Source organism: Trichosurus vulpecula, chromosome 7 (assembly GCF_011100635.1).
Source record: "Trichosurus vulpecula isolate mTriVul1 chromosome 7, mTriVul1.pri, whole genome shotgun sequence".
In the NCBI taxonomy this organism is placed as follows: Eukaryota; Metazoa; Chordata; class Mammalia; order Diprotodontia; family Phalangeridae; genus Trichosurus; species Trichosurus vulpecula.
This window is the reverse complement of record NC_050579.1, coordinates 155,416,890-155,705,247: the sequence shown is the minus strand read 5'-3', so window position 1 is coordinate 155,705,247 and position 288,358 is coordinate 155,416,890. Positions and strand designations below refer to the sequence as shown.

The window sequence follows — 288,358 nt, the reverse complement described above, 5'->3', positions numbered from 1 at the left end:
GCCCCACCTTGGTTATCAATTCACACCCACATAGGTTTAGCACCTAGTAAGACTCTAAGACACTTAATCATTTGAAATAGTAAGAAAGTCCCAACTCAGTTGATATTACATCATCACAGAAGCAATGTGGCTGTGGTTGTGTACAATGTTCTCCTAGTTCTGCTCTGCCCACTCAGTATTATATCGTGTAGGTTTTTCCAGGTTATTATGAAGTCTGTATGTTCCCCATTTCTTATAGCACAATAGTATTCCATTACATTCATATTACCACAACTTGTTCAGCCATTCCCCAATTGATAGGCATCCCTTTGATTTCCAATTCTTAGCTACCACAAAAAGAGCTGCTATAAATATTTTTATACATATGGGTCCCTTTCCCACTTGTGTGATCTCTTTGGGATACAGCCCTAGAAGTGGTATTGCTAGACCAAATGTTATTAACATTTTTATAGCCCTTTGGGCATAGTTCCAAATTGCTCTCCAGAATGGCTGGATCAGTTCACAACCCCAACAGCAATGTAACAGTGCTCCAATTTTCCTGCATCCTCTCCAGCATTTATCATTTTCCTGTTTTGACATTTTAGCCAATCTGACAGGAGAGATGTGGTACTTGAGAGTTGTTTTGATTTGCATTTCTCTAATCAGTAGTAATTTAGAGAATTTTTTCATATGCCTATAGATATCTTTAATTTCTTCCTCTGAAAACTGCCTGTTCATATCCTCACAGTATAGATTGAGGCATTTTTTTTTGGACCTGGCCAATGTGGGAATTTTGTTGACCATTCATATTTGTAACAAGGATTTTGTTTTTGTATTTCTCTTTTTTCCCCCAATGAGAAGAGTATTGGGAGGAAGAGAAAAATCAAATTTTATAAATAAAAAAAAATTTGAAAAAGAAAAGTAAGAATAAAACATTACCAGTCCCTTACTGAGAGTGGTAGTGGACAGTAGTACAGAGATACATTTTTAAACATGCTTCCATTTGGATTCATTTTGCTTGAGTATGCTTATTTGTCACAAGAGGGTTTTTTTTTTTCTTTGATTTGTTTTTTTTAAGTGGGGGGAATCTGAAGTAGAGAAGGTTAGAAATGACTGATACCAAAAGAAAGAAAAAGAGGGCCATAGAAACAGGCTTTTTTAAATGCATAGAATGGAAGGAAGTTCAGAAGAAAAGACAGAAGCAGAACAGTCTTGAAAGTAATATTTGTGAAATTTATCATAACTTTAAAAAAAGTATGAAATATAGATTCATGATTTCATATACAATCCTTGTTTTATGTTCCATTATATATGTGGAAATGTTCTTCTTTTGAAGTTTAAATTCGAAATTTAAAAATAAAACGTTTTTAAAAGAAACTAAGTGACCAAGGCAGCTAGGTGAAGTAGTGAGTAGAGAGCTGGCCCTGGAGTCAGGAGGACCCGAGTTCAAATGTGGCCTTAGACACTTGACACACTCACTAGCTGTGTGACCTTGGGCAAATCATTTAACCCCAACTGCCCTGACTTCCCCCTTCGGAAAAAAAAATAAACTAATTGACTTGCTCAAGATCACACATGTTAGAAGGAAGTGTTGTCTTATAAGATGTTTCTCATTTTTAAAGCTATCAAGGATACCATAAAAATTTCTTAAGCCACATTTAATTTTGGCATTACTGATAATTTTCTCTTTTCCTTAGATTAAAGTCGGGATATTTCTGGGCCATTGCCCATCCTTTCTCTCCTTGGTAAATAATTATTATCTCTCCCTAAATTGTGTAGTAATAATCCCGGTCTGCACTTGTGATTTCACTGATGTAGGGAAATTCCAATTGAGGAAACTATTTCATGGAATGCAGATTAGGCAATCGTCCTGCAAATTATAGTCTTAGAAAATTAGTTGCCGGAGGGATTGGGAGATAAATGACTTGTTGGGTCACCTAGCCTGGTGGTGAGAACTGAATCCGGATCTTCCTGACTTTTGTGGCTGCTTTTTACGAACTAATTTTTCTTTTTTGGTAGGGTCGGGGGAGGGGTGGAGAAGTAAGGGGGAAGCTGTCCCCACTTGTGACTTCATCCACTTAGGAAACGCCCAATTTGGAAGGTTTCTCTACTGATGTCGACTGAAAACTTCTGCAATTTATAGTCTTATATAGAGCTAATGCAGTCACATCCTCAAATATATCTATCTTTAGAAAATCTTTTGTTACTAATGCCATGGTCCGCAGTCTCCTACTTGCCACATTTTCACCCACAACTAGTGCTCCAAGCCTTGATCATTTTCCAGACTATGAATTCTAATTCTTGAAGGTCCTCGGAATCATATTTTAGGAAATACTGCTTTAGCAATTAGAAAATGAGATTTGAGTTATATAATTGTGTGCTAACCCCTACATTTAGTTTTTAGCTGTAAATATTAGTTGACTAAATTATGGCAATGAGACGATATAATTAATAATACTAGCTGGCATTCATAGGATGATTTAATGTTTACAAAGCAGTATATCTCATTCGATTTCGCTTTATTGTGAACAACTGGTATCGGAGTAAATAAAAGGTACATAAATGTGGAATGTGGTTTTCAGGTGAAATATTAACGATCGTTAAAAGATAATCTTAGATAATGCTTGACTCATGGAACAAAATAATAAAAGGATGTATTGCTCTTCACTAAAGTCCCACGCCAATGCTTTAGGATATTATCTAAGAAATAGACCTTGGACTCTTGAAAGCTAAGTCAGTGGAACCCAAGTTATGGAAGGTCCTAGCAAACTGAAAGGACTTGGGTAGGCTAGAAATCTAAATCATCTATCCAACAGTCTGGCAAAATTCAGAGACTATCATTACCAGAAAGGTGGCCAAGAGGTGGGTTTTTTAAATTTAATTTAATTTTTTGTCAGAAAAGTTTGGTTAAGACCGTCCACTAAAGCAGAAGGGAAATGATCTGTCTATCCACACCAGTAAAATGGTGGATCTTTGAAATCCTGATTTCAAATACACTACATCTTCATATATCTTATTGTTTTCAAGTGCTTTAAAAGCAGAAATCACAGTAATCTTTAATTCATTTGTCTCCTCCTAGTGGCAGAGTTTAAAATATTAAGTTTTAAATACCAATTCCATTTCTCAGATACCTTCTTTAGAAGGCGATAATCCAATTACGATCAATTGTACATCGCCCCCTCCCCCTCCATCAGCCTATACCTTTTCTATTCCATGAGCTCACACCTCTGTGATTTGTTGTGTTTTATAGTTCTCGACATAAGCATTGTATCTAGAACCACAGATAAGTAGAACATTAGAACTTTGGCCAAAATTGAAGATACTTTCTTCATTTGTCTTGCTTTACTAACAGGGTTTAAAATATTGTCTCAGGATCTGAAATCTCACCTGGAATGAGGTTGCCATGAGTGGAGTGGAAACCTGAAGGACTGCTGAAATGTATCCTTGGCGGGATGCGAGAAAGATCTTTTTCCCACCCTAACATCCTTTCAGTAGCTCAATAAACTGAAGGCTATTATTAAACCTGTTCAGGTGCCATCTCCTCCCTGAAGTATTCCCTAATCCTCTAGCTGAAAATGTTTTTGAAACTTTTCTGGAGCACTTTGGACCTTTCCTTTGGCCCTATCACGGGGCACCCGGAGCTACGCTTATTTGCGCTTGGCCCCTTCCCTCCCTCCGTTTAACTGCAAGCTCTTGCTAAGCAAGGACGTGTCATTTTTTTTTTCCATTTTGTATCCCAATGGTCTTTCTGGATGTAATGACAACTCTAATAATTCTTAGGGCATATATGGCACTTTAAAGTCCTTGATAGACGTTATTTGGTTTCATCTTGGTGCAAAATGGGTGGTTAATACAAGCTTTTTTTGAATTGTATAATATCGACAATCTTCTACAAATTGCCCAGAGTCCTTTTCTCTCATTCACCTCGTCTCCCTTTCGAGTCATCTAATGCCCCACTTGATCAGGGCCAGCCTACACTGGGGCCGAAGGGGGTGCTGGTTTTGCTGTTTTGTTGCTCTTGGTAATCAAAGACGAGTGTCTGCCAGTTAATAAAAGCTCATTGACTTGAGGAAATGCTGGGCGGTGAAGTCAGAAGTTTGGGGTTCGAATCTCTGACGGAGACTCCAGCTAGGGGAGCACAGGCGGCCTTTCCCTCTGCCTTCTGCCTCGGGCGTCTTCCACGTCTCCCCTTTCGTGGGAGGCCCATCGCCTTCCCCATGCATGTATGTATGTATAATCTGGGATGGACCACGCCCTGTTTTTGCCTTTCCAACACACAGTAAGGGTTTAATAATTGCTTGCTAACTCGACCAACATTCCCATGGCACGTGGTAGGCGCTTAATAAATGCTTGGTCGGTCCTTAATTTCTTCCCAGCCCGGGCGCCACCTGGAAGCGTAAATAAGCAAGGCCCAGAGGGCAGAACACCCGGCGGGTCCCACCCGATCCGCAGACCCCGCCCTAGGTCCAGCACTTCTCTTTGGCGGCCTCAGCCCGGATTCAGGAGGCAGGGATGGGCACATGGAGGGAGAAACTCGAGCAAGCAAGCTCACCAACGCCCTCTTCGGGAGAACCTGTTCTTCTGCTCCGCCGGAAGGACCGGGGAGGGTTCTTTCAGAAGAACAGGCGGAGCCGGAACTGGAGAACCAGGAAGTGGCTCAGCAGACGGCCCTCAAGATGGCGGCGCAGGCCACACCTCCACCCCTCCCCCCCCCCCCCGGTGCTCGATCACGTGACGGTAGTGGGGGCTGCTGGGGGAAAGGCACTTTGAATCCAATCCCTGTGGAGCATGGCGGCTGCTACACTGGGTGAGCAAGCTCCCGGACGCGAGGAAGAAGAGGAGGAAGAAGAGGAGGTAAGTGGCCTCCCGGCCAAGGGGCAAGGTCGCCGGGTGGCCCGGGCGCCTTCCCCCACGGCCTAGGCCTCGGTGGAGAGCGTGCCTCGGGAAGGTGGAATTCCTTCGCTGGCTTTCAGAACGGGCTTCCTGGGCCCGCGTTTCTTTGGCGCCCAGTGAGAGGAGCAGGATGGGATTTCCGGGGAGATGGGGGCTCGCTCAGTGCTCCTTCCTGTGCGCCGCTCGAAGAAAGACAGGAAGGAAACATTTATTAAACGCTTACTAGATGCCAAGAGGGGCAGCTAGGTGGGCTCCACCGGAATCTTTTAAGATCTGAGTTCAAATGCGGCCTCACTTACAAGCTTTGTGATCCTGGGCAAGTCGCTTCACCCTGTTTGCCTCAGTTTCCTCATTTGTAAAATGACCTGGAGAAGGAAATGGCCAAACCGCCCCAGTATCTTTGCGGAGAAGCCCCAGGTGGGGTCATGGCGAGTCGGAAGTGACTGAAAAACGACCGAACCACAACAGCAAGGGACCACGCACTGTGCGCAGTCTTTAGGGCATGAAACATATGGATGAAAGTCATAAATGCTGGTCTAGTCAGGGGGTAAAGTCAGGGACAAATATTTGGGACAAAATAAGTTTAGCTTTTTAAAAAAATATATATCCGGGAATCTCTATTTGATCGTGGTATTTTCTGGTCATGTAGATAAGTTCATCAGTTTCTTGTCATTATCCACCCTTCTACTTAGAGGATTGGCATGAGATTGGACTCTTTCTCCACCTCTTAAAATTCTTGGGTACCAATGTTACTATCTTTACCTCTTACCATAGGATCAGCCCATATTCTTTTTCTGCTTGGATCTACCAGAACATAATGCTACAATGCAGTATAGTATTCTAGAACATAAGACCATTTCCTGGAATGAAACTTTTTTTTTCCCTTGGAACAACATGACCAGCATGGAGAATATTCTCAAGAAACCCTTCTATTCATAGCTATCGGAAACAGGTTTTCTAAAATATGTTTTGAGAAATGCTAAGCTAGTATAATCTCCCTTACCCTTCTCACACCCCTTATTTTTACAGATAAAAATAATTAAACTTTTTTTTTTATGATTTGACTAGGTCATACAATTAGCCAATAGAAGGACTCTAGTCTAGATCTCCTGACTTCCACTCAGCATCCTTTCCATTCATTCCATTCCCATGCTGGGCCTAGCACTTTGTCATAAATGTACATTTGTAATCAAAATGGAAAAGTCAGAGTGAAATTATTTTAAGGTCAATCTGCTTAACCTAACTTAACAATTTAATTTGTTATGAAAATAAGTGGTATGTAGCATTATGATAATTTTTTTCTTTAATTGTCTAGTAAGATCCTTACAAAAGTTATGGAGATTATTAGAGCTAGAAGGATCCTCAGTCAAAGACTTTCGTTTCAGAGATGAGTACTAGAGAGGGTAAGTGATTTGCCCAAGCTCACAAAGTAAGTGTCAGATCCTGGATTTGAATCTTAGACCTATGGTTTCAAATCCAACACTTTTTCTATTGTACTGTGATGTAATTGGGTTCTAGTCAGTTCAAGAGAATAAGCATCACTAAATAATAACTATGTGCCGGGAACTCTTCTAGATTCTGGAGATATAAAGATGGAAATGAGAGTCCCTGCCCTCAAGAAAGTTACATTTATAAGGGAGAAACAACATGTCCAGAGATAAATATGAGATATATACAAAAAAATTTATCCATTTGAGAGCAGTAACAACTGGCACAAACGGGGAAAAGCCTCTTGTGAGAGGTGTCACTTGAACTGAGCCTTAAAAGTAGCTAGGAACCTAATTAGGGTGGTTTTGTTGTTCATTTTGTTGGTATTTCAGTTGTGTGACCCCATTTGGGGTTTTCTTGGCAGAGATACTGGAGTGGTTTGTCATTTTCTTCTCCAGCTTATTTTACAAATGAGAAAACTGAGGCAAACAGGGTTAAGTGATCACAAGGGTAGTCAGTGTCTGAGGCTGGATTTGAACACAGGTTTATTGACTCCAAACCAGGTGCTCTATCTACTGCACCACCTAGCTGCCCATATCTAATTGAAGAGAAGTGAGTAAAGAAAGCATTCCAGCATTATGGTTTTGGCTTTTCCAACTGCCTAGTAGACATCACAAACTCGATGTCTGATAGAAATCTTAAGCTTAACATGTCCAAAACTGAGCTCATCATGTTTCCCCAAACCCTCTCTTCTTCCTAACTTCCCTATTACTGTTGAAGACATCAACATCTTCCCAGTTACCAAGACTGACAATGTAGGTGCCATCCTTCACCCCTGACTGTTTGCCACCTTCCATTTCCAATCTGTTGCTAAGTCCTGTGGATTCTACCTTTGCAACATCTCTGGTACGTGCCATGCCCCCTCTCCTCTGAAGTAGCCACCACTTTGATATAACCTTGCATCATCTCACACTTGGAATACTGGTAGCCATCTGGTTTATCTCCTTGCCTTAAGTCTGCCATCAAAATGATCTTTCTAAAGAGTAGGCTTGATCTCCTTAATATAATAAACTCCAAGTATCTCCCTGTTACCTCCAGGATCAAATAGAAAATCCTTTGGTGTCTAAAGTGGCTAGATTGCCACTTCCTTGCTAGTCTTACTCTTTATTCTTCTTCTAAGTACTCCTAGATCCAGCGACATTAGTTTCCTTCCTATACTTTCCAATTCCCGTGCATTTTCCACTGGCTGTTCCTCATAACTGGAACTCTCTCCCTTCTTATTTCTACTCCCTGGTTTCCTTCAAGTCTTAAGCTAAAACCCCACCTTTTGCAAGAAGCCTTTTTTAATCCCCCTGATTTTGAGATTTCTGCAGTTTATCCTGTATCTAGTTTGTAACTAGATGTCTGCGTGTTGTCCATTAGACATTCCTTGAGAACAGGGACTGTTTTTGTCATTGTACAATATCCCCAGCACTTACAGTGCTTGACACATGGGAGGTGCTAAATAAATGCTTGTTGATTTAAAGAACGCAGGGGGCCATCTCTAGTCGTCCTGGTATGTATCTGGTCACTGGACCAAGATGGCCCTGGAAGAGAAAGCAAAGCTGGTGAATTTACACAGCCTTCCCTCACTTAAATCCAACTCATTTGTATGTCATGGCATCACCTCCATAATGTCGTGGTCCTCTTTGAGAACAAAGGACAAACAACAGTAACAGCAAGGATGCAGAGATAGGAGATGGAATGGCAGGAATGGGGCACTGAGGATCAGTATTGAGAAATCAGTGTGAAAACATGTTGGAGCTGGATTGTGAAGGGCTTCAAATGCCAGACAAGTTTATACTTTATCCTGAAAGCCGTAGGGAGTCGCTGAAGCCCAAGGAGGATGACACAGTCAGATTTGTGTTCTTAGGAGTGTGACTATCTGGCTGCTATATAGAGGAAGTTGCTGCGAATAGCACTCTTCTGAATCCACATCAAGGGCCGTGTTGTGCCACAGTGGCAAGCTTTAAAAAAAATTGTTGATAACTTTGTTTTTATGTCATCTAAATTTCTTCCAGTATTCCTTCTCCTCCCCTCTCCCAGAGGGCATTCCATACAGCAAAGAATATATTTTAAAGAGAAAAAATGCCAACAGGAAGAAGGGAAAAACTTAACAAAAATGCATCAATACATCAAAGAAGTTTGAAAATATATGTAATGTTCTACATTTGTGGATTTCCTGCTTCTGCAAGAGCGGAGGGAGTTATCTTCTCATCTTTCTTCTTTGTAACTGTGCTTGTTTTTTATAATTCTGCAACACTTGTTCTAATTGTTCTATGATTCTTTCCATTTACATTTTTGTAGTAATTGTGTATATTGTTTTATTGGCTCCGATTACGTCCTCATGAATTCTTTATTTCTCTGTATTCATAATGTTTGCTATTTCTTACAGCACAGTAATATTCTGTTACATTCACCTACCATAGTTTGTTTAGCCATTCACTCCAAAATGGGTATCCACTTTGTTGACTGCTAGCTTTTAACACATTTTCCTTTTCCTCCTCCAGGAGCAATTGGTCATGGTGGAATTATCAGGAATTATAGATTCAGAGTTTTTAACAAGATGTGGAAACAAATGCAAGATTTTGGTGAGTGTGCAGCATTTTATGATTTGTTTAAACCATTCCTAAACTAAAAACAGGATTAAACTCTTATTAACTGTGGAATATAGGGAAAAGAAAAAAAAAACCAACTTAAATTGAGCAAAGCTGGGTTTGAGTTCTAGTTCTGAGAGGTCCTAGTTGTGTGACTTTGGGCAGAGTCACGGTTTTTTGAGCTTCAGTTTTCTCTTCTGTAAAATGGAAATGGGAATTAATATTTGTTCTGCCTGTATCACAGCGTTCTTGTCAGGAAAGCATTTTGTAAACCATTAAGCACTGTAACAGTAACTCACGTTTCTATAACACTTTAAGGTTTGAGAAGTGACTTACAATTATTATTTCATTATATCTTCACAACAGCTCTGGGGGGTGGCTGCTATTACTATCATCTTCATTTTCCACATGGGGAAACTGAAGTAGACAGGTGAAGTGACTTGTTCAGGGTCACACAGATAGAGTAAGTATCTAAAGGCTGGATTTGAACTATATAAAGGCAAGCTGCCATTATCACAAGTGCTTTGCCATCTAAATAATTATACTTGTTGCCAAATTTTGTTTATAGAGAATTTCTGTATTAAGTGTGTGATAGTTGGTATGTAAAATTACAAGTGGTAGGAGATAATAATTATCCTTAAAATAGTAAATCACTGTGAAGTGTAATTGAGTACCGAAGTTGTGGACTTTGTTTTCCTACAGATCTTTAACATTAATAATCGTCTATATCAGATGATTTAAGTCAGTGCTAGAGAGCATTTTTTATCCGAGGTAAACCCTTCTATCTACTACCCTCCTCAAAATTATTTGAGTCATATATCAGGACTTTATTTAAGAGAAATAAAAAATATTCAGTGTTCTGCCCTTTTACATTAAGAACAGGAAATACAATTTAGTTGGACCATAGAAAAATATTATAATATGTATATTAGTCTTCTACTGAAGAGGAGTGAATGGGGTTGGGGGGAGGGGAGGATAGATACATGAGGAGACAGTGAGAAACAGAGGTAAGCATGGAGAAGAATGGGGAGACTGAGTAGGAAAAGATATCTCTTAGAAATTTCTTAGGTGTGTGAATTTTCTCTGGCTATCCTCATCTCTGCCTTGTGGCTTCTTTGACTTCCTTTAAGTCCCAACTGAAGACCCATCTTCTACAGGAAACTTTTCCCAAATCCCCTTAATTCTAGTCTTTCCCTTTTAATTATTTCCTATTTATCCTGTCTGTAGCTTGTTTCAACATCTTTGCTTATTTTCTTCCCCAGTCGATTATGAGCTCCTTGAGGGCAGGGACTGTCTTTTGCCTCCTTTTATATCCCCAGTACTTAGCATAGTGCCTGGCACATGGTAGATGCTTAATAAATGTTCACTGACTTTTTGCTGCTGAATGAGTTGTCACTTATTCCCTACCTCCCTTTGAAATATTAGTTGACTGACACTGTTGACAGCTTTTTAACTGCCCTTTAGTTAATCCTTTCAGAGTTGGTTTTACATGGAATAGAAAGAAAGTTCACTAAAGAAGTATTCTCTGGACTGCAAATACTATGTCTAGAGCAATACTATTACTTAGACGCTATGGGATCATGACCCACAGTTTGAGAAGCGCTGAAGGAGTCTCGAGTGGAAAAAGTTTAAGAAGCCCTCCCTGTCTTAGAGTTCTTATTTGGAGGATATATGAGTTAAGGGTTTCCCACAAGGTAACCTGCTAGAGTCTCTTCTAGTTCTGACTATATTTTATTATGTTCATTTCATAGGGCATTGACACGGAAAGACCTATTCTTCAAGTAGACAGCTATGTCTTTGCTGGGGAATATGAAGGTAGGGGGTCACTGACTGAAACTCCTTTTTAATTATGTGACTTTCTGAGAAGAATCTTATTTCTCAATAAATTATCCTATACTTTTCCTATAGATACTCTTGGGACCTGTGTTGTGTTCGAAGAAAATACAGATCAGGGTAAGTAATTACTCTGTATTCCCAGGTTAAATTCAGGGCCACAGAGCCTAAATTTTTCATATGAAATTGATCATTGTGGTAATTGAGGTAACTTTGTTTATAGTTGATGCAGAAGGTAACCATAAAACAGAGCTGAAATATAAGTGCCACACAATGAAGAAACTGAGTATGACAAGAACACTTCTGACTGAGAAGAAGGAGGGAGAAGAAAACATAGGTTGGTATACATCATTTTCAGAAAATAGTGGTTCAGACTTGACTTGTGTGATATCAATTAATCAAAAAGCATTTGTTAAGTGCTTACTCTGGGTCAGGCATGTTCTAAGGACTGGGGATTTAAGAAAAAGCAAAAACAGTTCCTGCCCTCAAGAAACTAGCGTATTAATGTCTAGATAGTACTTAGAAACTAATTTAAGCATATTGCCTCAGATAATTGAAATAGCTATGAGCATTGTATACAAATATAGAAGTTCAGGTTTAACCTACAGATTTAAACCTCAGTAAAGGGTAGCCTATTAGGAGCACACAAGCTATTTTCTTGCTTACTGAGAAATTACATTTGAATTAGTTTCCAGAGTTCTGTGCTTGAGAAGATACAATGTTTTGATGATATGACATGTTATTTATAAACACACATATATTAGTGCAACAGAGAGATGCAAAGTACTTTGTTAGGGAACCAGAGAAGTGCTTCATGGAGGAAGTGGCATTTAAATTGGGCTTTTGAAAGTAGTTTAGGAATTCATTAGGCAGAGGGAGTAAAAGCATTCTCTGGGTAGGAAGTAGTATGAAAAAAGACATAACATTGGGAAAGCATAGAGTCTGTAAAGTAGTCCTGTTTGGAGGGAATTTAGAGTGGATGATGGGGTATAATGGGAGAAAATTGTAAAGGTAGGATAGTGCCTTAAACATTAGGCAAAGGACTTTGACCTTTTGTGGTGATATAACCAGAGCTGTGAATAAAGATCTGTATGGCAGCAGTAAAAAAAAAAGAGGCAGACAAGAAAAAATAGAAGCAGAAGACCTCTAGGAGGCTATTGCAATAGTTCAGTCAGGTAACAGTGAGGCTAAGAAAGTGGGAGTGGGAATAGAGAGAAAGAAAGGGATGTGAGAATAATTGCAAAGGTAGGACTGAAAATTTTAACTGTTTTCATAGAAAGATAAGGGAGAGGAAAGTTAAAATATCACACTGAGGTTTTGAACCTTGGAATTTAGGTGAACTGTGTTGACACTGATAAAAAGTAGTAATAAAAGAAGGAACAGGTTTTAGGGAAAGATAAGTTTTTGGACATAGTGAGTTTGAGGCGTCTGCCAGTAGGACATAAGTTTGGAAATCCCAGTTCTGCTATTTATTATCTTTGTGATTTTCGTCAAGTCACCTCTTCTCTGTGGCCTGTTTTTTTGGCTATAAAATGAAGGAATTTGGGCTAGATGATCTTTTTTTTTTTTTTTTTTTTTTGGCTTTTTGGCAGGGCAATTGGGGTTACGTGACTTGCCTAAGGTCACACAGCTAGTACGTGTCAAGTGTCTGAGGCTGGATTTGAACTCAGGTCCTCCTGATTCCAGGGCCGGTGCTCTACTCTAGCTGCCCCTGGGCCAGATGATGATTCTTCCAGCTCTAAATCATCCTATAAATTTATGCACTTTTGTAGCTACTTGGGTATCTGGATCTGCTCTTTACGAGAATGGCCAGAATTGAGGATTTGGATCTACATAAAAGCAAGCTGAAGCCGTAGAATGAAATATAGAGAAAGGGGCTTAGCACATAATGTTGGACAGTATTGTAATTAAAGGGTTGGAAAGAAGACGATATAATAATAATTGAGAGAAGGAATGAGTAAGAGAAGTAGGGAAACCAGGAGAGAGAGTTATATTTCAGCAGCTAAGGGAGGATTGAGTATCCAAAATATGTGGAAAATGGGAGAATGTGTCAATAGTGTCATGCTCCAAAGAAATCAAACATGATGAAGACACTAAAGATGATCATTTGATTTGATGATTAGAAGATAATTGGTGTCAGAGGTAGTTTCAGGAGATCTCTATTTAAAGATGTAACTTTGAGATACTGGATTAAGCTCTTTACAGAAAGGCCTGTGACAGACAAATAAAATGTCATCTTCCTGGTTTAAAGGTAACTGAAATTTCCTTTTGGCTTTATATAGTTTTTCCCTGTAGGCACTCTCACATTTCCAAGATCAATGTAATCAATGACTCATATGCCTTGGTGTGTTGTTAAGGGTTGCATTTTTCCTTTGACATGTTTATTTGGGAATATCAGTCTAAGATTATATTAATTGAGGAAAATGTTAGTTTATAACTTTTCCTCCCCTCTCCATCCCTATTTTTTGGCATAATTATTTCTTTTCTGGAACAGGTGGTGTGGAATGGCTGCAGATCAAGGACAATGATTTTTCATATAGACCCAACATGATTTGTAGCTTTGCTCATCAGAAGGAAGATGAGGAAGTTGCAGCCCAAGCCCCAGACAAAACTTTGGAAATGGAAGAGCAGGAGATGCAAGCCAAAGAGAACACAGGCATGGGCAGTGAACTGGAAAAATCAGACCACTTGGAAATGGAGGATGCTGGTCCTCTTCTTGATAGCCCTTCTTCTGAGACAGAAGATTCGACTTCTATGGACACTCAGGAGCCTGCCTTAGAAGCCGCTGCTAGGTGACATCATTCTTGTAGGTTCTAGGCAATGGGCACAACTGGAATTCTGATTTTGGAGAAGTGAATGTATAGCTTACATTTATTCATGGATTCCATGACTATTATCCATACGCATAATATAGCTGCATGTATTTGGATAAGTCAGGACCCAGCACTAACCAGATAGTTTAAAAAATTTTTTTTATTCCTCTCCTTCAGATTCTCTAAATTAGAGATTTTAGCTGAAGTGGGTATTGTATGTAGGTAAAGGCATTATTTTTGGGGGGCTTAAAGGATTTCTGGGAGCTTGAGTAGAGGAATCCTGAGTAAAACATAGCTACATATTCAAACCTTTCCTCTAAGAGGATAACTAGGAAATTCTAGTAGTTACTAGAAAACATTGTTTGGTCCTGCTCTCTCCTCTGTACCATGATTCCATTCTATCTCGGAATGATTGGCAGAAATTTAATTTTTAATTTTCAGAATTATTACAGACTTCTGATTCTATAACATTGGGCTTATATACCTTATTCCTATAGTGTGAGGAACTATAGAGGATCATTTTTTGTAAGGTTGTATAACAAACCATTCCAGATAAGCAAAAGTCAGATGAATGAGGTGGTAATGTAGTCTGTTTACATGAAAATGGAGTAATAAATACCGTGGAGAACATGGATGCATTTTATCTTCTCATTTGTTTATAACAATATTTGTATATAGTAAAATAAAGTCTTATTTTTCAGAAATTTTTTAATGTTGTCTAATACTGGTTTATCCTATTAAGCTATTTTCCAACTAGTTTCGTGGATTGTTCTTTTTTAATGTGCAAACAGTGTATTTAAGAAACTACATTATGGGGGCAACTATATGGTACAGTGAACAGAGCACCAGCCCTGGAGTCAGGAGGACCTGAGTTCAAATATCGCGACACTTACTAGCTGCGTGACCTTGGGCAAGTCACTTAACCCTGATTGCCTTGCCTTCTACCCTCTACATTATGCCATTAGCACTGTGGCACACCTTTGTCACAGTACCTACTTTGAGTTTTTCCTTCTTGTCCTTTATATTCACATGAAATGTAGTAGTGATTTTCAAAGAGCCAGCCCGGGTAGCCAACTGTAGTATGCCACTTGGAAAGTATTCTCTTACCGATTCTTCAGATTGCTATTGTCTCATAAGTTCCTCTTTAAAGTATCATAGAATCTTAATTGGAAAGGCATGAATTTCACAGCTGAATGTATTCTGAACAGAGAAAAGGCAAGTTTGGGGTCTTTTTTAATAGAAAGATAAGATGTAATTTCTTGGATACTAGCAACTCAACTAATGAATTAAATGGAATTTACTAAATATTTAGCGCCTAAAATGTGCAAAGGATACAGAGATGCATTTTCTAAGAGCTCAAGATTGATTAGGAGTGAGGAGATCTATAGAAATAAATACCACATAAGGCATTATATGACAGATGCCAGTTGAGTTAAGGTATTAACTTGGTTTTAAAGAATGAAGGGAATGACTTTGATAGAAAGGAGATGAAGGCATTACTAATTACTAGCAGGAAAGTTGAAAGCGTGTTGGGGAACAAAGTGTTTGGCTAGAGAGGAGAATAGGGATGATGGGAGATAAGGTAAGAAAAGTAAGCAGGTCCCAGATTGTGAGGAGTTGATAATTTTTCAACAAGTGTTTCCTATTTCAGACTTGATAGCTTAAGGATGGAAAAAAATCTGTGCAAGGTACAGTTCCTCTAAACTAATTTTTTAGAATGCTGAGGGTTTGTAAAATAAGATATTCTAACAAAGGAGACAGAATTTAATGTAACTCAGAGTGCCTGATATTGAGGAGATGCATTATTATGGGGACCTTTTACTTTCCAGGCGTATCTGTCACCACCTAAGTTGCAGCCGGAAACCATCAGTGTATATCACTTTTCCCAAGGGTAGTCAGCTGCCCTTCTAAGTGTTTAGGCTCACAAAATATCAAACAGAATAGAACATACTCAAAATTCCCAAGAACCTCCTTACCCCTCAGTCCACTGGAGAATTGTATTTACAGTACCATCCTATGTGGGCATCCATCAAAGGGTAAGGTCAGGGTGTGTTGCTCTTTGTCTCTGTCATTGTCCTTAGTTCTTTTCCTTCTGAAGATGCTCTCTCCAGTTGGTCTAGTAGTTCTAGCTGAAGGGAAGGATTATATTGAGGTCATAATGTTGACACTATTATGCCCAAACATCTCTTTTAATGACTTCTGGGTTATTTGTACATGGAAAGTACCTCTTGAAGTGCTATCCATTACTGAGTGGGGTGAAATGTGTCTCCTACTACCTCAGCTCTCTGGTGACTCCAGCTCACCCAGGACTTCCACGAGTTCATCATTCCATCTTCCAGTGAAGCCTGGGCATGGAAATTTGCATATGACTGCTTTCAGAAAGCACAATAATCAAGGCAAGGGCAAGCAGATACTGAGTGAAAACAAAGAACAAATTCCTCAAATACTATACTAATTATGGGAATTGGGAGACACTTTTATATATCTCTTATCCTTTTTACTTTAAGTCTTCCCCTCCCACTGGAGGAAGTTTAGAGATTGGATGGGGAGATATAAACTGAAGTAAAAGTTTAAGTTGAGGTTTTTCAGTCTTCAGAAATAATCCTCAACTCTTAACCATTAGCACATAAGCTGCTGCTAGGGACTTAGGAAAAATGTCTATAAAGAAAAAAGGACAAAGTATTCCATTTTAGTTTTTCTTCATTTGTCTTTCCTCCCTTTTTGCTCCTGAGTGGGATGGATGAAAGTCTCTCATTTAAGGAAAAGGATACTTAATATTTTAGCTTCCATAACGCCTGAACTATATCTTTGAGTTTAAAAATTAACCCCCCACCCCCCAAACTTGCATATACACCACATATATCCACATCCTGCTTACACATAGGGTGAGCATGCCTGTAACTGCTGTCTGTTAGTTTGAGGTTAAGGTGTTAGATTAAGAAGCTTTCCTTGTTTCAAGAATTTGAGGCCAACTACCCCCATGGATGGTGACAGAGGTCCAGGGGGGTTTTGGGGCTTCTTAGAATTGTTTTGTAAGGAGGTTTTGGGGGAGGGCCTTTAAGGGGTATACAAACTGCATGTCTGCCTTCTGAAACTTGCCTCCCTACCCAGACCACTCTGGAGTGGACGATGCCCAATTCTCACTCGAGACTTGCAAATAAAGCCTTTGTCTCTTTGTTGTGTTGAGAAACCTTTGATTGTTATTTCATTTGGGGGGCATTAATGTCCCACACACTCCCTTCATGGTAGTTGATGACTGTCCAAAGTAATCTACCCCACTTTGACCTGCCCTCCAGTATTTTTCCTCTCCTTGCAGCCTAGTTATTTTATTGCCTCTGGATTTAGTACCTCTTCTCTTTACCTTCCTCTGCTTTCCCAACCCAGTCCAAACTCCACTGGAAAGCTGAAACTATTGGCTAAATGCTAATCTCATAATAGATTAAAGTAATGGATGCTAGGGTGTAGAATAGGTTCACTCACAGGGTTTATGGATTTTAAAAAAGAATCTGTCATCCAAGTGAATCTTCCTGCAATGAGTGTGGGAGACTTTTTTGGGGGGGGTCTGCCTATATACTCCGACCTATTTCAAATGTGAAGACATTTCCCTCCACTTTACCTAGACTGCCAGGGACTAAAATATCTGGAATCAATAGTGCAGTTGCACAAAATGAGGAAAAATATGCCTGCCTATGTGCCCATTTTTCTGCAGTGACAGTGGATGAGCAGCAGAAAGGAGGCAGCAGATGCGAAAAGTTCCTCAGGTTTTAGGTTGTCAATAAACTTTAATTTGATTATTGGTACTTAAAAAGTGAGATTCTTGTCCAGTGACCATCAAGTGGACATAATTGCTGAAGGAGCTGACTCATGATCTCTTGACATTTTTGTCCTAAAAGGGAAGGCAAAGGAAGGGAATAAGCATTTACACAGCATCTATTATGTGCTTGGCACTGTGCTAGGCTCTTATTTTTTTAAACTAAATATAACATTTGATCTTCCTAACAACCCTATAAGATAGGTACAATTACTATCCTCATTTACAATCGAGGAAACAAGCAGACCAAGGTTAAGTGACTTGTCCAGGGTCACACAGCTAGTAGGCGCTTGAAGTCACACTTGAACTCAGGTCTTCCTGACTCTAGAAGAAGGAAGTTGTACTTATACAGAAGGATTGCTTATACGTTGTTGCTTGCCATTTGTTCCTGAAGAGGCCCGTGGCATCAGGAAGGTGATGCTGCTGTGACTTGCAAGTGAATTGGATTTGAGTGATGGAGGGCTGTCCAAAGTCACCAGCCTCACTTCTCCCCTGGAGACATCTGGGTCCAGTGGCAAGATATGAATCAGGACGACTGGAGATGGCCCCTGCTTAAAGGTGCTTCTTGGAGAAGCAAGGAAAGGAGTTGGCAGAGTGGGTTTTATCATTTGCACTGTAACAGTTAAGACTGAGGCAAAAAGTTCCAAATATGATAAATTTATAAATAAAGCATAAATTTACCAATAAATAGAATCTCAGTTTCCTCAGCTAAGCTAAGACCCTGAATGATGGGGACATTTCTTTTATAGTTTTGAGGAATACAGGAGAAAGAACAGGACTTCATAGGCAGGGGAAAAGTTATGATTTATTAAAAGAACTCAGCATCAGGAATGGCAAAATCAGTATGATTGGTTACAAAGCTGACTATGATTTGTTGGAAATTGGGAATGAAGGGCTACCACAACTCCCTCCTTCCCTCCTGTGACTAGGAAATGTTCAATATTTGAGTCTACCTGCAAGGTTAGAAATAGTGGCCCAGACTTCTTTGGATAACAGACCAGACATCCTTGAAGGATAGCTTGGTGGTATAAAGATACTAGACCAGACTCCCTTGTGTCCATCTGCATCCCTCAAGGATAACAGATTTCTTTGAGACAAGACAAGAATAGAAGAGTGATTAGCTGGAGACATGGATTTCTTAACTCACTACAAGCCAGTTGAATTTCTGAACTAAGTTTAGAGACAAAGAATCATGACTTGGGCAGTTACAGGATAAAATCAATGAACTATATGTAGGGTCCAAAAAAAGAGATACAAAATCAATCCAATTATTTCAGCACAAAAGCCAAGCCAAAAAGCACTTATTAAGAAATATTTGTGGGACACTTGGTCATCATATGTTGCAGTATTAATGATAAAATATTTGTCAAAAAAAACCCCATGAAAATAGTTGCACCTTATATATCAATATGAGTTGCTGAGAAAGTAGTAGAGAGATTCTATCGTTAATTTTATAAAAACCCTCCAAACTAAATTAACATATTCTTCATTATTTGGTGACTTCAATACAAAGGCAGGATAAGGTGAGGATGGGGAGAAATATATAGGAAAATGTGGCTCACAGGAAAGAAATAAGCAAGGCAAAAGACTTGTAGATTATATGGAAGCCTCATGTCTCTATATCACAACTACTTTGTTAAAAAAAAAAAAGAATTAGTAGGCTCTAGAATTAGCAGAACCAAACAGCATCACATGAATGAAAATGGCCTCTTTTTCATAGACAGGAAAAGAAATTTGGACATGGAAGTTATCCCTGAGTCAACTATCTGCACTGACTTATCAGAACTAAGATCAGAATTTAAAATTAAGACAAAGAATAGTAATGAGAAAGCATGTGGTACATAACTAAGATTCAACTCTGAATTTTTCCAGCAAGCTAATGAAAGTAAAAAATGGGAACTCAACAACAGAAATGACATTTACACTGACTAAGTAATTTCATCCAGAAATTTTGTAGCAATGAAAATTGCTACAAAAAGAATCCGGAAATCACTTTACCAAATAGTCAACTTATTTGCCAAATGGTAAGTGATGCCTGACAAAATGCAACACCAGGTTAGAATATAAATTCATTTATAAAATCTTACCAAGAAGAATGACAGGTGATTGTGAATAAATTAGAGAGGGTAAAACCAATCCCTAGAAAGGTTGACAGGATATCCAGCTAAGTAATATAAGTCATCCCAAAGGCATTCAAGGATGAAAATGGAAAGGAGATTACAAACAGAAGAAATATGGAAGAGATTTCCAAAAATTATTACAGCAAAATTTTCTCCATTAAGGATAATGAAACCACCCTTGGACCCTAATATTATAGTCCCTGCAGTGCTTAAAAGGAAATTTGTGTCAGAGATGTTACAACTGTAAGGGCCTTAAGGGACCAATTTACAAGTGTCTAGAGGATACTTACAAGAGTGTAGAAGAAAATCTAGGACCTTAATGATTCTCAAAACAGTGACTGAGAAAACATCAACAATTAGTAAACTATATACCTCCTCTCACTTTTATTTAGTTTTATAAGGGTCAGCTATACATAAATTGAGAATATTCTCAACGAGGGTTAATAGGAAACAAGCAGGCTTTCACAAACAATATTTAAAACATTGACTTCTAAGTTCTTTTTAACACAAAATGTTTCCCATCCATATAGCAGGATAATTTAAGATTCCTTGGAAAATGTAACAACAGGTAAGTTCAATGACCCTCTGATAAAAAACATTAAGTGAAGTATAGAACTTAGGTAGATACAGATGTGTAGATAGATAGATAGATTGATAGATTTAGATATGTTTGATAAAAATATTCACTACAGGGATAGAGGAGAAGCATCACTGAGTCCAAGTGGAGGAGAGATTCTCTTCGATGGTGAAGTCCTTCAGATGTTCTTGTTTGCAGATGATGTATTGATGACATAAACCCCAAAGCACTGTAGAACCTCCTGGAATAGATTTGTAGTCACTCAAAGATGTTTGGCTTGTATGTCCACATAGGAAAGACCAAATGGAAGAAGAGATAGATTTCAACAAGTATCTAATGGGACACCTTACAGAACTTGTCCAACTCCCCTCCATTAGCTGCCATGAACAAACGCCTCTGCCCCAGGAAAAGGAGAAGGAATGGGAATGAAGAAGACTGTCATCTCCCCCAGACCAAATGGAGTAGCAGAAACCCTGTTTTTCAGGACTCCTGGGACACAGAGTCTTCAAGCAGTGATAGTGTCGTGGTATCAGCAGCAGCAGTAGTACCAGCAGCAGCATCAATAGCCCAGACAGAGGAAGTGTTCAAGAAAGCAGCTTAAACCAGATAGTTACCAGATCCAGCCCTAATACCCCTCAGTCCTTACAGGAAGCAGTCTGCACTATGCCAAGGCCCTTACTTCCACATCAACCAGATTCTGAAGGAGGCACACTTTTATAGCCCACAGCACGAGGACGACCTCCTACATGATGAACTAGCAGTTCCTTGCCTTCTGTGAAGGGGCAGCACTGCGCAGATTTGATATTTCAACTTAAAAAGTTCGTTAAAACATATAATCTAACGTGTTCCATAGAACAGGAGTAAAAAGTGTCATCAAAGAATGGTATGTCAAAAAGAGAAGAGAGGCTCATCGTGTGGCAAAAGAGAGAATATGATATAGATGGGCAGAATCATCTGGTACCTTCTTAATGTTGGAAGAAAGCAAAGAAGGTCTCCCTGTGGTGAACTTTTAGAAAGACATAAACGAGAAACAAATAGGAATGGATGAGCTGTAACAAGCATTGTGGCAGAGAACTAACTGAGTTGATGAGATCATAGATCCATTTAAGTATAATAGCCCAAGGATCAGACAATAACCGCTCAGAATCGACTGGAGAAGAAGATTAATGAAAAGAAGAATGAAAACTTCTTAGAAAAAGACAAAGGAAAAAGAAAAATAATCATAAGAAGTTGGGGAGAAGAAAAGAGGAGAGATTTTGAACTAAGCACTTAACTGGGAAGGGAAAGAGAAGAGTCAAAAGAGGGAAAGATACAAGTAACTAAAGAAAAGAAGGAAAAAGAAACCAATAAATAAAGTAACCCCAAACTAGGGAGAAAACAGGCAAACAGGATCAGGGAAGGGTGGGAGCCCATGAGAACAGCATCACACCAGAGTAGTTTAAGCAAAATTAATTGTAAGGAGTAAGTACTGACTTAAAAGAGAAAGAGGATTAAGAAAATACTAAATAAGTATGTGAAGGAAATCACAAGCCCAATTCTTATAACTAAATGTGAATGTACTGAGCAATCCAATGAAATGGAAGAAAGTGGCAGAACACATAAGAAAAGTCTCACAATCTATACAAGAAACACATCTAAAAAAGCAAAACCACACAGAATAAAAATGAGAGGCAGGAACAAAATTTACTATGTATCAAGAGAATTTAAAAAAGCAAGATTTGCAATAATGCTATCTGGTGGAGTAAAATTAATGAGGAATTTGGTCTTAAAGAAAATGAGTAAATGACAACACTATACACATCCACCAGATGGCACTGTATCTAAGTTTATATGGAACAAGTTAAACAATTGCAAAAATACAGACTGGAGGTTCTCAAACTTCTTTGGCTTACAGCCCCCTTTAAAAAAAATAGTGCCCCCCTGGAAATCTTTCTTTAACCCTTTAACAGTTTTTTTTTTTTTTTTGAAATTCACATTATTTCAAAAAACGTAAAAGTTTTTTCTCTTTCTGTAGAAGAGAAGGGACAAAAGGAAGAAGGGAGACAAGTTAGCTAAAGAAAAGAAAAAGAAAAGAAAGAAAAGAAGACCAATGAGGCTTCCTTTAAAAAAATTCATAGAAGAGAACAAAAGGAAGGTCAGAAAGAAGAAAAAGCAGGACAATTTTGAAAGCTACAGATTAAATTAATATATATTTTTAAAAGAAAAGCAAGATGTATGTAACAGAAATCCGTAGTTTCTTATACAATCCTCTTTTTCTTTTCTAGCATGTATACAGAAATGTCCATTTTATTGTTTGTTAAATTCAGAATAAAAATAATTTTTTTTTTAAAAAGTGCTTAACATCCTTTACCAAAGTCTATATCCTGTTTTGGAAAGACAATTATTATGACCTAGAACTTTCCCTTCTCATAATGATAATCACCTTTTGGAAAAAATAATCCACAATATGCTTCGCTTGAAAAGAAACAATAGGCTTTATAGTCTCAATATAATTCTACAGGTCCTGGAACAAAGAATTACTTTGGGTTTATTTAGTACATATTCTATTTATACAAAGGGAAATAGCATGATCTACTACATATAGAGCTGGTCTCTGAGCAAGAGACACACACACACATATATATATGCAAGCCATAGTAGAAAATATAAATATACAAATAGGAAATAATTAAGAGAGGGAAGGCACTAGAACCAAGAGAGGTTGGGCAGCTAGGTGGCTCAGTGGATAGAATGCTGGGCCTGAAGTCAGGAATATGAGAGTTCAAATCTGGCTTCAGACACTTGCCAGCTGTGTGACCCTGGGCAAGTCACTTAATGCTGTTTGCTTCAGTTCCTCTTCTGTAAAATGAGCTAGAGAAGGAAATAGCAAACCCCTCCAGTATCTTTGCCAAGAAAACCCCAAATGGGGTCACGAAGAGTCAAATATGACCGAAAAATGACTGAACAACAACTCTCTGGTTAGCTGTAGTCATCCTTGGCTTAGGACCCGTTATAATTTGTACTATGGTCAAAATCAGTCCTTAATAATATATCATGAAAAAATAAAAGAGATAATATTTGTAAAGCACTTAATATAGTGCCTGGCACATAGTAGATACTTAATAAATGTTTTGTTTCTCCCTCCCCACCCATGAAGAGACTTGGACACAACTGAACCACAAAAGGTGAGATTTTAGCTGGGACTTGAAGGAAGCCAAGGAAGACAGTAGGCAGAGATAAGGAGGGAGAACATTCTAGGCATGGGGCAACCAGAGAAAATGCCCAGTTTTGTTTGTGGAACAGCCAGGAGGCCAGTGTCACTGGATTGAAGAGTAGGCGGTAGAGAGTAAGGTGTAAGAAGACTGGAAAGCTAGGTTATGAAGACCTTTGAAAGCCAAACAGAGAATATTGTATTTGATCCTGGAGGTAATCAGAAGTCACTGGAGTTTATTGGGGTGTTGACATGATTGGGTTTGCTTTAGGAAAACCACTTTAGAGACTGAATGGAGAATGTATTGGGGTGGGGGAGGGACTTGAGGCAGACAGATCCACCAGCATGCTATTATAATAGTCCAGGTGTGGGATAATGAAGGCCTGCACCAGAGTAGTGGCAATATCAGAGGAGAGGGTGTATTGGAGAGAGACTGCAAAGGAGAAATTGACAGGCTTGGATATGGGTATGGGGGTGTGTGTGTGTGTGTGTGTGTGAGAGAAAGAGCGAGAGTGAGAAAAAGAGCGAGAGAGAGAGAGAGAGAGAGAGAGAGAGAGAGAGAGAGAGAGAGAGACAGAGCAACAGAGAGAGAGCAACAGAGAGAGAGATCACAAGGGATCCAGGATGATTTCTGGATGAGAGCCTAAAGGACTGAAAAAGTTGCTTGACAGTAACAGGGAATTTTGGAAGGGCAGAGACTTGGGGGGACAGATAATAAGTTCAGTTTTGGACAAGTTGAGTTTAAGATGTCTACAGATAGTAGCTGGTGGGGTAATGAGTAATGCTGGGTCTGGAGTCAAGAAGACTTGAGTTCAAATCCAGCCTCAGACACTTACTATGTGACCCTGGGCAAGTCACTTAACCTCCATCTGCCTCAGTTTCCTCAACTGCCTCATGGAGATAATAATAGCACCTCCCTCTCAGGATTGTTGTGAAGATCAAATCAGATAATTAAAAAAAAATCGCTTGTATAGTGCCTACCCACATATACAAAATGGGGAAAATAAATAGCATCTGTCTCCCAGGGTTGTTGTAAAGATCAAAGTAAATTGTTAAAAATGAACATTAAAATTTTTTAAAAATGTAATTGAGAAATAGTTAATGAAATAAATAAAAATATATCAAAAAGATCAGATCAGATATTTTTTAAAAAGCTCTTAGTACAGTCCCTAGCACATTAAAGGTGCTATACAAAATGAGGCTAATAATAGCACTTACCACCAGGGTTGTTGTGAAGATCAATTCAGAATAAATGAAAATTAAAAGTTAAATGTAACTGGCAGGTGTTTAACAAAATAAATATTTTTTTTTTGTTGTTGTCAAATGTTAAATTTATTGCAAATAGTCTCCTTTGTAGCTTTTAACTTGCTGGGTATTCAACAGCACCACTATTGATGTCATCAATGACATCATGAGGGTGTTTGCCATCAATGTTGCAGCCCACAGACTGGGCTGTTCCAAGTATCTCTTTAATGGTTCCAGAGAGATCTCTTGCCAAAGATCGGTGCCTCATCTGTCGGGCAATGCTGACAATCTCATCGAAAGTGATGTTTCCATTGTGTTTAATATTTTTCTGCTTCTTTCTGTCCCGAGGAGGTTCCTTTAGGGCTTTGATGATCAAGGCTGAGGCAGAAGGCACAACCTCAATCTGGGCCTGTCTGTTCTGAATGGTAAGTTTCACTGTGATTCTTAGCCCTTTCCAGTCACCAGTTGCTTTGGCAATGTCATCACCAACCTTTTTGGGAGACAAACCCAAGGGACCAATTTTGGGGGCCAGAGCTGATGTGGCACCAACTTCACCACCTGTGCACCTTAAAAACACGACTTTAATTTCATTAGGGTCAAACTTGGGCGGCATGGCGGCGACGAAGGTGGTGGCTTGGCCTGGACGCTACGGGGTGGCTGCGGGTGTCGGATGAACCCGGATTCGGGACGACCGAAAGAAGTTGCACCTTCACCACCACGAGCTGGGAGCTAAAAGCACAAAATAAATATTTAAAAAAAATTAAATTAGATAATATTTTTAGAAATCGCTTATTACTCTACCTAGAACATAGTAGGTGCTATACCCAAAATGAAGGTAATAATAGCACCTGCTTTTCAGGGTTGCTGTGAAGATCAAATCAGATAATATTTTTTAAAAGCTCCTACAACAGTGCCAAGTGCATTGCAGGCGCCATATAAATACTTATTCCCCTCCCCTTTAGGACACCCTATGTTAAAACACGCCCGACGTAAAACATGGTGACATTTCTCGAGATCACACAGATGGAGTCATTTAAACCCAAAGCGACCTTGAGAAGCAGGCTGATTCCCACCGCGCAGTTGCGGGGAAGGCTAGTGGTATCCATAGCAACCAGGGGCAGCCACTCACTCCTCATTAAAAATGGCCGCCAGCACATGTCTTTTTCTCTCTTTCTCCCGCGGATCCGTATTGGACGGTACAGCCCAAGTCTGGTTGGAAGTAGGCGGGTGTGACGTCACCAAGCGATTTCCGGTTCCGCCTGTAGGAGTCCGAGGTGGGAGAACCGTGGTGGTCTGAGTCATATCCCCGCGCCGCACGTGGATCCTGGCGTCCTGGTGGCTGGAGCGATGGCCGAGCTGGACCGCGTAGTGTAAGTGGGAGGTGGTGGGGAAGTCTTTGTCTTTAACCCTGTCGTCAGGCCCTCCATGCCGCTCCGCTTCCTGTTCCTTCCTCCAGCCCCTGCGGGCGTCCGCATGTGGCCGGCCGCGGGGGACGACGCAGCCCCTCAGACCTGGGGGGCCCCGGCGGATGCCACCAGCTGGAGAAATGGGATGGGGCCGCCGCGGGGGATGTTGTCTTCTCACCCTGCTCCCTCTTTCCGTCCCGTGTTCCTTCTTCGCTTTTCTCCCTTCCCTCCTGGTAACTTCCATGAAGGAGAACAGCCCAGACGTCCCCAAGCTGCGCCCCAGTTCTGAGGAGTGTCTGACCCTTAGCTGGAGAAGCCCCCGGAGTCTAGAGCCGGTGGTGTTTGACCGGACAGTGTTTGTGTTGGTATCCCAAGGCCCTGCCCCCGGGTGCCCGGTGTGTCGTAGGCGCTTCCGTTCTTGTTGGATGAATGAATGCGTAAATAAGTGAATGAGGTCTTTTCCTCTCCGTAACTCTGTCACGACGTGAGATAGAGAATGCAGAACGTAAAATGTCCCCTCCTCTGCCTGCTCTCATAGAATAGCTGCCCATACTTAGCCTTTCCAGGTAGGTAGGTAGGTGCTAATCTTTTTAAAGAAGTCGTTTTATAAATTATCATCAAATTATTGATTGAAGTTATTCAAAATTATTATTAAAAGCGTTATTTTCAGATCCTCCTTCTCTCCCCTTTCCCCCCCTCCCTCCTTTCCTTCAGAACCAGGAAGACCTAAGTTGAAATCCTGTCTCAAACACTGGCTTTGTGATCCACCGTGAATTGCAGAGAAGGTACCCTGGTGCGAGTTTTCTCCCTGTGCAGGTCACTAGCGAAATCACAAGTCTAATTCCGAACTCTCTTCTAGGTGAAAAGAAGCACAGTGGTATGAGTGGAGAAGTAGGGACTTAATGAGAAAGAGAGTATAGTAGTAAAATTGATCCAAAGCGGCAACGGATTGGATGCGCAGAATGATTGAGAGCAGGATCAGAGATGATTACATGCCTATATAACCGGGGTCTTGGTAAAATGGAAAAGTTAAGGAGCAGTTCAGCTTTAGGAACATAGATTTGGTTTTGAATGGGTTTAATTTGTTGAAGAATGTTGGAGAAAATCTGAGTGGAAGAGAGATTTAGCTACTAGTTGAAAATGCAGTCCTTGCATTCAGAGGACTAAGGCTGAAGATATAATACAGATTTAGGAATGGTCTGTTTTAGAGATGCTACTTGAAGCTGTGGGAGTATATGACTAGCAGAAACAGCTCAGGATTGAGTCTTGGGCAGTTTTGTCTAACTGAAATGAAAAATTTAGTGGGGGATGCCCTGTTTTTGGTTTGATTAGATTATCATTTACTCAAGCTATTATGAAATGGTAACCATAAAATCCCCTTGGTTGTTCTCTCTCTCGAAATTATTTTATATTTGCTTTTCCACATACATGTTGTTTGTATTGCCCTTCCCTCACCCCCAGTATATTCTCCTTAAGGGCAAAGACTACCATTTTTGTCTTTGTATGCCTAGTATTGAGGGTAATGCTTTTCACATAGTCCATTTTGACAATTAATAGATGTTTGTTGAACTGAGTAATTAATTCTGGGTCTGGCCATTCAACCTAGTTCTGACTCTACCTAAGTGTACTCATGTGTAGTCCATACTTTTTTTCCATCTTGTCTGCAAGAATAGGCTCAGAAAGTTTGTCAGTGCTTCCCAAAATCTAGGCAAAGTATGCCTACATCATTCCCTTGTTGCTCTACTTGTGTCTATTAAAAAGAGACAGTGTGTGGTACCATGGGATGAGTGCTGTATTTGGAGTGAGAGGACCTGGCCCCAGCCTATCTTTCCAGCCTCGTTATACATTATTCCTTTCTCATATTCATGAGAACCAGCCAAGGTGGTTTTCTCACTTTTTCGTTTTCATATATTGCACTTCATCTTCTGTTTCTATATTTTTGCCCTGTCTCCCATATCTTGAACGGTCTACCTCATAGACTTTGATGGCTTGGGGCATATCCACTCCACAGTGTATCATCATGGTAGGATTTGAGTGGAGAATTTGTCTCCTTCACAATTTTATAAGAGTTGATTTCCCTTGAAAACATTTTTTTCAAATGAATGTAATTCATGATTAGTAACTATCTTAGTGGAAGCATATATTTTAACTTTCATGTAATTTTGAAAGAGCATACCATTATTTAGATGATTATTTTGACCTAAATGTGAAAAATGGTGCTTACATTCAAGTGCAATTTCTAAACTGTCAAATTTCTTTGTACAGAAAGCCCAAAACAAAACGGGCGAAGAGATTCCTTGAGAAGAGAGAGCCTAAACTCAATGAAAATGTTAAAAATGCCATGCTTATTAAAGGAGGAAATGCAAATACAACAATTACTCAAGTACTCAGAGATATGGTGAGTGCATTTTAAAAACCTAAAACTTTATTTCTGTAATTACTGAAAGTACTTACTGAAAATAATTGAGAAAGTTTTCAACTTGGCTCTTTAATTTAAAATACCTTGTTAGAGTAAGGCTTCACTTTCAAGAAGTAAAAGGGCATATTTATACCGGGTGGATGAAGAATATTGAAACCTGAGTGAGGGGAACTTCAAAGTGATATGAAGGATGATGTCTGAAAAATTATGACATCGCAGAAATGACAAGTGAAAGAAATATGGATGCAGTGTTTGTCTGGTCTTAGTGCTCTAAGGATGGGAGTAATCTTGAACAATAAATACTATAATAATTTAATTTTAGCTGAGATTTCAGATCATTTTGGTGTTTTCATGACTCTTAAATTCTCTTTTGCAGTATGCTTTGAAGAAACCTTATAGTGTTTTATATAAAAAGTAAGTAATGTTTTAATGTTTTTTAAAACCAAGTATACAGTTTGGTATCTGATAGAGTGTACCAGTAGCCTGATGGAAAAAGTAAGAGTTTGAGGATAAGAAGCACTATTTTTTTGAAGACAGATCAAATTAAAAAAACAAAACATTTTAATGGATATAGATCTGGCCAAATAAGCTGCTTGTGAGGTTTTTTTTTTCTCTACATGATCTACATATTTATCCTCATAACAGCTCCATTTTTAATTTTTCCTTTCACGTTCATTAATTTTTTTTCCCTTTCTTATACTCACAAATCCTTCCCTCTGCCATTCTAATCCTGTATTCTGCATTCCTTTTTTTCCTTCATCTTAGCCTCTATTCCCTGGAATCACTTTAGCTCACTCCCTGCACTACAGGCCTATTCTTTTTCTTCATCCCTTTGTATAAGGACCACTCTCACTGTGTTAACTTTTATTTCTTTTCAACTTCTTTACAAGTTAAATAGAGAATGAAAGAAGCAGCTGCTTATTAAGCACCTGCTTTGGGCTGGGTACTGAGAGAGAGTTACAAAGATTTAAGAGGACATAGCTCTTGCCCGCATGGAATTGAATCTTATAATGTTAAAAATGTCTGACAACTGTGGGTGTAATATGAAATACGAGACTTAGATGATATCTGTAAGAAAAATTGGAATTTAATAGCTACATAGCTTGAAAAAAGAAGACCGGGAAATGGTTATTACCTTTTGGTTAATACTCTAGCTCCTCAGTAAAATGTATGCTCCTTGAGGGCAGTAACTTGTCTATCCTTAACACCTTGCACATTTTATCAATCACTTAAGTATTTATCAGGTGTCTACATATACTTCCTGTACTGTGCTAAATATTGGGAATACAAATAAAAATTATGAATCAACTCCTTAATTGTAAAGAATTTGCACTCTAATGGGGATGACAACGAAGACATATTTTAAATATATAGCTAGATGCACAGTGGATAGAGTCCTTGACCTAGAGTCAGGTAGACAAGTTCAAAGCAAGCCTCAGATACTTCCTAGCTCAGTTACCCTAGGCAAGTCATTTAACCACTGTCTGCTTCAGTTTCTTCACTTATAAAATGAGGTTAATAACAGTACCCCTCTCTCAGATTTCTTGCAAGAATAAGATGAAATATTTGTGGAAGTGCTTTGTAAGCCCTAAAACTAGTATAAATGCTAGCTAATATTGTTATTATTATTGTAAAATGAATAAAGACAAAAATATACACAAAGTCATTAAACACAAGATAGTTTGGGAGTTGGCAGCAATCAAAGAAAGGCTTTATGCAAAAGATGGCTCTTTAGCTGCTGCTTAAAGGAAGAAAGGGACTCAGGGGTAAAGGTGAGGAGGAACTGGGTTCCAGTCATATGTACAAAGGCAAGGAGGTGGGAGATGGAGTGCCCTGAGTGAAAAGCTGAGAGAAGGCTGGCTGGCTGGATAATAGAGTGTTAAAGGGGGAGTAATGTCCAGTGAGGCTAGAAGGATAGAGTGGGGCCAGATCATAAAGGACTTTAAGAGCCAGTAGAGAAGTTCATACTTATTTTATCCTAAAGGCAGAAGGAAGCCACAGAATTTGATGAAATAGGAGATTCAGGAAAAATGACTTTGGTAGCCATGTGTTGGATAGATTGGCGTAGTGACCATGCAGTAATGCAGTAATCTAGGCAAGAAGTGATGAGGGCCCAAACTAGAGTGGTAGCTGTGTAAGTGAGGAGAACTATTCAGAGGCAGAAGATATGAAGGTGGAAAGAACAAGATTTAGCAAATGATTGGGTCTGTGGGGTGAGGGTAAGTGGGGCATTAAGATTCATGTCAGCGTTATGAACCTGGAAAGAATGAAAGCATGCTGCCTTTGCTTTTGGCAGAAATAGGGAAGTCTGGAAGCAGGTAGGTTTTAGGGAAAGAGATAATGAGTTCAGTTTTTGTAATTCATTATATTCTCCACTGGAAGTTACTTTACAAAAATTAAAAACAAAAACACTTTGTCCGTAGGCAGACGTTTTATCTGCTCTCACAAACCTCATAGGAAAGTAGTAAATAGCTTTTAGAAGGTAAAGCCTGATGCTCAATTTAAGAACCTACCAGTACAATAGAGGCTTTTAACATTTCCCAAAAAAGATCACACAGCTGGAGTCTGAGGTTGACACCAAGCCCACTGTTCTTTCTCCTGAGTCATCTAGTTGCCTAAAATGACCTGAGTACATTCTTGAGGGGAAGGAGGAAATCAAGAGATTGGAGATGTGGTGGGTGAATAAATTTAGGAGGAGTGAGGCATAAGGAGAAGTGGAAAGAGAGCTGTTATGGTCGCACAGGGGAATGTCACAGTTTCTAATTAAGGAAGTGGAAGACTTGTGGGTAATGGTGAGATGCAGTGTGTTTGTCCTAGATATGTCTGAAGTGAAGTAAAGGAGTAGATCATAGAATTTAAGGTACCTGAGGAATTGGGAAATGAGGTGGGTTTGAGGGAACATCTATGTGGATGTTAAAGGCCCTCTAGTAAAAGGGCAGGAGTTGGGGAGGAGAGAAAGATAATGAGCCAGGAGAGACAGTGACCTAGGGGTAGGTGTGCTACAGTCACTATGATTTGGATTGGGTAGAAAATTTTGATTGAGTGGGCTTCAGAAGAGGAAGAGGTTGCTGACTGAAGGAGGTAAAGGGGGAGTCTGGCACTAACATTGGGGAGCAGGGAGTATTCTGACTCACCCTCCAGTGTGAAACAGGTATTGGGAGAGAAAATACAGCCATTGCTACAGAATATAGCAGGAGCTATGGTGTTGTCAGAGGAACTAGGTCTCACTGAAGATTAATAGATAGGAAGGATTGTAAGTGAGGTCCAGGATGAAGAGGAGTTTGTTCTCTATAGAATGAAAATTCTAGAGGGCGCAATGGAAGGGAGGGAAGGTGATAGGCAAGGTTGGATTGGGACATGGGTGGGGTAGGGTTAAGGAGGATAGAGATGAGACAACAAGAGGAGATGGTTGTCACTTGATACATATTTGTTGTATTGAGTTGAATTGTTTGGAACAAAACAGTTTGCATATCCTCTAAGTACAGTGATGGCATAGGGGGAGAAAGGAATAATAATTCAACCTGTCTTTCCATATGGTAAGATGATGCTACAGGTGAAATTGCTTATAAATAATATTAGAGCTTTTATAATTAAGCATAAGAAAGCAAACTATAAAAAGAAGAAAAGGCAATGGTATACAATTTTTTAGCTCCTCACAATTGATAATGATTTTAAACTATTAGAGTTAATGATGAGATGTAGTGTATGACTTTGCACAACATTTAAGTTCTGCATAACAAAACTGTATAAAGCTTAAGGAGAATACATGCCATAAACTTAATAGATAAAAACTTAAAAACTAAACTGTATATTCAAAGGAATCACCCAGATACCATTAAATCAGGCCTGCACAACATAGGGCCTGTATGTTGTGCAGGCCTGTTTTACATCCTCTACATTTTTTGCAGGCTGCCCAAAATCCTTTCCTGGGCCACTTGCGGCCTGTGGGCCATATGTTGTGCAGGCCTGCATTAGATAAATGGTAAAAATGTATAGGCAAACAAACAAGAAAGAGGATGCATATGTTATAAGCTCTCTCTTGAGCAAATGTTTAAACTTACTGATTAAGTAACTTGAGGTATCAGTTTACATCCTTTAAACTAGGGGAGAATAATTAAAACGGACAAAACAATTCTGACAGGGTTGTTGAGAAACATACAGTCTGTATGGCTGGAAGAATTATAAATTAGTAATATCTTTTAGGAGGGGAGTCTGGTAATACACAGTAAGTCACACACATCTTACCTTTTACCTCAATAATACATTATTGGGAATACATTCAATATACTGTATTTCATTTGTTATAAATTTTGACTGTCATTGTTGAAAAATAAAGTGCATAAAATATAACATTACTATTTTTGATAATTTATTTTTATATCCTTAGAAAAAACATTACCAGACCTTTTGAGGACCAGACATCACTGGTAAGTATAAAGCAGCTTCTCTAATATATTAGAGTCTGATGCAGTTGTTGGGATAGCTGAGTGTAGTACACCATCATTTGTGGTTAGGGGAATTATAAATCATGCTACATATGAAAATATAGACTGTTTAGAACAGATAGTAGTCTGTTTTGGAGAAAATCTGTTTACTTCATTTACTTAAACGATCTGAGAGTTCATCACCCTAGACCAGTGGTGTCAGACTCAGAAATGGGGGCCACCAAACTGTACCTAAAGATCCCTTTGGGTAACATATTGACTTAATAAACCATGTATTAACATTGTTTTCTATTGTAGTTTTATTTCTTTTGTTAAATATTTCCCAATTACATTTTAATCTGATTCAACCCACACTGGGGAGTGGTGTGGGTTTCATGGGCCACGTTTTTGACACCTGCTGTCAACACTTCATTCAGTGATACACATTGCAACTCTTAGGTGACTTACTGGGTAGTTCTTGGTAGTTTCTACAGCTGAAAAATCCATTACCATGCAGCCAACGTTATGAAAAGTCTCATCAGGCACCACAAAGCTGGTATTCAGATGACAGATGTAGTATATCACCAAGTCCATAGTGGAAGAAACCCTTTCTATCTTGATAGGAACTCCAAACCTTGTACTCTGCTGGGTTAGCCTTCAAAAGTCCACATTGATACCCTCATCACCATGAGGCACTGAACGGTTGGGGTTCATGAGAAATATATTTAGCTCCCATATTAATCCTTTTTGGGGAGTGCTTTATATAGTATTTATAATTGTTATTGACATCACATTTAGAAAAGGAAATTAATCATAAACCAATAGGAAGAAACTCTCCCTGAACCAGGTGCAGTGGGAGAGCTTAGTGTTCAAGTGCAAATGGTTCTTGATAAGGGGCCAAAGTGAGCTTTGCCACCATGAGGATGATAGTATGGCCCCCTCAAGCATGATGGAAAATGAGGCAGAAAGGAATTTGGGGGAGCAGGACAAGAAGGACCTGGAACCCAAAGTTTTGAAGTGGAAAGTGAGTCCAGAGCGCCTGAAACACAGAGTCCTTACGTGTGTACATATGTGTGTGTGTGTGTGTATTGTCTAAAGTGATGTTCTACAGCCGAGTGCTGTGATTATAACAGTTTCTTGGTCCTATAGAAACGAGGAGGTAGGTGTGTGAGGAATATTGCTTTGCTGTTAGATGTGATGAAGAGAGGGGTATACTCTGGAATGACTATGATAGCAAAACAAAAAACATCAATTTCTGCTTTTAATAGCCTTTTCTTTGGTTTTATCTTGAGATGTTTTATTGATTCATTGTGTTTATAGTGCCCTCATTATTTTCTAAAGTTAAACCAGACTGTCAGATAAAGTGATGATGATTGATAGTATGTAACGTTTCATACCCAAAGGCCACTACCCCTCTGCCAAGAAGAAAGTGTGTTCCAAAATCAGCCTTCTGGAAACATCACTGGTCAATGCATTTGATCTGAATTCTGTTGCTTCTTAGTCTTCTCTTCATTCACTGTTTAGTATCATTTTGTATATTGTTCTGATTCTACTTTCTTTAATCTGCATCTGTTCTTGAGGCTTCTGTAGCATTTGTGTGTCAGTGTCTTTAGCCATTCTGCAGTTAATGGGCATCTGCTTTAGTTCCCATGCTATTGTGTTTCAATTAAAAAGAAAAGTGCTACTGTAAATATTTTGTTTTATATGCTTCCTTTCTTTTTGTAATTAACTTTTTTGGTGCATATATCCAGTAGTGAGATGGCTAAGTTATAGGGTATGAATAGCTTAAAGTTTTTTCAGTAAATTCTTTATTATTTTCCAGAGCCAGTTTATAGTTCTAATAACAGCTTGTGCCTGTCTGCCCACAACCTCTCAAACATTGACTGTTTCAGTCTTTGCCAATTTGGGTATGAGGTTAAACTCAAAGTTTATTGGCTTGTATTTCTCTTATTAGTGATTAGGAACGTTCTTTCATATGGTTGCTGATAGGTCATATTTTGTCTTTTGAACAACTTCATATATTTTGACTGTTTATCTAGCCCACTTATCTATTGGAGAATAGTTCTTAGTTTTATTGTGTATGTGTCTTCATTTGCCTGTTGATTTTAGTTGTCAGCCTTTAATCAGAGCTACTTAATGCATACTTTTCCCACTATCTGTAGTTTCTCTTTTATTCTAGTTGCAATGATTTTGTTATGTATATACTTTAAAATTTTCCCTTTTTTTGGCTTCATAGGAATTTTTTTCAAAGAAGTCAGACTGCTCCTTATTCATGTTTGGGTCTCATAATAAGAAGCGACCAAATAATCTCATAGTAGGTAAGATTCACCTGAATGTAAGAATGATCACCACTGAATGAAACCTATCTTTCGGGTTGTATTCTGAGGTTCTGGATTTAGGAATAGATAGTGTATTCTAAAGATAATTCTGTATGCCATTAAATATAATCATATAATCCTTTGCTTCCAGTTTTCGTGTATAAAATGGGCATATCTCCCTTATATTTTCTAATATAGTAGGTATGTATGTTTTTCAGGTATATATGGTTTTTAAAAGAGTGATATGATATGTGATAAAATGGTTTTCAAAAATGAAGACACCTAAAATGCTAAGTCAATGATATAATTCTTTTAAAAATCCTTCTAGCCTGTTATTTAGCAAGTTTGTCCACATACCATAACTCATAAACTAAACAGAGGAGATAAATTACAGTTTAAGTAAGAGACAATTTGTTATTCAGGAATGAAGGTGGGAGAAAAGGCTGGTGGCATTGGATACCTTGAACATGCATACCAGTTGGTGTATACAAAAGTCTGTGTATGGAATGAATGTTTAAGTAGAAACTTTGTGTATTGCTTTTTTAGGTCGTATGTATGATTATCACATCCTGGATATGATTGAGTTAGGTATTGAAAAGTTTGTCTCACTTAAAGATATTAAGGTAAGATGATTTTTAAAAATTCCTTTTATAACATTGATGTGCTCTAGTGACATCCTCTGGTGAATAGTTACATTACAGTTTTATAAACTGAACTGACTAGAAAGGCTCTTTATTTTCTGTTAATGTACTGTAAGGTATAAGAGATGGGTATATCTACATAATTATAGAATCGTAGGATATTAAGAATTGAAAGACTATAAATGTTAGTGATTTCAAAGTCTGAGGTAGGACCTCACAAGTTTTCTGATTTGTATTTTTCTTATTAGTGCTTTGGAAGATTTTTCATATAACTACTGATCATATTTTGTCAGTTTTCAAAACTGTTATGTTCTTTGATTATTTATCTTTTGGAGAATAGCTTTCACTCCATGTAGATGTCTCAGTTCCTTGTATAGGTTTTCATAAATGGGGAAACCAAGGCAGGAAGAGATTTTTGTTTGTTTCATTTGCTTGAATACATACAGCTAAGATATCTAGTGGAGAATCCTGAAAATTACATTCCATTTCTGCTTCTGTTTCTCTTGGTGCCCTTGGGCAGCTTTTTACCTTAGCTCTTTCATCATATGTTTTTTAAAAAGCATACTGTTGTATGCTTCCCTATATAATAAAGATGTGTTGATAAGTGAAATATTGTGCTGATAAATAAAATTATATATTCAAAAATTTTGCCTAAAGCAGCATCAGACTTCTATTTGGCTTTCTTAAATGGAATTTATACTTAAATACTTTCTTAATACTTAAGTATTTCCTTAACATGGATACTGTTACCTATCAAAGGAAGGGAATAGAGGTAGACAAGACTAGCTGCAGGTTTGATTGATTCACCTCCATAAAGCTCTTGTCCAGGATATGCCATTTTCAAGGGATAGGGATTGGAATTAGACCTGTGATTTCATTGGTAGAGGGAATGCCTCAGATGAGGAAGTTTTCTCTTAACAATGCCAGGCATTACCTCTCTGTACCTTAGAGTCTTAGAGAGTTGCTGAGGGAATTGTGAGAATTGTGTGAATCAGACTGACTCCATCTTTCAATTCTGGATTTAGCTCATTTCCCTTCCTGTTCAATTATGGGTCTAATCCAGTTTCTGTCTTGTGAAAAAAAACTTTATTGCATTGTTTGAACCTAGCCCTGTGTGACTGGGAAGCTGTTGCTTAGAGACCCTTAACTAAGGACCTAGGTTATGCTGACTGGAAACCAAGTTCAGGTCTGAAGGTTGATGCAAGGAGTTTGTTCATAGTTAGTTATCTCAAGCAACTCATGTGTCTTATCTGAAAATTGGCCCTGTGTTGGCCAATCAGTTTCCTTGTTCCTTTGATTGAATACAGACCCTTGGGGGAGAGTGGGACACCTCTTTTTCTGATTTCAGGAAATTGCACGTTTTCCCCCTCCCAACTCGGAAAGCCCCTAATCTTTCCTCCAATTAGAAATCAGATTACCTGATCTTGTATTCTGGTTTATATCCTGGTAGTTGTTTCCTTTTAGTGCATAAAAATCTGTTTACCCCTGTATTCAGAGTCCATTGACAAGCTGAGGAGGCCTGGTCCTGATTTGTTATGCAATTGGCATGCAATGCTTAATAAATTGATATACTTAGAAGCCCAAACCTTTGTTTCCTTGGTTATTTTAGATTTCACCTGTCACAATTTCCTAGAGCACTAAGAGGTGCCATTTTCTTTTTTTTTCTTTTTTTATATTTATTTATTTTCAGTTTTCAACATTCATTTCCATAAGTTTTAAATTTTTTCCCCTTCCCTCCCCCTGCCCGCCCTAAGATGGCATGCAATCTGGTATGGGCCCTACACATACATTCCTGTTAAACACATTTTCACATTAGTCACGTTGCATATTTATAATTATTAAATTATTATATCATTCTAATTATAATGAATGGGAGAAACCATGAGAAAGAAAATAAAACAAAAGAGAAGAGAGTCTGCTTCACTCAGCATTCCGACTCCATAGTTCTTTCTCTGCATGTGGATGATGGCATTTTCCATCATGAGCCCTCTGGAAAAGTTTTAGTTCCTTGCATTGCTGAGAAAAAAAAAATCACTCCTTGCACAATGTGGCTGTTACTGTATACCATGTTCTGGTTCTGCTCACTTCACTCAGCATCAGTTCATATATGTCTTTCCAGGTTTTCCTGAAGTCTTCCTGCTCATCATTTCTTCTAGCACAGTAGTATGACATTCATCTACCACAACTTGTTCAGACATCCCCCAATTGAAGGGCATCCCCTCGAATTCCACTTCTTGGCCACCACAGAAAGAGCTGCTATAAATATTTTTGTACATGTGGGTCCTTTTCCCATTTTTATGATCTCTTTGGGATACAGCCCTAGAAGCAATATTGCTGGGTCAAAGGGTATGCACATTTTTATAGCCCTTTGGGCATAGTTCCAAATCTCTCTCCAGAATGGTTGGATCAATTCACAGCTCCACCAACAATGAATTAGTGCTCCAACTTTCCCACATCTTCTCCAACATTTATCATTTTTCTATTTTGTCATGTTAGCCAATCTGATAGATGTGATATGGCACCTCAGAGTTGTTTTGATTTGCATCTCTCTAATCAATAGTGACTGAGAGCATTTTTTCATATGACTATAGATAGTTTTAATTTCTTCCTCTGAAAACTGCCTGTTCATATCCTTTGACCATTTATTAATTGGGAATGACTTGTACTCTTGTAAATTTGACTCAGTTTCTCTATATATTTTAGAAATGAGGCCTTTATCAGAGACACTAGTTGTAAAAATTCTTTCCCAGTTTTCTGCTTCCCTCCTAATCTTGCTTGTCTTGGCTTTGTTTCTGCAAAAACTTTTCAATTTAATGTAATCAAAATTATCCATTTTGCATTTCATAATGTTCTCCATCTCTTGATCTCTTGTTTGGTCATAAGTTCCTCCATTCAAGAGATGCCATTTTCAAACAGTCCAGATTGAGGAGAGGAACCATTTTGCAAATGGGAAAGAAATTTTGCTTCTTCTGAAGCAGTAGTGTTGAAGAACATAAGTACTACTTTATCTGTATTTGGGGTAGCTAGGAGGTGCAGTGGGTAGAGCACAGGGCTTGGAATCAGAAAGACTCATGTTTATGAGTTCCGATCCGACCTCAGACACTTACTAGCTGTGTGATCCCAGGTAAGTCATTTATCCTGTTTGCCTCAGTTCCTCTTCTGTAAAATGAGCTGGAGGAGGAAATGGTAAACCACTCCAGTATCTTTGCCAGGATGAGATCACGAAGAGTCAGACACAACTGAAAACGACTGAATACCAACACCAACAATATGTCAGTATTTCTCACTTCTGTTATAAATGAATTTAAATATAGTATAAGGTATGCTTAATAAAATTTGATGTTTTTCAAAATATGTTAGGGTTTGAGGTGCCTATAAGGTGAATGAGGGGATATTTTGTAAAGCATTCATGGTTTGAGAGTTAATCTGGACTCTTTAAGTTCATAGGGCCTTGTGCCAGCACTGAGTAGAGATCTGGGATCTTGCTTATTTTTGCTAATGATTCATCAAATTAAGTTGAATATTTAAGTCTGTACTGTGTACAGAGGACAAAGCTAGGTGCTGAGGGGTGCGATACAAAAGACTTGTCACATTAAAAATAAAACTACAGTACAAAATCAAACAGTGACAGTGTGAGGCTCACTGGAGAGGATCAAGAAGACAACATGTAAAGCCTTTAGAAACTAGTGCTGTTTAAATGCTAGTCTTATGAAAAGCAGGAAAGTTTGGGCTCAAGTCCTGCCACAGACACATTTTGGTTCTGTGACATATCATTTACATTCTCAGTGCCCTTAGATAATTCTAGAAGTTATAGACAGTAGCTCCCCACATTGGAAAAATCATACATCCGTACCAAAAGTACATGGATGAAGGGCGAAGGAAGCAGCTTTGAAGTCTAAAGGAGAAAAACCATTCTTTTCTCCTGTCAGGGATGAGCATGATGAGGCCACAGTGAAGACTATGCAGGAAGTAGTATTTGAGTTGGACTTTATTATGAGGAGGGAGTTGTGTGTGATGTGGCAGCTCCGTGCTCTGTTGGGTAGAGTACCAGTCCTGGAGTTAGGAAGATCTGAGTTCAGATGCAGCCTCAGACACTTGGTAGCTGTGTGACCTTGGGCAAGTCACTTAACATCTGTATGCCTCAGTTTTCTTCACTGTAAAATGAGGATAATAACAGCACCTACCTCTTAGGGTAGTGAGGATTAAATGGAAACAAAAGTTGTACAGGGCTTAGCGCAGCGCCCGACGCATGATCAGTTCTGTGTAAATATTAATCTTCTCTTGTTGTTCTTGTTGGCTCTTTGGGGGTTTCAGTGCCAGATTAAGGAGTTACTGAGTAGGGAGCTGTGAGAGGTTTTGAGTAGGTTTGTGGCAGGACCAGATCTGTGTATCAGGAAGAAGTGTAGAGAATGCTGGACTAGGAGTTAGGAAGATTTGGCTGTAGAGTTATGTGATCTTCAGATTGGGCTCTCTAACCTCAAAAGTACCTTCTACCTCTAAGTCTGTGATCCTAAAATAAATATGGCAGTAATGTGAAGGATGGATCAGAATGGGCAGAGTGTGGAACCAGTCCAGGTAGGTGAGAATGGAGACCTGGACTAGTGTTGTGGTCAGTTGTGCTGCAATAGAAACCAGGGGATGGGTGGGAGAGAGATTTACGCCCTACTTAGTTTAGTTGTGATAATTCAGAAGGCCATGAATGGCACTTCATAGTTTCTCTTCCAGATGCTGATTATGATTAGTGGCTTATACAGGCCTACCAGCTCCCAAGCAGCAGAATGTATTCGAAAAACATCACAAAACCCCCAGACATTACCAAATAAAAGTTTTGAAAAATGTTCAGTTTTAATAAGTATTCTTGACTTCTCTATTGGATATTGGGAGCCTGCCTCTCCTTATCAGGGTAGTTCACCCTGAATGAAGCCTTCTGATTAGACTATGACCTAATGCTTACAAGTCCAGCAAGAAGTTAATGAAGTGAGACTTCTCTACTTATTTTCTGGGTTGAGAGAGGCCCTTCTTGCCAAGTCAGCTTAGCTCTAGTTGTTTGACTTCTCAGAAGAGGTCTGCAGCTTGTAAATATTTCTACTTTACTGCCCCAGTTAATTTTTAGTCATTTAACTGTTACTTGTTTTTTCTCACTTGAACCTGACCCAAATAGATCATAGAACTGCTATGATTGCATAACTTCTATTTGTATACAAAATAATTTTGATTAGCAGTCATATTTCTTGCTTAGCAGGGGCTACTTCATTTATGTAATAATTCCTTTCACCTGAAATTCTTTATAATTATAATATAATTATTAATAAATAATTAATAATAAATTAATGCTATATAATTATAATATAAAATAATAATTGTATTATCACTGCAGCCTTTCTTGTATACTACTTTAAGGCTTATGAAACACTTTTTTCAAAGCATCTTGTGAGGAATTGGGCACAGAAAGACTGACGACTACATGGTCTCTGTGTCAGGGTTAGGACTTGAACCTTAAACATTCAGAGATAATAATAGTACTTTTTCCATTGTACCAAGCTACTTAGCGGCTACTCAGACTATACTTTCCCTCATTTAACTCCTATATAACCCCAGTAGAATTAATTAACCTTTTATAAATATTCCAATACAGGTGTGGCACCTAAATAATTTGCTGAAACTATCATGCCTTTGTTAAGGTGTTTCTCTTTCCTTCATCATGACAGCATTCCACCTAGTACCAGCAGTTGACCTTTTATTATGGATCTAGCCCAAGGTACAAGGAGTAGTGATGTACCCCAAAGCAAATATACAGAACTGATGGTTGTCATTGAGGATCTAGGGCAGGCCTGTACAACATATGGCCTGCCAAAGGATTTTGGGTGGCCCATGGAAAATGCAGAGGATGTAGAAGAGTTCTGCACAACATCCCGCATGTGGGCTGCTTTGGTGGGCCATGTGGGCTATATGTTGTGCAGGTCTGATCAAGGAAAGAGGTCAGATTCCCCAAATGAGCAAGGAGCAGAAGAGCTAGGGAGAGGCTGACTAGTCATCCTGATGCTCAAAAATTAGTCTGGGAGTGCTTGGCAGAGACAGAATGAACTACAAGATCTTAGCTTCACACTGCCCTCTTCATTATTATAGTCATTGTGTATATTCTTTTCCTAGTTCTGCTTACTTTACTTTGTATCATAGACGTCTTCTCATGCTTCTCAATATTCTTTATCTTCATTTTTCTTATGGCACAGAAATATTCCATTACATCTGTGTGCCACAATTTGTTTAGCTGTTCTCAGTCAGTGTCCATCGACTTTGTTTCTAGAGCTTTACTTTCCACTAAATGAAATACTATAAATATTTTGATGTATGCGGATCTTGGTCTTTCTTTTTCTTATTGACTTCCTTGGAGTCTATGCCTATTAGTTGGATCTCCACTTCTAGGCATAGGGACATGTTAGACCCTCTTTTCACATAATTCCAAGTTGCTTTCCAGAATAGTTGAACCAGTTTACAGTTCTACAACACTGTATTAGTATGCCTGTCTTTAACACTTTGGGCGCAGGGGTGGGGGGGGGCTCATCTTCACCAGTGTGCTGGGTGCTGAATGAAAGCTCAGAATTATTTTCATCCGGATTTCTCCTATTATTAGTGTTTCATGTGTTAACAGTTGACATTTTTCTTTGAAAACTTCATTCATATCCTTTGATCACTTATTAGTTAGGGAATGATTCTTCTATCATATATCTGATGCAAAGATTTTTTTCCCTGTGTACCTTCTTATCCTAGTTGTTTTGATTTTGTTTTTGCAAAAGTTTTTCAGTTTAATACAATTGAAATTGTCTAATTAATTTTTTTTAACTACCACTAGTAGCGACACTGTCCTCCTTGCTTAGATTGTGAGCTTCTTGAGGGCACAGAATATTTTCATCTTTCTTTGTATCCTGAGTACTTAGTACAGTGCCTGGCAATTGGGCAACATTCATTTTTGAATGTTATGTGGTGGTACTTTACATTAATGTTGTTGTGGTCATTGTAATATATTGTTTTCTTGGCTCTGGTACTTCACTCTGCATCAGTTCATGTAAGTCTTTGAATGTTTTTTCTCTATATGTTTTCATTTCTTATAGCACATAATTCCATTACGTTCATGTACTACAATTTGTTTAATGTTCCTCAGTTGATGGGCATCAACTTTGTGATCTGGTTCTCTTCAAATTTTTTTTGTGTGTGTGTGGTATAAGCTTTCATACTTAGGTCATTTATCCATTTTGAGTTTTCTGTTGTATGTAGTGTAAAATTATGATCTAAATGTAATTTCTGTCAAATGGGTTTTTACTTTTTCCAGCCGTTAGCACCAAATAGGGATTTCTTTCCCAAGTAATTCTTATACTTGAGTTTACTGAACACTGATTTATTGAATTAAATTGTTTTACTTTTCTATTTTTTAAGTTGTACCAAATAATTTAGATCAAAGGTGTCAAACTCTCACTGGCTCCTACAAACTCCCACATGAACGAGATTAAAATGTAATTGGGAAGTGTTTAATAATAAATAAAAATTAACATAGATAATGTAAATTTGTCGTTTTCTAAGTCAATGGGTGATCTAAAGGGATCCCTTTCTCTTTGAGTTTGATGTTACTCATTTAGATGATTGTTGTTTATAATATAATTTTGAAGGCTAGAATTACAATTGCCTTTTCATTCCAACTTTTTCTACCCATTATTTCCTTTGAGATTCTGTATTTATTGTTCCCCTTTGTAGTTTGCTTGCTATAGCACTAAATCTGTAAATTAATTTAGGTGGTTCATTCTCACTATTATAGTGGCCCAGCACAGCTATGAGCACTGACTGTCCTTCTAGTTATTTAAGTATCCATACAGGCTCTTATTTCATTTTTAGTAAAAAACAAATTAGTATAAAGGGGCAGCTAGGTGGCACAGTGGATAGAGTGCTGGGCCTGCAGTTAGATCGAAGTTCAAATCCAGTCTCGGACACTTAACTTGCTCTGTGAGCCTGGGTAAGTCACTTAACCCTGTTTGCCTCAGTTTCCTCATCTGTAAACTGAGCTGGAAAAGGCAATGGCAAACCACTCCAGTATCTTAGCCAAGAACACTCCAAATGGGGTTATGAAAAGTCTGATGTAACTGAAATGACTGAAAAAAAGTACAGATAACATGCCCAGGTGTAGGCATCAGTGGGACAGAACTGGCTAGGAAGGATCTGATTCATATCCAAGACTGATCAGATGAGAAGTCTTGATGAGAGGTAAGTTAGCTAAGGCAGAATGATAGGTCCAAGATAATCTAGAATGAAAGAGGGAAGAGTAGGGGTGCCAGGAAGAAGGAAGCTCTGGGGATAAACTCTGGTAGTAGGACAGAGGACATTTCTTTTTGCAAATATTCACAGAAATGATTATAATAGCTAAGAACTTTTTAAAGCCTTAATTTATCATGTGGAAGGATGGGAAGCTTAAAAGGTCAACCGATAGTTGGAATGGTCTGTACTTTAAAAAAAAAAAATTCTCTCCATTAGAACAGCAAGTGCCCTGAGGGAACAAAACCCATGTTGATATTTGCTGGTGATGCTTTTGATGTAAGTGAAGACTATAGGAGATTGAAAAGTCTTCTTATTGGTAAGTGGTTTTTCTAATCTTCATTATCAAAAATTTAAACTGGTTGGTGATAATCTGCCAACCTCCAACCATGTAGACTTTTTTTTCTTTGCTGTCTTCTTTTCCTTCTTCTATTGCTTTTTTTTTTTTCACTTTTCTTCCCACTCCCCCCCCCCTTTATTTTACTTACATCACTCTTTGACAGTGGCATGCTCCCAAATTGGTAAAGACTTTTTTCACAGACCTACCATCACACTTTTCTTTTACTCCAAAATAATTTCTCTTTAATAGTTTTGCTGTTGTGTTTTATGGATGTTACTTAGGTCTGTATAAGATATCTAGAGCTAAGAGTTATTGACCTCTGCTTTAGATTATGAAGAATGGCTTATTATTTTGGGAAGTAATATTTAAAATCATTTAATATTAGGTCAATAAATTAAAACTTATTATAAAATTGTTAAAATTTTAAAACACAAATTCTCTACCTGCTCAAACCTTAATTGTGTCCCATTGCCTATAGGTTAAAGTCCAAACTCCTTACCTAGATATTTAAGGTCTTCTACGGTCTAGCCTTTATTTTCATGTCCAACTTTATCTCTAATTCTCTTTTTTGTTATTCTCTCCCAGTAATTATGACCTTGATGTAAGTGACTTCCAAATCTATACCTAGAGTCTTTACCTTTCCTCTGAACTTGGACACAGTTCCAGCTACGTGTTTGATATTTCCAGGATGTCTTGCTGGCTTCTCAAATTTAATATTTCCAAAAACAATTATTTTTTACCTCCCAGTCAGTAAACGTATGCCTGGTTTGTTGTGGTTTGTCTGAGATCAACTTATACTGGGGCTTTGTGCTCAGTTTGTATGATTCTAGGATAGCCTCTCATCTGGACTATGAACTTTACATCATACTTCTTGCCTTGGGTTACTTCCTTACAACACAGATACTTCACAATCCCTTGCAATCTGGTTTTCCATTTACATATTCTGTTTTCCAGCCAAACTGACTTACTATTGTAGAAGCATATAGAAAACCTTCTTTTAGTTCAGCTGAAAATACTAAGACACAAATACTCTGTAATCACAAGTTGTTTCCAGAATTTTCCTTTTAGAAATGTGAAAAAGTCAAGAACAAAACCTTAGGCTCCAGCGATTAGATTTTTAAAATTGTATTTTATTTTTTGATATTGGGTTTCCTTTTATTATACAGACTGGAAGAGCTGAAGGTTCCCATGGGCCTAAACCCATTACTGCTAGAATGGAAGCTTTAATCTGTTGCTCCTTTTATCTGGCCTGAGCCTATTCATCCCATCTTAGGCAGCCTATTGGCCCCCTGCTCCTGGGCACTCCCCATCTTGTATGTGTTGGACTTAGTGTGGACATTTCTTGGTTTTAGCTCTGCTGCAGCTCAGGACTCCCCTGCTCAGGTTATCTACCAGTCTCAGCCTCCCCAGTTGCAAGGACTACAGGCATTACGTGAAGGAACTAGAGGTGTGACCTACTTAAGAACAGTACCCTCTTTCCTCATTCTGAAGGATTTCCATTAGTGGGGAACTTGTAGCCTGGAGGCCATGTATGGCCTTCTAGGTCTTTGGGTGTGGTCTTTTGACTGATTCTAAGTTTTACCAAACAAATCCTTTTATTAAGGAGATTTGTTCTGTGAAGTTTGGACTCCTTCAAAAGGCCACACTTGAAGACCTAGAGGGCCAGATGTGGCCTAGAGGCCACAGGTTCTCAGCCCCTGGATTAGAGTACTACAGTATCAGAGACCTTTCACCAGATCAAATCTAGATTTCTCTGATTTCTATTTCAGAGCTCTTATTCAGCTTTGGTCTTTTCATCAGAAATGCTTGAAAGTCCTCTATTCCATTTTTTTTTTCCCTTCTCTCAGATGGTCCTCACTTTGCAGGGTAAGTGTTATAAGTGTTATAGCCTATCTCTTTTGCCTTGTGGGATATAGTATTCTAAAATCTCTCATTTTTAGTAGAAGTTGCCAAGTCTTGAATGATCCTTCTTTCTTTGTTGAGGAAACTGGGCTTTTGGCTATGCCATTGTTAGGAATTTTTCCTTTTCTGTGTTTCAGGATTGGTGGTTTCTTTTAACATTAACTTTATCCTAAACAAATTGCTAAACAAATCATGGTATTGAATGTTAATGGAATATTACTGGTCCATAAGAAGGGCAGTTTTAGATGTGGGCAGTTTTAGAAGCGAGCAGTTTTCATTTATGATTTCTTGAAATATAGTGTCCAGTCCATGATTTTTATTGCAGAGAGGGCTGTCAGTGATTCTTAAATAATCCCTTTACGTATTTTCCAAATCATTTATTTATGATATTAGATTTCTTATATTTTCTTCCATTTTTTTCAGGCTTTTGATTTTTTTTCTATTTCTTGCTATCATGGATTTGTTTTGTCTGTTGCCCATTCTAATTTCAGGGATTTCATTTCTTGAGAAAAGTTTAATGCTGGCCTTTTTCAAGATACTTATTCTCCTTCCATTTCTTTCTTCCAGACTTCTTTTTGCATTTTTGATGCTTTGTTTCTTCTAGGTATTCATGTGGAAATTCCTTGTGGACAATCCATTTTTTCCCCCTTTTTGAGTGTCCGCTTGCAGATTTACTGAGTTAGATTTGCAATAATTTTTTATCTGGGTTGGTGGTTTTTTTTTGTTTTTTTTGTTTTTTTGATTTACTAATATATTTAGCTTTAGTTCCTGAGATGGGGCTTTGTGTCATGTCCAGGTACTTCCTCTTACTGTCCTCTTGGATGAAAATTGTTAACCCTACTTGATCTTGTTCAGAATTCTGTAGATTCCCGAGTTGATCTTCACCACCTGGGCTTAGGCCTCCCTGGATCTTTGATGATCATACCGTTAGATCTTCAGGTATCTTAGGACTTAGTGTAGAGAATGGGGAGCCTCTGGGCCTGGGCTGTCCTTGTCTGAGTTTAGTGGCACTGTGATGATTGATGTTGCTCCTGTAGGGTTTATAAGGCTTTTTGATGAGCTTTTGGCTGCCCTTTTTTTTGTAGTTCTGAGGTAGAAGATATCATGTATTCATTGGATTTCTGGATCTTTTATTCAGTCTGGCTTGAACATTAGAGTTTTACTGACATAGATCTGTGTGACTTGGGCAGCCATCTTGGCCCGAAGTTATGAGTAATGATAAGTTAATAAAAATTATTTCTGGTAGATTTATGCCTAAGATGTAGAGTATTTCTATTACAGAGTATTATTACTACAATTTTTTTCCCTTCCACATTATTCCTTGTGTGTGACATTCCATCTCCATCTTCAGTGTCATTGCATTGGTTATTCCCATGCCTAGAATGCCCTCCCTCTTCACCTCTGGCTTATAGAATCCTTAGCTTTCTTTGTATCTATTTGCGTTTCTGGCTATACATTGTAACTACCCAGTAGAAAATAGTAAACTCCATTGGGTTAGTGTCTGTTTTATTTTGTCCTTTATATCCCCAGTGCCTTGGCATTAATTAAAAACAGAATTGAATCCTTACTAAACAGAGATATATTGCAGTCAAGGACAGTATCGGTTTAGATTGCAATCTCATTTATAAATTATTGCAGAAGATAACAGAAAGTTACAAGTAGGAATGACACCCCAGCACTGAAAAGAGTAAAGCTGTAAAGAGCATTGCATATGAGACTCAGATCAGCCAGATCAACCAAAGAACATCTGTGTAGATAAAACTGAAAGGACCAAAAGAGATGGGAAATGAAACAAATCTTCGTCATTTTTACTCTGATCCAGTCTCATCATTGATGCTCAGATCTCCTTATTGGTAATACTGGAACACCATTTCAGGGCCCTCTTCCTTTTGAAGAAGTGGCAGTGGCACCTCTAAAATGAAGGGACAAAGAATTTAGGCCTGACCAGATCAGTTCAGGAGAAATGTGTGTAGGAGGTGACAGATTTTAAGGGAACTTAAGGATCGATTTTCATGATAGCTCAGATGATTCCAAAATAATTTGAAAAGATTACTAAAAAAAATCAGAACCTATCAACTCTCATCTCTATGAAGTTTTTAAGAATGAATTTTTAAAGGCATCAAGGGAGTGAAAACTACAAGAAGTGAATAAATAGCCTTTCATGATTGATTTCCCTAGGTCACATCTTTATAGACACATTGTCTGACTGATCTGTATGAGAAAATAGAAAATCCTTCTGTTTGATTTACAACAAAACATTTGACTCAGAGCAAAATTCAGCATTGTTAAGTTCTTTTCAAAAAAACCATTTCTACCATGACTATGTTAAGAGAATACAAGATTTTATGACAGATGCAGACATAGAGATAGTAGGTCATTGAAGTATTCTCAAATTCAGCACTTAAAATAGGAAGAAATATTTGCCGGTGTCATGGATCATGGCTTGTGCAAAGTCCAAGCAGAAGCAGGATTTCTTATTTATAGGAAAGTCCTACAAATGTTTCTGTTTGCAGATAACATTGTGCTGATTGCATCAAACCCTAGAATGTTTCCAGGCTTTCTGTGCAAGTCAGTCATTCTGCAGCAGGGTTTCTTAAACTAGGACTCCATGAACTTGTGCTTACATTTGTGTGTATCTGTATATATGTGTGTGTATTCACACTCGAGTCAAGATATCACCCTCTGGATGTCATTAGTCCTCTTCAGAAACAAAGGATGAGCAACAATGTGTGTGTCTATGTGTATACACACACACACATAATGCATGTATATGTATATGTATAAATATGTATATATTAACATGTATTTGTGTATAAAATTCTTTCATTGTAATTTGTTTTCTTGGTAATCCTATGCATTTTTTAAAAAAACCACTATTAATTAAAAAAAAATAAAAATAACCATTATCCTGAGAAAAGTTTCCTAGGCTTCACCAGACTGCCAGAAGGGTCCACAACACACAAAAGACCTCCTTGATCTAAAAGCATCAGCCTAGCTATTCACACTGGGAAAAAAAAAATGCATTGTGGATGACAGCTGTATTGCTCAAATTATGACATGCAGCTGGATAGGTCACCTAATGAGTTAGTCCATGCCTAAATTTATCTTGAACAGGTACTGCATATGGCCATTGAGTTCAGCCTAGAATTTAATAGAGGAGATAGGTCTGTATTACATTTGGAAACTTATACACCTACAGAGAACTCAAGCTGCTCATGGCCACAAAATCTCATCTTTTTACCACCAGTATTCTCCCAGTGTTGTACTACAATACATTCATCATATAATCTTGCATTTTAGAGGAATAGGGAAAGGGGAAAGGAACATTTATTAAGCATCTGCTATGTGCCAGGCACTGTGCTAAATGCTTTACAAACATATTGTTTGATTTTAGAGTTAAAAAACAAAGTGCTATGATAAATCTGAGGGAACCTTACTAGAAGGATCAGAGATGGTTTCAGTGGAAGAAGTAGTATTTGAGTTGTGCTGGGTTTTAACATTTGAAGAGACTGATGGAGAGGACTTTCCAGGCATGAAGAGGTTGACGAAAAGGGCTTCGTAGTCATAGGGAACACTGTGGGGAAAAGCAGAAGAATACAGCTCATGTTTACAGGGCAGACAGTAGTAGTAAGTCATGAGTGTATGGAGGAAGAAAATTTGAGATAAACTCAGAAAAGAAGTGTGAATGAGAATTGTGAAGGGTTTTGAATACCCAGGAAAGGAGTTTGAATTTTATTTAGTAAGCAGTAGGAAGTCACTTAGGATGGTTGAGCAGTCGGTGTGAACAGATACGTGTTTGCTCTGTAACAAAGATGAGCTAAAACCTCAAGTTGTATTCCTTATTTCACTATATAATTAATACAAAAATTATTTGGAACTATTTATAGAATCACAGACCCTTTAGAGATAGAGAAGGTGCTTTAGGATTTTGTCAGATCTGTTTTCTCATTGCAGGAATAACTTCTACAGTATCCTTGAAACAAGGTCATCCAGCCTCAGCTGGAATGTTAGAAGTGCTTACAGTGGGAGGAAGTTCACTACTTTTTGAGGCAGCTTGTTTGACATTTGTACTATCCAGAAGCAAATACCCCACAGGCTAAACATAAGCAGTTCCTTGGATCATTCCTTATGCAAGAAGGTCTAAGTCTATTGTGGTGTATGCTAAAAAGAAGACCAAGAAAGGGGATGAGCCTTCCTGAATTCTCTTTAGTTTACCAGTGTAGGTCCTAAAAGTGTGATGTCCAGGGCTGCCTATTCTACTTGTGGCCCATTACAGAGCAGAAAGTGACACTGTTACTACTGCCCTTAATCTCAGATTCTGCATTTGGGTTAATGTAGTCTAAGATTGTTTTTAGTTTTTATATAGTTTTTAGCAGCAGTCAGGCTGCTGGCTCACGGTCTTGTGGTCATCAGATATTTGAAAGACTTACTAGGGTATCAGTGCCATATGTTAGTTATTGAAATTAGTTGTGGGGGGCAGAGGGAGGGGAGCGTTTGCTAGGTTGTCTAAAAATCTAAATTGCCTCTTCTGTGTCATGTTGTTTATTTTTGATTCAGCCACCAGATGGCAGAACTGACCAGGCAGTACTGGAAGATCCTCCACCATTAGTGATTGGACCATGAGATTCAAAAGGAAAAAAGGAAAGAGTGGGGTGGGAGAGATGGGGAAAAAGAGAAGGAACATTGGATCCGAATGCGTGATGCCACATGATAATTTTAAATATAAAAATACAAGGAAAGGATAGATTTATGTGTAGTTTGTGAGTTGTGCTGGGTTTTAACATTTGAAGAGATTTGTGCAAATGAACTAATGGTGATAGGAAGGGAAGAAGATCATGAACAGTTTTTTCTCTGGGCAGTCACTTATAGCTAGTGATTATATTGAAGAAAAACTGAGAACCCCTTCTGTCTTTGTTGTGCATATATATGCTAGACAATCTTCTGGTATCTTCTTTAGTTCTATCTGCCTACCATGTGTACTTTTAATATGCAAGCATATGGTTCAACTTTATACCACAAAGTGTTTGAGTACTACTTTTTCTAAAAATAGGAAACCATGAGAATATTCATCTTTAGATTCATTTCTTGAAATTTTATCGTAAGAATATTGTTCTTGTCAGTTGTATTGGTTTACAAGTTATCTGTATAATTTGGTAGCTCCCTAAGATATCAAGCCATAAGTCAATTTAATAAAAACGAATTTTGAAAGGTTTGCTACTGATTGTATTTCTCTGTCCTGCCTTCTTTCAGTATTGAAGTACACTACTTTACTCTAGCTTTATGTTATCTTTTATCTTCTAATCCCCATGGTATCTATTACATTTGATTGAGCTTTTTTAGATGTTTGTGTTATAGGGGAAATAAATAACTGGACCCCCTGAATAAGGCTGTTACCTATAACTTTTCTGCAGACAAGATTAATTTAAACACTGCACTTATTCCTCCATGCAAACTAACTAGCCATCTGCTGTCACAGAGATGTACTCTCTTTCTTTAAATGAATGTTATAAATTACATTGATATCTTTTTGTTTTATCACAGCTAACCAATCCTAAACATAAATTCTCCACAAAGCACATTACCTAAAAATTAAGCAAAGCTACCTTAAAGAGTGGCTAGCAATTGGTAGTATATGTTGATGCTACTTTTGTCCTTTACTATTTAACAGAAAGAAAAGATGGTTTGCTTCTGGTTGAGTAATTTGGTGCCAGTGTTGTCTGCGGTATTTGGCCTGAATTTTGTCATCCTTTATTATGTCTTCATTTACATTTTTATAGCTTATTCTTTTTGTTCTGCTTTTTTTTAACTCTGCATCACATCTATAAATCTTGCAAGGTTTCTCAGAATTCTCCATATTTGTAATCCACTGTGGATTTTTAGAAACCAAATGGTAAACAATATGCCTTCTGTCATATCCTTTTGTGCTGCTGTCCCATCTCTCATCTTCCTTCTACTGCCAAAATTCCCAGAGAGTACTAGTGCTCACCTACTTGCTTAATTCTCATCCTCTTTGACCTCTCATAAGCGTTTGACACTCTTGTCCATTCTTAGTGGAAGTTTTCTGTTTTCTTGGCTTCTGTGATCCTGTACCATCTTGACTCTTGACTCTTCTGTTACCCCTCATTACTGTCTTACCCTTTGCCTCTCTTTTCTTCATCCTTCCCCCTAAATAAGTTTCCTCATTAGATTTCCTCAGTATTCTGTCTCATCACTCTCCTTGCTTTACTTCATTACCCTTGGTGAGCTTATTTGTGAGATAATGTCATTAAGCTCTTTGTAAACCTTAAAGCACTATGGAATGTCAGCCGTTTTTACTGCTTCTGCAGCTTCAAATCCGTATATTCAGGCCTGGACTCTTTACTAGTCTCCAATCCTATGTTTTCATGTTGCTACTTAGCTCTATTTAGATAGTCTGTAAATAAATGAAAATCTACAGTAGTGATAACAACCTATCATCTCTCCATCCCTTCAAACCCAGCTCCTCATGACTTTTTTTAACCTTGTTTAATGACATCATCATTCTCAGACTTTTTGCCTTTTAAAAACTTGAAGTCATCTTTTCATTGCTTCTCCTTTGCCTCCTAGCCTCCAGTCACCAAATCCTGTTGATTGGATTCTACACAATGCCCCTTGCACCTGTCCTTTCCTTACCTAGACCCCTAGTTCAGGCTTTCACTCTAGGATAGTGGTCTCGCACTGGCTACAGTGGCAGGCACCTATTAGATTTTCCCTCTTACAAACAACCCTGTGGACCAATACAAAGTAAGTCTTCCTAAAGCATGGTACTGATATATAACTTCCTTAATCAGAAACTTTCCGTGGCTTCCCATTACCTAAGAAATAAAGTCCATAGTCCCTGTTTTGGTATTCAAGGTCTAATATGATCTGACTCTAAATGTACTTTAAAAAAGTTTTATTGATACTCTTTTTAAAAAAAATATCGCTATTATTACCTCCTAATGACTCTCCCCTCTCCACAGTGGAACCTGTATCAGATTAATTCCGTCAAACAAAGCGAAGCAACATAATGGCCTTATCTGAAAATGTATGCCTCATTCTACGTGAATATTCTAGAACCTCTCAGCTAAGATAGGCAGAAGGCATGCTTTTCACCATCAGTCCCCTGAATTTACCATTCATTCCCAACATGTCTTCCCTGTTTTATCTCCATCTATTGCTGCCACTCTTTTTTTTATTCTTTCAAACTCTAGGGTCTTTTCATTCCTCCAAAAGTGCCCCTCATTTTTCCAACCTGGAATCTTTGCTCCTGCCTCTCCTTCCACTTGGGTTATGTTACTATTTTTGTTTCTGTGTTGTTTTAACTTCCCTTAGTATATTTGTAAGCTCTTTGAGGAGAAAGATTCCCTTTTATATCCCTACTCCGTACCTCATGGAGCAGACATTTGATCAATATTTGTTGAATCAACAATTATCCGGACTACAAATATGCAAGAATTGTTTTTCTCCTTTAGTTCTAGGCAAACTTTCATATTACATTGGGCAAATTTGCATTTGTTTTGCTAAGACTTAACACTTATGCTACTGGTGTACTTTCCAAATGTTGCTTCCCCTTTTTTTCCTTAAATATATTTTTCTATTATCTTGAGGTACCATGAATTCTAATGAAATTTCATTTCAGCAGTTCAGGGGGCAATCATCGAAGGGAAGGTAGGCATTGACTTTTGTGAGACGCAGACCCACAAGCTATTTTACGTCTAAAGTCTTTTGACCTGGTAGAAAATATGGTTTTCTTTTTCCAAATGTTTTTCTTAATACAGCATTCATTCTTAAAAAACTTAGGAAAACAACATGTATTGAAAATGGTTCTGCTATTTCAGAGGAGAGGGGAATATCTGCTGTTCCCAAAACAAAACCGACCTCAGTGTTGGTACTGTTGCACTGAGTTAGCAGAGCTTTATTTATTTGGTAGCTCTGGTATGGTGAATTTGGGGCAAAATCTTATGGCATTTCGTTAGTTTTGAAATTTGCACCATGTTGTCTTGGCAGATTGATTGTTTTATTCTGATTGCCCTAAATTCTGTGAGGAAAGAGAGACAGTGTATGTGGGCAGGAGGATGGGCAGGATTGTATTTTTCTCAAAATCTAGTCTTGTTGTTCAAGTGTTTTCTCTAAAACATTGTAATTTTTTCTTCTATAATTAGAACCCCTTTGGGGAATTTTCTTTAAGATTTACTTTTAGTATAGACTTCCCCTTTATCACAAGGGTCACCTTGGGTTACTAGCTTTCCTTTTAAAATACATTTTCCTGGAGCTTGTGTCTTTACATCACCTATATTTCCTTCTGTATCTTTTCCCTCGCTCCTTCCCAAGCAAGTGATCCCTTTATGATAAGGAAGAAGAAAAAGAGGAAGGAAAAAAAAGTTCAGCAGGACTAGCCAACATGCCCCAAAGTCGTCTGATATGATATAGTGTGTCCACACCCTCGGTCACCCACCTCTCCGAAGAAGCGGGGGAGGGGGCGCTTCTCCTCTCTTTGGGGGCCAAGCCTTGGTCATTAGCATCTCTCAGCATTTAGTGTTGATTGTTTTGTTGTTTGGACAATAATTTATATAACACTTTATTTTTTTTATTGACCCGTATGTTTGCTTAGGCTAGAAAAACATGCTGCGAACTGCATTTTATGTGTTTTTGCTTACAGCTGATGTCTGTGATGAACGTGACTTTTGACCTCATGCCAAGTATTAGCAGAGAGCATTAAAACTGAAAAGCGTCGTGGTTCAGTGAACTAGCCACAGAGAGCCATTAGAATGAGAGGTAGAAGGGGCACTTGTGAAGCTTAATCAGGGGTTTTTCCTCTGTGCTACCTGTTATACTTTTGATATTCATGTTATTGTTAGATTTGTGTTTAGAATAAATAGAATAAATTCTCATGTTGATGGTTTTGTTCCATTTGTAGCTGAATTTAAAAAAAGTTTTCATTCTTGAGATTCTTCTTTACTGTCATGCAATATGCTTTTAGATTTCTTCAGAGGCCCAACGGTGCCAAATGTTCGTCTCGCTGGTTTAGAGTACGTCTTGCATTTCACTGCATTGGATGGGAAGATTTATTTTCGGACCTATAAGTAAGTGTGCGTCTCAGCATGCTTTTATTTACTTTGGGGGGGGGGAATATTTTGTGCTTATTTTCCACTACTTAAATCCAGAATCGTGTGACCACAGGCTTTTATGGAACATGTGTGGGGTACCAGCCTTGTGCTATATGTTGATTGTGTCTTGCCTTAACTTAACCTACTGAAAATGACAGGCTCTTTTATGTTCCCCTTCAGCATTGCCAGTAGGAGGGGTACATCCCAGTATAGAATCTCTTTGAGCCTGAAATTTTAGTAAAGCCATAAGGCCACCCTGGTTTTCTGTATAGCCTCATCATTCACCCTTATAGACTGAAATTAAAGATGGTCAGAGAACTCTAAGCCACCCTCTCTAGGCCCAGCCTGAGCCTCCAAACCCTGAGGTAAACAAAGGTTATATCTGAAAGAAATAGAAAATAATTCATTGACTAGAGCTATTGTTTTTCTTCATCCACTCCATCCCAGGGACCAAAAATTTCTGTAAGGTATTTCAGTTTAAAGCCCTAGGGAGTCTAGACCTGCAGATGACCCTGTTGTTCTAAGATTCATGGTTTGCTACAATTTTATCATAGGCCTCCATTGTCATCTATAAAATAGCTCCTGTGTTTTTCTATCTAAAACAAATGGGTAAAACAAACATAGAAATTGAAAACTGTGAAAAGAAGAATGTCCCTAAAATAAATAAAATGGATACTTTTTCCTTTTTGATGAAACGTTGAGGTTCTAGTAGGGAAGGAATAGATTGAATACAGAGAATCTAGGACTAGATGGGTAAATAGTTAAAGACCATGAAGCAGAGAAAATAGAAATGAGTATTAAGAAGAGCTTATCATAGTTTATATATGGTAAACCAGTATCAAGGCATTTCTCACTATGGTATCAAAAATCATACTGAGCAAAAATATCTTGCTTTGTTTAAAAAAAAAGAAATATAAGCTTCTGGAAGAGTAGAGTAGTAATATGAATGAAGCATTAGTGATTGAGGAGGGTAGGAGTGTAACTACCTCAACATATGTCTTCATGTCTTTCCCTCCTCCTTGATTCTATTAAAGAAGACTAATTAAAAGTAATAGTAATTGAATTTAAGAAAATCCTTCATGTGAATTTTTATTAATATATAATAACTAATAACTAGTTATTATAATTAATAATAATACAAGTTTTCCCCCAAATACAATTTGGGGAAATTAGGGCACTAGCAAAATCTGGACAATTAGGAAAAGCTTCATGTAGGAGTAGCATTTGAGCTGATATTTGGAGGAAATAGGGATTCCAAGAGATAGAGGTAAGGAGGAAGTGAAGTCCAGGCGTGGAGGACAGCCTTTGCAGAGGCAGGGAAGAGAGATGGAGTTTCATGTGTAAGAAGCAGTCAGAACGCCAGTTTGACAGAACCACCAAGTGCATGAATGGAATATTAAACCTGCAAAATAAGCCTGGAGCCGAGTTGTGAAGGGCTTCAAAGGCCAGAAAATGGAGACAGGAGAAAATTTGAAGCAGGGAGACTGCTTCAAGGTGGTTCCTTCAGTAGCTCAGGTTAGAGAGGGGATGAGGGCCTGGGCTAGGGGAGTGACAGTGTGAGCAGAGATAGGGGGCAGATGGGAGAGATGTCATGGAGGTAGAATTCATAGGACTTGACAAGTGGTAGAATGTATGGGGTGAGTGGAGAATTAAAAAAAAAAGAAAACCACACTGAAGATGCTCATTCGCATGACTGGAGGATGGTAATCCCCTCAACAGCAATTTGTAAGTTCACAAGAGGGATGGGCTTTCCCAGAAAGCTACTGAGTTCTGTTTTGGTCTAGATACCTAGAAGATGTCTATGGCCCATCTCTGACACATACTGACTGTGTGCGTCCCTTACTCTTTCAGTACCATAGGATAGGCATCTCTTTAAGACTATCAGTGGCAGAGAAGGTACAGACCTTCTTTGGTAGAAGGAGTTTCCTAGACCAATGAAATATCAGATCTAGTCCTTAGGCCTGTTCCTGTAGGACATAGAGTTTGGAAAGTCTAGGAGGTAGTTGGTGTTTGGGACTAGAGCTCAGAAGAGAGGCTAAGGCTGTGTGGATAGATCTGGGAGTCATCTGCATAGAGATTATAATTAAACCAAAGAGCATAGAGAGAAGAAAGTCCAGCATGGAGCCTTGGAACACACCACATTTGAGGGAAGGATCTGTTTGCTGATCCAGCTAAGGAGACTGGGACTTTTGTGTTTGCTATAATACCTGTATGCTGTTACTTTGACATAAAAAATGAGGAAGTGTAGTGCTGAGAAAATTCTGCTGCAGGCAGGAAATCAATAAATGTGTGAAGCAGCCAGGTGAAATGCCAAGATATGTAGTTTATACTTCAGACTTCCTTAAGGGAGCTTGTTACCCAAGCACTGCTTTAGTTTTTTTCCAGTATATTCTTTATTAAGGTATTCTCTTAGTAGTTTCTGTGAAAGTTCACTTGTAGAAGAAAAACAGTAGGATATCATTCAGTTGGGGTTCAGAATGAAATATAATTACAGGAAACATGGTATAACATTAATGAATAGGTGGTGTGGACAGAATTGGGTGGCCAGGGAGATTGCAGAGGTACCTGGGGTATGTCTAAAATGGAGGCACTCTCATTAGCTCATTTTGGAAATTCCTTGTTTTGTTTCTTGTTACTTCATACAGACCTTTTAAGCTATTTCTATAAAGGGTAATGACACTTCCTGCATTTATGACTTAGTTGTTTGTTGTACGGATTAGTAAGTCTTACAAGATGCTTAGATTAAAGGAGTCCTGAATATAAAATGGTATTAATAATCTCATCTGACCTTGATGAGTAACCTTATTTGCATGTATAGGGGCAATTACCTCTTCCTGCGAACCATAAAAGAATTCATCATACATAAATGAACATTGTACAGCCGGAGACTAGTTTACTCATTGTAAGATGAGAGCCATTGTTATGAAACATAGAAAATCTTTAATTATTTAATAATAATAAATATGTTTGTGTGGAAGCTGTGGCTTTTGTAGGCTTTATAGGAAAAAATCTTCAAAAGCTCTGTGATCATCAGGGCCATGAGGAGAATACCTTAATAGGGAATATACTGAAAGAGCTAAAGCAGTGCTTGGTGAGATAGAAGAACAAGAGTAGAGAATAGAGAAGAAAGAGGAGAGGATGTGAGGGAGGAAATCAAGAGATTACTATTTTAAGCATATCTGTTAACCTTTTATTCTGGACATTAACATATAGCCTTCTCTTTGTGTTTTATTTCTAATATTGTAGAAAAAAGGTTTAGTATTTAGGATATAGGTACTAGAATTACTACTGAAAATTTAGGTGGTGTGTGTGTGTGTGTGTGTGTATGTGTTTGTGAACTCTGGGAAAAATTCTTGGGAAAACTGGTTTTGATTTGTTGGAAATTGTGTATGTGTTTAATATTTCTAGGGTTTTTTGTTCCTTTATAATTTTATGCTTACTGTATGTTTGCCTTTAATTGAGACCATTTTCATGTCTACTTGGCTTCTCCCCAGCCCCACTCTCCACAGGAAGGATTCTTCCCCTCCTTATAAAAAAAGCTATTTATTAATTGATTGGATTTTCCTGAGGAAACACACTAAAGTGATTGAGAATTTTAGAGAGAAGTCTTTTCTATGAGAGAAAGATAAATACGTATTTTGTTTTCTCAAAAGGATTAGCAGTTGTAATCAGCTTAATTGGGTCATGAAGCCAGATTTGCTAGCACAAAGCAAGCAGTACAAAAGAGGGATTTATTTAATTTTATAAGAGAAAACTCAGTTCATTACAAATAATTGTATCAGAACAGCTGCTTGGTTCACGGGAAACCTGACGTTGCTATAGTCAACATAGAGATAAAAAGAGTTTGGAGTTTGACTGAAGGGTGTCCTCTCAGAAGGCCCACTAGGTAGTTAAATGTTCAGAAGGCACTTCTTAGGTGGCCTTCTTCCAGACTATTTTAATCCTAGAAAAGAAATTCTAACCTCTTATGTAGAGGTATTTCACAGCATTCTTTTGAAAGAATGTCTAGATTTCATTGTTTCAAAGTTGCTTAAGCAAAAAGATCATAGAGCTTGTATATAAAGAACCACGGGAAGTTACCTGCCGTTAACTTCATCATAGTCACTTATTAAAGACTTTTAATGAAATGAGGCAAGTCTATATATACCCACATCCACATTTTAATTCTTTGGCGAACTGACCAGATACACAATTTGCTTAAGGTAATTGGATGGAAAGAGATATTCCTGATCCATATAGGAAAATGTGTTCTTGCTTTGTGGTGAGACAAGGAAATATAATTTACAGCAAAGGATTGGTTAAATATAATAGACCCACATCTATCTGGATTGCTTAGTGGATGAATCTGTCCAGGATTTCTAAGTAGATGAGGATTACTCTAAGCACTCTGAATACTCAAACTATAAATTGTTGCATTATGGTATAGAATGGAAATCTTTCTGAAATAATAGTGAATGCTTCCTTGCCTTCATTAATAGAGGATAGTGAACATTTTTGATATTTTCTGGTTGATTCAGGGTAATTATTGAAAATGTCAGTTTCTTTGATGTGCTGAAGATATAAATGATGTGAGATGTAGGACAAAAAAGTAGTACTGCTTGAGCCTTCTTGAAAAACTCCATTTCAGTTTGCTTTTTAGCCATTTGCTTCTTTCTCACAAAAGCAGATTGAAGCATGTAGCTTGACCTCCTGGCCAACGTAATATAACTGCCTTTCTGCAAAGTTTATTAGCAAATCAAAGACCAAAGTATCTTACTCAGTTCAGCAAACATAACATATATGCCTCATGTATGTAATACACTGTTGGGCACCGAGGGCAATAAAGTTTAAAACTTAGCCCTGTACCTATGGAGCTGACTGTCTAGTAAGGGGGTAGATGGGAAGAATATGACACACCTCTAATAACTCAGATACAAAATAATACACAATAAATGCATGAAAAGTGTGAAGTGCTCTCCCTGAGATCTAGCAAAGGGCGGGAAGTGGAGACACAGAAGGGGAAGGTATGTTTAAGTTGGGCTTAAGGGTAGATAAAAACGTTACAGTCATATTGGAAGGAGGAGGGGGATGGTCTTTCCAGCCTAGAGAACAGCACAAGGCAGGGACCCAGGAAAGTACAGACCTGTATAGAGGGAAGGGGCACAGGTAATGGTGCCGTTTAACTGGAAGGGAATGTTAAGCAAAGGGTTTTGAATTTGGTGTAGGAAGTAACATTTTTAGCATCAGGGTGATATGGTTGAGTATGTTTACAAAGAAGACAAATCTGGCAGGGGTGTAAGTGATGGGGAGAAGGAGTGAAGGTGAGAAGACTTGTTCTGGACCTTGTAATGGGAACAGTGAGGAAGGAACAGATGTGAGATTGCTGAGGGGAAGTTGACAGGACTGTAGATTCATCCAGATATGAATAATAAGGGGAGGGAAAAAGGCAAAGAAAATGCCAAGGTTTCAGATGTGAATGAGTGCTGTTATTATAGCAGAGATGGTGCAACCAGAAGAAGTATTTTGTGGGGAAACACCCGAGCCCAGCTTTGGACGTGGTAGTTTAAGGTGCCACTGTAACGATGCCAGTGGAATGTTTTGTAGGCAGTTGGAGATGCTGGTCTGAAACACGAGGTCCTGAGCAGTGTTTTCCAGTACATAGATGGCTTATCTCAAGTCCTACAACAAGGTAGTGACAGAGTCAGTTATAAATGACTTCTCTTGACAACCACTCCATTGTTCTTGCCACCACACTAGTCTGTGCTGAGGATGTGGGCTGTGTTGTTGGCAGTAGAACGCTATCGAAGGTTTTTGAGCTTTGAGTTAGGTTTTGTTTTTTCGAGGGGGGAAGGCAGGGCAACTGGGGCTAAGTGACTTGCCCAAGGCCACACAGCTAGTAAGTGTGTCGTGTGTCTGAGGCTGGATTTGAACCCAGGTCTTCCTGACTCCAGGGCAGGTGCTCTACTCCCTGCGCTACCCCGAGCCTTGAGTTAGACATGGAGAAAACAGTATTTTAGAAAGCGTGATCTGGCTGCAAGGTGGTCTGGAGCTCGTAAAACTGATTAGATGACTTGTGACCAATAGGAAAGGTCAGAAAACAATCAGTTAATTTTTTTTCTCAATTTCCTAGTAGCCTACAATTTTAATAACTGATCTGTTTTAGGAATGTTAAATGTTTTAGGAATGTCTTGTGTGGGTCTCTAAAGGTCTGTGATAGCTCCTCGTTGCTACCAGCTTGTGAACCTCAGGTCACTGTAACTAACAGTAATATCATACTGAGTGGCTCTTGTTAATGTAGACCCCATGTAAGTGCAGTGGGTGCTCTTTTAAAAACCAGCCGTGTGGAGATGCTAGGGGTATGAAAAGAAGCCTGTAATGGGATTCATTGGTCAACTATTTACTAAATGCCCCCATTGTCCTAGCATTTAAAGAGGCCAAGGCCTCCCACTGTATCTGGGGCCATCTCCAGTCATCCTGATCTATATGTTGCCACTGGGCCCAGATAGCTCTGGAGAGAGAGTGAGGCTGGTGACTTTGGCGCAGGGTGGCCTCACTTAAATCCAGTTCACTTGCAAGTCGTGACATCTCCTTCCAGATGTCATGGTCCTCCTGGAGAATGAAGGATGAACAACAAGACTGCCTGGGACAGTAGCACTGATTACATGACCCCCACCCCAACCCTTTAGAAGCTTCATGTCCTCTTCAGGTTCCTAGCAAGCCGTCGGACTTGTCCACATTGTTGTAAGTGTGGACTTCCTACCTCACTCACCCGAGGGACTAGACATACCTCCTTGTCAGCTTGAACCTATGTTTTTTCTCATATACTATTTGTGGCTGTGAGGAATTTGTGCTAGTGTTTTGGGCAGTGAGTGACTACAATGCCAGCTAGTCTTTGTCATAATAACATGACAATGGTGAGTTTTCTGTGGATGAAATGCCAAGCCACAGCAATTTCTTTTAATGTTCTAATTTTTATTGATAGCTTCTGTTTTTTTCCAAATATATGTTGATTTCTTTTTAATGTTCTAAATTTCTTTTAATGTTCTAATTTTTATTGATAGCTTCTGTTTTTTTCCAAATATATGTTGATTTCCAAATATATCCCATTTCTTCTATCCAGAGAACTAGTTGTTTTAAAAAAGGTAGGGGGTGGGGGTAGAGACAGTTCAGCAAAACTTAATTGTCTGATGTATTTAATGTTCCATCCCCATAGTCTCCCAGTCTTTGCAAAGAAGAATGGTACATTTTTCTTTTTAATGTTTGACATTGAATAGAATTTTAAGCACAAGAAGCGCTTTTTAAAATGTTGTCTTTAATGTGTAATGAAATGGAAAGCCTTGTATAGCGCCTGTGTGAGGAGTCAGGTTTCTCATGAATAACCTTTTACATTCTAAATAACATCCTGGTTCATAGGCTAAGTTAATGAAGTAATGTTCGTAGGCCAGAACATGGGGGTAATATTTCCTTGGCCCTATTTCTTTAAGGTGAGTTCTATAGCATGTTAGGAATCAAATAGTTTTGTGGGGACTAAGTAAGGCCATAATTTCAGAATTAATCAGTGAAGGAACAGCAAGAAGACAGGATTGATACGTTTTTTTTTAATCTTTCCATTCTGTGGAGCTGGCGCACTGTAAGTAACAGGTGATGGTTTGATATTTTTGAAAGCCCTACAACAGTGAAATTGGAACTTGTGCTTTCTGGAAGCCTGGCTCATCAGCCAATGCCAGCATTGGCCAGCATTGCCCAGGCCCCATCACAAGCTTTTAGAGAAGCAGAATAGTGTAGTGGATAGAGGGCTGTATTGAGTGTCAGATGTCAGGTTTATAGAATCATGCAAGTCACCTACCTCTCTCAGCCTCAGTTCACTCAATTGTATAGTGAAGGGGCTGGAATAGATGACTTTTAATGTCCCTTCAAGCTTGATCTCTTTGATTGTCATCATATTCCTGTGATCCAGTGATCTGTCAGGTCTTTTTAGTGGGTCTCTTCCTGACACTTCTCCTCACTTGTTTTCTTGTCCAGGGATGTTCCACAAGCCTGATGTCTTTCTGTACTATAACTTCACATTTAAATCCATTCTTGATAAAATTCTGTCAGTGTGGCATTATGCTGGAGAAGCTCACACTGCCCAGGATAAATCAGTGCTCATAGTTATCAGGAGGTGTAAGGCTGTGTTTCACTTTAGTATAAGCACAGCATTTCAAAAACTCATATGGAATCAGTTTTATACATACATAAATGCATGAGGACATTAAACGTTTCATAATTGGATAACTGAGTAAGTTAAATGGAAGAGCAGTGATTTCTTCCTGAAAACTCTTTGCTGTTTAAATTGCTCTTTCCCAGTTATATTTAATTGTATTCTGCCCTAAAAAAAAGTCTGTATGTTAATCAAAGAGTGCATTTGACTAAAACTTGTAAGGTATACCAAATTTAGATTTTCTGACTTTTTTTCCTGCAAAGTTTTATAAGAGAAAAAGCATTAGTATTTGGTTATTTTTTTGTTTTTATACAGATTATTGTTGAAGAAATCTGGTTGCAGAACACCACGAATTGAATTGGAAGAAATGGGACCATCGTTGGATCTGATCATGAGGAGAACCTATTTGGCATCAGATGATCTTTATAAGTTATCCATGAAATTGCCTAAAGCCCTAAAGGTATGTGACTTAGAAAAAAAAACCAAACCAAAAAACGAAGATGCTATAGATTCTTGCAAACTATGTCTTGTGGTTTTTTGTTTTTTTTAAAAGTAAACTTCAGAAAAAGAATGTAGTTGGAATCCCATAATGTTGATGGTATCTTTACACTGAGAAGTGTAACAGCAGGAATGGCATTTTGTGGTGGGTAGTGGAACAGATAGGGAGCTGATTTCCGTAAGCAACACAGAATAGACTTCATTGCTTTATAAACCACCCACATATCCTTTCGAGGTTTAGTCTCTAGATTGGTAAATAAAGAATAAGACCCATAAGAAGGATAAATGGAGGGCTTCTGAGAAGAGAGAGGGCCTTTGGACAAATTTCTTGCCATGTGCCAGGTTATGAGAAGGCTTAACTCCATCCTGTGATCCCTGTGTTTGTGGGACACTGATTTCCAGCTATATCACTTCTACCTGAACTGTTTTGCTGTAATATAGAAGTTATAGAGGCACAGGATAAACTGAATAAATATTTGGAAAGATGGTGTATTTTTTAGAGAACAGAGAAGATAAATAATTTGGTTATTATCTAATGACTGGAAAAGCCCTCTTGATGTGATGATTCTTGTGTCTTGACAGTTGTTAAGGCCTAGTAGGTGTTCAATAAATAATTAATTTATTCCTATGAACTCTTGAATTTTCTTTGACCGAGTTGGGTTGCCACTTGATTGTAAAGTCTGATCTTGACCTTGTCTGTGGTGTTGAGAAACCTTGTGATTCCAGCTCCTGTGCATGAATTTGTTCAGGGCATCTTTTGGGGAATTTATTTAGCTTTCAAAGTAATTTTGAAAACATAGTGTGGTCACCATTAGTGGAAAGAGCACTGAACTAGGAGTCAGTTGTCCTGACTTCTGGGGCTTGTTTTCTTCCTGATTAGTTGTATAACCCAAGTGAATCACTTAACCCCTCTAATCTCAAGTTTCCTTTGTCCTGAAATGAAAGAATTGGACTGGGTGATTGTTGTTAGAGTCCTTCCCAGCTCAGCAGTTTGTAATCTTAAGAAGTTATAACATCTTAATCTGCTTTAAGGATAACATTCTAAACTGTTTTTGACATTATGGATCTTAGATACAGAGCTAAGATTTAGACCTGGAAAGAACCTTGGAAATCATCTCAACCAACCCGCCAACTTTAGAAATGAGGGAAACAGGCCCCCAGAAGTAAAATTGCCCAAGAACTAAGTAGCAGAGTTGGCTTTTGAATGCAGGTCCTGTGATTCTAAATCCAGCTCTCTTTCCACTGAATAGCAAACCCCATATCTTTGACTGCCTCAGACATAACTGCAAACTGACTAAAAGATCGTTTTTATTTTAGGCCAATAGAACAGAGGTCCAACCACATTTTACTACCAGGTAGTACTCCTATCATGTGATATGCCCAATTTTTTTCGGGCTCTCAATAGACTAGAATAAAAATTGCCTGTGTAATATGGGAGAAGAAGGTATTTTAGTGTGCTTTGGTGAGTGAGTAATCAAATAATGCAATGGAGATCATTTTAGGATCCATGGAGACTGGGAATAGTAGACAATCTTACATGTGTAGCAGAGGTCATGGACAACCTCATTTGTAGATTTATCTTTCAAGCTTAAAAACAAATTGGATTTTTGCTGTCCCTGTAAGGGCAGGGATATTGACAGATTGGTTGGACCTCCTTAGTTAAGGTTCTCTATATTTGCTAATGGCTTGGACAGCCTGTAGCACGCACAGTGTGCTCAATAAATGTTCATTAATGGAAACCCTGCTAAGATGTCCCACCAAAGACTAAGCCTTTAGTATGTTATGCCAGTAGAAATTGTAAAAGAAAAAATTTTTATTTTACAGCCAAAGAAGAAGAAAAATATCTCCCATGATACTTTTGGTACAACTTATGGCAGAATTCACATGCAGAAACAAGATCTGAGTAAACTGCAAACAAGGAAAATGAAGGGGTTGAAGAAAAGACCTGCAGAAAAGTTAAATGATAATGAAGAAAATAAATCTAAGAAAATTAAGAGGAGAAAAATTGATTAAATTTAGTCTCCAGTTGGATGTTCTTATATTTTACAGGAAAGAATTGTCAGATGTAAACAACACTATAAAATCTGTCACATGGATGTATTATGTGTGGGCTTTTCTTTTTTTTGTTAAATGGTAAATGTATAATTTACGTTAACATATTGTAAACTCCTTGAGGCAGGAACTCTCTTATTTTACCATTGTATCTTGAGTGCCTACATAGTGCCTTGTAAACAGTAAGGCACTTAGTATTTGCTAAATAAAATTTTGTTACACTCATTCTTACTACTTGATATGGAAAGAGCAGGATGATGTGAGGGCTTAAAATATATGCAGTTTGTGTCTTTTTTGGATAGGTGTACACTCTTGCCCTATTTGTTGTCCATGCTACTTAAGCCTCTACAGGTTCTGCTCATATGTATTATATGCATGTTCTTATGTGTATATAAAGAAGAGAATCTGTAGACTCAGAACTGGGAAAAAAATGTGCAAGGTAGGAAAAAAAAAAAAAAGAAAGCTGACTCTGGGCCATGATCTTAGGTATCGGCCTATCCACACTGAGTTGGGTTTTTTTTTTCCAGTTGTTATACCACCTGAAAGTCCAGCAATTATCCAACAGTCCAATAAATTCATTTTATTTAACAAGCAATTTCTTTTAAAAATCCTACTATCTCTGGCAGAAGGGTTGAGTTAATTCACAATTTGTCCATCCATTCTGGAAAGCAATTTGGAACTACACTCAAAAAGTTACTATTTATATGTGTACTTTTTGATATGCCAATACTACTGCTAGGCATGTGCCCCAAAAAGATCAAAGAAAGAGGAATAGGACCCATTGGAATAAAAATATTTATAGCAGTTCTTTTTGTGGTGTTCAAGAACTGGGAACTAAGGGGAAGTGCCCATCACTTGGAAAGGCTGGACAAAATTATGATATACAGATGTGATGGGATACTGTCATGCCATAAGAAATGAAGGTTTCTGAAAAACCTGGAAAGACCTGTCTGAATCAGTGCAGATCGAAGTGAGCAAAATCAACAATTTATACAATAACATTGTATAGACAAACAGTTTTGAAAAACTCTTGAATAACACAGGGACCAACCATGATTCCAGGTGATGAAGCTCGCTTACCTTCCTCTTGTTAGATAAATGATAGATTCGGGTATCAGCAAGGGACATAATTTTTGGACAGGGCTAGCTCATGCGGGAATTTGTTTTACTTGTTACACATATTTGCTAACAGGGTTTTGGTTTTCTTTTTCCCTCATTGAGTCAGGGGAGGCGGGATGGATAGAAAGTTGATTTTTGTTCATTGAAAAAAATAAAATTTTAAAAAATTAATTCACAGTATAATTTAATGGCATTCTTTTCTATTTGCCCTGTACTTAATGAAAAGTATGTTTTAACTGAGGAGAAAAGCATGAGGTAGAAGTAGGTAATTTTGGAGGATGAAGTCATTCATGGTAAGGGAAAATAGACAGGGCTGCATAAGGTGCTTAGGCTAGTATTGAGTATACTGGAAATCAGGTTTTTTTTTTTAATTAACAAATTATTTTTTTCTCTTTTGCTCTTCCCTCTTAACCCTGCCACTGGAAAAAGAAAAACAAAACCGTTGTAACAAATATGCATAGTCAAGTAAAACAGATCCCCACATTGCCATGTCCAAACAGCATGTCTCATTCTGTGCACTGAGTTTATCATCTATCAGGAGGTGAATAGCATGTTTCATTATTGGTCTTCTGGAACCATGGTTAGTCGTTGCATTGATCAGAATTCTTAAGTCTTTAAAAGTTGTTTGTCTTTACAGTGTTGCTTTTATTGTAAAATTGTTCTGGTTTTGCTCACTTTACTCTGCATCAATTCTTTCAACAATCTGGCCAGCAGCTTCTGTGGGGGTATAAGATTCACCCACAGCCAGCACCCAGAAAGCTGCCAACAGCACAGGTTCTTCCAATCTGTTTAATTAAGGAAAGCAAGGTGAAGGGGTTGACAAGCTTACTTTTAATTCAGCATACTAATATCATTCAGTTAGTTCAGGGGGAAAAGCCAGCACCCTGAACTTCAAAACCAAATGCAAACAAATTACCAACATCAACAGACAGACTTTGTCTGATTCAAATCCCAACACACAGTTCAACAAAATCTCAGCATCCGGGTTTACAAGCTGGAGGGCTCCTTAGCTACAGCTGCCCAGAGTCTCCTCATCAACACCATCTCCAGAGCCCCGCACAAATGGCTCTGTCCTCCCTTCTTATTAGGGCTTCAGACATCATCAAATATCATCTGAATCACCAGAACTCAGGCTCTGGTGATTGGTTCTTGAGTTGGCCCCTCCCCTTAGGACCTCCTCCCCGCCCCCCCCCCCCCCCACCAAGGTTCACATCCACATGGATTACATTAACACCTAATGGGGTTTGGGCCTGGGGCTTAGCACCTAGTAAAGCTCACTGAGATAAATTGAGTCACTCAAAGAAAACAGGCCATTCTGGTTACATCAATTTACACAAGTATTTCCAGGTTTCTCTGAAAACTGTCCCCTTTGTCATTTCTTATGGGAACCATGTGGAGAAGGAAATGACAAACCACTCTAGTATCTTTGCCAAGAAAACCCCAAATAGGGTCACAGAGAATCAGATATGACTGAAAACAACTGAACAACATGAGGACCAGGTTAAAAGGGCCACTAATAAGTGGAAGCATGAATGAATGAGTGAGAGAAGCATTTATTAATCACTTAGGTACAAAGTACTGTGCTAAGTGTTGGGAATACAAACAAAAGTGAGACAGTCCCAACACTCAGGGAGCTCACGTCTTAATGGAAACAGCATATAGGAAATTTCAACCATAATTCAAATGGAAAGGTCCCATAAGTTTTCTTTCTTGTCATTTCTACTGATTGTTTCTGGAATGGAACCGTTTGACAGTGCCAAGGACGTTGATAGCAAAGAACTTTCTTTTCTGCGTCTTCAGCAATTGTGGCAGCTGGGAAGATGTTACTGTAGCACCCGTAAAAACAATTTCTGGCTGTTGACATGGCCTGCTTTCTGGCTGATGACTTGTAGGGGCTAGACTGGAAGCAAGATCTGTGGCCTAAGGAGGGCTGCTATTCACAAACTTACCACCCATCAGTCTGTAGTTGGTGGTGGTAGTGGCAAGTTGTTGTAGACAAAGATATGCCTCATCTGTTTCTATTGTTTTTGGCAATCCTGTGTCCAGAGAAAGCCTGTATCCTGTACAGTATTGCCCTCTCATTCCCAAACTTTGACATTACTACCTTGGCATTCATTCAGCATTTAAGCACCTACTATGTGCTAGTTGCTGGGACTACCAAGATTAAAAAATGAGAAAATAGTAGAGAAGGAATAGATTGGACACAGGAAGACCAATTAAGAGGCTACTGTGAAAAGTGAAGGGGACCTGAAAGGATGGTCCAAATGTGTAGAGAGAAGGGGAGCGTTCAAGAGATATGGAGATAGAATCAATAGCACTTTGCAACTAATTGGTTTTGGGAAGCAAGCAACAGGTTACAGTTTAATATGAATGTGAGGTAATACCTGGGTAACTGAGAAGATAGTTGTACCTTTAACAGAAAATAGGCATGTTTGGGTTAGTGGAGGTTAGTGGGAAATGTTCTGTTTTGGATATATTAAGTTTAAGATAGTAATAGGAACTGGATATGTTATTTCAGTGGCATAGGGGACCCCCTGGTGAGAAAACTACCAACGCAGGTCAGCACCTTCTCTGTAATTTATAGTATAAGAGAATTGTCTACGTTATTGAGAGGCCAGTGACTTGGCCACCATTACACAATTAATATGTGTCAGAGGCTGAGTTTAAAATGCCAGTGGAAAAAAAAATCCACAAAGAGAAACCCAGAAATCACTTAGTGACATAGGTCTGGGTTTTGGAGCAAGATTCAGGTTGGTTATGTAGATCTGGGAGTTGTCTACATAGAGATGATAACTGCAACTGTGGGAGTGAATGAGATGACCACAGGATAATTCATAGAGGTTCAAGATAAACCTTTCATGAACCTCCCATACTTAGGTTCTGGGAAGGGGATGAATAAGTGGAGATGAAAAAGTGATTGGCCATACAAGTAGGAGAAATAAGAGAAAGCAGTACATGGCAGACTGTGGGAGGATGGGGTGATCAACGATGTTGAGAACCTTGGAAAATTGAGGAAGAAGAACAGAAAATGCTGTTGGATGGAGTCATCCAGATAATCTGTAATCTTTATGACAGTAGTTTCTGTTCAAGGGTGGGATCAGGAAATTTCTGCATAGGAACAGGAAAAGGACAAGGATTAAGATGGAGGGTGGAATTGGGGAGAGATCAGTTGTGAGCAAAATAAACTTCATCATCTGAAGGTGTATTCTGAGAGGGAGGATTAAAAGGAAAGAAAAGTTAAGACCTGTGATCAGGATCTTGATAGGAAGGGAAGAGGGCAGTGGAGTAAAAGCAGGTGGCTTCAATTATAGATATTAGTGTTCAGTACAGTCCTTGCTCTCCCTAGGGGCAGCTTGGTGGTGCAGTGGATTAGTGCTAAGCCTGAGGTCAGGAAGACTCCTTTTCCTGATTTCAAATCCAGCCTCAGACATTTACGAGCTGTGTGACCCTGGGCAAGTCACTTAACCCTGTTTGCCTCAGTTTTTTCATTTGTAAAATGAGCTGGAGAAGGAAATGGCCAGCTACTTCAGTATCTTTGCTGAGAAAACCCCAAATGGGATCACAGACAGTCAGACATGACTGAATAACAGTCCTCTCTCACTACCCTCTTTGTAAAGAGGAGAAATAAGGGTGGGTGGAATAGAGAAAAAAGTGTAAGTGGATAGGTTGGAGGGAAATGCACAATAAGAATCATAACTGAGCATGTGAGTGAAATGAACTCATAAAATGGAAGAGAAAATACTATATTAGGAAGCAGAATCCAACAAGATGTTGACAAGAAACGCCCTTGAAACAGATTCACACAGAGTTCAAATAAAAGGCCACAGCAGGATTTGTGCTTCTAGTGAACTTAAAAAAGCAGGAGGTAGCTATCATGATCTTAGACAATACAGCAATAAAAATAGACATGATTAAAAGATATAAACAGGAGAAACTGCATTATCTGTGGATTTGGTTTGCCTGAATCTGCTTATTTGTCCCAAGGGACATCATAACATCACAACAGAGAAGGCAGATGGTGGGGTGGGGGTGGGAGGGCCTAATGAGAAGAAACAAGGGGACTGGATGGAAGAGAGAGTTTGTGTGGGGAAGAAGTAAGTGGATTCCTCTTCTGGCAGAAACAAAAGTTTCTCTGGGAGAAGGGTAGGAGAGAAGAGACTAGAGGTGTCTATTCTGTCTCCTTTCAAGCCATACTCTATGACTGCTCCCTCTCCTTACGCATCGTGTTCTCTCTACATATATGTGGCCCACTCCATCACTCCTCTATCCTTACATTTATATAGTGATGTCATAATGGAAAAGAGCCAGATTAGGGAAGAATTTAAGACCAAACAAGAGATAGGGAGCATTACAAGATGTAAAATGGATAATTTTGGTCATTGTAAATTTTAAAAAGTTTTGCACAAAAAAAACCAATGCAACCAAGATTAGAAGGAGAACAGAAAGCTGGGGGAAATTTTTTTTTTTATAGCACACAATAAAGGCCTCATTTTTCAAATATATAGAGAACTGAGTCAAATTTCTAAGAATACAAATCATTCTCCAATTTATAAATGGTCAAAGGATACAAACAGGCAATTTTTGGATGAAGAAATCAAAGCTATCTATAGTCATGTGAAAGAATGCTCTAAATCACTATTGATAAGAGAAATGCAAATTAAAATGACTGAGGTACCATCCCATACCTACTAGATTGGTTAATATGACAGAAAAGGAAAATGAGAAATGTTGGAGGGGATACAAGAAAATTGAGACACTAGTATACTGTTGGTGGAGTTGTGAATTGATCCAAGCATTTTGGAGAGCAATTTGGAGCTGTGCCCAAAGGCTATAAAACCATGCATATGGGGTGGCTAGGTGGCACAGTGAATAGAGTACCAACCCTGCAGTCTGGAGGACCTGATTTCAAAATCTGGCTTCAGACACTTGACACACTTACTAGCTGTGTGACCTTGGGCAAATCACTTAACCCCAATTACCCTGCCTTCTCTCCAAAAAAAAAAATCAAAAACAAAAAAAACCATGTATACCCTTTGATCTAACAATACCACCACTAGTTCTGTGTCCCAAAGAGATAGAAAACAAAAAAGAAAAGGACATATATACAAAAATATTTATAGCCGCTCTTTTTGTGGTGGCAAAGAATTGGAAATTGAGAGGGTGCCCATCAACTGGGAAATGGCTGAACAAGTCGTAGTATATGGTTGTAGGGGAATACTATTGTGTTATGAGAAATGAAGAACAGGATGATTTCAGAAAAACCTGGAAGGACTCACCTGAACTGATAGCAAAATGAGTGGAACCAGGAGAACATTGTACATAGTAACATTAATATTGTATGAGCAACTGTGAATGACTTAGTATTCTCATCAGCACAATGATCCAAGACAATTCCAAAAGACTCATGGTGAAAAATGCTATCCATCTCCAGAGAAAGAACTGATGGAATCTGAATGCAGATCGAAGTGTACTATTTTTCACCCCTTTTTTGTTTTTGTTGTCTTGTTTTTTTTCATAACATGACTAATATGGAAATACGTTTTGCATGACTGCACATATGTAACATATCAAATTTCTTGCCTTTTCAATGAGGGAGGAAGAGAGGAGGGAGAGAATTTGGAACTTTAAAAAAACTTACATTAAAACTGTTTTTACATGTAATTGGGAAAAAAATAAAATATTAAGAAATGCTCTAAAAAATGACAAAAAGCCTCCAGTACAGATTTGACTTATCTGAAAAAAAAAACTGACGTAAAAGGTCTGAGATTACAAAACAGATCAATTAAGGCATAACTATTTTCATTACAAAGAATTTTTACTGCAAATAGACTTCAGTGATTGTCTCTGTTAAGATTCCCAATTCTATATCTCTATTTCAAACCCCTCCCCTGACCTTCATTTCTAGATTTCCAAGTGCCTGCTGCACATCACCAGGATGCTGGGTCCTCACCTCAAATTCAATACATCCGAATCTGAAGTCACCATTTTCCCTTCCTAAAGCTGCTCTTCCCCCAACTTCTCATAGCACTTTTTCTGGTATTCCTCTTTTTACTTCTCTCACCATCTCCTGCATCAAAGTTATTTTTATAAATGTCTTTCCTCGTATTAGATTGAAAACCACTCAGAGTAGGGTTTGTGCCATATCTCCTTGTATCTCCAGTACATAGCAAACTATCTTATATGTAACAGGTCCTTAATAAAATGTGTTGAACAAATTAGTGAATTAAAGCATGACTCAAAGGGCATGTTACAGAAGGATTCAACATATATTGTAAGTTTCTTGAGAGTATGGGTGTTTTTTTTTTCTTTTTTGTTTTTGTATTCTCAGTACGTACTAGGTGCTTAATAAATGCTTGCTGAATGAATGAAAATATTTCAATCTGCAAAAAACAAATCAAACAAAAAGATAACTTCCTTACCATTTCAGAAGCAGGTATTTTTAAAATGAATCACAATTACAACTTTTTGTTGGGGTTTTTTTTTTTTTGGAGGGAGGAAGGTAAGGCAGTTGGGGTTAAGTGACTTGCCCAAGGTCACACAGCTGGTAAATGCCAAGTATCTGAGGCTGGATTTAAACTCAGGTCTTCCTGACTCCAGGGCTGGGGCTCTATTCACTACACCACCTAGCTGCCCCCCAACTCTTTGTTTTTAAATGTTTTATTGACGCTTTTCTTTCCTTTTCCTTTTTTACATTGTTATAACTTCCAAATGATTATCTCCCATCATAGGAACCCCCCCTCACTGTAACAAATAAGTCATAATATTGACCATGTCTGAAAATTGATATCTAGGACCTACTGTTCTTCACCTCTCTTTAGAGGCAAGAGGCAAGCATCCTTATCAGCTGTCTGAAGTCATGATTGGTTACTACAGGGGTGAAGAACCTGTGGCTCCAAGGCCACATGTGGCCTTCTAGAGGTCCTCCAGAGTGGCCCTTAACTGAATCCAAACTTCGCAGAACAAATTCCCTTAATAAAAGGATTTGTTCTGTAAAACTTGGACTCAGTCAAAAGGCCTCACCTAAGGACCTAGAAGACCATACCCCTGGGTTACTACATTGATCAGAGCTTTAAAATCTTACACAGTATCTTCCGATACGTTATATTCATCATTTAAATTGTTCCTCTGTTTACTTCGTTCTGCATTAGTTCATATAAATCTTCCCATTTCTCCGAATTCTTCATATTTGTCATTTTTATGTCAAAGTATGGTATTTTTTCACATGTCATAATTTGTTCAACATTCATTAGGCTCCCAAATCATTAAGTACCTATTTTGAGTGAAGATCATTTCCAATTCTTTGCTGCTTCAAAAAATGTTGCTATAAATATTTTTGTATATATAGATCCTTTCCCTCTGTCTTTGACATCCTTGAGGTATATGCCTAGCAGCAATATTGCTAGGTTCAAGAGTCTATACTTAAGAGTCTTAGTGACTTTTTTTTTGTATAGTTCCAAACTGTCTTCCAAAATGGTTGGACAAATTTATAGTTCCATCAACATTGTTTTAGAATGCCTATCCCCTCATAGGCAAATCTCCAACATTTATCATATTCATGCTTTGTTACTTTTGCCTTCCTAGTGAGTATTAGGTGAAACCTTAGAGATGTTTTAATTTCCATTTGTTTTATTATTAGAAATTTGGGGCATTTTTTTTCATATGGTTGTTGGTAGCTTGAATTTCTTTTTTTGAAAACTTCTTTTTTATTTCTTTTGACCACTTATCTATTGGGGAATGGCCATTGTTCTTATATATTTGAATCAATTCCTATATATCTTGGCTAAGGCACCTTTATTAAAGATATCTGCTGTGAGGATTTTTTTTTTCCCATTGTAACAACACTGAACCGCTACTGTGCCCACAGGGGCTTGGGCTCTCACCCATTTCCCTCTCTCACTAAGAAGTCCTTCTTAGTTCTGGATTGTGTTCAGTCCTGAGGGAATCTGGCCCCTAAAGAGCAGAGTCTGCTTCTTTCTCAAACTCTCAGGCTCTTTCTTAACCAACACCAGAGCCCTGGGGGAAAAAATCACTTAAAGCTTAGGTTTGGCTCATGCCTAATCTCTCCTTAAATAGATGTAGGAAGGAAGAAAGGAGCCTCCATTTAATATTATCCTTTTACTGGACCAAGTCACAAGAGACAGAAGTTCCAAAAGATGAGAAATCATTTAATGAAATAGAATAGCAAGGCAACAAGAAATTAAATTGAGAAGCAAGCATTCCTGGCAATGACACATGAATAGCAAGGAAGGAAAGAAGAGAAGAGACTCATGGAGGTATCTTTTGCTTAAAATGGAGAGAAAGAACAGAACAAGACAGAAGAAAGGCTAGGAAAAAGCACAGACAACTTTAAAATAAACAGGTTGAATATATTATATAATTATGAGTAAAAACAAGTTGCATGTAATAGAGATCTACATTTTAAAGTATAGTCTTGTTTTTCTGTTTATGTGGTTTATTTGGTGTTTGTAAAGTTGAGAATAAAAAAGAAAAATATACAAATACATAATTTTTAGAAGTGTGCACTTGAGTCTTTTTTGTTTTTAGCATTTCTTTTGTATTGAAATAAATAGCTGTCCTATACCTAATCTTTCTTTCATAGTAGATTTGGGGTGGGGCACACACGGAAATTATTAATAAATGCTTGAGTGGAAATGGCTCCTCTGGTTTCATGACACAGACAATTGATACCTCTTGACTATGACTATAGAATAGTCACTTCCTCTTTACTTATCTCTAAGGAGACGAAGCTGGACTGCATGATCTCTAAAGCTAAACTTCTAGTCAGAATCAGTAGTGACCCAATGACCTTAGTAGATGCTTTTGATTAATTGCTGTTACTGAGTATTTCATCACCCTTTGGCCAATGTAGCAATTGGTGATCCATAGAGGACAGGTAGGCAGTCAATTGCTAGGCCCACACTCAAAACCTCTCTAGATGAGATGTCCTGTTTGAGTTTGTGCTCCACTGGTAGGGCCTTTAAGAGCACAGGTTCACCTTTAACCATGACAAAGCCTTGGAAGACTTTGGTGGAAGGCTTTGTGATATAATTGATGCTAGCTGATTTATGTATAAAAATAGTTTACCCTTGATATTTAAGGAAAAGAAGAATTCTTCCCCCTCCCCCAGCCATAGTTGTACAAGGTACTTTCAGTTTTCTTGTAATTGTGAATGATGTGCCCTTTTATATTTACTATAGATCGTGCATCTGTTTGGAGCTCATTGTAGGATAGCACAATTGCAATTTATAAAATAGAATGTACAAGGGAACAGCAGTTAGCTTTCCTGTAAGGGCATCAGCTCAAATCCAGTTCCTGAGCCCACTGGGCAATTTTGACTGTATTGTATTCATCTAGTGGAAACATGCAGGGACTCTTCGTTCTCCAGCAACACACACAGCAACTTTGGGGCCATGTCTATGAGCACCTTTGGAGACCTTTTTTTAATGGAATTTCAGTGCCCTCAATATATTTCCTCTGTTTGATTCCAAGCTCTCTGCTTGTGTGTGAGCCTAGGATTGTGGTTTAGTTTGTGGACATTCTGAAACAATATTGTGTTGTTACAGCAAGCTGGCAGGATCTTCATTTTTTTTTTCAGTCAAAGAAATATTTATAGCCAACAGAGGCAATGCAATCACTGCTTATGAAACTCAGTCTCGCATTCGATACTGTGGCGTCTCCAAACCCCTCCTTTCCCTCCTGGCACAGGGTAAGAGACTTGGAAACTTTTCCAGTTTCCACCCGCCAGCTCTTTATTGAACAGTTCGGCTTTCGTGACATGTTATGGTTGGAACAATCTTCTTCTCTGTGAAACTCTGTGAAAAGATTTTTTGAAAAATTTCTGCCGTTGGGTTGTTACAGGAGGAATGTACCCAGGGATTATTAATAAATGCTTAAGTGGAAATAGCTCCTCTGTTTCATGAAATGAGAAAAAGATTAAGTAGTGTTTGGTAATGAGGTGCGACGGTGGACTGGGAATGATTACCCCAATGCAAGATGTCACCAGTTTTGACTTTTCTCTCATCCCATCTTTGCTGGCATTGCTTGGGGTTGTTAACAAGTTATACTATTAACTGTATTTTACCTTCTTAATCTTTCCCCAAGCTGCAAGCTTAGGTGACTGAGAGAAAACCCTTAACAGAAATAGCAGTCAGGATAATTTAATAGGGGTATAATCTAATGGGAGTGGGTGGTTAGAGCTGGAGGCATAAGATTTAATAATTACCCATGAAGTAGTTGAAGCCATGAGAGTGGGTAAAATATCAACAGGAGAATGTTGAGAGAGAAGAAAGGTGGGAGCAGACGCTGAGGGGTAGCTCAGGGCACCCTTAGTGTGACTCCATGAAAACCACATTGCCAGCTTTGGTGTTCGAGGTACTCTTTGGGTCAGCATCTATTCAGTTCCACAGCTTTTGAGCTCCCATTCAATAATATTCTTTCCTGGGCTAAGCTATATGAGACGTGAGTTCCAGGAGAAAAAAAAAAAGCATTTAATGAAATAGAATAGCAAGGCAACAAGAAATGAAATTGAGAGGCAAACATTCTTGGCAAAGACACCTGGATAGCTAGCTACCTCCTGTGCCTCCGAGGGATACTGCAAGTTAACTCAGTCACAGGACACAGTTTAAATTCACAACACTGGTGCTGGAAGCTCTACAATCTAATTAGCTCCTCCTTTATTTCATTATTTCTCTCTCAGACTTCTAGGCTGAGACTGGCAATCACAAACAGAAGGATGCAGGATGACAGGAGGACTGGAGTGGCCCAGAAATTACAGCAGTATGCATGTTTCTGTCTGTTTATCTATGTGTTAAGACAGAGACAGAGAGCAGACCTAACAGGGCACTCTGGCTTTGACAGCACCGGCGGTTTATGGGAGTGTATGGGTGTTCAAGGACTAGCATTTCTGGTACAAGGGCTTGCTGACCCCTTTTCAGGGCTGCTTTTCAGGACACCTTTGGTGTCCACCTGGCACTCAAATCTCACCAGTGGCTCCAAAAAGCTGTAGCATATGCAACTGCCACACCCTGGTAAACTGTCTCAGCAGATGGGCTAAACCAGCTTGAGGGTTGAGTTGGGGGGATGTCCACCCCAAGCACATGAAGACTTCCCCCAGGAGAATGGACGGATGAGAACAATTTGTCCCAACAGCCATGAAGGCGGCTGAAGCAGGCACTATGGAGTGCTTAGAGCTTGGTCAGACATACAAGATGCCAAGGTCATCCACTGGGCCTTTATGAGTCATCTTGACTTTTGTCCTGTCGCTGGACTTTGGTGACTCTGGAAGAGAGTGAGTCTGATGACTTTACACAACTCTGCCTCATTTAAATGCAATTCATGCATGAGTCAAGACATCACCTGTGACATCACCATTGGTCCTTGGTCCTCTTCTAAAACAAAGGACAAACAACAGTAGCTGTGGGCTGCTATCTCCTACTGGAGTGTTCTCAATTCCCTGGTCATGGCCCACAGCTACTCTCAGACTCTGTAACAGGATTCTAGAGTTCAGGAACCTCACACCATATTCATTCATGATTATTTTTGCCTTTATAAATGGTCATTGTTCTTTTCTTTGCAATGCCCTAGTGCTCTGGTCATTGTGCTTCTCTCCATCCACCCCTGCCAGATAAAGTTGCCATCTCTCTTTCTCTCTCTCTCTCTGTCTCTCTCTTGTCTCTGTGTCTCTGTCTCTGTGTGTCTGTGTATCTGTCTGTCTGTCTGTCTCTCTCTCCTCTGTATCCTGCTGCTACAACTATCCTAAAAGAAAAAGATATCCAGTCAGCTTCTGCTCATGAGACATTCTTAATATCTTTAAAAAAAAATCAGTGTCTGGCAGTTCACCTGATTGGTTAATCAGAGTCTGAATTAGGTAGGCATTACCATACTGTAGAGTCCACAGATAGCCTTCTGGGGGATGGAGTCCAGAGATTCATAATGAATGATTTCTCCTTAGGCCCTCAAGCATTGTGGAAACATGAAGGTCCTATAGAGAGACCCTTTATTTGTGGAATATATTCATGTTAAGGTAGAGGAAGTGTCAGTGTTATCTCTAATTTTACACATGATGAAACTGAGTCTCAGAGAGGTAAAATGACTTTATTCTTCTGGAAAGGAATCCTCCTATTTGGAATTATTGCACAGAAATGGCTAATGATCAACTAATTAATTGTCTGTCTTAATGGGCATCATTGGTATTGCACCAATTTTTATGAAAGACTTAACACAATTCTTTTCCCACCAGACCTGGAATTTCATTAACATAGGGAGCTCCTCCTGAGGAAATTTCTTCTATCAGTACAAATTGCTACATGCTCTACAAGTTACAGTCTTAGAGAGGGGGCCCAGGTGGCGGGAGAATAAGTGGCTTGCTCAGAGTCACACAACTGGTAACATGTCGGAGTTTGAATTTGAATCTTGCTCGATGCTGAGGGTAGCTTGCTAGCTGCTCTGGCATTCTACCTCACAAAATCCGTTGGTTAAATGTAATTTTGGTCCATAATGGAAAATTTTGAATGAGCATTACAAGAAGCTTCAAGTTTAGACTACTGACACAGTAAAGAACCCAAGCGTCAGGCAGGGACCTGCACTGTGACAGGCTGAGTGTTATGTTACATTTGTTTTCAGAGGCTTCAGGGTCCCACACACATGTACGTGAGCTGGGGTGCACACACTCTCATGCGCACGCGCGCGCGCGCGCACACACACACACACACACACACACCTTAAGCACTTCACCAATGAACTGTAGTCAGGGCTCTAATCTACCACCCAGGGATTGTCCTTGCTATGGTTTCTCCTCCCCGCTACCTGAAATGTACCTGCCTTGTATTTCATGGTCTCAGATTCTTTTTGCCTTCCCTTAGGGCATCCAAGGTAACAGCTCTCTAATCTAGGAAACTCATCCTGATGTGTTAGTAAGATAGGGCTAGAGGAGAAGTTTGCTAACCAAGCAATTTCAGTCCTACTACAGTTATAGCATCACTGGATTATTGAGCTAGAAGGGATCTAAGAGGTCATTTAGTAGAATTGGTTCACTTTGCAAGTGAGATACTGAGTCCCAGAGAAATTCAGTGACTTTGTATGAATTAACACAGGTGGTCAGTAGTGAAGGCCTCTGACTCTCAATCCAACACTATACTATGCCACTTCGTTGATAACTAGCAAAGACTGTGACAAGCTGGGGAGTAAAGGGAGATGTATTTGGCGGTATGTGAGTCCTCAAATCATACTCCTACTCTGCCTCACTGAGGTCTATCCATTCTGTGTGGGAGGCAGGCTTTAAAAAGGAAATGGTTCCTACCCATCCTTGGGCAAACAAAAATCTCTCTTCCATTTTATCATCTCCTTAAACCTTCCTCTAACTACTCTGGTGGTTCCTTGACTATATAGTCTAATAATGTCAGTCTTTCCTTTAGACACTTCACTTCTAATCCTCCTTCCCCTGTAGCTACTGGATCACTACAGAAGACACTGGCCTAGACTTGATAATGTTTAATTCTACTTTGTCCTTATTATTTCTCACTTCCCTTGTCTATTTCCTGTGTGAATTATTTCATGGTTGGACCACCCAGACTTTTAGACCCTTTTTGGTCACACAATCCACAGTTGGTCTGGGCAATGGCATACGGAGCCATCTTTACATATGAGGAAGCATTTTTTTTTTTTTTACCTATCAAACAAGCACTTTATTATCCCTCATTGGCAAGTCCACACCTGGGGGGTTGGCAGCTGATGAGAGGCCTTGCACAGAAAATTGGGCTGGATGATACAAAGAGAAATTACAAAGAGAGACTTATATTGGTCAGAGTCTCCAGTTATGAAACAAAGTTCACTTTTCCAATCTTAGGGGCTTTTACGGTGTCACAGATTCACAGAATTTTAGAATTTGATGGTACCTCATTGATTATCTAGTCCAACCCATAGCCCAGTGAGGAATCCTCATTGTAACAGAGCTGATAAATATTCATACAATCTCTCCTTAAAGGCCTCTAATGAGAGGGAGCCTGTTACCTTCCAAGGCAGCCCATTTCAATTTTGAATGGCTCTAATTGTTAGGAAGTTTTTCCTTTCATCAAGCCTAAATTTTGCCTTTGTGCAATTCCCACACATTGTTCCTGGGTCTGTCCTTTGGGAACAAAACAGAACAGGTCTAATCCCTGGGAGACAGCATGGTGAAGTGAAAAGAGATCTGAGTTTGAAGTCTGACCACCAAGTATCAAACCCCAGCTCTGCCATTTACTACCTATGTGACCTTGGATAACTCACTTGATTTCCATAGGCCTCAGTTTCCACATCTATAAACTAAGTGGTTGGACTGAATAACCTCTGAAGGTCCTTCCAATTCTACATCTCTCATTCTCTTTCCATATGACAACCCTTCACATACTTGAAAGCAATTATTGTGTCCTTCCTGAGGCTTTTCTTCTTCAGGATAAATATCTCTAGCTCCTGAAGGGAACAGTCATGGGCTTTGGGCTAAGGTATAGGCCACTAGATTTTTTTGGGGGGATGGAGCTGTTTCTAGAGGAGGCACTTAATAAAATTCTTTTAAAAAAAACAAATAAACCAGATATTCGTCCTCAATGAAAAGCAAAAGGGTTATCCTTTGCCAGATCACATGTGCCAACAATTTTATTCATAAAATGTGGTGATCACTGGAATTCGGAATTAGAAACCTTGGATATGGCATTTCCTGAAAGTGTGAAGTCAGGGCAGTGGGAGTCAGGCCATCTGTTTGCTACCATGTCTGAAGTAGAGAGTTTCACCTTTCTTGGGAAAGCAACCACCTGTTACTGGCTAAGCAACTGCTTTTCCTTCCCAGCCTATAGCTGCTGAACTAGACAGAAAAAGACTGATTCTTCCACAAAAATACCGACTATCTTCACAGCCAGAAAAGCTTGGATTTCATCCAAAGTTCAATTCTGTACTCTTTTACCTTTCTAATAAAGTTCCCCAAGAAGCAGATGAAGTTGGAAAGCAAAAGAGATATGCTAATTTTCCACCAACTTCCAGATTTCTCCATCACAATGAATGTTGTTTATCTAGTGCGTTTGCTCTTCATAATTCTGATATTCCTCTTTCTGACCACAACCCTTGGGGAAAATACTTTATTACTTATTAATGTTGTTTTGAATCCATCGTTATGTGGCTAGAAATTGTCTCGCGGAAAACTTACTATACAGAAGTCAAGCTGACGTCAGAGATGCTCTAGGGAAGCCAGAGACCACAGGAAGGAATGTTTAGAGGCCACTCAGGTCTTGTTTTAGGTCCACCCAGGTCTTGAACCCCCAAAACTTGGTCTTTTGATCTGCTTAACAGCTTTTGACTTCCCCCAAATTTTACTGAAGGTTTATACTCATCTGCTGATATCTCAAGCAACCTTTACTAGTGCTGGCCACCCAGGAGCTTGTCCTTGAACTCTACATAATATAAACCTCACAGAGACTCACAATGGGAACCACAACTTTTCCCACCCTTGCTTCCCTGCCAAATGCCCTATTAAAATTCTTTCTAAAAACTTTTTTAGGCTTTCAAGTTATTGATAGACAAACTTCTCTAGACATGAAAGATTCTAAATGTGACTAGTTTTAAGTAATTTTTCAGATACGTTATTGAACTTGTGAAGACCAAGCATGAAGTGGAAAGCACTATTACATCTTGAACTGAAACTCTTATCATTTATTTTACAACACTAATATCTCATCATCCATGTTGTAATTCCTAAGCCTTTTAAATACTTTATTTTGTAAAGTAGTAATATAAAGAATGTAATTTGAGTTACCTTGAAAACTTTGAAATATATAACTAATTTTGTTTATCATAGTATTAGCTTACATTTCTCCTGGTTCCTCCCTCTGAAACATATTTGCCATCCTTACCCCTTACTCCAGTATTTCCACACACACACCCCACCACCCCCCGAGCCCCCCCCCCTTTCCCAGGTGCTTATCCCTACTCTGGTCTCATTTTCCTCCTCCCAAAGTCTTGCCTAAGAGTTGCCCAGTTCAACTTTACATTGTCCATACACTGTCCCTTACATTACCATAGTAATGTAAAGGACATATTAAAAGAAAAGGAATGCTGAAAGGCTACATGTTTTCTTTAAACAAAACAAAATAACTGTACCTTAACAGATGTTCATAGATAAATACTTTACAAATATTATCTCATTTAATCTTCACAACAAACCTGTGAGGGAGGTACTATTATTATCTACATTTTATAGTTGGGGAAACAGGCAAATGGAAGTTGAGTGATTTGCTGAAGATCACCTAGTTGTTGTTAGAAGTGGCATGGGGTGTGGTGTGGTGGTGGAGCCAAGATGGCAGAGAAAAGGCAGAGAGGGGCTCATCTGAGATCTCCTGAATTCCCCTCCGAACAGCTTTAAAATAACAACTCAAAATGAATTCTGGAGCGGCAGAAGCAACAAATGGACAAGGTGAAACAATTTTCCAGCCCAAGACAACTTAGAAGTTTGGCAGGAAAGTTCTGTCCCACAGGGGTGAGAGTGGAGTGAAGTCTAGTGCAGGCAATGCCCTGGCAAGATAATAGTAGGCCTTAGGGGGCAACTAAAGTGGCTTCAAGAGCTCTCAGCCCACAGACAGTAAGGGAATCAGACAACTGGTCAGAAGATTACAGGGGTCCCTTTTCTGGCACTGGGTGCAGGACTCTATTACACTGTCCATATGTGGATCTGGGTTGCAGTCCTATCCTGGGTCACATTCCCATCAGGACTTTCCACTGCAGGGGAGTGGGGACCCTAGTCACAGTTAGAAAAACCAGAGGACAGGTCAGGGGTTCTAATAAAGACACTGGTCTTTAGATCATACAGCCTTGGAAGAACAGAAACTTATAGGCCCCCAGAACTAGCTCTGAAAACAGCTGCACAAAAACCCGAAGTTTTGGACAGTGCCCCCTCCATCTTGGGAGCAGAGCCCAACTTTAACATAAAGTTAAAAGTCTAGAAATAGGCTGGGAAAATGAGCAAACAACAATAACAATAACAAAAAAAGAATTATGACCATAGAAAGTTACTGTGGTGACAGGGAAGATCAAAACACAAACTCAGAAGAAGACAACGAAGTCAGAATAGTTATATCCAAAGCCTCATAGAAAAGTGCGAATTGGCCTCAGGTACAAAAAGAATTCCTGAAAGAGCTCAAAAGGGATTTAAAAAATCAAATAGGAGAGAGGCAGAGCCAAGATGGTGGAGTAAAGTCAAGGACTTGCCTGAACTCTCCCCCCAAGACCCTTAAAAACCTTTAAAAAATGACTGTAGACAAATTCTAGTGTAGCAGAACCCACAAAAAGATGAAGTGAAACAAATTTCCATCCCAAGACAAATTAGAAGGTTGGAAGGAAAGGTCTGCTGCACCAGAGTGAGAAACAATTACAGTCCCAGCACAGGTCAGCCAGCAGAGACCAGGCCCTAGAAAACCCAGAGTAGGCCTTGGGGCCACTGAATCACTGGCAGCCATGATAGTTTCTAGAATTCTCAGCTCACAGATGCCAAAGACAACTTAGAAGGTCAGCAGGAAAGGTCTGTTGCATCTGGGTGAGAATGGAGCACAGTTCAGCACAGCCAGCACAGCCTAGGCCACAGCAAACCAGGAGCAGGTCTTAAGAGTGACTGAATCAGCAGCAGCAGTAGCTGCTTCCAGAACTCTCGGTCCAAAGACGGTAAAGGGGTCAAACAACCGGTCAGAAGGACATTCCGGGTTTTTTTTTTTTGTTGCTAACACTGAGGCAAGACTCTGTTGTTTTCTCATACTTGGTTCTGGGTCATGGTCCTGGGTGGTAGTTCCAGGGTGAGGAAGAACACTAGCACATCAGAGTTTGTAGCCACAGTGGAGGGAGGACCCTCCTCACAGTTCCAGGGCAGCGAAGAGTGCTTGTGATCACTCACAGACCAGAGCACAGGACAGGAGAGGAGTAAACACCTCTCATTAGATCATACCACCTTGGAAGAACTGAAAACTTACGGGTCCCTGGAAGTATCTCTGAAAACAGCTACACAAATGCCTGAAGCTTGGGACAGTGTACCCTCCACCTCTGAAGTACAGCCCTACTTTTACAAACAGTTAAAAGTCAAGTAATTGGTGGGGGAAATGAGCGAACAATGGAAAAAAATCTCCAACCATAGAAAGTTATTATGGTGACGAGGAATATCAAAATACACAGAAGAAGACAACAAAATCAGAGCTCCTACATCCAAAGCCTCCAAAAAAAAAAAATGAATTGGTCTCAGGCCATGGAAGAGCTCAAAAAGGATTTTGAAAATCAAGTAAGAGAAGTAGAGGAAAAATTGGGAAGAGAAATGAGAGTGATGCAAGAATATCATGAGAAAAGAGTCAACAGCTCAGTAAAGGAGATACAAAAGAAATCAGATTAAGAGACGTAGAGGAAAAATTGGGGAAAAAAATGAGATTGATGCAAGAAAATCATGAAAAAAGAGTCAATAGGTTGGTAAAGGAGGCACCAAAAAATACCAAAGAAAATAACACCTTAAAAAACAAGAATAGACCAAATAGTAAAAGAGGCAAAAAAAAAAAAATCCAGAGACGATATTTCCTTAAAAAGTAGAACTGGACAAATGAAAAAAAAAGATATACAAAAATTCAGTGAAGAAAAGACTCCTTAAAAAGGAAAATTGGCTAAATGGAAAAGGAAGTACAGAAGTTCACTGAAGAAAATAATTCCTTAAAAATTAGAATTGGGCAAATGGAAGGTAATGACTCCATGAGACATTAAGAAATAATAAAACAAAATCAAAAGAATGAAAAAATAGAAGGAAATGTGAAATATCTTGTTGAACTGACCTGGAAAATAGACCCAGGAGAGATAATTTATGAATTATTGGACAACCAGAAACCCATAATAAAAAAAGAGCCTACACATCATCTTTCAAAAAATTATCAAGGAAAACTGCCCTGATATTCTAGAAATAGAGGGTAAAATGGAAATTGAAAGAATCCACCAATCAGCTCCTGAAAGAGATCTTAAAATGAAAACTCCCAGGAATGTTATATCTAAATAGAGCTCCCAAGCCAAGGAGAAAAGTTTAAAAAAATTTTTAATAGTATTTTATTTTTTCCAATCACACACAAAGACAATTTTTATCATTCATTTTTAAAATAAAATTCTTTAAATTTAAAATTTAAAAAAATTTAAAAAATAAAATAAGAATTTTTAAGTCCCAAATTTTCTCCCTCCCACTTTCCTAAGACAGTAAACAATTTGATATAGTTTATATATGCACAACCCTGTAAAATCTATTTCTATATTAATCTTAAGGAGAAAATATTGCAAGCAGCCCGAAAGAAACAATTCAAATAACATGGCACTATAGTCAGAATAACACAAGATTTAGCAGCTTTTACCTTAAGGGATTGGAGGGTTTAGAATATGATATTCCAGAGGGCAAAGGAGATAGGAATACAACCAAGAATCACCTACTCAGTGTAATTGAATATAGTCTTTCAAAGGAAAAAATAGATATTTGATGAAATAGAGGACTTTCAAGCATTCCTGATGAAAAGGCCAGAGTTGAATAGAACATTTGATTTTCAAATACAATACTCAAGAGAAGCATAAAAAGGTAAAGAGGAAAGAGAAATCATAAGGAACTCATTATGGTTTGTAACCCTATATGGGAAAATGATACTTGTAACTCACAAGAACTTTATTATTATTAAGTCAGTTAGAAGGAGTATACATACTCACAGAGGTGAGCTGAATATGATGGAATGATATACAAAAAATTAAATTAAAGGGTGAGAAAGAGGACTTCACTGAAAGAATGGGGAAGGGAGAGGTAGAATAGGGTAAATTATCTTACATAAAAGAGGCACTAAAAAGCTTTTACAGTGTAGAGGAAGATGGGGAGCTATTCTCATGAAAATTGGCTGAGAGAAGGAATAACATACACACTTAGTTGGGCATAGAAATCTCTCTTACTCTACAAACAATCAGGAGGGGAAAAGGTTAAGAGAAATGGGGGCTGATAGAAGGGAAAGCGGATTGGGGAAGTGATAGTCAGAGGCAAAGCAGTTGTGTGTATGAACAGGGTGAAAGGAGAAAGAGAGAGAGAATATGAGAGAGAAAAAGAGAGAGAGAGAGAGAGAGAGAGAGAGAGAGAGAGAGAGAAAGGACAAATATAGCAAAAATAAGATAGAAGGAAATACATAGCAATCATAACTGTGAAAAAAATTTTATAGCAAATTTCTCCGATGAAGGCCTCGAGTCAAATTTATAAGAAAATAACTCATTCCTCAACTTATAAATGGTCAAAGAATACAAATAGACAGTTTTCAGACAAAGTAATCAAAACTATCTACAGTTATATGAAAAAATGCTTTAAATTACTATTGATTAGAAAAATGCAAATTAAAATGCCTCTGAGGTGCCACCTCACACCTGTTAAATTGGCCAATGTGACAGAAAAGGAAAATGACAAATGTTGGAGGGGATATGGGAAAATCGAAAAACTAACACACTGCTGGAGTTGTGAACTGGTTCAACTATTCTGGAGAGCAACTATGCCCAAAGGACTATACAAATATGCATACCCTTTGACCCAGAAATACCCTACTAGGTCTCTGTCTCAAAGAGATAAAAACAAAAAGGAAAATAACCTATATGTACAAAAATATTTATATTTTTTGTGGTGGCAAAGAATTGGAAATTGAGGGGATACCCATCAATCTGGGAATGACTGAACAAGTTGTGGTATATAATTGTAGAGGAATATTATTGTGCTATAAGAAATTATGAGCAGGATGCTCTCAGGAAAACCTGAAAAGCCTTACATGAACTGATACAAGTGAAATGAGCAGAACAAGGAGAACACTGTACACAGCAACATCAATATTGTACAATGAGCAACTGTGAATGACTTAGCTATTGTCATCAATACAAAGATTCAAGACAATTTTGAAGGACTTGTGATGAAAAATGCTATCCACCTCCAGAGGAAGAACTGATGGAGTCTCAATGAATTGAAACACACCTTTAAAAACTTTCTTCATTTTTCTTATTTGGGTTCTTTTTTGTCTGCGTGGGTTTTTTTTTACAACATGATTAATATGGAAATGTATTTTGCATGACCATACATGTATTACCTGTATCAAATTGCTTGCCTACTTAATGAGAGGGCAAAAAAGGGAAGGAGAGAATTTGGCACTCAAAATTTTTTTAAAAAATGAATATTAAGGTAAATAAAAATATTATTTAAAAGTGGCATTTGAACCCAGGTCTTCCTGACTCCAAATTCATACACCATGCTAGCCAATATTCCATGCTGCTTCTTTAAATGACTAAATTATATTATGTAGCTAATGTTCATAAGTTCGCTAGAATATTGGGAGACTTTTCTGTGGAATATTTACAGAAAGACGTGGACGAGAATAACAAGGTTAGAGAAAAGGCATGGGCGGGTTGCAATCACAGGTGTGTTGGTAAATGTTTAGTAACTAGCTCGCTGGAAAAAAAAAATAATGTGTCCACAGCACACTTCTAAATTTAATCTAGATTTTAACATCTTCTACAGCATTTTTTAAAGTCTAGGCAATCAACAGAACAACAAACCAAGACCTGATCTGTAGCCTTTACTAATTTCTGAGGTGTAGCTTGATCACATTGAAAATTTAACAATTGAATCTTGTGAGAGTCTTCAAGGTGGCTCCAGCGCACCCCTGGTTGCAACAGTGGCGAAGTAAGTAGCTACAATCATAAGAATATGAATCCATCAAAGGAGGGATCTTTCATTGAAATATATTTTTCCTCAGTTCTCTAAAGCACTATGAGTCTATTTGACTACTCATCTTTCAAGGCTGCCAAAGTCCAGCTTAAATCCACTTTCTCCATGACTTCTTCTTGATTTTGACAGCTTTCATTGTTCTTCCTCTCTCCACGACTCTAAGGCTGTTTGTTTTGTCTATCACAAAGTGGGCACTTAGTAAGAACTTTACGGCATTTGTGTTCAATGTTGTCTCATGTGTGTTAGTGTAGCTTTGAAGGCAAAGCCTCTGTTGTATCTTTGTATATGCTTAGTATGTATATCATATGTTTCCTAGAACATATCAATCAATCAAGTGTTTAGAAAGCACCCCTATGAGCTAGGCACTGTGAAGACACAGCTTCAAAGCATGAATTAATCTCTATTTGCAATGAATTTACATTCCAGTGGTGGAGATTACAAGTATATATAACATATAGACAGAATAAATGTAAAATTTATAGATACAAATAAATACAAATTATTTAAATATAGGATAATTTGGAAGGAAAAGCACTAGCAGATAGGAGATCAGGAAGAGTTTCATATGGGTACATAAAATATATTTGTTGAACTGAATTTAAAATATTTTAAGTTTATTTTTGTTTTTATCTATTATAGCTTTTTTTTAAGAGCAAGGTGTCAATTTTATCACCTCCACTAGACTGTAATCTCTACTAAAGTCGAATCCTATTGTCTCACTGTGGCATGGAGGTGACCCCGAGTTCTTAAAGTCTATGCCAACAGAACATAGGATCTGCCAAGCTGGAAAGGCTTAGTATAGTGGCCTTCCAAAAGAAATTGTATACATGCTATTCCAATATCAGCCTAGCTAAGTTTGGAGAAGCTCATTACCAGAGGCTGGTCATTAGATGATGAAGAGCATCTATTAGGGCACAGAAGGGGCATTTATCTGTGACAGCAGTGTAACATTGATTCAGTGAGAAAGGCATTATGGTCTGGTGGGTTGAGAGATGACCTCCCATCAGGAAATCCTGCCTCCTTGCCTCCAATGTTGTGTGAAACTGGGCAAGTCACTTAACCCCTAGGTGTCCCAGACAACTTTCTAAGACCATAGATTGCAAAGAAAATTGTCCCCTCTGCATTAGTAGAGGGAGCACCTATATTGAGTATATTCCATAAATGTGTGTGTGTGTGTGTGTGTGTGTGTGTGTGTGTGTGTATGTTCCCTAAGGTTCAGTCTCTTCCCATCAGTGGAGGGAGTAGCCGCATATCACTCCTAGAGTGTTGAACAAAGACTGGAGAAAGAATTCTTAATCTAAGGTCCCTAAAGTGGTCTATGGATAGATTTCAGGGAATCCTTGAACTTGGATGGGGAAAAAAAACCACACCTTTTTTTTTTCACCAGCCCCTGACTGAAAATGAGCATTTCTTTCAATTATGAATGTAAGCAAAAAACTTAATTCTGAGAAGAGGTCCATGGGTTTCACCAGACTGCTAAAGCAGTCCATGACATAAAAAGGTCAAGAACCCCTGGACTAGAGTGTAAACTTCTTGCAAACAGCAACCAGGGGCTATCTTTTTATATCTTTCTGAGTGACTAGCACAATGCCTTTACCATAGTAGGGACTTAAAACTTGCTTTTTGAAGGAAGGAAGGAAGGGAGAAAAGGAAGGAAGGAAGGAATGTTGAAAAGAAAATGCTTTTGAGGCACTTGGAAGAAAGCAGACCACTTAAATTCTTCAGTTTTGATCTGAAGGGGTCCCGCCAGGCTTCAGCATTAGCCTCCCTCCAGCCCTTTGTTTTTGTGCCACGATCGTCAGCCAAGAGTCTGAGTTTAGTAAAACCACGGAAATTGAAAAGACAGAACAAATTACTGCAAGAGTCAGACATAAACAAGACATTAGGAGGCTGGGTGGACATCCAGCAAGGATTTTCAGAAAAAGCTTGACCAATGATTAAAAAAAAAAAAGGAAGCACCTTCATGATTGTGGGTAGTCCTAGGTGCTGCTTTCTTTTCTCAGCTAGAAGGGAAACCTTAGGACTGGAGTGCTGGGGAAGTCTTTGTTATCTAGGACTGTCTGCATAGGACTGCCTCATATGTGCAGGATGGGAAGGGCCAAGGAAGGGAGAAAATAATCTACTGCTTCTGAGAAAATTGACTCACTTCTTTTGGACAAATACCCAGCCCCTCAACTCCTTCTGCCAGTTCCCTTTGTCTTCCCGCCTCCTGTATGCACCAGAGGTGTTTCCTTGTGTGTAGGATTTAATAATAGCCATTGGGAGGTTTGAGAGTGTATTTCTGGTTCTGGTGAGCATAAGATAAATCCTTAGTAGGTAGGGCACACTGAAGTGCAGTGATGAGAAAACTAATTACATATTCTTGAGGGGCCCCCTGATGAATATGTAGTAGATATCAATGGTTTCAGAGAGAAGCATGTTAATATTCCTTCCACAACCAGGCAGGAATGAAATGGTCCAGGAAATCAAATCTATTTATTTCAATGTATTTCATTTCCATAACCATCTTTCCCTGAAGGTATACTGAACTAGTGCATACATGGGGTACAACTTCTCTACTCTGCTCAGGAGACCTGATTATAGAGTCACAGAACCACATAATGTTAGAACAACCTGAAAGGATCCTTAGAATCATCTAGAACAATGCCTCCATTTTGTAAATGAGGTAACTTAATCTGAAAAGTGTTTGCCCAAAGTCCTTTAGCTAGTTAATGGCTGAGTGGGGATTAGACCCAGACTTTCTTGTCTCTGAGTCCAGAGTTCTTTCACCCTGCCTTACTTCTGGGTAAGCTGGTGATGCACCACTCCACCACATCTCTAGCCCCTCCAAGGGTGGAAGTTCAGCATGGAGTTTGTTGGAGGGACCTGGTCCAGGGTGTAAAAAGTAGGGGGAAAAAGTACACATGACATACTTTAAAGTTTAATCTGCATTAACTTTTTTTTCCTTCACTTTCTTAAGTCTAGTCAATCAAGAAAATAATAAATCTAAGCCTAGATTTGTAGCTCTTGCCCACATTGAAAATTTGACTTTTGACTCTGTTAGTGGTGTGAGTTGGCTCTAGCATACTATTATCTGAAGGTATTATTTAATCCAAAATATCTGTTTTGCATCACTGACCCCTTTGGCAGTCTGCTGAAGCCTCTGAACCATTTTTCAGAATAATATTTTTAAGATCATTCATTGGTCAAGATTTTCTGAAAATCCCTGCTGGAAGTGAACTCAATCTCCTAAGTAATGCCTTATTTAAATCTAGGTACATAATATATGTTAGTTTCATCACAGAGCCCTTTGGTATTCTGGTGAAGCAAATGGACTATTTTCATGATAATGTTTTTATGTGCTTAAAATATATAAGATTACAAATGAAGCCAATTATATTTAAATAAAATATAATTTCCTCTCCTCCCCATCTCTGTTCTCAGACCGTTTTGTGGTCCATGGACATTAGGTTAAGTACCACTAATCTAATCCACCCCCTCATTTAACCTAGATATCAAAGTGACTGCTATGGAGCACACAGTATATAACAGAGTTGTAACAGAATTAATTGTACCTAAGGCCTTTGACTCCAAATCCAGGATTCTTCCACTTTGCCACACAATCTTGGAATTCATCTCTCTTCAAAGTATACTGCAGGATATGAATAGATGCTCCCATCTCACCCCTTTGCAGAGATAAAGAGGTCCCCAATGTTCAGACTTTTAAAAATGTATTGGTCAGTTATGCTGATTTTTAAAATTCTTTTTCTTCTTTTGTCTCTAAAAATACTATTTGTTATGTGAGACAGCTCTTTAGGAGAAGGAGGGGTACTCAGGAGAATCTATGGTGATGTTAAAAAAAAGACATTAATAAAAATTTGTTTTAAAAAACCAAACAAAACAAAGCAACCCCCAGACTAGCAATAACCTACCTCTAATAACTCTTGGCCAAACTGAATCCCATATGGCCTAAGAATTATCCTGTTCCAATTTAGTTGAACAAGTCTCCTTTTTTGCTCAGCAACTGCAATTCTGTTGTTTTGCTAGGGTGACTTTGATCTGTTTTAAAAGTCACCTGGTTCTGGATTATGCAGTATTACCACAAATCCCAGATGGAGATGTTTGTTTTCATTATCCTAGTTGGATAAATGGAGCCCGCCAGGTGTCATATTTAAGGAGAGGTAGCAGTTTAATTTTTAAAAATAACAAACAAAAACTCCATCCCTTTTTCTGGACATACTAACTAGCCAGAGGCACATCTACCAACCCTCTCTTTCCATGCAGAGTTGTGATCACCCAGGGAGTTTTGTATCCCCTAGCAGAATCTGGCAGACAAGTAATTACTTGGGGAGACCAAGAGTATGTAGAAGGAAGGCTAGATGGTGCTTAAAAAAGGGACTACTTGAGGCTCATAAACTTGAGTAAATTTTCCTCTAACTTATAGAATCAGTTTCACCCATTTAAAGTTACACTATATTCATACCCTATTATTAGCTTATAATGCTCAAAACCTACCCTACCCCTAGACAAAAGGAGAACTGTCCCATCCTTTATTTCATATACCCCTCATGCCACCTGTTACTCTTATTCAGACTAGATTTAAATCCAGATGCTAAAATGTATTAGCTGTGTGACCTTGGGCAGATCACTCAACCTCTTTGGGTCTCAGTTTCCTCATCTGTAAAATTCTGAGATTAGGCTAAAAAATTCCTAAGATCACTTCCAGCTGCAACATTCTCTAAATTTGCCTTAAAATTGAGTTAGTGACAACTGCCTTTCATGTAGAACGTTAAAGCCTACAGGATGCTTTCCTTACATGATTTCATTTGATCCTAAAAACAACCCCATAAAGTTGTAATGCAGGTATTACTATCCCCTCTTATAGATGATAGGCAAAGATTTAGAGAGGCGAGCAGGACTTGCTTAAGGTCATACAACTAAGTAATTAGCCAGGCAGGGTCTCAAGTCCAGGTCTCCTGACTCAAAATCCAGTTTTCTTACCCTACCATAATACTGCTATAGATTGACAATTATAATAACAATTCACATTTCTCTGCTCTGTTAAAGTTTATGCAGCATTTTCCTCATAACAACACCGTTGTGAAGCAGAGCAGGCAGAGTAAGGATTGCATTTTACAGACAACAGAAACAGAGACTATGAGAGGTTATGTGTGATGAGGAGGAGAGAGTACATGTTCTATGGTCAGAGCATTGTGGGTTCAAATCCTGCCTCTGATGTAACTTACTCCCTGTGTGACTCTGGGCAAGTCACTTAGACTCCTTGGGCCTCAGTTTCCTCATCTGCAAATTGAGGAAATTGGATTAAATGGCCTGTGAGTTTCCCTCCAACTCTAGATCTATAACTTACCTACTCCAGTTCCAATCCTAGGAAGTATCAGAACCAGGATATAAACCTAGGTCTTCTGACTCCAAGTTCCGAATTATGCCCTGCTACCTGTAGTAGTCAACATTAAAGCAGATAACCAAACCAAAGTGTCATTCTGGGAAGCCAATCCATCACTAAACATTTATTTAAAACCTGCTATATGCTATGGATTGTACTTTGATGCTGATGATACAAAGACAAAGGTGAAACAAACATTTCTTTCCCTCAAGGAGCTTATAATCTACCAGAGAAAAGACCGGTACAAATATAAGTATATATAAAGGAAACAGAAGGTAATTTTTTGTGTGTGGGGGGAGGAGGGATCACTATAGGTGTGGGAGGGTCAAGATTCAAGAAAAGTTTCGTAGAAGTGGGCATTTGAGCTGAGCTTTGAATGTTTTCTGGGACTATTTGAATATTTATTCCACTCGAGATATTTTGATTTCTTGTTTTGACTTGCCTTTTTGTTTCTGATGCCTTTTAGTTTTGTTTGACAATAATTTCTAGATATGTGCACTCCACTCCCCAACTGCACCCCAGAAATCCAACCCTCCCTTATGACAAAGATTTCCTATTTTTTTCGCTCTTGCATTTGCCACGTTTTGAGACCTCTCCTTTCATGATAGGTTGGTACCCATGCTTTGTTCTTTGGAGGTCATATATGAGCAATGCAGATTTAAAGCTAATCCTTGAAAAGATTTGGAAAATCTGATCAATCTGGAAGTTCTGATGGCTTTCTTTCACTGTCTTTGAGCCTGATGGGTGTGTTTTTAGATGCTTTTGAACTATGCTTATTTTTTTTTCTGACGCTGAGATGCCTCTGGAGTTTTCTTCTGATATGAACTGGGTGTATACCACCCCTTGGTTTCCAACCTCTACTCTGGTTTTTGGAGTTTCTTGGTTCATCTCTTCTTGGTTTTCAAGAAAAAGCAAGAAAAAAAAAGCTACTAACAGCTAGTGTATGACCTCAATGGTAAATATTTCCTGCCAGAAGCAGTGGGGGAGGGGAGTCGTGCAGGCTATACCATGAGCAAATAAAACCACTTTTTCATGATGTAGCTAAGTTACAGAGATCATTCTGAGAGTCAGAGCCAACAACACCTAATTCACTCACACTCTGCCAAGGGCGAGCTCCTTAACCAAGAAGTAAAGAGGTAATATGACTCAGGGGAACAAGCCTGTTTCTAAAGGCAGGTGCAGGAGGAGAGTAAGACTTCACTAGGGCTCCTACGGGAGTCAGGAGCAGATGTGACTGTACAAAGATGAGGAAATAGAAACTAGACCCATTGAGGTGGGGGTGGGGGTCAGAGGGTCTGGAGCAGGATATGAGGAGGTATAAGAGGAAGCAAGAATGAATATTGAGAATACTATAGAAACAAAAGAACTGTTTAGAGAGCTAGAACTTGGTCTAAAAAGGGCGGGGTGGGAGGGTGAGGGGGTGGGGAATGTCTCTGAAAGCTTTAGTGAATTACCCCAAAGGGTCAGATCTAAATCAGGAATCCATCTCCAGGTTAAGACTAGAAATTTGGTACTCAGAGTTCCAATCCCGGCCCTGTATTTCCCTGTGTGACCTTGGGTAACTTAATCTCTTTGTGGTTAAATGGAACACTGTAATAATTTCACTAGACATCAGCATCTGGATACAATTTACTCTATGTGGAGATTGTCACCCTGAAACATGGCCGCATTGTCATAATGGATGCAAAATTCCCAATGGCAAAGTACTTCAAAATCCCTCTGGGGAGAAAATAGATAATGGTGTTGAACAAACATTCCCTTTCTGTGGAGTATGTTGTCATCACAAATGAAAGCCACTAGTTAAATTATAACTATATACTCTGGTGCTTACTTAGCTATGGTCACATGGCACTCTCCACCCCCCCCCCCAACCCCACATCCTGTTTTCTGCTTATTCAGCAGTGGTAGCTATTAAACAGCTAATTTGTAGTTAAATTCATTACCTTTTGTGTCCCAAGAGGCCAAAAATGATCACAACAAATCTAAGTACCATATCCGATGTCAGAGAACCTGATTGAATCTGAACCTGGGTTCAGATTCTTCATCTGTAAAATGAACTAGAGCAGCGTTTTGATGTTTTTTCAAAACATCAAAAAATCATTAAAAAAAAGAGATTACATGTAATAGAACCCTTTGGCAGTCTGGTAAAGCCTATGGACTCCTTCACAGGATAATGGTTTTAAATTCACAAAATAAGATACATATAATTACAAAGGAAACCAATTATACTGAAACAGCTATCAAACCATATAAAATAAATAAATGAATTTACAGATCCCAGGTTAAGAATCTTTGAACAAGGTGGTCTCTTAGGTCTCTTCTGGTTCTGAATCCTATGATCTTATGAAGTCCATCAGCTCTGTCCATCATAAAATGACTAATAGCTGGGCAAGCGCAACAAAGAGGAGTTAAAAAAGAAACTTTCATTTTGATTAGCAAACTCCTTACCACTGGTTGAGTCAAGGCAGAAATCTCAGATTGACATGTGGACAAAAGCCAGGGCTCAGAAGAAATTATTTAATTTGCTCAGTCAGTCCTACAGTGAGTCAGGAAAAGGCAATATTTAATATTCAAGGTGTTCATGTGACCACATCCTTGTTATGATTACAACTGTTGTTCAGAGCTAATAAGGGTTAGTGTTGAGATAATTTACCTGAGGGTACTTCAAGGTTTCCAAAACCTATGTTCTCTACAAATGAAAACAAACTAGTTCGAGGATAAATTCATCTTGGTTTTCTTTCTCTCTCTTTTTTAAAAGGGTAATTTTCTGGCACTATGGACAATAATTTCTATTTTCAAATACAGTATTACTTCTAATCAGGAACTGTAGAGCTTGGAGGGGGTCATTATTAATTGTAGGATCACAGAAGTAGAGATGAAAGGAACCTTAGAGGTTACTTTTGAGAAAACTGAAGTTTAGAGAAGTTAAATCATCTAAACATCTTTATTTTGCAAATCAGGAAACTGAAGCTCAGAGGTAAGTAAATTCCCTGATGTCACACTGGTAGCAAATGGCAGAGTCATGATTCACACTCAGGTCCAGTGACTCCAGAGTGAGTATTCTTTCCCCCACTATCCTGTTTCTCTGTGTGTAGCACTCAACACAGGATAAGTATGCACAGAGGAGGCACTGGATAAATGTTTGTTGAATGACTGAAGATATTTTTCAGTGTCACTTGCCATTTGAAAGAGCTAGCTCAGAATACTGCACTCAAATAGAGACCAAAGTTCACTTCTCTTGTCTTTAATCCTTGCAAATATGGGGGAGTATGGTTTTGTTTTGTTTTTAGCAGCTCATGCACCAGTGTCTCTGAAAATATTTTTGATCTACTTTCAGAAAGTGTAGCTTTCGAAACATGAGGAAATCGGGATACAATTCCATACGAACTGGAGTTTATTTTCAGATTAGACTAGGCCAGGTAGTGCAATTGGTCAGACTATGGTGCTAGCTTTCTTCAGAGGGAAAAGTTGTTCCATAGACACTGGGTTAACATTTATTCCTCTCTGTAAGAGCCATTCCATACCCCCTTGGCCTCAAGGGAGAAATAAAAGAATCTGAGATGGTTTGGCACAAATACATCCCCACAACTGGAAAAATAATGTAGAATCCCAGAACGTGAGTCTTTGAAGGGACCTTTGAGATAACCGCCACATTTTATAGGTGAGGAAATAGGAGCCCAAAGTGGTGAAGTGACCTGTCCAAGGTTACACAGCTAGTTATTAGTAGAGCCAGGATAAGAAACTCCGGTTTCTTAGCTCACCATACACTATACCACGATAGCTTAAAGCTCTTTGTTTTTGTTGTTGTTCAGTTATTTTGATCGTGTCTGACTCTTTGTGATTCCATTTGGGGTTTTCTTGGCAGAGAAACTGGAGCAGCTTGCCATTTACTTCTCCAGCTCATTTTACAGATGAGGAACTGAGGCAGAGTTAAATGACTTGCCCAAGGTCACACAGCTAGTAAGTGTCTGAGGCCAGATTTGAACTCATGAAGATAAGTCTTTCTGACTCCAGGGCCTACACTCTATCAGCTAACCACCCCCCCACACACACATTATTCTACTGCTATGGGTCAATTGCTTTCAATTTTATAGATGAAGATTAACATATCTTTAAAGCTCCCACCAACATGAAAACAAAATGGATGCAGTTTTTCATTTCTAAAAGAAATTCTAGTTTTTTATTTCTTTTTATGATATTTTAGGGAGAAAGGAAAAGGCTTCTGGAATGTGCACTTCTGAGCAGAATGTTCAAATATTTTTCATAGTGGAAACTTTATCTGTGCATTTAGAAAGCTTTAATGTTGTTATTTCCTCATTTAGACATAAGCCTATGCTCATCTATTATGTAAGAGGGTTGACAATGCTTCTTGCTGGTGAGATGAGGGTGATACTATCTCCCAGCTATGATTTCAGCCTCTAATAGAAAACAGATGGCTTAGAATCAATCCATCAGCAAGTATTTACTGAATGTTTCTTATGTGCTCAAGAGATTATTTATAAGTGATTAGAGGGAGTTCCAACCCAAAAATAACATTTCAAACTAAAGACCTTCATAGGATCAGAGATATAGAGTTGGAAGGGATGCTAGAAGACACCAAGTGCAACATATTCATTTTATAGATGAGGAAACTGAGGCTCAGAAAGATTAAGTGACTTGCTGGCTTCCCTAAAGGCACACAGTCTTGTAAATATCAGAAGCTGGATCCCAACAAGCAATCTATCCACTCTGCTTCACATGTTCAGAAGCCTTGGAGTATAGCATTGCATGAGCACTGAGGTAGGAGCCAGGAAGCCCAGGTTCAAGTCTTGATTCTATTACAAACTAGCTATGTGACCTTGGGATTGGACTGGACACTTGTAAGGCATCTTCAGGCTCGAAAAATCTTCATTCTTTCTACTTCTTTCATTTTGTAGACCTAATATTGTCTCATAACTAAAGGAGAATACATTATTTTTTTTAAAAAAATAGTTGATCTTTTAAAATTTTTATTTTCAGTTCCAAGTTCTTTCCCTCTCTGCCCCTCCCCCACTCATTGAGAAGTCAAGAAATATGATACTTATTTTATATGTTTTTTTTTATTTTTTGGCATTTATTTCATTTATTTATCTGTCTATTTATCTATCCATTTATTCATTCATTCATTCATTTATGTATCTATCCATTTATTTATCTATTTATTTGTTTATCCATTTATTTATCTATCCATCTATTTCTTTATTTATTTGCCTAGTAAGCATTTAGTTTATTTTTAGTTTTCAACATTCATTTCCACAAGATTTTGAGTTACAAATTTTCCCCCCATCTCTACCCTCCCCACCCCCAAGATGGCATGTATTCTGATTGCTCCAAATCCTGCCCTCCCTTCTCTCACTCCACTCCCCCTCCACCTATCCTCTTTCACCTTACTTTCTTGTAGGGCACGATAGATTTCTATACCCCATTGCCTATATATCTTATTTCCCAGTTGCATGTAAAAACAATTTTCTTACATTGGTTTTTAGAACTTTGAGTTTCAAATTCTCTCCCTTCTTTCCTCCCCACCTACCCTCCTTGAGAAGGCAAGCAATTTCAATATAGGTTATACATGATACTCATATATGAAGTTGTACAAAACATATTTCTGCATTAGCCATGGTAAAAAAGCAAGGAAAATAAAGAAAGGAAATACAAATATGTTTCAATCTATATTCTGAGACCATCAATTTTCTTTCTAGAGGTGGCTAACATTTTACATCATGAGTCCTTTGAAGTTGTGGTGGATTATTGTATTGATCAGAGTTACCAACAGTTGATTAACTTTACACTATTGTGGTTGCTTCGTAGATTATTGTCCTGGTTCTGCTTACTTTACTTTTCATCAATTCAGACAAAATTTCCTAGTTTTTTTCTGAAATAATCTCTGTCATCATTTCTCTTCAGTACAAAAATATTCCATCACATTCATATATCATAACTTATTCAGTCATTCCCGAATTGGTGGCTATCCCCTCATTTTCCAAATTTTTGCCATCACAAAAAGAGCTGTCATAAATATTTTTGTATATATGGGTCTTTTTCCCTTTTCTTTGATATCCTTGGGATACAGATCTTGTAGAGGTATTGCTGTGCCAAAGAGTATGCACGGTTTTATAACCTTTTGGGCATAGTTCCAAATATCTCTCCAAAATGGTTGGACTAGTTCATAGCTCTACCAACAGTGTATCAGTGTACCTATTTTCTCATATCCCCTCCAGTATTTGTAATTTTCTGTTTCTGACATCTTAGCCAATCTGATGGATGTGAGGTGGCACCTTAGCGTTGTTTTAATTTCCATTTCTCTATTAGTGATTTAGAACATTATTAATATGACTATTATAACTTTGACTTAATCCTTTGAAAACTCCATTCATATCCTTTGATCATTTGTCATTTGGGGAATGGCTCATATTTTTATTAATTTGTCCAGCAGAATATATTCTTATTAGTCCCATCATGATGCAAGGGAAATAGCCCTAGATTTGGTATCTGAAGACTTGGATTCAAATCCTGTCTCTTCTACTATCTCTCTTCTTGAGGATCACCTACCCTCTCCTGGCTTCAGTTTCCTCATCTATGTAATGAAGGGGAATGAAATAGATGACCTCTAAGGTTTCTTACAATTCTAAATCAATGATGTTGTGATTTGACTTCACTTATTCACTAAATAATGGCATTTTTAAAAGTCATTCTCCTAAAAATAAGGGACCAAATGTGTCAGTCCTCTCTAGACAAGAATATCAGAATCAGCCATTTGCAAAATTAGCAAAAGTTTGGTTTTAGATTTTCCTTTCCTTCCTTTGTTGCTGTTCAGTCATTTTTCAGTTGTGTCTAACTCTTTGTGACTGGGTTTTCCTGGCAAAGATATTGGAGTGGCCCGCCATTTCCTTCTCCAGCTCACTTTACAGATATGGAAACTGAGTCAAATGGAGTTAAGTGACTTGCTTAGGGTCACACAGCTAATAAGTGTCTGTGGCCAGATTTGAACTCATGAAGATGAGTCTTCTTGACTCCAGACCCAACATTCTAGTCACTGCACCAGTGAGCTGCCTTTTCCTTCCGTTAGCATGCCCTGTAACCACATGCCCCGTTCTCATTCTGCCTCCAACTATTTCAGGGCAAAATTTCTGGGTTTTTTTAAGCCTTCATAATGCAGACCTATTTTTCACATTTTAAATGACAAATAATGTCATACCAACTATGATTCATTTTCACCCCATTTCTGCTTTTTTCCTCTCCCTTTTTGTTTGTCTCTTCGCACTTTGTCATAGTGAGTTAGTGACAAAACAGAGATTAGAATCCAGATCTTCTGATTCTCAGGTCAATACTCTTTTCATATTTAGCAAGCCTTTGTATAAGAAATAATGCTCTAGATTATCTTCTCAAGGATGACAAGAAGTGTTGCCACTTACTGTGTTAAATTCTGGCATATTTTAAGAGAGAATTGACAAACTGATATGTCCAGAGAAGGGTTAATATGAGTGTGAGGAATCTGAACATCATCTTATTTGAAGAAATAGTGGAGAAACCAGTAACATCTGGAAGGGAGTAGGAAAAAAAGAGGGAACATTTTAGCTAGCTGTCTTAAAAAGTATGAAGAAATCATTTTGTTCAGTAGTGCTCCAGAAGACAGAATTAGTAACCAAGTGTGAAAGCTACAAAAAGACAGATTTTAGTTTATTATGAGAAAAACAAACAAACCCTAAAGCTTTTTTTAACAAGTAGGGATCCCCAACAAGGCAATTGGCTATATAGGTAAATAGTGATCTCCTTTTTCACTGGAGATAATGAATGAGACCAACCTCTCCAGGTTACCGTGAAAGGAATTAGTGCATTGGGTCTGAGGCTGGATTAGATGACATCTGATGTTCTTTGGACTTTAAGAATTTTATGAAGAATAATGGGATTGTATGAAGAATAAGAGAATATGGAAAAACATAACCATGAGCTGATTCCAGAAAGGGTCTTGATTTTTGGCAATGAAAATAAATTGGCAAATGTAAATTTTCTTTTCATGATGGGTCTGAGAATATGAGCTCTATTTTTGTAAGTAGTCATGCTTTTGAGAATCAAATGAGTTAATATTTGTAAAGTATTTAGCGCAGTGAACTGCCACGTAGGAGGTGTTTAATAAATGCTTGTCTCCACCCCACCCCCACCCCTGTTTTTTGAAGTACTTGGTATAAACAAGGTGCAGGATAATGCAGGTTCCAAAGAATGAACCTAAGTATCTGGATAGGAATTCAGAAAATGTCACCCTCTGAAACTGAAGGTTATAAGAATGTCCAACAAATCAAAAACCGCTGGTCCTGCTTCCAGCCCAGCCCCCACAGCTAGGCAAGTAGTTTCCATGAAAAAGAGACCAGCCTACCAACTGCCAGTCTGCTTCTACTCAAAGGGTAGTGGCAAACCCGCTTAGCTGAGGAAGCAAGGCACTCTGGGGGAAAGAGAGGAGGCAGCATGTGCTAGGCAATTAAACCACCCACTATCGTGAGCTCCTGGAGGTTAGGAACTATTTTCACTTGTCTTTGTACTCCCAATGCCTAACACGATTCCTGGCACGTGTTATTGTTTGTCACTTTTCAGTTGTGACTGACTTCATGACCCCATTTGGGGTTTTCTTGGCAAAGATACTGGTTTGCCATTTACTTCTCCAGCTCATTTTACAGATGAGGAAACTGAGACAAACAGGGTTAAGTGACTTGCCCAGGGTCACACTGCTAGTACGTATCTGAGGCCAGATTTGAACTCAGGAAAATGAGTCTTCCTGATTCCGGGCCTGTTACTTAGATGCTTATTAAACAGTTTTGATTGATTGATTGATTGATGACCTCTTAAGGTGATCCACTTCCTTTGCTCTGCCCTCATGCTAACCAAATTAACTTCTGATATTAATTTGATTTCGCAAGTTGCCTTACCAATTCCTTCTTCTGTAAACAGGTGATACAACCACTTAAATCCATTTGGGAGTCTTATTTCTCAGTGTAAATAAATAAATTGTTATTCTGGTTTATGTATCACTTTCTTGTTAACTCGAGTAGGGTAAAATGATTCTCTTACATCTAGATCACCTGTGAGTAAAAAGTTCTTAAACTTGCAAATCTAAGAACTGAATTTTGGTCCTTTAAGGAACTTTAGTCCAAATCCCTCATTTTATAGTTGAGGTACCTGAGGTCCAGAGAGCTAAATCAATTTTCTTAAGGTCACACATGTAAGTAGGAGAGGCTGGGATTTCAAACTAGGTCTTCTGACTCCAAATTCAGTACTTTTCCCACTATACCATGCTACTTCCTTTGCCAGAGTAAAGCTACCCAGCCAGCTGGTCTCTCACTTTCTTCTTGATGCATACAAACTGTAACATTTGGCACCGAAATGCTGACAGAGCAACAGACTGAAAAAGAACTGTGAACAGTAATTTTTCAAGAAAAAAAAGGAAAGAGGGAAGTTTTAAATAAAAGACCATTTTCTGAGACACAACCCAAATTGTTTCAATCTTTGGGGTTAATTAATTTGCTTAATATCCGTAGTTAGAAATGCTAACTGGATTGGAAATTGAGGAGATGCCCATCAATTGGGGAACCGCTGAATAAGTTGTGATGTATGATTGTCATATAAGAAATATAAGAAATGATGAGAGAATGCTCTCAGAAAAACCTGGAAAGACTTATGTGAATTGATGTTGAGTGAAGTGAATAGAACCAGGAGAAGGTTATACACAGTAAACAGCAATGTTGTAAAATGATCAATGGTGAATGACTTAGCTATTCTCAGCAATAATGATCCAAGACAACTCTGAAGGACTTATGATGAAAAATGCTATCCATCCCCAGAGGAAGAACTGAGAGAGTCTGAATACAGATAAATCAAAGTGTACTTTTTTACTTTATTTTTCTTGGGCTGAGTTTTTTTTTTGTCTATGTTATTTTTTTAACAACATCGCTAATATGGAAATATTTTGGCATGACTATACGTGTATAACCTATATCAAATTGCTTACCTTTTCAATGAGGGGGTTGGGAGGGAGGAAGAGAATCTGGAACTCAAAATTTTAAAAATGAATGTTGAAAATTGTTTTTAGATGTAATTGGTGAAAAATAAAATACCAAATAAAGGGGAAAAAAAGAAATGCTAACTGGGACCAAAATTTTATCAATATTACCCATTCTTCAGGTGAAATATGAACTATAAACTTATAAAAGTGAAAAATAATAAAACCGGTATCATAATGTTGATCCAGTGGGCACTCTTTACTGTATATGTTAGGCCTAGATTGCAACTCTCTCAATCATTTATCCAGGGGTTGGTTAGTGCAATGACTTTAGCTTTTCTGGTGTTTCTAAAAATCATGATGTATTTACATTCTCTTAGGATGGTTTTAGGCTTAACTACACCTGAAATCATGGGGACTAAATAAGTTCATCTTTCAGTCTTATGAAAGAAAGCAAAAGAGTTGGTCTTTTGGCAGCAGCCATCTGAATCCTAAAGAAGGCTCTTATAGCTAACAACTCAAATACAACATTTTCTTATGGAAGTGATATTTTTTTCCTGTTTAACTAATGTTCCCTGTACAAAGTCCTACTGTTGTGCCTCTTTTGATGTGGAGGTGACTCTAGGCTTTCACAACTTATGCCAGTGGAACATAAGCTCTGATAGCTTCCTTCAGACTAGAAAAGCTTCAAGTATTATATTGGCAACAGACTATCTGTTCTCTGAAAAAAAAATTAAGCACAAAGAGGCCCACCATCAATAGGCTGGTTCATTGGTGGTAGATTCTCAACTAAAGTAATTTATGAATCAAAGAAAACTACAAAATGACTCTTAAAGTTCTTAAACTTGCAAATCTAAGAACTAAGTGGACCCTTTCCACCACTATAATTATTGTGACAATGGCAGGAAAGTGGGAATGAGGCTCCAAGAATTACCTAGTTTCTAGACTTTCTTTAAAGATCAGTTTGGCTTTTGGTATTCTAAATGTGAAATCCTTACCCAATTGGCCAGTGAGTGTATATTCTGCTGGAAGAATGAAATCATATCAATCTTGACATCCACTTTATATGTGAAACCAGAAGACATAAAGAAGTTGTAGATAAATGGAAAGATGATTCACAAATCATCCTTGGAGGAGAAAATAAAGGAGTTTATATTATTGTGTTTTCAATGGCAAGAAGAAACAATCACTTTAAGAGGGCACTAGTTTAGATTGTATCATAGTATTTGTGATAAGCATTTGAAAAAAATACCCCCCCCCCAATCTTGGAGATAATTGAAGTTTTCGCATGAACAACTCTTGTATCAGTTGGGAAGGAGTCTGGAGATTCTATGAAGAATTTCATAATTCTTCCAAATTAAATTAACATATACTTTAATGCTCAGTGACAGTACAAATGTAGGCAAAAGTGAGAACAAAAATATTGGAAAATCTGATTTAGGAGTGAGAAAAGGGGAAGGTTAAATGCTTGTAGACTATAGAGAAGCCTCTTACCTATATATTATGAATGCATCATTTAAGATGAGAGAGGTCATAAGAAATACTGAATAACATTACATCAGAAATAAATTTATTTTATTCTAATAGACAAGAAATGTCTGGTCACTAACCTCTTTGACTTAGAGCAAAGATTCAAATTAGTACCGCTCTAGAGGAAAGAATACAATTAAGAAGATGTAGCAGGCAATGTAGCACCTTCAACCTGATATAATTAAACATAATGCTGACACAGAAAAATAAGAAGTTGACTTAAGAACAGATCTAAACACAAACTATCAACATTTTATAAGGAAGCTTAACATATGTAAATAAATCCCTACAAGGCCTAAAAACTGCTTCAGCAAGTAGATACTTGATCAAGATATATGGTAGTCAAACACCGGTTTAAAATATAAACTTATTTGTAAAGTCTTAAAGCTAAAGACTATGGAACATTATAATCAGTATTGCCTCATAAAACTATGAGAAGCAGTAGATGGAAAAAATAAATGTACAGAAAGCTTAATGAGTAACGCTATTAAACCAGGTAATCCCGAAGGTATTTAAAAATGAAATGAAAAGAAGACAACAAATAAACCATGGAAAATATTTTTATAATAAACTTTTTTCCCCATCAAAGATAATGGAGCCACTACATTTGTTCTCTACAATCATAGTCCCACATGCGTGGCATAAGGAAATAGAAATGGTACTAAAATAATAAAATGGGAATGGTAAATGGATAAAATTGAATATATACAGAGGAAGTCTGTGCTGAAGTTGACACGATTTTAAGAGTATTAAGGGAATCGATTCTCAACATATCTTGAAAGAAAAAGAGGATACCAAATGCTTAGGAAAAACGTTTAGAAAAAAAGATGAGAGAAGATTATCAGTAAGTACTGAGCCATATGTATACTTTCCTTTCTGTGCAAATTTTTATTAGAATAATCACAGATTAAATATAGAACAAAAATAAGAAGTGGATATTGTTTCCAGATAGGATTCTTTTGATGACAGCATATTACATTAACTAAATGCACTTTTCTTGCTTTTTCCAGGGTTAAAGTGTTTTCAGTTCATTCATATTTCAATGTCCTGTGAAGAGAGTTGGTAGGATTATAACAATTTTTCAAACTGATAAACTGAGATGCATTTTTATTTTTATGTTTCCCCACTTAAAAGTATTTTATTAAATGTATTATTACGTGTAAAGATAGTTTTCAACATCCATTTTTATAATATTGAGTTTCAAATTTTTTTCTCCCTCCTTCCCCTCCCCATGAAATCTGATATATGTTATACATGTACAATGATATGAAACATATTTCCACACTAGACATGTTGTGAAAGAAGAATCAGCACAAAAGAGAAAAACCATGAGAAGGAAAAAGAGAAAGAAAGTAGTATTCTTTGATCTGCATTTAGACTCCATAGTTCTTTCTCTGGATGTGGATAGCATTTTTCATCATGAGTTTTTCAGAATTATCTTAGAACATTGTATTGCTGACAAGAGTTAAGTCTATCAGGGCTAGTCATTACACAATGTTGCTGTTACTGTATACAATGTTCTCCTGGTTTCACTCACTTTGCTCTGCATCAGTTCATGTAAGTCTTTGTAGGTTGTTCTGAAATCTGCCTCCTCATCATCTCATATAGAGCCATAGTATTCCATTACATTCATATACCATAATTTGTTCAGCCATTCCCCAGCTGATGGGAATTCCCTCAATTTCCAATTCTTTGCCACCACACAAAGAACTGCTATGTTTCCTTTTCCCTTTTTAATGATATCTTTGGGATACAAACCTAGTAGTGGTATTGCTGGATCAAAGAACAGATGAATCTTTATAAACTGACAAATTTGTCCGTTCCCACAAATCAACAGCAAATCCAAGATCTCAGGATATACTACTTTTCCAAGGAGAAAAGCAATGGATTATGCTGGTGTATTATTTAAAAAAGTTCCTTGTCTTCTATACCCCTCCCCCCCACAAAATTTCCAACTAAAATGTTAATGCAGGAAAACTAAGACATATTTAAAGTAGTGCCACAGTAGACTATAGGTAGGATTGGTTAAAGAGGTGCCAGCCATACAAATCGTTCCCCAACTGATAAATGGTCAAAGGATATGAACAGGCAGTTTTCAGACAAAGAAATGAAATCTATCTATAGTCACATGAAAAATACTCTAAATCACTATTGATTAGAGAAATGCAAATTTAAACAACTGAGATACTGTCTCACACCTATCAGATTGGCTAATCTGACAAAAAAAGGAAAATGATAAATGTTAGCGGGGATGTGGGAAAACTGGGATACTAATGCACTATTGGTGGAGCTGTGAATTGATTAAACAATTATTGAGTAATTTGGAACTATGCCCAAAGGGGTATAAAACTGTGCATACCCTTTGATATCACTACTAGGTCTATATCCCAAAGAGATAAAAAAAGGAAAGGGTCCTATTTGTGCAAAAATATTTATACAGCTCTTTTTGTGATGAGTAAAAACTGGAAATTGAGGGGATGCCCATCAATTGGGGAATGGCTGAACAAACTGTGCTATATGATTGTGATGGAATATTATTGTGTTACAAGAAATGACAAGCAGGATGATTTCAGAAAAAAACCTGCAATGACTTACATGAACTGATGCGGAGTGAAATAGTGAAGTGAGCAGAACCAGGAGAACAATATTGTATGATGAAGAACTATGAATGACTTAGCTATTCTCAGCAATACAATTATCTAAGACAATGCCACAGGACTCATGATGAAACATGCTATACACCTCCAGAAAAAGAACTGATGTTGTCTGAATACAGACTGAAGGATATTATTTTTCACTTTCTTTCTTGTTGTTGTTGTTGGAGTCTTCTTGCACAAAATGAATAATTTGGAAATATTTTACATGATTACATATGTATAACCCATAGCAGACTGCTTACTGTCTTAGGGAGGGAGAAGGGCAGGGACAAAGGTAGGGATTGAACTTGGAACTCGAAACTTAAAAAAACCCAAATGTTAAAAATTGTTTTAACATGTAATTGGGGGGGGAATGAAATATTATTGAAAATAAGGACTTGCCAGTCTTACAAACCTATAATTAGACATATGGAACTGTTAAAGTTTTATAACTATATTTAAATAGACTAGAATGGGAGAACTTCTCTCCAAGAAGTTTTTTCAGTCTCCAAGTAGAAAATAGTTAATAGTTAGCTAAAATCTAGATTGTCCTAAATAAGGACATTTGGCATATCTCAGTAAAGAGTCAACTAAGGATCTTTTAGTTAATAAATAATAAGATTAATATAAACTCTGGATGAAAAAGTTATATAAGTATAAAGTATCATTGTAATTCAGACTTAATAGACAATTATATCTATTTATATGTGTATAAAACCTTTTATGTGATGCTCTTAAAAGAGTTTATGAACATCGACTCATTACCTTACACACCACGATGAAGTACATAGATGAAAATATCTTCAGACATTCAGATGAAGAAAGGCAAGAGGTAAAGTAGTGCCAGGTGTGGAAATAGAATCTATGTTTTCTTGACATCCAGACCCCACCACCCCTTGCTTCATTCATCTCAGTAGTTAGCTGAGATTTAGAAGCGAATGTATTTATTTTTTCATCAAAACACTGAAAATGAGAAATTCACTTTTAGTGTTTTTTTTCCTCATATATCAGAAGTAGAAAAAATGCAAAACATAAATTTGTGCAAATTCACTGTAAATTATTGCCAAGAACCAAGTAGAATAGAAATCTGTAGCATTTTCTATTCCTCCAAGATCTTTGAGGAAGTAGGTAAAGAAGTCTAGAATTTTAGAACTATTGAGACTAAACTATCATTACTGGTAAAATGTGTTATATATGCTTATTCTTCAGACTAGACTTTAGCCTAGAGCATTTTGCCCTGGAGGAACTTAACCGTACCATATTAAATTACAGAAGCTAAAGAGACTTTGTGTCAGGTTTTGGTGAAGTGGTGTCTGTTTCTAGCCCTGATCACTACTTAGAGAAAAAGTAATACAGTAGTAAATAAAAGTTGTCATAAGGGATAAATACATAAAGAAGAAAAATTTCTTTTAAATACCTACACTCAAATAGCTGTGTATTTTTTTTCTGAACTAAGAGTTTTGTGTTTACACAACTGATGGAATTTCATGTGTGAGGACCAGCAATCAGGACAGTTTTGCTGGACCATAGAATAAAGGGGAATAGTGTATAATAACTCTGATTGATTGGAATCATTGTGAATAAGAGGAGTAATGTATACTAAACAACTCTGATAGGACAAGAAGATGCAAACAGTTTTAAGTGCCAAACAGAGGAGTTTGTTGAAGAGATCACTGTAGTTTATTGAACAGATCAATGACGGTCTTGTGCTTTAGCAATATCATTTTGGCAGTCATTCAGAGAATGGATTGGAAAGGGGAAGCTGCTACTCCCTATCCCCCTTCACTCACCAAATCTATCATCTGGTGGCTAGTGATATTGGTTATCTTGTGGCGATGAGCTTCTTCAAACTCAGTTAGGCTGAGTCCTTGGAAAACAAGCATATAGTTCATTGCTACACATGTACTCGAAGCTTTTTGTGGTTGGCAGGACATGCCAGAGACTCTGCTTAACTGGCATAACTTTTGAGATTCCAGGGTGACCTCCATGCCAGAATGAGACAACCCAGTTTGAAAATAAAGCATTATAAAGATTGGGGCCAAAGGCTACCTGCAAACAGGAAAGCAGTTTGAGAATAGAATTCTTTTTTAAAATGATTACACAGAAATAATATTTTGTAGTCATGAAATAAGATGTTAAATATAGGAAAATGAAACTTTATATATGTTGACTTTATCACATTGATGCAGGTTAAGTTCTTTGTGAATTAGGTTTTCATTTTGTGGAATTCCTAGTACATTTTTTCCCATAGTATATTCTGTAATTCTAGTCCTAAGAATCATAGTATATTGGATCCAGAAGTGATCTAATAGTTCAACTCTGTTGTATAGATGAAGAAACTGAGGTTCAACGAGGTCTAATGACTTGCCCAAGGTCACATGGTATAGTTGTCGCTGTTCATCCTGTGTTCTTGAAGATGATCAATGATGTTGTGAAGGTGACGTCTTGGCTTTTGAATGAATTAGATTGAAGTGAGGCAGAGCTTCACAAAGTTGTCAGCCTCACTTTCTCCTTCAGAGTGATCGAAGTCCAGCGGCAAGACAAAAATCAGGATGACTGTTGACAGCCCAGGATGCAGTGGATGACCTTGTCCTTTATTTGATTTAATGAGGTTTGAGAATGAAGGAGAAAGGAGATTCAGTACAGCTCTTCTGGTCTTAAACCTGTAAAAAAAAAAAAAGCTAGAAGTTGTTCATTGAGCTCTATAATTTTAGAGCTAAAAGGAATCTTGGAGATCATCTCATTTTACACTTTGGCTTTACAGATGAGGAAACTAAGTCCCAGAGAAGTTAAGCCCGATGGTGCTTGGGGCCATACAAATAGCTTAGGGGAGATTGACCAAGATTTTTTTTAAATCTCAGTGCCATTTCTACTATACCACATTACCTCAACTAACTTCCTGCTGTTTTCTTTTAACAATCTTTTTTTTTTTGTTAGTCAGTAACATTTATTGAGCATGAACTTTGTGCTCATCACTGCTGTAACATCTGCTTAGTTAAACCTTTAGCATACAATATAGCCTATGTATCTGTAAAACTTATTCTCTTCAGTGCACCAGTGGGACAGATGTTTATTCATATTACAATAGCACTTGAGCGGAAGCCAACTGAATAGGGTACTTATTCAAGTGCAAAGCTTTCATCCTTGCCACCTCCCTATTTAGTAGACAGGTGGCATAACTGTCATTTTTATGCATTCTAATTAGTATTATTTAGTAAGCGCTTAAAAAACCCCACCACCAAACCAAAAACGACCCACAGGCTTCCATCACAAAATACTACTGAAACACTGTATAGGTAATCTTTAGTTAAAGGGTCAGGAAAACATTATGCTACTTAATGCTGCTGATAGTAAGTCATCCATTGATCAAAGGCCAGTCCCGCTGCCCTTATGCTCTGATACTCTATGCACTGCTTTTTTTTTTTTTTAAAGGTGCACAATTTTTGGCAGTCAGCATGAAACAAGAAGCAGACTAGGAAGCAATTCTGTGTCCTCCTAATTTTCATCAGGGAAGAAATGGGATTATTACCTGAGGCCACTGACTTCACTATGTCAGTGTTCAGGTGCCAACTTTCTCAGGTGTGTGTCTGTGTGTGTGTCTGTGTGTGCACGGTTGTGACTATGAAGACAGCTTGGGCAGTATAAACATGGTGTGGTTATGGGAGTGTGTGCCTGAAGGGGTGGTGACCTCGTGAACGTGACTTTGTGGATGGATACGTTTGCCTTGACAGAAGAGGGCTCAGTGGGACGGCCAACGATCGTGACGCCACTGTATGAGCGTGTGTCAGAGCTAGGTGGTGTATACGTGACTCGTGTGTGTGTGTGTAGTAGATGCGCGTGTTCGGGGCAGCCTACGCTTTCCCGCGCGCTTTTTCTCCTCGGGTGGCCTGTGCTCTAGAGTGGACGGGGAGTCCTCCACCATTGGATTCGATGCCTCCTTTCTGCTTCTTAAAGCCCTCGAGAGCCTCGAATTCTGGGCCCGCCGATTGCACAGGAAGCCGAGGAGGAGACGGATGGTTTCCTCTGGGGGAGGGGGTGGGTAGAGGGGAGAGGGGACTATGTGATTCTGACCCTCGCTCAGCCACACGAGGCCAAGTGCGACGCGCCCCCCACCATCGCCAGGCCCCCTCCCTCGCTCCAAATTGTCCAATAAGGGAGCAGCAAAGGGGCCCCGCCCCGCCCCTGACCACGCCCCCGAGAGGGGGAGGGGCGGGCGCTCTATTAGAGGACTGGCACTAGGGCGCAGGGGCTCTGGAGCAGATAGCTAGGGAAGCATGGGGGGGGCTGTCCGGCAGTCAGGGCTGGAACCCTGAGGAGCACGAGCCCCGAGAGCCGCCCTCGAGCCTGCGCTCGCGCCACCCTGGTCTGCCTTCTCTTCCTCCTCTCCTCTCGGTCCCCCCCGCCTTTACCTTGGCCTTTGCTCGCCTGCCGCAGGGTCCCGAGCGTTCCAGCCGGAGCTCGCGCCTCCCCACGCGCCCGAGCCGCGGGGGAGGAGGGGAGGGAAGGCGCGCGCGGGGGGGAGGGGGGTGGGGAGAGGAGGGTCTCTGTCTTGCGGGGGCGATGATGCCGGCCCAAGAGGAGCCCTCCCCGGGGCACGGGATGAAGCCCAGCCCCCAGCCTCAGGGGGGCGTCTACTCCCAGCCCGCCGAGGGATCCGAGGTGCCTGCGGACAAGGAGGTGACTGGGTCCCCGAGCAGAGCCATGCCCGAACCCCCCGAGGGCGGCTGGGGCTGGGTGGTGATGCTGGCGGCCATGTGGTGCAACGGGTCGGTGTTCGGCATCCAGAACGCGTGCGGGGTGCTTTTCGTCTCCATGCTGGAGACCTTCGAGTCCAAAGACGACGAGGCGATGGTGTTCAAGACAGGTGAGGCGCCGCACCGGGACCTGCCCGCCCTTCGTGCCGGGCCCCGCAGCCAGCAGAATGATCTCATTACACGTGTGTGTGCGTGTGTGTGCGTGACTGTGTGTGCGAGATGTGTGTGGGGGGGGCGTGGACGAGGAAGGGAGCGGGGTCTTTGTATGCTCCTCAATATGCTTCTTGTCCGTCAGTCCATCTGTCTGCTTTCCCGGGCTACATACAGGGAATGCAATTGCGAGAAGTCAGGAGCTTGCAACCTTCCTAGCGTGTCTTCGAATCTGTCCCTGAGCTGCTTGGCCACTTACACAGTTTCCCTCCCTGCAGAGGGGGCGTTGGAGAGCGTTAAAACTAAGAACCAACAGCAAAGAGTCTTTTCAATTTTGAAAAAAGGAAAAAAAAAAAAGCCCACACCACCTTGTAGCCATCATTTTCCACAATCACTTGCAAGGGGTTGTTGTAGACGTCCTGAGCAGTGGAGAGCTGAGGCATCAGAATTAAAGTGATTTACTTATCCCAAGGTCACGGCGAGTTCTAAGCCAGAACCACATAGTGCTAAATATACAGTGTTTCACCTCAGTTCTGCCTGCTGGAAAGAGCTGGCAACAGGGATGGAAAAGACAAAAAGGAAGGGGTGCCTCTTCCTGTTTTGCTCTTTGACCCTCCTTTTTCCTTTTTTTGCCATTTAATAACGTTAATGAAAATTATGCTGCTTCAGCCAAAAAAAAAATTCTGTGAGCTAGTCGTTGCCCTGTTAATTAACTCGCTTGAACAAAAAGTAAAACTCTGCCAGGTAGAGAACTAAAGATGCGCAAAAATATTTTTGCCTTAATCTTTACAATTTTTCCCAATTGACTTTAATAACTCTGCCTTCTGGGCACATAAGTAGAATAGAGCACAAATGAGATAAAATGTCCTGGCACTGAGGTTAACCTGGAATCTGTCATCCTGAAATAGCAATAGTATGGTGTTGTTCTAAGAGCTGTGCATAGGTCCTGAAACTGCAAAAGTCCCTGCTTACTAATTAAAGAGTAGCTATATCCAGAGGACAAATGTGCATGTAAAATTAGGAATATTTATGCAAGAATGATCCATCCACCCCCTCCCCTCCCAAACACCTTGTAAAAAGTTTCTTGGATGTCCGTTAGGAAAAAAGAGCATGGAGTAGGTAAATAGTTGTTTGGGAAACTTGCAGGGCTGGAGTTTCCACATTATGCTAAAAGATGAATATATACTAGAGCATTCTTTGGCTAAGGATCTCTAGGAGTGGAGTTACAGAGATTATAAGTGTAGCCAAAGTGATAGAATTCAGTCCAATAACCTTTTTGTAGGGATCTTCTTCCTCTGTCTTAATGTAGCAGTCTGTGCCAGGGGACTTGAGAGAGAGGTTCCTCCAGCAATAGGATAAGGGAAGGAACCTGAATTAGTTCCACTTTACTCTCTTTGACACCCCTCCCCTTCTAGTTATGATCAACATTTACCTGTCAAATTTATTTTCTTTCAGTCCCATTTGTGTACATACATACGAACATGTATCATACCTAGAGCCAAACTAGAAACCTAAATATTTACTGTTTATATGTTATTTATGTGTAAAGAGCTCTTTCTAGCCTAAATTGGACTCAAGTTCCATGAGGACAAAGATCTTGCCTTACGTTCATCACTCTTAATCCATAATACTTAGAACAGTGTCAGGCTTCATTTGTACAACTAGTAAATATTAATGGAATGCCAGAGGTGGAAGGTACTGGTTAATCTTAGCAAGTCATGAAACAGGGCTAAAATGTAGCTTCTAAGTCAATTGTTGTTAATGACATTCCAAAGTATGTATTTCCTGCAGCCCTTCACACATAGCAGTTAATTTAAAAAGTTTGAGGGTATGACTAATTTGAGCTTTAGAATATCTAGGCTTTTTCTTTTGAAGATGTGATGCTGAGTTATTTTTTACTGAACATTTTGCTTTCTTCAGTTACTTTTTAAATAATAATATCTAGCACAAAACTCAGTAAGTTTGCTTTGAATATAAGGGTACATTTTCCACATTTAGGAGCTAGATGAAATTTTCCGAAAGAAAAAAAACATTTTCAAAAAGAAAAGGGAAGGCAGTCTGTTTCCATGGGATGGCTGTTTATTGGGATCCCAAACCTCAGGTAGAAAGAGGTTCCTTTGGAGTATCCAAAGATCCTCTGGAAATTCTTAAAGACGTTCTGAGCAATTTTGGCCAGGATACTTCCAGGGTCATATACTCAGCCAAATCAGAAGCCTTGTGGCTTTTGCCTTTTCCTATTTCATATTTATCCTCTTCCCTTTATGCACAGCAAAGTGGTGCTGAACTAGAGGACACTCCAATTAGTACCCATTGCTGGCTGCACAAAATAGTAATGGTGTTGTGGATGCTTTCTTTTCAAGTTATTGTGACAGCAAATACACACACACACACACACACACACACGAAGAACAGAATGTGCTTCTGTACATTTGAAACCCTAGGCAACTTTGGCTGTAAACTTTCTCAGTTATATCACTTTTCTCTCTCTGGGCTTCTCTTCAGACACTTGGAGACCTTTTGACCTTTCTCACAAACTCATTTCCCTAAAATAGTTTTCTACTAGGTTACAAAAAGACTGTGGTTAGCTTGAGGTGTTAACCTCCCAGACTGATCTACATTTTAATAGGGTTCAGTCATATAATTAGCATTTATTAAGCTAACTTCAGCGTCAGGACGGTGCTTGGGGTACAAAGAAAGGAAAAAACAAACAAGCCATGCTCCCTGCCCTCAGGGAGCTCACATTTTAATGGTTGAGATAACATGTAAGTAACTTTAATTTATTGGACATATACATATATATAGTGTTAATGCAATGTAATCTCAGAGAGTAGACACCTGCTGGGTGGAAAGTAGACACCAGAATCTGAGCCCCATCTTGAAGGAAGCTAGGAGTGGGAAGTAGGTTCTTAAACTATTGCAGTTGAATGACAATGGGTGGGTGGGTGAGGGGAAGGGGAGAAAGGTGGCACTGCTCATAGGTGGCTAAGGACCCTGAAATCACCAGCAGCTTTCTTCACCTAATTGGTAAGGATGGTTTATTTTGCATTTCCCCAGCCTGTATTTCATTCACTACAAGCGTCGGGAAAAAGGTAGGATTCCTCATAGCTGAAAGTCAGAAGGACCACATAGGTGAATGGAGAGGCAGGCATCCCAGTTGTAGATAGAAAAGTCTGAACCCTAGCAGTTGCTGGCATGATACTCTATAATGAATGGGCTTCAAGCACCTCCATCAGGTTGTTAGGAGTAAACTGAGCATGAATAATTGAGAAGCAATATAAGATAATGTATAGAATCTTGGGCTTGGCACCAAGAGACCGGGGTTCTCAATTTTTATGTCCTAGGTGCCTGATCATAGGAAAGGTAATTTTTCCATCTGCAAAATGGGGTAGTAATCCTTATACAACCCTAAAGAGCAATGTAAATGTGTTATTTGTTAATTTTTAGTACATTTGAATTTATTAGTCCATGACTTTCATAAAAGGAATAAGAGTAAAAATAGACATTTTGGGGGGTAGAGGGTACTGATCGCTTCCTATTGAAAAAGAGTATATAAGTATCTAGATAAGAAAAACTAATTTTTCTTTAGAAATTAAAAATTGTCACAGCTCTTCTGGCCAGTGGATAACTTCGTAACTCTCTAATGAAATTAAAAACTTGGTGGTGTCTATTACTTTTTCTTCAGGACACTTTCCCATATATCTTGCTAGTAAACCAGTTTAGTTCTCCTACCTGCTTTCTTCCAGGAAGAAGAAAAGTGGGGATTTTTTTTCTGAATGGTTTGTTTTCTCTGTCCTTTCTCTCCCCCTCACCTCCAAATATGATGAAAATCATTTAGGAGCATGTGTGAAGTGTAATTTAAAGAGATCAACTAAGTTTTCAGATGGGGAAACTGGGGTCCATGCTAAGTCCTAGCAATTGTACTGCAATAGTTGAAGGACTCATTTTCATCACTGTGAGTATCCCTTTTATTGGTGCAGACTGCAATCCCTCCTTGTATTTATAGATAGTATTTGTGAGTTACTGTGACTGAAAAAAATTTGTTACCATGTAGACTAACTTCTCGTGATAAACCTTACGAGAGAGGCAGCATGATGTAGTGGAAAGAACACTGGTCCTCTTGTCAGAAGTTTGAGTTTTAACCTCTTCACTTACTGATAATGTGATCATGCAGCAGTATCTCTGAGTCTCAGTTTCCTTACTTGTAAATGGGACTAATGATATTTGCACCACCTATAGGATACATGATTGTCAAGTCTACCACTGCTTTTATATCCATTCTGTCTTTTCTATTCCCGCTGTTAACATCTCAGTACAGGTTCCCATGAACTCCTATCTATGCTGTTATAATAACCTTCTGAAGGCTTCCAAACTCCATATTCTCCTGCCTCCAGTCCATCTTTATGTCGCTGCTAGACTATTCTTCCTCAGTCCAAGTCTGATCTCATCGCTTGTCTGCTTAAAAACTTTCAGTGGCTTCCTATTGCCTGTTGAATAAAATCCAATTTTCCTTAGCCTGACATCCAAGGATCTCTACCATCTGGCAGTACCCTACTTCTTTATATTTGCTTCTCTCCACATTCCCTACACTTGAGCCAAACTGGACCCAACTCAATTAGCACCTGTTCCAAGAAGCATTCTTTTGATATTCCCTATTAGAAATTCATCCCTTGGACTTGGCATGGCATTTACTTTTACCTCTCATAGACCTCTTACATACTTCATTACTTCAAAGATCCTTAAGTTCATTAGTATATGTATTACCTCCACTGTTGCAGATCAAATCTTAGGATATTGATCTAGAATTAGAGTGAGGACCTTTGAGACCAGCTAGTCTAGCCCCTCCTTTTGTTTTCAGATGAGAAAACAGGCCCAGGGACCTTAGGTTACCTATCCAAGGTCAAATATGTATTGTCAGCTTGGGTAGGTAACTATATATTCCATTCATAGGTGGGTCCCATCTCACTAAGTCTCAGTGATATTCCTACCCTCACCCCCTTTTAAATCAGATATGCGATTTCATTGATTTAAAGGGACCTTTTGGTGAGGAAATTTCCCTCCACCAATGCAGATCAGCAGCTATTCTATAACTTGTCTTTAACTGTAGACTAGTCTATTTCTCTCAGGCCACCAAGATGACTTACCCTGGGTCACGTAGTATGGAAGCAGGACTTGAACACTTTTTCAGCCTTGTAGTTTATCTTTGAGAGTTGCTATGGCAATAAATAAATAATATGATAGAATTATAGATTTAGAGTAAGAAGGGGCCTTACATTTTACAGATCAGGAAATTAAGGGCCAGAGAAGTAAATTATCTGAATTCGTACAGTTATTACATAGCAATCGAGGATTACAGCCCAGATCCTCAGACTTCAATTGTGGTATTATTTCTTCTGTAGCCATGGTGCTAATCTTCTGGTGAGTAGCCTCTCTCCAAACTTAGCTGGCTTGGACCTTGGATGACCAACATGCAGTCCATCATGAGGCCCATATTATTTATACCTCTTTTGAGTACCTGCCTATCTCTTAAGTATTTTCCAGCTTGGTAGAGCTGTTTTGGAATATCTGTTAGAGGGAGGGCTGTAGTGGCATAGCCTTTGAGGGTTGCCTCTATTCCACAAGAAGATAGCAAAGTAAGACTCTAGCTATATGCCTTGCTTATGCACTTCTATTTTGTATTGTAATTAGAGGCAGCCAAGTGGTGCTGTGGATAGTCTTGGACTGGATCAAGAAGACCTGAGTTCTCATCCTGCCTAAGATACTTTAACTTACAAGCTGTGGAATCATGGGCAAGTCACTTACCTTTTCTCAACCTCACTTTCCTCATCTGTAAAATGGGAATGATAACAGTACTACATCCCAGGGTTGTCATGGGGACCAAATGAGATAATGCATATCTTTGCAAACTACCAAACTGTATGTTGTTGTTCAGTAACGTCCAGTTCTTTGTGACCCCATTTGGGATTTCCTTGGCAGAGACGTGGGAATAGTTTGCCATTTCCTTCTCCAGCTCATTTTACAGATGACTCTTCCTGACTCCAGGCCTGGAGCTCTGTTTACTTCACCACCTAGCTGCCCTCAAAACTGTACATAAATGCTAGCTATTGTAATTATCATTATCATTATTATTACTGTTAGTACTACCATTGTAGTTATTTGTGTCTGCACCTCACCTCTAAATGGCAGGCTCCTTGAAAGCGATGATTGGTTTATTCTTTTTGGTATAGAATGTTCCCAATGGCTAGCCCGCTCGTACATAACAGATAGGTGAGTTGCTGCCTTGACCAGTACTACACAGCTACTAGGTGGTATAGTCAGGATTAGAATTCAGATCTCTCTAATTTCTAGAACAAATCCTATATGGAAGTGTCTTTGTGTGGATAAGTGTAAATGTAAAGTTTCTTCTTCTAGGAGGTACTGACTTTTCACCCTTTGAGATCAATTAACAAGAATTTATTAAAGGTTAACTAGTACCAAGACTGTAGCTGCAAAGAAAAAGCAAAACAAAACAAAAAACAACCCAGTTCCTTCCCTCAAGGAACTTAAATTCCAATGAGGGAAATATGGTTGGATTGATGCTAACTTGTTTACTCTCCAAATAGTTCCTGTTAACTGTTCCTGTTTAATCTACAGGAGCTAGAGCTGGCGCTGACACTGAGATCCCTGAGCCAGCTAAGAAACTCAACAATGCAAACCTTGCCAGGGGACACTTCAAGTACAAGCTTGTCATGTAGGGCCAAGAAAGCAGAGTCATTTGAGGCCCCTGTGCCTTTAGCTACAGATTGGCTGTACTGGAGAGGCTGGTCTCTTCAGATAGCTATGAGCCCATGGCAGGATTGTCAGAAGCAGTAGTCACCATCAGTCTAGCAATCATTTTAGAGGGCAAGTCATACCACCATCAACTGTTCTTAAAGCTGCAGCTTCGGCTAATCCATTTTTTTTTGAGGGGGGGGGAGAAGAGCACTAATTTGTTCTATTTTTAAAAGTTTTGTTGATTCCTTTTTTTATTTTGTTTTTACACCAGTCATTTCCAGATACACCCCCTTCCCCAATTCAATGAACCTTCCCTTATAATAACAAAGAAAAATGACTAAGTAATATCCACTGAAACAGGGTCCACATCTGAAAGCATATACAATATTCCACACCCACAGTTCCCCATGTCTCTTGGGGGCTGATTGGTTTTACAGTTATTACATTACTACATTATTGTAGTCATTGTACATGTTAATTTTTTATTCTGCATCAGTTCTCACAAACTTTACTGTGTTTCTTTAACTTTCTAATTTCTTGTTTCTTACAGGAAAATAATGCTTCATTACATTTGTATAACACAATTTGTTTTTTTTTATTGCTGTGCTTGTTCAGTCATTTCAGTTGTGTCTAAATCTTTGTGACCCCATGTGGGATTTTCTTGGCAAAGATATAGGAGTGGTTTACCATTTCCTTCTTTAATTGATTTTAAAGATAAGGAAACTGAGGCAAACAGCTTAAGTGATACAGGGTCACACAGCTAGGAAGTATCTGAGGCCGAATTTGAACTTAGGTCTTCCTGACTCTTCTCAAATTGAGGGACATCCGCTTTATTTCTAGGTTTTTTTAAATTTTTTCTTTTTCTTCTTTTTCTTTTTTTTTATTATTTAATATATTTAGTTTTCAGCATTGATTTTCACAAGAGTTTGAATTACAAATTTTCTCTCCATTTCTACCCTCCCCCCCACTCCAAGATGGCGTATATTGTGGTTGCCCTGTTCCCCAGTCAGCCCTCCCTTCTGTCACCGCACTCCCCTCCCATCCCCTTTTCCCTTTCTTTCTTGTAGGGCAGGATAAATTTCTATGCCCCATTGCCTGTATATCTTATTTTCTAGTTGCATGCAAAAACTTTTTTTTTTGTTTTTGAACATCAGTTTTTAAAACTTTGAGTTCCAAATTCTCTCCCCTCTTCCCTTCCCACCCACTCTCCCTAAGAAGTCAAGCAATTCAACATAGGCCACATGCGTATCATTATGTATAACCCTTCCATAGTTCTCATGTTGTGAAAGACTAACTATATTTTGCTCCTTCCTAACCTATCCCCCTTTATCCAATTTTCTCCCTTGGCCCTGTCCCCTTTCGAAAGTGTTTGTTTTTGATTACCTCCACCCCCATCTGCCCTCCCTACTATCATCCCCCCCTTTTTTTTATCTTCTTCCTTCTTCTTTCCTGTGGGGTAAGATACCCAATTGAGTGTGTATGGTATTCCCTCCTCAGGTCAAATCTGATGAGAGCAAGATTCACTCATTCCCCCCTCACCTGTCTTCTCTTTTCTTCCTACAGAACTGCTTTTTCTTGCCACTTTTATGCGAGATAATTTACCCCATTCTATCTCTCCCTATCTCCCTCTCTCACTATATTCCTCTCTCATCCCTTAATTTGATTTGATTTCTTTTAGATATCTTCCCTTCATCTTCAACTTACCCTATGCCCTCTCTCTCTCTCTCTGTATACACACACACACACACACATACATATATACATACACACTCACATATACATATATACATAAACATATATATATACATATATATATGTATGCATATTCCCTTCAGCTACCCTAATACTGAGTTTTTTTTTAACCACAAAAAGTGATGCTGTAGTCTGTAAAGCCAGTAGGAAAATACATTTCAAGAAAACATTCAGGTTATTTGAACAAATGCTCGGGCTAGGATTAGTGTCATCCCAGCATATTCAATTTTATAGTTTGGTTCAGTTATCTATCATTGTTGGATATTTTTATTCCTAAAGGACAGGTCTGGCCATGTTGCTCCCATGTTCCAGAAACTTGAGTGCTCTTTCTTGCCACTAGGAATTAATCAAGCAGTAAACATATAGAATGTGCCAGGCACTGCCCCAAGGGCTGGGTGTATAAAGAAAGAAAAAAGACAAGTGATCTTGGAAGTGGTCTACAGAGGGAAGGCACTAGGGGGATCAGGAAAGGCTTCCTGTAGAAAGTGATATTTGAGTTGGCATTTGGAGGAAGCCAGGAGGCAGAAATGAAGGAGAGAATTCCAGGCATTAGAGAAAGCTGAGAAAACTGCCTGGGAGTGTGGAGTTGGGATATGGAATGTCCTGTGTGAGGAACAGCAGGGAGGCCAGTGTCAGTGGATCAAAATACGGAGTAGGAATGGAAGTGTAAGATGTGAAAATACTAGAAAGTGGTTGGGGGGTGGGGGTTGGGAGTAGGACAGATTATGAAGGGCTTTGAACACCAAATAGAAGATTTTACAATTGATCTTGGAGGTGGTAGAAAGCCACTGGAGTTTGAGGGGGGTAGACAGGGGTATAACATAGTCAGACCTGCCATTTAGGAAGATCCCTTTGACAGTAAGAATATGGAGGATGGATTAGAGTTGAGAGAGACTTGTGGCTGGCAGACCAACCAGCAGACTACTGCAGTAGTCTAGGCAGGAGGTGATGACAGCTTGTACCAGGATGGTGATAGTGTCAGAGGAGGTGGGGAGGGACATGTGTGAGAGGTTACAAAGGTAAAATTAACAGGCCTTGGCAACAGAATGGATATGGAGGTGGGGAAGGAGAAAGATTGAGGCATCAAGGGTGACACCTAGGTTTTGAGCCTGGGGAACTGGGAGGATACAGTAATAGGGAGGTTAGGAAAAAGTTTTGGGGGAAAGATAACAAGTTAAGTTTTGAACCTGTTGATCTTAAGATATTTCAGGGACAGTCAGTTTGAGATATTCAATTGGTCATTTGGAGATGGAAGCCTAGAGGTTAGCAGAAGAGATTAAACTGGGTAAGTAGATTTGAGAATCATCAAGATAAAGTGATTGTATCAAAGGCTATAAAGAGGTCAATAAAGATGAAGATTAAGAAAAGGCCATTAGGTGTGGCAGTTGAGAGATCATTAATGACTTTGGAAAGGGCAGTTTCTGTTAAATGATGTCAGAAGCCAGACTGCAAAGAGTTAAGAGAGTGTGAGACGAAGTGGAGGCACCTATTGCTTATGGCTTTCTTAAGGAGCGAAAACTCCTCTTTTAGGCGTTTAAGGCCCTTCAGAATATGGCCCTAACCTATTATTTCAGACTCGTTCTGAATTACTCTCCCTCACATAAGTCTCTGTTCCAGTCACGTTGGCCTCCTTGGTTTTTCCCTTCCATGACATCCCATCTCCTGTATCCATTCCTAGTATGCGCTCTGGTTTCTCCTCTATCTAAATTACTTTGTGTTTACTTTGTATTTATCCTGTAATTGTTTACATGCACATTGTTTCCTCTCCGCTCCCTCCCCTTTAAATTTTCATCTTGGGTTTCCATTACTCCTTCAATTGAATTGGCATATGTAGAACCTTCTATGTTTGACTGCCTTCGGGGCAAACACGTGAGGGTGGGATTTCTGGATTTAAGAATGTGAATAATTTAATGATTTTTCTTTGTTGTCGTTTAGTTGTTTCCATGGTGTCCGATTTTCTTGGCAGAGATGCTGGGGTGGTTTGCTATTTCCTTCTCCAGCTCTTTTTGCAGTTGAGGAAACTGAGGCAAATAGGGTTAAGTGACTTGTCCAGGGTCACACAGCTAGTAAGTGTCTGCGGCTGAATCTTAACTCATGAAGATGGGTCTTCCTGACTTTCAGGCCTTGCGCTCTATTCACTGTACCACCTAGCCACTCCATGATTTTTCTTACATCATTCCATATTGTTTTTCAAAATGGTCCAATTAAAAGCTGCATTCATAGTATGTTATTATTGTGCCTGTCTCCCTGTTTTCAGCTTTAGTCACCTATCAGTTTGCTGAGCAAGAGAGGAAACCTCAGGTTTGTCTTGATTTGCTTATCTGTTCATTGGTGTTGTTGAATAGTTTTCTATATGGTAGATATAGTTTGCAATTCTTCTTTTACTTTGTTCATGTCTATTGACCACTTATTTATTAGAGAGTGTCTTTGGTCCTTATATAATGAATTAGTTTGATACCTGGCAAACTTTCGTCAGATATATGATACAAAGATTTTCCTCCCAATCAGCAATTTCCCTTTTTATCTTAGCTTCTTAGTTTTATTTAATAAAAATATATATATTTTCTCCTTTTATACTCTTATCCATCGTTTGTAGGGTTAATTGCTGTTCCCTTTGAAGATCTTTGTCTCCTAATGCATTCAAAAAGCAGGAAATAAGAACACTTGGATTTAACACAACACTCCATGATACACACAGTGACAAATACACATTGCATTTGTTTCTGGCTTCATATAGTACTTAACTCATGTTTCTAGCTTATAAGACAAGGACAATTTTAGGTGACTCTTTTGGTGGGGAAGTTTTGTAGTTTGGAAATTACAGGATGGGGAAAAAGTCCCACAATAATGTTTACAAACAAAGGTTCTGTGTGATTGATAATAACCTTTCCTTCTTAGAAGGTGTTCACTGTACTATGGCTTTGTTAAGGTGAATTTCCCACAACAAACCGTGTAAGAATCATTCTCACAGATTCAAGGCAGGTCAGCTATGGAAGGCATGAGCCTCTGAATTAATTTCTTTCAACCCCTTCATTTTAGAATTGAAGAAACTGAAGTCCAGGCAGATGAAATGTGACTTGTTCACCTTCACAGCTTCTTTCTCAAGAGAAGTGCCTCACTGGGTTGTTTGCCTTGTAGGTGGAGCAGGGAGGAGAGCTTAAGTTGAATGGAACTGATGCTTTGTATAATTTTAAATGAAGCTGAACCTAGCAGAAAATGAGAAATATCACACACACATTGTTACTTCAAAACTCAGGTCTTTCAGTATTCTGTGTTGGCTTGTAGTGAATGAATTATACTGAGTTCATCTTGGGTGTTTGAGGTAAGGAGAAATAAGCAAGTTGAAGGTGGTGATGGCTACTTGCTGAAAGCTCAGGTGCCTCTTCCTTAAATTCCTTCACTATCATTTGAGTTATTAGTTCTCAACCTCTTCAAATTACCTTGTTTTACTTTATCTGTACATTTTGCATTTTTCTCTTTCCTCCTCCTAGAATGTAAGGTCTTGAGGGTTGAGACAGATTTTTTTTTTTTAATCTTTGTATCCCAAGTATATTGCCCAGTATACTGTAGGCACTTAATGCATATGAGTTGAACCAAATGAGTTTGACAGATAAAGAAGTATGGGACTTTAAGTATGGAAGGGACTTTAGAGATCACTCAGTCTCATCCTTTCATTTTGCAGATGAGGAAGTTGAGGCCGAGGGAGCTGAAGAAAATTGCTCAAGTTCATAAGTAATTAAGAGCAGATATAGAAAAATCAACCAAAAATAAAACATCATTTTAGAACAGTCATTGAAATATTCTCATAGTTACAAAATATGCATTTAAGGTACTCAGAGTTTTCTTTGAGACTTTAGCGTTCATTACTTATTAACTTCTATATCCTGCTATATTGAAGAACTTTATAACAGGTATCCTAACCGAACTAAAGAAATCTTTTCAGAAATGATTTGCTTGTTTTCATGTGTATAAATCTTGTCTTTCCAACATTTTAAACTCTATGAAGGCAAGAACAATATTAGAGGTTTAGTTACCTTTTCTGTTTTCATTTTCTCTACCCCTGGGAATTAATTGCTAACCCCTCCATCATATAACTGGTATGTTTTTGATACAATTTCCAAAACTTCCATAATTTCCATATATTAGAACTTGTTTTGAGAATGAACTCGAGGTCAGTTTTTAGCTTAACTTTGGTAGTAACAGAATAAAAATGATATCATAGCTATTTACCCTTAAAATGCTAAATTTTTTTGTCATCTTTAATTTCAGTTTCAAATGATGGGTTGTAATGTTTATATACATGGAGTCAGCTTCAAGCTCATCATCTCTTTAGCTTTCTATAAAAGTCTGTACTTAATGTTAAATTTGACCCTCACATGGAATAAATACCTTGACTTTTCCTGGAGCTTGTTTCTACATACTTAGCCCTTGGACAGCCTTAATTCTGTCTCTTCCACAGAATCCTCCAAGATAAAGTAGTATTAGGATGTAATCCCTCTTGGGCTTAACGGAATACAGCTAGAAAATTACATTCTCGCTAAAATAAAAGAGCCTTTAGTAATTTGCCAGTCATGGCTCTAGGCCATTTCTGGAATAGTGCCCATACATATGTGAACACTCTTAATATTAATTGCTGCTGATTCATAACAAGCAATCCTAGTGTCTATTGTACTCTGTTGCCAAAAAATGAAACAAAAAACCTTAAATCCCATATCCATGATGTCAAAGAGATTTTTGGCTATATGTTTGATAAGAAGACGTATTCAGTTGGGGGCACCAAATGTTGATGATTCTGTGATAAAGCATCTGGAAACAAAAGTACTTTTTTTTACTTTGTATAAAAGGGAAAGGAACTGAGAAATGCTGAGAAGAAAATTCCTTGCCTAAGGCCAAGTCCCAAGGCCAGATTTTTTTTTTTCATTACAATGAATGTCTAGGGCAAAACCAATAGTTTACTTTTAATTTTTATTTGTAACATAAAATGTGACTAATGACAAATGCTGATTTGGAATAATATGTAACTGGCCAAAGTGTTTCTCATTCAATTCAAATGTTTCCTTTTGTTATGGTAATTGTAACACTTACTTATATTAAACTTTAACTTCTACAGACCACTTTCACATCCTTTTGAGAAGGACAAACAGCAAGCAAGCAACTTACAGACTAATGTTTGATTAAATATGTCCTTAACTAAATAAGAAATCAGTTTGTCTGATTCTCTTTGGAACCCCTAGGGCACTTTTGTTTCCCCCTTTCCCCCTCTCTTAGCTCCTGCAGTGTACCTAGCTCCTGACAAAAATAGAACTCAAGATATGGTCCTAGTATTACAGTAGGATTATTACCTCCTTTCATCTAAACATTGGATTTCTTATTAATTCGATTAAATATCGCATCAGCTTTTTGTTTTGTTGATTTGTGTTATCATATTGTTGCTTTATATTAAGTTTTAGTCCACTAAACTCTTTACCACATGTATTGTATTTTTCCTTTAGTAGATGTTTTTGAACCAAAGTGAAAGATTTAAAATTTAATAGATTAATGTAAATTTGTTCATTTTTATATATTAATCTAGCCTGTAGAGACTTTTTTGTTCCCTTATTGCGATTTCGTGTGGTTTTAGTTATGCACAAAACTATGTCTCCCAGCATTATGTCATTGGCATATTTGATCAATATGCTATCTATAACTTCCAGTTCATGAACAGAAAGAAGATAGAATCCTAAGACACTCCATTAGGGAAGTTTCCCTAGGTTGCTATGGATCTTTTAGCCAATTTCTTTTGGATATGGATGTCCAACTAGTTATGAATTGCATAGAGTTAATGCTATTAGCAATGTTTGGCAGTATTAGTATAGTATCTGCCAAGCAGAACTGATTTGACCATATTTTATCTGTCATGAATAGTAGGAGGTGAATATTGTTTTCCTGGAATTTGTACCCATGATGTGATGGAGAACTCTCTAAGAGATGTCAAACCTGATGACAATTTCCTACTTATGAGGCTTTATAAGGAGACTAATATCAAAAGGAACCTAGAAAGCATTACTAGGGATTTTGAACTTCTAATCAAGAAACTGCCAGTGGAGACTAGAATGGGCTTCTGAAAAGAAAGGCAAATTACGGACGTGATTAGTTAGCTGGTTAAGAATCTGTAAATGCAGTTTACGGTTTTAGATTACTGCTGAAAATGTGGCAATGATGCAATCTGGGACACGCCATCTATCTAGCATGAGTAAAAACATATTTGCCTGAATGGTTATGAATCTCATCATGAAGGCTTTAAATTAAAAAGAGAAAGTGAGGGAGAAAATGTCCCATACCAGAGAGAGAATAACAGATACATTTCATATAAATATTTCATTTGATTTTTACAACAACCCAGTGAGGTAGGTGAAGCAGATAGTTTTTTTTTTCCAAACAAAAGGAAATGAAACTTAGAGAGTTTAAATGACTTGCCCAAAGTCACACACTCATTCCAAATGAAGAACAAATTGTTAACAAGATAAGCAGAAATCTAGGGGAGATTGACAGTTTTTGAAGACTGTATGGGATCCATTTTTGCAAATGTGCTAAATTATACCAATAACTTTCTAAAAGGGAAGGCAGGGTCTATCTCTAGTAACAGAAGAGATTGGATATGGAAACAATTCAGGCAACAAGCTGTGTTGAGACCACTGAGGTTTGTTAATACAGATAAATTTAGCTAAATTTTATTCTCAACTTAGTTCTTTTGGTCTGATGACAGTTTTTTTGCTTGACATTTAAAAATTTCATGCTGTTTAATTGCCCTTTCTCTTAGTTTTGATTGCAGTTGCAATTTTAAATGGTAGGAGCTCAAAAGAGTCACATTTATTAATGATTATTTAAACAAAGGCATTCCACAAAGGGAATTAAAGTTTTAGTGTCCATGGGGGCAGAGGGATGCCTGTGTTTATTCTACAGTGTTTTTGTACTATGTTTCAGAAAGAATAACTTATATGGAAAAAGTTCTTGGATATATTGGTATATTTAGAAAGTACATTTACTATTCTTTTAATTCCAATATTAATTCCTTGATAATGGAATATTAGTCTTAAAGAATGTGTTAGGAAGCAGAATGATTTGTAGGCATTGTTTGAGTGGAATTTTGGTTGTGGATGTTGTCAAATGTGACCTGTTGGAGCAGCGAATCATTCAGGTCCAGTCAAGAATGATGCTCAACAACATTATAATGGCAGGTATAAATGCCTAAGACCAGGTATCATGTTGGGCAAGACAACTCAGAGCTGTCTATACTTACAGGGGTCCAGGAAGGTCCCATCAAGCTTCAGGCAAAACTGGGTTATTGCTTGCTCCCTGTGGGTGGATATTGCTCCTGCAGGAAAGCCACAGACTATATATCCAGGGGTGATCCCCATTAAGGTTACTGGCAAAGCCAGATGATGTCTCCTCTGGGGCAGAGTCAGGTGGTCTTCCCCAGCCAGCCTTAGTGACCAACCTGTCTAGTCTGCTCTGGCTAAGTCTGGTTGACCAGTGGACAAAGCCACAGGATTTCATATAATTTTAAAAGGCTATAACTATGTGTAAGGGGAGGGGTTGACATTTATATGGGGTGCCCAGACTTGGTGAGCTCGGCTGGTGTCTCGGCCCTACCTGAGCTTATCTGTATGAAATTTATGCCTATTGGGGTATGACTATGCTAAACTTATGTGGTTCTTTATATTGAGAAAGTGAGTGGGCACATACCTTAGGGTTACATACATACATAATATGGGAGTTTTAGGAATGTAGCTAAGCTGAGGAAACAGTGGACATGATGATGTCCTCTGCTGTACCCATTGCTCTCCATAGTCCAGGCTTCATAGATATTTTCTTTGTCATTGTCTGGTTGCTTTTAGCAGGGGAGGGTCATAGGTTTCCCGGTGGTTATACTCTGCTTTTACTGTCCCTCTTTTATTTTAATTTATTTATTTTATTGTCCCTGCAATCAGAAGGAGAAACACTCCTCTCCCAGCTCTGCATTTGACTCACCGTACTTCTCCACACTCCAGCAGTCTTCTCATTCTGGAATATCCTTCTTCCTTAATATTCCCATCTTCTGATTAGTGAGTTTCTTCTGGAATCTCCATTTTGAGGAAGTGTTTAGGCCAGGCATGCTCGCTTCTCCTTTTCTGACTCTGCTTTTGTCTTCTGTTTGCTCTTCTCTCTGCTCCACCATGGTGTCATGTGGTTCCCTTCTTCCACACCTTTTCAGATCCCTTTTATGTGTTGTTTCCTCCCTTAGAAGGTAAGCTTCTTAAGGATGGGGACAGGCTTTATTTTTGCTTGTATTTATATTCCCAGTGCTTAGGACAGTGCCTAGTACATAGTAAGTGCTTAAAAAATGCTTGTTCATTTGACAGTACATTAAAGAAAAAATATTAGCACCGTACTCTGCATTTTAGGCACAATTCTTATTAATGTATCATTCTAAATCTAGGCATCTCTAATTTAGAGAAGCATCCAAACTAGCATGGAGAACCTCTTACCCCCACTCCCATGCCTTCAGACATCTTTCTAACAAAACAATTTGAGGTAATATTTATAGGAATCTTGAATAAGGAAAATGTCAAAATACATTTTGGATTATCATTCTACTCCATCTAATAGAGCAATAATCACTTAATTAAGCTACTCAATTCTTTGACCAAAGGGACTTCTCTCTGTTATGCTATAATCCTTTTAAAATGGGGAAAGTGAGTACTCTCATTAGGTTCTATTCTCTATATGTTCTATTCTATTTACTATTCTAATCCTTTTTGTTATTCAGTCATTTTTGACTTATATCTGACTCTGTGTAACCCTACTTGGGTTTTCTTGGAAAAGATACTGGAGTGGTTTGCCATTTTCTTTCCCAGATCACTTTACAGGTGAGGAAACTGAGGCATATAGGGTTAAGTGACTTGCCCAGGGTCACACAGATAGTACATTTTTGAGGCCAGCTTTGAACTCAGGAAGATGAGTCTTTCTGACTCCAGGTCTGGCACTGTTTGACCTACCTGCCCTTTCTAATCCTTCATGGATAGAAAAGGCTATGATTTTAGCTAGACTTGAGTTTTTTGTTTTGTTTTTGTTTTTCTTTGGTTACAATCCTAGATTCATCCCTCCTGCTCTTAGCTTTTATTCTTAACCTTTTAAACATTTTTCTAAAAGGAAAAGTGAAAAAAGGACTTCAGACAGGAGAAATTTTCATTTCTTAATATTTTCAGTTGAACAAAAATGGAGGTTTTTAATATGATTCCATAAATGGAAAGAACCTTGAATCTGGAGTCAGAAGACCTGAAATCTAGACTAACTTTGTCAACTGTGTGACCTTGGGTAAGCCAATTAACATCACTAGATTTCATTCTCCTTATCTGTAAAATGAAGGGATTAGGTTAGAAGGCTACTGAAGTGTTTCTTAGCTCTAGGTCTCTGATCCATGTTCTCTTAGGAATAAATTGACATATACATGTGACTTAGTGCAAGTAATGGAACATAACTTATTAGATTTGAGATGATATGTGTTTGTGTCTAGCATTTAAAAAAAATCAAGATCAAGATATTGAATATTGAACTCAGTCACTGGAAACTCAAAACAGGCATTGGGGAACTGGGCAAATGTGGCAAAATTTTCAAAATCAAATAGAATTTCATTGTTGTAAACTCTAAGAGATTATATTTGGAAAACTACAATGATAAGTATAGGAAATTTCAAATCTTTAATAAATAATTTCTATTTTAAAATCCTCACATCACAGTGATATTTAATGTTTTGTTGATCATTTTAGGGGGCAAAGGGCCCTCTGAACCACCTTCTCCCTTAATTTCTACTTGCCACCAATGGAAAACAAATTCTTCAGAAGTATTGTTGAACCTCATTTTTTTTTTTTTAGGAAAGACTGATAAACTGGAGAGTATTCAGAAATGTGGGATGAGAATGGTGAGGGGACTTAAATTATGCCACACATGAAGTTTGGTTGAAGGCAATAGGATGCTTAGACTGGAGCAGAAAAGGTTTATGGGGTAATATAATAGCTATGTCCAAGAACTAGAAAGGTGGTTCCGTGGAGTATGGATGAGACATTACAGGGAAGCAAATTTAGGCTTGTTATCAAGAAAAACTTCCAAAGAATTAGTTATCCTAACTAGAATGGCTAGCTTCAGGATATAATGGGTTTCCTTCTTACTGGAGTTCTTTAAGCAAAAGATGGACAAACACTTGTTTAGACAATTAGAGGGGATAGTTTTTCAGGTGTGGATTGAACTGGATGGCCGTTGAGGTCCTTTACAATTCTGAAATGCTGTCATTTTGAAGATCTGCCCTGATAGGTAAAAAAACATTGCTAAAGCTATGCTAACTTTTTTTTGTTCTTAATTTTTAATTGCAGTGTAAATTAAAACCTATAATATAAACTCATAATATAATATATAATGTAAATACATTTTAAAACCTATTGTACAAAATTTTCTATGAGGCCTGTATTTTAGATGATCCTGAGTATCATTTTGTTCTTTGGATCACAGTTAAAGAACTATTTTTCTTTATTGTTTTAAGAATGAATGAAGAAGACATTTATTAAGTGCTTACTGTGTGTACTGTGCTAAGCACTGAGAATACAGAATACAGACAGAAAAGTAAGATAGTCTCTGCTCTCAAGGAGCTCACATTCGAATGGTGGAGACCACATAAATGGAAACTTTCAACTGCAAGTCTGATGGGAAGGTTTTGTAGTCCTTAGAGGGTAGCAACAAAGTAGATGGTAATGCCTCTTCTCTAATATCATTTCCACTGAAAAAATGCTATGAGTTTCTGATGTTAATATTTGACAGTGCCAAACATTTTGGTGACGAAAACTTTCTTTTCTTGGTTTTCAGTAAATGTAACTGTCACAGCTGTAGTAGCAGTGGCCAGACTGCATCCCCAAAACTGTTGCTTCTCTGGATAATGGCTGTGGGCACTGAGCTGGAAGTGTAGTTATTTCCAGGGTTCTTGGCTTAGAATCCTGGGCTGTCTCTATCGGGGTTTAAGGGAAGATGGTGATCAGGGTGGTGGTAGTGGTTTGACTTGCCTGGTGCATGCTGCTTCCTTTCTTTCTCTCAGAGCACCTTGCTGCTTGTTGCTTGCTTGTCTTGTGAGTGGTGAGTTGGTGGGGATAGTGGGTAGCTGATGCCTCTCCAAAAGAGTTGCTTCCCTGGTTGTTAGGCATAAGGGCTAGACTGAAAGCAACATTGATGGTCTGAGCTGTGCTGCCACTCCTGGGACTTTTGTGCTCATTGACCTGTTGGTTGTCACTGGTAGCAGTTGTTGCTGGTGTGTTAGGAAAGTTGGACCCCTTCTTTACAATGATGAGAAGTGATGATGTTTATAACAACAATCAGTACTATATAAATAGACTGAATAAGATTATAGTCAGAAATTAAGTTGAAAAGGACAGAAAATAGTAAATTCTTAGATTAGCAATGAAATCTTCCTTTAGAAGTCATTATCAAGTGAATATAATAAAAGTAAAGCCTTTCTAACAAATTCCACTGATTTGGAATGTATAATGATTTACCATAGTCTTGAATTGAAGTTTACTTTCACACTACATGGTTGGTGATAGGGGGAGAGATAGGATGGAAAGAGCATTTCCTAAACAAATAATAGTGTAAGGCAAATTATTTAAGGAGAATGTTTAACCAAGTTAGGATAAGAAACTATTTCCAATTGCTTAGGAACAACATTTGCTCATTATGAGCAGTCATGCCACTTAAGGAGGAATGAATTCCAGTCACATGTCTCCTTATAATGAAGGAATAGTTTCATTACTAGAGACAGAAATAAGATAAAAGGGACATTAAGGCTTCCTAGGGCTGGGACTTTCTTTCCTTCCAAGCAAGATAGACTACCTACCCCCTTAGGCTGCAGAGAAAGGGCTGCCTTGTGCAGTAACTTCCCGTATCAGAAGCCATTACTTTGCTTCCTCCTAGGCTTATAGGATTTAGAGCTGGAAGGGACTTTTAAAGATGATCTTCTAATCCTGTCTCACCATTCTACAGTTGACAGAGCTGAGAAGTTAAGTGATTTGCCCAAGGTAAAATAAGTATTTTTGGGGGTAGGGAGGAGGCAGTAGCTAGATGGCACCGGGATAGAGCTCTGGGCCTAGAGTCAGGAAAACTCATCTTCCTGAGTTCAAATCTGGCCTTAGACACTTACTGGCTCTGGGCAGGTCACTTGACCCTGTTTGCCTTGGTTTCATCATCTGTAAAATGAGTTAGAAAAGGAAATGGCAAACCGTTCCAGTATCTTTGCCAGGAAAACCCCAAGTGGGGTCACAAAGGGTCGGACATGACTGAAACGACTAAACAACAACAAAATATTAAGTGTTAGAACCAGAATTCAAACCCAGGGTTTTCCCCATGCTTGTCATTGGCTTGTGATTGGAGGACAGATTTCTTAGAATGCTAAAATTTTAGAACTGGAATACAACCATCCTATTAATACCTGGGGACCCCAATTCTTTATCTTAATCCCTAGGACTTGGCTCTCTGGTGCCCCCTTCTGGTCTTTCATTGCCACCACCTCCCCATTAAAATTGAGTTCTTTGTTGTGGGAGAGGATAGTTTTTCTTTTTGTTCATGCCCTATCTCTATGTTGCCAATAGACCCAAATGTCTCTGGAGGAGAGAGTGAGGCTGGTAACTTTGCACAGCCTTGCCCTAAATCCAATTCACTTGCAAGTCACGACCTCACCTTTCTGATGTCATGGTCCTTTTCCAGAATGAAGGACAAACAAGACTGCCTTACTCTGAGCACTTCACGGGAAATTTTTGAGATTTTATCAAAGGGGAAATTTAGATACAGAAAATTTAAGTTATTCCTGGTATAATATTCAGTCAGCTATCAATTATTAAGTACTTACTGTGTTTCAGGCGCTGTACTAAGCACTGGGGAGATAAAGAAAGTAAAACACAACAAAACAAAAAACAGGTAGTCTCGTTTCACAGATGAGTCTTTCCATGTTAAGTAAATGAATCAGCTACTTCATCAGATGTAAACATGCTTAAAACGACTAACCTTTTAAAATGTATAGTTTGCTATTCCACTTGTTTTGTCAAAGAAAAGGTGCTGAGTGTAATGAAGGTCTCTATGTGGACCCAGTAAAGAATGCTAAAATGCATTAGGAAAGGTTCATAGTCCTAGTATCCTAAATCTGCAGTTGGAAGAACCCCTAGAGATCATTTAGGCCAGATGGGAAAACAGACCCAGAGAGGCACCTAAAACAAGGCCATGGCCTATAGGCAATACTTAAATGCAGGGCTTTTATAAGGACTTGAAAAGGATTAATGGGTGCAAATATGCCTAAGAAAGTATTATCCAGGAGAAAGGTTTTTTAATTTTTTGTGCCTTTGTGCTCTTATTTATGCTTTCCATTACACACATGCAGGTGTACTCATGTGTTGCTGCCCTGAGTTATCAGAACTTTCTGTTCCAAATTGCCCTCATGTGATTGAAGTCCAACCAAAGGTGCTGAAAGTTTAGTGACCTTTTTAGAAAATGAACCAGTAAATGCAGGGGGTGGGTGAGAGGGAAATGAAAGAGAAGAGGTGTGCGATTCCTTTTTTTTTTTTAAACTAACACTTACTGGATGATTTGTTTTCTTTTATAAGTACTGTAGTCAACCATATTTAACTTTAAAATATCATTTTAAATATCTTTTCTTGTTAACATGTGAAATGCAGTGAATTGACACAATTTGGGTAAATCTGATTGTTAAAAGGTTTTGGAGGCAGGACAAAAGAATGCTGTCTAGTTAAGAAAATGTTTCAACTCCCACTCCTCTAATATGCTTACATAAGAGTGAGAGGAGTATATGGGTTTTTTTTTTCAAACTGAATTAATTTTGAAACTTTTTGGACATACCAGAGGTCACTTACTAGAGAGCAAAATGAGTTTTCATTGATGTATTTTTTTTTATCTCAGGAATGTAGTACAGTACAATAGAAAGAAAGTTGGATTTGGAGTCGGAAGACCTAAGTTTAAATCCTGTTTCCACCACTGACTACCTATGTGACTTTGGATAAATCAGGTAACTTCTCCAGGCCTCAGTTTCTTCATTTATAGAATGAGGGGATTGGACTAGATGACTTCTAAAGGCTCTTCTAGGTCTAAATCTATAATCTTAAGCAATATTTTAGTAAAATGTAAGCTCATTGAGGGCAGAGGCTGTTTCATTGTCTTAGTATGAACAGTTTGTGAAGACTTCCCTGGTGGAATGGGTGGATGAGAACAGTTTGTTCCAGTGGCCAGGAAGGCAGCTGACGTAGGTGCTGTGGAGCACTTAGAGTTTGATAAGATATCAAAGACTACAAGGTCATCTACTGCATCCGAGTCGTCTATAGTTGTCTTGACTTTTGTCTTGCCATTGGACTTCAGTGACTCTGGAGGTAAGAGGGAGGCTGATGACTTTTTGCAGTGCTTCCTCACTTAAATGCAATTCACATGTGAGTCAAGACATCACTCTGTGATGCCATTAGTCCTCTTCGAAAATGAAGAACAAACAATAACAATCTAGCAACAGTCTAATACTTATTTAATTGAATTAAATTTCATTGTCCTATGCACTAACAAGGCATCAAAGTGGCTAGAGCACTGGGCCTGGAGTCAGGAAGACCTGAGTTTTAAATCCAGCCTCAGATACTTACTAGCTGTGGGATCCTGGCCAAGTCACTTAACCCTGTTTAACTCAGTTTCCTCATCTATGAAATAACCTGGAGAAGGAAATGGCAAACCGCTCCACTATCTTTGCCAAGAAAACCCCAAATGGGATCACAAAGAGTCCTACATGACTGAAAAATAAGACTGAACAATAACAACATACACTAGCAACTAATTGATTTTATAGGTCATTTATTATTGCCTTTCCTCAAACGTCAGTTAGTAGTTTTCTGCTACTTGAATTTAGGGGATAAAAAAACCAAACCTTTTAAAAAGGTAGAATATTATGGGCTTTTCTTTTGCCAGGAAGGAAATCTGGCAAAAGTAATACTTAATCCAGTTAATATATCTTCTTTGTCTAATTCATCATGATGACCAATTGTCTAGCAGGAACTGAGAATAATAATCTTTGAGAAAGAAGTCAAGGTGATCTAATCCTCATTATTTATGGTCGCTTAAGAGGATAAATGAATCATTGGTCACTAATCTTTGAATAATTATTCTGCTGAGCTGAAAATCTCCTTAGTTCTTCTTACCAACTCATAGAATTGCTTTCTAGGATTGTCAAAACTGATACATTATTGTAAGCTTAATTATAAGTGATTGGAAGCATAGTCTTCAACTTTTGTTTCCTTTGTAACATTTTTCTCTAAGTCTGGAACAAAAGGGACGGACACACATCATCACGTATTTTTATTTAAGGCCATGAACAAGTACAACTTCGGCAAAGCTTTAAATGAAGCCTCACTCCCTCTAACTTTGGATAAAGTGTGTAGTGTGTGTGCATTTTTAATTATTAAAAGTGGATAACATTTTAAAATTCATTTGAATGTGGGCTTGTAATAGAGAACTCTCTTGGTAGGTTGGGGCATCCTTTGATTTTTCTACTTAAAAATATATTTCATTCCATCAACACGTATTTATTTAAAACAGTCAAAAGGTAACTGGATTTGGAATGGAGGTCCTGGTTTTGAGTCCCTGCGCTGCCATTTCACTTCTCTTAGAACCTCAGTTTCTTCATCTGTAAAATGACAGGGGTTGAATCCATAAAGTCCCTTTTTAAAAGCTGTAAATCAATGAATCTATTATATGGTATGCTTTTAGTACCAGTGAATGTTTTAGGAAATGATGAGAAAGAAGGGTTGATGTAGTGAAGATAAACTGTGCCCTCAAGGACCTCACAGTCATTTCCAGTTTTCATTTATGGAAAACCAGCAGCTATCATTTACCTTGGTTGATTAGAGGTGCTTGTATTATCAAAGGAGCAAGAGAGGCATAGTGGACCTCAGTGTAATTCCTCAGTCCAAGAGGTGTTTTGCTTCTAATAAAAATAGCTAAAATTGTGTCATGTTATTTAAAACATATCAGGGACACACAGCTCTCTATTCTCTCATATGGAATGATATATCTCCTTGACAAGGTCTTTGGAAGGAATACAGAATTTCTCAACCTACAGTTTGAAGCCAATAGAAAAGAATCTTTGGTTATTACTCATTGGAAGAGGCAGAATCTGGAGACATAAATAGGACACTGATCGCCTTGTATCTCAAACTTGAGCTAGATTTTTGTGGTTTGGAGAAGAAGGCAGAGCTGCACTTGCATATTTTCCCCCCTGTACTTGCATTTGAGAGTAGTGAAGCACTTACCCCTTGTAAGAAGCTGATAAATCTCTTAACTTAGGGAGGGAAAAGTAACTGTTAGTCAAGGTTAAGGCTTAGTGCCAGAATTTCAAACAGAGAGCTCACAGATACCTGGCAAATGCTGGCCACTGATAGGCTATTTATTTGTCCTTTTTTGGTCTTGAAGACATTGATTTCTTCCCTCACCCGCCCTACTACTTGGAGGCTATATAGAAACAAGTAAAAGTTATCAACAGACCGTTTGCAAAGGACTTCAGGCATAATATAATGAGCTGATGGACCAATTTCACACAGCTCTGCCTTTGGTCAGATGTCCTAAAGGAGAACTATGTTCCTGTTTGTTATGGCTTAGATATATAGCAATAAATAACTCTTAATTGGAAAATTTCTGAATTTTAAAGACTTGATTTATCTTGTTTTGTCTTGAGTATCAAGGTATGGTATGAAAAGCTCTTGGGAAAAGAATGAGAAGATACTAGAACAAGGCTTATGGAATGAGGAGAGCTTTACTATCTAGAATGGAGTAATTTTTTGGCAATCAGAACTACTAAGAATATAACATTTAGGCCACTTAAACTAAAACAAACAGGCAGAGTGTCACTTCAAATTTGTCTTATTCCTGTGATATTTCTTTGATATTTGTCAAATAAGACATTTGTAAAGCACTTAGCACAGTTTCTAGCACATAGTAGGCACTTCCCATTTATGATGCATATAGAGTAGGAACTGGCCTGTGTGCACCTCTGATGGTATGTCCCCACATGGAGATGCTGAGTAGCCTGTTTCTTGGAGTTGTGATGACGTGTAATGGAAATGCTTTGAAGACACATTGAAGCATGCATAGATATTATATGACTGGCTCTCAAAAGTTAATTGATGTTAAGTGGTTAAATGGATCTGGGGTGCTAGTCATTGGCACCTAATTGGGGGAGACTCACTCAGTGCATGTTTAAACCAATGACCTTAGAACTCTGGGGGAAGATTCTGACTCTTGGATAGTGAGCCAGAGTGTACTTACTACACATAAAATAACTATGAAAATGGTATTCATATTTCCATTTCTCTAGTGAATTTTGGCTTTATATAAATCCATGTGTGTGTGATATTCTTACTTGAATAACTTAAGTGAAGAAAAGTAATAAGGGAAAAAATTATTGGATACAACAGATCCTCTCACTGTTGTCCATATTTCAGAGGTATAAATAGGTATTTTTTCAACTGAGGCAAAAAAAAAAAGTGCACGCGCACGCATGTGTGTGTGTGTGTGTGTGTGTGTGTGTGTGTGTTTGTATTCTGGAAAATAAGGAAATGATTAGTAGCTTATAGCAAGCTTAGTTCTGGTAGTACCTTTAAGGTACTCATGATTTCTAACAAATAGCTGTTTCAGTCAAGGGCCTTTATTATGTATTTAACTAGTTTTGCAGAACTGAGAATTCTTTTTAAAAGAAATGCCTGATAAATTTACACTGCTTAGCCAGTAAGTGTCTTTTTATATTTTAATGCTGAAGACAATTTATTTTACTATGGTCTTTCTGATTGGGATTATGTAAAATACATAAAGTTAATTCAGATTATAGAAGCATGTCACATTCCAGTGTGCAGTTAATTAGTAGGAATACAGAGTTGGCAGAAGTTACATATAAAGTTTAGAGGCTGTTAGGTTAATTAGATTAACTTGATAGAAAGTGAATTAATCAAATTTGAGACATGAAAGAATTTTAAACTAATTTATGTTCAAATTTCCTTTACTTCTCCTGTATCAGCACATTACAAGCACATTTGCTTATGAATCCTTGGGTGAGAGTGAGTTTTATAATTATGTATTAGGGTTTGAGGGAATAACAGAAAAGAGCTTGGGGCCAGTTTTTTAATCTCAAGTACATAGTCATATGTTTAAAAACAATGTGTTAGATTAAAAAAAACCCTGCTGTCTATTGAACGTTATGCTTATTTTAGGTATTGAATCTGGATTTTCCTCAATGATGGAATGAGTAATATCTTATATTTGTATACTGCTTTTAATTTTTCAAGATACTTTCAGTAAATACTCAAGGAAAGAAAGTATACATACAGAAAGGTAAATAATTATTCAGGGCAAAAGTGTCAAGTGAATGGTCTTATGACAATTCTATAGAGTAGATACTATTAGTATGACTTTCCCCATTTTATATATAAGGAAACCAAGGTTCAGAGGTTTGCTGTCAATTCATCATCTTGTCAGAGTTGAGATTTGTACACAAGTTTCTCATGATTCTAAGTCCAGAAGTCTTTCCACTATAGCACTCTACCTCATAGTAAAGCCATGTGTTCAGACAAATGTCAGTGTGTCACCCTGATGTAAGAGTTACCCTCCTCCCAAATGCAGTACATTCTCTTAGATTTTGTGCACAGTAGTTATCTTAGCAGAAATATTAGAAAAGAATAGATTGCTCTTCTTAGTTGGAAAATAAACAACTATCTAGTTGGAATCAGCTTGGCTAGCATAGAAATAGAAGAGAGAAAATGTTCCAAATGTCTCTCCCTCCATTCTTTGCAGAGAGCAAGGGACAGGCATGGAACATTGCAACCTGGGTTGAAGTATTCATTTATCTTTAAGTGCTTCCCCTATCCCTTTTTTCAACATTTGTTGTAAGCGGTGGCTTGTTGGGTAGCCTAGAGTAGCATAGTTGGAAATGAAGGTGATATAAAACCCACAATATTTTAAAACAAAGTATTTTATTCTAACATTTTTCCTTTGCCTTCAAAAGCTAAGTAATTAACAATCAATTACAAGGTTTAGCTGTGCGAAGAGAGGATTTTTTTTTAACCCCATGTAGTTGGGGGTTCAGTAATGTGAGTATCTCACATTTTGGCTAGGCCGTCTCCAAGTTCTGGTAAGGTAATATAAACTTCCCTTGAGAATTCTTATATCAGACAATTGAGAGCTTGCTAGGAAGTCTTGGAAGGTACGTGTGTCTCAAATTCACTTTCTCCCCTTACTATAGTCCTCCCCACTCCACGAATCTTCTTTGTTGTCCTAAATGGCTGTAATTTTAAAAAATCCTTTAAAAATAATTTTTTATTGATGTCTTTGTTACATTGCCTAAATTTCCCCCTTATATTCCTCCCCTTCCCCATCCCAAAGAGCCATTCCATATAACAAAGAATTTTTTAAAAAGAAAAAGAGGAAGAGAAAAAAATCAGCAAAATCAATCAATATATATATTTTTTAAATCTGATATATTCAATGTTACACATATGTTGACGTCCTGCTCCCTAAACATGCAAAGGAGATGGGGTAGGTGTCACCTCATATCTCTTCTTTAGGGGCAAGCTTGTTCTTTTCAATTTTGCAACATCAATTTTCATTTGTTTTGTGGTTGCTGTTCTTTCTACTTAAATTTTTGAAGTCATTGGATATATTATTTTCTTGGCTTCAATTACTCCATTTTGCATCAGTTCATATAAGTCTTTCCATGTCTCTCTGTATTATCATATTATTTCTTACAGCATGATCTAATTCCATTATTTTTACTTTGTTAACAATTCTTTGCTATCACAGAAAACAGCACTACAAATGTTTTACTGTATATGAGAAGTGGGAGCAATTCTTGGTTTCTCTGTTAACCATATTTAATATTTCACAAAAGTAACTTCACTATGGAATACAATAAGTTGAGATATCACCTTACTCTAAATAATAGCTGATATTGATGCTTCACATTTTACAAAAGTCTTTCCTTGCATTTCTGATGTAGCTAGTTCTCCAGAGGAGTATGATGCTGCTAGATCCTTTCTCTCTAATGTATTGACCCTTTGCTGCCTCTCTTAGTTAATATCAAGTAAAATTTTAGTCGGTTTTGAATGTCAGCTAGAAGATATTTGAGTTTTATTTCTTCAACTGAATTAATCTGTTTCCTTACCTTTGTATTTCTGCCCACTTCTTCAGTTTGATACAAAATCCTTTTCCTTACAGTTTCATGCACTTTATTAAAGTTTGCTTGTCACAGGGATCATAGATCTAGCACTAGAAGGGACCTCTGGCCATCTTGTCTATCCAAATCATTTTGTAGGCTAGGACCTGAGACGAAGGGAGTGAGCCAACTAACTTGACCAAGATCATACAGGTAATAAGTGGCAGAGGTGGAATTTGAACCTAGGTTTTCTGACTCAAGAGTCACTGCTTGCATATATATAATGACTTTCTGGTTGCTGATGGAAAATGAAATGATATTTGTTCTCCTGGGGACAGTCTTTCAAACTGTGCCTTCTACCTACTATTATTCAGCCACATCCAATTTTTCATGATGTCCATGGGGTTTTCTTGATAAAGATACTGGAGTGATTTGCCCTTTCATTCTCCAGTGGCTTAAAGCAAACAGAGATTAAGTGACTTTCCCAGGGTCAAACAGCTAGTGAGTGTCTGAGGCTGCATTTGAATTCAGTTCTTCCTGACTCCAGGCCCAGCATTCTATCCACTGAGCCAAGTAGCTGCCTCCTATTGGCAATGTGTATATTGATTGTATTTTCTGCCTGGCAGAAAAAGTTGCATTAGTACAATTACCTAGAAATCTGAAGTTAAACTGGTAGGAGGATCAAAGCCAGAGCAACTTGATTGGCTTAAACTTTTGTACAACTGGATAAATAAAAGCTTTGACTGCTCTTAGTTTTGTAAATATTTGGTTATTTATTTTAAAGCTATTTGTTTGCAATAAATGCCATTAACATCTTTGACAGAGCCAAAGGGACTTTCTGACCCTGACCTAATAGAATCTTAACTGTCATTCAGATAAAAGACTACTTGTTGTTGTTGTCCATGGGATTTTCTTGGCAAAGATACTGGAGTGATTTGCCATTTCCTTCTCCAGCTTATTTTACAGATGAGGATACAGAGGTAAATATGTTTAAGTGATTTGCCCAGGGTTACATAGCTAGTAAGTGTCTGAGACTGGATTTGAACTCAGCTCTTCTTGATTCTAAGCCTGGCTCTCTATTGTACTACTAAGCTGCCCTAGAGGACTACTTACTTCTGCTTAATCTGTCTTAATTTTTGGCTGTGCTATTCTTTACTTGTAATTGTGATAGGGTTTTAGAATGGGGATAATAGTTATAGAGGGGCCTGTGGATAAGTAAGGAGAGAGGTAGAGGGATGGACAAAATGAAAAAAGGGAGCCAAAGAAGGAATAAGGAAGAAATGAGACCCAATGAGGGAGATTTCTATAGCACTATCTTGTTAGGAGGGACAAGAAACTGAAATGGATATATCGTATTAGGGTAACAGGAAAGCTTAAAGTAGGAATAGGCTTGTTCTGATTTGCTCCATAGGCCAGAGGTATGACTACTGGATGGAAATTACAGAGGTGGATTTAGGCTTGACATAAGGGGGAAATCTCCCAATAATTTTAGCTGTCTCAAAATAAAATGGGCCATGTTGAAGGGTAATGGGCTTTCCTCTCACTAGAAGTCTTAAAGGATGATTAGATGACTACTGGGGAATGTTGTAAAGGGGATTCTTTTTCAGGTACAGATCAGACTAGGTCTGCTCTAAGGTCCCTCCTAGCACTGGGATTTCTGTGATTCTAATGGTGGAAACATCTTTACTTAGGGTTGGAAAGAGACTTCTCTTTCTTCCGTTTCTCTTTTCTGGATCAGACCATGGAAGGGTGAAGAGAGGGATATTTGTTGGCCTGGATCCTGCCTATAGGCCTTGAGTCACTGAACCCTGATTTAGGACAGTGTTTTCAACCAGCACTTGTGCCTTGGCTGGTTGGGCATGTTGAACTGAGAGCTTTCTATCACTGAAGCAGTTTAGAGTTTGGATGACCACTTGCTAGAGTTGTTGTAGAAGGGATTTTTGTATTGGGGGGAGGGAGGTCGAACCAAATGATGTGACCCCTTCCTATATTCCAGGTCTTGAGTTCCTTCCCCCTTATTTTCCTCCTTGCTTTCTACACTTCAGTGACACTGATCTATTTGTAGTCCCTCAAACATGACACTCCATCTCATTTCCCTTCTCTATATCTTTTTACTAGTCAGTCAGGCAAAACAAATATTTATTAAGCACCTACTATGTGCCAGATACCGTACTAAAGTATTGGGAATATGAAGAAAGGCAAAAGACAGTTTATCTTCAAGGAGCTTATAATCTAATGGGAGAGATACCCAAATATGTACAAACAAGCTATATGCAGGATAAATAGGAAATAGTCAACAGAGAATGGGGCAGTAAAATTGAGAGGGATTGGCAGTGACTTGCTGTTGGAGATGGGATTTTAGTTGTGATTTGAAGGCAGCCAGGGAAGACAGGAAGCAAAGATGAGGAGGGAGAGTATTTAAGGCATGGAGGACAGTCAGAAACAATATCTAGAGCTGAGAGATGGAGTACCTTGTTCTTGAAACAGCCAGTGTCACTGGACTGTGAATAGGTGGTGGGATAGAAAGATAGTAGGGATGGGACACTACATTATAAAGAACTTAGAATGCCAAAGAAAGGATTTATATTTGATTCTGTAGGTGAGATGGAGCCATTAGAGTTTATTGAGTAGGGGAGTGATGTGATCCAACCTATCTTTAGGAAAATCACTCTGATGGCCGAGTCTTGGAGTGTGGACTAGACTCAGGAGGGACTTGTGGCAGGCAGACCCACCAAGCACTAGCTGCCCCTCATGCCTGGAATGCTCCATTCCATCTATTCCCCCATTACAACATGCACTTCTTGGGGGCAGAGATTATTTTTGTGTTTCTTTGTATTCCCAGAGATTAGCACAATGCTTCTTTCCAAGAAACCAGTATAATATAGCACTAGTCTTCTGAGACTTGGGTACCACAGTTATCTCTTCCACATCGTGACTTTCCCCATTGCAATTTCAATATATTATCGTTTTGCATAAGAAATTACATGGGAGTTTTGGGGGAGTTTTGCAGCAGCCGCAGACAACACATGAAGGCCAGCAGATGACACAGAGCCTATGACCAATACTTAACCCATATTTTACAGTAAGGTACTGTAAACACCTCATAAAAAAAAGAAAAAAATTCAGACTTCTTTTCTGGCATGAAGGGAGGACCAAAAATATTTGATGTGGATTTTCCAGATTATGGAGGCACTGTGCCCCATGGTGTGGAAAGGATAACTGTAGTTGATATTCTGCTATTAATTAATTTACAATTTTAAGCAAGTCTTTTCAACTCTTTATTTTAGTGTGCTTGTTTGTAAAATGGGAATAATATTAGTCCTTTGTAAAAATACCTCATAAAAGCAAAAGACTGATCCCATGAATTCAAGATAGACACATAAAACTTTGTGTGTGTATGTGTGTGTGTGTTAATGACAATCAAAACAAGTTCAATTTTCTAAATCCCAAAGTATTCTTTTTTGATACTTTAGGTTCTGTACTCTGTTTTATAGTGTTACCACTATTCATCTATCAAGTGCAACAAGATATTGTTTAAAATTCAGACTCTTAGAAGGTTAGAGCTGGAAGAGACCTTAAAGATACCAATCAGTACAGCCCTCTCATTTTATGTTTTTTCAAGTTGTACAAATGGAAATTTTATTTCAGACTGGATTCTTTTTTTCAGAGTTTAGAGCTAGAGGAGGATCCTTAGAGGCCATTTGGTCCAACTCCTGCCTCTTACAGATTGAGCTTCATGGAGGCAGTGTCTTAGGTATAAGCAGTGGAAGTAGAGTTTGAACCTAGGTTCTTTGATTCCTGCTCTGGCACTCTTTCATTTCCACTAGTCTGATTCCTATCATGATTCTGGACAATAGTCACTTTCTATCCTTTTCTCAAAATAACCTCACTCTAGTGCAGCTTCTGAGTTTCTTGTACAGATGGCTTACTTTAAAAAGCAAAACCCATCATTCACCCATGACAATGGAAGGGCTTATTCATTCTTAAAAAAAAAAGACAGTAGCTGCTTTGTAGTAGCTGAACAAATGATTTTTCAAAGAATCAGAGTAAGAAAAAATGAGTTAAGTGTAAAAAGGAATATAGAAATTACCACTAAAAATAGTTGTTTTTCCCGCCTTCTCTTCCCAACCCCTCCTTCCCCAGCCCAGAGCGCCTGTTTTTACATTAAATCGAGTAAAAGTTTCTTATGTTTCATCTTGTTTTATAACCTCACATATCAGAATGAGTAGTTAGCTTGCTCAGGCCCCTCAGGGAGTTAGTGCATTAGGACCACCATGATCAACCTCAATGATCAATTACATTGTAAACATAGATGGTACAGGAAGTTAGGGCTGAATCTATATCAACCTGAAAGCCTCTTTTTTTTTTTTAAAATATGTCATTGATGTTTATTCACTGGTTGAATAAATCATTTGCTTAATTATATTATTGCCTCCTTTGCATAAATGTAGCGCTTAGACTGGATAGTATTATGTAATTAATGTGGTGACTTCCTACAAACTCCTATCAAAAGCACCTTTTCCATATGTTATTTCGCCTTCTTTGTTAAAGTAATCTGTGTCATCAGTGTCCTTTAGCTTTCTAGTAGCTAAAACATCCTCTGTTTACTAGTAGCAAATTACTAGCAGTAAAAAGTAATACTGGGTGTCATTTCAAAATTCTTTATCAAAAGAATATGTTGAAGATATCTCTTCCTAATTTTAATAATTTATGTTTAAAAATATTTAAAAATATTTTTAAATTTTAATACAGAAACTAAGGAGTATAAAATGCTTTAGTAGTGAGAGGTGGTGGTGGTTGTAGTGCCTCAGTCACAGTCTACGGTACAAACATGTATTTTGCACAAAACAGAATACTTTACAGACATAGAATTATAACACAACTAAATGTAGTGAGCATTCACCAGTGCCAAATTTAATAGTAACATTTATGGAACAAACTTTTAAAATGTAACCCATATGTTAATGGAACACAGAGAGAATGGATTCAATCTTGTAAATTTATCCATAGTAAGTCTTTATATAGCTTGTGTTTTGTCTCTGGGATTGAATTTGACTCTTTTCTAGAATTTTCAAGTGAGCTCAATTACAAGGAACCCAATAATTCTCTATGCTGGATGAGCAATACCATACCTATTCCTGCTACACCTGAAACTAGACCTAAACTATTAATTGGGAAGATAATATATTGTAATGAAAGATCCCTGGCCTGAGTCAGACCTGAATCCTAGTCCCATCTCAGCTACCAACTAGATCTAGCCATATCAGTTAAACTCACTGAACCTCAGTTTCTTGTTTTGTTAAAAAAATAATGAGACATTTGGAGAAGATGTTCTCTAAAGTCCCTTCTTGCCCAAATATGTTATGATTTTAAGAATTAAGGTGCAGTTCCTTCCAGGGTGTAATGTTAATGGAATAGGAAGATCTTCCCCATCCATTAATAAGGCCTATGTGACCACAGGTGTTCAGCTTACTGCTGTGATACATTCTGAGTCATACAGGGCCCATTGGGGGAGGAACTTGCCTAAGGAGGAATTTGTTTAAAATTTGTTTAAAGGGGAAGCTTGCTTATGAGGAGGCTTGCTTGTAGGAAGGCTTTCACACCTGTTGGTACTAAGCTAATTAGGCACTGAGTCAGGAGGATTGTGATGCCTTCTGGCTCTGAGCCTATTAGCCAAAAGAGTATATATACTCAGAGGTGAGATTTTGCTTTGGGGGTTCACTTTTAAGAAGGACCTTGTGATTCCCTGGAGGAGACTCTGAGTAGCCATTTTGTTAAGAGGCCCCCGACTACCTAGATATCTGTGCTTCCTTGATCCAGTGGTGTATATAAAGTGTATAGCAATATTGCTTTGCTCAGGCAGCTGGAACCCTGTGCTAATTTCTCTGCTTGCATTTTCTCTGTATTTTCTCCAAGTTCAGGGTGCTGACCTTTCCCCCTGAACTAGTGAATTTAATTAAAATGAGATTGTTGACCCTTTTAAAAAGCTATCTTTCCTAGTAAAGCAGATCAAAGAACCTGTGCTAGCAGGTCATTCTGGGTATGCTAGGGTGCTTGCTGCTACACAGGACTATTTACATTTTTAAAATGTCAATTTTAAATGAAAAGTGTTACATATTCTTGATAGGTATAGTTACTATGTTGGTTATTTTCTAACTTTCTTTGTTATGAGGTAGAGTATTATAGGGGAAGAAGGACACCAGGAAATGACTAGTATGAAAATGCCACAAAGGGCATCCATAAAACTCATCAAAGAAAAGGTATCCACTTTAAGTTAATATTGTAGAGAAACATCATTAGCAAGCTGGTGGGTGCATTCCCCTGAGATGTCCTTGATTGAGCCTTTGAAGTATAGAAGAGATAGGAAATAAAAAAGAATAAAGAATGGCAGAGAAGAAAAATAATAGATAAAATTACCACAAGTGACTAAAATCCATTTTCTGTTGCTTTATATTTTAGAATAAAAGCTAGTTTGGTCTACTTTTAAATCCTGTATGGCATAGTGGAAAGAGATTACACTTGAGAGTTTGTCTGGCTTTGAGTTGCAGGCATACTTAAGACACTCACTCTAGCAGCCCTGGCCAAGCTGACCTTGTCCTTTTCCTCTGCCCCTCTGTTTTCCCATTTTTCTTTCCTGTTTTTTTTATTATGAACTTAATCTTGCACAAACATTTCAACATATAAAGATGAAAAACAGATTGAACTAAGCTTCTATTATAGTTTGTTTTTGGGGAAAGTATATATTACATTTAACATTAAAGTGATAACAAAATTGTGCATTTATTCTGAACTTTTTCTTTGAAATATTTTAAAATATTTTATTGCTGTTCTTAAACAAATATTGTATCTTTATTAATTCTAATTGCCATTTCATAGAAGCCCTCCCCCCGCCTCTCTCTTTTAGCTGTGGGTGAATCATTTAATAATGATTCTTGGAGATCTAGCAAGCGAATCCAGAAGATTTATTTTCCATCTGACATAAACTTGCTCCCCTATCTGGTGACTATTTCCGGTCAGAGAAATAAGTACTGCTGTAACCAGTCACTTCTCCCTTTCTCTTTGGCAAAACATACTCACATTTTATCACATAATTTCAGAGCTGGAAGTGACATTAGAGAGTGTCTAGTCCAATCTGTAGCCATACAAGAATCTTCTCACAACATCACTGATAAGTGGGCATCCAGAAGAACTTTGTGGCTGTCCAGTCAAGTCAGCAATGTGCTGCGTATTCCTGAGGAAGCAGAGAGCAACTTCTTTCAGACTCTGGAAGTTGGAAGAGATGATCTTCAATAACACATGATCTCCTGGCAGAATTAACATTCAGCCCCTAAAGCTAGTGCCATCTTCCATCTCTATGTCAGGGAAGATTACCTTGATATTTCCTTTGTTGCTTCCTCATAACCCAGTGTTAGAATGCTTACTGAGCCCCTCCGCAAGCATAAGCTTCGTGTGGCCAACCACAGCCATGTTGGTTTCTGTGGCTCCTTCTCAGAAGGTAGCAATAAGTGCCACAGGCTACTTCTGCTTCACCTCTTCTGGAACATCATCCTTCAGTATACCTGCATCTTCAGTCTCATACTCTATGCAAAAAGGAAACCCACATTATGTGGGACTTCCTGAAGCAAGGACATGGTCTGGTAGCCATCTTTCATTTCTTCACAGAATCTGGTAATGAAATCGTTGCTGAAGCTCGCTCCTGATATAGTGAATCAAGTCCAAATAAGCTTGCCTTGTATATCTTCTCATTATTTCCAAGACCTGGCTGCTTTCCCTCTGGGTTGGCAGGTGGATCTGTTTACTGTTCTGCTCTTGGATCAATTGTAGAACCTCATCAGGAAAGTCCTTGGGGTGGGGAGAAGTGAAGCTTGTCCATATTTCAGGATCATCTCTGGAGACCTGATCCAGCAGATCAGCAGATTGAAGTCCTCTTTTATGGGTTTGTAATTTGCACTAAATCCTTGACTCAGATGAGTAGGTGTGGCATTATTGTATTGGATCTTTAAGCTGTCTTGATAGATGTTGATATTTTTACCGAGGAGTATTACTTCTTTCAGGCCCAGCTTAGAGAGTTTCTTTACTTCCTCCAGAATGGAGGCAGTTGGCCAACTCTTTTTATGGCCGTGTGTGACAGGAACGATGCAGTAGCTACACATGTTGTTACAACCTCACATGATTGACGCAAATGCTGGTGTGGTGTTTGAATTTGTCTGGACCTTCATGATGTCCACGTAGGTCACCTTTAGTGGAAGCAAAACATTAGCAGATTGCTGGCCAGAGTCATCCAAAGTCAGCAGCTAAGGAAGATCCCAGTAAGCATCTGGTCCAGCAGCAATGTCCACCAATTTTTCCCTATGAAGGATCTTGTCCTTCAACCTTTCAGCCATACATCCTAGAATCCCAGTTCAAAGAGGAACCTGTGATTTGGGATGTTTGGACTTTATACATTTAAGTTGATTTAAATGATTTTAAATGATAGCGTGTTCAGTCTTCTCCCTGATTGAATATGTGATAAGAAGAATCATATTAGCCTCCTGGAGGCTGTTCAAATAGCCACTATTCTTCAGAATGGACCAAATCATCTCTGCATCATTAACATTCATTTGGCAGCCTTAACTCTCTAAATACTCTTCTCCCTCTTCCTATAAGGGCTTCTGTAGTAAGATAAGGAGGTGGATCTTGTTCCACTACAGAGGAATCTGATGAGTAGCTGAGGCATTTCTTTTTTTATTTTTTAAATAATATTTTATTCCCTCTGCCCAATTACATGTAAAGACAGTTTTTAACACTCACTTTTAAAAATTTTGAATTCTGAATTTTCTCCCTCCCTCATATCACCCCTCCCTGAGGTGGTAAGCAATTAGATATAGGTTATAAATATTCTGTCATGCAATACATAGTACCATAGTAGTCATGTTGTGAAAAAAGATTCCCACCCAAAGGAAAAAAAAAACAGGAAAAAAAATAAAGTGAAAAATAGTATGCTTCAATCTGCATTCAGACACCATCAATTATCTCACTAGAGGTGGATAGCATTTTTCTTCATGAGTCCTTTGGAATTGTCTTGGATAATTGTGTTGCTTAGAATAGCTAAGTCATTCACAGTTGATCATCATATAGTATTGCTGTGTTACTGTGTACAATGTTCTCCTGGTTCTGCTCACCTCACTCTGTATCAGTTCATGTGAGTCTTCCCGGGTTTTTCTGAAATCATCCTGTTCATTTCTTATAACACGGTATTCCATCACAATCATATGCCACAACTTGTTCAGCCATTCCCCAATTGATGGGTGTTCCCTCAATTTCCAATACTTTGCCACTACAAAAAGAGCTGCTATAAATATTTTTGTATAGATAGGTCCTTTCACCTTTTTTAAAAATCTCTTTGGGATACAGACCTAGCAGTCATATTGCTGGATCAAAAGGTATGCACAATTTGACTGCCTTTTGAGCATAATTCCAAATTGCTCTCTAGAATGGTTATATTGCTTCATAACTCCACCAATAGTTCATTAGTATACCAGTTTTCCCACATCTCCTCCAACATTTATCATTTTTCCTCTTCTGTCAGATGTCAATCTGATAGGTGTGAGGTGGTACCTTGGAGTTGTTTTAATTTGCATTTCTCTAATCAATAATGACTTAGAGCATTTTTTATACAACTATAGATGAGCTGAAACATTTCTTAAAAAGTGGTCCTGCTGCCAGTCTGGAGCTGAAATGCCTCTGGACTCTGTCATCTTGCTGTTTCTCTAACTCTGGATATGCTTTTGCATTGAGATGGTTTGTTGTTTGGTTGGTTGGTTGGTTGGTTATCGTCCTTTGTTTTTGAAGATGATCAAAATGACATCAGTATGTTAGAGTCAAGTTACAGCCACTTACTGTGATTGATCAGACCAGTTCGAGTTTGGAATGCTGTACCTCAGGTCGGGCACATGTAAACATTTGGGGTGGATTCTTTAAATTTGTGAATCTCCTGTTTCTTTTAAGCTGCTTCAATTCCGCTTTGCTTATAGAGCACAGCATCTTCCCTGATGAGGGCATGCCATGCTGGGCAGTCCCATGCCCTATCAACCCAACCCTCAGCCAGTTTAAACCCTTGGTCACCATAACATCACAAGTTAACTAGTCCTGTGACCCTTGGGCAAATCATTTTATACTTCTTGGGTTTTCAGATTCCTCTAAGGGTTTTGGGCTAAATCATCTCCAAAGTTCCTTCTAGCTTCAGCATCCTCTTATCAGTCTTATCTTAGTAATCATCTAGTACTTTACTTCCCAACCTAATTTGGCCAAAGAACACTGTAAGTCTTGGATTATGTTGGTAGAACCCTTAAATGCTGGTCCAGATACATAAGGCTATGCAATTTTGCTGGACTGAGGAAAATTGGGAGCAATATAGAAGAGGTGAAAAATATTTTTGTAATGAAGGATTGTTGTGCAATTAGCATTTTGACAGATATATAAATTTATATGTATGTATGTATGTGTGTGTATAAATAAATATGTGTGTATGTATAAATAAAATTTCCTATTTAAAATATTGGGAAGAGAGGTATTACTAACACAATTTATCCCCTTGCTTTACAGATGAGAAAACCTTGACATTCAGAGAAATTAAATTACTTGCTCACATGGTTAATAGGTAGCAGAGCTATGACTAGAACCTAGGTCTCTGTACCACCCAGTTTCTCCTAAAAACAAACAAAACCTCCCAAAATCAACCCTGAGGTTTTATGGGCTTTGAACCCAGGATCATCTTACAGTGAATAAGAGCAACGCTACTCAACTAATGATCTATTTTTATTTATAACCACTACATTTGTTTAAACTATCAGAGTACTTGCGGTTAGTAGTAATAGAAATAAATTGTGAAATAAGAAACAAAGACTAAGCAGAAAAGTGTGTAGGTTGCAGCGCTAATAATTCCTGTTAAGAAGCTTATCGTGACAATTCAGAGTCCCTCAAAGGGAAATTTGCTTACCTTGCTTGCACTGCTGCTCTTGTAACAACACTGTCTTGGATTTCATGAAGCATTCCGCCCCGCCCATTCACCTCCACCCATTTCTCCTTTTCAAGTTGGTGAGGCTTTATTAAGATAATCTCCTGTATGTACATACACGTACATTTAAGTACATGGGATAAAAATACTCACAAGTATGTCCTTAAATTAGAATAATCATATGTAAATAAGCAAAATAATTACAGAGACTGGTTCCAGCTCTTCTTATTTGGCATGATATTCCTATTTATGGATTTAATTTACCTTTGAGGACTTGGTGCTTTAGGGACTTTTTCATGTTTGAAATAGGCTTTTTGCACATATAAGGAAGATTGATTCTGTAGCACAAGACTTTAGTTTCTTTTCTTGGCGATCTTCTGTCAGATAAGTTAGAAATCAGCAGGACCTGTGCATTATTTAGCAGCTTAACATAATCACATTATAGTGCTTATTATTAAAGTTTATACAGTTGTATTTTATTGTAGAGTTGTTAATATGGCATTCCATGTTAATAGCTAAGAGACTCTATGCAATTATAGTTAATATGGGGTCCTTTAAATAAATGATTTAAAAATATGTAGTTTCCTATCTTTCCCAATGCAAGATCCTGATACTACATTTACTTAAAAAATACTTTGGTGCTGCATAATCAGAATTACTTTGAATTACAGCCTCTTGACTGTCAGGGTACAATTTCGAAGTAGAAGGTTTTGCTAACCATTAGTTCCCACTGTGGGAAGATCTGAGAAATGTAGACTGGACAGGTAACAATGTGGCCACCTGGAGAGTGTTTTGAAGCCCTCCAGGGATGGAAGATATGGTGATAGTAGGGGTAGAGGTTTCCAGTCTGACAGCACAATAATATTCCATTACATTCCATACAAATCAGTTCTTTCTTTGCATGGTCCTGCTGAATTGATGGTATCGTGCCTCAATTTCCTATTAATGTTTGGATATTTTAGTTGTATTTTCCTATGAGTATGAGGAACTAGAAGAAAGCTTGTTTGGCTCAACTATAAAATACCAGAAGGGAAGTAATATATAATAATGCTAGAAATGTATGTTAAAACCAGGTTAGGAAGGGCTTTAAATGCCAAATGGGAATTTTTATTTGATCCTAAAGGGGACAAGGGGCCTCTGGGAGATGAGTAATGGAGTGACAGGCGACCTGTCCTTTGGGGAAAATAATTTCCATCAGGCAAGATTGGAGTGGAGAGAAAACAATTAAGAAGCCTTTACAGTAGCCTAAGTGAGAGGTGAGGAGGACTTGAACTGGGGAGGTGGAGGTGGCCATATGAGTGGAAAGAAGTGTTCAGATAGGAGAGATGTTGTAGAGATAGAATCAGCAAGATTTAGCAACTTCTTGGACATGTGGGGTAAGGGAATATGAAGAATGAAGGACAGTGTAGAGTTGAAATGACCAACTATGGGGTTGAGATAAGGATCTGAGAAGGTACTGTGAGGTGGAAGGATTGGAGATCCTTCCTCCAATGAAGTCAAAGAAGCAGATATAGGAAGGTGAGACATAGGAAGATATGGAATAATAGAAGGCTTTGGTCAGGTAGTAGAGTATCAGAGCTAGATTATGGAGAGACTTGATTTCTTTTGGAAGACAACACATGTTTATTAAGTGTACCAATGACTATGATATGTGGGGCACAAAATTTAGGTAAGATTGTCCCTGCCCTCAAAAAGCTTGCACTTTATTATTTGGGATAAGATACTGACACAGTTATAACATACAGTATTCCATAAGTGCATCAAAGAGTTAAAAAAAAAGTACTGTGGAAGAAGGTTAATACCAAATAGATGGGTGGGGTAAAGAATTTCATTTTTATTTTGTAAGCAATGGGGAGCATCTAAGCATTTTGAGCAGATGAATAACTTGGGTAATATTCATGCCTAAGGAAAATTAATCTGGCAACTATTTGTAGGTTGAATTGGAGGAGTCAAGGCTGAAGACAGGGAATCTATTTAGGAGGCTATTGTGATAGATTTGGTAGGAGGTGATGAGGGAACTGTACTGGGGTGGTTGTCAGTGGAAATAGAAAAGAATGCATGAGAACATTGTTAAAGATTTGGAAGCTAACAGGATGTAGGAGGTATCCTTTGTTAACATCTGAGAGACACTGGTTTTGATTCATACTTCTTCATGATGTCAACATTGCACCAATAAAATGCTTGAGAAGGAAGACCACAAAAGAAGTGCAGAACACAGGCAGAGTTGGAAGAATGATCTTGGAGTTTTCTCCACTCCATTATTTTCCATGTGTGAAGATGCTGTGACACTATCATTGTCATTTTGTTTTTTACTTAATTCTTCTCATTACTAGAAATCTATTTTCTCTTCCCTCTCCCACTGAGAATAAAAGAAAAACAAAACCCTTGTAACAAATTTGCCTAGTCTAGCAAAACAAATTCCTGCATTGGCTGTATCCAAAAAGTATGTTTCAATTTGTACCCTCATTATTATTTTAAAAAATCACACAGTCACTTTGAAGTCCTATGGAAAGGTGCTATGAAAATAAAAGATTCTTTCACAAGATTTAATACAGAAGGGAGACAGAATAGAAATGTCCCTTTTGGTTCATAGTTGCCAAGAATTAAGTGCTTGTAAACTTCAGGTGTTGAAGATTGGCTGTGGAAGCTTAGTGGATCCTGCCAGCATAAATTTGGAGGCTTTCATTATATCACCTTGTTCTTGCTGAATAGTGCGTTTGTAAAGAATCTATTTATTTTGAAAGTAAAACATTCAAAACAAACGAACAGAATCCTTTTTGGGTGGTGGCTGGGAAGTGTGGGAGTTTGTATCACACTTTTGGTTAAAAAGAAACTCGGAAGAAACTCAATCTCTTCTTTCTTCTATAATTGAGATCCTTTGAAAATGGTGCAGTTCAGGCTTTTTATCTTTATATTTTTTGGCCCAGTTTATTAATGAGAGGTGGGAGAAAGTAGTAATAATTTTTGGTCTGAATTTTCCAAAGATGCATAAATATCTTTGCAGAAACCTCAAGTAGGAAATATTCTTTTTGGAGCACCCGAAGGAAAAATAAATATTTACCAAGCTCTGCCTATCATTGTTTGTTCTTCCTACCTCTGTATTTCCATTAATAACTGTCAAAGGTCACATTCAATGCCTCAAGCAGTCTTTAGAGTTCTCCATTAATTAGTAAGATTTCGAACGGGACTGCTGAAGCCTGTGTGGTCAGGTTTTTTGAAGAAGCCCGTAACTTATTTTGGTGTTGCTGTACCAGGAATAGTGAAAGCTAATTAATGAGGTACAGTCATTAAAAAAAACAAAAACAACTCTGCACCTGTTGTTTTAGTCTTAAAACTTTCTTTAGGCTGCAGTTTGTAAATAGATTTTTCTGAGGGTATTTTGGCTTCCCTAACTTGCCATCCTCATCTTTATCAGTACTGAAAATAATGAAGTTGGCACCAATATTTTGACTTAATTTACTGCATAATTCCTGGGGTGGGCAGCTGCTTGAGGTAGGGTCCCACAGAAGTGGAGCTGAGGGACTGCCATCTCTTCCTCTGAGGCTATTAGAATAAAGACAGCTGGAAAACTAGAAGTTGTTTATGTGTGGGTTGTTTATAATTGAGGCTCTCTTTACAGGATGCTTTGAGTAAGTAAATTGGCAACTGTTTTGACCTTATGTCACCCTGCATTTCCAAGGCACACCACTTTTCCTTCCTTCTATTGCTGTCAAACTGACCCTGAAGTTTTAACTCTTCTGTGAATTCCATCTAACCCCACTGGATGAAGGATACCACACATTACTCTTGCTACACATGTAAGCCCCCAAATTAACTTACTCACCTAATCCTCTGTCCATAAATGAAATTCCTTGCTTTATGTACCCTTCTAAGTAGAGCCACCTCCTCTCAGAATCATAAAACTTTAGAAGGGAAATTAAACTATCGACTCTGATCTAGCAAAGATCTCCTCTGCCACATAGAGTGCAAACAGCCACCTGCCACAGTTTGGAGTCTTCCAGTGCCTCAGTACCTCCTGAGGCAGTCTGTCTGACTTTGGCTAGGTCTGATTGTTAGGGAAGTTTTTCTTTACCTCAGGTTTAAATTTGCTTCTTTGCAACTTTTATCCATTGCTTCTAGTTGTGCCTTCTGGGGCCAAGCAAAACAAATTTAATCTTTTTACATGAGAACCTCCCTTTTTTGTCTGTTCTTTCCCTGCTCCATATGTATTATATTTTTAAAAAATAAAATGAATTCAGAGTTACAATTTTATGACATCAACTTACATCTTTATTTAATATATATACTTAAAGCATGTGGGAGAGAGTTCATCCACTATGTGTCCAAGACATTTAGATGCGCATCTTTGCCAAATGTAGGATAGTATCATAGATTTATAGGGACCAAATCCAATTTATAGTCACCGAGTCCAATGCCTCATTTTACGGATGAGAAAACTGTGGTCCAAGCCTCTGCCCAAAGTCACACCGCTAGTAAGTGTCTGACCAGATTTGAATTCAAGAAGATGAGTCTTCCTGACTCCAGGCCTGACACTCTATCCACTCAGCCACCTACCCTCCCTGCAGTTAAGAAAGACCTGAATTCAAATTCAGCCTCAGATATTTACCAAATGTGTAACCCTGGGCAAGTCACTTATCGGTGTTTGCCTCAGTTTCTTAATCTGTAAAACAAGCTGGAGGAGGAAATGGAAAACCACTCTAGTGCCTTTGCCAAGAAAATCCCAAATGGGATCACAAATAGTCAGACATGACTGAAACAGCTGAACAATATTGTATATCTGCAGTTGTGAGGTGAAAGCTTGAATTGCCCTTAAGTAAATATATTTATTTTAAAAATAATTTTTATAGATTTTTTTGTTTTGATATCACTTATATTTTTTCTTCCCAGAGAACCATTCCTTATAACAAAGAATAAAAAAAGGAAAGGGAAAATTTAGTAAAATTAAATATGATGTTATATGCCCTCTATTATATGCATAGTCCTCCACCTCTGCAAAGAAGGGCACAGGAAGGGAGAAGAATGATATTAAAGAGAGAACCTTATGCATCATTCTCTTGAAAGCATCGAAGGTATACCAATCTTTCATAGGAGGGTGGCTTATTAAAAATGGACTGCTTTTGATTATTATATACTTATGGGCTTAAAGCGTAGCAGGAATTCCTCTTATTAAGAATGCAAAGACTGGCACAGGGAAAGATTACAAGAGCAATTTAGTCGATTAGCTTGGTGGTTATCAGCTGAACTTCATCAAAGTTAAAACTGGCCTTGGAATGGCAGCTGCATTCTCTTACAAGACTATAGAGGGTGAAGGCTGAGGGAAAATGGAAAAGTGTTATTTTTCACCTGATAAGAAATTGACTGGGCTGTTGAACTGAGTGTCATAAAAGCAGAAATTGATATTTGATATCAACATTTTAGTGAGTAGGCAAGAAATCAGCATTAATAACAATATAATTTCAATGTCTTAGATAATAAAAGGGAAAGTTATGAAAGTTGAGAGTGGAAGTATAGAGTACTTGAAGAGCACAATTTCTGTGATAAAACTGTTATCCAATGTTCAAATTAACTTTTCAAGCTTAAAAAGCTTTTAAAGTTTCAAATCTGAAAAAAAGACAGCCTAGATTAGTGACATTTGATAGCATTTTTGGATCTGGATGCATTATAGGAAGTAACATACCACATCTTCTACTGAGGGACAATGAATAAAATCAGGGCCCTATGTCAGGATCAATATACTGGTTCCTTGGTCCCACAGCATCTGCCCCAGTAATCCTGCCAGGGTGCCCCGAATTCCCCAGTTACCTTGTTCTTAGGTAAAGGCAATAAAGCCATGTGGAAATGCAGATGTTACCTGAGAGAAATAAGACATTAAGCAGTTATTAGTTATTATCATCTTAGTTCAAATTAATCATTCATGTTGCTCATCAGAGCCTTGAGGGAATTGGAAATGGATGCACTTTGACAGCATGTGTATCAGGAAAAAGTTGAGAGTGTGGGAACCACATTGGTTGGGAAGGGGAAGGGGACCATCAAGCATCAGGTTGTTGAGTATCTAGAAGTGGTACGGAGACTGATGATAGCATTAACTAGAAAGATTGGTAAGAGTGATGAGAGTACCAAATAGGGCCCAGGACTTTGAGAAGAAATATTTTTGGCTTGTGTGGGTCCAGATCCTAGATGTTAGCTGGGAAGAAGGATGGATATGTTTCTGAAGAAGCATTCTTATTTTGGATGATGAATTTAGAAGAGGGAGCCATGAAGTAATGTCTGTCCTGTACTAACAGTAGTGACAACAGTTCCTAGTGACGTGGGCCCCACTTTGGGCTCTTCACGAGATGCTTTGAATAAGAAGGGTTTGGGACAAAATTGTTCCATTATAGTTGCACAACTTTAAAAATTTTGTGTGAGCAAAAATTTCAGAGAACTCTTAGTTAACTATAAAAATAAGTATGTCTCTTATGGACAGTTCTTTAGTTACAACCTTGACATATAAAGCTAAGATGACTAATAGGAAAAAAGTCTCCTTCCCACCCCCACCTTAAATATTAAGTAACTTGTTTTTAAAACAAAATATTTAATCTGATTGAGAGTCACTAAATATAAAGTGGGTATGGCTAAATTTTAGTGCATCAATTGATTGAATTCAGTCAAGTAACCTTATTTTCTCTACAAGATACAAAATACCTGTAACTGAAATACTCGTTTTCAGCCAGTTTCTTAAGTGTTATGCAGATAAAATCTGAATATGCTTCTTGAATACAAATTGCTGATGCAACTTTTTCAATCATGTGATGTATTTTCAGAGGACATATTCGGCTGTATCTACATTTTTAAAAGATTGTACTATGGAAGAGCTGTATCTATATACATGATGCATAGCATCCTAGATAAAGAGCTGGCCTCAGAATCAGAAAGATCTGGGTTCAAGTTCTGCCTTTTTATATATGCTGCCTTGTGACACTGGCCAAGACACTTAACCTCTCAACGCTCTAGGCATTGCACATCAACTGTCAATGTACTTTTGTAGAAAAAGTTGTTTCAGGTGTTCCCTATAATGGTGACATCATAAATTTGGTCCAAAAATAAATTTTGTCCTATCTTTGAGTGGATTGTAAAAAACCTCAAAATGAACATAGAAATTGAACAGGTTATCATTTGAGACAAGTTTGCTTCATGATTAGAAAGTTAGTCTTACTCAGTAACATCTGGGTTATTTCTGATGCTTTTAGATTGAGTCAGAAATTCTAGGAAAGTTGCACTGGGTTATTGTATCAGTAAAACAAGAACAGTAATGCCACTAGTGATTTATAGAAAGTGTTTTGAGCTCTGTAGATGAAAGCAGTATTGATATTGTGACTTTTCAAGACTTACACCAGATCAAGTCTGTCAGTGTTTGTCTCTTTTTAAAAATTGTCGTAAGTCCTTGAAAGAATTTACCCAAACTAGGCTTTGTCTCTTGTTTTACACAGTCTAGTAAGCTTAGTGCAAAGTTATAGGACATAATAGTTTATTACAAATTAAGAACTCTAATCATACAATTTATTCTTTATGCCAGCTTTTAAAACAGTATCCTCCTTGATATTCTAAGTTTCTTTTTTCTATTGCCCATCAGAACAAAGATGTTTGGCATACCTTGGAACTTTACCATAATTAGTTCCTTAGGATCAATGCCTGTGTTACAGATAATGAAGCTTCCAAAGTGGGATTTCTCATGAAAGTCCCCTCCTGATATATCATACCAAAATAAAAGATACACTCTCCATTGTAAGTGCTTCTTTGGCAGAAGTTTGGCAGCTGAAACAATCTTAGTCATCTATTCACTGATTTGGCACAGCTCGGTTTGTGGTTATACATAAGAGCTGCATTTTCCCAGGTGAAACTTTTTCTTCTCCTTCTGTTAGTGTTCCTCCACTCTTGCTTTCCATTCCCTGGCTATTGTTATATTGTCAACGTGACCTTATTATGTACCTGGCTAATTGTTTCATAGCAGAACACAGACTACCAACATAATAGTATTGAAGAGACTGAGAGCCCATTAAATAGATGAGACCTATGTCCTGTAGCTTAATTAGGCTCCATCCATACTTTCACCTGGCCCACTATGAAATGGTTTGGGACCCTAAATGTTGCTAGTGAAGTAGATATTATGTTAAGTTCTTCATCCTCCATCATACTTGTTCAGCCATTCCCCAGTTGATCTCATAAGCTTTTTTGAAGAGGATTCTAGCAATATGGAAGGAGCTGTATGTTTTGTTTAACTTAGCAATCTCATTGCTGGGAACATAGTCTAGCTTTGTAAATAAAAATATTTGTACCTGCTTTATTTGTCCTACTACTGCCTAGATCAGGGGTGGGGAACCTGTGGCCTTGAGGCCACATGGAGCCCTCTAGGTCCTCAAGTGTGGCCTTTTGACTGAATCCAAACTCCATAGAACAAATCCTTTTATTAAAGATTTTAATTAAAATGTACTCCTTCCTCATCTCTCCCTCTAGAATTTCTAGTTTCCTTCAAAACTCAGCTCAAACACTACCTTCTATAATAGGAAGCCTGTCTTCCTTTCCCCAGTTGCTATTTCCCTCCTCCAGAAATTACTTTGTATATCACATTTAATTTCCTTTGTAGATGTTGTTTTCCCTAAATAATCTGTAAACTCCTTTAGGGCAATTTCATTTTTGTCTTTGTGTTCTCAGTTACCTAGTGTGGTACCTGGCATATAGTAAGAGCTTAATAAATGCTTATTGAATTGAATACACTTTGAAATATAGATATAACAGAATGTTATTGTGTGATAAAATAACACATTTGAAGAATACAGAAAAATTTTTAAAGACATACACAGAGTAATGCAAACTAACATCAGCAGAATCAGAACAACATGCACACATGGACTCTAACCATATAAAGATAATAAAGGCAACAAAAGTGTAAGCACACAAATAGATTTAGAAGGGCCACAAAACAAAAATATGCTATTTTGTCAACATTTTATATTTTGTTGTTTTCTATAAAAGTGCAAATAGTTTAGATTTAAATATCTTATTTGGAGGTTTATTTCATACCTTAATTGTATTTCAGTTAATCAGTAAACATTCATTAAGTGCCAACTATGTGCCAGGCACTGATACTGTACTAAGTGCTACTACTTACTGAGAGTTAAGATTTTTTTTACCAGACATGTGATTTCATAGGGAAGATCTGCTCATGTAGATCAGTACCTGCTCTGTAACTTACTGTCTTAGAGAGAAACCTTGAGCACTGAGAAGTTAAGTGACTTGGTCAGGTATGCCAGTATGTTTAAGAGGAAAGACTCGAACCCAGGTCTTCCTTACTCCTAAGACTGGCTCTGTATCCACGATGTTGTCTCTCATTATTATTAAGATTATAATAATAGTTGTTTCTGCTTTAACATTTTAAATGCATGCTACTATTATTTCCCAGCTTTGAACATAAGGAAAATATGCTCCATTGAAGAGTATGTGAGCTGGCTAGGAACTGATGCAGGGAAAAGATCCTGTACTAAGAGAATGGGTGTAGCTACCCCCAGATCTGTGCCTCTGGGGACTCTTAGAAATATGACAAGGAGGAAGGATGTTTTTCAATTTTTTCACAGAGACCTCAGAATTTGAACTGACTAAAAACTTGAATTGCATAATATTCTATGTAGTATTTTCTGTGCTTTTAACAAAATCTCATTCCTTGTGATAGACTCACAAGTTTATTTTTGGGAACTAGAAAAACTGTAGCAAATAAGAAAACAAGTTCTGGGAGGTATGCTTACTTTTTTTTTTTCTGGGTGTGTGCTTCAAGGTAGGGGCAGTGCTACAGCAAGTCTTTGTTATTCCTGGTTTACTATTCGCCAAATCACATTCCAGATGTGACATTCCTACAAGAATAATAATAACTACTATTGATACTAATATGCAGCTACATTGTATATGTAAATATATTCATAAAGTTTGCAAACCATTTTACAAATATGATCTCATTTTTTCCTCACAACAGCCCTGGTTGTTATTATCACAGGGAGGTACTATCATTACCCCCGTCTTAACAGAAGAGAAAATTGAGGTAAACAGAGGTAAGGTCACTTGCCCAGGGTCACATAGTAAGGGTCTGAGGCTGGATTTGAATTTAAATCTTTCTGAATCCAAATTGAACACTCTTGGCACTGTACCACCTAACTGCCTAAAAACTTCTGCTGCTTTTGTGTGAAGGAAAACATCTACAGACATCAGTGATGCTACAGGAATGGGGGACCATTATGGTTACCTGTTATGGTTAGATAAGATAATATGTTGGAAAAGACTTTAGTTATCTAATTTAATCATTCTATATACATGAATATACTCTGCAACATCTGGCAAGTGATTATCCAACTTCTCCTTGAAGTGATGGAGAACTCATCTTTTGATACAGCTCAGTTCATTTTTGGACACTTCTTATTTATATTGGCCGTCTTTATGTTCTTTGAGATCTTTATATTATGTTGAAATCTGCCTTCCTATTATTTATATACTCATTGGTCCTAGTTTTTCCTTTTTAGCCACAGAGAATAAGTATATTCCACTGTAGAGCTTCTTCAGCTTTTGATCTAATTGGAGATGTAATTCATGTCTGTTCTATGTCTTCTTTTTCTCTGGGCTAAATATCCCTGGTTCCTTCAACTGTTCTTCACAGGGTATGATTCCAAGTCTCCTCACTATCCTGGTCCCCTTCTTGGATCTTGTGTACATTCTCAAGGTCTCTCTTAAAATGAGGACTCTGGAATTGAATGCAAGATTCTACATGGGATCTGACCAGGGCATAATAGACGGGGATTATCATCTCCCTTGTTCTGAAAAGAAAGGTGCCTTTCAAGACAAGTTGGTCCATATGCGCAAACCAAGCAGATGCTTTCCAAGGCTTTCTAGCCATTCTTTCCCTGGTCATTGTTGGAGAGAACAGTAGCCAAGTTTCTCTCCAAGTTATTCCCTTTTAGGACTCAACCGGCCCTTGCAATCTGTTTTTTTGGTTGCACCAAAGTTGAGATCCAAACATCACTGAATGTCAGGAATAATGGACCCTGGGCAATTGGCAAAGTTTGACCCAAATCTTGGAAAAGCTGAATATAGACATCATACAGTAAACTTTGTTGGCATAACCTCATCCCTTCTTCACATTAAACTTTTTTATTTTGGAGCTCTGGAACCTAATAGATTCACATATTGTAATATTTGAAAGCTTTTCCCTACTGCCAAGATAACTTGTTAACCCCTACTATTTATAGTAATGGATACTTATAGTTTAAATCTGTGATTTTGAATTTGGATAAAATGGCATAGATAATTTTGGTTTGACCAGAGGTCTAATTTTCCTTCCCACCTCCCAAATCCCTCCTCCCCCACCCCCTTTCTGGGATTAGGGAGAAAAAAGTACTTCTGGTAGCTTTTATATCCTCTCTTAACCATCTTCTGTCACTCTCAACTTCTGTAATTTTTCCTCATCTCAATTTTTAAAATGGTCTGTTTGCATACATATTGAAGAAGAGATCATGTCTTAATTATTTCCATATTCTCCTCGGTACCTAGTATAGTGCCTGTGCGTAGTATATTCTCAATAAATTCTGGATGAATGCATGAATGGTCAAATTTCCATAATATCTGATATCAAAATGGGGAGAAGGAAGGGAAGTTTACATTTGCCATTGGCCCTAAGTTCTTTAATTCGTTGTTTGTAACTCTGCATGTATCACATTCACTTTATCTTGACAGTTTTAATTTTCTTATCTGCTAGCTTCCTGCTACTCTGTAGTAAGTAATTCCCTGGCAAAGTACCTGTGGTTAGAATTGCTGATATCAAAAGCATCTTTGTTTAGTTGGTACATAGCGCAGAAGGTGGTAGCTAGTCAGAAAGACAGTAATTAATATTCAGGAAGGCATTTGCTTCATTATGATAGAAATCTTCCTGTTAAGTGGAAACTTGTCTGTGTGGGCTGATACTTTCTCGGAATATAAGGACTTGTTTGTGCATGACATGTTTAGGATTAGGTACTCGCCACTTCTTGTTTCCACTCTAGGATCATTCAGAAGTTTGTCAGGAGTAGGACAGGTATTTGCTCTCTTTCTGGTTAAACATTTTAACTTGTACCTTTGCTTACGTAATTAGTTCTAAAAGTTTTAGACTCCTCAATATGCTAACAACATTCTTATCATCTAGGACCAAAATACCCTTATAAGCAAGGCTCTTCACTGTGAGGCTATTATTATGGTAGTTTTTGAACTTTGTTCTGTTCAATTTAGCACAGATTCTTGTAGAGAAAGCTAACCAGTGTGAAAATAAATGTGTTTACCAGGTACCATAGTAGCAACACATGGAAATCAATTGTAAAGTGTCACGGGCTTCAGAAGCCTCGTGACTACGCTCGGGGTTCCCCCCAAGCCCCAGGCCTCTGCCTAAGCAAAGGGCCTGATCTCGCGGACAATGTACGGGGCGGGAGCCGAACAAGATGGTGAATGACTCCGTTTATTATTTCAGCAAGCAGCACATTTATACCTTTAGTGACTAGGTACACTCTTTGGTTACGTGGGTGAAAGACAGGTAAAGCTAATACACCTGGGTCCTAGGACCGCCCTGACTCCGCCTACTCTCCTCCCCCTCTCCTCCCACACTACCCAAAGCTCCCTGCGGGCAGGCAGTCCAGGCAAAGACCGGAAACTCCACGTGGTCAGGCAGCCGGAAGTTCCACATGCTCTGCCAGAGAGCCGGAAGTTCCACGTGGTCAGGCAGGTCCGACCTGGAATCGCTAGGGAGGCAACAAAGGCGGGACCCCTCCTCCTGGCTCCACCCACATCCCAAAGCCCTGAGTCTATCTCAGCAGGCCCCTTGGCCTGGAGGTCTGAGGAGGACAGGGCTTGGCTCTAACTCTGCCCGTAACAGTAAAGCTTTCCATAAAGTTAGTTCTAGACATGCCTTAAAGTATTTAAACCGAAATCAATTCCATTGAATGAGGATTTAGTGCTTTTTCTGGGTTGACTTTTTTTTTGTCCAGGAAGGGTGTAGAGGCAGGGTGTGGTCTCAGGAACTCTCTTGTGACTCTCTAACCTCTGACTTGAATTTTTAAGTGCCTAAGGAAAATATAAACTTTAAAAAATTTTTAGGGAACAGAAAACAACATTGGTAATTAGATTCATAGCTAAGTAAAGCTTTTTATTGTAAAAGATAAAAGATAATCAAATATTAATAAAGCTACTTAAAAAAACAAAGCTATTTTTAAATCAAATATTAATAAAGGTCCTTTTAAAATCAATGCCCTTCCCCCTTGTTGGTCTGGCCTTTATTCACATGGGAATCATTTGTATTGTATGGATGAATACAGCAGCTAGAACGCTATTTAACTCCTTCTGCCTATAAGAAGGGAGAAAAATTGGTTTCCTTTATAGCCATTCCTTAAAGAACAGGGTGCTTTGGGGCAGCTAGGTGGCCCAATGAATAGAGCACTGACCCTGGAATCAGGAGGACCCTAGTTCAGATTCGGCCTCAGACACTTGACGCACTAGCTGTGGGACCTTGGCCAAGTCACTTAACCCCAATTGTCTGGCAAAAAAGAAAAAAAAAAAGAACAATGTGCTTTAATTCAATGTTTCAGGACTCCCCACTTTCACCTGCTTCTTTCTCATATCTTTGAATAACCTCATGCTTTAAAGAGAGTAAGCAAGGACTCTTGATCACCTTTGTGACTTTAAGAGGTTGCTAACAACCTAACAAGTGGCCTAACAAGTTAAGGGCTAAACCAGTGTGACACCCTTCCAGGGCTGCTTTCGTCAACCCCCACTCGCACTGGAAGGTTGAGTGTTCAGAGAGTGGACAACTGCTGTGGTTGAACCCTCTTGGTTAGCTACAGTTCTTTACCCCAAACTTTCTTTTGTTCCTGATTGGTACCAACGGTACAGGTCAGGGCCCAGCTTCTCTATCTCTGAACCCTAACTCAGAAATTTAGACTCTAGTACTAGAGATGTAAAGAAGTTCAGATGCAGAGCCAGGGAACAGACCTTCAAAGTCACTGCCCTATATTAATTGGACTTTTTTTCCCCTCCCAAGTAGTATTTAATTTATTAATCTTTGCTTTGTAAACATCTAAAGTCTTTTTGCAGGCATTTTCCTCCAGAAACTCTTAGAGGGGCAGGTACTTCATTTTAGAGTTCCTAGTTTCTTTCAAAACTTAGTTCAAATGCCACTCTTACATAAGGTCTTTTCTGATTCCTCTTCCCACCTTTCCCAATTTGTATCTTTAAAAATATAGTTTGTATTTATTTGTGTACATATTATCTCCCCTGATAGAATGTAATCTCCTTTTTGTTTTTATGTCTCCAGTTCCTGACTCAGATGCCTGTTGATTGGTTGAGTCTTACAGACTTACAGTCCAACAGACTTACAAAGACTTACAGACTAACAAAGTTTTCTATAAAATAAATCATTTTACTCAGATTTCCTATTATGAAATCATATTATTTTCCCCTGGAAAACAGTTTAGCTTCTACATGTAATAAAAGTTCATATGAATCTCTAAAGAATCTATAATTTCAGAAATTCCTCCATCAGTCTTTGACATAGTAGTTTAGGAACATGTCAAGATCTGCCTTTTTATGTCATCAGTCCTCTTCAAAAAAAACAAACAAAAACCCAACAACAGCAAGTTAAAGATTAGGGAGTTGCCTAAGGCACATCGTAGTCAAATGATCTGACCAGGAAGAAGAGCCCGTAAATGACAGAGCTGGATTTACATCCAGATCTTCTGACAAGCCTGGTGCTCCATACGTTATGCCAAAACTTCTTTTAAAATTTTACTTAAGAATAGATTAATCCTATGTAGAGCCACAGAGAAGCGATTCACTTCAATAAGCATTAAATAACTGTTGTAATTTCTAGGTGTTGCTATGGAGAGCAGATCTAGCAGGAGCTAGCTATAGCTATATCATATGCAAGGGCTTTTGGGGTGGGCAAGGTGTATTAGATACAGTGATGTATAAAAGAGTCAGAAGACCTCAGCATAAATCTGGCATTATAAGCAGTGTGATGACTGACAAGTTCTAAGCCTTAGGCAACACTCTAAGACCTTAAGTTACAGATGGTTATCTGCTTCCAAGGATGAAAATGACAGGTCACCTGATCTACTGAAAGATATATAGTAACATATATAACTAAATGCTTTCTTTGTTCAACAAAAGTTTTCAAAGTAGCATTTAAAAGGAAATAACTTTCTCCTATAACTGTTATACACAGAATATCAGTATATAGGCCAAATAACAATGGGCAAATAGAATGTGCATGTATTGACTTTTCTGTTCTTATTCCAATGCTTTCTCCCTTTATTCCTTCATCATTTCGTCTTGTGAAACACAAGGGGGCAGGGCCAGGCTTAGAAGACTTCAGTCTTCTAAAGTCCCCTTCCACTCTCAATTCCATGATCTTTTGATCCTTTGTATTGATGTCTCCTATGTTTGGAGCACTGTGCTTGAAAAAAAAGAGACACGATATATCTTGTATGTTTTGAATTATTTACATGTTGTCTCCCCTTTTAGAATGTGTTTTCCTTTATTAATAAAAAGTAGAATGTGTTACAACTATAAAAGGAAGTACAGAAAGTACTGTGAGAATTCAGAAGTGGAAGAAATCCCTTCCAACTGGGGGAATAGAGGGAAGGCTTCATTGAGTTAAGCCCAGCATCCAATGTTTAGCAAATGCCTGGCAGATATTTGATGCTTAATAAATGTTTTATTGATTGATTGGGCAAGATTTCAAAAGGTGGAAATGCAAGAGAGTGAGGTGGGGGTGGAATTTGACTAGGGGAAATCAAAGGAGCCAACAGTATTGAGTAATGCTTCGAAAAAAAGTAATTGGTCCAGTTTGGGCTGGCTATAGGGTAAGTGAAGGGGAGTAGTATAAGATTAGGCAGATTAAGGGATTGAAGGGCTTGGAATATGACATTCTGGAGGTCAGTGGAGCTAGGATTAAAGAATCACCTACCCAGCAAAACTGAGCATCATGCTCCAAGATAAAATATGGATGTTCAGTAAAATAAGAGGACTTTCAAGCTTTCTCAGTGAAAAGACCAGAGCTGAATAGAAAGTTTGACTTTCAAACTCAAGAATCAAGAGAAGCATGAAAAGGTAATCAAGAAAGAGAAATCATAAAGGACTTACTAAAGTTGAACTGTTTTGTTTACATTCCTACATGGAAAGATGATGTGTATAATTCATGAGACCTCAGTATTAGGGTAGCTGAAGGGACTATACATATACATATATACATATATATATATACACACATATATACATATATATATATACACACACACACATATATATATATATGACAGAGGGCACAGGGTGAGTTGTATATGAAGGGATGATATAAAAAAATAAAATCAAATTAAGGGATGAGAGAGGAATATTTTGAGAGAGGGAGAAAGGGAGAGATAGAATGGGGTAAATTATCTCACATAAAAGTGGCAAGAAAAAGCAGTTCTGTTGGGAGGGAAGAGGGGGCAGGTGAGGGGGAATGAGTGAATCTTGCTCTCATGAGATTTGACCTGAGGAGGGAATAACATACACACTCAAATGGGTATCTTACCCCCAGGAAAGAAGGAGGAAGAAGATAAAAAAGGGGGGATGACAGAAGGGAGGGCAAATACGGGGAGGAGGTAATCAAAAGCAAACACTTTTGAAAAGGGACAGGGTCAAGGGAGAAAATTGGATAAAGGGAGATAGGATAGGAAGGAGCAAAATATAGTCTTTCACAACATGAGTATTGTGGGAGGGGTTTGCATAATGATACACATATGGCCTATGTTGAACTGCTTGCCTTCTTAGGGAGAGTGGGTGGGGAGGGAAGAGGGGAGAGAATTTGGAACTCAAAGTTTTAAAAGCAGATGTTCAAAAAAAAAGTTTTTGCATGCAACTAGGAAATAAGATATACAGGCAATGTGGCATAAAAATCTATCTTGCCCTACAAGAAAGTGAGGGAAAAGGGGATGGGGAGGAGTGGGGTGACAGAAGGGAGGGTTGACTGGGAAATGGGGCAATCAGAATATATGCCATATTGGAGTGGGGGGGGGATAGAAATGGGGAGAAAATTTGTAATTCAAACTCTTGTGAAAATTAATGCTGAAAACCAAAAACATTAAATAAACAAACAAATAAATAATTAAAAAAGGGGAAAAAAAAGATTAGGCAGAAAAACGTAGTTTTATGTGAGACCGACTTTATGTGAGACTTAACAAATGGCTAGTGTCCAATTAGGGGCTGTTAATATATCAAACTGGATAGCTAGGTGTCATAGAGGATAGAGCATCTGGCCTGGAATCAGGAAGACCTGAATTCAAATTCGGCCTCAGACCTACAAACTCTGTGCCTCAGTTTTCTCATCTGTAAAATGAGCTGGAGAAGGAAATTATAATGCTTTTCCTCTATTGATTATTGCTAATTTATTCTGTCTAAAGCTTGCTTGTACTTAGCTTTTTGCATGCTGTCTCTTCCATTAGACTGTGAGCTTCTTGAGCAGCCTCAGTCTTTGGGCTCTTTTGTATTCCTAGCGCTTAACACAGGCTCTGGCAAACCGTAGACACTTGATAAATGTTTATTGACTGATAATGTAGATTTCTTTGATATTCACCACTCACCCATCCTTCCTTCAAGTGAATAGTTTACAAACAGTAGTTATTAATAAATACTTGTTGATTGTTTGATTTCCTGAGTTTTTAAAAATGAAATGTTCTCTAAAAATTTATCAACTGAGATCTTTTTCTTTTTTGAACCCTGAGGTTTTGAGGTATTTGATAAAAAGAGTTGCCTTAAATAACATAAAGAATGTGATCAAAAGATTAAATTGTGGCTGGATTAAGTTGTCCAACATTGATTTAATATTGACTGTCTTTTAAGTATGTAATCTCTTGGATTTGTGCAGTATTATGTACTTCTTGTTATTAAACCAACACGTTTTAAATTTCATCTTTGAAATGGTGGGAAGATGGATATCCTTCTCTCTCTCTCTTTTCCTTCCTTCCTTTTTTCTTTCTTTCTGATATGCTCAGTGCATAGAGAAAAATAGACTTTAAGGTCTTTATCCTCCCTTGAAATCCTAAAGAGAACTTTGAATTGTGGTTTGACAGTTGCCAACCACTATTTGTAAATCTTTCCTGAGATAAAGGTTTACATTTCCCTTATTATAAGATTATAGATCTAGAAGTGGAAAAGGAACCTCAGAGGCCTTTTTAAGTCCAGCCTTCTTACGTTATGGATGAGAAATTGAGGCCCAGGGAAGGTCATTCCAAGGTAGTGACAGAGGCAGAATTTGAACTCAGGTCCTCTGACTCCAGATCCATCCTTCATTCCATGTCTCATACGGTTTCCCATTATTGTGACTGTCCTATACACTTGATATCTAAAATGTAATTGCTTGGGTTGCTATAGCCCTTTGTTCTGTTGCAAGTGTTTTCACATCCATTGTGAAAATCCATTGAGACAGCTAGATAGTTCACTGGATAGACTGTTAAAGCTGGAGTCAAGCACATCTGAGTTGAAATCCTGCCTCAGACATTAGTTGTGTGTCCTTGGGTTAGCCCCTTAATATCTAGCTGTTTCAATTTTCTCATCTGTAAAATGGGGAGAATAATAGAACCTGTCTTCTCAAGTTGTTGAGGATCAAATGAGATATTTGTAAAGCATTTTATAAGCACCATATAAATACTAGCTATTGTTGTTGTTATTATCCCTTTTCTCATTTGTTCATTAAAATACCTGTGAAGTAGGTAGAATAAGCATTACTATCCCCATTATACAGATGACTGAGCTGAGACACAGATTAAATTTGAAGCTGTATAGCTCATTAGTGGCAGAACCAGGGCAAAAATTTATAACGTGCTACTATATCTTAGAGTATTTAGCTGGGAAAGGATCCTAGAAGACATCTATAGGACAGAAAACTCACCTACAATATCTCTTCCAGCCTCTGCTTAAATACCTCCAATTACAGATAATTCATTACTTTGTCATCCAGGACTTTCTGTTATTCATTCACTTATTCATTTACCAAATGCCTACTTATTGCCTAACTCCAGTAAATCAAGATTGCTATATTGATTGCAAGGTGCTGTATCACTTTTACAGTAGGGAGTACAGAGGTGCTTAAGACAGTCCTTCCCCTCAAGGAGCTTACAGTCTTGTGAAACGTTGTCTTTTTCAACAAGAAATTGTTGCTATTGTGTTGAAATTTGTTGCCCTATAACTTCTACCTATTGGTTCCAGTTCTGCCCTCTGGAGCTACATAACATCATGGAAAAGAATATGTTTGTAATGGATAGAACATTGTATTTGGGGTTGAATCCCATCTCTTGCCAAGAGTTAATTTGTGACTTTGGGCAAGTCACTTAATTAATCTCCCTGTGCCTAAGTTTTCTCATCTGTAATAGAAGGCATTTGGAGCAGGTTATCGCTAAGCACTCTTTCAGCTTTAACAATCAGAGTTTTTATGCTTCCACATGGCAGCTGCTAGTGGTACATTTTTATGAAAAGTTAAATGGATGACAGCAGCTGCTTAGTTGGTTTTTGCCTTGAAAAACAGTGAGAATACCCAACTGGTGGCAGCGCTCTGGCTGAAGAGACTTCAGAGAAGGTGGAAGACTGCACACCCCAGTAACTGTGGGTAGTGAATTAAGACTCTATCTAGTTCAATGCCCTTTTTTTTGCCCCTGTATTAAACTATTGTAGCCTAAATCCCAGACGTCATCACTTACAACTTTTTGTGATTATTTGTTTTGACTGCTTTTGCTTTAGATACAGTTTACTTACTCTCTTTTGCCCTTTTAGCTCCACTACCCGTATTCCTAGTTTTAAGTCTCAGACTAATTGTACGACCAAAAAGTGGACAGGTCTGACCAACTTACATTACTACTCCAAAACTCCTGTGGTGTCCTATTTCCTCTATGATAGAATACAAATTTCTTAGCCTGGCATTCAAGGCCCTCTGCTATCTGTCTCCCACCTGCCTTTCCAGTAACTTCACATTATTCCCCTTCATATACTACATTCTAGCCAAAATTCCAAACTCAATATGCAATCATATGTTTATACAAACTCATCTTTATCTCATCATAATCGTTTTTATTACAGTATCATAAATCTATGGCTGGAAGGGATCTGAGAGGCCAGGTACTTCAACCACCTTGTTTTGCAGATGGGGAACCTAAAAGTCTAAGGAGCTAAAATGATTTGCCTAAGATCACATAGATAGCATTAGAGGTTAAGATTTGAACCCAAGTCCTCTGACCTCAGAGCCAGTGATCTTTGCACTGAGCCATACTAATGAGGGAGAAGCCATACTAATGAGGAGTTCTAAAAGAAGACGACAGCATCATGGATGTTTGGCAAAGGTGTTTTGGAAAGGGGAATCCCCTATGCAAAATTAAAAATTTTGCCACTGACTCTTGCCATTAAAAAAAAAAAACAACCAAAAACAAACAACTGGTCCCTTTATTTGAAGGCAGAGAATAGTTGGTTGTTCCAGTATTCAAATATGAATAAAATGTTTTTTCCTCCTTTTTCTATATTTTTCCTTAAGTCAGACCACTTCTAAATGGAGAAATGTTAACCAAAAAAGAGTAATATTTGGAAAGTATTTTCTTTTGCCTTGTTTATATAATTTTGGTATAAAGGTTTCCCTCTAGCTGAATTCCCCACCTGGTATAAATACCAGTTCTGTACCATGTGTTTTTCCTATGTCTAGGTTGGATGGAAGAGAGGTTAGAAAATGTCTGGTTTTGGTTTACTTTCGTGTGAGTATTAATAAATGTGGAGAGCAAAGCAGCTTTCCATTAGAGGCTGTGTTGTGAATGGGAGGTTGGAAGCAAAGAAAAATCATATCACCCTCATTTGTTTTCTTTGGCAATTGTAAACATGAAACTAGAAGACTCAGCAATTGAGATAGGCATGACTTGTTGACAATTTTCACCCCAAGCTTTAATACCACCATCTGTAAGAAGGGGAAGCCACTGCTGCTACCACCCTGTAGTGTCTAAAGCAGTCCTAATGAAACTCTCTTATTACTGAAGTGGTGTGTGTGTGTGAGTATGTGTGTTTGAAATGACAACCCTGGCCTTCTGGAGGGATTTATTTAGTCCTCCCGTATGTTCAGCTTCCTGAGGCAAAATAGCTGAATTTATTGAGATAAAACTGAGGTCACACGCAGTATGGGGAGACCTTGGGAAGAGATCATGGATACAAGTCTTCATATGTTAACCAGGCACTATCATTCTTTTCTTTCCCCATTGGCAGTTTTAAAAACCAGGTTTATTGGCAGTTGAACCCATGGGGCTGAACCTGTTTTTGTGCCCAGTACAGTCATAACCATGGTGTACCTGAGTGGTAGACTGAAATGGGACCATAGGTTGGAGGCACTTCTGGTCTTTTAGCCAAAAAGATAAGCATTTCTCAGCTGTCAGCAATACATGTTTAGGATCTGTTGTATGTAGAGCATAGTATTAGGCACAATAGGTGGCTTCTTCTCTTTATTTGAAGATTTTATAAGTGTAATTGTTCCTACAGTAATTGAAAACATTTTGGGTCCTGAGTATGTGAGAGGTGATGATTGTGATTTTGCAGCATTTTAAAGGAATGTTTGTGATAAAAAAAAATAAGCTGGAGTTGAAGGGAAAAGACTTTGGAAACATTTCCTGTTTTTCATGTTTTACATTTCTTTTTGAATAACAAGACCTTAGCTCCTGTAAAATGTAGCCTTGACAAACAAATCAGAGAACAGACTTCAGAGGGTCATGAAGCACTTTGTAAGAGGTTAACTCATTAGAGATGACCTTACCAAGGAAGACAACACCTCACTCTCCTCCTCCCAAGACAAAATTTTGGTGGCCTTACCTCCATCTTACGCCTTTTGTCCTGGTAATTCTATGGAGTGTCTATTTGGATTTGCTGTACTGTCTAAAAATGATTATATATTCCAGGTTCCAAATAGACTATTTTGATGTACTTGGGGATTTAGTCATTCTGTAAATTAAACCATTGGTTTTGGAACAGAATGATGGCAAATGTACAAATCTTACTAGCTGTTAGTTGGGCACCAGAATGAGAACCTAGTAATTGCTGGGATGTTCCTAAGCAAATTTTAGGCACTTCAGTCCTGGTATTACGATCTACAGCTTCCTCTCAGCTAAAGATAATGCAACAAAACTGTACAGATGTTATAGTGCAAAGATATCTGGGACCTGTAGTAGATAAAAGTAAAAAAAAAAAACCAGGCAAAAAGAATTGTAATCAATTCTCCATTAATTATCCACAGCAAATCTGACTTTCAAGTTTGTAGAGAAGAACATGCCTCATTTAAGTACTTTAGTATCACCACTCACTATTGATAGCAGCTAATCTGCTTAATTACTGCGTAGAGTGTCAGCTCTCTTTATTTGCCTCCTATGTATAAAAAGTCCTTCAAAATCCAAATTTACCACCTGGTTTGCTCTTAAGGGAGGTAAATCTTTCAGGAGGCAGGGTGATGTTATGCCCTGCTTGGGATAAACTAAGGAAGGATTTGAGCAGGGTCTGATAAGGGAAAAAAATTATTCAGAATCTTAGTGTTTTGGAGTTCCTCACAATACAGCTTTTGTTTTGTTTGAAAGACAGCATGCTATAGGATAGAAAACTGTCTTGGGAATCAGGAAGGCCAATTGAAGTCACACTGAGGAATTGAGTTTTGATCCAAAAGCAAAGAGGGCCACTATAATTTTTAAAGCATGGGAATGTCATGATGAAGGCAGAGTTGGAGGGCACTTAGTCTGCCAGATGTGGAAGATGGAAGAGAGAAATAGAAATTGAAATCATGGAGACTTGCAGGCAGTACAGTAGGAATGAGATGAGTCTAAGAAATATTGCAAAAGGAGAATTGGCAAGAAGAGTCAAACATGATGGCGAAGCTCAGAACCTTGGGAGCAAATAGAAAGGAAGATTGAGTGGGCAAATAGAAAGATGAAGCCTAGTCATTACAATTCAAGGTGTAAAATTAATTGTACAATACAAACTCTGATTTGGTTAAAAACAAACAAACAAAAACCTTGTTGCTATATCATCTCTGGTACTTTTTGTTGATTATTCTGTAAAGTAGCACAGGACTCTGGGAGTTGAAGTTTAAATTTAGGCAGGATTATTACCAAGTAGGAGACAGGGCTTATTTGTGCAATGAATCAGAATCCTTCACAAAAGACATAAGGGAGTGTTAAAAGCTGTATCAGATTTGTAGTGTTTTGTGACTTTGAGACCCTGAATGATGTGCAGGTATGTGTGTTTATTTTGCGATTAGGGAGTAGAACTGAGGGTCACCAGTGCTTTCTTGGTTTTGTTGTTGTTGTTTTGTTTTTTTTTTTAGTTTTTGACTTACATTGGCAGATTATTAATCAGATGAAAATTTCAGATTTAAATTTTCTCATTGCAAATAATTATCTCTGACTGCAGAGCACACAAACCTTTAATTCTTCTTGCATAGGAGTAAATGGAACAAAAGGAGTTATTAAGATTTGTGTGGGAGTTTTTTTCTCTCCCAAAAGCAGCATGACATTTTTGAATAATCTAACATCTTAGACTTCTTCATGCAACCCACTGACAAATTTCAGTGTTTCACTTAATTCTAACATCACATCTCCTACATCTTACTTACAATACTTATATTTTAAGTTCTAGTTTCCTTAGAGTGAATATTCATTTATTATAAATTAATGTTAGTGAAATCTGAATGTGACATCTAACATTTTCAAGGATGTGGGGCTTTTTTTATGTCCCTCTTAAATTAGAATTTGTATCTTGGCCTGGGGATGGAGCTGCTTTAGTTACTCTGATCTTTCCTACCTCATTGTCTTCTCCTTATCACCAACAGTAAAGGAAGAAGAGTGAAGCCATTGTACTGGAGCTGACATTTTCATATTTTGTAACCTCATTGCTGTCTGCCCTTTCAGGTTGTAGCTGCTCTTCACTCTTTTTTTCTTCTGGTGAGGGAGAAAAAGAATTTAAAGTGTGATTGATTGAATAAATGTGTAGTTTAAGAAGATATTAAAATTACTTGGAAAAATATAAAATGTTTAAAAAATGTTATGAACATGTTAAACCCCATTAGTTTGATTCTACTAATTGGGAATTTTTGACTGTATGGCAAGGATATGGGCAAAAATTTAGCATTACTAAACAAATCTTTTGTTAGTGTCATAATCATAGGATTAAGAACTTGAGCAGATCTGAGAAATCATTTAATCCAATCTCTTCTCTTTACAAAATGGGGTTCATCTAGGCTCAATTCTTAGATTCTCAGAATAAAATTTACATTTGACAGCCAGTGAGATCCCTTTCCCACTAATTACCCTGGGTTTGATTTCCATTTTTTGTTTGTTTTGTTCTGGTCTGCACAGATTAGTACTTGTTATCAACAATTATGGGGTGCCCAACTTTGACTTTGTGTCAGGGTGCCAAATTTAGAGGGTACTTAGAGAATTTATAAACTTTCAGTGGTATAGAAACTATTGAGCTTAGCAATTAATTAAAATAGGAAGCTGCCAGATGGCAGGCTGTCCTCCCTTGTAACTCAGCTTTGCCCTCTACACCAAAGGCTATCTCTGCAGAAACCTTCTGCTAGTGTCTGTCTCCTCTGTCTGTCTCCTCTACCCTACTTGAGCCAGTGTCTCTTTCTTCCCTACTCCCCTTATATGTGTCTTTTCTGCTGCTTGTCTTGTGTATGAAAACTCCTAATAAAGTCTCTGGCTATCAAAGACAATGTAGATTAGTAGTACTACAATTACAGGGAAAATGTTTAACCTACACAAGAGAATAGACTGTCTATTATAGAAGCCCACATTTATAGATACAGATGGTTGACATGTGAACAATAAAATACTTCTGTAACTATTTTACTATTAAGTCACACTTTGTTATCTGTGATTTAGACTTTTCATTTACTCAGTTTAGTATCTCTTCTAATCAGGCCGAACTGGAAAGGATTTTCCATATTATTATTTAATTATATATGCTGAAATATTGGTGAATACCATTGATCTATTTTATTACCTTCTTTTTTCCTCTCTTTTACAGCTTGGGTGAGTTCTCTGTCCATGGGGATGATTTTTTTCTGCTGTCCTATAGTGAGCGTATTCACAGATATATTTGGATGTCGTAAAACAGCTGTTGCTGGGGCTGCTGTAGGGTTCATTGGACTTATGTCTAGTTCTTTTGTAAGGTAAGGATTTTGTTTCCTCATATTTGATTGTCAAGAACTGTTTGATATCCTAAAGTAACTAATTTCTTCCTTAGCAACAGTAGATCAGAGATCCTTTTGGGATTTGCATTTTTTGGGTATATTCATAAATGTTCAAGAAGGCAGCAAAAGCATATTGTTACCTTGCTTTTCTGATTCAAATCAGAGTTAAAATTGGGTGAAGCAAATAATGAAAGGTGGGTGGATACCAACCTTTTTTTTTAAAAATAGCAATTTAACTAAGGCAGCAGTTCTTTGAATTCTTATTATTATAAACTGGAGAGCATACTTGGGAAATTGCTGTTATAATTGGGCTATTAATCATTTTAGGGAGTGACAAAGCAAGTATCATTCTTAAGAGTGTGATTGTCAGGCTCATAAATTATTTAATATGGTGTATGAAGTGTGTTCATTAGTTACTCCAACCGCAGGTGGGATGGCATTGTACCATGGATGAGGGGGTTAAAATTTGAAATGGTCAATGAATATATTGAAGAAATGAACAGAAACAACCTGGAATGAAGCTCAGTATGAATAAACACAACCTATTCATGCTAAGAAGGAAAAATAAATTAGTACAGAAGAAAATGTTCAGGGAAAATTGTATTAAGAATCAGTCAGCAGTGTCTTTTCTTTTTGTTTTTTAGGAGCACTATATTGAAACAAATCTGAGAGCCACAAGGCAGTCTCCCCATTTTTTTGTAATGATGCCTTTTTCCCCATGAAGGTTATTTTTTTAATTGGAGGTTTCATCTAATAATAATAATAATGCCTCAGAGAGGCATGACAGTGGTTCTGAGTTCTCAAAGGCAACATCAGCAGAGCATAAGCTCTGGAAGGTTTTGTCCATTTGGAAAGGCTTTAAGTGATGGACTATTGCATCAGTTATCCAGGATTCAGTAGAGAAAAGTTTGTTATTTGGCTTATTACCAGGTTAGCTACATGGTGATGAATTTTTCTAGCCACAGCCATACATGAAGATATATACTGAAGTATATAACAAGAGTGGCAGTCTATATTAATAGATGGAGAATCCACACCCATGCAGTCATAAGTCCTTCAAGTATTAAAATAATGGAGGAAAAACTACAATTTCCATGAATGAACAATACTGGTACATTTTAATTGAGCCAGCAGAATTAATCATAGTATGAAATCTGATTTAAGGGAAATTACGAGTAACTGAATCCACAATCAGCGGAGACAAAGCCAGTTTATTTAGATTGGATCCCTTTTACTAGAATATTGAGTCCAGTTCTAAGCTACACAACTGAGGAATGAAGAAAACTTGGGGCTGCGTAACACTGGCTGGAGGGCTATGAGGAAGCATAGAGTGGCCTGGCTTGGGCCACCCAACATGAGGCTGCAGCAGGTGCCCAAGACTGGCAAGGTCTTCATCCAGAGATACATACATACATACATACATACATACATACATACATACAGCAGTGTCACCCTTTGCCAGTTCCAGACCAAGCTCCCTGCTGAGTTGGAAAACCAGATTGACTGGCAGCAGTTTGAAGAAACAGTTCATGCTGTAAACAACCTTTATGTAGAAGCAGAACAGTTTGAGCAATCTTACTTCGAAGGATGTTTAGCTTGTTTGATGTCATATACTATCTTTTTGTGCACAGAAATTTATTATGAGAAGGTTCTGAAGAAAATCACCAAATGTATTCAGAAACAGAAGATTTACGTTCCATAGGGCCTCTTTCTGATAGACCCAATTGAGAGAGGACTTCATGTTATTGAAATGACCGTTTATGAAGACAGAGGCACGAGCAGTGGAAGATAAACGATGGAGTCTAGAGTGCATCTCAGAATGGGACACTCTTCTGTCCACTGGCCAACTGCAGAGTGCCCCTACTTGCTCTCCCAGTTTCATTCCTTTGTATCAGCTGCCAGAGCCATGGTGCCATTCTACTCCAAGGACTACCTTTCTTAAATTTTGCTCCTGGGGTGACATCTACTCACTCAGCATCCAGTTTTTGTCTTTAAACTGTATGAGACTATGTAATCTTTGTAGTTATTTCTGAAAAAATATAATGAAGCATTTTAAAATTCAAAACAATTTAATAAAGTGAGCTGTGTAAATCAGCCTAATCCAAAATCCATTTCTTAACTGCTGCCACCAGGACTATCAGTTCCACTCAATATTTATGCTGTCATCTTTTGATTTCAGCAAGTCATATCCAGGTTTGGTTTAATTTCCCCTGAATTGAAGAAGGCCCTTTCTTCTGGGCATGGTTTTTGATGAGTGGTAAGCTAGGCCGATGGCCTGCTGACACATCTCCCAGACCTCAAGGAATTCTCAGGATTGCCACATTTGTTTCTACTGTTAGTTTCTCATGCTGAAGCTCATTGAAAAGATAATGTATAATGCTATTTGGTTTTAATGTAGCATTTATTACTAAGTCAATCAGTATTTCATGTGTTTCCAGTTACCTTGGTTCTCCTTGGAGGATCTTATATCATTACTGCATTGCCATGAACGTTGGGAGGATGTAGTATGTATTGGTTGTTTTATGAAAACTATGTAAGTACAATAAGGTGGATGCTAAGCCATCAGATCTATAGATCTCCTTGTTCTGTCCCTTAATATGTAATAAGCAAGTGTAATGAACATTTTCCTCATGGCTTTATTATAAATATAACTTATGGGGAAGATCATTTGGTAGGAATAGTAATGTATGTGCTCACTTTTAACTGTTTCCACTGGCAAAACTTATGAATCATAAACCTTTTTTGAATTCCGTATTCGGGATGCACATAGATCTTATAATTAGTTCAGGTAAAATAATATGAATGTTTCCTGAGTAAAACTCCCAAAAATCTAAGTTAACATATGTTTTTCTTCTACCTACATTCTTCATGATAGCGTTTTATAAGACTTTGAAATTAAATTAATCATTATTGTTTGAGAGCTTTGTTCTTTGGAAAGAGCTGAGAGATTTACTAGAAAAAAATGAACGAATTAAAGTTCTACTCCCAGTGATGTTGTAGGTGCTCGTACTGGATCTAATCTTCCAGATTTAATTTCTCTTATGGATTTGTTAGTCATCCACCAAAATCCCAGAGGATGGTTTAATATTTTAATTGTATAAAGCCCTTTTTGCTTTTCTATAGCCTGTAACTGTGTCTGTCTGCCTTTCACACCCATCGTAATAACTTTGCCCAAATATCAAGGCATTAGTAAAACTTTTCTTAAATAATAATAATAATAAAAAGAAAGCTTGGAAAGATTTCAGAGGAGAGCCACAAAAATTATTAAAGGTTGGAAAAGACCTATGAAGAAGGTTCAGAGCTGGGACAAAGGCATATGTATGACATTGGCCAGGTTTTAAAATTAAAACCTCAGTGTACTATTTTTCCCTAGAGGCTTTAAGCTATCCGGGTGATTTGACTTAGTAGAAAATCCCTGTGTGTCATGGAGAGTAGAATTCTTTTTGGCATTTAAAATATGTGCATTTAAAAAAAATAATATTAAAAAGTGCTGCACCCTCCTGTGTGTTGTACCCTTGGTGACTGCCTGCCTGACTGCTTGCCTTGCCTTTCCCTACCTAGTTCTGATTCTGGGAAGAGCTGGATGAATTTAAATCATTAGGAGAAAAATGAGGGGAGATGTAAAAGTTAATAATGTGAATAATAGATTATTATAATGTACGTGGGCAAATACCTATAATGTTTTTATGGTGTTAAATCAAAAGATATGTCTGAGAAATAGAATAATACCAAGTATCTTGGATTTAGACAGCATCTTACTTTCAAATTCCTCAGTTCTAACAAGATTTCTAAAATTCAATTCAGCAATCATTTATTAAGCACTTAGGATGTATTAGGCACTGTGCTTGGTGCCCCAAAATAAAAAATGAAGCAATTTCTACTCTAAAGAAACGTTCTAAATATCTAAGCAGATGTTTCTTTATACCAAAGAAAGTAATATTTCTTCTATTTAGAGTATATTTTTCACATGTAAGATGACTAAGTGACAATTTATCATGCTATAGTATTTATTAAATGTTTACTGCACTGTATGTGCCAGATACTATTCCAGATTCTGGGGATGTAAAAACAAAACAAAACAAAATGAAATGATCCCCACTCTCAGGGAGCTTACATTCTATTAGAGGAGACAACATGTAAGAATATAATTATATATGGAATAAATTAAAAATAAATACAATGTAGTGAATGAAGGAGGGCACTGGCGGTTGAGAAAGATGAAGAAAGGCTTAGTATAGAAAGTGATTCTTGAATGAGATTCTGTAAGATGAAGTAAGAAGAAAGTACATGCCTGGCATTTCTACAGAAATAGGAAAATTTGGAAGAAGGGAATTTTTGGAAGAAATATAATGAGTTCTGTTTTGGACATGCTGAGTTTAAGATGCCTCTGAAACATTCAGTTTGAAGTGCCTAATGGGAAGTTGGTGATGTGGAACTGAAGCTCAGGATGAAGGCTGGGGCTGGATTTATACATCTGTGAGCCATCTGCCTAAGGATTATAATTAAACCTGTGGGAGCTAATTAGGTCAACAAGAGGACAAAGTATTTGGGAATAACCACAGTTTTGAAGAGTGATATCAGGTTGATGAGCTATCAAAGGAGATTATTGGGTGGTTAGATGAGGAGAAAAACCAGAAGAGTAATGTCACAAAATCCCGAAGAAAGTGTCCAGGAGGAAAGGATGGTCAACAGCAGCAGAATGGTCAAGAAGGATTTAGAGGGAGAAAAAAAATTAGCCTCCCAAATTTATCAATGAAGAGATTCTTGTTTACTTTGGAGAGAGTAGTTTCAGTTTATGTCAGAAGTTAGATTGCAAGTGTTGGAGCGATAAACATGGCAGCAAAAAGAGTAGACACCTTTTTAGCTTGAGAGGATGGTAAGGTCTAGTGAAAATATTTTAAGAATAGAGAAGACTTGGGCATGTTTGAAGGCAATAGAAAAGGAACTAGTAGATAGGAAGAGATTGAAAATTTTAGAAGGGGGCTGATAATTGAGGGGCAGAGTGCTAAATGAAGACAAGCTGGGTTAGGATTAAGGATAGCTATAGAAGGGGTAGCTTTGGCAAGGAGAAGGGCTATTGTTTTATTAGAGACTAGAGGAAAGGAAGAGAAAATGGAGGATGATGTCAGGGAGCTTTGGGATGAAGAGAAGGGGAAAAGAGAAAACTCATGGCAAATGTCCTCAGTTGCTAATAGCACATGGGAAAGGAGGTGTGGGAGGCTTGATGAGGGAAAGGGAAGTTTGGAACAGCTTTTGTTGGGAAAGAGATAGGGAATCAATTATTTAAGAGTAAAAGGGATTAACATTTTACTTTTTGTAGGGCACATGTGACTCTGGGCAAGTCACTTAATCTATTTCTGCCTCAGTTGTCCCAGCTGTAAAAATCGGGATTGTACTGTGGCTGTGTAAGGCCAATAATACGCAGCACACAGGAGGGCTACTAGCACAGGTTCTTTGATCTGTTTTTCTAAGGAAAGCAACTTTAAGGGGTTTACAATCTTACTTTAATTAAACATACATACATCATTCACTTAGTTCCGGGGATAAAGTCAGCGACCTGAACTTCAGAGCAAATACAAACAGAAATTACAAACAGAGAAAATATAAACAGAGCAAATAACACAAATCAACAGATAGGCTTCTAGCTGTCTGACCAAAGATATACATACGTAGTTACCAGAGAGAGAAGCACCAACATCTGGATTTTCAAAGCCAGGGACTCCTTAATGGCTACCCAGAGTCTCCACACCAACACTCTTCCAATGAGTGAGCCCCAAACAAAATGCTAACCTCAGAGTATATATACACTTCTTCAGGGTCAGTGCACTTCACACCTCTTGAGGGTTTCATACCTCCCATTACCTAACTAGCAAAAGGGTGTGGACCTTCCTACAAACAAAGGCAAGACTCAATCAAAGGCACTTGATTGCCTTAGTGCTGAGAAGCATTCCAAAACAAAAGACAACAAAAAGTCCCACTCTGCTTGCTATTACAGGGATAATGATAATACCTACCTCGCAAGGCTATTGTGAGGATCAAATGATATAGCAATTATAAAAAGCCTAGCACATATAGCCTGGCATATAGTAAGTACTGTACAAATATAAGCTATTTTTGTTATTGTTATTGTCATTGTCTACTAGTACTACTAGTACTACCATCTTTGTTGCAGTGAGGACCTAGTTGAGGTTAGATACTCCAGATTTTCCTATTTTTGTAGCAAGCACCATCATGCCAGGCATATACTCTCTCCTTACATCTACCTCATAGAATACCTTTCTTCATTCAAGAATCACTTTCTATACTAAGCCTTTCTTGATCTTCCTCAACTACTAGTGCTCTCCCTCACGTGTAGTGTGTGACTTTCTCTAATCCTTTCCCTAACCCTGTTTGCAGCAGCAAGTGAGTAGGAGTGAAAAAAAATGAATCGTGAGAGTAATCCAGGGCTAGGGTTTTGTCCAAGGATGAGTAACAATAGGGTGTAGGGACTAGAGATTCAAGAGGAGAGGGTAGTGTAGAATTGAATTGTTAACTATAGGATCGAGATTGGGAAGAGGGGAAAATGAAGCGGGAGCAGGGCTCATAGTCTGAATTGTGTAGGGCAGAGAAATTGGAGGTCTCAGAGAGGACTAAGAGGAGAGGATAAGATATGGGGAGAGATGGAATTATAGACTATAGTTCTGAACAGTTCCCTGAGATAAATAATTGTGTAAATATATCACTTTTCTAATGTTTTTTCTAAACCTAACATTCATCAACAAATAGAAACATTTTGATATACAAAGGACAAAAAAAGAGGATGGTATATGAAATTGAGAACTTGTTATATTATTTTTTAAAGTGTTAAATATAACAAGGAAATGACAAAATTACCCTGTTGGCATTGCCTCCTGAATTTATTACTTCTTAGTATTTATACAGCATTGCATTTTTATCACTGCTGTATGCTGTTAGATGTGTTCATTGATCTTTTTTCCTAGTAGCTTTCAAATTTCCATTTGCATTGCTTTTTTTAATTGTAATTCACCAGACATGTGAGTGCATATACCTGTACATGTATAGCTGTATTAAGGGCTTTAGAGGAGTAAGAATGCAAAACAGTTCAGCATCATTATCTGTGCAGTCAAGCACCTTATGGTATCGTTGGAAAATTGTTCTAAATCAACACAAATTAGTATTGCATAAAATTTCATATAAATTGTATTGGTAAATTCTAAATAGTAATAGCTAAGATTTATATAGGGCCTTTTATGTACATTATGCTAAGCATTTTATGAAACATTATGCTAAGCATTTTACAATTACAGTTTCATTTGATCTTCACAACAATCTTGTGAGGTGGGTCCTCTTATTCCCATTTTTACAGTTGAGTAAACTGAGGTAGACATAGGTTAAGTAACTTACCTAGGGTCACCCAGACACCCAGTGTCTGAGGCTAGATTTGAACTCAGGTCTTCCTGACTTCAGGCTTGGTACTACATATTACTGAGCCATCTAGCTGCCTTACTATGCATGCTGAATGTCCTTTCCCTTGCTGGGAATATTAGTTTATCCTTCTTGACTAACCCAGTCCACAAAAAATTTTTTCTTCTCTACACTTCTTTCATTATTAATAAATACCACATAGCTGTGTTTAGTTTTATAGTCCATTTTCATAGTTCATTTAGCTATTGGATTTCAATGGCAGCCATCCAGAATTCAGCTACAGATCCCGATGTGTGTGTCTCTCCTCTCCCTGCTCCCAGCCTCAACAAGAAAAATGGTTGTCTCAAAACCCATGAATTTTACCGAAAGGCTATTGATGTAGAAGTGTGTGTAAAAATGAGTCCTGATTCAGTAAGCGTCATGATACAAGAGGCAGTGGGGGAAGGCTCTGCTAGAGATATATAACTGAAGGCTTAGCTCCATTACAGTAATGGTACAGTAGAGACCAGCAGACAGTTGAGTTCATGACGATACCCCTTAGTGACCCAGAAAATATATATTATATTCAGTGTGTTTCTGCTTAAGAAAGTTAGGACAACATTTGAAAATGCATTTTAAATTTCTAGCCAAAATGACTTGAAAAAGTCAGCACCTAAGAATCTCAAGTCTTGGTTATTTAGAGAAATTTACCTAGATGGATAGCTTATTCTCTGATGCTAAATTAATGAGGTCTTCTCATAATATTATTTTCTAGTTGTCTTAGTTTTATTTCACCAATGAGGTTTTTAACTTCTTGAGGCCATGCAATGTTTTTTAAAAAATAAAATATTTCTTTTTTATTTCCTGGAGGAATGGTTTGCTCACTAAATATTTGTTGAATGAACAAATAACATAGAGTAAAGGAATGACCATTGTAGGGTAAGGTATATTAAGAAAAGCTTGTGGGAGCAAGTGTTTCGAAGCAGGCTTGAACGTACTTGGGAAGGGACATGGAAGGAAGGTTGAGACACATCACTAACTTTGATCCTTCTGGAGTTCCTTGTGATCATCCCAGTACTTTGCCATTGCTGTCATTAGTCTTTCCATTTTGCCAGGAACTTCACCCAACAATACTTCACATGTAATAGGTGTTTATCGAGTAAAATTGAACAATTAACTTTAGCCTCTAAGTTTCTAATATGTACTCTGCTTTTGTTACTTTTAAACTTTTATTAAGTCTAAGTAAATGGTATTCACTGGATTCCTTTTATTCTTGACCTTTATTTCAAAGACTCCAAGAAATCTTACATCATTTTACTTTTTATAAAATATGTGCTTGCTTGGGCCAGTCTGTCAGTGTTACCTGGAACACTTTAAGATGTTTTAAAGATTTTCATGGGTTCACAGTTAATAAACTAGAACCATTACTAGGCATTATATTTTATCTTTAATGCAGTTGTATTATTTGCACAACCAATAGCAACATAAAGTAGGGTGAAGTTTGATTCATAGAACTTTGCTAATGTTCTGGAGGCATATTGGTGGGGTGAAGTGTAGTAAAGCTTCTCTCTGACAGACTGTTTTAATCCAGTTTATGTTTGTTATATATAGCAGTAACATCAGTGTTGAAATCTTTTCCCTCAAAATGTGTTCTAATAAAAGAATTCTATTTTGATTGTTTTCATTGAATTTATTTGGAAAAACAAATCATCACTCTTGGCTCTATTGAGCCTGATTTCATCTTCTCATTTTTTAATATTTACAAATTGCCAAGAACTCTAATGATTTCAAGTGAAATACTGTAGTCTTCCTGAGTTCGTGGAATCACTATGTCTTAAAGTTTCACACCTATGGCAAGAGGCATTTATATCCATTCAGATTGAATTAAACTGTTTTTAGTGTAAAATTCTGTACCTAAGAATAATGGACTTCCCTTCATTTCTCTCTTTCCTTCTCCTTTCCTATCCACCTTTTCTTTTCTCTTCTTTTTTTTCCTTTTTTCTTCCCTTCCCCTCACCTCAATAGTACTTGTAGATACTATACATCGATTTTAGCATCAACAATTTTGAGGGGAAACCTGCATTTACTTTAAAAATGGGCATATTTCAGTTATTACAATAATCAATAGTGAAAATTATTTTCCTTTTCTTTCATTTTCATACAGCTCCATCGAGCCTCTGTATCTCACATATGGAATTATATTTGCCTGTGGCTGCTCATTTGCATACCAGCCATCGTTGGTCATTTTGGGACATTATTTCAAGAAACGCCTGGGACTGGTGAATGGCATCGTCACTGCTGGCAGCAGCATCTTCACAATATTACTCCCTTTACTTTTAAGGGTACTGATTGATAAATTGGGCCTATTTGATACACTCAGAGTCCTATGCATCTTCATGTTTGTCCTGTTTCTGGCTGGTTTTACCTACAAACCCATTCATCCCAGTGCCAAACATAAAGAGAGTGGCAAGAAAGGAGAGAAAAAATTCTTTCTCTTTTCTAGGAGAAAGTTCAGTCCTCCCAGAAAAGTTTTTAATTTCTCCATCTTCAAGGTTAAAGGTTATTCAGTATGGGCTTTTGGAATCCCACTTGCACTTTTCGGATATTTTGTGCCTTACGTTCACTTGGTAAGTGTGTTTCTTTGGCTTACCTTACAATGTTCTGTTGATACTTTATTGGTAAAAATCTTGGTGGATGAAACAAATAATATATCAAGGTAAAGCTGTTTTGGAACACTCTCCTGGTTGTACTCCAGGGCCTCTTGTAATTAAAAATATCTGAGCTCAAGGCCAAAGCATCCATCAGAATCTCCTAAACAACCAATCACAGTGGGTTTTGGGTCTTTAACAAAAACCTAACATACCCTCCCCCCCCCCCCAAGGAGGGAGAAGAAAACAGAAAACAAAAAAAATCCAGTCAATTGAAAAGCTATTTTAAAAATTGAAATAATGACTGTAGGTGAAAAAAAATGAAGTCATTTCTTTTGGGGAGGGCAGTAATCTTCATAAAGGATGAATAAGGCATAGTGCAGGAGTGGGGAACCTGTGGCCTTGAGGCCCTCTAGGTCCTCAAGGGCAGCCCTTTGATTGAATCCCAAGCTTCACAGAACAAATCCCCTTAATAAATCCCCACCTCTGGTATAGTAGTGGATTAGAGTACTTACATCAATATACATTTTTTTCATTGGATAGATGCAGAAATTACTTAATAGATAAATGCAGGGCATTTTCATTAAGCGACAAATTCTGGGAAAGGGGGATATTACTTATACTCAAAGGACTACTTTGATTTTTTTTTCAAGATTTGTTTTTTAAATTAAATTTTATTTTTTCAGTTAATTAAAATCTTCCTTCTCTTTTTTCCCTTCCTTCCTCCCCCATTGACAAAAAAGTAAGAAAAACAAAGCCCTCATAAAAATATGTATAGTCAAACAAAACAAATTCCAGAGTTGGCCACGTCCAAAAAAATTTGTTTCAGTCAGCACCCTGAGTCTGTCATCTCTCTGTCAGTAGGTAGGTAGCATGTATCATGAATCCTCAGACAATTACTTTGGAATAATTAAGAGATGTGCCAGATGGAAAAAGAGTTAGGATTTCATAGAAAGCTAGGATTTCAAATTATTCAAGCTGCTTTAAGTGTATGTTCCTATTTCAAAGCGTGTATTTCAACCTCTTTATATTGAAATCAGCATAAGTGGTATCTAAAATATTTGCCCCATGGCATACCTTACTCACAAAGCTTGTTATGTCCCTTTTTTGTATTTCTGTAGCAGCCACTGAATTTTATTCACAGCTCAACAAAGTTGAGAGTTGAATTATAATAAACACAAATGATGGTTTAGATGTAGTCCAGATAGTGTCATAACTGGTTGTTTTGTGTGTGTGTGTGTGTGTGTGTGTGTGTGTGTGTGTGTGTGTGTGTGTGTGTGTGTATGTGTGAACTTAGACCGCATCGATCCCCAGTATCCAGTTTGAGTCATCAGTGTGAATTTCCTTACTAAAGAAGTTTTTGGGCAAGATTATTATCAGTAGTTCAAAGAATTCTTGGGCTCAAGAGGTCAAAATTAGTTTGAATTCAGTGCTAATGTTCTTGGAAGTGATTCTCCTAATTCTAGTCTTCAAAGCATATATTATAAAATTGGACTTACTGTGAATACAACCACAAATGTTAATTTTTATTGTAACTATAGCATTGAATTCAAACCTTGACTTCTTGGTTAAGTCATTTAAAATCTCCTGCTTTCAATATTCTTATGTGTAAAATGAGAGAGTTCAGAATTTTCAAATGTTTTTCAGTTAAATTAGATCATCTCTAAATTCCCTTTCAACCTTAAAATTCTATGATCCTAGGAAGTAGGGAAATATACCATTAATCATTTTGGGCTAACGTCCTTAGCTATGAAAGGAAGTAGAAACCAGGACTAGAAGATCATATTCATAGATTTAGAACCAAAAGTGACCTCAGAGGTCATCTAGTAAACCCCCTCCTTTTGCAAGTCAGGGAACTGAAACTCAGAACCAACATTACAAAGATAATAGGTGGCAAAGCCAGATTTAAATCTAGTTTCTGTAACTCTAGACTCAATCTCCTTTCTATAGAGGAGTAGAGAAGAAGGGTAATTGCATTCTGGATTTTTTTTTTGATCACCTGTGTTCCTGCTGTTAGACAAAGTAAACTAGGGGAGAATGACTGGATATCGGGGTATGGGACAAGACTACAATATCATTGGCTTTGTTTAACAAGATGATGGTTTTGTTAATGATCAACCTTGGCCAGGGATTTTGTAACCAGATCAAATGAAAGAATATATGACCTTCTAGCACAGATATTAATGAATTGCCATATCCTGATCTCACCTATTCTCTTAAATTTAATGTTTCTTGTAAGTGATCTAATACAATATCAGTACCCATATTACCATCAATAAACATTTATTAAGCACCAGCTACATGCCAGGCACTGTGCTAAGTGACAGAGGATACAAAGAGAGGCAAAAGACAGTTGCTGTTCTCAAGTAGTTCACCATCTAATGGAAGAAGAGAGCTTGCAGACAACTATATACAAATTATATACACACACACACACACACATATATGTATACATATATGTGTATGTGTATATATGTATGTATATATATGTATGTGTGTGTGTGTGTGTGTATGTATGATAAATCAGAGATAGAAAGCAGAGGGAAGGCTCTAGCTTTAAAGGAGATTGGGAAAGGCTTCCTGTAGATGATCAGATTTTAGCTGGGACTTGAAGGTATCTAGGAAAGCCAGGAAACAGAGTTGAGGAGGGAGAAAATCGAAGGCATGCCCAAGGTTAGGAGATGGGGGTTTCTTGTGTGAGGAGCAATAGAGAGGCCAATGTCACTAGATTACAGAGAGTATTGTCATTGGGGGCATGTAAGGAATAAGAAGACTGAAAAGATAAGAGAGGCCAGGTTATGAAGGCCTTTGTATGCCAAAAGTGAATTTTATACTTGATCCTGGAAGTGATAGGGAGACACTGGAGTTCATGGAGAAGGTCAACATGGTTAGATCTTTGCTTTAGGAAGAACACTTTGATAGGGAAGTATAGGATGGACTGGAGTGGTAAGAGATTTGAGACAGTGACACCAACCAGCAAGCTATTGCAATCCTATCCAGGCTAAAGGACACATCCCTTTTTTAAGCAATGAGGTGTTGGCAAATCAGTTGCTTTTTAAGAAATAAACTTTGTGAAGCAATTTGTCCGGATGGACGGTTCTTAGGAAGTATCTATTAGGTTAAAATAAAATGTATTTTTAAAAAGTACCAGGAACCCATTATGTTGAAGAGATTGTTCCACTTTAGATGGATTTGGGGCATGGTAGTGATGCCTCCACATTAGACCATCTTATCCAGTAATGTGTGACTATGTTTTTTTAAGCATCTGATCTGTCTTGTTTGGAAAAAAAATTAGTTCTCCTGGAGAAATTGAAGCATAAAGAATAACTTATGTTGACACACTTGATATTCCCATAATCCGATGAGCTCATGATGATGATGATGTCACATTGATGGTTCCCTAATAAAATTTTGCCTCAGGATATAAATTGAATTGACCATTTGCACGCAGAACAATAATACAATAATGCCGTTAACTCTTGTAACAAACCAGACTGTTCTGTCAGTTCCATTCATTTGAATCCTGAAGTCACGTGATCCTAGACAGACTTAATTGATCCATAGAGTTTTGTCTGGCATCTGTTATAAATACTTCTATACGACAGTGATAAATTTTTGTGGATAATCCTTCAGATATTTCTAGGTTTCTTAGAAATTGTGTTGTAATGGTTGGCTTCTAGGGTTTTCACAGGGAACCTTTGCCAATGTCTCAATTTGAAAATAGCTGCTCTTTTCTATGGCAGAGGTTTCCAGACCTCTAACCTAGAGGTTTAGGGAAAACCATTTTTATAATCATGTTTTTACTTTATTTTGCTCACTGCACGATGCAATTCCTGAAACATATTAACAGGAAAACAATGACTCATTTGGAAAGTCAATACTCCATATTTTATTGACATGTTTTCAGATAGGTCTTGATAATAAGATCGAGTTAGGTTGCTTTTGTGGCAGATGGCTGTTGCCTGCTCAGAGAAACTTTGACCTGCTAGAAAAAATATCATAATCTTGATTTTGTGACTAAAGAATATACATTTTAACTGCTGACAAGGCAAAGCTAGTGGATGGATTGATGGATTGACTACAAGTCCAGTGGTCAGTAGCAGAGTTCCTAGTATCTTAGAATCTGAGTTGAAAAGGATCTCTGAGTCCATCTAGTCCAACCAGTATCTAAACAACAGATCCTTCTTTATGTCCCTAATAAATGGTTAATCAGCTTTTGCTTAAAGACCTCCAATGAGAATGAACTCTGTCTTTGGAGGAAGCCATTCTTCTATTTTGCTAGAGCTTTGAGTATTAGGAAATCCTTTCTTTACATCAAAATATCCAGGATTTTTTTTAAAAGGGTGGGGCAGTATGGGGGCAAGTTAGTCCTGTAACCATTCTCTACTTTCCCATATACCTGTCTTTTTGCTTCATGGACTGTGAATAGGAGAAAATACTTCTAGTGTAAGGGTGCCTTTGTCAATCTGGCCCTCATGAGATATTCCTGCACTCTCCTTTCCTGTCCTTGTCTGCTTGAATGTGATTTTCCAGTATGGGTCATAGTTCTTACAGTCAGTCAAGCTCCTGATTGAGCAGTATGCAAAAAGGCATGGCAGGAAACTAAAATTTTATAAAAAGAAATTGATGAATTTATTCTAAGATCTGCCATATATGAATTTCATGGAGATAGCATGACTAAGTAGGTAGTGCTGCAGGCTTAGAGTTAGGAAGACCTGGTATAAAATTCTGTCACTTACTAGCTGTGTAACACAGGGCAAGTAACTTAAAACTTTCTTAGTTTCCTTCTCTGTAAAATGGGAATAATGATGACAATAGCATCTCCCTCACAAGATGGCTGTGAGGCTCAAATGAGATAATGTATGTAAAACAATTTACTGCATCAGAGTAATACATAAAAGTGAATTAAAGTTGTTACTATTTATTGTCTTGAAAGTGAAAAAGAAGTAAACTGTTCACATTCAGGAGTCTTTTGAGATACTTATGTACTGTTTACTGTCCTAGGAGAGGTAATTTAATGTTTCATTCCCTATCAACTATTAATTTGTAAATTTTACTGCTTATTTTATATAATTTTATTTATTTGGATAAAATTGTAGTTTAGAAGAATTTAGGCAAAGTGTTGCCACACAATATTAGTAACTTTCTTTTTCTTTCCCAGATTCATATCACCTGCACTAATGGCTATGCCCACAAATCTGGAACTTCAGTTTAACATTTTGGTGCATCAGCACATCTCAGATATATACTCCTTCTATTGATACCTTATTTTGCTTCCTTATTCTATTTGATTCTTGTTGATGTCCTTCCAAAGAGGATCTACCCAACATACTAGATGCATTTAAAAAAACATTTTTTTGTGGGTGGTCCAGTGGTCACTAGCAAAGTACATGGGATTATTATCCCTTTTTTGGTCCCTTTTCATTGCTAACTCTTGAATACCCATTTCCTTTTCTGATTTTTTTTTTTCATTTTGGCAGAGCAATTGGGGTTAAGTGACTTGCCCAAGGTCACACAACTAGTACCTGTGTCAAGTGTCTGAGGTCACATTTGAACTCAGATCCTCCTTACTCCAGAGTCGGTGCTCTATTCACTGTGCCACCTAGCTGCCCCCCACTTCCTTTTCTGATCACACATTTCTTGGATGGTACCTTTTTATTCTACTTCTTATGTGTAAGTAAATCTTCATCTGAAATATGCTGTGGCATACTTACATCAGCCATCTTTCCAGTGGAACTCAAGAAACAAAATCAAGGGTATTCATTGCAAATTAACCTTGGTGTCTGTTTCTTCAAGTTAAGGGAAACTACCCAATCCAATAAATATTTATTAAGTGCCTACTGTGTGACAGGCCTGCCCTCTCCCAATGCTAAATTCTGGGGATACATTAAGAAAAAGGAAGACATTTCTTGCCCTCAAGGAGTTTATAATCTACTGGAGATAGACAACACACAAAAGGAAAAAGGAAAGGGTGTGTGGGTTTATGTGGGTTGGGGAGAGACCTTAGGAGGAACCTGGCCTGAGGCCATCTTGTTTAATGGAGTTGAAACCAGGCAAAGCAGCAGATGCTAAGTGGAGTGAGCTGAAAATTCAGTTTCTGCCCTGGTTCTCAAGGAGGACCAAAATGACATCACTATCTTAGAGTCAAGTTACAGTGAGTCTGACTGTAGCTGATCAGACCAATATGAGCTTGGAATGGTCTACCACAGGTCATGCACATGTGAACATTTGAGGTGGATTCTCTAAATTTGCATATCTCTCGGTTCTTATGAGCTCCTTCAATTCTGCTTTGCCTATAGAGCACAACACCTTTTCTGAGGAGGGTACCCCATGCTGGGTGGTCCTTTGCCAGTGTCTCCCATGTCACACAATCAATTCCAAAGTTCTTAAGAGAGACCTTGAGAGTGTCCTTTTATCCCTTCTTTTAACCGCTGTGTGAGTTAAGGCAAGTGTATGTTTGGCATTCAAACAATGTGGCCAAGCCATTGGAGTTGCATTTTCTGCAGTGGAGTTTGAATGCTTGGCAGTTTAGTTTGAGAAAGGATCTCAGTGTTTGGTTATCTTATCCTGCCAGGTGATCTTCAGAATCTTCCTAGGATAATTCAAATGGAAGCCATTCAGTTTCCTGGCACAGTGCTAGTATACTGTCCAGATTTCACAGGCGTACAACAATGAGGTCAGGATAACGGCTCTGTAGACCTTCCATTTGGTAGTCAGTCTAATATCTTTTCTCTCCCATACTTTCCTTCAGAGCCTCCCATACACTGAGCTAGCTCTGGCAGTGTGTGCATCAAACTCATTATCAATGTGTATATCCCTAGAAAGAATACTGCCAAGGTAAGCGAACTTATCCACAGTATTCAAAACTTCTCCATTTGCTGTAACTAATGGTTGCTCTGTAAAGGAAGACATTGGGAGGAGCAAGAGTAGGGATGCTAAAAGTAGGAGTAGGGGTAGTTATTTTCTAGATCTCTAATCGGGGGGGGGGGAGAAGCTGAGGAAGGTTGTGTCACTTAAACTTTGAGTTAGCAGCCTAGTGATGAGTTTATCCTGGGAAGGACATCTTGTCCCCTGGAGTTGAAACCAAGAAGAGCAGCAGTTGCAAAGTGGACACTAAAAATTTCATAGGAAATTAAGCTCTTAGAGGAGAAGATCTTGCATATTTTTATATAACTCAGAGTATTAATGAGTTAAGCCTACTATAAATGAATATCAATTGAACTTGATTGGACATTGTATTTGTGAGAAGGAAATTGTTATACAGCAATGAGAACCTGATGGAAAGCAGGCTGAAATTTATCATTGCTGAAACTTAAAAGTTATGAGAACTAGAAGCAGATGTAGTTATGTGGTAAAATTACTTTCTCTCTTAATATAACTGGTCAACTTAGTAGTGTTAGCTTCTTAACCATTTCCTTCTGATACTGGCACTGCTTGTCTCTTGAGAGATGTTAGCAACTATTATAGCAGTTTTGCTGTATTTCTTCAGTGGCTATATTTGGGACCTCATTTTCAGGGATATTGCAAAGTAGTTTTCCATGGAAATGTAGTAGTTTGGTTGTAAATTTAGGGTAACTATGTTCTGCTAATAAGGCGGGAACAAGGTGTGATTCTTTTGATGATTGTATTTTACGTGTGATTTATTGTAAGATTCTTACTAAGAGTAGGTTCTTAATGAGAAATACTGTGCATTCTGAATGTAGCAGGGAAGTTGTAACTATTAGTTAAATTGCTATTTAGAAACAATTTAAAAAAATGGAATAGGAGTGGAGTTTTATGGCTTTTGGCGTGGATTGTTCCAGTTAAGTCTTATTACCACATAAAGTAATCAAAAACTATAACATAGTGTTGAAGAAGGAAATGTGTGTGTTTTTGTCTTGTGTAGGAAGATAAGTTCTAGAGGATTAAAAAATTCATTGATCCTTAGACTTTAACATATTCCAATTATCATTGTTATTGTGGTTATTATTACTTCAATAATTATTAAGTGTTCAGAATGTGATCTATATACCATGTTGCAATTAATCTTATCACCTCACCCTTACCTTTACAGATTTTCTAATCCAGATGATTTTTTTTATAATTTTGGTTTTAAATTAGATGGATGATTTTGACTCTGCAAGAATAATTATTTGGACTAATAGTACAGAGAAGTTTTTACATGTGTTTAGCTTTCACTATCTTACTGTTGTGAGTTTTTTTTTTCTGGTGTAGTGTTTCCAGACATTTGTAGTAATGGTAATCAGCAGGGCCTTTTTAAGGCAAATTCTGATTCTTAAAATTACTCCAAATTTAACTTGAATGGTATTGAATAAATATTAATTATGTTATTAAAATGGAATCTGTGGTTTTAGAATTTTGGAAATTTGACCACAGATCCAAAGTTTATGAAAACTATTTTCATTTAAAAATACTTTAGCAGTGTCATCAATTTTAGACAAAATGTAAATAATAATAGCTAATATTTATATAGTGTTTTAAGGTTTGCAAACTGCTTTAAAATAAATCTCATGTGATTCTCACAATACTCCATGTGAGGTAGGTACCATTAGTATTCTGTTTGTACAAACAAGGAAACTGAAGATGAGAGAAGTTAACTGATTTGCCCAGGGTCACAGAGTTAGTAAGTGTCCGAGGCAGCATTTAAACTCAAGTATTTCCCTCCCAAGTCTATCCCATTATGTTACAGCTGGTAGAAGGTGGGAGACTGCAGGTGTGGAATACACTATATGTATTGTCAGACTTAATAGCTATTAGTATTAGTAGCTTAATAGCTATTCTGGTTAGATTTGCTGACCTGCATTTTTTTCCTTTACTATTCTTTGTTACAAGGGATAACTTAGTGATTAGAGGAGAAGAGTGGGATATGTTGGGAAATAAAGGTGATATAAAAATATATCAATAAAATTAGGCAAAAGAAAAATATACATACAAAACTAACAAAACATGAGGAATTAGTCATATAAATGTGATAAAACAAAAACAGGTTCTACTTTTAGTAAATAGAAGTAAATTAGTCTCATTTCTGACAGTGAAGTCACCATTTTTGCCATCTACAGACATTTCACTTTGAATTATGCTTTTATTTATCCTTTTTTTAGTAAAAGTTTTCAAAATAGTTATGCCAGCTGTCTTAGGCCCAAATATTAAAAGCCTTTTTGGGGGAATGATATTATATACTTTAAAAATACATAAATTTGGATTAAAAAGGTAGAGTATTGTATTTCTTTCAGCCTTTGATAGTATCAAGGAAAATATATTTAATTTAAATATAGGAAAAGGGCTACTAGGTTGTGCAGTGGAGTGCCAGCCCTGGAGTCAGTCAGACTCCTCTTTCTGAGTTCAAATTTAGCCTCAGACACTTACTAGCTGTGTGATGCTGGGCAAGTCACTTCACCCTGTTTGCCTCAGTTTCCTCATCTGTAAAATGAGTGAGAGAAAGAAATGGCAAACCGCTCCATTATCTTTGCCAAGAAAACCCCAAATGGGGTCATGAAGATTCAGACACAATTGAATAAAAAGACTCAAAATATAGGGAGAATGATAAACTTATTTAGATTATAGCTAGATCATACATTTATAGGTGGAAAAGCCTTAAAAATTACCTTGTCCAATCCCTTATTTGACAGAAAGTTGCAAAGCTGGGATTTGAATCTAGTTCCTGTGACTTCTAAGACAGTATTTCATCCAAGCGCCACATTATCTTTTAAGGATGGTTTAATATTATGAGGCATGAAATGGGGGTTTAATTTTGAAGCTAAGTAACGCTATTTTGATTTTAAGCAATTAATGAACTACTTTATTTTTCTGGGAAAACAGAATAACAGTGCTGATGTGTGAAGAACTCCCTATATGCTGTATCAGTGGTTCTCAAACTTTTTTGGCTCAGGACCCTTTGCACTCTTAAAGATTATTGATGACCCCAAAGAGCTTTGTTTATATGTGTTATATTTACTATTAGAAATTTAGACCAATTACTTTAAAAGATATTTAAGATAACAATTACAAGCCCAGTTACATGTTAACATTGTTGGCTGGACTGAACTGGCCTCTAACCTTTGGATGGCCAGAGCCAGACAGAACAGGTTAGAGACAGGAGAATCAGGAATCAAACAGAAGTTTAATTTCAAAGTGAGGGAAATGGCTTGCCAGCAAGGGGACGTGCCTCTAGTGGAGGGGGACCCACGCCAGTGTGAGGAGATCTCTCATATCAATGGTTGTGCAGTGAGCTGTAGTCCTGACAATGAGGGGTAACAGCAACAATGAGACAAGTTTGATTCATAGCAGGGCTTCATGACCAGAACTTGTCTGATCTCAGAGAACACCTGGTGCTGGTCAAAGCAATACAATAATTATGTGATTTTGCTAGAGGGTTAGTGCAAAGGATTATTGTTCTGCCAAGCTCAGGGTACATCTTGCTTGCCGGGCCTCAGCTTTGGAAAACAAAGTGTCTTCTAATATCTTAACAACATGAATAATATATTTTAATGAAAAATAACTATATTTTTCAAAACAAAAGTCAGAAGAGTGGCATTGTATTACCTACTTTTGCAAATCTCTATTGTCTGGCTAAATAGATGGCAGCTGTATTCTGATAGCTGCTTTGGCATTCAATCTGTTAAAATGTTGTTTTGGTTGAAGTATATATTGTTGACCTTTAAGTTTGGTTAAAGGAGGCAAACAGATTAAGTGACATAAAAAAATATGTAGTTTATTCCCTTAAAGCTAACTTGTACATGATCATGGAATGGAGGAAGAAAGACAAGGTTTAAGTAAGGACTCTCGGTTGCAGTTTATGATCTCCATATCAAAGAAAGGAAGTTCTCAGGTAAACAAATCAATTGACAAGGTAGAGTCACTTAGAGATGCAAATGTCTCTAGCCCACAACTCTGGCTGCCAGACTTTGTGTTACCACAGACAATAAAGATACTCCTGGTCTTTGAAGTTGCTGAGGCAGGAAAAGGGGATTTTTAGAATAGAGCAAAAGCAGTTTGGAGGCTTTAGATATTATTGGGGTTCAAATAATCTGAAAGGATTGACAGTATAAAAAATCTGACCTCACCATATGTAAAAATAGAAAAGGAAGGAATTTCATAGGAAAATAATGTCAAAGTTATTATGGAAATAGTTTTGAAAATTTTTGAAAGGCTCTCAGGATGCAACTCCTAGGGTACTAGACCTTATCTTAGAACTGTATGGGACAGAATTTTTAAATAATAGGAGAAGACATCTTTAAGAGAAACAAAGTAAATTTATTCTACAAACCTTGCAAGATTTGGGCACACCTCCATAACGGAGGAGGCGAGGTAAAAGGGAACCTGCCTTAATTTATAGTCTTAATGAAAAGATTCCCACCCGCCTCTATCCCTTCTCACCATTGGCTGGGAGGTGGGCTTACAGTCTAGGCGCGAAAACTACACAGAGGACCAAGGTTGATCGGTCCGTTCAGGTTTTTCCCTATCAGAACTCAACTGCCAGGGTGGCGTCTGAAAGTCTAGGAGAAGAAATGGGGTGGGGGGGAGGAGAGACCCTTTCTGGAGCAGAGAACAAATAGCTCACAGGAAGTTCATTATCTTCTGACATCTGGGGGGGGGAAGGGAAGGGCATGCCTTCCCAAAATTACAAGGCCAAATCCCCAAACCTCTCCATTAGACATACCCTGTGAAGTCTTCACAGTTATCCGTCTCATTCAGAACCAATACTTAAATCATGTTTGAATAGATGTTCCTTAATAAGTAATCACTTATATCACATATCATCAATATCCTGCTTTAATTGACCACAACAGCTGCCATATGCTATATAAAGACTGACTTTTTCATGGGAAATGTTTTTGATGTTTTGATATTTCATAGTAATAATAATAACAATACTCTAGTGTGAGAAACATGGTTTTGGGGATCACTGGACTTCCCCAAATTGTGAGAACACGCGGCTTTGGGGATCACTGGATTTCCTAGGCAGGGCCAAAATCCTGAGGAAGAACCCTGTGATAATCCCTAGGGAAGGCTGTACAGACCACAGGACTCCCAGAGAAAGACCAAGTGGTAGCCCCACCTTAATCTGTGGGGATCACAGGGCCTCCTAGGGGTCAGACCCTAAGGAGGACCCAAGTGATGGCCCCTTAGAGCGGCTGATCACAAGGCTCCCAAGGCTCCCAAGACAGGGCTGGAAGTCCCAAGTGATGTCCCCTTAAGAAGGCTGTGCAGACCACAGGGTTCCCCAAGGAAACCCGGAGTGGTTGCCCTCTTAATATCACAGTGGAGATCACAGGACACCCCAAGGCAAGATCCAGGAGTAAGCCCAAAATGAGCTTCTGCTGCCCATTGCTTCTCTTCACTTGACCTTAGGAAGATCCATGTGATTTGCCCATTCTCACCAAAAGAACACAAGACCAGAGTGGGCAGAGGAAGGCATTTTATTATACTCCTCAAGAGAGAAGGTGTAGTGCTCACTGGAACCCTCACCTGGATACAGCTGCAGGAGCAGGGGTAACCATTCCCTCCACTCCTGCTAGAGTTACGGTTAGTTTACAATCTTTATTTTTTACATGGTTTTCCTAGGTTATACACTTTATGCAGGTAGGATAATAAGGATACAGGAGCAAAAGTGAAGTTAATTAGATTTTCCTTGTCTTAGTTTAGGATTAAACTATATTCTTTTACTTCCCCTACTTTCCCTCTTTAACATATGCAAATTATGCAAATCAATAGGCCTGGATTCTTGACCAAGACCAGACCCTAGATAAGCTTGAACTGGCTTGAACTCTAATTCCCCTGACTGCCCTCTCCAAAAGCATGCACATGCGTACAAGCCTCTGACCTCTCACCTGACCGACCTTGAGGCCTGATTTCTGCTAAAGCTGGGGTGGGGGAGGGGAAGGAAGTACACCTTTAGTTCTGTGGAAACAAAACTCCTCCTCCCATTTCTTACATCTAGGTTTTTTTGTTTTGTTTTTGTTTTTAAAGGTTAGGTCTTTTGAGTTTGGGCCTCATAAGATACAGCACCTTGTTGGAATCACTCCATTTTCAAGATTTGTCCCTCAGTTTTTCGAGTTTGGAAATTCAGTGATTTCAGACAGGGTAATCAGACTGATTTAGTATTCAGTATTCCAAATGCTTCATTTGCCCATTTGTCCATTCATTCTGCCAAGACTTGGGTTTTTATTACCATTAGTCAAGGAATCCCTCTTTCTCAGGATCTCGGTAGCTAGAAGGCCTAATGAAGAATCAGACTAGTAGAGCAAAATAATCTTTTAAAAAATATTTATTTGATTTTTTTTGGGGGGGGGGAGGCAAAATAATCTTAATGGTAGAATGATAAATGATAATAATAGTAATAATAATGATATTGTGCCTTAGGGTTTGCAAAGAGTTTTACATATATTATCTCATTTGATCCTTAAATATATTTTTTGTGAGATTTTGGTAGACTGGTACACTGTAAAAAGTGGTGGGATTTGGACTCAGAGGCTCTGGATTTCAGTCTCTACTCTGATCTTGAGGAAACCTTTTTAATCTTTTTGGGCCTTGGTTTCCTCAGCTGAAAAATAAGGGCACTGAACTAGATGACTTCTGAGGTCCCTTCTAGCTCTGAGTCTGTGATTATAAACTCAAAGGAACATGGAGAAAAAGTGTCATCTTTTACCCACCTTCTCTCCAGTGCCTTTTCATAGTTCCTTATCCTAGTGTGTTACTAGCTTTTCCTGCAATTCAGCAGATAGTCATTAATTACTTCCTTAAAACACTTCCCTGTTGCCCTATGAGCCCTGCTTCATTATGTTCTTTTACTTACTGAGAGATAGAAAACAGTCCAAGAGGGAATTGAGCCATTTTTGTTTCACTTGAAAATCATTTAGTGCCAATTCAAACCAAATGAAATTTAACTATTAGGGTCACTGACTGGATGAAAATAATTGAGCTACTTAAATGATCTGTTTAAAAAACAAAAATTCCCAACTATAACAACCAAAAAACCAGCAACCATAAAACTTTTGAAACTATCCATTCCTTTCATATTTCAAAATAAATCCTAGCCAACTCTTCTAAAAAGTTAGAGGTTAGTTTAATTAGCCCTTTGCTATGTTTATGTTCATTTTAGAAGATTTTCACACAGTACACAAGAAGCGATATTGTCCTTAGTGATTTGGTAACTCATATGTGCATCTTTTACTATAATAAATTCTTGCTGAGGTATGTTAGCTCCTAATTTGATTTGGTGATTCAGTTAAGCTTGAAATAAAAGGAAGAGACTGTCAAACTGAAAGTGGATGATCAAAGAAAACATTCACTGATTTCTTCCTCTTTGTCCTTCAGTATTCTCATCTCTCCCCTTGATCCCTCCCTCCCAACACAAAATTTTACTCCACCTAGCCTCTAGCAACCATGGTTGCTCTTTGTCCAGAGGTTGTATTGAATGCTAGTCAGGCTATTTTTCCATGTACTGAGGCTATCTTTAGTGCAAGAGTCAGCCCAGTTATTCATTCCTAGGAGCTACAGTGACAACCATTGTCCCAAGTCAAACTTCATTTTCTCACCCAAACTAGCTAGGAAGTAAGGATGAGAACCTGGTAATTTAGTTATACTGGAATGAGAAGATTCAAATTTGGAAATGGCATAAAACACTTTAGCTATAAGGCCATTGCAGAGAGAAGTATTTAGGTAACCAAATCTCATTTTGACTGGGTCCAAGATGAATCCACTTTATACCAATTTCTGCCTTCTTCTTGAGGTTCCCATGTATTTTCTTTGTAAGCATGGGACAGAGAAAGAATGCATATATATTCTGATAAAGATTCATTGTAAGATATTTTCTTCTGTGCTATTTTTCTATCTCCCTGATGTCATCTAGATAATTAGCATTATAGAAACTTTTCTGCTTTCCTGGGTCCCTTTTCCCCTGTGTTGATGCCATTCATGATTACTCATTCCATGGAAAACTAAAGTTAAAAGTTTTCACCTCATTAAAACAGTATTACTAGAAAGGAAAATAAGCTATTAAACAATCCAGCTGTACACAAATCCTGGAATTATAGAATCACAGGATGTTAATGCTAGAAGAGACCCTTACTGATAATCTAATCCAACCTTCTTAAGATGTTGAACACAGATGTAGAAACCCTGAGTGAGGAAGTGACTTTAATTAAAGAATTATGCCCTGTCTGCAATTAGCCACTGAGTCTTAGGATGTTGGATAAAAATAAAATCTTATTAATAATAGTCTGCTTTAATATAGTCCCTTAAAGCAGCTAAATCTTCTTTTCTTGCTTTTCACAGTTCAGTATTTGAAATATTTTTAAAACTCCAGGTGTCAGCAGACTTCCCTACAAGGGAAGTAAATTTTCCTACTGCCTCCTATTTTTTCTAGAGGCTTATCTTGCGGATATTTTCATTCTTATGAAAAAGTTGATCAGACTTAAGCAAATATGCTTTTCTAGCAGTCCTACTGAAGGATGGCATCTTCAGTAATGGAAAGATAATCTTATTTTGTTTTTTTAAATAACAACATATACAAGTTGATTTCACAAATACTAATAAATTATTCCTTGTGTTTTAGGCTGTTGTAGCATGTATGGAATCACCTTTACTGTGGATGGGAAATGAGATAACATATTAATGCATTTTGAAACTTTAAATTGCCAAATAATTGTCTGTTGATATTATTGAGCCAGTAAAGGACCTAACATAACAGTAGACTATATAAAAATAATAATAGAAGAGTTAAGCTTATTTTTACAGTTCAAACCAACATTGTGGAAATAGGCAACAACCTATTAAGTATAATGAACTCCACAGTAGCATTGGATTGTTTCTTATGTTTTAGCCTGTGATGTTTCTTGGCATTTATTGTTTTGGGTAAAAGCCAACCCTTCATAGACTGTTTACTTTCTCCTAGGACTATTTCCTCCTTGTTCTAATGCCAACAATTTGGATAATTGCCATTAGGTATCAAGTGATGGCTATGTTTGGGCCACATGATTCAAATAGCTGTGCTCTATCATGGATAATTGAGTTTAGTGGGCTTAAGAGATATATCACCTCTTTCACTAACTAGTAGTACAACCTTCGGTACCCTCATCTGCAAAATGAAAAGGTTGAAGCTGATATTTTCTAGAGTTTAGCTTAAAATTTCATGCTTATATAATATGTAATCGTAATAGCCACATCAGTAATTAATTGAATCAAAAGAATGCTATTGTTCAAAGCTATCATCTTGGGAGGCCACATTCTTATTTCAAAAGTACTACTACTCCTTAAAACATTTTTGGAATCACTGTTTTGGAATTAGCTAAAGAGCCACTTTGTGAACAACACAAGAAAACAATATTTTATATCTTGTTTCTAAACGGATTATAAACAAGATTTAAAAAATCTTATTAACCAGGCTTGACTACCATTGTTGCTTCAGACATTTTTTTGGGTGTTTCTAAAAGTCAAATCTATATTTAAAGAAAAAAAATTTGCTACCTTTAAAGGTAGTTACAAAGAGGTGCTTCAGTGTCTGAAGGCAATTGCAAAATATGTATCAAACCATAGTAGCATCTTTGGAATAAATGTATAGCTTCTCCAGGAGATTATTCTGAAGGACAACGTTGCATTCATTCGGAGATATGATTTACTAAAAAAATACATATATACACACGTACATGTATATTTTTTAAGTCAGTTAATTATATAAATATACACCTCTTAATCATACCTTACCATCCAATTATACTTTTTCTATAAAAATGACTCATTAAAAATTTTAAAAGTATCAGTTACTAATTACTAAAAATAAAGTCACATACAAGTAAAACAAAGTTGCCATCTGGTACTTTTCTGACTAATCTTCAACTATTAACAGTAACTACTTTACTAGAAGATCTGAGTTTCAAGTATGCTTTGCCAGTAACTAGCTACACTATTTCGGGTAACAGGACCTCAGTGACTTCACCTGTAAAATGGATTTGGACTAAATGATCTCTGAGGTCTCTTCCATTTCTGATATTTTTTTGCCTATATACATAATACTGGTCCCATCTCCAAGGATTATAGATTTAGAGGGGGAAGGAATGCCAGAAGTCATCTACTCTAACCCATTATTTTTACAGAAGAGGAAAGTGGGACCTAACAATATGAAATACCTTTCTTTCAGTCATATAGTAAGCAACAGAGATGGGTCCATGACTCTAAGTCCAACTTTCTTTCCACAATTGAACCTGAACCTTTTCTTAGAAGATTTTTTGGAGGCATACAGATAGTTGCAAGTCTGGCTCTACAACATTAGAGCTTCAGAGTCGTTTACTATAAGAAATCTACTGAGGCAGCCTTCTCTTCCATATTTAATCTTTTCACTATATTAGCTGGTACTCTGCTTTTATGCAAGCTGCCTTCTCAAGTACAAAGTCCCATATGTTCTGATCTTGCTTCCTTTTCTCCTTTTGATAAATGAAAGGAGAAAAATCACAGCTTCCAGGTCTGTGCAAAAATCCCTAAATGATCTCATTCTAACTCCTGCCTAACCCCAGGTTTCTGTGCTTTGAGACCAGATCCTGGTACAAAATTTTAATTTACAAGCTGTGCTCAAGATTAGCCATTAACCTTCCTGGCAGGCTCTTAGCATATTTCCAAGTCACTTTATTTTTTTAAAGAAGTTAGGTCCTTTTTGCATTCTGAACTTAACTTTGTAAAAAGACATTTGAAAAGAGACTAGATTTCAAAAAGAAAGATATAGTAGCTGTATACATCTTATAAAGAATTTATTGCTAGAAATTACACTCCACACTTAAAAGAAGGGATAGAACAGCCAGTGCCTTATCTCTGTGTAACAAATGAACAAATTTGTGAAAAGAATGTTCAGAATTCAGTATGGATGGGAGAAAATGGGGGATGTCACATACAACATTTGTGCTTATATTAGAAGGGAAATGAGGTGTTTTGAATTATGTATGTTAGATGGATTTTTTTCCTAACTAGCAACAGGCTTGACATAATAGTAAATAGTCTAAAAATAATAGCATGGGGATTTTTTTAAAAACTGAAATCAACATTATTTCATGGGATGACTTGTGGGGTTTTCTAGTAAGGGTATATTTGAAATGGGTGCAGGTGTGAAGATGGAAGCTGCTTTCAAGGCAAAATTGTCCCCAGCTCAACTTTAAAACTCCTCCATCCTTATCTCACTTTGCAGTGCACATAACAAACATGCCTTTTCTTTTGTGGCAGGGGTCAGAAAGAATTTCTTGAACTGGACTACTTTCTTTAAATTTAACTAATATAATCAATAAAGCACTTTAGCAATAAAACACAAGCTATGATATATGAGTAACTTTCCTTTTCAAACCCCTTCTTTGTGTTTTATTGTGCTACTAATACCGTATTTATAGTAGCACCTCATTTATCTGGTGCTTATGATGGTGGCTTAGCAGGCAATGCATTACTCAGAACATGACTGAGAACTAGGAAGAAAGCAAAAATGATACCATTAGCTCCATATACTTTAATCACAGGAAAGATCAACAAACCATCATGAGAGTCTCTTAGTTTGCAGATGGTTCTAATAAGTTTGGTTTTTAACCCTATTACAGATTAGAAGTACCAAATTTAAAAGGTAAGAAGCATTGTTAGAGGAAGTAAACACACTGACCATAGCAAGAAGTGATATTTCCCAATGACAGATAAATGGGGTGTTAATATTTTATTAAAGTAGAATGAGGAGCCAAGGTGGTGAAGTAGAGAAGCACTCAGCCAAGCTTTCCCAACATTCCTCTCCAAACAACTTTAAAATAACACCTCAAATTAAATTCTAGAGTGACAGAGCCAACAAAGGTCAGAATGAGACATTCTTCTAGATAAAGACAACATAGGAGAGATTTGTGACATGGGGGAGGAAGCTGGCTCAGAGCCCACGTGGACCGAACCTGAGTGGGGGGTACTAAGTGGCAATGACAAGCAGCAGCAGCTTTGGGCGTTCTCAAACCTGAGACAGTAAGTGGATCTGGCAACTGATCAAAAAGAAAGTATAGGAGACTTGTGTGCTAGTACTGGATGCAAGACCAGACTGTTTAGCAGCTCAATTGCCTGTACTCACTTCTGGGTCAAAGTTCAAGGGTGGAGAGGGACATTTTTGCTCCAGAGGGAGTGGAAGCCCCAAGAAGCAATATCACTTCTGGCCCCAAGGGATCAGGGATCCTGAGGAACAGTGTTGTTTCTGTTCCCAAGGAGGGAGGGGCCCTGAGAAGCAGTGTTGATTGCAATCAGGGGCCCCTTCCTGGGTAAAGACCAGAGTTCAGACCAAGAAAACAGTGACCACACCTGTCCCCAGATCACACCACCTGGGAAGCACTGAAATTTTCCAAACCAACAGAACTAGCTCTGAAAGCAGCAATGCAAAAAAGTCTGAAGCTTGAGACAGACCCCCTCTCCACTTACTCCAGGAACAGAGCCCAACATTAACATAAAATTCCAAAGCAAGAAATAGGGGAGAAAATGAGCAAACAACAACAATAAAACCTGATCATAAAAAGCTACTATTGTGACAAGAAGATCAAGGTACAAACTCAGAAGAAAACAAGTCAAACCAGCTACAAGCAAAGCATCAAAGAAAAAATGTGAAATGGACACAAGCCCAACAAGAATTCCTGGAAGTGTTAAAAAATTATTTTCATAGTGGTGCAGTGGATAAAAGTTATCCCTGGAGCTGGGACAACTTGAGTTCAAGTCTGGCCTTAGACATTAGCTGTGTGACCTTAGGCAAGTCACTTAACTCTGTCTTAGTTTCTCATGTGTAAAATGAGCTGGAGAAGGAAATGGCAATCCACTCCACTGTGTTTGTCAAGAAAACCCCAAGTGGGGTCATGAAGAGTCAGACATGATTGAAATGACTCAACAACAACAGAGGAAAAATTGGGTAAAGAAATGAAAGCAAAGGAAAAAAAGTATGAAAAGACAACAGGTTGTTAAAAGAGGCACAAAAAAATACTGAAGAAAATGACACCTTCAAAGACAGAATTGGCCAAATGGAAAATGAAATACAAAAGCTCACTGAAGAAAATAACTCCTTAAAAATTAGAATTGGCCGAGTGCAAGCTAATGACTCTCTGAGATATCAGGAAACAATAAATCAAAGTCAAAAGAATGAAAAAAAAAGAAGAAAATGTGAAATATCTTATCTGAAAAACAACTGACCTGTAAAATAGATCAAGGAGAGATAATTTAAGAATTATTGGATAATCTGAGAGCCATGATCAAAGAAACAGCCTAGACATCGTAAATAAATAAGAAGTCAAGGAGTTAAATAGTATCTTAGAAAAGTTGGATATGCTGGACCTCTGGAGAAAACTAAATGGGAAGAGAAAGGAGTACACCTTTTTATTGGCTGTACATGGCACCTTTGCAAAAATTGATCATGTATTAGAGCATAAAACTCTCACAAACAAAGGCAGAAAAGCAGAAATATAAATGCATCCTTTAAGACCATAATGCATTAAAAATACATTTAGTAAAGCGCCATGGGAGCATAATTTAAAAGCTAATTGGAAAATAAACAATCTAATCCTAAAGAATGATTAGTTCAAAGAATAAATCATAGAAACAATCAATAATTTAATTATAGAGACTAACAGCAATGAGAAAATATCCCAAAATTTGTGGAACTCAGCCAAAGAAGTATTTAGGGAAAAATTTATATATTGAAATGCCTGCATCAATAAAAAAAGAGAAAGAGCAGATCAGTTGAATTGAACATGCAACTAAAAAAAAAACAGCAAAAGAAAAAATTAAAAATCTCCAATTAAGCACCAAAATGGAAAGCCTGAAAAATCAAAGGAGAGATTAATAAATTTGAAAGTTAAAAAATTGAACTAATAAAACTGTAGGAGCTGTCTTTATGAAAAACCCAATAAAATATTTATGTATTTTGATTAATTTCACTAAAAAATAAGAAAACCAAATTACTGGTATTGGAAATGAAAAGGATGACTGCACCACCAATGAAGATGAAATTAAGCAATTATTAGGAGTTATTTTGCTCAATTATGTGCTGGTAAAACTTACAATTTAAATGAAATGGCTGAATATTTACAAAAATGTAAACTGCCTAGATTAACGGAAGTGGAAATAGAATACTTAAATAGCCTTATCTTAGAAAAAGAAATTGAACAAGCCATAATTGAACTCCTCAAGGAAAAAAATCCCCAGGACCAGTTGGATTCACAAATGAATTCTACTAAACATTTAAGGAACAATTCCAATAGTGTATAAACTATTTGAAAAAATAGATGGAGTCCTACCAAATTCCTTTTATGATACAAGTATTGTTTTGATATCTAAACCAGAGACAGCAAAACAGAGAAAAAAACCTATAAACTAATTTCCTTAATGAGTATTGATACAAAAATTTTAAATAAAACTTTAGCAAGGAGATTACAGCAATATATTACAAGGATAATACATTATGACCAGATGGGATTTATACAAGAATGCAGGATAGGTTTAGTATTAGGAAAACTATCAGCATAATTGACCATATCAATAACAAAAAGAACAAAAATCATATGATTATATCAATAGATGAAGAAAAAGCTTTTGACAAAATACAATGCTCGTTCCTATTAAAAACACTAGAAAGCATCGGAATCAATGGAGCCTTTCTTAAAATGATAAGTAATATTTATCTATAACCAAGAGTAAGCATTATCAGCAATAAGGATACACTTGAAGCCTTCCCAATAAGATTAGGAGTGAAGCAAGGACGTCCATTTGAATCACCACTATTATTCAATATTGCATTAGAAATTCCAGATACAGCAATAAGACAAGAAAAAGAAGTTGAAGAAACAAAAAGAGGCAGTGAGGAAACAAAACTACTACTCTTTTCAGATGATATGATGGTACACTTAGAGAACCTTAGAGAATCAACTAAAAAACTAGTTGAAACAATTAATAACTTCATCTAAGTTGCAGAATATGAAATAAACCCACAGAAACCATCATTTCTATATACTGTCAACAAAACCTGGTAGGAAGAGGTAGAAAGAGAAATTCCATTAAAAAAAAAACTGCAGACCATATAAAATACTTGGGAATCTACCTGCCCAGACAACCAAGGGATTATATGAACACAATTACATAAAACTTTTCACACAAATACACATCTAAACAATTGGACAAGTATTAATTGCTTGTGGGTAGACTAAACAAATAATAACTAAAATGACAACTCTACCTAAGTTAATGTACTTATTCAGTCTTATACCTACCAAATTGCCAAAGAATTCTTTTATACAGCTAGAAAACATAGTAACAAAATTCATCTGGAAGAACAAAAGGTCAAGGATATCAAGGAAATCAATAAAAACATGATTAAGAAAGGTGGCCTAGCAGTTCCAGGTTTCAAACTACATTACAAAGTAGTAATCATCAAAACAGTCTGGTACTGGCTAGGAAATAGAGTGGTGGTGGATCAGTGGAATAGATTAGGTACAAAATACACAGTAGTAAGTGACTATAGTATTCTAGTGTTTGATACTTTAAAAACTCAACATTTGACAAAAATTTCTGGGAGAACTGGGAAAGTAGTTTGGCAAGAACTGTGCATAGACCAGAATCTCACACCATATACCAAGATAAGGTTCAAAATAGATAAATGATTTAGACATAAAGGGTGATATCTTAAACAAATTAGGGGAGCAAGGAAAAATGTAGCTGTCAGATCTATGGATAAGAGAATTTATGACCAAACAAGAGGTAGAGGAGATTATGGGAAGTAAAATAGATAATTCTGATAACATGAAATTTTTTGGTAATTTTTTAAATTTTTTTTTTAAATTTATTTAACATATTTAGTTTTCAGCATTGATTTTCACAAGAGTGTGGATTACAAATTTTCTCCCCATTTCTACCCTCCCCCCCCCCCACTCCAAGATGGCATATACTCTGGTTGCCCTGTTCCCCAGTCAGCGCTCCCCTCTGTCACCCCACTCCCCTCCCATCCCCTTTTCCCTTCCTTTCTTATAGGGCAAGATAAATTTTTACGCCCCATTGCCTATGTATCTTACTTTCTTGTTGCATGCAAAAACATTTTTGTTTGTTTTTGAACATCTGTTTTTAAAACTTTGAGTTCCAAATTCTCTCCCCTCTTCCCTTCCCACCCACCCTCCCTAAGAAGTCAAGCAATTCAACATAGGCCACATGTGTATCATTATGTATAACCCTTCCACAATACTCATGTTGTGAAAGACTAACTATATTTTGCTCCTTCCCAACCCATCCCCCTTAATTGAATTTTCTCCCTTGACCCTGTCCCCTTTCGAAAGTGTTTGTTTTTGACTACCTCCATCCCCATCTGCCCTCCCCTCCATCATCCACCCCATTTTTTTTTATCTTCTTCCCTCTTCTTTCCTGTGGGGTAAGATTCCCAATTGGGTATGTATGGTATTCCCTCCTTAGGCCAAATCTGATGATCGCAATGTTCACTCATTCCCCCCTCATCTGCCCTCTCCCCTCCTCCCACAGAACTGCTTCCTCTTGCCACCTTTATGGGAGATAATCCGTCCCATTCTATCTCTCCTTATCTCCCTCTCTCAGTATGTTCCTCTCTCATCCCTTAATTTGATTTTATTTCTTTTAGATATCTTCCCTTCATCTTCAACTCACCCTGTGTCCGCTCTCTCCCTCTGTCTCTCTCTCTCTCTCTCTCTCTCTCTCTCTATATATATATATATATATATGTACATATATACACATACACACATAGATATATACATACATACACATTCACCCATATATATACATAAACATATATGTATACATATTCCCTTCAGCTACCCTAATACTGAGGTCTCATGAATCATACACATCATCTTTCCATGTAGGAATGTCAACAAAACAGTTCACCTTTAGTAAGTCCCTTGCAATTTCTTTTTCTTGTTCTTTTTCTTGATTACCTTTTCATGCTTCTCTTGATTCTTGTGTTTGAAAGTCAAATTTTCTATTCAGTTCTGGTCTTTTCACTGAGAAAGCTTGAAAGTCCTCTATTTTATTGAAAATCCATATTTTGCCTTGGAGCATGATACTCAGTTTTGCTGGGTAGGTGATTCTAGGTTTTAATCCTAACTCCATTGACCTCCGGAATATCGTATTCCAAGCCCTTCGATCTCTTAATGTAGAGGCTGCCAGATCTTGGGTTATTCTGATTATGTTTCCACAATACTCATATTGTTTCTTTCTGGCTGCTTGCAGTATTTTCTCCTTGATCTGAGAGCTCTGGAATTTGGCGACAATATTCCTGGGAGATTTCTTTTTGGGATCTATTTGAGGAGGCGATCGATGGATTCTTTCAATTTCTATTTTGCCCTGTGGCTCTAGAATATCAGGGCAGTTCTCCTTGATAACTTCTTGAAAGATGATATCTAGGCTCTTTTTTTGATCATGGCTTTCAGGTAGTCCAATAATTTTTAAATTATCTCTCCTGGATCTATTTTCCTGGTCAGTGGTTTTTCCAATGAGATATTTCACATTATCTTCCATTTTTTCATTCCTTTGGGTCTGTTTTATAATATCTTGATTTCTCATAAAATCACTAGCTTCCACTTGCTCCAATCTAATTTTTAAAGTAGTTTTTCTTCAGTGGTCTTTTGGACCTCCTTTTCCATTTGGCTAATTCTGCCTTTCAAGGCATTCTTCTCCTCATTGGCTTTTTGGAGCTCTTTTGCCATTTGAGTTAGTCTGTTTTTTAAGATGTTGTTTTCTTCAGTGCATTTTTTGGTATTTTTTTGGGTCTCCTTTAGCAAGTCATTGACTTGTTTTTCATGGTTTTCTCGCATCCTTCTCATTTCTCTTCCCAATTTTTCCTCTACTTCTCTAACTTGCTTTTCCAAATCCTTTTTGAGCTCTTCCATGGCCTGGGACCAGTTCATGTTTTTCTTGGAGGCTTTTGGTGTAGGCTCTTGCACTTTATTGACTTCTTTAGGCTGTATGTTTTGGTCTTCCTTGTCAGCAAAGAAAGAATGCAAAGTCTGAGACTGAATCTCGGTGCGTTTTCGCTGCCTGGCCATATTCCCAGCCAACTAACTTGACCTTTGAGTTTTTCAGTGGGATATGACTGCTTGTAGACTAGAGAGTTCTATGTTCCATGTTTGGGGGGGAGGTGCCAGCTCTGCCACACCAGCACTGCTCCTTCCCCAACCCCCAACCCGGCCTGGGCTTAGATCTTCAGCAGGCTGTTGCACTCCTGCTCTGATCTGCCACTTAATTCCTCCCACCAGGTGGGCCTGGAGCCGGAAGTAGCAACAGCTGTAGCTGCCCCACCTCCACTGCCCCCGGGGCTGGAAGCCGAACCGCGAACTCCTTCTACTCCCGCAGCTTTTCCCACTAACCTTCTCCGCAGTCTTTGGTGTTTGTGGGCTAAGGAGTCTGGTAACTGCCGCAGCTCACTGATTCAGGGTGCTAGGGCCCCCTCTGCCCGGCTTCTGGTCTGGTTGGTCCACTCTGTTCAGGCTGGGTTCTGCTCCACTCCGTTCCCAGCTCCCAGGTCCGTGTGGGATAGACCTCACCCAGAAACCATCCAGGCTGTCCTGGGGCTGGAGCCCTGCTTCCCTCTGCTGTTTTGTGGGTTCTGCCATTCTAGAATTGGTTCAGAGCCATTTTTTATACGTTTTTGGAGGGACTCGGTACGGAGCTCACATGAGTTCCTGCTTACCAGCTGCCATCTTGGCTCCGCCCTCCCTTAAATTTATTTTAAACTTAAATACAAAATGGGAAAAGAAAAAAAAAACATTGCCATGTACACAGCAGAACATAAGAGAGGATTCAATATAAAACAATAAATTTCCATTTCAAGAAAACCTATATGGGGCAGCTAGGTGGCACAGTGAGTAGAGCACTAGCCCTGGAGTCAGGAGGACCTGAGTTCAAATATGGCCTCAGACACTTGACACATGTACTAGCTGTGTGACCTTGGGCAAGTCACTTAACCCCAAGTGCCCTGCCCCCCCCCCAAGAAAACCTATATAATAAATATTACACATTGTTTTCAAAGTTGCCCAGCTTAAGAAAGGCTACAGTTAAGCATGGATATACATACAAACACGTACATAGATATCTATAAACATAGATATATACATATATATATACTCACACATGTAAGACTGTACTATGCTTATTTCCATTTGTTATTTGTTTCTATGAAAGTGAATAGCTTCCTCCTTCATAAGTCTTTGCATGTTTTTCTAAATCAACCAGCTCATCATTTCCTGTACTTCAGCAACATTGCAACCCAATCTCATCCTCTCTGAGAGACTGTGAACTTCCTCCCACCCCGCCCTGCCCCAGTTTTCTGCATTCTTTCTGTTCTTGGCTACATAGGTTTTATTTAAACCAGAAAATTTTAATTTAAAATAATCAAAATTATCCCGTTACATTTCAACAATGCTCTCACCTTATAGTTTAAGGTCTGAAACTGCGGAATCCACTTCCTTTACATCTTATTTCCCTGGTTTCTTTGAAGTTCTTGATCTTTTGTTCTTCAAAATGAACCTTGTTATTTTTATAACTCAGTAAAATAATTTTTTTGTAATTGGGATGACATTGAATAAATAAATTAGGTAAAATTGTCATTTAAAAAATGATTTTGGCTTTACCTACCCATGAATAATAAATATTACTTCCATTTTTAGATCTGACTTTATTGTATAAAAAGTGTTTTATGTTTATGTTCATGTAGTTCTTATGTCTGTTTTAGCAGGTATGCACTCAGGTATTTTATACTGTCTAGTTATTTTAAATATCTAAAACAATATTGAATAATATTGCTGAAACATAGTACAGTTTCTCTATTTTTCTCTTTTGATTAAATCTATTTTAACTTTAACTTTGTCTGAGGTCAAGACTACTATCTTTGCTTTTTTTTTTTTTTTACATATTGAATTCTACTCCTGCCCTTTATTTTATCTTTGTGTGTATCTCTTTTTTATAATGTTTCCTGAAAGCAACATGTTGTTGAATTCAGATTTTTATTCTGTTTTCCATTTCCGTTTTATGGGTAAATTCATCCCACTCATAGTCTAAGCTACAATTACTTATGTATTTTCTTGCTTCCTATTTTTCCTCACCGTCCTTCTCACCCTACTTACCCTACCCCTCCTCACTCCTCTAATTTACTTCTACTCCCTACCTTGCTCTCCTATTCTTTAACCTACCCACTCCTGTAAGAGTCCTTCCCTTATTCTCTTCCTCAACCCTATTCCCTTGCCTTTTTATTTCTTTCTGAATTTAGAAGAGTTTTATACCATATATATGTAATATGTCTTGCTTCCTCTTTAATCCATTCCTGATAAGAGTAAGGTACCAGCACTGCTTACCCTTCCCACCACTAGCTTCTTCTGTATCAGTTTTCTTTTTGTGCTTCTTTTGTATGATGATTACTCCTTTTTATCTCTCCCTATACAGTTTTTTTTAGAATGACCCCATCATACTCAGCTCAGTCCAAAACTACTTAAATAATGACAGTCATAAAAGTACTGCTAATATTTTCACAAACAATTTGACCTTATTGAATCCCTTATAATTGGTCTTTAACATTTACCTTATATTTCACCTGGATATTATATATTGAGTTTTCCACAAAAACCTGAAAGTCTTTCAGTTTGTTAAATGTCCTTTTTTTTTTCATTCAGGATTATACTTAACTTTGACAGTTAAGTCACTCTTGGTCATAACCCTAGCTCTTTTGCTCTAAGGAATATAGTATTCCAAGACCTATAGTCCTTCAATGTAGTAGCTGCTAGGTCTCATGTAATCTTTATTGCAGCTCCATGACATTTAAATTGTTAAATTTTTTTTATTGTTTCCAATACTTTCTCCTTAACCTGGGAGTTTTGAAACTTGGTTATGCTATTCCTGTAAGTTCTCCTCCTGGGATCTCTTTCAGGTGGTGATTGAATTTTTTTTCTATTTCTGCTTTGCCTTCTTGTTCTAGATTTTCAAGGCAATTTTCCTTGATAATTTCTTGTAATATTGTTAATATTTTAATTGTTATTTTCAGGTAGTCTGACTATTCTTGTATTATTTCTCCTAGATCTGTTCTCCAGATTGGTTGTTTTTCTGATGAGATGTGTCACTTTCTCTCCCATTTTTTCATTCTTTTGATTTTGTTTTTTGATTTCTTGATGTCTTATAATGTCATTAGCTTCCCCTTGTCCAATTCTAGTTTTCAAGGAATTATTTTCTTTCTTAAGTTTTTGATTCTCGATTTCAAGTTGGTTGACTTTGTTTTCGTAATTTTCTTGATTTTCTTGGATTGCTCTTTTTTTTTTCCAAAATTTTCCTCAGTCTCTCTTATTTGCTTTTATAGTCCTTTTTAAGTTCTTCCTAGAACTCTTTTTATGCTTAGGACTATTTGACATTTCTCACTGAAAAAAGGAGTGGCTTTTTTAGTTCCATTATCTTCCTCTGAATGTGAACCCAGATTGTCTGGATCTCCATAGTAGCTATCTACGGTTGGGTTCTTTCTTCTTTGCTTACCCATTTTTATTTATTTATTTTTGTTTTATTTTGTTTTTTTCACAGCTATTAATGAATTAATTTCTAGTTCCTAGGTATGGAGAATGATGCCCCAAACCTCAGATCTTCTTACTATCATTTTCTGAGGTCTTTCCCAGGGCCCAACTTTGGGTTCTCTCTACTCCTAAGCCATGGCTAGACCTCCTAGCCACACTGTCCTGTAAATGATCTTGCTCCCAACAGTCCCCCAGGTGGCTGCAAACTACAGCTGTCCTCTCTGCCCTAGAACTGAAAGCAGGGACTCTACTCTTCTGCAAATGCCCAGAGCCAGCAGGGTTCCCAACCCTCTACCACACTCACCAGATATGTGCTAGCTCCTTCTCCCTGGTAGCCACAGTCTGGGACATAGCTGGTCAGAACAGCTGTGCTTGGCATCCCTTGACAATGTTACTCATCCATAAGACCCCTATACTGTCTTCAAAATGAGTTTCTAAGGCTTAGGCTGCCTCTGAACCCAGCTGCTCTGCGGGCCCCCCACCCCCTTCTAGTTTGTTGATTCTGCAGAGTTGGCCTGGAGGCATTTGCACTTCACTTGGGCTGAACCTCAGCCCCTGGAGTTTGGGTCTTTCCCAGAGTCTTCTCAAATTGTCTCTTAGGACAATTGCTTTACCCCATGTTTATTTCTGCTATTTTGAGGTGATGTTCTGTTTTTTTGTGTGTGGAGAAAATTTGGAGAACCAGAAATCTTCTGACCTAGTTTACCGTCTTCCCGGAATCATCTCCTTGATCACATGAAATTAAAAAACTTTTGCATAAACAAAACCAATGAAGCCAAAATTAGAAGGAAAACAGGAAACTGGGAAAAAAATTTTGCAACAAGTTTCTCTAATAAAGGCCTCATTTCTCAAATGTCTAGGGGAACTGAGCCAAATAAGAGCTATTCTCAAGTTGATAGATGGTCAAAAGATATGAACAGGCAGTTTTCAAAAGAAAATAGCTATCAATAGTCACATTTGAAAAATACTACAAATTCCTAACTGATTAGAGTAAAACAACTCTAAGATACCACCACACACCTATCAGCCTGCATAACAGACTGACAGAAAAGGAAAATGACAAATGCTGAAGGGGATGTGGAAAAATTGGGACACTAATGCACTATCAGTGGAGTTGTAAACTGATCCAGCCATTCTGGAGAATAATTTGGAACTACAACCAAAGGGCTACAAATCTGCATACCCTTTGACTCAGTGATACCAATTCTAGGTCTGTATTCCAAAGAGATCAAAGAAAAGGGAAAAGGACTTATTCGTACAAAATATATTTATAGCAGCTATTTTTGTGGTGGCAAAGATTGGAAATTAAGGGGATACCCATCAACTGGGGAATGGCTTATCAAGTTGTGGTATATGATTGTGATGGAATATTATTGTTCTATAAGAAATGATGAGGGGGGATGATTTCAGAAAAACCTGGGAAGACTTTTATAAACTGATGCAAAATGAAGTGAGCAGTACCAGAACATTGTACGCTGTAATAGCAATATCATAAGGTTGATTAGCTGGGAAAGACTTAGCTTCTCCAATCAAGACAATGATTCTTGCAAATTCCTAAGGACACATGATGAAAAATGCTATCCACTTCCAGAGAGAGAACTGATGAACTCTGAATGCAAATTGAAGCATACTTTTTTTAAACTTTGTTTTTATTTTATTTTGTTTGTGTTTTCTTTTGCAACATGGCTAATATGGAAATGTGTTTGGCATGGCCTCACATGTATAATTGAAATCAAAGTGCTTGCCTTTTCAAGAAAGGGAAGGTGTAGGAGGGAGGAAGAGAATTTGAAACTCAATTTTTTAAAATGATGGCTAAAAATTCTTTTACATGTAATTGGGAAATATTTAATGAAATAAATGAAAATTTTATAAAACATGGAATGAGGTCCCTGAAGGCAGAAATGGTCTCGCTGTCATTGTTTGTCTCTGTCTCTCTGTCTTTTTGTCTTTATCTCTCTCTGTTTCCCTCAGTTTCTGTCTCTCTCGGCCTCTCTGTCTTTCTCTGTTTCAGCACTTAATAAATACTTGTTGGTTGAGCAACGTGCTTGGGCCATCCTGCATAATATGGGAAATGCTTGGGTATTGGGATGAGGTTAAGTCCCAGCAGAAGGCAAGTGTGTAGAGAGGTGGTTGCTGTATTCTGGAGGCACAAAGGAGGCTTTACATTCTGCTCAGGTGGTTTCTTCTCGGTCCCAGAAGGACATTATATATTATCAAGAATGATGATGAAAGCATTTTCTATTCTTGTTCATTTTGATGATTCAAATTGGATGAAATGCCATCCTCTGATTCAGCTTAAGATCACAGCATCATGCATTTAGAACTGGGAGGGATCTTAGAGATTATCTAGACCGTTCTCCCTCATTTTAAATATTATGAAACTGAGGGGCAGTGAAATGAAGCAACTTGCCATAGGTAGTAAGGGGTCAGAATTGAGCCTGAAATTTGAGTCTTTTGATTCCATATCAAGTATTCATGCCATTGTACTATGCTGTTCTCCTAGTTTTTGCAGAGTCTGACTCATTTCAGAAGAAGGATTACTTCCTGAACTTTATATATTATACTTTTAACAGCATAATTTTTTGGGGTGGGAAGGGCAGGGCAGGTTTTGTTCCTCATTTTAATTCAACAATTACTGAATGTTTACTATATGCAAAAGCACCATGCATACCAAAATTTTAAAAATTCCTCCTGTTAAAGAGCTTATATTCTATTGAGGGTGAGAGAGGGATGCACAGCACTACTTATTTGAATAAATGCAAAATTCTTAGAAAATAACTCAGTCATTTTGTTAAATATGAGCAATCAGGAAAGGTCTTGTGTGGAAAGTAGTACCTGAATTGTGTCTTAAGGGAAGACAGAGATTCTAAGAGGCAAAAGTGAGGAAGGATGGAGTTCTAAGAGGTACAGGAGGAAGATGTGGGTGATCACCTTTGAAATGACTTTCCATCTCCTATTCGAATACTCTGGAACAACTAATAGGCCAGTTTTTGGAATATGTAAATGGAAGTTTTATGAAATCAGACTATGAAGATAGTTCGGAACGAGATTGTGGAAATTTTATATTTTACCCTTAAGGTATTAGGGTAACCACTGAAGATTTTCAGGTTGGGAGAGGGGAGGTGACATGGTCAGATCTATGTTTTAGGAATATCAGTTTGACACATATATGGAGGATGAAGTGGAGGAAAGACTAGAAATGGAGTTACCAAATACAAGGGAGTTGCAATAGTCTAGATGATAGATGATGAGATTGTATCAGTGGAAAGAAAGGGACTGATCGGAGAGATGTGGAGGTGGACCAGACCAGACTTGGCAACTGGATATTGGGTGTGAGAAAGGGAGAAAGAAGAAACAAAGAAGACTCCAAAGTTTTCTTGCTCTTCCCTTTGCTCCCTGCCCCTCCCCCCACTCCACCCTTGTGACTGATAGTTATTTCGGGGTAAATCATGTCCTCAGATCTTTTTCTTTTACATTTGTACTCTGCCAAGCTTCATTAATTTTTAACTTGTTTGTTTTCTGTCCAGAAGGGTCCTTATTGAATTTCATCCTGTTTTTGTAAAAACGTTTTCTTTGCAATTGGTTATGGGCTATTTGTACTTTATCCTTGTTTCTCATGGTATTAATAACCCTATTTTATTTTGTGTCATCAGTACATCTGATTATAAACTGAAGAAAGGGACAGTGTAGGGGGTTTTTTTGGATACCATTTGGACCTGATGAGTACTGAGGTCCTTTTCTACTCTGAAATTCGGTGTTTTCCAAAAAAAAAGAAATTGATATAGTGGAAGGGAAGCTCCTTAGTTCTGGTTTTAATGGGCAGCCACTCTGTATCCTCACTCTCAGTTTGAACTGGGGTCTTCAAAGCCAAAACCATGATTTCCCTAGCTTGTCAATGAGAATGTAAGTGAGATGTGATCAGAAGCCTTAATGAATTAAAAATTGAGTATTTCTGTAGCTTCCCCTCCGTAGGATGTCCTATCACAGAAGAAAATTAAATTGGTTTATTTTGATTGTGCTTCAGGGAAGCTGTTGAATATTTTTTTGTGATTGCTCAGTAATCTGGTCTTATTGTAAAATTTAAGACTTAGATACTGTTGACTTTCCAGGATCACATCACTCATTTTCCTACAAGATCATATCAACTCTGAATTTCATACTTCCCCTAATACCTTCCACTGATTAGCTCCAATTTATCATGTATTTTTTGTACCTGGTTGTTTATATTTTGTCTCCCCCATTAGATTGTAAGCTTCTCAAGAGCAGAAACTGCCTTTTGCCTTTCTTTGTATCCCCAGCACTTAGCATAGCATCTGGCACATAGGAGGTGCCTAATAAAAGCTTATTGACTGACTGCATAGGCAGGTGAGTGTTTAATAGTGAGAGTGCTTGAATCTATTTGTTGTTTTACAAATGTCATTAAATGAATAATTATAATGACTAGATATGCACGTGGTGCTTAAATGTTTGTTGAATTGGATGTGTTAGTAGGTTTCTGTATATATGTTCAGTTTTTATGTTTGTATGACATGCATCTCAGTGGGAGAAAGGGGAATGAAAAAAGGACAGGGTCAGGAGAGCAAGGTGGCACTGAGTCTCAGGTAGAGCAGCACTTCACTTTCCTGGTGCCACCACCTTCAGCTGTTTCTCAGGTCCCATTGTCTAGAGTTGCAGGGTTCTGCATTCTAAAAATTCTTGTCCCGCATATTCCTTAAGGCACAAGAAAAAAAACCCCAAAACTAAAAAACTGTTTCCAAGCACTTCATTTAAACAAACAAGCCTACATTCTTTGTTGAGGGCAGCAATGAGTTTGCATTTAAACACAATTTGTTTGGTAATCCATCATGTTCTCTTAAGGTAGGAATTTGCCTGTAAAATTAGATCACCGCTGGAAGATACTTTCCAAAGTTTATGAAGCGGAGCAGGTGAAAAATCAACCACTAATAGAGGATAATTATTTTTCAAATAGCAATTTGGCAGCCAGGTGCTCCTGGTCGCATCAAAGGAATGAATGGCAATTCATTCTGTTGCCAACACTGATGAATGTCTATTAAAAACTTAAAAGAGTACATACTGTGAGTGCTCCCAGAGGTGGATTAACACATTGAATGGAGTTAGGATTCAAATTCCCAATAAATTCTCTGAGTACATAAAATTATATCCCCTATGCCCTGCTTTAGGTATTTAGGGCTTGTCTGGAACCCATTCCATCCATGCCCATGTCCTCTGAAATGGTAATTATTCAGTGGAAATAGTTCAGTCCTGGGCACCAGTGGTGGCAGCTGCCACAGCTCTCTTGCTTTGGGTTTTAGCTTAAATGCATTTTTCACAAGAATTATTCAAGCTATATTTGAATTAAACTAATTTGCTGGATATCTTGGTAGCACAATCCATGACACAATCAACACACTGATATAAATAATTTATCCTGCTCCTTTCTACTGCCACTGGTCCTTCTTTTCTGTACCCGATTTCACTATGACCAACTCCAGTGTTTGCTGTACCACTAGACACTCAATCTATACCTGTTGCTGCTGCTAGTCTCCAATCTTCCATATTACACTGTAATGGAAAAAAGCATTAGACTTGGAATTGGAAAATGCTGATTCAAATCCTAGTTCTGGTACTTACCATGTGAACTTTGGACAAGCCACTTAGCCTTTTAGGAACTCAGTTTCCTTATCTGCAAAATAAGGGGTTTGAATTAGATGATCGCTAACATTGCTTCTATCTCTAATTTGTACTTTTGTAATCTTCTGGACATGGTTCTTTCCAGATAATGTTTTCCCTTCCTTATCTATCAACCTGATTATTAGGCCATGACACATCTTTTGCTGATTACTTCCTAACTTGCCTTTATCTTCTGTTAACAAACTAATGACATTGCTCTCTGGGTGCCCTATCTGGCTCTATGTGACTAATGGGCAATTGTAATTTCTTAGAGCATTTATTAACTGCTTACTATGTGACAGGCCCCATACTAAGTGTTCTAGAGATACAAATACAATAAGACTAGCCTTAGTCAAGTTGCAGGTTACAAGATGACTAGGGAGTTTCTTATTTAATGCCTTTGGGTAGTTGTAGGATGGTGGCTAACCTATTGCAAATAGCAAGACAGGAAAAGGAGGGATGAGTAAGACATGGTTCCTGCCCTCAATAAACTTATCATTTAGCTATGGAGAAAATATACCTGCACAGAAATTTGAGTAACAATGTAATGCAGGTTATAGTTGCCACCAAAGAAGGATGCCATAAGTCATTAAGTGATTAGTTGACAAATGTTAACAGAAATTAAAGTGAAAGATCACTGGGAAAAAGTAGTCAGGGAAAACTCAGGGGAGGTAGAAGCTAGATCTGAAGGGATGGTTAGGATTTAGAAAGATATGTGAGTAAGGGAGAAGGTTTCAAAACCATGGAAGCTAGAAATCACAAGCATGTTTAGGGACCAATAAGTAAATCAATTTGGCTGGAGACTAGGGAAATACACAGGGTAGAAAGGTGGGTTAGGGATAGATAGCTTAGAAATTTGGACTTTCTTCTGAAGGAGAAAAGAACAATTCATTGTTTTTTGATGGATGGAGATGGGGGGGGGAGTGCCATGATCAAAGTGGTTCTTTTACTCATGTGTATGTACATCCCTCCCAAAAAAGTTTGTTGATTTGTTAACAGAAAGGAGAGGGCATTCCCTTTAACTCTGACTAGAGTTTTGTTGCATCTTAATGTTGAATGTAGTTTCATTACTGTAGTCATTTTGTTTATTCTTTTAGTTTTGTCAAAATGTTATTTTTGGAATATTGATCCCAGTAGCATTATGAGTCATCAGTGGAAAATGGGAAGAGACAGAAAGACCAGTCATTGCAATAGTTTAGGCATGACTAGTTAAGGAGTTGGTGTGGTGGTAGTATGAATGGAAGGAGACACTGCCACCACTACTGGGAATGAAAAGAGACAGATGTAAGAGATTTTGGAGTGGATGCGGTAGTGGTGCATGACTGTAATCCCTACTAGGAAAAAGTCAAAGGTGATTCAAAAATACCAGCGGGAAAACCAGGTGATGATGTTCAATGGGCAGCTAGACATATAAATATGGAGGGAGGGGTAAGCTTTATGTTTGGTTTTAGATGTGTTGCCTGAGGAGACAGTAAGACAGTCATGGAGAGGTGAAGAATTCCAGGACCCAGAAGAAATATCATCCTATACTGCTTCTGCTACCATAGCATTCTTAATCATCTAGGTCACTGAGCCAGAGGGGAGATATGTTCTGTGGACAGCCAGAGTTTGAGGCCAAAGACTCGGTGTGGTGAAACAGTTTGAAACAACTATTTGTTGGTGATCATACAATCACACAGTACTTTAATGACTTCAGAAGTGTTTAGGGCCAGAAAGCAAGACTATAACATCTTCCTTGTTGCTAGCGTGTTTGAGAGCTAGTGAAATAATCATAATATCTCACATTTATATAGTGTGTTGAGGTGTATAAAGCGCAACCCTGGTGGTAGACATTGTTATGCCCCCATTACTAATGAGAAAATTGAAGCTCAGACAATTGGTATATATCAGGGCTAGGATTCGAACCCAGGTCTATTTCCATGGCCAACATTTCCACAACACTGTGCCATACCATTGTTAGTGCTGGAAAAAATAGTTGTAGGTAGAAGATAAATTCAGAAAAGATGACCATTTTTTCATCAGAGGCCAGCCCTGATCACATCATTGTTATTGTGAAACAAATGCATTATGGTAATAATTTAGCAGGAAATTGAGAAAACCACCCTTTCACTTATTAGTTGTACAACCTTGGAACGAGTCATTTAACTTCCCTTGGCTTATTCATCTGTATGATGGGTGTGAGAATCCTTGAATTTAGGGCTATTATGAGGATAAAACGAAATGATGTATATAAAGTACTTCCTAAATCCGTAGAGGACTATGTAAATGTCAACTATTATCTTATGCACTACTATGATAGGAAATTGGAGGATGCTTTCTTGTTAGCAGTTCCTGACCAAGAACAGCCTTTCCACAGCATTGATGAACATGGATGCAAACAATAGAATCTTTTCCACACAATTTAATTGTTGTTTTAATAGTATGGACCCTAATTACAAGATCAGGAGACTTAGTTAAAGGCTTGATGCCTAATACAAATGGTGGAAAATGTACCATATCACATCCTTGTTTAATTCAACCAATTCAGGCCTAAATGAGACTAGAGATGGTTTCCAAAGGTTTTTGGCTCTGTTAGATGAAACTACTCAATAGGGTATTAAGTTTTAGAGACCCATGTTATACAGAAGTTTTGCAAAATGATTTCCTTTCTGTGAACAGTTTAGAAGGTTGGATTGTTTTGGAAAATACCTGGTAAAGCATAGTGATAACTCACTTTTGTGTGACACTTCAAGATCTATGAAGGGCTTTGGTCATGTATTTCTAGCTCCATTAAAAAAAAAACCAAACCAAACAATTATTTTTTTCTTTATCCAAGCAACCAGGAAGGCATCTTTTCTAATTCTGCCCAAAGAATGGATTCCAAAGAAGTAAAATAGTATAGATTAAATGATTAATCCCACAGGTAGGAGGATTTAGGGAGAGGGAAGCTTTCTACCCTAGAAGCCAGTTCACTTACAGTTGACCTCAGGCTACATGGGTCTTTTAAAAATTTTTTTTTATTTGCTATTTTATTTTTCCCCAGTTACATGTAAAAAACAATTTTTAACATTCATTTTTAAAACTTTGAGTGCCAAATTCTCTCCCTTTCTTCCCTCTCCCCCACCCCCATTGAGAAGGCAAGCAATTTGGTGTAGGTTAATACATGTGTAGTCACTATATGGGTCTTTTAGTCCTTCCCAGAGTAGGCCCAAGCACCCAAAATAGTATTTCGATGGAACAAAGTTTCTGTAACCTAGAAGTGTGCTTATCATTATCATCATCATTAACAATTATACTGGGGGAAAGTGGAGGCTTAAAGATGGTTAAGAACTACTTCTTGGAATGGATGGAAATGGTAATGTGAGAGAAGGTAGATTTAAGACTTTTTTCATTTTAAAAAAATTAACCTTTTCCCCGTATAGCCTAAATTTCCTCCTGTAGTCCTCCTTCCACTCTTCCCAGACAGCCATCTCATATAACAAAGAATTAAAAAAAAAAAGGAAAAGAGGAAAGGGAAATTCCCCTTTCCCCCCCTCTCCCAGCAAAACCAATCAACACTTAGTAAAAAACTTGATTATATGCAATGTACCACATCTATGAACCCTTCCTGCCCCCTCCCCCCAGCCTCTGCAAAGTGGTGGAAGGGGTTGTCTTCTCTCCTCTGGGACCAAACTTGATCTTTGTCATTTTGTAACATTATATTAGGAAATATATTTCTACTAATGATTTGGATAAAGGTATCCTTATTAAATTGGCAAATGACCCAAAAGAAGGAGGGATGGCTAAAATGGCCAAATCTAATAAGATGCCATTCAGTAGGATTAAATAGAAAGCCTTAACCTTGAGTTAAATACAAGATGGGAGAAGCATTGCTGGAGAGCCACTCAATGTCATGTTTTAGTAGATTGAAAGCTCCGTATGAGTCAACAGTGTGACCTGGCAGCCAAAAAAATTAGTAGTTGTAGACTGCATTGAGAGAAGAAAAAGTGTCCAAGATGAGGTCCCATGATCACATGGTCATACATCCTGTCTAGTATGTTCCACTCTGGGTATTGGTAATGTGGAGAACATCTAAAGGAAGGCAGCTGGGATGCTGAAAGGGCCTTGAGATTGTACTGTAGAGGAAATGATGGAAGGAACTGCCAATGTCTGCTGATTTCACCTTTATAACATCTCTAGAATTCACCCCCTTTTTTCCCTCTGATACTGCCAACACTGTGGTGCAGGCCCTTATCTCCTTAAGCCTAGACTATTGCAATAGCCTGCTGATGAGTCTGCCTGTCACAAGGTTCCCCACTTCAATCCATCCATCCACTACAGGTCCAAATATATAATTCCGCTACTGAGTAAACTCCAGTGACTCCCATTGCCTCTAGGATTAATTACAAAATCCTTTGCTTGGTATTTAAAGCCCTTCATAACCTAGCCCCATCTCACCTTTCTAGCTTTCTTACACCTTACTTCCTTACAATCCAGTGACTGGTCTCCTGGATGTTCCAAGAACAAGATGCTCCATATTTTGCAGGGCATTCTCTCTGACTGTCCCTCTCCAGAGCATTTTCCCTCTTCATCTCCACCTACTGGCCTCCCTGGCTTCCTTCAAGTTTCAACAAAAATTTCATTTTCTACATGAGGCCTTCTCTAATGCTTCTTAATTCCAGTGCCTTCCTTCTGTTAATTATTTCCTACTTATCCTGTATCTAGCTTGCTTTGTATCTATTTGCTTTCGTGTTGTCTATCCCATTCAATTGTAAGCTCCTTGAGGGCAGTGACTGTCGTTTGCCTCTTTTTGTATCCTCAGGGTTTAGCATAGTGCCTGGCACTTAGTAGACACTTAATAATGTTTACTGATTGATAGTTAGCTTAGAGAGAAGAGAAGATTTAGTGGGGCACATAACAATTGTCTTCAAGTACTCGAAGGGTTATGTTGGAAGCAAAAATAGATTTGTTCTGTGTGGTCCTAGTGGGCTGAATGATGAGCAATGGTTGGAGTAATTTTAGGCATGATATAATGGAAAGCTTTTAAATAATTTTTTTGAGTAGAATATAAGCTAGGAATTGGTTTGTTTTTGCCTTCGAATCCCTAGAACCTAGCACAATGTGTTGCCCATAGCAGGCACTTAAATTCTTGCATTTAATTAGATTTGTCTAAAAGTAGAATTGGCTGCCAGGGAGACAGTGGGTTCCTTAATTTTCTTTTCCTTGCTGGATGTGCAATGGGCTATTCATGGCCCCATCCCACTAATAATTAGCATGAGAGCTTCCATCTGCCCTTGTTAGGCAACCTGGTGGCCCTAGGGGTCGGCTGCATTGATTCTGGACTTAGTGCAGATACCTGATTGGCATGGGCTCCTTGGTGGCAGGAATTGTAGGCATGGGATACCACACCCAGCCTCTCTGGGGGCTTGTAAGCTAAAGCTGAGTGACCCCTCGTTAGGTATAATATAGAAGTGCTTCTTATTCCAGTGTACATTAGACTGGGGTATCCACTAAAGGTCTCTTCCAATCCTGAGGTTCTGTGAGGTGTAGAATGAGTTAGGTCTCCTCTGAGTCATAGTTTGAGAAGGAATTCATGAGATTTGCTGTCTCCCCCTTCAGCTTTTGGTATCATATAGGTTATCTTTCATGTGTGTGCTTGTGGAAAAACACCTCCAGAATGATAATAGTTAACATTATAATAATTAACATTTATGTAGCACTTATTATGTGCCAGGCACTGTACTAAGCACCTTACAATTATTATCTTGTTTGATACTCACGATAACCCTGGGAGGTAGGTTCTATGATTGTCCCCATTTTTACAGATGGGGAAACTGAGGCAAACGGGTTTTTAAAAAATTTATTTTTCCAGGGTTACATAACTGGTTACATTTGAACTCAGGTCTTCCCAACTCCAGACCCTGCCTTCTGTCTACTGTGCCACTGTGGAAATAATAGAATTTGAGGGAGTGAGTGTAACACCTTGAACATACAACATGAACAAAGTATGTACAATGCCATACCCGTGGAGGATTCCTTGAATATATTAACTGGTATTTGTTCCTTTTCTTTTTTTAATCTATAGATGAACCATATAAAAGAGAGATTTGCAGAAGAATCGAATAAAGAAGTAGTGCTAATGTGCATTGGGATCACTTCAGGAGTGGGACGACTGCTCTTTGGCAGAATTGCAGACTTTGTGCCTGGTGTTAAAAAGGTTTACTTACAGGTACCTTATTTTTCTGTTACTCATAATAGCAAAATGATCCTCTCTGGCTAATATTTGATGAAATGCCATTTTATTTTTACAACGCAATCAAAATGTTATTTTGTGGAACTTAAAGTTCTATAAAAATTGGAGATAGCTTACAGAAACAGTTGTTTTTTTAAAAAAAACATTTTTTTTTCACAGACAAATCAGCTTAGAAGTTAAGAGATCACACAACAGTCTCCTTTTCTCCCAGTGAAGAATACTTCAGACACAAACTGCCTTCTTTGCTTGATGATTTTCAAGGAAGGGTACTTTATTTGGCCTAATTCTTGTTATCATGTGTGGATCCTGTGCTTTTTGCCTTGCCAGATTTCCATGTGGTCTTGTGAGCTGCCTCCAGTGGTGTTACTGGTCAGTTGAGAACTCTTGGGGAGTAAATGGCTACTTCTTGGCTCACTCCTGATGTCTGTTCCATGGACATCCACCTGAATTAATTCAGCTTGGTGAATATTCCCTTGAAAGCACAGGGCCTTGCACATAGCTGTTACTTAGCACATGTATGTTTAACTAAATTTCACTTTGGTTCTTGAATCACAAAAATCCCTTTTACCCCACTATGAAGCAGCTTCACAGAGCCAGAAAGGCTGGGCTTGAGTCCCAGCTCCACTGCCCTCCCTGCTTATTACCTGTGAAATAATGGACAAGCTACTCGGGCTTCATAGTTCTCCATTTTCCTTGATGTCTGACTTTTATAATAGTTAGTAAAAAGGATTTATATGGAGGTTTAAGGTTTTTGCTAAGTGTTTTACATGTTATCTCATTAGAGCCTCGTAACAACTCTGGAAGGTAGGTGCTATTATTTTTTACACTTTCCTCATGATGAAACTGAGGCTAAAAGAGACTGAGTGATTTATCCAGGTGTCCAAGGCAGGATTTGAATTCAGATTTTCCTTCACTTCCTGACTTTATTGTAATATGAAATTCAAAAGATACAATAATCATTTGTAAACCTTAAAGTGCTATTATTATTCATTTGAAATAAATATTTTCTCCACAAACTTTTGCTAACTTTGTTAGGAACAGATTTTCATATATTAACACCCATACTTACTAAGATTTTAGCCATTTAATTATAGATGACTCAAAACTCTAAAACAAGTCACATTTCTGAATATCAAGGGAGACCTCTGATGGCCATTTGTAGTAGTGCATCCATTCTGTACTTGCGGATGGTTACCTGCTTCTCTTTCTTTTCTCAGAGAAAGAAATGTAGACTTATAGATATTCTATTTTTTTTTTTTTTGCAGGGGGGAAGGTGGGGCAATAGGGGTTTAAGTGACTTGCCCAAGGTCACATAGCTAGTAAGTGTGTCAAGTGTCTGAAGTCGGATTTGAGCTCAGGTCCTCCTGACTTCAGGGCTGGTGCACTGCTCCACCTGCCTGCCCCTAGACATTCTATTTTTAACTAACTTGCAATATACTTTAGATTTTTAAAAATTAAAATTTATTTCTTTCAATTAATAAATACACTGGCTTTCTTATGTATTTTACAGTGTTGATGATACATTGCTTTAAAATTTTTTATTTTTAAAATCTTTTGTCTTTATATCATCTTAATTTCTGAATATGTGTCTCACCTCTACCATCCCAAGGGAGCTATCCCTGCTAACAAAGAATAAAAAAAGTGGTGGGGGGGAGTGATTTGGCAAAACCAAACAATACTGCACTTGTGTCTGATAGTATTTGCATGATTCCATAAACATAGTTCTCTGCCTTTGCAAAGGAGGGAGAGAAGTACAATTTCTCAATTCTTTTGGAGCCAAGATTGCCTTTTGTAATTATGCCATACTCAATTTGATTATTTTGACCTGTTTTAGTTTGCTTCTCTTTAATCATATTTATTGTTTCTTAATGTAATATGGTGTCCATTACATTCGTGTAGGCAAGGCAACAAGTAATAATGTACCACAATTTATTTAGTCATTTCTCTCTCAGTGGGCATCTACTTTGTTTCCAGATCTTAGCTACAAGAAAAGGGGCTGCCATAAATATTTTAGATATATATTTAGATATTTAGACCTTTTTTCTGCCTTTGACTTCCATGTTGCTGAACAGTATGATCCTTGGGTCTTGAAGATCCTAGTTAATCTAGGGGCAGCTAGGTGGCACAGTAGATGGAGAGCTGGACCTAGGGCCAAGGAGACCTGAATCTGGCTGCAGATACTTACTAGCTCTGTGACCCTGGGCAAGGCATTTAATCTCCATTTGCCTAAATTTCCACATCTGTAAATGGGCACAACAATAGCACCTACCTCTCAGGGTCATTAGAGGATCAAATAAAATAATAACTGTAGAGCTTACCCTAGTGCCTGGCACATACTAAGTGCTTATATAATAATTAGTAGCATTTTATTAGTCTCAGATGTCTTCCCTAGTCCTTCCCACACTTGATCAGTGTTTTGACAATGGTGGTAGTAAATAGAGAACTGCTGGGGCTGGATGTTTAATTTTGGTTAAAATTGTTACCCATAGTCTTATCTAACTTCTTTCACCAGTATCTAGTGAACTATCCATAAGATTTTTATACTAAATACTGAGCCATGAGCAGATTTAATATAAGCAAGTGCATATTTTAAAAGGCCTTCTTCAACATGCCTAGATTTAAAACAGATATATTTATCTTATATTTACTGGTGGAAAAATTTCTTTTGGTGAAAATAGTTGTAAAGTAAACTATTCCATAAAATAGATATACTTGTCTCAACATAGTACCTGGCATGTAGTAGGTACTTTTTGACTAATACTTCATCCTCCTCTTTCTCCATGTCCTTTCTTCCTCTTCAGCTTTTTGTTCTTTCACTCCCTCCAATTCCCCAAGTTATTTCCTTTTCTTCTTATTTGTAACCTGTTTGGGGTCTTTCCTGTATTTTCTTTATTATGATTGGGCAGCTAGGTGGCACAGTGGATAGAGTGGTGGCTCTGGAGTCAGAAAGACACGTCTTTCTGAGTTCAAATCTGTGTGACCCTTACTTCACTCTGTTTGCCTCAGTTTCCTCATCTGTAAAATAAACTGGAGAAGGAAATGGCAAACCACTTCAGTACCTCTGCCAAGAAAACCCCAAAATGGGGTCAAGAAGAATCATAGACGACTAAATGTGGCTGAATATTATTTATTATTATTATTATTATTATTATTATAGTCTTAACATTCACAACCAATACCAATAGAGACTGTGTGGCTTACTGGAAAAAATATTGGATTTGAAGTCAGAGGACCTGAGCTAGACTCTCAGCTTGGCAACCTGTGTGAATTTGGGTTCCTTCTCTCTCGGTCTCATGTTCCCCATCTGAACAATGAGGGGGTCAGACTAGATGGCCTCTGAGGTTTCTTCCACTTTAAATCTGACCTTGTTAAAAGGGAAAAGGATGGAAAGGGAATTAGCATTTATTTACCACCTACTATGTATATAGTTCTACTATGTACTAAAGCACTGTGTTAAGTGCTTTTTACAAATATTATATTATAAGCAAATAATAAAATCAAATATAAGCTAAAAGTGTACCATAAAGGGCTTCAATATTTGTTGAGAATGATTTAGAGAGAGTTCTTGTTTATCTATGGGTTGGACTAGATATAACTTCTGAGAACTCTTCTAATTCTGAGATTATTGAGATTTTTTTGATCCTCAACATTGATGTTTTTATTAAATAGACTCTTACCCAGTTCGGTTGTATAATCTTAGGGAAGTCACTAATGAATTGTCAGGTCTGGAATCTGAAAAATCAGGTCAGGATCAGAAAAAAGGGGAAAAGAAACATTAATGTGCATTTAACAAAATTAAAATGAAGCAAAAAATACTTTGCTTTGTGCTACTTTCCAAACTCATATGTGTGAACTTGTTTTATTCCTTTTGTCACTATTTCTGTGTGTTTATATGCCTACAGCTATCAGTTTTTATGCTATTTTTTCTACTGATCACATTTTACCTAAATTTATATTTGTCTCATATTGTTTTTCCCATATTTAATAATAATAATAGCTAACATTTATATAGCACTACCTATGAGCCAAGCACTGTGCTAGGCTATTTATAATTATTACCTCCTTTGATCCTCACAACAATCCTGGGAGATGGGCGCTATTATTATTTACATTTTACAGATAAGGAAATTGAGGCAAACAGAGGTTACATGACTTGTTCAGGATCACAGAATTAGTGTCTGAGGCAAGATTTGAACTCAGCTCATTCTGACTCCAGGCTTGGAACTCTATCCGCTATGCCATGTACTGCCTGTATATATTAAGTCATATTAAAAATAAATATTTAATTAGACTTTTTTTTTTGTTTTAAATCCATGGCACACATAGGCTCAAACAGACTATATTTAATCTTTTCCACCACATAATCTCTCTTTGGTTCATTTTTCCCATATCAAGAACTTTTGGGAACCCCAGAATATAGCCCATGTTGAAGTCTTAAAAAATGTAAAGGGATCCACTTCCGTGTAAATATTTAAGGCCAAGGCCTGTTTCACCTTTATAACATCTCTTTGCCTATGTGCCCCCTTCTCTCCTGACACTGTTGTTGAATCATTTCAGTCATGTCCAAATCTTGTGACCCCATTTAGAGTTTTCTTGGCAAAAATACTGGAGTGGTTTGCCATGTCCTTCTCCACTCTCCTGACGCTGTCACCACCCTAGTGAAGGCTCTCATTGCCTGATGCCTGGACTGTTGCAATAGCCTGCTAGTCAGTCTCACCGCTACAAGTCTCTCCCTGCTCCAGGTCATCCTCCACTCACCTGTCAAAGTGATCTTCCTAACGTGCTAGATGTGACCATAGCACCATCCTACTCAATAAACTCCAGTGGCTCCCTAGAACCTCCAGGATGGCATTCAAAGCCCTTCATAATTTATCCCTCCCCTACCTTTCCAATCTTCTTAAACCCTGGGCTCTTTGCCCAAGATATTCCATCTGGTGATGGTGTCCCCTCATGCCTAGAAGGCTCTCTCTCCTCATCTTTGCCTCCTGGCTTCCACTTCAAAGCTTACCTTTGAAAGGACACCTTTCCTAATTGGTATTTGACAAATTTTATTTCACCCCTCAGAAAAACAACATAAAGGTCTGAGAGGCAGTGTGCTGTAGTAGATAGAAAGCCAGTCACTGAGTATGTTTAAGACCTGGGTTCAGGTTCTGCCTCTGATACACACATTCTGTATGACCCATGGCAAATCTTTTAACTTCTCTGTACTGCAGGTGACTCTCTTAAAGTATAAATTGTATACAGGTCCAGACCTGATTTTTGTGGTTGTGTTTTGTTTTGGAGACTGGGTCTCCCTAAGTTGCATAGTCTGGGAATGCAGCAACCATTCATGGGCTTGGTCCCAAAATTGATTGGGAAACTTTAACTTGTTCCATTTTTCTGACCTGAGCCTCTTTGCCCTTTCTTAGATAGTGATATTTGTGCCAGAGTGAATGTAAATACCCAGTCAGGGACATTAGCCCTACTATAGCTGAGAACTTCCAGATTCAGATGATCCACCTGCCTCAGTCTCTAGCACCAGGGAATACAAGTGTGGACCTTTGTACCCAGCTTACAACCAATTTGTTAATAATAATAAAAAAAGTTCTACCTTTCAGGCAAGGAACTATATAAGCCCAGAGTTTTATAGTACTACCCCGAAGGTTTGGTTTGCCTTTCCTTCTCCCCCCCTGCCCGTCCCTCCCCTCTCCCCTGCCATAAGGTTGCCTTTCTAAGAAGGCAACTCTGACATTCTGGTGTGTTGCGTCTTTACCCCAGAAAGCTATACAAGGTTTTTGGTCTTATAGTATTACTCTAAGTGTTTAGGAGGGAAAGACTGAAGGGAAACGAACTTGGGGGTGCTAGAAAGTTAACCCCCTTTCCCAGCAGATCTGTACCATATAAATAATTCATAATATCCAGAATATCCAAAATCCAGGATTTTGTTCCTTCATATAGTGTCTCTATCTTTTGCTGTTCCAAGAAGCCTGCACCACCCAGCTATTCTCCCTTCCCCTATCTGGGAGTTGTGTCCTGGAACTCTCCAGTAGCTGGTAAGTATTTCTCAGGAAATCCACTTTCTAGCTAGGAGTCATGTGGCTTCATCCTTTCCTGAGGGTACATGGTTGAGAGTCTCTTACTGCCCCCTCTCCAGGATCATGGGCAAGAGCATATATGACCCTATTGTGCTTCAGTTTGAGAAGCTAGCTATGAGGTGCTATTCTCACCTCCTCACCCTCAGAAACATGGACTCCTTCCCCTGTAACCAACCTGGCCCCTGATGGGTGAACTTTTCCAACTGCCTATAAACAGGACCCCTATTCCCAGCTTGAAACTCTTCCAGCCCCATGAACTATCATCCTGTATCTCTTCTTCCCCTTGAAGCCAAACTCCTTGAAAAGGCCACCTACAATAGATGGGTCCACTTTCTCTCCTCTCAGTCTTTTCTTAATCCCTTAAGATCTGCCTTCCAACTTCATCGTTCTACTGAAAACTATTTTCTCCAAAGTTACCAGTGATCTCTTAGTTGCCAGATCCATTGATCTTTTCTCAGTCTTCATTCTCCCTGACCTCTCTGCAGCCTCTGACACTTTTGATTATTCTCTCCTCCCTGATACTCTCTTTTTAGGTTTTCAGGACATCACTTTCTCCTGGTTCTCCTCCTACCTATCTGACCACTCCTGTTCCCTTTGCTGGTTTCTCCTCCAGATCACACTCTCTAATTGTAGATGTCCCTCAGGGTTCTGTCCTGAGCTCTCTTCTCTTCTCCCTGTATATTACTTCATGTGGTGATCTCATTAACTCCCATGGATTTAATTACCACCTCTATGCTGATGATTCTCTTCTAGGTATCCTGTCTCAATCTTTCTGCTGACCTCCAATACCTTTCAGACTTCTTGAGCCGGATATCCAGTAGATATCTTAAACTCAATATGTCTAAAACAGACATTCCCCCTAAATTGTCCTCCCCTTCTACCTTCCCTCTTGCTGTAGAGGGTAATACCATCCTTCCAGTTTCTCAGGCTCATAGCCTAGGAGTTATCTGGAATTCCTCACCATCTCTCACCCCCTCCCCACAATGTCCCATCTATTGCCAATTTCAATTTCACCTTTACAGCATCTCTTGAATACCACTCCCTTCTCTCCTCTGGCAGTGCAGACCCTCATGACCTCATACCTGGGCTAATGCAGTATCCTGTCGGTGGGTCTGCCTGCCTCAAGTTGTTCCCCACCCCAATCAATCTTCCATTCAGCTGCTAAAGTGATTTTTCTAAAGCACGGGTCCAGTCATGTCACCCACCTAATTAATAAACTCCAATGGTTTACTATTACCTCCACGATTAAATAAAAAATGCCCTATTTGGTACTCACAGCCCTTCCTAACCTAACCCCTGTCTATTTTTTTCAGTCTTCTTATACTTTACTCCTTGTCATGCTCTCTTTCATCTAATTAATTACACTGGCCTACTGGCTGTTTCACCAGCAAGACACTCCCTTTCTTGGCTCCTGGCATTCTCTCTAGCTGTCCTCCATGCCTGGAATGTTCTCCCTTCTCCACGCTGACTACTGACCTCCTTGGCTTCCTCCAAGTTCCAACTAGAGTTCCTACTTCCTACAACCCTCTTCATTCTAGTTAATTATTAATTCTTTTAATTCTTTCCCATTTATCCTGTCTATAGTTTGCTTTGCATATATGTGTTTGCATGTTTTTTCCCCCATTAGATTGTAAGCTCCTTGAGGGCAGGGTCTGCCTTTTGTCTTTTTTTGTATCCTCAGGACTTAGGTACTTAATAGATATTTTTATTGATTGATTGATTACCATGGGAACCAGGTCTCTATCTTGCTTCCTGGATCTCTACAAACCATGCTACCACGTGTCCTCCCTATCTTCCAGCTCCCCTTTATGTGTTGTCTTCCTCATTAGAATGTAAACTCTTTGAGGTCAGGAAACGTCTTGCACGTGTGTGTGGGTTGATATACCATATACCCATGTAATATATTGGGGGAATACATACATATATGTTGGGATATATATATATGTATATATATGTATGTATATGTATATGTAATAATATACATCCTCAACACTTAGAATAGTGCCTGGTACATAGTACACTCACCTGGGACTCCGGTGTGGTCTTAGCACTAGTACAGTTCATTCTTTCTTGCTGTCTCACACGTTCTTACTTGCTCTCCCCTCAAGCATCCCTAGATCCTGAGGATTAATTACTTGTTACTTATTTCAAAGTGTGAATAGATCAAAAAGTATCCAGAGCCAGATATCCTCATTCTTCTCAATGAAGTGTTAATGGAAGTGTCCATATCTTCCAAAGAGAGACATAATCAAAAGTCCAAATAATGGCCCTATCATTAACTTCCTACATTTGAACAGGTTTTCTTGATCAACCTTTTGCTGAAATTTCCAAAAAAATTTCCCTTTGTAAAACCTGGAAAGACTTACATGAATTAATGCAAAGTGAAGTGAGCAAAACCAGGGGAATATTATACATTGTAAAAGCAATATTATGCAATGATAAACTATGAAGGACTTCTTTAGTCTCAGCAATACAGTAATATAAGATGATTCCAAAGGACTCATGATAAAAAATGCTATTCACCTCCAGAGAAAGAAGCAATGGAGTCTGAATGCAGATTGAGGCATAATCATTCTCACTTTATTTTTTTTCCCATGGGGTTTTTTTTTTTTGGTCTGTGTTTTCTTTCACATCATGACTATATAGAAATGTTTTTCATGACTGTACATATATAACCAGTATCAAATTGCTTGCTGTCTCAAGAAGAACAGAGGAAAGAGAAGAGAATTTAGATGAATGTTAAAAATTGTTTTTACATGCAACTGGGAAAAAATAAAATATTAAAAAAAACACAAAGATCAGGGAGGCCGAGAATGTTTGTAGGGAGAACAGGAAGATCCTGTAGATAGAGAAGAAGAGAAGGGGAAAGAGCAGGAATAACAAAGGAGGGGGAGAAGAAAGACTGAATGAATAATACATACATGTATACATACATACATATATATACACACACACAGACAGACAGATTATTAGGTATTTGACTTCACAGAAGAGAATTATTTCTAAAATTTTCTTATTTTTAAAAAATTTCTAAAAAAATTCCTTATCCTTTTGCCCATCCTTTTTGGTGCTTGTGTATACCTCACTAGATATTTTATCTTCTCTTTATTTTCTCTTTTGTCAGTAGAGCAAGGGAAAGTTGAAGGAGTCTAGCAATGAGGTTGCATGTGAGAACATGGAGAAGATAGAAGTAATTGCTGTTTCTTCATCAAAACCAATCAAATTCTCCCTGCTTTGGTATTTTTTTCCCAGTCTCTCCAGTTGGCTTGATGAGCAGGCCTCCTCTCTTTTATGTATATAGTTTCTGGCACCATCACCCCCAGCTCTCTACCCTACCATACTGGCACTTAATATATTTTATCAATAAATCTCTCTTCCTCCCCAAGCTTTTTAGTTCTCTTGAAGCCAGTTTCTGAGCCAGTAGTAGTGGAAGAACTGGATTAAAAATCCTTGCTAGATTCTAACAGCCCCTATCTCTGACCATATTTTGAGAAAGCTATCTACTCTCAGGGCTTCCACCTTCATCATTTGATTGAAGTTCTACTTTACAAAGTTCCCAATGATCTAATGGCCATTTCTCAGTCCTCATCACACTTGACTTCTCTGTGGCATTTGGCACTACTGATCACATTCTTCTCTGGTTTTTTTCAACACTGCTGTCTTCTTGTTCTCCTCCTATAAGCCAGACTACACTTTTCTTGGCATCCTTTGCTGGATCATCATAAGCACTAACTGCGTGTCCTGAAAGACTCTTTCCAGGGCCCTTTTCTTTCCTGTTTACTTTATGCATTTAAAAACATGACATGTGTCCATTGCCTTCAACAGACTTCCAGAGGGGTCCAGGACACACAAAAAGATTGAGAACCCTAGTTTTAGAGAAGCTGAGTTACACTGAGAACTCTCAAGCAGCCAACAGCCTGACAAGTTATTTGTGATGATGCTTTTGCTTTGTGATCTGAGTTTGGATTAGGAAGGTCCAGCTCTATTATCCTGTGCCTTCTACTGCTGAGCCATGGGCTCAGAGACTCTGGCAATCCTGTCAAAGTGAAGAAGCTCAAGAGAACATTAGCATCTAATGGGCACTAGTTTCCTGGAGCAGTTCACCTCATGAAATGTGTGTTTGTTGCTTGCTCTCAGCCAGGTGAAACATCTGCAATTCATTTTCTTCTTGAATCATGGTCAAGCCTCCAGACAAGGTTTAGAGCTGACTTCCTTCCAAGAAGTGTCTGTTCCCTGTGTTACAAGTGGAAAAGGCAATAAGAAGAAATGCTTTTATTCTTGGCTCTAGAAACTGACTCCAAAGAGGTCATTTTCCCAGAACCTGAAACATATTGTGACTGGAGGTCTTGCCATTCATGGCTTCAGGAAACTGGAACCTGAGACAATCTTATTCATCCTCCCAAGCTGTTCTATCTTCCCCACAATGTACCCCTGAACAATATCTAATTATAGAATCTTCTAGTACCTTCCTCTGGAATATAATAAATTGGTATTGAAGTAATTAGTATTTTACTTTATTGTCCATTTTTTAGACTTCTCAATATAGAAATAGTTTACAAAATCTTTGCATAAGACAAGCTGTGCCAAGGTAAGCAGTTCTGTTTACTGCATGTGGGAATAACTGTGCTCCAAGTAACTTGAATCTACCTCTTGGCTTGGCTAGGTTTTAGGCAGTGCTGTCCACAAGGAAGGAGAAACAAATATGCCAGCAAAGCAGCTAAGGATAAGGTAGCTAGAAGCCAAATCCCTTCTTCAGAAGCGATAAATAAAGAAAGGAAATTGTAAATATGTATATGGCATTCAGATTTTTAACAATTCAGTATGGCATTCAACAGAAACAAACATTTTCTTTCTCTTCTTTTTTTCCAAACAAAAGATTATGTCTCATGTAACAAGTAAAACATTTCTTTATTAAGGTAAAATGGGGAAATCCTAGTGGTGTGACTGGAAATAATCTAAAAGTACTTGACTTTTGATCTGGATCATATCATATGAGTGACCCATCACAAGATTTCCTGAACAGAATCAGAATTTTCTGGTCTTGTGGACTCTGTGGACTAAAGCAGTTTTAACAGATAAAATCTTGGGCACCTTTTTATATTTGTAGGTATAATAAGAATCTACCCGAAGTTGAGAACCTCAGGGCCTATTATGGCTATGTAGCTTATGAAAATAATAGCCCCTTATACCTTTTCACACACACACACACAGGTTTTTACATTCACATGTTCACATAAGTTCTTTGTCTAATTTTATTCTAATGTCCCATTTTACAGATGAGAGGACCAAGAGTAAATGTCTCCCTCAAAGTCACATAATGAATTATTTCCAGACTAAAGGCTAGGAACCAGGACTGCTGACTTGCCACTTTTGTTTTCTTTCCATTATATCATACTACCGTACCAGATGGGAATAAGTAGCTGGAGGCAACTTTGGTTAAGGAATAGTGTATTTCTTTTCTCAAGAAAAAAAGTTTTGAACTTATATAAGTTTACATCAAGCATCACTTTCAAAACTATTTACGATAAAAAGTATAAGTGGGTGACAACATAAGCTATGTCCTCTAAATCCCTTTTTGATCATTGGCTAAACATCCACATATAAGTAAGAATATTGTTTAATAGTGGGGCAGCTAGGTGGCACAGTGAATAGAGCAGTGGAGCACCAGCTCTGGAGTCAGGAGAACCTGAGTTTAAATTTGGCTTCAGACACTTATCAGCTGTGTGACCCTGAGCAAGTTACTTAACCCTGTTTGTCTCAGTTCCTCATTTGTAAAATGAGCTGGAGAAAGAAATCACAAATCACTCTAGTGTCTTTGCCAAGAAAACCCCAACTGAAAAATGACTGAACTGACTAAATTAATTTTTAATATCACTGTAGTCTATGTATATATTTGTCCTTCTAGTGTTACTTTCATTGATTTTGCAGTTCCACGTTTCTTTTTATCCCTCATTTGCCATTCTTAATGGTGCTACAGTAGCTTTACATGTGTACTACAGCCTGTTCACCCAGTAATATAGCTACAGCTATACTTGTATAGAGAGCAGTTTGGTGGGTTACAGTCAGTAAAGAGCTGGGCCTGGAGTCAGGAAGACATGAGTTCAAACCTAGCTCAGACACTTAATAGCTTGTGATCCTGGTCAAGTCATTTAACTTAGTTTGCCTTAGTTTCCTCAACTATAAAATAGGGATAATAATAGCACCTACCTCACAGGTTTTTGTGAGGATTGAATAAGATAATATTTGCAAAAACACTTAGCCCAGTGCCTGGCACAGAGTAGGTGCTATATAAATGCTTATTCTCTTTGCCTTTCTTCTTCCATTTCTTTTAAATTACTTGGGAGCATATTTCTGATAATGGCATCATGGGGTCAAAAGATCTGACCAGTTTTATGATGTTTCTTGTGTATTGCTAGCTTGCTTTTCAGAAAGATTTTACCAGTTTGCATTGTGGAAAAAAATTTTAAAAGTTTTTATTGGTATTTTTTATTGCCTAAAATTTCTCCTGTATCTCTCCTATTCTTCCCTCCCAGGGAGGCATTCTTTATAATTTTTTCAAAAGTTAAAACAATCAGCAAAACTAATTGATGCATCAAATAATATGAAAATATATACTGTATTTCATACCTAATAATGGGAGAGGTAAGGGCAGATTTCTTCTTTTACCTCTTCTTTCTAGCCATGCTTGTTTTTTGTAATTTTGCAACATTTGTTTAGAAATGTTTTGTGGTTATTTCTCTTTTCATTTATATTATCATAGTTGTGTATATTGTTTTCTTGGCTCTGGCTTCACAGCACTTCATGTCAGTCTTTACATGTTTCTCTGTTTTCATCATGTTTGTTGCTTCTGACAGCACAATAATATTCCATTATACATTCATGTGTCACAAATTGTTTAGCCATTCAGCAATCAATCAGCATCTACTTTGTGTCTTGTTCTTTGCTGCCACAAATAGTACTCCCATAAATATCTTGCATGTGGAGACTTTCTTTTCAATCAGTGGCTTTCTTATGATATGTGCCTTCTGGAATCTTTGGGTCAAAGGATATGGATATTTTAGTCATTTCATTAGTATAATTCCAAATTGCTTTCCAAAATGATTATACTGATTCATAGTTCCCCCAACAATACATTTGAATGTCCGTCTTTCCACAACCATTCCAACATTCAGTATTCCCATCTTTCGTCATTTTTGGCAGTTTGTAGGGTGTGTGGTAAAACCTCAGGGTTATTTTGACTTTCATTTTTATTATTAGTGATTTGGAGCATTCTTTCATATAGTTGTTAATAGTTTGCAGTTCTTCTGAGAACTATTTGTTCATATTCTTTAATAACTTATCTATTAGGGAATGATTTTTATATATATATATATATTTTTATATATATATATATTTTATATATATATATATATTTAATACAGAGATTGTTTTCCCAGTCAACCACTTCCCTCCTTATCCTTGATGTACTGATTTTGTTTATGAAAAAAACTTTTTGATTTGACATAGTCAAAATTATCTATTTTATCTTTTACAGTTGCCTCTAGTCCTTGTTTGGTTAAGAATGTATCTCCTACCTATCGCTGTGAAAGGCATGTAATCTGCTCTTCAAAATTTTTTATGACATGTTTTTTAATATTCAAGTATCTTTTAAAAACGTATCATGAAATATCTTGTAAGGTGTTGGCCTAAGCTAATTTCTGCCAGATTCCTTTCTAGTTTTTCTTGTAGTTCTTGTCAAATATGTTATTCTTCATGTTTGGGGGTTTATCACACTGGGTTATTGAAATACATTATTTCTGATTCTCCATTGTCTAGTCTGCTCTATTCATTTACTCTGTTTTTTAACCAATACAAAATGGTTTTGATGTCTACTACTTGTAACATAGTTTGAGGAGTGAAAGTGTAACAATTGTATTTCAGTTGTTATTTGAGAATTTTTAAAAAAATCTTTACCAAACTGGATCTGAAAAATATTTAATTCAAGAAGAAATGGAACAACATGAGAAAAATCAAAGACACAATCATTTGGAATGTCATTATGCATGTTGTCTGAGTGTATAGAAAAACAAAACAACTTCATTTGTACTCCCAGGATTTAAAGTTGCTCATCGAAGATAACATTTTCTCAGTGACGTTCTGTTTTTGTCCCTAGGTTATCTCCTTTTTATTCATTGGCCTGATGTCTATGATGATTCCACTGTGCAATGTCTTTGGGGCACTCATAGCTGTCTGCCTCCTCATGGGTCTCTTTGATGGATGCTTTATTTCTATCATGGCTCCCATCGCCTTTGAGTTGGTTGGTGCCCAGGATGTCTCCCAAGCCATAGGATTTCTGCTTGGATTCATGTCTATACCTATGACTGTGGGCCCACCCATTGCAGGTAAATGTAGCATGGTATTTAGTTATCCATAAGTAATTATTTCCTACTTTTGCTTTCTTTGAAATGGCCCATTTGTATTCAAACTCATCACTGCTAACTGACTAGCTGTCATCAGTATTTTGCCTTTATGTTTGTCATTATCTTTGCACTCTTAGTAAGACTAGAAGCAGAGACAGATAAGTTTTAATTTTGCATGTATTTGCTAGGTATATTCTAGCGGGATAGAAGAGGAGGAGCTCTTTAGGATTCAGAGGAAGCAGAGCCTCATTAAGCTTTTTAGGCCCCTAGCCATAATAGATAATTAGGCTACATGTAATGTGTGAAAACAATTGAAAATAAAATAAGACATCAAAAAAATGTTATGTAATCAGAATAGTTTTGATTTTTCACACATGCTTTTTCTAGCCATAATACAAATTGTATTACGTGTAATACATGAAAATAACTGAAAACAAAATAAGACATGAAAAAGTGTTATGTAATCAGAATAGTTTTGATTTCACAAATGCTTTTCCAATCCTTTTCTGTGTAAATGCATTAGTTATTGATGAAAATCTAGATTTTATATAATGTAATAATTGCCAAGTGAAGTCCACAAGCATTTATTAAGCACTTACTACATACCAGCCATGTGCTAAGCACTGAGGATGAAAAGAAAGTAAAAAAACAAAACCTGCCCTCTAGAAGCTCATAGTCTAATGAGAGGGGAACCTGTAAACACCTGTGTACAAATAAAATGTATGTTTGTATAAATATATGTACACACATACGTACACATGTGTGTACATATGGATATGTGGATATGTGGATACAGGCATACAGTATATGATATTAAATATAATAAAATCATTTTTTAAAAATCCTCATGTCCTGTAGTTGTTGTTCGTTAAATTTTGGTCCAGGTCTTGATTTTATTAGTGTAGGGAAGTCTTAAATGTAGAAATTCCTTCTCAATGCGAATCAGCATGTTCTCTGTAATTTATAGGCTTATGTTGTCTGGGACACTGAGAAATTAAGTGATTTGCCCGTAGTCAAATAACCAAGATTTCAGGGACAGGACGTGAGCCAGGGTTTGTTCTTGAACTCAAGTCATCCAAGTCTGAGACTAATCCCTATCTATTGGGCCATGCTACCCTCTTGATAAGTTTTTACCTGCTAAATTTCAGGAGCCATTTGAGCTTGATGGACAGGTCAAATAGCTTTCCACCATAATTAATCCTATAGGGGAAGACCTTGGTTACTGTTTCATTCTTGAAAGATGAGTATTTTGAAAAGTAAAAGATTCTTCATTTAAAAGATACTTTGTTAAAAAAAAAAAGTACTACCTCATTCAGAAGGACGTGTATAGTGTGTTTGAAAAATATCATTTAGCTCAATATGTTGCAGTTTTGTAAATTGAAGGTTTTGGTCTGTTTTGAAAAGTGCTTATAAGTTTTCATGTGATGTTATTTTAAGGATTGGGGTAGAATAATATCAAGTTTAACAAATGTTGAAGCTCATCTAACCAAACACAGATGAAGACCAGGAAGAAAGAGGCCTCTCAGCAATCAAAGGCTTTTTCACAAAGTACAGGCCCTAAAGTTTATGTGCTTCACTCAAAGGAGAGCTCTTCATGGTCTTGCTCAGATATTACTTAATCCTATTTTAATCACAAGTTTTAAGCCCCCAGAAGATTACAAGAAGCAAATTAGAAGACAGGAAAAGTAATGCAATAGGACAGATATTCTAAAAGAAAATAATAGGGAATTACAAATGAGAGACTGAAAACAAGGGAGAAGATAGAAAACCTATACTACAGGGTGGGGGAGAGGCTGAAGGGTGGGAGAGAATTTGAAATTAAAAAATTAATAACTAAAATAAATAAATAATTGAAAGTTAAAATTTGAAAGATAAGAAGAAAATATATAAAATGTAGAAACAAGAACTCAAGAAATGCATATAGTCTGGGTCCATGTAGGGTAGGCACAAGGAACACTATATACGTCAGTAGGCCCTGCAGGGGCCTATCATGTGTATTGCAGCACAGTATAATAACAGGAAAAAGAAGAGGGCCTGCAAACTGTAGGCTAGGGAGCATGACTTTAATACTTGGCAAAAGTCTAAAACATATTATTCAAGGGATAGTTTGAAAATATACGGGAAAGGAGAGATGAAAAAGCCTTCATCACCCACTTCCCTCTTTCACATGACAATCCTTCAAATACTTGATCAGTCATAGGCATGCCAGATTAAACTTAATTCCTTTTTTGACTGAGTTACTGAACTGATAAGGGGATTGGTGGAGATAGGCTATCCAGGAGGGAATGCCATTATTTTCGAGGGACATAGGTAGGTCACAGAGCTGACCTTTTTACATGTTTTAAAAACTTAGAATATTCCTCTAAATATACTTAAGTTTCTTTTCCTCTCCTTCTTCCAATAATTCCTTCAACTCCTTATATTTAGAATAAAGAGACTACACAGTAAGAGTCTCCCTTTCCTTGAAAAATGGGATTATGTAATGGACTGAGGAAATGCATTAATATTTCTTGGGTGTATTTTTTAAAAAGTCACCATAAGGAAGTGACACCTTGTATGATAAGCAAAATAAAGCTGGCATGCTCTTGGTCTGTAGGACAGGGGTTTCTTATATTTTACTACCATGGCTGTACCTGCTACAGGCACTTTTACATAGTGATAAGGCCTGATGTGTATAGCCAAGTTCCTGAAAGCCCAAGAGATCAGGCTTTTATGACAGAAAGATGATAGATTTTTCCCCTTCTCTATCACATCAATTGAGACTTTGCAGTTCACACCTTCTTCTCAAAAAATGTGTTGTATTTTATTGAAAGCCTCTTGAGGGCAAGAAAGAATAAGGGAAAATAGAGAATATCCCTAAGGCACTAAGATTTGAACCCTTCCCTTAAAGCTACAGTGAGGTATGTAAAGTAAGAGGACAGGACTAGATCTGGCTCTGAGGTCCCTCCTAACACAGATTCAAGGATCTGTCTCTTGATGACAACCTCTTTTCTTCCTAGGTTTACTCCGGGACCACCTAGGTTCTTATGATGTGGCCTTCTACCTCGCTGGGGTCCCACCCCTACTGGGAGGAGCTGTGCTTTGCTCAGTCCCATGGATCCATGAAAAATGGAAACAAAAGGAAATGAGGATCATTGGAGGGGAGAAGCTGGAGAAAATGTTGGAAAACCAGACCACTCTGCTCCCAAGCTCATCTGGGATGATTAAGAAAGACTCTGATCCTGTTATTTAATTCTCCGAGCTTCTGCCAGACTGGACTTGCTTCCCAAAGTTACAGCAAGTTTTCTTTTTTTATGAATTGGAAGGTTTTTTTTAAATAGCATTAGAATGGTAAAATGAGATCATTACCAAGCAATCGAGAACCCTTTCTTATCATTCAATAGCTTTCTGACATTTCTGAGACCAAGGGCAGGGACTTTGGTACTAGAAAATATGACTTGAAATCACATCACACTTGTCTATGAGAGAAAAATTTAGGCATCTCACAGGAAAATCAAATTCTGGAAACTGTGACAGGTATTTAGCATGTGTAAAGATTATAAAATACCTCAACCTACACTGGAAGGGTTACAGTCTTGATTAGGACTGAAAATCTTGCTTGGTCTCTAAACTATCATGCTGATCAGTTCTGGTATCTCTGTTTTTAACTTCTTTTGCTATGTTAAAATTTTTTTTTAAGTAAAGCAAAGATCTTACTTTCCCAGAAGATTGACATTTAAATTTAATGCTCTGCTGCTGTTAAATTATGAAATGTGTTCACAGAATATCTTGAACTTGTTCCATTGTGAATTCTGTTTTTGAGCCAAATGAGGCCTTTCCTGGGGCAGGAGCTGAAATGTATGCACATTAAATATGTGAGACATCAACATCTCCAGTGCTGCTTCTTGGAGCATTGGTACAGAATTCAGCCATGTCTTCCATTTTACATTGCCTGCTGTGGGCCTAGAGTGTGTTTTAACACTTGAATAGCCTGTAATTTGCAGAGTCTAAAAAAACAAACAAACCCCAACCCAAATTAACTAAAGACTTTGAATCACAACCCTAAAGTACACTAGAATGAATTAGAGAGAACTTGATAACTTGTATTTTAAGTTCTTTTACTCTTCTGGGTCTGTTAGATCCAAAAAGCTTACTTTTTTTTAGATGCATGTTACGCATGCACCAAGCTGCAGTTATACGCACAAATAGACAAAAATCTTGTGTTCATGTAGACAGTCTCTCCATTTCCAATAGAACTAGTTGCTTAAATTCTTCTCTATGAATGTAGTGGTCTGCTGTGACTCCAAATTATTTGTGAAACAATCTTACATACCCATAACTTTCTGGAAAAATTGTAATCATAATTATTTGTCTATCTTGGTTCCCTTTCTATTAACATTCCTGCTGCTTCTGCCCTAAAAATAAAATCCTAAACAATTTATCACTTATTCACATTAAAAACAAAAACAAAAGCTTTCTGCTCAACTTCAAGATTAAGTCTATATTTTTGTTTATGTTCAGGTCACTGCAAGTTAATGTTCAAGATGTACTTAAATCCTAACTTTGTAGGCAAATAATTTTGCATATACACTAGGATCTTCCTTAGAAGTAGCTTTTGCACACCTGGGGAGATTGCCTGTATTTGCCAGATGCCTTTTTTCCTTTTCCAAGTACTATTTGGCTCTTTCTTTTTCTAAATACTTCTCAAATCTTTTGCCCATCCTTGGGGAGAGGGAGAGGTTTAGGAAGGGGAAAGTAAGACAGGATAGAGGGATCGAGAAGTGTGAAAATACATCCAGTTCTCAGTACTTTGGTGCTAGAAAAACATGGCTAGAAATCAAATCAAACATGTCTATGAAAGAAGGTATATTACTTCCACACCTTGCTTCTGGCTAGGAGAACTATCTGAAAGAATGATAAATTGTATGGGTGATTTGTTATCTTTTGGGGCAGGGAGGTATGATTGTAAGTTGAAGTTTTGTGGAAAATCTAGTAGCTTTTTTTTTTGCAGTAGTTTACTTGCTTTCTGGCAACTTGAAAAATGCAAGGTGCACCTATGAAATATGATATCTAGTTTTATTAGGATTTTAAATAATTTAAAGCATAATGATGTTCTCTTAGTTAAGTTTAAACTTTCATTTCTATTATGTAATTATTCAGTTACCTATATAATTTGTCTATGCAAAATTCTGTTAAACATCTTGGTTTATTTTTCTTTTTTCTCTAGGTCTTTATATTTCAGTTAAAAACAACCAATCACAGATACTTTGATCATACTGCCTTCTGATACTTGCTATTTCATAATTATGCATAATTGCGTGTAAATCAACAGCCTCTTTATTCATGTCCTCTTAGGTTTCTTTGGCAATATGAAGTGGTACTTTCTTATTTAAAAAATGTTTTTGAGAGGTCTACAGGAACACCCATGATCAAGACCAACCATAAAGGCTGCCAATATAAAGCTTATTTTCAAATTATCATAATATTTGAACACAATCCAAAAAGTTTTATACCAAGCTAGAGTTTATTGGTCAGTTTTTACAAAGTAATCAGATATCTTCAAAATAGAAAATTCACTCCACAAGAGCTTCAAAACCTTTTATTATTTTACAATTTGGCTGGTTTTAGAGAAAGAAGTAGTTGACTAAAACCCGAAAAAATGGTCTTTTTTTTTCCATTTTCCATATTATAAAACAGCTAAATGACTTAAATGTTCGTAATAAAAAAAAATAAGTTCTCAGCAATGTTGTGTGTTTGTGTGTATATTGCATATATGTAGTTTTTATATCATGGCATTAAGTAAAATGGAAGTATAACATTGATAAACTTTAAATGTTTTTTAAAAAATTTATTGCTATCAGTGTATAATAAAAGCTATTGTTCACTAAAGAACAAAAACCACTTGCTTATCATTATTAGAGCTGCTAAATTCTACAAGGAACAACTTATTTAGTGAAAGAATATGTAGAAAGTAGCCCCAAGGTAAACACAATCTAAGATATAAAGATTAAGAAAGTTAAAGGCTATGACAAATGGAGATAAATTCTTTATGAAAGTTTCAACTAAGAGATATTAATTTAGGATTTCCCTCAAAATAAATGCTCTTTAATTTCTAAAGTAGGACAGAATAATACACTGAAATGAGATGGCCTAATATGCCCTGGTTTGGTTTGGTTTTATCCAGAGACATTTTTATTTAGGAAAAGGTCCAACACTATCATTCTTTGGTGTTCTGTTTTTCTCTTCAATTCTGATAGGGCACGTTAAATGTTCAAATCCTATTGGGACATGGGGAAAAGAAATTCTTTGATTTTGCCCAACAATAATTCTAGATCCAGTTTCAGGATGGTAGATGCCAAAGGAATATCAAAATTCTTTTACTGGATTAGGATTTTGTTTTCATGAATGTTGTTTGGGAGGAAAATGGGTCATCCCTTCATAATGCACTACTCAGATCCAGAGAATGTTCTATAAGATTTTGTGACTTCTCGATTATAATTGCAGCATTTTTTGAACAGCATTATTTTAAGATTTATAATCCTATATGCATCTTTTTGTTGCATACATAATAAAGGTAAAAAATGGAGACTATTTTCCATCCTCAAAAACACAGGCATGACTTTTTTCCAAGCTTTAATTTCTATTCATCACAAAAAATGATTTACATGTTGTATTATGGTCTCTTACAGATAGCTAAACCTATGTACAAATGACCAGATGGGCTCTACCCAAACTTGGAGAGACCTTTTGTGACCACTCACAACTGACCATTAGGGTTTGAATATCAGATTTGACTTAAGCTATGTATGATTGGGAGTTGAAGTGTCTTTCACAGTTATAAAAATATGCCTCTTTAAGGCTGAAAAATTACTGGTATAAAATATCAGTAATGGATCTATTGCTCTAGGGTATGTGCTTTTGTTTTCTATTTTACTCTCAGAAGTGTAAGGCTGCATGGCATATTGGACCACAAGCTGGCCTCAAAGCCAGGAAGACGTGGGTTCAAGGCCTTCACCTGATACACACTAGATATGCAACCCTGGGCAATTTATTTTTATTTTTTTGGAGGGGGGAAGGCAGGGCAATTGGGGTTAAGTAACTTGCCCAAGGTCACACTGCTAGTAAGTATGTCAAGTGACTGAGGCCAGATTTGAATTCAGGTCCTCCTGACTCCAGGGCTGGTGCTCTACTCACTGTGCCACCTAGCTCCTCCAACCCTGGGCAATTTAACTTAACCTTTCAGTACTCATGGCAACTCTCTCTTTAAAAAAAAATTAATATTTTATTTTCTGCCAATTACATGTAAAAACAACTTTTAAAATTCATTTGTTAAGTTTTTGCATTCTAAGTTCTCAACCTCCTTTCCCCACTGACCTATTCGTCCCTCCCTTCCCCCAATGAGAAAGCAAGCAATTTGATATAGGTTATGCATGTTAAGCAACTCTCATAACAGTATAAATTACAGTAAATGGGCTGACTTGCATTGGTAGAAGTTGTTCCCTAACCTGGGAGTTCCCTAGAATAGTGAAATCACAGGTCCGGTCTCTATCCTCAGAAATAACTCCACATTAATATTACTGATGGACTCCTGACAGAATATTGTCATATTTCATCTAGTTTTGAATGAATCTAAGTTTAAAAATATTTATACAAAGTCCATATTTTTTTTTTCTTGAAATCGTCTCCCCATTTAGCCTGTAAATGAGGCAGGGTGTTATAATGGGAAGAATGCCTGGATCTGAGTGTTTCAAGGACCTAGGTTTGAATTCTGGCTTGGCTGCCTTACTGCTGCTGTGTGTGTGAATTTGGGCAATTATTTGATCTCTCTAGTCCCTCACTTTGTCATCTAGGAAATAAGAGAAATGTTTTGGATCTGGGGTTCTTAATGTTGGTGCATAAAATTGTTTTTAAAAAATATTTTTATGACCTTCGATATAATTGATTTCCTTTGTATTCCTATATGTTTTATTTTATTCTCAATGACATTATTCTGAGAAGGTATTCAGAGGTTTCAACAGATTGCCAGAAGGGGTTGTGATACACCACAGTTTTAAAATTCCTGCCCTAAGTGTTCTCCAAGGTTTCTTCCATCTCTAAATCCTTTGGTGAGGCTGTGAACCCATACATATTATCCCCCTTTGTCAATATTACATTTCCTACATTTGAGTGGCTTTTAATATGATTAGCTCGTTAGAAAGCTGAGTTGTGTGTGTGCTTTTTTTTTAAATCAATATACCTGATTTAGTCAACCTATGTCTTGAGAAGCAGTGAAGCATCTGGTAATACACTTTTTACCACAGACACTTCTCTTTCCTCTTTTCCTCTATTGATAATCTCTTTATTTTCCTTCCTCTTTTTCCCTCAAAATGATTTCCCAAAAAATGATTACCAGTGGTATCCTTACACACATTGAGCATTGCTTAGACTCCATTACTAATGCTTCAGGTTTTGTGGTTTCTGATCTTTCCTCGGGTTCCCCAACCATGATAGAGTTTGCTAGAGGACTCCAAAATTTAACTTATGGAGAATTGAAATGGATAAAAATTACTGATCTATATAAACTGGTCTTATTATTTGTTTTTTTTTAGAGGGTGTAAGGCAGGGCAATTGGGGTTAAGTGACTTGCCCAAGGTCACATAGCTAGTACATTTGTCAAGTGTCTGAGGCTGAATTTGAACTTGGTTCCTCCTGACTCCAGGGCCGGTGCTGTACTCACTGTGCCACCTAGCTGCCCCAAACTGGTCTTATTATTAAAGAAACTCTAATATTAAACCACTAAACTGTCTGGGGGAAGGAAGGAATGAGTTTGTCAACATATTTTTGTCAACCATATAAGATATGCATTTTATTAATTTTTTAAAATATTTCAAATTTATATAGTTTCAACATTTCATGATACATTTAGTAAGAGAATAGACTGGAAGAAAAGCTCTTGGTGTAAATATTTTCCTATAGTGCTTTTAATTTTTATATCCCATCACAGACTCCTTATGAGAGGCAGCCTGGTATAGCAGGAAACTAGGTGGCACAATGTATAGACTACCAGAGTTTGAGTCAGAAAGACCTCAGTTCCAATCTTGCCTGATACACTCATTAGCCATGTGACCCTGGGTAGGTCACTTAATCTCTTATCTGCATCAGGTTCCTCATCTGTAAAATGTACCTACCTAGGACTTGTGAGGATAAAATGAGATAATGTCTGTAAAGTACTTTGTAAACCTTTAAGTCTCATATCAATGCTAGCTATTATTATATCCCATTGCAACCTCACTATGAGTGATTGGCTAGTGCAAAAGAAAGTATACTGCATCTAAAATCAGAGGTGGGTGGGGCCTTTGATAAATCTGAGTTCTACTACTTATTATACCTATGTAACCTTGGGCAATGCATCACTTAAACTTTTGAGCCTTAATTTTCTAATCTGTAAAACGAGGGAGCTGGTCCAAAACCTATGATCCAGAGCCTTGTTCACTTAGTGCTTGACAGGGGAATACCTTAGAAAGATGGACTCTGACTATATCATTCACTAAATTCCCTTGAATAGGATTCTAGGTGAGTGGAGCTTATTCTAAAATCCACAGTGAATGGATGTCCCAGTATAGTAGTAGCATCAACTCATTTTTTTTTATAAGAAGAAATTGTGAAAGTAGAAGTTGGCTTAAGGCTTTAGCAACTCTTTCATGATAGAAAACTAATTTTAAATGGAATTTTAAGTTACTTTGAATTTTAGAAAGAAATACAGTTATTTGTAATACTTGAACCTTCAGTGTTACTGGTATAGAAATTGGAGGGCAATTCTGTTATGTTAGGAGTTGGGTTTTGAGGAACATAAGGGCAAAGGATTTAGGTTTTCTTGTGTTCTCAATTAGGGTTAGTGTGGGAAGTTAAAAAGATGGATCTTGGCTGATTGAAACAAAATACTTTTTAAAAGAGGAGTTCTAAGTATAATTTGGAAGAGTTATGGTGTCTGTGTTGAGAGATGCCAACTGATTATGACAGCTTCCCCTGCAGTAGTACTAGCAACAACAAAAAAAGCATCATCTGCATTTGTTTAAAATTCAAATGTGTTCAATTAATCCTTGGGGGGAAATTTCAACATTTTAGTAGTTTGGTAAGTTGTTTACAAGCATTGCTTTTTGGGTCAACAGTTGTACTGGCAAAGAGGATTTTTGGATGGCCAGTGGCCAAAATTTAGAATATATCTGGCAGCCAAAAGCAGTGATGTTGATAGCAGGAATTGGGACTATTTGATTTGCAATTTGTAGTTTTGTACTCACCTCTGAGAGAAACAGTGCACATTACTTGGCATTTTATGTATATTAGAGGCTAATGCTTTGAGGGAAACTAAGTCAGAGAAAATGTGCTTTGCCTTATACTTTTCAGCAACAAAAGGGAACACATAGCTATTTTCATTGCTGGCATGCAGATTGCATAATCATACATTGACAGATGCTAGATAACTTACTGAGAAAATAAAGATCTATGAAAATATATAGTGTCACACTTTTGTTGTACAAATTTGATTTAAAACTTGGTTGTTAGAAAATAAAATATAAACTTTGGTTTTGCAAAGAACATGGAAAATTTGCTCTTTTTTAGAAGCATATGCTTTTATGGTTGTAGAAGGAAATACATTTAAGGGAGTCTGATAAATGCCCTTTTATACTCTCATTTACCACACCTCTGGAGACATCCCTCTTTTTGTAAAGAATGCCTTATGGTTAACATTTTAAAGACTAACATTAGAGCTTTTTTTTTTTTTTTGGCAAGGTAATCCAGGTTAAGTAACTTGCCCTGGATCACACAACTAGCAAGTGTCTGAGTATCAAGTATCAAGTGTCTGAGGTCTGATTTGAACTCAGGTCCTCCATACTCCAAGACCCTGCTCTATCCCACTGCGCCACCTAGCTGTCCCAAAGACTAACATTAGAAAAGAATATAAATTTACCTCATTTCTGAAAGTTGAACTAGTATATTAGAATGCTCTTTCTTACCAGTTTATAAAGCCATTGAAACTTAAACACAACCTTTTCTCAGCACTTAATCGCTGACAATCATTGACTACCTCAGCTTACAGGATCAAGCTGATACCATTTCATAAGATTTGACTTCATTAGAAGAGATTATTAAACAGAGCTTCACATTTTGTTGGACAATTTAAGATATGTCGAGCAAGGGTATATACGCCATTATAGTCACCCAAGTGTCAGTATCCTGTGTTTTATGAGGGTTAGTAATTGACTCATTTTATGAGTGTTAGTAACTGACCCAAATGAAAATAGAGGTAAGGAAAGGAATATCAACTACCATGGCCTTCAAAATTAACTGAAGGAGGGAGCTAATCAATGAACATGATGTATTAGTGACTCATTTATAAAAATGTATTGCCAATGAGAAAATTGTTAGTTCCAGACTATATACTTGGTGATTTGTTATCCTTTGCTAGAGGAATAGAAAGTAAGTGACCATGGTTGTGCCTTATTGATCATTTTGGGGTCTCCCTTTGGGAAAGAAGCACCCCTTTCTTAGGTAGGCCAGGAACCATGGCAATGAATGTCTTTATTCCTGGTGCCTTAAAAAAATACTATTGGTAATAAGCATGTTGCATTTGTGCAGATGGTAGGAATTTACCATTACTCAGTCTAATTAAAGAATTCTTCTCAGTATGAATGGAATAAGAAAGATAAAAGTTTCCTTTAAAGTTCTTTAATAAGAATGTATATTATTAGAAATGACTATAAAATCTGTTTAAATTCAAAGTTCTGTGCAAATATGTCAGAGCATTGAATTAGTGATTTTTATGTGATACAATATAAAGAGGGTTTCTGTCAAGTATTTGTAAATGTGTTAAAGTGTTTAAACAAAAATATTATTACGAACTTTTCTTGACTTTTAAAAAATTCTCTGGCACATGTGATAACGTGTTAGTGATGGATCCAAATGACAACCTTTTCAATACACTTGGCATTAACTTATTTCCAGAAACAAAGGTTTATTAGTAGTCATATTTTAACTAAAAACTGCAAAAACAGAACAAAAAATAATCCCACAGGTTTTTGTTCTCACTGTGTGCTTGGCTTATGAATGATCAACTTTTTTCACCAAAGAAAGATTGTTTGGTGCTGAATTTAATGTTACTTTTAAAATGTTTTACTTTGTATAATAGCATAGAGCTAAGCATTTGTGTTATGAATTACTATTCTAACCAAGTGTATCATTGTATTATATCATAATGTATTGTATCATGTTATATATTCCCACCTGTTAGACTTGAGGGAAGATTCAGCTGCAAACTATTATTTCTTTCTAGATATGTATAGATTACTATGTAATTTTCATTGACTTTAAACATCTTACACTGAAAGAATCACTATATGAACATTTGAAAAAGTGATGCATGATCTTTCTTTGTAGCCAAATTGTGCTCAAATGAATGATTGCCAAGAAAAAAGCCCCTTGCATGGATATCAACTAAAGTTGGTAAACTGTTGATACAAATTTGGTACTTTAGTGTAACTAAAGTTGAAGAAAGGTACTCTGTAACTGTGGGCTTGGGAAATTATTTCCTTAACTTTCTATATTCCTTTAAAAATATATTATCAAGAAGGAATTAGAAATACTTTGGTGCTCATTCCCAGCACTTGAACAAATATGTTCCCTCCCCTGCCAAGGAGGTGTATTTGTATTATTTATATTTAAGTTCCCATTGATAGCATCATTTGCCACCTGTCCTTTGACCCTTTGATTAGTGGTTACTGCAGCAAGTGAAGAATAATGGTCAGCAGCTTTCGAGTTAGTGATTGCTAAGAGATGTTGATATCCGTCTAATTCCTTGGGTTGTCTCACAAACTTTTGAGGTCAGTCAATAAGCATCTACTATGTGCTAGGTGCTGTGCTAGGCAGTGGGGAAACAAAGAAAAGTGAAAGACAGTCCCTGCCCTCAAGGAGCTCACATTCCTTTGCCCAGTGCAAGCAGTGACTAAGTGAAGGGCTATATATACATTCCAGATACTACATATTCCATGGGGATAAACAGTGCAGGCTTTCCAAATCTGTGCCCTCATGTTTTAACTTAACTAGTTAATACAGCTCTTACTATTAGTACTAGCTTGTGTGTGGAAGGGAAAACAGACTTCCCAATGTAAGGATGCTAATGACACCAAACATTGCAACCTCTGATGTGCAGCTTTGGCATAGAACACACTTGGATGAAATTGTATTTTTGTAGTTATGCTTCTTTAACTCAAAGACTAGGGCTAGGATAAACAGAAATCTGCAGTATTATTTTAAAAGGAAATAGTTTTGATTTTAAATGTTTATCTTAGACTTCTTGTATAATGCAAAGTTTTCATATTGGCTATCTTCTTGTTTTGTTATATTATTTGAGAATTTGTTTTATTCTACATATCTTCAAATTAGTGGGAAAGTTTGACCATAGAAGTCATCAAATATTAATATTACAGGTACATGATGTCTATTGCAGTGCAGCCCTACTTCTCTCACTGCCTATGCAGGATGCTATGGACTTGATCCTATAATACTCTGTAGTTTAATATTTGCTATTTTACATTTTTAATGTCTTTATTTTAAGGGTATGATTTGTAACTGATTTTTATATGCAACTGAATGTAGATTTGCAACTTTTTTAGAAAACAAAATAAACTTTTTAACAATTTGGAGGACAATGTACTTCACAGAAAAAATGTGAAACTTTTTGGTCAATGCAATAAAATTTTTAAAAATTAAGTTGCTACAAAATTTTGAGTTTGTTTATAAATTCCCTTGGAGAGAAAAGAAGTGGAGCTGAAATAGAGGAAATAATTGTATGCTGCACAAAAGACACAAATCCATCCATTATGAAAAATGCACATATATTCCAAATATGTTCAGGTAAAGTTATTTCTTAAAGGAAGAGCATAATAAGTCAGATCCACACAAAACACTGGATAAAGAACAAAACATTTCTATTCTGCTTTAAGAACATTTTGATTTTCATTGCTGCAGATTTACCTTCCTCATTTGTTATGGATGATAATACCAAAAGGAACTTTTAGCCACTGTGAACACAAACCAACTAACAACTGGGAGAGGGGACCAAGAAGTATGTAGAAATTTAAAACTGGTTATCTGTGGATTAGTAGCTTGTTATAAAAATCCACACAGGTCTTTTCTGTTTTTCATATGTTCATCTAGTTTTATTCTTAACTGCCATTAGGATGACTCTGAATTCCACTGTCATAGAGGAGGTCCACAGCAGGGTCCAAGTTGAAGAGGGATTCCTTATACATTGTGAGCTCCTCCAGATCAGTCAGGATTTCAACAAGAGTGAGGGACAGCCTATGAACATAGCCTTGTGTGCTGTAACACTGGTTTCCATGCAATGTGAAGAGAATGCAAGGAAGGCCCCCAGCATGTTGGGTGGATCCCTGGACTGAGTAAAGGACATGGATAAGAGTCACACAAGACAGGCAGGCATGAAAAAGTTGTAATCTGAAGGGAATACCCACATCAGTGAAATTGCAGTAAAATTCGCAATACAAACACTAAAGTATTAGAAATATATTTGCTACCTTTCAAAATGCTTTCACATACATAATCTCATTTAATCCTCACAATAATCCTGTGAAGTAGTTAGTACAAATATGATGATGTCCATTTTATAGGGATCACCCTCAGTTTAAGGAAACTGAAGTTTAGAGAGGTAAAGTTATTTGTCCAAAGTCACCTTTGAATTGAACTGAGTATAAGGAATATATAAAAATAATATAAAGAAACTGAATACAAAGAACTGAGATGAAACTCATGTCTTTTGCTTCTTATTCCAGTATTCATTGCCACTGCAGCATATGGCTATTTCTGTCATCTCTTCTATCTAAAATACCCTCTGAAGTTCTAAATCCTTTGATCTCCACTTGTGTGAACATGTGCATCTTGGGGGACCAGGTTGGGCAATGAAGAGGCAAATAGGTGCTTGCCATACACCTTGATATAAGGCGTGTGAAAGTACATTGCTTCTACTGTGTTATATCATCCAGGAGATCAAGTGAAACATACTCTTGACTTACCATGGTAAGAAAAGCAAATAGTGGCTTAAGGAGGGAATAACATACATACTCAATTGGGCATGGAAATCTATCTTACCCTACAGGAAAGTAGAGGGTAAGGGGGGTAAGAGAGGGGAGGATGACAGAAGGGAGGGCAAATAGGGGGAGGGGGTAGTCAGAAGCAAATACTTTTGAGGAGGGACAGGGTCAAAACAGAGAATAGAATAAATGGGGGGGCATGATAGGATGGAGGGAAATATAGTTAGTCTTTCACAACATGACTATTATGGAAGTGTTTCACATGACTACACATGTATAACCTTCAAATTGCTTGCCTTCTTAATGAGGGTGGGTAAGGAGGGAGGAAGGGAGAGAATGTGGAGCTCAAAGTTTTAAAAATTGTTTTTACATGCAACTGGGAAATAAGATATACAGGCAATGGGGAACAGAAATCTGTCTCACCCTACAGGAAAACAGAAGGGAAGAGGATAAGAGAAGGGGGAGGCAGGTGATAGAAGGGAGGGCAGATTGGGGGAAGGGGTAATCAGAATGCACACCATCTTGGGGTAGGGGGAGGGGAGAGATGGGGAGAAAATTTGGAGCTTAAAATACTGTGGAAGTGAATGTTGAAAACAATAAAGTAACTAATTTAAAAAATTAAAAGAAAAGCAAATGAGCTAAATAAGCAGATAGATCATAGGATTTGGAGCTGATAGGGCTCTGAGAGTTTGTCTAGCCAAACCCTTCATCTTACAGCTAAGAAAATATTGGGATCTTTAAAAAAAATAAAGTTCTAGGGTCATTTTTGGGAGCAAGGTTCATTTGTTCTTGGTTCTCACACAATTACATGTGTAGCTATAGCTTCCTCTAAGTCAACAATCCTCTACTATTATCAAGCAAGACACAAAATAGGAAGTCACATGCTGACAAAGGCAAAGTTGTACTAACATTTTAAACATTGTTCTTTTATGAGGTGTACAAAAAAATTTAGTGGTTTTAAGGTCTAACAGCAGAGCAGCGAGTCCTCCAATCATTGAGAGATGAGAATGACAACTGGTAAATACAACATAAAGAATTATCAGCTGAAAGCCACAAAGTCAGTGGAGGGCAAGGAAGTGGGAGGTAGAAGCTGATCCCTCTGGGATTCCTCTGACAGGTTCCCTACAGTAACTTGCAGGAAACATTTCTCACTTTGGGTCTGAGACACTTGAAGATACTGAGTCTGGGACCTGTGGGAATTGAAGTTAGTATACTTTATGTACATATGTGTATCATTTATTGATTCTTATTTTCTTGAAATAAAACTTTTAATACATGGCTTTGAAACGTTAGCATTATCTTACATTTGTTTCTCTCCCTTAACACTCGTATCCACTTATTCACTCAATACTTAACACAGTCCTTTGCACATGTATAAAACAAAATACAAGAAGAAATGTTAAGTTCTGTCGATTCTACCTTCATATTCTCATAAAGAGCCTCCCCTCGACCTTTCTCTTCATGTTGCTACACACCTTTCACTACATGCCCAGAGCCTTCTAAAAAGTAATCCCATTTCTGTACCCTTCTCTATCCACTCTAGTTTGCCTAGACTCATTTTTTTTTAAAGTAACACGTTGAATTTATTACACACTTTTAAAGAAATCAAGCTGTATATAGACATTTGTTGTTCCATGTAGAAACCCCTTCTTTTCTGCTTTGTTTATGGAAATGTTTCTTCCCTTCCCCCTCTTTCAAAGTACAAAAATAAAATTTCAAAAAGAATCTCCATTCTTGTTTTCAAGGACTTTGAATAAACAGTAAAGCCCTATAGCCCTACTGTATACAAGTCTGTTTTGCTTCTCTATTTTTGTTATTGCTGTGTATCTCTATGTTCTTGTCATTGTGTTTGTCTTAGAACGTAAAGTACATGAAGGCAAGGAACATTGGTATTTTGGTCAATCTAAACATCTAACTATCAAGGTCAAACACACAGTAGATGCTATAAAAATGTTTGATGTTGATTCTGCTGATGACAGAGAAGAATTTAGCACTAGATCATTCCTGATTTTTAGGTCTTTGGTCCAAAGAAGTCTAATTAGGTTAATGCAGTTTTCAACAATTCAGTGCTTTTCTGTTTCTTGTTATTTTTTTTGAGCTTTTATTTAGTATTTTATTTTTCCCCAGTTACTTATAAAAATAAATTGTAACGTTTGTTTTTAAAATTTTTAGTTCCAAATTCTCTCCATTCTTTCCTTCCCCCACCCCCTTGAGAAGGCAAGCAATTCCATATAGGTTATATACATGTGTAGTCATGCAAAACATATTCATAATAGTTGTGTTGTAAAAGAAAATAGACAAGAAAAAAATGACTTTTTTGTATGTAGAAATTCTTTGCTCAGCCTTTTTCAGTTGCTCTGACATAAAATTCAAACTTTCAGAATCACAGAGCCTCAGTGCTGGAAGGGATCTCAGAAGCCTTCCAGGTTAACCCAGGCTAATGTGAACAAGAATTCCTTCCACAACATGTCTAGTAAGCCTCTGCTTGAAGATTTCCATGAGGGGGAACCCACTAATTCCTTAGGCAGTCTCGGTCACTTAGCTACTTAGTCCCCAAAGTAAGTCACTTTGGGTTATGACAGTGACTTAGTCATGTTGGAATTGCCTCAATTGTTAGGAAACTCTTCCTTACAACAGATTAGATTTTCTTCTTTGCCAGAATATCAACAAGCATTTATTAAGTGCCCACTATGTGCCAGTTACCATGCTAAGTGCTGGGCATATAAAGGCAAAAAAAGTCCCTACCCTCAAGGAGCTCAGTTTAATGAGATAGCATGAAAAGAATGATGAACAAACAATATATATTTAGGAAAAATTGGAGATTATTTCAAATGGAATCACTAAGATTAAGGAGGATTACTCTTTGTTCACTGTATATGCCTCATACTTTCTCACTTCTTTGCCTTTATTCTGTTCTATGTGCCTGGAATATTCTTCTTTGCCTTTTAGATTATCCTACCAATGAAAGCTAACTTAAATGCTATATGTTTGAGGAAGCCATTCTCCCTTAGACATCATATAGCTCATTTTTTAAAAGCAAACCTTTAATGCACTTACCATGTATAATATTATGTATTAAAGTCATTTGTGAGCCTTTTGCTTCCCGGGTTGTCTTTCCTAGTCTTCTACTTTTACTTCTCCTGGCATAGCAAGAGCTTTGAATATATTAGGTACTTAGGAAATGTTTATTGAAGATTACTTTTGCTATCATGCTTGTAGATGACAGATTTTGCCAACTACTGGGCTGTCCAGTGGTTTCCCAGGTTTCTGGGTAAAGTTTTGAGATGAACAGGTATATATCCCAAAAGTTGTCTGGGCTCTTACACATTAGCAGTTATATTTTTATGTATAGGACTTGGTTCCAATTCTTTTTTTTAATATTTAATTTATTTAATATATTTAGTTTTCAGCATTGATTTTCACAAGAGCTTGAATTACAAATTTTCTCCCCATTTCTACCCTCCTGCCCACTCCAAGATGGCATATATTCTGGTTGCCCCGTTCTCCAGTCAGCCCTCCCATCTGTCACCCCACTCCCCTCCCATCCCCCTTTCCCTTCTTCTCTTGTAGGGCAAGATAAATTTCTATGCCTCATTGCCTATGTATCTTATTTCCTAGTTGCATATGCAAAAACTTTTTTTTGCTGTTGTTTTTGAATGTTTTTTAAAACTTTGAGTTCCAAATTCTCTCCCCTCTTCCCTCCCCACCCACCCTCCCTAAGAAGGCGAGCAATTCAACATAGGCCACTTGGTTCCAATTCTAAGCTTCTCTCGGGCATGGTCTGTGTAGAGAAATTACCCAACTTGACTTTTGTCAAAGGAGAGGGAGCCTTAATATGGAGTCTGCCCGGCTCTCTCAACAAACTCCACTTGGGAAAGGTCCAATCAAGTCCTTTAAACTAAGAGTCCTTTTACCTTATATGTAGAGACCTAAGTAGGAAGCACATTCTGACTCTGGGGACAAAATGAGTCAAATTCTGATGTTCTCTAGAAAACCTTGGGTGGGAATCATTAACCAATTAAGAGGGATTTGTGAGGTGAAATCTATTCTGTAAATATCTAGAGACTTGAGTCCTTAGTTATGATTTCTGCAAATCTTAGTTGGTGCTCAGTTCTAGAAGACAAGGAGAAGGGAGGTATGTGAGGTGCCTGATGTTAAATACTATTGGACCTAGAGTTAAGAGACCTAGGTTTTAAACATGGCTTTGGTATTGTCATAATCTCTATTAGCTTCGATTTCATCATCTGTAAAATGAAGAGAATAATACTTGTAGAATTCACAGGATTGTTGTCAGGAAAAAGTTGTGTAAATCTTAAAGTGCCATACTTAAATTGCAATGCTTGGCATGCAGCAGAGAGAGTAACTGATGAGGCAGACAAATTCATCAATTTTTTTTAGTTTACCAACTTCTTGTTTTTCCAGTGTTTAGCAGTAAAACCTGGATAAAGTCGAAGGAAGAGTTACTATGTGCTCTTTCCAGGGAGCAAGACGGGAGAAAATAAAATACATTTTCCCCAAACTAGGGGGGAAAGGTGGAAATACAGCCCAGAGAACAGATGAGGTGAAGGCAAGAAACAAGGAAGTGTTTAGATGTGTTAGGAGACTAAGCCACTTTTCCTCTCACATCACCCAGCCCAGAACCTGGAATACAGTAGGTGCCCAATGATATTCATAGTGACAAATAAAGGAAAAAAAAAACAAACAAGTTTCTTGGGATTCTGGGATTCTACTTAAGACAAACCCATTCTTAGTTCCTTTTACTCGTAACCCCCTATATAGTTAAAGAAGTCAAATGAAAATCAACCCTAAGTTTATTGAAGTTTTTGGAAGAAAAAATTAAAGAAAATATGCCGTAATTCACTGAGCAAGATTGTATAAATGTTATCACAGTATCAGAGACTTAGGGCCAGAAAGGATCCTAGAGGTCTCCCGTTCCCTCATTTTACAGAGAGCTGAGGCTCAGAGTGTTGAAATGATTTGCCCCATCTCACACCTAAGCCTGGGTTTGCCTCGGGTGGAATCTTCCGAGCAGAAGACACCAGCGAGGCGGCGGCGTGGCGCATGCGCGGTGAGCCCGGCCGGGAGCTCTTGGGCCGATTAGCGGGTCTCGAGCGCGGCTCCGCGGGATGGAGCCTGCTGGCCGAGGGGCAGGCCCGCGGAACCTTGAGGGCGGGAACCGGCCAGCACGCGCCTTGTGCCACTAGCAGACCGCCGCAGGTACCGCGGTAGCCGGCGCCTCCGCGTCGGCCCGGCTGGTTCTCCCGCACAGCTGCAGAGCTGGAGGAGCTGGAGCTGGAGCCCGGCGGGGCCCCGGCCCCGGGCGGACAGCGGCTCCTCCCCGCGGGGTCCTCTGAGGCTGGGGAGCCGCTGGGGACGAGCGCCGAGGTGTACGTGGTCGGCAGCGGCGGGAGATCCAGGTCCAGGAACGCGCTGCGCTGGTTCACCTCCATAGCGGTGTACGCCGCCTTCCTGGGGCTGGTGAGAGCCGGGGACCAGGCGGGAGAAAGTGAAACGGGCATCCGTGGACCCCGGGGTATTCGGGGGGACCTTGAAATGACTGCTGCTCACGTGGTGCTTTAAAGTTGACACACCGAGGTTGTCCCATTGGGTCCTCACAGCAACCCTGGGAGGTAGGCTCACTTGTTATCCCCATTTGACAGATGGGAAAAGTGTGACTTGCTCAGGGTCCCGCATCTAGTAAGCGTGCGAGGGCAGATTTGAACTAGGGTCTTCCTGCCTGCCAGTGCTTTTTATCCACTGCACCATCTAGCCGCCCCCTGGCTTTCTTACCTCCCCTCTCCCCAGTTCGTGTTAACCTGCCGGGATATTTCCTCCTACTCCGAGTGCACTTGCAATTTCTCGTGTTTTGTACCTACCTTAAGCAAACAAAATGACGACCTGCCCTCTGGAGCTCGAGGCTCCTGCCTCCCACGTCCTACCAGCGTGCTTGTCCTGGCGTGCGCATGAGGACTGGAAATGTGTTTGCCCAAGCTGCTCACCTGACACTTAACTCCATGGGGCTCCTGCCGGGAGCTCAGCTGCCCTCACGTGGCCCCTTACCTGCCGGTCTCCCCCGACACCTAGTTGGTTGTTGGAGTTTCTGGTGAGAGCCCCCCAGCCCCGGATGCCCCCATTGGAATTAATGTATTTCCCCGGAGTGCAGCCCTAAGAATAATCGGAAATGCCTCCCCACCATCAGCCACACAAGCCTCTTCTAGGGGCCTTTATTAGGTGTGTCCCTCTGCAAAATAAGGGAGTTGGACTCTGGGGACCCTTCAGGCTGCATCAGGTTCTTGTTGTTGGGTTATTGGGTTCTTGCTTCGGGACCTGCGACTGTTAGCCAAGACCTAAGATGACTTTTAACCCAGGCAAGGTGTGTATTATCAGATTAATGATAAGGCTGCTAAGGGTTAGAGCAGTGTGTTCGAGTGGAAGGAGACCTGGGCTTCAAATACCAGCTTTGTTGTTACTGTTTAACCTCAGGCAGATTACTCCGAGGCTTCCGTTTTTCTTCCTCATCTGTAAAATGTAGGAGTTGGATTAGATGACTTAAGGCCCTTCCAGACCTAAATCTCTAATTACTGTTACTAGATCTCTTTTCAGATCCCTACGATTTTTAATGAATCGTTGAATTTCCGCTGGAAAATGCCTGTTACTTAGGGTTCTCCTGAACCTTCCTTTAGGAATAACATGTATTAAAAACTTTCTAGACATTTTTTTCCTCAAGTGACTATTTTTGTAGATATTTAATACTAATTAAGTATTGGGTTTTTTTGGGGGGATGTGCTTAGTAGTTACCCTTCCCAAAGAATTACTGAGAGCAACTTGATTGATGTCCTTGCCTTTTGAGGCAAGATTTTAAAAAGTTGCATTGTGTGTCTTTTCTAGTTAGAAAATAGTCTTTCAGTAATCCAGAATGGTATTTCTTATGTTTGATACATATTGTACAGTATAGAGATGCAATAGATGGTAATAGGGTCATTGATTAGAAAGGGACCTTAGATCCATGACTTGCCCAGGATCTCAGAAGTATGAAAGTAACAGAACCAGGATGCCAACCCAGGTCCCCTAAGTGCAAATTAAGTGTCATTTCCCTGGCATCACACTGTCTTCCAAATGATTTTGTTTCCTTTGAGGAATACAGAGGTGTTTGTACTAAAACAGATATTTGCACAGATTTATTAATGTAAATAGTATTTTATTTTTTTCAATTACATATAAAGACAATTTTCAGCATTCATTTTTTGAATAAGATTTTGAGTTCTAAATTTTTCTTTCTCCCCTTCCCCTGCCCCAAGATGGCAAGATATAGTTTCTACATGTGCAGTCACATAAAGCATATTTCCAAATAGTCATTGTGAAAGAAGAAACAGAACAGAAGGGGAAAAATTATGAAAAAAAATGACCATACTATGCTTCTATTTGCATTCAGACCCCATCAGTTCTTTCTCTGTATGTGGACAGCATTTTCTATGTCTTTTGGAATTGTCTTAGATCATTGCATTGCTGAGAAGAGCTCAGTCAGTCTTAGTTGATCATCATACAGTACTGCTGTTACTGTGTACCGTGTTCTCCTGGTTCTGCTCACTTCACTCAGTATCAGTACATGTAAGTCTTTCCTGTTTTTTTCTGAAATCTGCCTGCTCCTCATTTCTTATAGCACAATAGTACTCCATTACATTCATATACCACAACTTGTTCAGCTGTTCCCCTAATTGATGGGCATCTCCTCAATTTCCAGTTCTTTGCCACCACAAAAAGAGCTGCTATAAATATTTTTGTATATGTGGGTCCTTTTCCTTTTTTGTGATTTCTTTGGGATACAGACCTAGTAGTGGTATTACTGGATTGAAGGGTATGCAATTTGATTGCCCTTTGGACATAGTTCCAAATTGCTTTCCGGAATGCTTTAATCAGTTCACAACTCCACTAACTACATATTAGTGTCCTGATATCTTCTCCAACATTTATCATTTTTCCTTTTCTGTCATATTAGCTAACCTGATAGGTATGAGATGGTACTTCAGAGTTGTTTTAATTTGCATTTCTCTAATCAATAGTGATTTGGAGACTTTTTCACATCACTATAGACAGCTTTGATTTCTTCATACAGATGATACTTTATTAGAGGCAGTATAGTGTAGTATAGTAATTCTCAAACTTTTTGGTCACAGGATTCATTTGCATTCTTAAAAATTAACCCCCTGTAGCCTTGATATTTACTGTATAAGAAATTAATAAGTAAATAAATTGATAAATTTTAAATTTATTAATTCATTAAAAAACCAACAATAAACCCCTCACATGTTAATGTACCATTTTTTATAAAAAATTTCTGAAACAAAAAAATTAGTGAGAGTGGCTTTTTTAAAAAAAAAAACCTTTTGGAAGATCTCTTAAATGTCTGACTTAATAGAAGCTGGGCTTTCATGTCTATTTCTACATTTAATATGTTGTTATGGTTGAAGTATATGAAGAAATTGGAGCAGTGGATAGAGCACTGAGCTTGGAATCAGTCAGACTCATCTTCCCTGGGTTCATATCACTAGCCTGAGACACAGACTAGCTGTGGGACCCTGGCCAAGTCACTTAACCCTGTTTGCCTCAGTTTCCTCATCTGTAAAATGAGCTGGAGAAGAAAATGGCAAACCATTCTAGTGTCTTTTCCAAGAAAACCCCAAATGGGGCTACAAAGGGTTGGACATGACTGAAACAACTCAACAGCAACATGAAGAAAATCACAGATACAGCCAATAGTAAATATTTATTAAGCTCCTTCTACGTGCCAGACCCATGAAAAAAGAATGACAATGCTGGCTCTCAAGCAGCTTAATATCTAATTGGGAGAAGACAATACAGAAAAAAGGAAGCTAGAAAAGGAGGGTGATTGGGGTAACCTATCTGCCTTGAGGGAATGGTGGGGAGGTCAGAGAAGTCCTTCAGTCAGGTGGGAGATCAGATCTCTTTCTTAAAGAAAATATTTTATAATTTTTATTTTATAATAAAATACTAAGTTCTGAAATAACAATGGTTTTAGATAATATTTAGGAAATTTCCAGAATCTCTAAAAACTTTTATTGGAAATAAACAACAGAAGATACTTTTTCTGTTTTTGCGCAGGCACAAAGAAAACTTGATTTCAAAATGAGTTTTTGAATGATAATGAAATAATAGAAATTATCTTGAGTATAACCAAAGGTAACTAGTAAGGACACAGCAAAACTATTTGAGATCAAACGGAATTAATCTGTGAAAACACACATATTTATACATTAAATGCACTACCGTAGCATATTCTAGAAAACAAGAATATCCAAGCACAGAGTTTTGGCCTAGTGGAAGATTAAATTTTTTTTAAATATACAGAAGAAAACAGAGAAACTAAGTCTATTGCTGTTAGGCTATGTCTGCTAGGTTCTGGTGGAAGTTTAGTGATTATAGAATTTTTGTTGGGTATACAGATTCAGATTCCTATGACAGAATATCTGAAGTCCTCCTGGAATATAAGTGATAGTGAAGATAAACCTTTTGAAAAATTATCCCTAATGGTCTAACACTGATTGAGCTACTGGGAGGGCTGCACATACTTTGAAAACAGCTAGTGTAGGATACAGGGGCTTGGAAATCTCCAATAATATGTTAGCAGAATGATCATGATACAAGTCACTTAACCTTTCAGTGCCCCAGGCGACTCTTTAAGAGTAGGTTAGAATTTCTTGCTTGTAGAAGGGGATATGTCCTACATAAATGAAATCACAGGTTGCAAACAATTTTTTTTTTTACTACTTTTCTCAATGATTTAGATTTTGAAAATTTAAGATGATGTGATAATTGCATATACTTGTAAAATAATTAACATTTTAGTTTTGGTATTATTAATTATTAAACTGTTAACCTTGAACATTGTTTTAAAATTCTCTAACTGAAATGCACTAGCAAAAGAACAAGGTACATTAACTTTTTTAAGGGACTGTTTTTCAAACTTTGCAGCCCATCAAAGCTAGAAAAGCATCAGGGCATGGTATATCAGAAACAGAACTGGCAGTTCAGGAACTTGTAGATCTTGTAATCCTAGTGTAGCCACTGTTAATTTCTGCCTACCCGAGATAAATCAGTAAATTTCTATACAATTCACTTTTTTCACTTATCCAATAGAAAGGTAATAGCTACTGTTGAGGAATACTTAATGAATCTGTGTTTTTATCCTTAGGGATAGTTCCCCCAATGGTACAGATGTAATCCATTGGCATCTTATTCTATCCAGCAGGTGCTGTGGTGTGCTTAGAGCTTGGTCATATGTTGAAGACACCAAGGTCCTCCACCACATCCTGGGCCATCACCAGTTGTCTTGACTTTTGTCATGCCCCTGGACTTTGATGACTTGGGAAGGGAGAGTGAGCCTGACAACTTTGTGTGACTCTGTCTCACTTAAAACCAAGTCATGCTGAAGTCAAGACATCACTTGTGGTGTCACTGGTCCTCTTTGGAAAGGAAGGACAAACATCATCAACAACAGCCATATGTGACCCATATCCATGTGCTCTCATAAGTTCTCTAGAGGATTTCTGTCCAAAGTTCTGGGAGTATTTTTCTGGCTTTTTTGACATTTGTGAGTGCCAGTGCAGGCCATCATTTATTATCTCTGACTCTCACCACATCATGGTCTATTTCTTTTTCTGATCATATACTTCTTTGATGATACCTTCTATTCAGCTCCTTACATTTAATTTATAGTACTTAATCTGTTTCATTCTGTTTAAGCCCACCATATGTCTCTCCATTGCTCCTTGGGTGACATTCAGTTTTGATTCTTCAGATGATCCACAGTTATATAGCCTCACTGGAATAATATTGTTGTTAAAAAGATAATTGTTTGGGGGAAAAACTTGGTGCCCTTGAAAGTGGTATGCATTGATTAGAGAAATGCAAATTAAAACAAATCTGAGGTATCAATTCACACTAAACAGACTGGCTAATATGACAGAAAAGGAAAATGACATATTAGAGTAGATGTGGAAAACTTGGAACACATGAACTGTTGGTGGAATTGTGAATGGATCCAACCATTCTAAAGGGCCATTTGGAACTTGGCAAAAGGGCTATAAAACTGCATACCTTTTGTACTGGCAATATCACTATCCTAAATAGATCAAAGAAGAAAGAAAAAAGATGCACACACACATATATATATGTATATATATATATATACATATACAAAAATATTTATAGCAGCTCTTTTTGTGGTGGCAAAAAACTGAAAATTGAAAGGATGCCCATTAATTGGGGAATGGCTGAACAAGTTGTGCTATATAATTATGATAGAATACTGTCGTGTTGTAAAAAATGATGAGCAGGATAGTTTCAGAAAAACCTGGGAAGACTTACATGAACTGATACAAAGTGAAGTGAGCAGAACTAGGAGAACATTGTAGACAGTAACAGCAATATCATACGATAATCCACTTTGAATGACAGCTATTCTGATCAATATAACACTCTAAGACAATTCTGAAAGACATGATGAAAAATGCTGTCTACCTCCAGAGAAAGAACTGATGGAGTCTGAAAGAAGATTGAAACATAATTTTTTTTCACTTTATTTTTCTTGCCTTTTATTTTTTGCAACATGGCTGCTATGGAAATATATTTACCATGATTTCAATGTATAATTGATATCATAGTTCTTGTTTTCACAGTGGGTTAGGGGAAGGATGGGAGGAAGAGAATTTGGAACTCAAAATTTTAAAAAAATGTTAAAAATAAATACTAAATTAAAAAAAGAAAGTGCTCTATATAGTTGCCCAAATACAATTCAGCATACTGCATTCTGTCAATTTAACTTGAATCCAGCTCACTGTCCTTGAGGTCAGTATTCCTAGGAATAGCCTTGGCAGACCACCAGTCCTATTTGCATCCCAGCCATCACAGCCATTATCAAGGGGTGCAACCCTTACAGAAAAAGGGTCCATTATACTTGCCACCATCACTAGTTGTTGATCATTTGCCATCTATGGGGCAGGCAGACCAACCTACCTAAATCAGCAAAGCATTCTCATGGAGAGATAGGCCAAAGCAGGCACTATACGAATCAAACTGCCACACCCATCTTGACTATCATCTTTGACCCCAATGGAGACAGTCAAAGACCCATAGCACTGGGAAATGCAGTGGACCCTGTACACTGGTCTTGCTTCAAGGCCAGCCCCTATAGTCGTCATCAAGGTGAGCAACCATTAGGAGAAGGAGCCCATTATCCACACCACCTCCAACATCAGGTTCCAGGGTTCCAGTGAACTTTCACTGAAAAGCGGATGCTGTAGATGCAGGCTTTTTAGCAGCACGAGTATTAAAGATGTGGAAAAGAAAGTTTTCTCCTCCAGCGTCCTGCATACTAGCAATATTAGAAATAGGGTGTTATCAGTGGAAATAACATTAAAGGTTGATAGAGTTGTCAATTGGACTAGCCATTATGGAAAGCAATTTGGAATTATGCTACAAAAGATATTAAATTATACGTGCCCTTTGACCCTACTATACCACTACTAGGCCTGTTATACTGCAAAGAAATGAAAGCAAGAAAAAAAAGACCCATGTCTAAAAATGTACCAGATCTTTTTACAGCAGCAAAGAATTGTAAACTATAGAGTTGGCCATCTATTCAGGGAATGGCTAAACAAATTATGGCATATAAATGTAATATCAAGATAAAGCCTGGTTCTCTACAACATTTACCCATTATTCCTGGTTCTGCCTTTTGGGGCCAAGCAGAGCCAAGTTTTAATTAGTTCCTAGCCATTCAAGAATTAAGAGACAGCTATTCTGTTCTCCATAAATAATGAAAGGGATAGTTTCAGTGAAACCTGGGAAGACTTTGATGAACTGATGGACAGTGAAGTGAGCAGAGCCAGAAGAACAATACATACAGTAACAACATTATCAAGAATAGCAACTCTGAAAAACTTGAGAACTCAGACTAATGCAATGACTCCCATGATTTTAGAGGACAGAGGAGGAAGCCTGCTATACATTTTGGATACAGGAAGTGTGGAAATTTGTTGCAAAGCCTTTGTAACCTTTTTTTTTTCTGGGGGAGATGGAGTGGTGATGGTAGGTGGAGGAGGGATAGGAAAGGGGTAGGAATAAAGATAAAGAAGGAGGTATTGAGGTGTCTTTTTTAAAAATTTGGAGAATAGAAAGAAGGCCATAAAGAACCACATAAGCAAGATACCTTTGAAACTAAAGGTTGACTTACACACTTAGAAAGAAACCTTTTATAATAGAGATTTTTGGTTTTAAGTACAGTACTTTTTTTGTTCTGTGTGTGTGGAAATGTTTATTTTATTTGGTGTTTACTAAGTTCAGAATAAAAACAAATTTTGAAAAAAAATGACATTTTAAGAAGATCATTTGATTTGCTATTCCCTGCCTAAAGAGTACTGGGCCTGTCTAACTTGTAGTTGAAACCTATATATATTGCCTTCCACATAAGAATGTGAGTTCTTTAAAAGCAAGGATGATCTTAAATTTATCTTTGTATCCCTAGCACTTCACATAGTGCTTTGAACATAGTAAATGCTCAGCAGATGCTTTTTTTATTCATTCAAACACATGTTCAGATAGATCAGCTCAATGGGCATCACCCATCTTCATATCATGGTTTGGATAGTAGGAGCATTGTAGAACCTGCTAAATGAAACCTTCAAAGAGATCATCCCAACAGTTCACTTAGAAAAAGTCAAGTGGCTAAAGAAGGACCATTGTACAGACCACATAGGTGTACATGTAATTTAATGATTGTAAAGTTTCATTTTTTTAAACCCTAGGGTCTGGGTGTTGGTATATTAGGACCTACATTTCAAGACTTGGCTGCAAATGTGAACCGCAACATCAGTGATATTTCTTACATTTTTGTGGGCCGTGCATGTGGAAGTCTAAGTGGTTCTGTGATTGGTGGATTTCTCGTTGACCACATGAATCATAATTTAATTTTGGGTAAGTAGAGCACCTCAAACAGGTTATCTTGTGACTTTTCAGCAGATATGATATTTGTATTAATGCCTCTGAAGACAACTGGCCTCAGTCAACACAACCTTGGTTTAGGCCTTGCCTCTGAAACATAACAGACTGTATGTGAACCTGCCCCAGGCAGCTCTCTAAGACTGTAATTTGCAGAGGGGATGTTGAACTGTATTGGTAGAGGTAATTTTCTCATTTGGAGTTCCCTATACCAGAGAAACAAGAGATCTAATGAAAAAATACGAAAGTTAGTATCAACCTAGGAATTGATAGCTATCTATGTCTGTGTATGTATAGTGTTAAGATATTGTGTTCATATATTTAATTAAGCGGTTAGTGAGTAACTTGTGTGATTCCAACATGGGAAGAGAGTTAAGCAAGGTGAATTTCCCACATCCTCCTCCCAGGATGGGAAGTTAGTTTTCTTCTGGGATTACTACGAGGAGATGAGTCACCTGTAGGAAGTATCCAGAATCCTTAGGTCTGCCCAGAAGCCCGCTTTTACCCTGGGTACTATGTGGAATCCAGTCTTTTAATCCAGGACTGTACAGATTCTTAGCATCAGAAGGGATCTCAGAGGTCACCTAGTGCAAGTCATACCTGAACGTGATTCAGCTCTGCAGTGTCCCCAGCAAGTTCCTATCCAGCTTCCACTTGAAGATCTCCAGTGTTAACTTACAAACGCATGCTATGGCAGTCTGTTACATTTCTTGACAGTCCTGGTTGTTAGAAAGTTATTTCTTTTATCAAGATAAAGTCTCTTTCTCTACAACATTTACCCATTATTCCTAGTTCTGCCTTTCGGGACCAAGCAGAGCAAGTTTTAATTCATTTCTAGCCATTCAAGAATTAAGAGACAGCTATCTTATTTTCCATAAGTCTTCTACAGGCCAAACATCCCATCCTGGGTCAAGGTCAATATGGTGGGATTGCTTTAGACCTGAAGAAGCTCCTGGATGCCCATTCTGGCTCTGTGATGACAAGGCTGGGTCATCAGTAGTTTGTGTTTGGGGACTGAAGCATCTAGCTGTGATGAAAGATGAATGGGTGTTTGCTGACTTCTCTTCCATGATATTGCCTGTGACAATTAAGGAATTTTTCATAGTTTTTATTTCAGACCTTTCTTCCTCACCTTTGAATCTGTGGTGAAGCCTTTTAACTTGTTAGATGATGCATACCTCAGATTTTATGGGAAATTTTAGTTCTAATAAATCTATGGTAAAATCATGAGATATACTATTTATTGAATTTAACAGTTAAAATAGAAATACCTATTGTTGAGGATAAGAGACCATTTCTTTTCTTCCTAACTGAGGAAAACATTTGAAAGTCAATGTAAATCCTATTAAATTTTATTTTATCAAATTTAATTTTAAAAGTCATATTTTTCCCACAGAGATGACTGTTGTTGTAGGGTCTGGACTGGTCGAAGGCTATGGAAGTGATACCCTTAAAAGATCAGTAGACTGTCTCCTATTGTCCAACCTCTCATGGTGCTTTTATGCCCAAATTTATCCTTGGTCTTTTGGGTGACCCTGAGTAGGTCACTTAAACTTTTTGGAACTTAGTTTCCTCATTGTAAAATGTGGAGGTTGAACTAGGTAACCTTTTAAGGTATCTTACAACGCAGATCCTGTAATCTGAAATTGTCTCCGGTGGTATTATAAAGTCTAGTTCTTGTGACCTTAACAGTAACTCTTGTTAGGGGTGGAAGAATTCATTGCTTTTTCTTTAGTACATTTGATTGATTTTCTAGAAAAAAAGTAAAGGATGTAGGGTTGAATGAAAAAAGAATTGAATGGATTAAAAAGAAATCCTGAAATTTCCTCTTCTATTGTACAATATTGCTGTAAAGTTCTGGCACATGTGGTATGATTATGAAAGTATATAAAAACGTACATGTTTGGATGATTTTATATTTTATAGCCCATGAAGATTAAGAAGTGCTATTTTAATTAAAATCACCCCTTCTGCTGAATTATGGGTCAAAGTTTATGAAAGTTAATAGAATCAAATCTTGAATCAGAAGTGACCTCAGACATCATTCAGTGCAAGTATTACTCACAATGTACATTCAGTCTATGACATTCCTGATGAGTGGTCGTTTGTATCCTGCTTAAAGATTTTCACAAATGCCAAACTCTCTACATAACAATGCAGTCCATTCCAATTTTGGACATTTCCAAGTGTTAGAAAGTTCTTCCATATGCTAAACAGAAATCTTGCTCCCTAGAATATCTGTCCTTGGTCCAGTTTTGCCCTTTTGGTCCAGGAAGAATAGGTTTGACAGCTCTTCCAATATTTGGCTAATAATAATTCATATTTATAAAGGGCTTTGCATATTTCATTTGGATCCTCACATCAACCTTGTAAAGGAGGAGCTGGTATTATCCCCATTTTACAGATGGGTTGCACAGATATTAAGTGTCAGAGGTGTGATTCAGGCTCTTAATTTTCTTGACTTTTAAGTCTATTGCTCCAACCAATATGAAATCTTTTCTCTCCTCTAGGCTAAGCAACCCCAGTTCCTTCAAATGATCTTCATGCTGCAGGTTTAATTCCCCTTGTCATCCTGGTCAAGCTGTCCTGGAGTTGCCCTCCAGTTTATTAATATGTTTTAGAAAATGTGTTGCCCTAGACTGAAAATATATGAATCTGACCATGGCTCTTGGACCTGTGTTTTAGTTAATGAGCCTTGGTCTTGTGATGCCTGTTGGTATTCCTGTATTGACTCTTTGGATTCAGACAAGAATTTGCTTCTGCTGGTGGTTTTTCTTGATTTTGAAGCCTCTAGGCACATTTTATGATAACTAAATATATTTCCAAGCTCCTTGGATTAGCATTCAGGGCCTGCCTCATAACTTTAATACTCCCCTCCACCTCACCCCCACCCATCACTGTATTCTATATAATGTCTCCTGCTTTGTCTTGGTTCTCATTATGTCTCTACATTTTCCTAGGTCTGGCTCAAACTTCAACTCCATGAAGCCTTTCCTGACTAATCCTCATCTCCCTTGATCTTATGACCCTTTATTCAGTCCTCACTTAGGATATATGGATACATTTTATATTGTTCTGTTATTTTTGCATAATAGTAACAACAGCTTGCATTTATGTAGTGGGTTAAGGTTTGTAAATATCTCATTTCATCCACTTCATGTGCTGCTTTGTTATTGTCTTCTGATTGTTTCAGGTAGGTGTGTTTCTCCAGGTCTATTATAAAGTCCATAAAGGCATTAAGGAGTCTTTTACATTTGAGGAATCAATAAAGCAAATGGTGTTTAGAGGAGCAGGGAACAGAGGGTGTATCTAAGAGCTTTACATGGTCTTGTAAAAAGTATGCTGGGAATGCAGTACTTTAGAATGACCTAAAGGCCAAGTACATCAAAAAAGGATTTGCTTTTTAAAAGCTATTTTGAAAGAAAAAGCACCTTAGGGACCTTTGTTCTAGGATGGATGGGACGATAACTGATAGCAGAGAGAATGCAAGACTGGTTAATTTTTATTTTGCTTCTGTTTTCTCTGCTGAGGAGAATGACTTTTATACTGGAAATCACAGAACAAAAATCACTAAAAGGTTGTTGATACCCAAAGTAAGTCAAGAGATAATAAGAGAGTGCCTGGCTGCCCTTGATGAATTCGAGTCATTGGACCAGATGAAATACATGTTTAAGTCCTAAAACAACTGGCAGATGTGATCCCAAGCCACTGTCAGTGATACCAGAGATGGTGGAAAATAGCAGAGGTTCCACAAGCTGGGAGAAGGGCAGAGGCTTGATTAGAGAAGAGAAGAGAACAGCCAGAGTATCAGCCAGTGAGCTTAGCTGATTCCTGGGAAAATGAGAGAATGGATCACTGCAGAGATAAGGAAATGGTGATTGCACCACAGGGCCTCCTCAAGAACAGACATATCAGATTAACCTCATTCCCTTTTCTGACAGGATTACCAAACTAGTAGATGCGGTAGATATAGTTTATCTAAATTTTAGTAAAGCTTTTAATGAAATATCTCATAGTGTTATTGTAGGGAGGATGGAAGGATCTGGATCAGACAATCTGCAGTCAGATGTATTCAGGACTGAGGGCTAGACTTAAAGAATAGTTGTTAATATTTTAAAGGCAGGAGCTCTCCCAGGACAGTTCCCTAGGGATCCATGCTAGTTCCTGTGCTGTTTAACATATTCATCAGTGACTTGAATTGTTAATAAAAATGGAATGGTCTTCATATTTGCTGATGATACCAAGCTGCGAGGGGAATAACTAAGACATTGAATGACCAAATCAGAATCCCAAAGGATCTTGAATGGGCAGAGGATTGTGCTGAATCTAATAAGGTGAAATTCCTTAGGGTTAAATGTCAAGTATTATCCTTAGGTACCAAAACAGATACAAGATGGATGAGGCATGTTTGATGGCAGTTATGAAAAAGATAGGGCAACCATCAAAAAAAGCAAATGCAAGATTGAGCTTCATTGACAGACTCACGTGCATAATTGTGTTTATTTCTTGGTGCCATAGTTTAAGGACAGTGATAGGTGAAGAGTGTCCAGAACTGGGTATCCAAGGTGGCGCAGGGGCAAAGGATTAGTTGAAGGGACTGGATATCTTTAACCTGAGGAATAGATGACTTGGTTGGGTGGGGAGCTATAATAGCTCTCTTCAATATTAAAGGGCTGTCATGTGGAGGGAATTTGTTCCGTGTGGCCCAAGAGGGCAAAACCAGAAGTACTGGGTAGAAGCTGCAAAGAAGTTAACTTAGACTTCATGTCAGGAAAACCTTTCTAACAATTAGAGCTGTCCAAAATTGGAATGGGCTCCTTCCAGAGGTAGTGGGTTCTTCTTCCTTGGAGGTCTTCAAGTAGAGGTGAGGTGATACCTGTCCCAAATGTTACAATGGGGGTTCCTCTATTATAAAGATTGTACTACATAGCCACCCCAGTCCCTTCCAGGTCAAAGATCCTGGGGTTATCTTATTCTGTGAGTTAATTCACTGCTAGTCATACAAGAGGAGCTTAATAAATGTTGGCAAAAGTTGAACTTTAAGAAAAAAACCTCCCCAGCTCTTCTCCAAGCTGAATGTTTTAGTAGTTGAGGAAAATGAGCCACAAGTCACATTAATAACTGTATGACTGATATCCATATGCATTCTAATACTGTCACATGCACTTCATCATAAACACACACTGAGATGCCCTTGGATACATACAGCCACAGTTAACATATAACTGAACTGTCCATATGCATGCTAAGACAAGGGTCTTATGCGTGCAGGCACATAGCAAACAATATATTCATATTGAGATACAAGCTTCACATAATCTCAGAGTTAGGACCTCGGAGGCTCTCTAGTCCACACTGTCCTGGACCAATAATTCTGTCTACAGTTTCCCTGACAAATAGTCAAACAGCCTCCAGTGAGGAATCCCATTACATCTTAAGGATGCCCATTCTGTCTTTGGATAATGGCACTTAGATGTTCACAGTGCCTCACTTAGACAGTAATTGTGAACACACAGATGCTCACATTGAGATATTTTCAGCACACAGACACACAGACACACACACACACACACACACCCACACACCCCTATGCCTTCCTATTTACATTAGATGACAGTTGTTGACAAATGAGAGCTCATCTGGAGGAAAGCTACTAGGATAGGCAGAGGGACTGGAACCAAGGCTGTCTGAGGCCATATTAAAATAACTAAAGATGTTTATCTTGGAGACGAAAGGACTTGGAGGGTGCCTAATATAACAGTTGCCTTCTGAGAATCTGAAAGGCTCTTAATGGGGAAGTCCTTCTTTTGCTTGGTCCCTGAAAGCAAAACTAAGGGTAGCAGGTGGATTTGTGGTGCAGATTTTGGTTTAGCGTGTGTAAAAACTTGGTAGCAATTACGGCTACCTAAAAGTAATTGACTTCTGTACCAGTGAGTTCCCTGTTCCTGGAGGCTGTTGAAAGACTGAATGATTGTCTAGCTGTGTGTTGAACTAAATGAGGGGTTTTTAATTTGGTGTCCATGAATGTTTTTTGTAGTACTTTGATAGCTGTGTTTTAATATATTGTGTTTCCTTTATAATCCTACCTATTTTATGTGTTTAAAAATATTCTGAGAATGGCTCAGCAGGCTTTACTAGACTGCCATTGGAGTCTGTGGCACAAAAGAGGTTAAGAACCTTTGCAGTAGATGTGCCCTGTGAATTTTTTGGCATTGCAGGTGGTGTATTGGAAAGAACATTAGTTTTGAAGCCAGAGCACCTGGATTTGCATCCTGGGAATGCCACTTGCCTACATGTGTGATCTTCATTAGATTACTTACAACCTCTCTATACCTCAATTTTCTCATCCATAAATTGGAGACAGGATTGTACTAGATCAGTAGTATCAAACAAATAAAATGAATCCCTGCTGGCTGCATATTGACTTAGAAAGCCACAAATTAACATCATCTATGTTATTAACATCATCTATTTTTATTTCTCTTGTACAACATTTCCCAGTGAGTTTGATACCTGTAGACTAGAGGACCTCTAAGGAAGGTGTCTTCTAGCTCTAAATCCGTGATCCTGTGGGTTCACCAGACTTGTTCAGTATAAGTTTATGACAGGAAGCTTTTGTGTTCCTGTTGATAATTTTGTGGCTCAAATTTTGGGGCAACTGATAACACTCATTCCCCAATTCATAAACTTACCTGGAGCCAGGGTCCTAGATAAGGGAGAAGCTGTGAAATAGCTCTGGGATTTCATTTGGAGCCCCGGGAGGTAATAGCTAAGAGAAAGAGTTCCATTGTTCATCTTGCTGTGTTTATTAGAGCCACTGACTTGTCCTTCCTAGCATGTCAGTATTATTGTTTAATGTATGCTCAGCAGTCACCCCAGAGGCTTCAGCTCAAAGGAAAAGAATTTAATAAATGGTCTGTTGAGAATGAAATTTACTTATGTCTCTAAATGTGGAAGTTTATTTCTCTAAACCAGATTTCCTGCCTTCCCATGGCTGGCTGTGTTGAAGAACAGCTAGAGTTCTTCATCCTCAATAGGGGCCAGTTTAATTTGACCTAATTTTTAGGCATTTTAGTTGTGATTGTTTTTAGGGTAGTGATGACTCATGAGTATGTGTTTTGTATCTAATTTTTACTTTTCTTTCAGGACTATCAATGCTGGGGATATCTATTGGTCTCTACCTTGTCCCCTTTTGCAAGCAAGCAATATTATTGGTTGTTCTGATCGCAGCCTTTGGAATCTGTGCTGGAATTTTAGGCACAGGTGAGTGAATTTTCTGCCATCATTTCTGGGCGGAGGAGAGGAGGGAGGGAAGAGAAGATAGCTTCTTTTAGAAAACCATAGAACAAGCTCTGTTTTTCCTAATTCTTGACTAGGTTACTTTCCCATATGGCACTTGTTCCTGGAAAGAATGTTGTTCTTGTTTACCTAGGGGGAAAAGTGCCAAAAATCCTTGCCAGGTGTGAGGTTGTATATGGGGGCCTGCTGTTGTGACTACCCTGCTTCATAGGCAATAGGAGTTGGTGGTTAGGATCCCCCCTAGAGAGGGAAGATTTCCCATTTGACAGTTTTAACAGAAAGGGAACTTTCATTTAGGTAGTAAATCCTAATTGTTATGGTATGGAGTGATTATTGAAAACCTAAACAACATTTGGATCTAGAGCCTGAGTAAGCAGATTAGATTCACTGAATTTTTCCTAATTATTAATTAATTTGCCTATTATGGTCAAGGTGGGCATTGAATACTTGTATTGGAATGGATGCAAAGGTAATTAGAGCTAAATCCAAACCTGTTCCTTGCCCTGCCTATTACTTTTTCTGTTTTTTTCTTTTTCTCCAAGATTACTATGTTTTTCCACTAATCCTTCCCTAATTAGCTGACCTCTGATACCCACTAAATCTTTTGCCATTTAATTTTGTGTATTTGTAAATATATGTGTAATATATTTAGGAGAAGGGCAGGCTGGATTTAGGATTTCATCAGCATAAGGATTCACCATTGAGGAAGCTCCTCCTAATGCAAATTGGTAAATGTTGTGCAATTTCCAGTCTGTAAGAGTGGCCAGAGAAAGTCAAACATTTTCCCATGTGGCAGCCCTTCAAGTGGTCATTCTTGAAGTCAGAAAGACCTGAGTTGATGGCACATGCTGGCAGTGTGACCCTGGGCAGGTCGTTTAGTTTTTCACTGCCTTAGATACCTCTTTAGTATCATGTGTGTGCATATGTAAATATGCACATGTGAAATGGTTTCTCCCATCATCCACACTGTAGCCTCTTTTGTTTGTCTCTCCCCTGCTTTACTGTAGTGGCTGAGGATGTAGGAAATGATGCCTGGAGGCTTTTAGCTGAGTTTGGTGACTTGCATCTGTCGGTAGTTTGTCTGCACATCTGTAAAGAGTTAGAGACTGTCAGCCTGTTTGTATCACTTGACCATCATGTAGTTGAAGGTGTTAGAAGGTCCTGATAGGTCCCCAAATGGGCTTAGCAGGATTCTGCAGATCTTCATGTCCTGAAAAACTCGTGGTGCACCTGGTATGTGCATAAATAGCATTTCCTCAAATAGGTGTCTGGAGCTCAGTCTCAGAGAATTTTAGTAACTTTAATATTATCTGATGATTACAAACCTAAGAGCATGTTCTACTTTGAAGCACAGTTTGTTCTGTCATTTCTGTTGTTACATAGGTCCATCAGGTTCATTTCCAGCACCAGGACCTTTTCATCCTTTGCAGTTCTTGTCCCTCCATAAATCTTCCACAGAGATTTTACCCATTGTGCTGTCGGTAGGCCTTTTTTTGGACTGTGTTAGCCTTTGAATGGTTGCACTATTTGATGGGTTGTCATCAGCACAGCACTAAGTCTGCCCAGCTCTCCATCTGCTTCCCTTTGTCTCACTCCATGACCCCCCTACATCCTTTTCTGATTAAGGATGTGCTTGATGACATTTTTTATGCCACTTGTGTACCATTTGTTGGTTACATGCTTCAGAATACTTGTACACACACTCTCTCTCTCCATTGTCCTTTGGGTCCCTTGGCCTTTTTGATTCTTTAGAGAGCGTGGCATTTTGTAATTAGATAGTTTCACTGAGGAAAATATCAATGTTCACCGTGTCTATAGAATTCATTTCTAAAGCTTAAATGATACACAAGTGCTCTGTAACTATGAGAGTTCCCTGAGTTTCCCCAGTTTCCTTGGGATTTGGTTTCTTAACCTTTTGGGAGATAAGAGGGGACAGGAGGTGGGTCTTGACTTGTGAAGTCATTGGCACAGTGAACCCCAAATGAGGAAGCGCCCTCTAGCAATGCATATTAGTGATTTTTCTGCAACTTAAGAGCCTTGGAGAGCTGCCCAGGACCATGTGGCTGGTATGGATCAGAGACAGAACTTGAACCCAGCTCTTCCTGACTCCCAAACTGGCTCTCTGGCTTCTATGCTGGGCTTCCTCATGCTTAGCAAATTATAGTTTATGTTTCTAGTATACTATTTCTGACACCTGAACCTCTTCTGAAAATAAGTACTACATTATCTTTCAAGATATTAGTGGCTTGCAAAGTTTTTAACGCAAAAATATATTTCTTTTTATTATTTTAGGTGGTAATGTCCTCATCTTGCATATATGGAGAGGTGAAGCAGCTGCCCATCTGCAAGCCTTGCATTTCACTTTTGCCTTGGGGGCCGTTTTGGCTCCATTACTGGCCAAGTTGGCTTTGGGCAGTGCTGTGCCCTCTGAAAACCACACAGTAGCTGACATGTCAAACCACTCTGAGCTCACCCTGCCACCTGCTGCTGACTTAGAAGTTATATTTGGAATACCTGCTAATAAGAATTTTTTATGGACTTATATTGTGACAGGAACTTATACTTTGGTGATATTTTCCTTCTTTATTGTTCTGTTTTTCCAAAATTTTCCAAATCAAGAAAAAGCAAAAGCAGCTGCTCAGAAAACTAGAACAGCAAAATACCAGAATGCCCTTCTTGGTCTCCTTTTTCTATTCTTCTTTTTTTACATAGGAGCAGAGATCACATATGGCTCTTTTATTTTCTCTTTTGCAACACTGTATGCTGGCATGAGTGAAAGCCAAGCAGCAGGCTTGAACTCTGCCTTCTGGGGGACTTTTGCTGCTTGCAGGGGCATGGCGATCTGTTTTGCTACTTGTCTGCAGCCTGGGACCATGATTGTGTTAAATAATGCGGGCAGCTTGATTTCCTCCCTGCTTCTAGTGATTTTTAATAAGAACCACATTTGTCTTTGGGTGGCAACTGCGGTGTATGGGGCTTCAGTGGCTACTACATTTCCCAGTGGTGTTTCCTGGATTGAACAGTACATGACCATTAAAGGAAAATCTGCCTCTTTATTTGCAATTGGTGCTGCCCTGGGAGAGATGGTCCTTCCTGTGGTGGTTGGATCTCTTCAAGGAAAATATCCACATCTTCCTGGGATTCTGTATGTTTTGTTGGGGTCAGCTATCATGACGGGAATTTTGTTTCCTATCATGTACAAACTGGCCACTGCACCTCTTGATAGCAAGATTCAGGAAAGTAGAAAGAGTGAAGACCAGAAAGCACTACTCTCCACCTCTAGGTTTAATGATGAGGATGAGGGTGATTATGGAGAAAAGGATGCTGAGGAAGAATGGAACAAAGTTGATTTTGAAATGATTGAAATGAATGATACAATGAGGAATTCGGTAACAGAGACGTCTAGAAAAATTCTAAGGAAATCTCCCACAGAAATTTCTAGCCAGTTATTGTCAAATAACATACCATTCAGTTCCTCTCTTGTTATTACTGGCACCTCCCTTGTGAAGTCCCTCACTCTCTACAAGGAAAAGAATGACTAATGGAGTAAAAGATGGATTGGTTATTGATTCCCTTTAACAATCATTGACTTTAAGGAGGCAGATCAGAGTAGATCATTAACAGATTTTCAAACACATTTTAGGGTTTGGCACTTCTAGCTCTGATTACAACAAATGGAAAATTCTGGTGTGTCATGTCTGCCTAGAGTCTTTGACAACAAAGGGAGGTCAGGTATGATCAGGTGTCACTAGTAAAGTGACTCTACTGTAAAGTAGTCCCCTACATTCAGAGGATGCAAAGAAGGCGTAGATATTTAAGAAATTTCTTACCAGCAAAAGACATTAAGAGAGTGATTGAAGAGCCGAGTAAATTTCTAGAATTCAAGAAACTACTGGTAGATTTGGGAAATAACAGTTCTAGTTGATAGGAGTTTGTAAAGCCTCATGAAAGAATCTACTTTTTGCCTTGTAAAGCTCCTTTAACCTGTACAGACAATTGTATTTCTCTTCAGCTTGGAGCAAGTGATGATGATAGGTTCTGATTTCTGATTCAAAGTATATTTCTGATAATAATGAGAATATCTGGTGTAATGGAAAGAACCTTTCATTAGGAGTCAGGAGACTTTGGTTCCAGTTGTAACTTTTACCACAAATTAGCTCCATGATCTTGCCTAATTCACTTAATTTCTCTCATTTTACTTGTAAAAATGAGAGTATTTGACTGATCCCTCTAAGGTCTTTTCTAGCTCTAAAATCCTTTGTATGGTAATGAGATATTCTCTAAAGAGCAAAGTGCACTAACTTTAATTGTGCAGGTTGTTTAATGAGGGCCTTTCTGTTCTTCCCAGAAAGAAGGGAAGTTGTGAGAAAAGAAGTAGTAGAAAGAAGAGAGGTATAAATGGCAAAATCACTTTAAGACTATAATTCTGAGAATGAATTTGGTGGCCTGAAAGTTTCACATACTATAATGTTTAATACTTTCAGTCATTGTCTAAAGAGGATATCCTTAACCAATAATAAACGCAGCCATAGGGAAGTTTATCCTGTTGACAGTTATATTTAAATGAAAAAAAAACTACTGAAAAGCTAGTAACTTATTTTTCTATGCTAATTATTTTTCTCTAAGTTTCAAGGGAGAATTTGCATATCTAAATTTTTGCTGTTAAAAAACCGCTTAGAGAGTAGTATTCCTACATTGGCAGACCAATAGGGAAGGACCCTCCATTACTTACCTCTGCTACAAATTTATTTCTAAGCTTTGCAGGGCTAGAAACTCAGTTATATCTGTTCACCTAGGTTTTGGTTGATAACCACATTCATAAGAGACTGAGCTATTAACCCAGAGTGCTAGTTCATTTAAAACAAGGGATTTGCCTTTGCAATGATATATGTTCCTGTTGCCTTTCCAGGACAAGCCTCTTGCTGTTGTTGCATACCCAGGAAACTAAATGAAAGTTCGGAATATTACTCAGTGTCACTTGGGTCCTTGAAGATGAAGTAGAGCATGTTTTAAAGTTTGTTTTCGTATACATTATAGAAAACTTGATGAATTCTTCTCCACAGTGGACAATCTGGGGAATCCATTACCTTTACTTAAAGTTTGCTTCTTCGTGTAGGCTATATTTTTTCCCCAGATTTCATAACTGACCACATTTTCTGATTCTTTGTTTCTACCTTAGTCCAACATACCTTTTTCTTATCTAGTTCCTTCACTCCGAGATAGTTTACCTGTGCTAATTTCCCAGCGAATCTCTCTGATGGTTGAATTTCCATCTTTTTCCCCTGAGATCGATTTAAATTTGTCCCCTTATGTCTTCCCATTTCTGCTTTGGCTGTGCTTGTTTTTAAAGCCTGCTATCTGACAACCTCTTTCTTGCCAGTTTCTTACAATGGGTGTGTTACTTTACCATTATTTCCTTTTACTTTATTAGAATGTAAAAAATAAATTTGGTCTCATGATCTGTAAATGGAGTACTGCTCCCCTTTAATGCCATTTGTTTGTGACTGAATGGGGAAACCTGCATAAACATTGGAAGTTTGCTGGGCAAAGTAGGTGGTCCTAGAATCAGACTCTTTAATACCTGAACAAATAGTGGAAATTATATAGTCCTGGCTTTTTGTCATTTTGATTTTATTTTTTCCTAATCCTAAAACTATTTTTTCCCAGTAGAAATTGGATTTCAACAGACTACTATATTGAGACCTCAATGCACTAGACAAATTTTTCGTCCCATTTCAGCTCATTAATATCTCATGTAGATTTTCAACATATAAGGTGGAGTAGAACTTAAAACAAGTGTATTTGTCTTCTTAATCTGTAGAATTGAGCAGGTTGGAATAGATTATCTCTGAAGACCCTTCTAGCTCTAAATCTATGAGTTTGTGAACTGATAAGCATCTTTTTTAGGGGCTTGGTTTCCATGTTGCTGTGTCACCAAAAGAGATATGTTGATTCACTTGAGTTAATATGAAATGAATTTGTTTTTTATGCATGATGTGAAATATCTGACCTTACTGTAGCTGTTGTAGTTAGTAGGTGCTGCTATCTTGTGTTTTGGAATATTGATAATGATGTTCTGCAAAATAGTGGATAAAATATTGTTAAGCAAAATTAAGGAAATGGCGTCAGAAGTCTGGGGTGTCCTATGTATTTTCAGCAGTTTCTTCTAAACCCTTCTAGAGCTCATTTCCTTGATTTCATTGGGCATTATAGGTAATGAATTCCCTTTCCTGGGATTTGATTTGCCCTAAGAAAAGATGTTCTCCCCAGGCAGGGTGTTGGGTCATATGGCATTTGTACGTCATTCAGGTACAGATGAAACCCTAATGTGCAATAGATGCATTCAGAACTAAACTTGTCATAGCACTGAAACATTTCCAAGTCCTAGCCAATAGACCTTTTTTCTTCCCAAGCAAAATATATGACAGAATTGCAGCAATACAAAAGATCTGGACAGTCTTTTAGTAATTAACTGTAATAGGATTTAATCTGTACTACAAGAGCTAGTCAGAAAAATCATTGTAGTGAATTTGTGCCTTGTGTTTGTTTGGCTCAGATTATGTGTGTGTGTGTAGGGGGGGGGTTCCCTTCACACAATCTTTATGTGACAACACAGTGCCACTTTGAACAGTGCTCTTTGATGTTAATATAGTGAAACCTGTTTAGAAAGAATGCCTAATATTCTCTGCAACAGTAGCTGCCTTGACAGCTGGCCTTTCCATACAGCATTGCTAATAGGCTCAAGATGCATCTGTGGGTGAAGACATGGATTGCAGGAATTTTTCCCTACAACACATTAAATAAAAAAATTCTTTTCAGTAGATAGTGGAGGGAAGGTATGTGATTGAATGGATTTATTATATTTGAATTTGATTAATGTGTATGTGGCTTTATATCATTGTGAATATTTATTGGAATAAAATATTAACTTAGATGAAACCTTGGATTGTTCTTTATTTTCCTCATTGTTTAGGTAGTTGTGATTTCTTAGAAGGCTTCTGAAATCAGGTTTAAATAGCAGTCTATCAAAAACATCACCAGAAATTTTGGCATCATATATCTCAGATAAATCTAATAGATAGATCTAATATACATAGTAATTGACACAAATATATGTCTAAGAGTCATTCTCCAATAGCTAAGTGGTCAGAGGATATTAGCAGTTAAAAAAAAGGAACGCAAACTACCAACAACTATATGAAAAAATGTTCTAAATACCTAGTAATAAAAGAAATACAATTTTAAAAAACTAAGGTTGTTAGACCCACTAGGTTGTAAAAAATATCTATATACTTGAAAGAAGCTGTTATCTCATTGTTTGGATGTTCCCTCCCTTGGTGCAGGTGGCAGCTTATCTATGCTCTTGTCAGTCAGTGCCCTTTCATAAGTTTCCCCAACATCCTGGAGGTCTCCTTCGCTTTCTCCTGTCATCTCAAGGGCTGTTTACCTGTCATCCCTTGCCCCATGGCCTTCCCTCCTTTTCCTATTTTTGTATTTCTCTGATAGTTTACTCCTGTTCTTCAGCCTGTTCATATCCAACCTGTGCCTATGTTGGATACCCATTTGCATTTCTTTGGAGATGTGTGTTCCAAGTCTTGTAGCTATACAGTGATAAAAATTGGAAATAGTGTTGCAGGGGCTATGGGAAGACAGTCCCACAAGGAACCCTAGATTTTAATAAAGCAGGTTTGAAACTTAGTAAAAAGAAATGCATAGGATCTTCCATCCTAAAATTCTGTAGAAGTTAATTTCAAGGATATGTACGTATATTCCAAGGATATGCTCTAAAATGAAATTCTGATGACAAAATTGATTCTGATGAAGAAATGGAGAACTGCCAGATAGCCAGTACATTACTAAAATCTGTTTCCACCTTCACAGTGTCTGGTATACATCCCAGTCACCTCCCTAGTCCAGATCCTGGGGCAGCTAGGTGATGCAGTGGATAGATCACTGGGCTTGGAATCGGGAAGATGCTGAGTTCAAACCCAGCCTCAGACACTTAATAGCTGTGTGACCCTGGGCAAGTCATTTGACCCTGTTTGCCTCAGTTCCTCATCTGTAAAATGAGCTGAAGATGGCCAACTACTCCAGTATCTTTGCCAAGAAAACCCCAAAATAGTGGGATGAAGAGTTGAACACAACTGAACAACAACAATTCAGATCCTCATCATCTCTCAATGACCTAATTGGTCTCCCTTGCTCAGGTCTCTTCCCCTGCTCCAATTCATCCTCCACTCAGCTGCCAGTGATTTTCATAAAGTATCAATCTGACCACATCACCCCCCTTCTAAAGAGACTCCATTAGTTCTCTATTACATTCAGGTCAAATAAAAAGTCTTCTGTTTGGTACTGAAAGCATTTTGGGATCTGCCTCCTTTCCTACCTTTCCAACCTTCTACTTCTCAGTTTAAACTCTACTCCTTAGTTTCCCTGATAAGTAAATAAAAACATGTAGAAAATTATTTTTTGATAGAACAACAAGCACGGCTCAAAGCCCTCATGTAGGATGTGGTGCTTGAGCAAGCTATTGAAGGGAGCCCTAGGGATGCCAAGAAGTAGAGGTCAGGAGACAGAACATTTTAGACGTGGTGG

The 288,358-nt window shown here is 37.9% G+C and overlaps 5 protein-coding genes, 1 long non-coding RNA gene and 2 pseudogenes across 7 annotated transcripts; 5 read left to right on the top strand and 3 right to left on the bottom strand.

Moving 5' to 3' along the window:
* Positions 1–4,633: 4,633 nt before the first annotated feature.
* GTF3C6 (general transcription factor IIIC subunit 6) lies at positions 4,634–14,294 on the top strand. Its single transcript, XM_036765812.1, has 6 exons — positions 4,634–4,833; positions 8,850–8,930; positions 10,688–10,751; positions 10,845–10,889; positions 10,993–11,106; positions 13,264–14,294. The coding sequence occupies exons 1-6, from the start codon at positions 4,768–4,770 to the stop codon at positions 13,563–13,565; spliced, it is 672 nt and encodes a 223-aa protein (XP_036621707.1). The 5' UTR covers positions 4,634–4,767; the 3' UTR covers positions 13,566–14,294.
* A 6,178-nt stretch (positions 14,295–20,472) lies between these two features.
* LOC118858689 lies at positions 20,473–20,840 on the top strand (annotated as a pseudogene).
* Positions 20,841–24,593: 3,753 nt separating this feature from the next.
* LOC118857163 (60S ribosomal protein L12-like) lies at positions 24,594–25,249 on the bottom strand. The gene has a single exon (XM_036767810.1). The coding sequence runs from the start codon at positions 25,136–25,138 to the stop codon at positions 24,641–24,643; it is 498 nt and encodes a 165-aa protein (XP_036623705.1). The 5' UTR covers positions 25,139–25,249; the 3' UTR covers positions 24,594–24,640.
* A 526-nt stretch (positions 25,250–25,775) lies between these two features.
* RPF2 (ribosome production factor 2 homolog) lies at positions 25,776–66,153 on the top strand. The gene is made up of 10 exons (XM_036765848.1): positions 25,776–25,895; positions 28,197–28,329; positions 28,727–28,764; positions 32,738–32,777; positions 35,011–35,092; positions 35,639–35,715; positions 44,251–44,350; positions 55,254–55,356; positions 63,875–64,019; positions 65,882–66,153. The coding sequence occupies exons 1-10, from the start codon at positions 25,873–25,875 to the stop codon at positions 66,068–66,070; spliced, it is 930 nt and encodes a 309-aa protein (XP_036621743.1). The 5' UTR covers positions 25,776–25,872; the 3' UTR covers positions 66,071–66,153.
* Positions 66,154–110,194: 44,041 nt separating this feature from the next.
* On the bottom strand, positions 110,195–113,505 carry LOC118856784. Its single transcript, XR_005010885.1, has 2 exons — positions 112,947–113,505; positions 110,195–111,200 (listed from the first exon to the last, which is right to left on the bottom strand). It is a non-coding gene; the product is annotated as an uncharacterized LOC118856784 (long non-coding RNA).
* On the top strand, positions 113,085–249,109 carry SLC16A10 (solute carrier family 16 member 10). The gene is made up of 6 exons (XM_036767288.1): positions 113,085–113,401; positions 178,277–178,421; positions 188,011–188,473; positions 228,746–228,889; positions 243,140–243,368; positions 246,386–249,109. Exons 1-6 carry the CDS (start codon positions 113,098–113,100, stop codon positions 246,616–246,618), a joined length of 1,518 nt encoding a protein of 505 aa, XP_036623183.1. The 5' UTR covers positions 113,085–113,097; the 3' UTR covers positions 246,619–249,109.
* LOC118856414 lies at positions 149,384–153,204 on the bottom strand (annotated as a pseudogene).
* Positions 249,110–263,518: 14,409 nt separating the features above from the next.
* Positions 263,519–286,702, top strand: LOC118858718 (sodium-dependent glucose transporter 1-like). Of its 2 annotated transcripts, none has more exons than XM_036769325.1 (4): positions 263,519–263,926; positions 272,272–272,440; positions 279,611–279,727; positions 282,056–286,702. In XM_036769325.1, the coding sequence occupies exons 2-4, from the start codon at positions 272,419–272,421 to the stop codon at positions 283,303–283,305; spliced, it is 1,389 nt and encodes a 462-aa protein (XP_036625220.1). In that variant the 5' UTR covers positions 263,519–263,926; positions 272,272–272,418; the 3' UTR covers positions 283,306–286,702. The 2 variants fall into 2 exon arrangements, with proteins under 2 accessions (XP_036625220.1, XP_036625219.1); XM_036769324.1 differs by having other exon boundaries at positions 263,544–264,078.
* Positions 286,703–288,358: the final 1,656 nt, after the last annotated feature.

Excerpts from the sequence above, each read along its gene's own strand:
- GTF3C6 (XM_036765812.1), top strand. The coding sequence starts at position 4,768 with ATGGCGGCTGCTACACTGGGTGAGCAAGCTCCCGGACGCGAGGAAGAA. Across the intron at positions 10,752-10,844 it reads CTTTGCTGGGGAATATGAAG|ATACTCTTGGGACCTGTGTT; the intron begins GTAGGGGGTCAC and ends CTTTTCCTATAG. Across the intron at positions 11,107-13,263 it reads GGAGGGAGAAGAAAACATAG|GTGGTGTGGAATGGCTGCAG; the intron begins GTTGGTATACAT and ends TTTCTGGAACAG.
- LOC118857163 (XM_036767810.1), bottom strand. The coding sequence starts at position 25,138 with ATGCCGCCCAAGTTTGACCCTAATGAAATTAAAGTCGTGTTTTTAAGG.
- RPF2 (XM_036765848.1), top strand. The coding sequence starts at position 25,873 with ATGGCCGAGCTGGACCGCGTAGT. Across the intron at positions 28,765-32,737 it reads TATAGTGTTTTATATAAAAA|AAAAAACATTACCAGACCTT; the intron begins GTAAGTAATGTT and ends TTATATCCTTAG. Across the intron at positions 55,357-63,874 it reads ATTTATTTTCGGACCTATAA|ATTATTGTTGAAGAAATCTG; the intron begins GTAAGTGTGCGT and ends GTTTTTATACAG.
- SLC16A10 (XM_036767288.1), top strand. The coding sequence starts at position 113,098 with ATGATGCCGGCCCAAGAGGAGCCCTCCCCGGGGCACGGGATGAAGCCC. Across the intron at positions 113,402-178,276 it reads GGCGATGGTGTTCAAGACAG|CTTGGGTGAGTTCTCTGTCC; the intron begins GTGAGGCGCCGC and ends TCTCTTTTACAG. Across the intron at positions 178,422-188,010 it reads ATGTCTAGTTCTTTTGTAAG|CTCCATCGAGCCTCTGTATC; the intron begins GTAAGGATTTTG and ends ATTTTCATACAG.
- LOC118858718 (XM_036769325.1), top strand. The coding sequence starts at position 272,419 with ATGAATCATAATTTAATTTTGG. Across the intron at positions 272,441-279,610 it reads GAATCATAATTTAATTTTGG|GACTATCAATGCTGGGGATA; the intron begins GTAAGTAGAGCA and ends CTTTTCTTTCAG. Across the intron at positions 279,728-282,055 it reads TGCTGGAATTTTAGGCACAG|GTGGTAATGTCCTCATCTTG; the intron begins GTGAGTGAATTT and ends TTATTATTTTAG.